Source organism: Dama dama, chromosome 19 (genome assembly GCF_033118175.1).
Source record: "Dama dama isolate Ldn47 chromosome 19, ASM3311817v1, whole genome shotgun sequence".
Taxonomy (NCBI): Eukaryota; Metazoa; Chordata; class Mammalia; order Artiodactyla; family Cervidae; genus Dama; species Dama dama.
The window spans coordinates 3735666-4024023 of NC_083699.1; the positions used below are offsets into that span (position 1 = coordinate 3735666).

At 41.3% G+C, this 288358-nt stretch overlaps 4 protein-coding genes, 1 long non-coding RNA gene, 1 other non-coding gene and 1 pseudogene across 10 annotated transcripts; 3 read left to right on the forward strand and 4 right to left on the reverse strand.

Moving 5' to 3' along the window:
• Positions 1–17700: 17700 nt before the first annotated feature.
• On the reverse strand, positions 17701–24821 carry COMMD2 (COMM domain containing 2). Its single transcript, XM_061168090.1, has 5 exons — positions 24669–24821; positions 24496–24573; positions 23810–23892; positions 20696–20869; positions 17701–18281 (listed from the first exon to the last, which is right to left on the reverse strand). Exons 1-5 carry the CDS (start codon positions 24733–24735, stop codon positions 18084–18086), a joined length of 600 nt encoding a protein of 199 aa, XP_061024073.1. The 5' UTR covers positions 24736–24821; the 3' UTR covers positions 17701–18083.
• Positions 24822–24892: 71 nt separating this feature from the next.
• Positions 24893–54906, forward strand: LOC133074153 (uncharacterized). Its single transcript, XR_009697088.1, has 4 exons — positions 24893–25101; positions 25268–25401; positions 52058–52151; positions 54662–54906. It is a non-coding gene; the product is annotated as an uncharacterized LOC133074153 (long non-coding RNA).
• ANKUB1 (ankyrin repeat and ubiquitin domain containing 1) lies at positions 33643–60095 on the reverse strand. The gene is made up of 6 exons (XM_061168088.1): positions 60006–60095; positions 58561–58704; positions 51174–51390; positions 43745–43859; positions 39160–40098; positions 33643–33772 (listed from the first exon to the last, which is right to left on the reverse strand). The coding sequence occupies exons 1-6, from the start codon at positions 60093–60095 to the stop codon at positions 33643–33645; spliced, it is 1635 nt and encodes a 544-aa protein (XP_061024071.1).
• Positions 60096–64719: 4624 nt separating this feature from the next.
• Positions 64720–64791, reverse strand: TRNAC-ACA (transfer RNA cysteine (anticodon ACA)). Its single transcript has one exon. It is a non-coding gene; the product is annotated as a tRNA-Cys (tRNA).
• Positions 64792–77115: 12324 nt separating this feature from the next.
• On the forward strand, positions 77116–188345 carry RNF13 (ring finger protein 13). Of its 3 annotated transcripts, XM_061168091.1 has the most exons (10): positions 77116–77271; positions 110168–110297; positions 116583–116663; positions 131418–131543; positions 151017–151104; positions 157846–157936; positions 161533–161638; positions 168953–169046; positions 187366–187446; positions 187817–188345. In XM_061168091.1, the coding sequence occupies exons 2-10, from the start codon at positions 110184–110186 to the stop codon at positions 188179–188181; spliced, it is 1146 nt and encodes a 381-aa protein (XP_061024074.1). In that variant the 5' UTR covers positions 77116–77271; positions 110168–110183; the 3' UTR covers positions 188182–188345. The 3 variants fall into 3 exon arrangements, with proteins under 3 accessions (XP_061024074.1, XP_061024075.1, XP_061024076.1); XM_061168092.1 differs by lacking the exons at positions 187366–187446; positions 187817–188345 and adding an exon at positions 169742–178002; XM_061168093.1 differs by lacking the exons at positions 77116–77271; positions 110168–110297; positions 116583–116663 and having other exon boundaries at positions 151017–151114.
• Positions 188346–192088: 3743 nt separating this feature from the next.
• PFN2 (profilin 2) lies at positions 192089–198459 on the reverse strand. Of its 3 annotated transcripts, none has more exons than XM_061168096.1 (3): positions 198243–198459; positions 196010–196202; positions 192089–193447 (listed from the first exon to the last, which is right to left on the reverse strand). In XM_061168096.1, the coding sequence occupies exons 1-3, from the start codon at positions 198372–198374 to the stop codon at positions 193350–193352; spliced, it is 423 nt and encodes a 140-aa protein (XP_061024079.1). In that variant the 5' UTR covers positions 198375–198459; the 3' UTR covers positions 192089–193349. The 3 variants fall into 3 exon arrangements, with proteins under 3 accessions (XP_061024079.1, XP_061024077.1, XP_061024078.1); XM_061168094.1 differs by having other exon boundaries at positions 192089–193766; positions 198243–198454; XM_061168095.1 differs by lacking the exon at positions 192089–193447 and adding an exon at positions 195337–195837 and having other exon boundaries at positions 198243–198458.
• An 8684-nt stretch (positions 198460–207143) lies between these two features.
• LOC133073846 (transcription factor BTF3-like) lies at positions 207144–207845 on the forward strand (annotated as a pseudogene).
• The last annotated feature ends 80513 nt before the right edge of the window (positions 207846–288358 follow it).

Here is a 288358-nt window from a genome sequence, read left to right on the forward strand (position 1 = left end):
TGAAAGAGATGGGAATACCAGACCACCTGACCTGCCTCTTGAGAAACCTGTATGCAGGTCAGGAAGCAACAGTTAGAACTGGACATGGAACAACAGACTGGTTCCAAATAGGAAAAGGAGTACATCAAGGCTGTATATTGTCACCCTGCTTATTTAACTTATATGCAGAGCACATCATGAGAAACGCTGGGCTGGATGAAGCACAAGCTGGAATCAAGATTGCCGGGAGAAATATAAATAACTTCAGATACCAAGATGACACCACCCTTCTGGCAGAAAGTGAAGATGAACTAAAACCCTCTTGATGAAAGTGAAAGAGGAGAGTGAAAAAGTTGGCTTTAAAGCTCAACATTCAGAAAACTAAGATCATGGCACTGGTCCCATCACTTCATGGGAAATAGATGGGGAAACAGTGGAAACAGTGTCAGACCTTATTTTTCTGGGCTCCAAAATCACTGCAGATGGTGATTGCAGCCATGAAATTAAAAGAGGCTTACTCCTTGGAAGGAAAGTTATGACCAACCTAGACAGCATATTAAAAAGCAGAGACATTACTTTGCCAACAAAGGTCCGTCTAGTCAAGGCTATGGTTTTTCCAGTGGTCATGTATGGATGTGAGAGTTGGACTGTGAAGAAAGCTGAGCACCAAAGAATTGATGCTTTTGAACTGTGGTGTTGGAGAAGACTGTTGAGAGTCCCTTGGACTTCAAGGAGATCCAACCAGTCCATCCTAAAGGAGATCAGTCCTGGGTGTTCATTGGAAGGACTGATGTTGAAACTGAAACTCCAATACTTTGGCCACCTGATGCGAAGAGTTGACTCATTGGAAAAGACCCTGATGCTGGGAAAGATTGAGGGCAGGAGGAGAAGGGGATGACAGAGGATGAGATGGTTGGATGGCATCACCGACTCAATGGACATGGGTTTGGGTAAACTCTGGGAGTTAGTGATGGACAGGGAGGCCTGGCGTGCTGCAGTTTGTGGGGTCGCAAAGAGTCGGACACGACTAAGCGACTGAACTGAACTGAATAGGTATATTTGGCTTTTGTTTTAAGGCAAGAAATTTCAGAAGGAAAGTCTGGAAGGAATTTGGCAAATGTAAACCATACTTGGGTAATATTTTAAATACTCTGTTTTTCTCCATTATTTAATCCCTAAAGTGCATTAACTGCTTGGTTCAGCCGGCACGTGGTTTTAGGTGATAAACAACATACATTTCATGTGTACATAATACTTATCTCATTTTCATTAATTTATATGATAAAAGCAATACATATATTTTATAAACTTTTCAACTGTATAGAAGAATAAAAGTGAAATCCCGGAGAAAACCCTGTTAAAAATTCCTTATATATCTTTCTAGAAATCTGCTATCCACAGCAAGCATTTACATATGTCAATATTTACTAGTCTCTAGTATAGGACCATCATGGCCACTGTATCTGGCTCCTGGGGGTAAAACTCTACGCAGACACCTTTTAGCACTGGCCTCTCACAGCAGGTTGCTAACGTTTTCCCTTGTACTGACTTCTCACATGTGTACTCAGACTCTTAATCTCACCCCAGACTGGTAACACCAGACTACAACTTTAACATGATTTTGTTGAAGGTTCAGAGATAACAGGAGGAAAACACAGCTCAGAAGACAATCTGTAATTCTCACTAGAGGTGGTCTATATCCAAATGTCAGCCTCAGATTCTGGGGGCTCCTCCCTACCTCCCACCCAGATACCACACGGCAGGGACCACATCTCCTCCCTCTTTCAGGTGGCCCCTTGGCCTGTGTCTCCTAACTGGAATCCAGGCTCCCAAATTCCCTCAGGCCATGAGAAAAAGGAATAGGTTGTAACTTTAGTCCAAGTCCATCATGACTGTCCCCTCCAAAAAGGAGTGGGAATGTCCTCCTCCTTCAGGGAATGCCTTCTCCTTTTCACTCAGGAAAGTGTGGTTTTGACCCAAAAGGGGATCAGGAATCAGGACATTTCCCACAGTCTGGACTCTTCAGTCTTGTCATAAAAACCATGTTTGGCAGTAAGTGTCCCCTGTGGCCCCCTATGAATCAAACCTAGACACACCCAGTCCAGTTCCCTAGGGCTCAAGGTGAGGATGTGGTCTGATCACCTCTCCTGGAGTTGTCAGTCTTGCTCTTGATTTCTTGTGAACAATCCCTTAAATAACAGCACACATCACACTCCCTCAAGACAAGTGAAAGTTTACCAGGTTAACGCTATACTTACAAGAAATTTTACTGTACGGGGGCATCATTATATGAAAAAAAGCAAATCCTAACCATGGTGATCATTTTCATTTTAGAAGAAAAAAAAAATTTGCTCCTCAGCTGAAAATTCGCTACCTCAAAAGTGATGTCTGAGATCTGATTCAAGAATTACTTGGGAGTGCAAGTGGCTGACATAAAATGGGTAGGGGTTTTGATGAAACGAAACTGGCCACAGTTGATTGTTATTGAAATTAAGTGATGGACACATGAGGCTCCATTATGTAAGGAGGACAGTTATAGGTTGCCCTCCTTCCTCTTTAAGGGAAACTCTTACAATTCGCCCTAGTATGCTGACACCTGTGGGTCTTGTTCTCCTTTCAGCGCGTTGAGGGACATGTGCCATCTTGCTGGATGTATAGACAGAGGATTCAGGCACTGTATTTCTAAACGGTAAAAGAAATTCCAGGGCTTCCCGAGTGGTTCAGTGGTAAAGAATCCACCTGCCAATGCAGGAGACCCGGGTTTGATCCCTGGGTCAGGAAGCTCCCCTGAAGGAGGAAATGGCAACCCACTCCAGTGTTCTTGCCTGGAGAATCCCATGGACAGGGGAACCTGGCGAGCTCCAGTCTACGGGGCCACAGAAGAGTCGGACACGACTTAGCGACCAAACAACAACAGCAAAAACAACAAAAGAAATTCCACCTGTGCTGTTTTACGCCACTTATTTAAAAAATGTATTTTATTGGTGCAATTTGAACGGAACCTGGTGAGGGCGGCTTGAAAGAACGGCTTGCCACCAGGACAGGGTGACATCTCTGGTCTTAGTACTAAGTTTAAGGCAGGGGCCTTGCTCTGGAATGTGGTCCTCCGTTTTATAAACTCAGAAACTTAAAATCAGCACACATAGACACAATGAGACTCTAAGGGTTGGCAAATGCCAATAAATTAACTTGCAGTAGGAAACATAACTCTAAGCAGACCCCAAATCCATGTTTCCTGGTTAGCACATTTTCTATTACGGGAAATTTTTTTATGCAAAGTCAGTTATAATCAGAAAGGTGTTTGGTAAAAACCAGTTGTAGAACAGTGAATTTTCAACCAGGGAGAGTTAACATCCCCTGCGGGGGTCGGGGGTGGGGGGTAGGTAATGGGACAGAGGCTTTTAGGGAAATTTTTGCGTGTGGTGAATTTTTCTTTCTTTCTTTCTTTTTAGCATGTGTCATTAGAAATGGCATAACTAATATTATAATCCAATAGTACATTTCAGGGGGGAAACTTAAACCCTATTGCTTTCATAATGACAGTTACAAAATGCAAAGCTCAACGGGATCTTCTTGGCTAGTGCCACTCAGATTGGAGGGTGGCAATCCGCATGTCAGACTCTCTGGAGGGTCTCATTTTTTGCTTTTTCAAAATGAGGGAAGAAAACATGCTCACTGAGGCACCAAGAAAAAGCCAGACACAGGAAACTTACATTTGCAGGGCCCAAATCAAATTTTCTGTCCTCAGGGTTTTTTTCACTGAAGAGTTCTGTGATAAATACAACCTTAGTTTTCTATCAGTTGCGAACTGTGGGAATCTCGCTGGTGCGGGGTGCGCTGGGTCTTCACTGCTGCACGCGCGCTCTCTAGTTGCAGGGAGCAGGGGCTGCTCTCCAGCCGCAGTGCACCAGCTTCTCATCGCAGTGGCTTCGCCTGCTGCAGAGCTTAGGCTTTAGGCATGCGGGCTTCAGCAGCTGGGGCACACGGCCTTAGTTGCTTCACGGCATGTGGGATCTTCCGGCACCAGGGATCGAACCCGTCGCCCCTGCAACTGGTAAGCAGATTCTTATCCACTCTACCACCAGGGAAGTCCTAACTGTGGGAACTGCTGTGAAAATGTATCTGTGCTACTCACAATTAGCACACGATACTGTAGGGGACTACCGCCGTGTTGTGACCGAACTCTGCAGCCGGGCCACACCTCTGTGCGTGACAGCAGATGTCTGATGCTCTCGGCGCTGACTGTTCTCCCCTCCTCCTCCTCAAAGGACCCTCTGTTCACTCGGGGATGCCTGTGACTCCTGGGGAGAGGACGACACTCTCGCGCTGGTACATTCCCACCCCTCGCACACAGCGACTGGTCTGTAACTTGAACCAGGCCGATCAGTGTGACCCTGAGGACTTTTTCTAATGACAACACTGGGACAGAGATGCCCTCCCTCTCCTGGTGGCTTCAGCAGCCGTCTTCTGCCACGATGAAGGCCCACACTGGGAGCGAGTCCACACCAAGGCTGGGAAGAGAAACAGAAAGATGTGGAGTGACTGGGGTCACCGGGTCACTGGACCAAAGGCGCCTGAGACCAGCACTGCCTCTGGGGCTTCCCCGGGGGCTGAGCTGGTAAAGAGTCTGCCTGCAATGCATGTGAACTAGGTTCGATTTCTGGGTTGGGACGATTCCCTGGAGGAGGAAACGGCAATCCACTCCAGTATTCTTGCCTGGAAAGTTCCATGGATAGAGGAGCTTGGCTACAGTTCGGGGGTTGCAAAGAGCTGGACACGACTGAGTGACTCAGCTCACAACACACAACACCACCTTTGGACTTGACCAAGGAGTTCTTTTCACTACTTCGGCCATTTGTGGTTGTAGGTGAAAGCGCTTGTGGGTGGATCAGGGTGCTGCTGAATCTGCATTGCTTTCAGTTCTTATTTTCCAACAGGCTCCAAAATCAGTCAGGGAAGCAAGTCACAAAAACAAAAGCTCCAGTAACTGTCGTGTTCTTGACTTCTGCTGTGTATCAGAATCATATAGAGAGCTTCGAAAAATCTCAGGCAGATTAAATGAAAATCTGTGAGGGTGGGACTCAGGAAACAAAATTTTTAAAACCCCACCAAGAGATTTCCAGGCTGAAAATCACTGGTCTAAGTAAATATCTAGCTCTATCCATTTAATGGAACGCTGCAGACAAAATGTTCAAAATATATCTTTCCACTAAAGTGGGGAAAGAAAGCTGACATGTATTAATAACTTGTATCATAAGGTTAATGCAAACCATATTTGTATGACAGAAAAGCAAAATTTATTTGGAGTCTTGTTTTACCCTTAAAATGTATGCAAATTTTGTATGATACTGCCTTTTATAGTCTTTCTTCTCTTTCCCTTTCTCCTTTCAACATTTAATTGGAACTTACCATGTCCAGTTACAGTGACGGACAACAGGAAAACAAGGAGAAACACAGTTCCTACAATCCAGAAAAAAATAGGTAATAAATCTAGTAACTGCGACAAAATCTGCTGACTTTATGAAAAGGGCAGCTCAGGGCACCATGTAAACAGAACAGGGACTCCGAACCTCCCGCGGGAAATGTTTAATCTGAAACCAAAGGAAGGCGTATGACTTACCTTGGCAGATGATGGAGGAGGATCCAGACAGTGGAAGTAAGGGAACCGAGAGAACACAGCAGGGGAAGAGGGGAATTCAAGGTGCGGCTGGAGAGGAAGGCAGGAGCCACGGCTTACCCCAAAAGCAATGCAAAGCAACTGAAGGGGTTTAAGCAGAAACGATGTAATTTCTCTTTGGAAGATAATTCTGGCTGCTGTGGAGGAAAGGCATGGGAGGAGAGGAACACAGGTGGGGAAGAGAGGAACTTACTACTAGGGGTTAGGGAGATCAGTTAACTGGGGGCAGATACAGCAGCCCAGGTAAGAGCAAGGAGGCCACTGGATGGAGACAAGTGGGCTCGTTTGAATGACATTTAAGAGGATGTAATTGATAGGGCTTGGTAATTGACTAGCTGTGATGAGTGAGGGTGAGAGAGAGAAGCCAAGAGTGATATATGTCTCCTTTGAGCAACTATGTGGACGGCAATGCCATTTTTTGAGTAAGGAACACTGGAAGAAGAGCAAGTTTGTCAGAGATGAGTTAAATTTTGTCTTGAGTTTGAAGTATCTGTTGTACCTGTTACACATATAGCTACATGGAGCTACAGACAGCTGATAGCTGATACATGTGTTTCAAATTCAGGAGAGCAATATGCACTAGAGATCTACAGTTAAGAGTTATCAGCAAATTGATGATGGTAAAACTAAGAGGAAGAACTAAATTATACACTTATAATTTATACAGGTATAAATTATAAATTTAAATTTATACAAGTATAACTTATGCAGGTATAAGTCTGTAGAGACAGGACTTAGGACAAAGCTCTGTGGACCACCTACAACTGAGAGGACAGCAGACGACACAATCTTGCAAAGAAAAGTGAGAACACGCTGATACAGAGGAGACAAAACAAGAGAGTGCTAAGGAAAAAAAAGGTTGAGGAAAGGCATGTTTTTTAGAACAAGTGACTTGCCCTGTCAAAAGCTGATGAAAGATCTAGTAAGATGAGGATTGAAAAATGTACAGAGAATGGGTTTAGCACCATGGAGGATCCTGGAAGGGCTTCCCGGGTGGCTCAGTGGTAAAGGATCCACTTCCCAATGCAGGACGCGGAAGAGACACAGGTTCCATCCGTGGGTTGGGAAGATTCCCTGGAGGAGGAAATGGCAACCCACTTTAGTATCCTTGCTTGGAGAATCCCACAGACAGAGGAGCCTGGTGGTCTACACCCACAGGGCTGCAGAGTCGGACCCGACTGAGCACCTGAGCACAATCACGAAGTCCTGGAAGTGTTACCATGAGTAGCTCAGGAAGGGAAGGTAGACTTTTTCACAAGTTACTGAAAAGGAGAAGAGAAAGAGTTTGGTAACTGGAGAGGGATATGAGCCAAGAGATATGAAGATGAGACAGACTGGAAAATGCCCCTCCCCCTTTTTTTAATGAAAGGGAATCAGGAAGACAGATAAAAGCAGAAAATACGAAAGTGTCAGGATATTGGAAGGAATGGGATCCAGACACGTGAGGGCTGCCTTTCCTACTGGCATAGGAGAAAGAGTATCGGTGCAGAGAGAAGCGAGGATTGTAGGTTTGTTGGCCAGAAGTGGAGAGAACTCCTAACCAATCACTTCCATTTGTTCTCTGAAGAAGGAGGCAGTCATCAGCAGAGAATGAGGAGGTGGTGAGTGGGTCAGAGGTGTCAGGGCAGTGAAGAAGTTCTGAAATAGTTGTTGAAAATGGGAGACGGCTGACTAGAGAAACAGTAGGCTAGTCAGGCAGTGATAGGGGCTTCACTGGGACTGATGACCATTATAACCAGGATGGTCTGTGTGCTTCGGCATATTTTCTCCTGTGGGGCTCAGCAGCCTATCAGCTAGCAAGAAAAAAAATGGACAGACACATTCATGCACAGTGGGCAAGACAGGTGCCGCCGGAGGTGCAGCACTAAGGTCTGGGAATATTGGCGGTGACGGGTGTCTGAGGGGTGGGCTGTGAATCAATCATGATTGGGAGAGGGAGAGAAATACAGACGGGCAGAGGCTGTTAACCCAGCGGTTCAGCGGTGGAGAATCCGCCTGTGATGCTGGAGATGCTGGAGGTGAGGGTTCGGCCCTTGGGTCAGGAAGACCCCCTGGAGGAGGGCATGGCAACCCACTCCAGTGTTCCTGCCTGGAGAATCCCAGGGACTGAGGCGCCTGGGCATAGGATCCACAGTCCCGCAGACAGTCGGACACGGCTGGAGTGACCACGCACAGCACGGCAGAGGCTGTTAAGTGGAGAGGGCTCGGGCAAGAGAACTGAAGGTCCCTGTGAAGCTGAAGAACCGCAGTGTCGGAGGTAACTCACCTATGAGCTGGACCAATCTCAGAGGATGGGAGGTCTGAAACTGTGTTCTCAGAAGCAGAACAGGTCAGGTGAACACAAGGGCCAGAGAGCCAGCAGTGAAAGCAAATGGCTGAAAGAAACATGGGAAACCCTTTAGGAAATAAGATCAAGGGGAAAAGAAGCCAAGTTGTTGGATGGATCACCTACATATCCCAGTTTGATGGGAGGACTTCAGAGAGAAGAACACTTGGAAGCTATTTCAGTTCAGTTCAGTCGCTCAGTCGTGTCTGACTCTCTGTGACCCCATGGACTTCACAACACCAGGCTTCCCTGTCCATCATCAACTCCTGGAGCCTGTTCAAACTCATGTCCATTGAGTTGGTGATGCCATCCAACCATCTCATCCTCTGTCGTCCCCTTCTCCTTCTGCCTTCAATCTTTCCCAGCATCAGGGTCTTTTCTAACAAGTCAGTTCTTCACATCAGGTGGCCAAAGTATTGGAGTTTCAGCTTCAGCATCAGTCCTTCCAATGAATATTTGGGACTGATTTCCTTGAATAGCTGGTTTGATATTCACACCTGGTTTCAATTTCCTGCAATTCAAAAGCATCAATTCTTCACCGCTCAGGTTTCTTTATGGTCTAACTCTCATATCCATACATGACTACTGGAAAAACCATAGCTTTGACTAGACAGACCTTTGTTGGCAAAGTAACGTCTCTGCTTTTTAATATGCTGTCTCAGTTGGTCATAACTTTCAAGGAGTAAGCGTCTTTTAATTTCATGGCTGCAGTCACCATCTTCAGTGATTATGGAGCCCCCCCAAAAATAAAGTCAGCCACTGTTTCCACTGTTTCCCCATCTATTTCCCATGAAGTGATGGGACCAGATGCCATGATTTTAGTTTTCTGAATGTTGAGCTTTAAGCCAACTTTTTCACTCTCCTCTTTCACTTTCAAGAGGCTCTTTAGTTCTTCCTCACTTTCTGCCATAAGGGTGGTGTCATCTGCATATCTGAGGTTATTGATGTTTCTCCCAGCAATCTTGATTCCAGCTTGTGCTTCTTCCAGCCCAGCGTTTCTCATGATGTACTCTGCACAGAATCTAAATAAGCAGGGTGACAATACACAGCCTTGACGTGCTCCTTTCCCTATCTGGAACCGGTCTGTGGGTCCATGTCCAGCTCTGACTGCTGCTCCCTGCCCTGCACACAGGCTTCTCAGGAGGCGGGTCAGGGGGTCTGGTGTCCCGTTTCTCTCAGAGCCCCCCACAGAACGTGTGCCTTTGCCCACCTTCATCTCCTGCTCAGAGCACCTGCCTTGTCATCTGTCTGCTCAAGTCTCGCCCTTCTCTCAGCAACTCAGAGTCCCTTTTTTTGACCACTCCAGGCTGAGGTGCTTTTTCCTTACCTAAAGTTCCACAGAGAATACAGCATATACTATTCACGTATCACTCTTATTTACACATTCATTTGTTCATAATTTTTTAAAACTGTGATGTACCTGGTACTGAACTCCCTTGGTGGCTCAGATGACAAAGAATTTGCTTGCAATTCAGGAGACCCAGATTCAATCCTGGGTCAGGAAAATCCCCTGGAAAAGGGAATCATAACCCACTCCAGTATTCTTGCCTGGACAATCCCATGGGCAGAGGAGTCTGGCAGACTCCTCTCTCCATGGGGTTGCAGAGTTGGACACGACTGAGCAACTAACACACCAGGCACCATTCAAAGCGTTGCTTCATTTGACAATTACAGCTTTGTTCTTATCTTATTTCTACAAGCAAAGTGTAATATACTATTATAACAACTAAAACAATAACAGTGAAACCACAAGAGTATCGTAGTTTCTAAGGAAACAGTTTATAGACACGATAGAGAAAATAGAGAAAGCAAATGAAAGGAATACTACAGCATTAGAAAGAAAATGTTAAGATTTTATGTTTTGACACTTGTCTTCCGGATCAGACTGATTGACTGCAATCAGATCCTATGTTGCAGTCGATCTATATTCTAAAGTAATGCCTGAGTTTTAGATGTGTGACAATGTGCAGAGCTATTTTACAGAAATCCATTTTATGAGCTAGTGCATGCAATGTCACAGAATGAATCTAAGTATACGATTACCCTCGGTAGTATTGAGGATAATTAAGATGCTAACTCAAGCAGAGAGGGAGTTTATTGGCCATGTGTTAGGTGCCCTGCAGAATCGAGGGGCAGCTCTGAGGCCAGGTCCTCACGGGATATGAACAGGATGGAACAAGTCATTGAGCACCTTGCAGGGCCGCTGCTAAAACGCATCTGTGCCAACCCTTCTGAGTCCTCAGGTTTCAAAGTCCCAGGAGAGAGACTTATGGGCTCAGCAGGAAGAGCGGAGGGCACGCAGCCTCTTGTCTGACAGTCCCACCAAACTGTATTCAATTGGAAAGAAATTCTTCTCCAAATGTAAACTGGGGTGCAATTACCCAGACAGCGAAAATGATCAGCGGGAAAGAAGTGCCTTCCTGACGCCCCTAGTGAGAATTACTCCATCCCTCACATGTGTATGCAGAGTTTCTTATTTGCCATACCTTTACCCAAGCCTCAGCACCCTCTGACTGAATCAGTGCTGCCGACGTAGCTTTTCATTCCCTCCACTCGTGGCTACAGCAGCTGTATCATCTGGAAAACGGTGTCCTGGAGGTCCCCAGTCCTCTATTTCAAAATTAATACAGAAATACTCTGAGGAGTGAATTTAGGCAAAAGTAAATGCGTTTTTCTCTATTCCACTATAGAAAATTTTTATACGTTTTTAATTTTAAAAGTGTGAAAAACATTTTTCACATTTCTAATGTGAAAAACATACAAAATGAATACAGAAAGACATAAATCCTTAGTTGTTTTTCTATCTTCTCTAAGTCTGTAAAATGCCCACATAATGTCCTTATTTTAGCAGGAAATGTTTTAAATTAAAATTAAAAAGGATATAATACAAATCTAATTTTCTTTCGAGCTGACTCAGCTAAGAGTCCCTTCAACAGTTTGGCCAACTAGCTCCCTACCTGGTATAACTTTTGAATTAGGCTAAAAACAAAATGTTCAATTCACTGGAGAATAACTCTACTAATAACTGGTGAGGAAGAAATTATTCTCAGATTTTTCTAAGCTGTACCTGGGAACGTAATTCTAGAAAACCGTCATTGTAGAAAATACACTACTGGGTCTGTCAGAGGTTCTCTTATAACCACTGTAAAATAAAATAAAATGCAACAGACTAATTCCATAGGGAGACTAGGAGTGAAAATAAATCAAATAATGTAAAGAGCAAACGCATATCCATACAATAAACATTACTCAGTCATTAAAAATGTGTAAAGTATTGACACTTGCTATATCATGAACATTGAAAACACTATGATCAGTGAAAGAGTGCTTCCCAGGTGGTGCTAGTGCTAAAGACCCTGCCTGCCAACGCAGGAGACAGACGTAAGTAAGAGATATGGGTTCCATCCCTGGGTGGGGAAGATCTCCTGGTGGGAGGAATAGCAACCCATTCTGGTATTTTTGCCTGGAGAATCCCATGGACAGAGGAGCCTGGTGGGCTACAGTCCATAGGGTCACAGCCAGACACAAAAAGCCATATATTGTATAATTCTACTTATATGAAACGTCCAGAAGAGGCGAATCTGCAGAAAGTAGATTAGTGGTTGTCAGGGACTACAGGGAGGAGGAAATGGGGAGTGACTCCTCATGGATACGTGTTTCATTCTGGAGTGATGAAAACCTTCTGTAATCAGATAGTGGTGACCATGGTTGCACAACTTTGTGAATATTCCAAACCCCAGTGAATTGCACTTTGAAAGGGTGAATTTTATGTTATTTGAATTATTTCTCAAAAAAAAAATTTTTTTTAAGGAGGGAAGGACTTCTCTGATCATCCATGGATTAAGACTCCATGCTCCTAATGCAGGGGGCACAGGTTCAATTCCTGGTTGGGGAACATGGCCACACCACATGGCCAAAAAAATAAAATTTAAATTAAAAAAAGGAAGGGAAGGGGGCTTAGGTTTGGCATGAAAAGAAATTGTTCTAAGTGCCTAAGAAAGGCATGGAATTTGGTATTTATGTCTAGGCAAAGAGTGGAACAAAAAAAGGCATGAGAAAGAATACCCAATAATTACACCCTTAAGGTGTAATCAAAATTTAAAAAAAAAATTTTTTTTAATTATATTGCTCATATTGTGAGACAAATCATTTTCTCCTTTTGGAAAGTACATGGTGACTTGCTCATTTTTTCAAGTACTGAAGAAAGTTTTCTATGGTCTTTCTCAGTTCTTTTAGTTTATGTATTGTGGAAGAGTCTTGCTGCAAATCAAGTGATTTTATTATGCTACAGGACTTAATACTCACTTGAGCTTTGTAAGGGCTTTTATTTATTTGGAATAAAAGCATATGGTTTGCAGACCATGCCAGAAAATCAAATCCTAACCATCTATACTTGCTCCAGTGAAACTCAAAGACTTTCCTGGATTTTCTTTTCCTCATTCTCTGAATTTTAATCTGTGTTTTTAGCCTTTGAGTTAACTGAGAAGCCTTTTCGTTCTGTGCACTAAGCACATTCCTTCAAAGCCGCAGGCATCCACTTCTCATTGGATTTATGACAATCACAACATCGGCATGCAGGTATTAAAAACACTCCATTTGCTTTTCCCATCACACCTCTCGTTACCTCAGGGAACCCCTCTTTGGTAGAAAAGGAGTAAAGGTAAATTCCTGCCATCCAAACTACGTCCAACTACTCCAGGGTATTCTGCAGTCATGTACCTTTTCTTCTGCACATTTCTACAGCTCTAGCTATTGAATCACACTAGGAGTTTTGCTTTCCAGAAGAAGGTGGAGTTTCAATGAAAAATGGTTCCAACACACAGCAGCCCAGAGGAACTTCCCTTCTGCAGAACAGCCCCCTGCCCACTAGGATACTCCTTTCTGTAGCCTGATGAGTTTATGAATTAAATGATTTTCAAGGGTGGAATGGCCTGAGAGCATTCTAAACTTTACGGTACTTTACCCTTTGTTCAACATACAACATAGATCATTCTACATATTTAATATTTAACACAATGGAGACAGTGCCTTTGTAAAAAGAGCTAGAAAAGTTTTAAAATTTGCTTTGTTTTCCTATCGGCACAATGCCATACATAAATGGGTGGATCAGAGTTCAAAGTAAAATAGTGAAGACTAAGAAAAATAAAGAAGAAAAGAGGTAAAGGATCTCACGAAGCTTGTGAGAAAGGGCAAAAATCCTTTTCTCTGTGTTGCCTCTCCTTGTAGCTGGTCGATGGGCAGACCGTTCTGTGAGACTAGAGATGATAACAGCAGGAGACGAAAATGAAAAGCGTGGTCTTTGCAACCAAAAACCATCAATTTAGGTTCAAGTACAATAAAAGTGCATGGCCTCTCATTCTGACAGTTACATAATTGGCAATATTTCTAATGAAACAAACAATTTACACTACACTTATTAAAAAATTCTTATAAAAAGTTGATAGGCTTTAAATTGATTAATGCAGATATCTATATTCCTAATGCTCCATTTTAGGCCCATTAAGAAAATAAAATTACTTTCCCATGCTTCCCTATTATAGTAAGTAGACTCTTATGGACTCATGGCTACCAAACATTAAGTCATTTGAGTTCCTGGGCAGAGAGGACCGGAACTATATAAAGAGCCATTAATATTCAAGTGACGAAGTCATTCAATATATGTATTTTATTGCCATAAAGCATATCATTGTTTCCTCATCTTGAAATAGTACACTATTTTGCAAAGCTGAGAAACAGTGGGTTTCTTCTGCTTTTATAATTCAAATGTCGTTCTCAAAGTTTGCAAAGCTCACTGAAGTAACCACACTAATGGTGAAGCTGGGCTTGCTTGTTTTGCTTTTAAGGAAAATATGTAGGTTTGAGCATAACTGTCATGATGGTTTTAAAAACAAGTATGTTTAAACTAGAGGCAATATACTACTACATCCTTTTTACCAAAGTATTTTCTACTTGTAGCGAAAGAAAGGAAAGAGATGACAGTTACCAATCACTATGGAAACCATGGAAGGGTAAGCTAAAGAGAAATTTAAACATATACTAAAAAAAAAAAAAAAAAAGTACAGAGAAAAGTATGTATAGTAGGAAGACGTTAATACAGCAGTGGACAGATCTTCCTAATCATGAAGGCTGTGAGAACTACAAAGCAGCACTATGTTTTCCTGTGGAGATTAAAAACTCCATTTAGATATAATATTACCTAGAAAAAAGGGAGCTGGCTTAGCTAATGCCTTGAGATTCCCATGCTTCTTTCACTAGCATGGAGGGGAAAAGACGGGGAAAAAAAAAGGACTCTGGACTAAGCCTATAGGTAAAACCCTCAGCCTGTCTACCTGAGCCCTTTGGGGACTAGGCAGTTTTGAATTGCTGAGTTTTCAGGAGAGTTATATGTGTATCATTCTGAGAATTGAGATTTTCTTGCTTTGTTTAGATTTTATGTATTGATTTCTGGCCGTGCTGGGTCTCTGTTGCTGAGTGGGCTTTTCTCTGGTTTTGAAGCGCGAGGGCTACTCTCTAGTGTGGTGTGTGGGCTTCTCGTTGCAGGGGTTTCTCTCGCTGTGGAGCAAGAGCTCTAGGGCACTGGAGCTTCAGTATTTGGGGCCTGTGGGCTCAGTAGTTTCGGCTCCTGGACTCCAGAGCACAGGCTCAATAACTGTGCCCAGGCTTAAGTTGCTCCGAGGAATGTGGGACCTTCCTTGATCAGGGACTGAACCCGTGTCTCCTGAACTGGCAGCAGGATTCTTTACGACTGAGCCACCAGGGGAGGCCCCTAAGAATTAAACTTTTCAATAAAAGTACTACTAAAAATGTATTTAAGTTCCCTGATCTTTTTTCTTCTTCCTTTAGACTTCAAAAAAATGTTTTAATGCAAGTTAAACTCAGTATAGAAATTAAGAAGGCAAAGAAAGTCATAATCCTACCACCCAGAAACCATCAGGTAACATTTTCTCTCAGTTCCTTAAATAGACTGTTTTAGACAGAGTTCAAGGTTATAAAATAATGGGATCCTCAGTCCACATCAGTATATCCTAAAGCCCTACACTAAACATTTTACAAGCACTGTCTCATGTGGTCTCTACAAGCCACTGAGATAGGTGTTATTATTCCTATTTTAGAGATGAAGAAAACAAAGCTTTGAGAATTTATCAAGGATCCATCAGTTCAGTTCAGTTCAGTCACTCAGTCGTCTCCGACTCTTTGCGATCCCATGAATCGCAGCACGCCGGGCCTCCCTGTCCATCACCAACTCCCGGAATCTACTCAAACCCATGTCCATCGAGTCGGTGATACCAAGGATCCATAAGAAGCCATAAAAACTAAATTTAAATCCTTTTGTCCATTCCCAAAGACTGACTTCTCATAGGATCATACCCTAAAGGGCAACATACTGTTATACATTTCAAGGGTTCCCACACAAGCATCCTTTACACACTTTTTAAAAAATCATTTTAATTGGAGGCTAACTACTTTACAATATTGCTTTACACACTCAAATGATTTTTCAAATTTTCCTTAGTATCAGGTTCTCATCTTCCAGTTTTCACAAGTGTATTTTCTTCTTATAGTATCCATACCACTTTCTAGTTTGCTGTTTTAAATTTACTCAAGCTTGGAAACATCAATAACAAAATAAACTCATGGAATTTGTGAAACAGAAAGACTTCCAATGGGTGAAGTATATGTAGACTTTGTAATTACATATATTGATTATTCCCTACTTACAGAGCTGTTCTGAGAAATGAGATGTTACTATTCTGGCTTTGAGACTTAAGAGCTATTATACTTAAATAGCTATTATACTTAATAGCTCATACATCAGCAAATCCTGAAAAATACGCACACTCATAATCCAAAACGTTTTAATAAACATTTAGATAGTTACAGATGGAAAGGCATATCCCAGAGTCAAGAAACCTGGTCATATAGGAGAGTAGCATAGTGGCTGCATCTGCAGAAAATATGTTCATCTACAAACTACAAAAAATATGTCCATCTACAAACTACAAAAAATAAATGTGCCGTAAAACAAAGAAGGCAGAGGAGCGGGTCAGGGTGTGGAATGTTCGAACAAGAAAAGGAAGAGACGCATTAGACGCTCTGTGGGAAAAAAAGTGAGTCCCGGATTCAAAAGAAAGACTGCTCCCAACTCATTCTGGCCTAAAAAAGCAAAGAAGAACATCAGAAAGAATAACACAGCACAGAGCCTGGGGACAGGGGGCTTTTGTTCAGCCACCAAGTCTCGTCTGACTCTTCATGACCCCTCGGACTGCAGCACGTCAGGCCTCCCTGTCCCCCACCATCTCCGGGAGTCTGCCCAAGTTCATGTCCACTGCATCAGTGCTGCCATCCAACCAGCTCATCCTCTGTCGTCCTCTTCTCTGGAGAAGGCAACGGCAAACCACCCCAGTATATTTGCCATGAGAACCCCATAAACTGTAATAAAAAGACAAGGGGAGTTTGATACAAATTTAAAAAAAGAGGCTAACACATGCTTTGTTGTTTTGCTTGGGATAAGAATAGTGGATATAGAGGAAGAAAAAAGTTGCCCTAAGGGTCTCCTTATTTCAGTTTTGGCTGGAGTCAGCCCTGCTTATCTCCACCCAATGTGGACAAATAAGAAGGCTCACAGAGCTATTTTTACTGTATGCTTGGCAGGTATGTTGCTTTTAACCCGTGACATATGCTACAATTTCATGTAATATGTAAAGTTTCTTCTTATTTGTGAGGTTGTTAACATGAAAGCTTCATTAATCAAGTTATCACTATAATTAAAAATTATCTGAGTATAGTTTGCTTAGAGTTATTTTGCAAGTGCATAACATGTTTTTTCCACACTTGTATGGAAAAAAGATGCCTGCAAGGGGATGATGGACGGCAATTTCAAATGTGCTTTTCTTCCACTGGCCTCTGTTTCCTGCTAGGCTCTCTCTTAAGAGAAAGAAGCAGCATGATGCCACTTTGACTTGGAAATCTCTGACTCTTAGGGGGCGAAGTAACAACAGAGCCTAGATGACTGCTTAGAGTCTGACGTTTCTAAAGGCCTTCCACGGGATGAGATTTTCAGAATAAGGTTTTGGATACATATTTAAGACTGAACCCCATTTTCCACCCTTCCACGCAACTTCCTCCTTAAGGCTGTGACTCCGTCAGTCTTCCTGTATCCCCGTACTGTGTCCCTGAGACTGACCTGGCATGTCGGCATCTGAATTGTTCAGGCTGATGGCTTATAGTCACCCACTTAAAAACAACACAAAACAAAAATCAAGTTTTCATTTAAGGGAGAAGGGAAATTTGCCGGGAATGTAGTAAACATGGCCTTCCTTTGCCCTCTTTATACTTTATTCAAACAGAATTTTGACTGTAATTTATATCTAGATAATTAAGAACTGATTACAATATGCCTGCATCCATTGTTTATAAATGTTGAATGGCAGTGTGTCTCTCAGATGCTTTGGTAATAGGGAAAAAATTGAATCCTGGATAAGCTACAATATATTCACACAAATCTAAGTACTATTTAAGCTTATTAGCATGGCAACTTAAACTTAAGCAACAAGGTAAGTACTTAGTATATTCACAGCCAAATAAAACACATGAACTGCCTAAAAAATGTTGCATCTAAAAAATTCATATTCACTTCCCACTATTCTGTGGCTATTAACATCATGGTGTGCTTTAAAGTCAAAAACATTAAATTGTCTAGAAATACTAAGAACAGTAATAGAATTACACCGTAAACTTTATTTTTAAGTTTAGACCAATAAGGAGGAAAACAATAAACTAGTCAGAAAAAGCATCAAAAAAATACAGTCATTTATATACACAGAGGATTTGAACCATATAGATTCACTTTCAGTTGATTCAATCCTATTTACATATTTACAACACAAACTACATCTTAACTCAAGAAGCTGATCATATTTAGCACCGAGAAAGAAATTTCACTTAGCCTTTGACCATGACCTCAGTATCTTGACATAGGGAAAGAAATTTTATGAAATCTCTATATATTTATCACTATCAACTTAAAAAATTGATTTTGAAAAATAACTACTGCGTATCACCAATTCACAAGTGATTCGGCCGCAAGAAAACAAACGGGGACTACTTGATGTTGCGCACGACCCTCCTGCAGTGGTTTGTTTTCACCTCCTCCAAGGCCTGTTCCAGCTGCTGAGCCAAGTGCAGCAGGGTGGCTGGGTCTGTCTGCAGAACATGGGTGTTGAGGTCTCCATTCTGATTAAGGTGGAGCTTTACAGTCACTGATGGCTTAATCTGTTGCCTGAGGCTTCTGCTTGCAAGCTTAGTTTTGAATGGAATAAGAGCAGAATGACTATTTAACAAGCATGCTGAACATATGAATGATGACATTATGCCATACACAAAAACTGAATTTCAGATGAATCACAGACTTCAAAATTAACAGTAAACTTTAAAATCTTTGGGGGGAAAAAAACAAAACTACAATGTATAGGTAGTTATACAGTATGGAAGGGTTTCTTAAACATGATATAAAAACAAAAATCATAAAGAAAACTGATAAACTGAAATACATTAAAATTACTAAAATTTCTTGGAAAGATTTCTAAAAATAGTGGGAAAAAACAAGCCACAAACTCAGAAAAGATACTCTGTAACACATAAAGCCAAAAAAAAGAATCAAGAATGTATGAAGAAGTGCTCTGATTTAATAAAAACCCCACAAAACCAAGAAACTTGTACAGAAGACCTATGAAAGCACTTCTCAGAAGTAATAAAAATAGATAAACACAGGAAATACATTCAACTTTATTAGAAATCAGGAAAATGGCCAATAAAATCATGCTGCTTATCAGACTGGCAAGAATTAGAAACCTGCCCATAAGGAGCACTGCAAAGTGATGGTATGAAAACTCATCCACTGCTGGTGAGAGTGATGAGAGAACCACTTTGGAAAACAGATAAATTACCAGCAATTCCACTCCTAGGTACATACCTTAAACTCTTACACATATACACATATTCATAATAGTATTTGTTTCCAAGAGCCAAAAGCTGTAGACATATCTCAAATATTCTTTAGCAACAGAATGGATAAACTGAGAATATCCATACAATGAAATGCTTATAAATGACCGGGAAAAGTAAACTACAGCAACCTCAACTGTCATCAATAAATCTAAAAAGAAAATGTTTAATCAAAAAAGCAAGTTGCATTTGCCTTCAAGGAGCCTATAATCTGCTTTATACATCCTCCTGAGTTAATATATATTCAAGCAGTCAACACACTGGGATACAATTGCTAAGCTTGTCTAGCTGATTTTCTGTAACCTATCTGGACCACTCATATCAGGAAGAATCTACTATTACAGCGGTTTACAAACATTATTACCCATTAGAATTACCGGGGTGACAAGGGAGCTTTAAAAAATCCTGATGCCCAGGTAAAACTCTGTACCCATACGTCAGAACCTCTGCGGCAGAACACAGGTATCAGAATTCTTTTAAAGCTCCCTAGATCATTCCAATGTGCAATCAAGTTTGGGAACTAGGGAGCTATCCCACATACTCATTTGTTCATTCTCAGATTCATGTGGGCCTTTACAACTTATGCTGTCTCCTCTCTCAATATTACTACCCTGGTTTTCTCCATCCATTTCTTTTTCTGAAATTTACCCTTCTTTTATTGATGCTTTTCTGGATCATGCCAATGTACACTGAACTACCTGAGATACAGCTTTTCTGAAATACTCAGAAGTACCTTTATTTATACAATTATATTCTTTTTTCCTCTCCAGAACCTTATTTCACAACTATCTTTAATTACTAGTTATTTTGAGACATCTAATATCACTAAACAAATAATATCTTTTCCAGCTGAGAAAGTGTCTTACAATTCTTATGGTTCCCAAAGCATTCAGCACAGCCCTAATCAGTGATTGGATGGCATTCAATAAATATCTCTTAACTAGCTTATCTGTCACTGCTTGAGAAAGGCTGCATGCAATAGTCTGAAAACTCCTTTTTGGTTGTGTACATGGCTTTAAAAACAACTCAATCTCATAAAAAGAAGGCAGACACAGAAGAATATTTATTGAATCAGTTCATGAATAGAAAGTTACAGAGCAGAAAAAAGTAATCTGTGCATTAAGAGACAGGATGCTGGTTACCTTTGGAAAGAAGGACGGGGAAGTAACTTATAGAAGGCAAGAAGGATGCTTCTGAGGTGCTGATCATGGGTGCTGGTTTCATGGGTGTTTTTACCACATGATAATTCATTGGCTATATACTGACTTGTGTACTTTTCTATAAATGTGATTTAGACAGAAAAAGGTTTTCTAAAAGCTAAGCACCACTTTAAAAATATAATCATCTGCTTTTCCAAAATAACCTATTTCTTACAAACTTCACAAATTAAACCAATGTGAACATATTAAAAATATAAGAGAATGGAGAATTCCTTGATGGTCTAGTGGTTAGAACCCAGCACTCTCACTGCCAAGAGCCTGGGTTCAATCCTTGGTTGGGGAACTAAAAAATCCCACAAGCCTTGTGGTGTGGTTAGGGAAAAAAAAAAAAGAGAGAATGAACTATTTGTGAAATGGTCTAAAAATGGACATTAAAAAACTGAAGTTTCAAACCAGAATTTGGTTAAGGTGGTAAAGAATACAACAAGTGTGAAGACATAAGCCTAAAATAAATTTTATATTCTAGGTCAGATTTTTTAAAAGTCATACCTGTACATCCAGTCGCCATTCAAGGCTGTGGTAACTGGGAAGGTCTGGTGCCAATTCACTCAGGATAGTTCTGATCTCCTTTCTGTTGTCCAGATAAAGCTGAAGCAACAATTTGTTCAATTCTTCAGGAAATCCCAGAACAAAAACAGAGTCTTGGAAATCCAGTTCAGAAATCTAAAAATGGATCAAGTTTATCAAAATTTATTTGTGTCTAATAAATGCTGAAATACTGGATATACACAAAAAAATATGAATTCCAACCAGTCTAGTAAAAGAAACAACACTCCTTAGTAAAAGGCAACCCCTGTCCACTATTCCAAATTCTGAGTTTCTGATACATAAAAATAAAAATAAGCAACAAAAGCAAAAATAAACTAGTGGGACTACTTCAGATAAAAGGCTTCTGCACAGCAAAGGAAAGCATCAACAAAATGAAAAGGCAACCTACTGAATGAAAGAAAAATCTGCAAATCACGTATCTGATACACAATAGCAAAATAAATAAATGAGTAAATAAACCGATCAACAATCTGATTAAAAAATGGGCAGAAGATGTGAATTCACATTTTCCAAAGAACACATACAGAAGGCCGACAGGCACATGAAAAGATGCTCAACATCACTACTCATCAGGGAAATGTAAATCAAAGGGATGAGATATCACTTCACATCCACTGGAACGGACAGTACCAAAATGACAAGAAACAGGTGTTGGTAAGGCCGTGGAGAAAAGGGAACTCTTGTACACTGTTGGTAGGAACATAAATTGGTGCAGTCACTATGAAAAACAATATAGAGGTTCTTCAAAAAATTGAAAGTAGAACTACCATATGATCTAGCAATTCTACTTCTGGATGTTTATCCAAAAAACCAAAAACACGAATTCAAACAGACACATGCACCCCCATGTTCACTGAAGCATCTATTTACAGTGGCTAAAGCGCGAGAACAAACCAAGCATCCACTGAAGGATGAATGCATCGGGAAGTCGTGGCGTATGTACACCGTGGAGTATTACTCAGCCATGAAAAGAATGGAATTTGCCATTTGCAAATTGGATGGAACTTGAGGGCATTAGGTTAAGTGAATTAAGTCAGACAGAATAAGAAATACTGCATGATTTCTCTTACAGGTCAAATCTAAGACAAACAAAAAACAAAGCCCCAGCAAACTCACAGATACAGAGAACAGACCGGTGGTTGCCAGAGGCAGGGAGCGGGTGGAAGAAAACGGTCTGGGTAAATCTCAGTGGGATACTCAGATGCGGACTGGACACAGGAAAGTCATGTGTGTGCCCAGCAAAGGGCGCGGGAGAGAAGGACGTGGAGTCCCGATCTGTGGCTCTCCAGTGGAACAACATTGTTGGGGACCAAGCCAGCCTGACACTGACTCTCAGTAAGGTGAAAGGAGACTGGCCACAGCAGGCTTGCTTCTGCTCCCTATCGGACGACCCGCATGAGGAGGGCTAAACAGGCAGCGAAAAGGGAGAGGAAGCAGCATTCTTTTTGTTTCTCTTCCCGTCATCGTCTTCACCTCAGCCACCTTAATGCTCCACTTTGCCTGCTCTTTCCCAGTTTCTGCATGCCACCCTTTTTGGGAGGGGACGTCACTGTCATTAGACTTGTCTCTGTTTGTAATAGCAGAGGCTTAGGTTACCTTGTCCCTTTAGCAAGTACTTCCTGAGATCCTGCGATGGGATAGGTCCCCTGCTGGGAAGACAGAACTGAATAAACCAAATGGGCGCAGTGCTGGTGTGGAGGGCTTCCAGTCTTTGGGGCCAGGTGGGTTAGGTGTGTTGACCAATCACATCAGGTAGTCTCTCAGATGATTCAACTCGACTAAATCTAAGAGCAAGAGGCTAGAGATCTACCGCGAGGAGGAGAGCAGCCAGGAAAGCTCTGAAGAGGGGCCAGAAGAGATCACCTCAGGGAGCAAAAATGAATTCCCCATGTCAGCTAACAGAACACAGACTTATGTGACAGAGCATTTGCTGTGAAGCACCTCTAAGTGTAACATTTTAGAAAGTCTGACAAAAGGGATCTATAAAATATATTTTTATCCAGTTAACCACTCAAATAATCTAATTATTTCACCCTAATTATTAGGGTGAAACACCGTAACTCAATAAGCCACACTCTGTCTTTCATCACTTCTACCGTGAGGATTTGCTATCAAAATGTTAAGCCTTTAGGGTAGTTTCCCAAATTTACCTGATCTTAAGAATCATTTAAAGCACCTTGGAAAAATATTCTCAAGCCCCTCTTCTGGAAAACCTGATTCAACAGGTTTGAGACAAGAACCAGGAATTTGGTTTAAAAGGGTCACACAAGATTCTCACTAAAAGGTAAGTCTGAGAAACAGCAGAATGGACAATATGTAAATTCAGCCGTGTGTGTGTGTGTGTGTGTGTCTGTGTGTGTCTGTGTGTGTGTCTGTGAGTGAAGTCACTTCAATCCTGTTGGATTCTTTGCGACCCCATGGACTGTAGCCCACCAGGCTCCTCTGTCCATGGGATTCTCCAGGCAAGAAAACTGGAGTGGATTGCCATGTCCTCCTCCAGGGAATCTTCCTGACCCAGGGATTGAACCTGAGTTTCTTATGTCTCCTGCATTGGCAGGTGGGTTCTTTACCACTAGCACCATCTGGGAAGCCCCAAGTAACCAGCCATAATTTTTCAAATATTTTTTCTATTAAGAGCACGGAGAAACAACAACTGGTACAAGATTCCCAGCCAGTATTAAAAAGGGGAAAATGTGGGAGAAAAGGAAAAAAACACTTTATTAAAATACAAAAAGAACTGCTAAAATACCCAGTTTTCTCAACTCTCCAACAAGCTACATACTGCTAATACACAGAAAGTTAAATCATTTCATTCTCCCTCTTAGGATACACGTGGTAACATGAGGAATTAGAGGCAATTCTAATTTATACTAACAAGAGGTATTCATGCCAGCAGGTCACATTATAGTCAGATTATGTATGCATGGCTTCACGCAATCAATTATAAACCAGTAACATTACTGAAATGAGCAGATCCTACCAGGACTGATATATAGAGTATAATGAACCTCCTTAAGGTCCTGGTAATACCAAACTGCCCACAAAAGCCCTTACCATGAGCTTCGAACTTTCAGTGAGGAGGTATATTAATCCTTCCACACCATGTTGGACAGTGTCACTACTCACGCTGAGTTTTCCTGAAAAAGAGTAAATATTATCCATTACTCCATGTTTTCAAACACTGCAATAAAAAATAATTTCGGTAATAACCTCCTGTTCATTCGCCATTCCCAGGCAAATGCCTTCAGTACTTCCCACCATGTAACCTTCTTTACAAAATACAGATGCGTGGAGACAAAATCAGGTGTACTCTCTCTCATGAGCGCGCAGCTACTTCAAGCCTAGCAGAAGAGACACAATCGGAAACCTCCCCTCGTCCATCGGGGGTAAAATACTTCAGTAAAAAAAAAGCAGATGTCTGAACAACGAACAACAGCCAAACACTTGCGTATTTATGGTTCACCGAACTATTCCACACAGTTGGAGGCATGTAAGCATCATAGTGTATCTGGCAGGTGGTGTCATGTCCATTACACGCCAAAAAACACAAGCTTTAAAAAAACTCAGTATTTAGAGCACGGGCAGGATCTGCGCGCTGACTTAACAGCCCTTCTGCTTGATTCTGCCACAACGGGGGAAAAAAACCTTTAGAGTCGCAAGAAGCCCCTCCTCTCCAGGGCGACAGAGAACGGCCCACACTTCCCCGAGCAGATTCCACCTCTGTGCCTCCCGGTTCTTACGGGCAGCGCCTTCGTAGATCTTGGGGTTCGAGCCACGCCGCAGGAACTCCACCGCGATTCGCCCAAACTCTGCGACCACTGCAACGGAAGCCAGGAGAGCCTGAGCGCCGGGCGCTCCCCGCGACCCCTCCCCAGGCCGCAGGGAACCACCCGCCGCCGCCGCGCGCCCTCACCCGCGCTGTCCACTTTCGGCAGGAAGGCCAGATGCTCCTTGTGCTCCTCCGACAGGTCCAGCAGCATCTTCCCGGCGTAGCCAGTTTCACGGGGCAGCGCCGACCCCACCCTCGCCACTTCCGGGGCCGGAGTCCAAGCGTAAAGTGGCTCCGGTGCGTCAGCGCCCGGAGGCTTGGGTTCCGGCTGAAGGCCGTCCTACACTCAAACGCCTCCCCAGGCGCAGACTGGGAGCCGGAGATCCTTCAGTTTGCAAATCAGATGTCGCCTGCGGGGCTCAGAATGCCTTGCTCTGAGGAAGAAAAGTGTAAAATTCGACTCGCCCCCTTGCGGAGCTTACGTGAATAATGTTAGCAGCTAACATTTATGAAGCACTATGTCAGGAACTGTTCCCAGGTTTATTAACTTGTTTAGAGTTCACAAGAACCTTACGAGGTAGGTATCCTTATTGTCCCTGAGAGATAAGTAAACTGAGACAGGTCAAGCAACTGAACGTCACTTTTTTTTAGCGCTAAGTAGTTTACACAGAGCTTCTGTATATGTTATCTTACTTGATTTATCTCACTTAATGCTCTCAATAACCATGCCATCGTTTGCACAGACGGGCCATTTGTACGGCGCGGGTCATCATTTGTACATGAAGAATCCAAAGCTCCCGATACGGTGTTATCAGCCAGAGCCCTTGACCACCTGCTCCGAAATCCATCATTCTGCGCAGCATCCTGAAAGATGGAGGTTTGTAACACTTTCCGAGAGTGATTATAAATTAGGATAAAGATGAGGAGGAGGAAGACAATGACCCATGCTTGTCTTTGTTTTTAAGTGTTAAGGGCAGTGGGAGAATTTGGTTCCTTTACCAATTCATTCTTCTCATCTGCTGTGGTTCAAATATAAGAGACTATTAAACAGCTTATTAATAAGAATATGACTCCTCAATTCTTACTCTCTTAGTGGAGGAAAGGGTGGGGGAAAAGAGAAATCTCACATCTATGGTTGTGATATCTAGGGATATAGATAAAAAGCTAACTATATGCCCCAAGATATCTATATGCCGTCTCCTGAGCAGAACTGAACATTGGAAATGTTTTTCAGCTCTGCTGTCTGCGTCTCCCTTAGCCCTCACGTGTGACTGAAACTGAAATTGTTTCCTATGGTTGTTCAGTCACTGAGTCGTGTCCAGCTTTTTGCCTCCCCATGGACTGCAGCATGCCAGGCTTCTCTGTTTCCTATGTGGGGGCACAGACAGGCAGATCCTTAAACTTGTTAGGTCTTGAAGCAGCATTTGCAGAGAGAGTACAGTTTTTACTGACACTGTGTTGCAGATCAGCAAAAATGGCATTTTATGAAGAGTTTATTCATACATTATTGAGAGAATGTCAATTATAGAGGGAATAAGGAATGCTGAAATGAATTTACAAATAGGTATACTCTTATGCCAATATAATATAGCATTTCTGTTCTGTGATCTCAGGGACTTCAGCAGGAGTGGTGATGGGGGTTGAGGGTGAAGATGGGAAATAAGGATGAACAGAATGAGGTGGTCAAGGAAGGTGGTCAAAAAGCCAAGTTATACCTGGGGAAACCCGCCTGGGAGTTAGAACTTCCTAGGATAATGTATAGAGTGACTTTCTGGTACCAAGTGTCTATGGTTGTTTAGAAGTAATTACCTGACCGAAAAATCAAAACTCTAGATTCCAGATCTGAATCTGACACTTAACTACCTGTAGGACCGAAACCAAGTTGTTTTTATATGTTATAAATTTAGCCTCTTCATTTGTAAAACATGTACTTTAATGATGACTGTCCTTAGTGTACCATGCAAGGCTGCTATGATGCTCAGACGCATTAATAAATTCATATTAAGAAACTGATCTTGATGATCAAATTAAATAAACTAGCATTAAGCAAGTGATTTTTAAGTGGAAATATTTATATTTTATGAGCAGATGTTGTGTGCACATGTCATTGAGAATGCCTTGTATATGATTATCATAAAATTCATTTATTTAATTTAACAAATATTTATAGAGCAGTTATTCAAAAGCTCAAGCATATGTTATTCCTTGGCAGTTTAGAGATGAATAAAACACTGTCCTTGCCTAAGAGAAGATAGTAAACGAGACAGTCAAGTAATTTCAATACTGTGTAAAAGTGGTAATACCTGAGGGAAGAACAGAATGACCTAGAGCAAAGAGAAGGTGATGCTTAACTTTGATTTCAGTAAGATTCAGTTTTAGAATAAATGTCCCACGGTAGCCTGTCTATGCTAACATACTGCTTGATGTCTTTAATATTGTAAGAAAGTAAGACCTGTATCACTTCATACTATCTTACTTCTAGAGCTAAAGTGAATAAAGAATAAAGACTCAACGATTTTTCAGTTGATTCTGGCAGGGAATCAATTGTGCTGTCACATTCTCCTCTTATCATCCTCCCCCTCATCTACCTTCCTTTCTCCTCATATTTCATCATATTTCTTCTTCATAGACATTCCTGCCCCAGGAATTTTGTACCAGGTATCTCCTTGGTTATGTTTCAATGATAGGTAAATAGTTTTCATTCCAATCCTAAAGACAGGCAATGCCAAAGAATATTCAAATTACCCCATAATTGCATTCATTTCACATGCTAGCAAACTAATGCTCAAAATTCTCCGAGCGAGGCTCCAATGGTACTTGAACTGAGAACTTCTAGATGTTCAAGCTGGATTTAGAAAAGGCAGAGGAACCAGAGATCAAATTGCCAACATCCACTGGATCATTGAAAAAGCAAGAGAGTTGCAGAAAAACATCTACTTCTGCTTTATTGCCTACGCGAAAGCCTTTGACTATGTGGATCACAACAAACTGTGCAACATTCTTAAAGAGATGGGAATACCAGACCACCTGACCTGCCTCTTGAGAAACCTGTATGCAGGTCAAGAAGCAACAGTTACAACTGGACATGGAAAAACGGGCCAGTTCCAAATTGGGAAAGGAGTACATCAAGGCTGTATATTGTCCCCCTGCTTATTTAACTTATATGCAGAGTACATCATGAGAAACGCTGGGCTGGATGAAGAACAAGCTGGCATCCAGATTGCTGGGAGAAATATCAATAACCTCAGACATGCAGATGGCATCACCCTTATGGCAGAAAGCAAAGAGGAATTGAAGAGCCACTTCATGAAAGTGAAAGAGGAGTGTGAAAAAGCTGGCTTAAAACTCAACATTCAAAAAATGAAGATCATGGGATCCAATCCCATCACTTCATGGCAAATAGATGGGGAAACAATGGAAACAGTGGCAGACTTTATTTTGGGGGGCTCCAAAATCACTGCAGATGGTGACTGCAGCCATGAAATTAAAAGATGCTTGCTCCTTGGAAGAAAAGCTATGACCAATCTAGACAGCACATGAAAAAGCAGAGACATTACTTTGCCAACAAAGGTCCATCTAGTCAATGCTGTTTTTCCTGTAGTCATGTATGATGTGAGAGTTGGACCATAAAGAAGGCTGAGCATCAAAGAATTGATGCTTTTGAACTGTGGTGTTGGAGAAGACTCTTGAGAGTCCCTTGGACTGCAAGGAGATCAAACCAGTCCATCCAAAGGAAATCAGTTCTGAATATTCATTGGAAGGACTGATGCTGAAGCTTTAACTCCAAAACTTTGGCCACCTGATGGGAAGAACTGACTCATTGGAAAAGACCCTGATGCTGGGAAAGATTTAAGGCAGGAGGAGAAGGTGATGACAGAGGATGAGATAGTCGGATGGCATCACCGACTCTCTGGACATGAGTTTGAGCAAGTTCTGGGAGTTGGTGATGGACAGGAAAGCCTGGCATGCTGCAGTCCATGGTATGACAAAGAGTCGGACATGAATGATTGACTGAACTGAACTGAACTGAACTGATGATCTCTTGCAAGGAACTGCAGTTTAGGTCAGCACATGGCCAAGGGGAAGGTAGCATGGTGGCATCCATCACATGAACTGTCCTCTCATGAGTCTGAGGCTGGCATCAAGTAGTTTATGAATTAGTTCCTAAAACTTTTCTCATTATTTTAGTTAACTTTTTTAAGCTGGATAATAAAATTCATTCAGAAAAGGGTACAGAGCTGGAAAAAGAAAAAAAACACTTCTTGTTGAATTTTCTCAAGTTTAGCACATCTATTAAGCAAGATCAAGAAACAGAAAGTTACCAGTACCCCGGAACCTGTGCTGTGCTGTCTTCCAGTTGCAATCCCCTCTTACTGTCTCTGCAGTGACCAAAACTTCTGTACATGCTGCCTACAACATCTCTTCAGCATCATCTTTCCTTTTTTTGTATCAACTTTCTATGTGCCCAACCCTATAATATCAAACTAGAAACCTATTTTTGTATGGCTTTAGATTCTAGGTGTCTCTGACTATTGTAAAAGGATCTATCTTACAAACCTTTCTAGCAAATAGAGTCAAAAATTTTAAATATTTTAAAAAACACTTAATATGTGACTTGTAAGACTTCTACACTAAAAACTAAAAAACATTGATGAGTAAAATCAAGGAAGACTTAAATAAATGGGGACATATACCATGGATGGTGAGATATATGGTGGGTTGTAAGATTTACTATTATTAAGAAGTTAGTTTTGAACAATCAAAATCCCAATAGGCTTTTTTTAAAAATAGAGGATGGCAAATTTATTTTTATTATTTTTTACAAGTTTATTTAAAAATCTTTTTGGAAATGTAAGTGGCTAAGAATAGCCAAAACAAACTAGGAAAAAGAACAAATCAATTGTAAATTGATTTTTGACAAAGGTGCCAAGGTACTTGGGCTTCCCTGGTGCCTCAGTGGTAAAGAGTCACCTACCAATGCAGGAGACACAGTATCGATCCCTGGGTCAGGAAGATGTCCTGGAGAAGGAAATGGTGACCCACTCCAGCATTCTTGCCTAGGAATCCTATCGACAGAGGAGCGTGGAGATCTACAGTCTGTGGGGTCACAAAGAGATGGACACCACTTAGCGACTAAACACACACAGACCTAAAGAACTCTGAAACTTCCAGAAGAAAATATTTGAGAATATCTTCATGGCTTTGGGGTGGGCAAAGATTTCTTAGGAAGCAGAAAGCATGAACTATAAAAGAAAAAAATGATAAACTGTACTTCATTGGAGTTAAAAATTTTCATTCATCAAAAGACACCATTAATAAAATGAAAGAGTCCACAGATTAGGAAAAAATGCTTACAGTGCATACATCTGACAAGGAACTTGTATCATGAGTATATAAAAGTCTCCAATAAACCAATAATTAAAAGATAAACAACAAGGACCTATACATAGAAAACTATAAAACATCGATGAAAGAAATCAAAGAGGACACAAACAGATGGAGAAACATACCGTGTTCATGGATTGGAAGAATTAATATTGTCAAAATGGCTATTCTACCCAAAGCAGTCTATAGATTCAATGCAATCCCTATCAAGCTACCAACGGTATTTTTCACAGAACTAGACCAAAGAATTTCACAATTTGTATGGAAATACAAAAAACCTCGAATAGCCAAAGTAATCTTGAGAAAGAAGAATGGAGCTGGAGGAATCAACCTGCCTGACTTCAGACTCTACTACAAAGCCACAGTCATCAAGACAGTATGGTACTGGCACAAAGACAGAAATATAGATCAATGGAACAGAATAGAAAGCCCAGAGATAAATCCACGAACCTATGGACACCTTATCTTTGACAAAGGAGGCAAGGATATACAATGGAAAAAAGACAACCTCTTTAACAAGTGGTGCTGGGAAAACTGGTCAACCACTTGTAAAAGAATGAAACTAGAACACTTTCTAACACCATACACAAAAATAAACTCAAAATGGATTAAAGATCTAAATGTAAGACCAGAAACTATAAAACTCCTAGAGGAGAACATAGGCAAAACACTCTCTGACATAAATCACAGCAAGATCCTCTATGACCCACCTCCCAGAATATTGGAAATAAAAGCAAAACTAAACAAATGGGACCTAATGAAACTTAAAAGCTTTTGCACTACAAAGGAAACTATAAGTAAGGTGAAAAGACAGCCCTCAGATTGGGAGAAAATAATAGCAAATGAAGAAACAGACAAAGGATTAATCTCAAAAATATACAAGCAACTCCTGCAGCTCAATTCCAGAAAAATAAATGACCCAATCAAAAAATGGGCCAAAGAACTAAACAGACATTTCTCCAAAGAAGACATACAGATGGCTAACAAACACATGAAAAGATGCTCAACATCACTCATTATTAGAGAAATGCAAATCAAAACCACAATGAGGTACCATTACACGCCAGTCAGGATGGCTGCTATCCAAAAGTCTACAAGCAATAAATGCTGGAGAGGGTGTGGAGAAAAGGGAACCCTCTTACACTGTTGGTGGGAATGCAAACTAGTACAGCCGCTATGGAAAACAGTGTGGAGATTTCTTAAAAAACTGGAAATAGAACTGCCATATGACCCAGCAATCCCACTTCTGGGCATACACACTGAGGAAACCAGATCTGAAAGAGACACGTGCACCCCAATGTTCATCGCAGCACTGTTTATAATAGCCAGGACATGGAAGCAACCTAGATGCCCATCAGCAGATGAATGGATAAGGAAGCTGTGGTACATATACACCATGGAATATTACTCAGCCATTAAAAAGAACTCATTTGAACCAGTCCTAATGAGATGGATGAAGCTGGAGCCCCTTATACAGAGTGAAGTAAGCCAGAAAGATAAAGAACATTACAGCATACTGACACATGTATATGGAATTTAGAAAGGTGATAACGATAACCCTATATGCAGAACAGAAAAAGAGACACAGAAATACAGAACAGACTTTTGAACTTTGTGGGAGAATGTGAGGGTGGGATGTTTCAAAAGAACAGCATGTATACTATCTATGGTGAAACAGATCACCAGCCCAAGTGGGATGCACGAGACAAGTGCTCCGGCCTGGTGCACTGGGAAGACCCAGAGGAATCGGGTGGAGAGGGAGGTGGGAGGGGGGATCGGGATTGGGAATACATGTAAATCCATGGCTGATTCATATCAATGTATGACAAAACCCACTGGAAAAAAATAATAAAAAAAAAAAAAAAAAAAAGATAAACAACAGAATTTTTTAAATGGACATGAACTTAATTGATACTTCACAAAATAAAAGGTACAGATAGCCAAGAATCACATGAAAAAGCATTCAATATTATTAGTCATCAAGGAAATGCAAATTAAAACCACAATGAGAAGTCATTTCAAACCCACTAGAATGGCCAAAAATCAAAAGTACTAATGATACCAAATTTTGTTGAGTCTGTAAAGTGACCAGAACACTTGTTACTAGAGGTGTAAAACTATAATACTGCTTTGGAAAACTGTTAGGTAGGTTATTATAATGTTACTATATATTTACTGTGTTATCACACAATTCCATACCTAGACGTTTGCCCCCAAAGAAATGAAAGGATATGTCCAGAAAAAGACCTTTACCATTATGTTTAAAACAACTTTATTTACAATATCGCAAAACTGGAGACAGTCCAAATGTCACACATCTGAATACATTGTGGTGTGACCATACAGTGGGATACTACTCAATAGCAAAAAAAGATCCAAGGAAGACTTGTATGGAGGAAGTGCAAATATTGGAGTTATTAGACCTGGACTGGAGAATAACTATGAATAACATGTCCAAAATATTAGAAGACTAGTAAGGTATTTAATCAGAGCAGTAGAAACTGTAAAAAAAAAAATTAACAAGTTAGAAAACAAATATACAATATAAAGAGTAAACAAAAGGAGCAGTTCATTGTAGAAAACTAATAAAATTAGTAAAATTGACAAAAGCATTACAAGACTGACTATTCATGGAAAAATAAAAATAGGGCAAAAGACAGCACCAATGATATCAACAATGAATAAAGGAATAATACTACACAGAGAAAAAGAAAAGAATGTTCTACTAATACATGCAGCAATGTTAATGAGCCTCAATAGATTAAGTTGAGGAAACTAACCCAGACACAAAGTGAACAGCTATATGATTCCTTTAATTGGAAAGTGTTATACGTGGAGGTGTATCAGGAAATCAGAATAGCAGCTGTCTATATGGATTAAGATAAATTTAGGAGCGTGAAGGAACTTTCTGGGGTAATGGAAGTGTTTACGTCTTGCCTGGGGTATTAGTTACACAGATGTATATATTTGTTCAAGCTGTTGAATCTTACATTTAAGATCTTTGTAATTCACTGTAGGCACATTCTACCTCAGTTTAAAAAAATTAACAGCAAGCAGTGTTTTAGCAGAAATTCAAAAGATATCTGAGACCAGTATTAGACGTAGATGGTATTTATAACTCTACCAGGGACTTTCCCTATATCAGTTTAGTTCAGTCGCTCAGTCATGTCCAACTCTGCAACCCCATGGGCTGCAGCACGCCAGGCTTCCCTGTCCATCACCAACTCCTGGAACTTGCTCAAACTCATGTGCATAGAGTTGGTGATGCCGTCTAGCCGTCTCATCCCTGTATAGAATATTTTCCCTATATAGAATTTTTTGAATTAATATTTTCACTGTGTACTGCAATCATGTTTAAAAAACAAAAAGCATTTTAAAAAGTCCCAGGAAAGCAAAAAATAAAAAAAGAGAGAGAGAGAGGGAGAAAGAGTAAACATTCTTGCTCATGTCCTTGTTTCCCACCTTCCTGGTTGCCGTACTACCCCATAGGCAACTGCTCTTCTCCGTTTCTTATGAATTCTACCTCAGACTGTTTGTGTAAAAACAAATGCCCTAAATTTTCACTTAGGGTGATGGAGTTTGAGAAAACATGGTATTAAACTTTAAATACTCATGTAGCATCAGAACTGTTATTAGAAACCCCACAATTAAAACAGTTATTAGAAACCTTAGCATTAGAATTAGAAGTTCTGTTTGACCAGGTCTTCATACAAACTGGGGTCATCGTGACTTTTCAAAGCACAATTTCTGGAGGATTTTCACATGCTGTCAAGCCTCCTTGGATGGTCAGATCAGAAATGCTCTTTTTCGCTAGGACTCTTGCTATTCCTAACTGCTGAAGCCACCGTTTCTCTTTAAAGGCACTGCAAGAAAACAGGACATAATTTATAAGGAGGTCCATTCTTGTCCCCATTTATAGCTAAAATGATGGAAATCTTGGGCTTATTTTATTGCTCCAGTGGCCGGTTTGTCTTGCCCTGTGAGGAGGTAAACAGGGACAAGGAATCTTTCTGAAACCGTTTCCTTGTGAATCGGTGGGAATGAAATCATCCCAAGGCAATACCAAAAGGTGAGCACTCACAGCTAGAAACAGAAAGCCACTCAATGTCATAGAATCTGTTGGGTTGAAGATTTTTTTTTTTTTTTTGGCCGTGCTATGCAACTTGCAGGAAGCTTAGTTTCTGAACTAGGGACTGAACCCACTTCCTCGGCAGCAAAAACCTGGGGTGCTAACCACTGGACCGACAGGGAATTCCCTCCTTGGTACTTTTTATCAAAATGAAACAAAACAGAACAACATGGAGAGTTCTGTTTTTATCAGGAGCGTAAGAGCCCGTCAGAAACGTCTTTGGGGATTTCCATCTATTCTCAGTTCACTCTGAACCTTCTGGACCAAACCTCCACATTTGAATCTTCACTAAGCTGGATTTCCAGGTTACATCAAGTACACTGGAATCAGACAATAAGCTGTAAGGAAGACTGTTTTCTAGGCAGACCTTGGCAATGTTCTTTGATGTGGATAAAGCTGACCCTGTCTTCTGAGGAATGAGACTCAGTCATCTCCACAGCACTCAGCTGCACTCACCACCTGAGACCCATGTTAGCACTGAATCTGAGTTAACTCAATATTCGGAGTCAACCCGCACAAGTATATTTTTGTGAAGCTAAAGATGGCATTCCTAGAGGCTTCCCTGATGGTCTCATGGCTAACTCTCTGTGCTCCCAGTGCAGGGGGCCCAGGTTCAAACCCTGGTCAGGGAACTAGATCCCACAGGCCATAACTAAAAGACTGAAGATTCTGCATGCGGCAGCTAAGACTGAGCACAGCCAAATAAATAAAAATAAATATTAAAATAAATAAATGAATGAATAATGTTTAAAAAAAAATGTGGAGTTCCTGAATGACATGTAGTCCAGCAAATGCTCTCATATGATGCCAGATGAAATGTCTGGGGTCCTGGTTTGGGAGATCACATTTCTCACACAATTGGGAACATCTAATGGACCCTCCCTGACTCAGTTCTCCTGGGTCACCACCCCGAAGGATGAGTTAGGCTCTTTCCCATCTCCTGGCTATGATACTAGCTTGAGGATGGTGGACCCCACCATGAAGATGGCATATGTCCATTTCTCACATTTCGGCCCCAGAGCTGTAACTGGTCCTTCAGCGCTCTGCGCTCAGACCACCTGGCTGCCTGGCTTGACTGCCAGCTTCAGATGGAGAGGGGTGCTTTCATGACTCCTGTAAGGGGGGACATGAGTCAAACCAGAGAGAGCTTTTCAGGGGCGTAAGCTATGCAGGTCCCCCTGTGCCCTCCACAACACACCAACAGGGGGATGTGGGATACATCCTGGGAAAGATGCTGTGAAAACAGGAGAAGACAGATGGGCAGGCAGTCAAGAGTACAAATGCAAGGAAGAGAAAAATATTGGGAAATGAGAAACGATAAGATTGGAGATAAGATTTCTATTCTCAACCTCATTGTGCGCAGTTTAGTTCACTCAGTCGAGTCTGACTCTTTGTGACCCCATGGACTGCTGCACGCCAGGCTTCCCGTCCGTCATCAACTCCCAGAGCTTGCTCAAACTCACATCCATCAAGTCAGTAATGCCACCCAACCATCTCATCCTCTGTTGTCCTCTTATCCTCCTGCCCTCAATCTTTCCCAGCATCAGGGTCTTTTGCAGTGAGTCAGCTCTTCGCATCAGGTGGCCAAAGTATTGGAGCTTCAGCATCAGTCCTTCCAGTGAATATTCAGAACTGATTTCCTTTAGGATGGACTGGTTTGATCTCCTTGCAGTCCAAGGGACTCTCAAGAGTCTTCTCCAACACCACAGTTCAAAAGCATCAATTCTTTGATGCTCAGCCTTCTTTATAGTCCAGCTCTCACATCCATACATGACCACTGGAAAAACCATAGCTTTGACTAGACAGACCTTTGTCGGCAAAGTAATGTCTCTGCTTTTTCATATGCTGTCTAGATTGGTCATAGCTTTTCTTCCAAGGAGCAAGCATCTTTTAATTTCATGGCTACAGTCACCATCTGCAGTGATTTTGGAGCCCCCAAAAATAAAGTCTGTCAAAAAATAAAAATAAAAAAAATAAAGTCTGTCACTGTTTCCATTGTTTACCCATCTATTTGCCATGAAGTGATGGGATTGGATCCCATGATCTTCATTTTTTGAATGTTGAGTTTTAAGCCAGCTTTTTCACACTCCTCTTTCACTTTCATGAAGAGGCTCTTCAATTCCTATTTGCTTTCTGCCATAAGGGTGGTGTCATCTGCATACCTGAGGTTGTTGATAATTCTTCTGGCAATCTTGATGCCAGCTTGTGCTTCATCCAGCTTGGGATTTCACATGATATACTTTGCATATAAGTTAAATAAGCAGGGGGATAATATACAGCCTTGATGTACTCCTCTCCCAATTTGGAACTGGTCCGTTTTTCCATGTCCAGTTGTAACTGTTGCTTCTTGACCTACATACAGGTTTCTCAGGAGGCAGGTAAGGTGGTCTGGTATTCCCATCTCTTTAAGAATTTTCCATTTTTTGTTGTGATCCACATAGTCAAAGTCTTTGGTGTAGTCAATGAAGCAGAAGTAGATGTTTTTCTGGAACTCTCTTGCTTTTTTGATTATCCAGCAGATGTTGGCAATTTGATCTCTGGTTCCTCTGCCTTTTCTAAATCCAGCTTGAATATCTGGAAATCCTCGGGTCACGTACTGTTGAAGTCTAGCTGGGAGAATTTTGAGCATTCTTTTGCAAGTGTATGAGATGAGTGCAATTGTGTGGTAGTTTGAGCATTCTTTGGCATTGCCTTTCTTTGGGATTGGAATGAAAACTGACCTTTTCCAGTCCTGTGGCCACTGCTGAGTTTTCCGAATTTGCTGGCATATTGAGTGCAGCACTTTCACAGCGTCATCTTTTAGGATTTGAAATAGTTCAACTGGAATTCCATCACCTCCACTAGCTTTGTTTGTAGTGATGCTTCCTAAGGCCCACTTGATTTCCCATTCCAGGATGTCTGGCTCTAGGTGAGTGGTCACACCATTGAGGTTATATGGGTCGTTAAGATCTTTCTTTGTGTAGTTCTTCTGTGTATTCTTGCCACTTCTTCTTAATATCTTCGGCTTCTGTTAGGTCCATACGGTTTCTGTCCTTTATTGTGCCCATCTTTGCATGAAGTGTTCCCTTGGTATCTCTAATTTTCTTGAAGAGATCTCTAGTCTTTCCCATTCTATTGTTTTCCTCTATTTCTTTGCATTGATCACTGAGGACGGCTTTTTATCTCTCCTTGCTATTCTTTGGAACTCTGCATTCAAATGGGTAGATCTTTCCCTTTCTCCTTTGCCTTTGGCTTCTCTTCTTTTCTCAGCTCTTTGTAAGGCCTCCTCAGGCAACCATTGTGCCTTTTTGCATTTCTTTTTCTTGGGGATGGCCTTTATCACCGCCTCCTGTACAGTGTCACGAACCTCCGTCCATAGTTCTTCAGGCTCTCTGTCTATCAGATCTAATCCCTTGAATCTGTTTGTCACTTCCACTGTGTAATCATAAGGAATTTGATTTAGGTCATACTTGAGTGGTCTATTGGTTTTCTCTACTTTCTTCAATTTAAGTCTGAATTTTGCAATAAGGAGTTCATGATCTGAGCCACAGTCAGCTCCCAGTCTTCTTTTGCTGACTGTATATAGATTCTCTGTCTTTAGCTGCAAAGAATATAATCAGTCTGATTTTGGTATTGACCATCTGGTGATGTCCATGTGTGGAGTCTTCTCTTGTGTTGTTGGAAGGTGGGGTTTGCTATGACCAGTGCGTTCTCTTGGCAAAACTCTGTTAGCCTTTGCCCTACTTCATTTTGTACTCCAAGGCCAAACTTGCCTGTTACTTCAGGTATCTCTTGATTTCCTACTTTTGCATTCCAGTACCCTGTAATGAAAAGGACATCTTTTTTGGGTGTTAGTTCTAGAAGGTCTTGTAGGTCATCATAGAACTGTTTAACTTCAGCTTCTTCAGCATTATTGGTTGGAGCATAGACTTGGATTACTGTGATATTGAATGATTTGCCTTGGAAACGAAGAGAGATCATTCTGTCATTTTTGAGATTGCATCCAAGTACTCCATTGAAGACTCCTTTGTTGACTATGAGGTCTACTCCATTTTTTCTAAGGGATTCCTTCCCAGAGAAGTAGATATAGTGGTCATCTGTATCAAATTCACCCATTTCGGTCCATTTTGGTTCACCGATTCCTAAAATGTCAATCTTCACTCTTGCCATCTTCTGTGTGACCACTTCCAATTTACCTTGATTCATGGACTTTACATTCCAGATTGCTATGCCATATTGTTCTTTACAGCATCGGCTTTTGCTTCCATCACCAGTCACATCCACAGTTTTAGGGCTAAAATTATTCTCACCAGTAGGTGGCAACAATCTAGCGGATATAAAGACAAATACAGAAAGGCCACTAAAACAGTCTAGCTTTATTTTTTCTTTCCTTCTCAAGGTACTGAGTCAGGGGGAAAGCCATTCATAAATCTATATTTCCACTGTAATCATGGCACCCAAGAATGCCTCATAAGTCGTGGATGGGTCCTGAGATCTAATTAGAGTTCTGTTTTCAGTGAAAATCAATGACCCACATATAAAAGTTTACCTTATGAAATGAATGTGCCTGAAAAATTTGCTTCTGACACACTTGTTTATGTCTTTAAATGTGATAATGGATTACTTTTTAAACTTACCTTAAATGTTAATATCAATTCTATTATCTTATCCAATATAGTTCTCCCCCAGCCTGTATATCTTATCTAGAAGTCAACAGAAGTCTTATGATTCAGTCATTTAACTGTTTTTTTCTTCCCTTCCACTTTCACTACCATCTAAGCTTCCGTTGACACTCTTGATATCTCCCAGATTGCAAGTTTCCCCCTTCTCCCTTTAATTATAATTAGCAATTCCTTTTAGTTAAAAAAAAAAAAAGGAAGCAGCAGCAACAGCAAGGGAACTTGTTCATTGATACAACTCTTCTCTTCCTGAAAATCTGATGAGTAGAATACTACATGGACGGGCCAATAAAGTCAGTTCATTTTGTCCTGAATATGAGGTTCAGTTGTGGGCCTTGAAGCTGGGGACTGATGCATTGGAACAAGCTGTATTACACCATATGGCATGTTAGGGCTTCGTGGACCATCTGTCCCCTAGAGCTGCCCTATTAAAGTCTGCTTTTGTTTGAAGAGAAAAGCTTACCTGGCCACAGCTAAGCAGTAGATGGCGTTCTCCCTTGGAGTCCTCCCACTGTGCTCTGAGAAAGATGCGAAGGAAGATCTGAGTAAAAAGTCAGCACTGGGAGTTGCATAGTAAAATGATGGGTGTGAGTAGCCCACTCTTGAAATTGGAGGGAGAGGGACTTGGGGCATATATGTGTTTTTTATGAACTTTTCTTTTTTCCTAGTCGTGGCAGTGAATTTTTTCCGGTTTTGTTGTCTTTTTTGTAGTTCAGAGAATGTGTTTGCATCTGCCGGTGGAGGAAATCTGGCTGGCTCTTCCCTTGGGTCCTGCCGTGCAGTTGCCAAAGGGGGGGCAAGTTGCCTGCTCACCGTTGGCTCCCGGAGAGGCGGCAGTTTACCCTCAGTGCCCCCTTGGGAGTCCCTGTCCGTAGCCTTCTGCCAGCTCTTGGAGGTCATTTTGGGTTTGGTGAAACCATCCACCATCACAACATCTCCAACTCTTGCCCCCAAGACCCTCGCTCCGCAAAGCTGGCCTTTATTCAGGTTGTGACTCTGAGCTCTGAGTACCCACTGTTTTATTTTAATATAAATCCTCATGGAGACTGAGATTTTCGGAAAAGAAACCGTTGACCACATTTTACTCAGTAAATACAGCACGCAGTCTTTACGCTTGTGTTTGCACGCAATGGTCAGAGGAGTTTGTCCCGCTGTGTTTCTGCAATCCAGGCACAGCACACTGCAGTTGACAAAGGCCTTCAGAATCAGCAGTTGGCCGGCTTCCGCGGCTGCATGAATGGGGCATTTAGAGACGTCTGTGTGCAGGGCTTCCTGGCACCACGCTCGGTATGGGTGCACGCCGACTGCCTCGTGGGGCCGCACACCCTGTTTCAGGGCCCATTCCGTGAGCTCAATGTACCCGTAAAAGGCGGCGATGTACAGGGCGACCCTTTTCTGGTACCTGAATGAATGAAACAAGCCAGAGCAAACAGACAAATGTAGTTTCACTAAATACCCCTGAAGCATTCTAGTTAAAATATTTATTTCTTCCTAACTTTTACCTAAAATGTTTTCAGAAAAGACCTATAGTAATATACGGGCTTCCCAGATGGGGCTAGTGGTAAAGAACCCACCTGTCAATGCAGAAGACACAAGAAATACGGGTTCGATCCCTGGGTGGGGAAGATCCCCTGGAGGATAAAATGGCAACCCACTCCAGTATTCTTGCTTGGAGAATCCCATGGCCAGAGGAGCCTGGAGGGCTACAATCCATGGGGTCACAAAGAGTCGGGACACAACTGAAGTGACTTAGCACACAATATGCAGGTTAAATCACACAGGCCCTGCTTATACACATTGTCCTACTGTGCAAATGTAAATAATTCAAACTGGTTTCTTTGGAGCAGTTTTCTTTTTTATGAAAATCAAAAGTTCAAGAAAAATATTAAGCTTTGTATTAACTGGGAAAGTGCAGGAAGGGATTCAGTCCATTTTTAGAAATTTGAACATTTTGTATGCAAACATTTGTTTGCCTTGTCCTTATTTTCTGGCTTCTCAGAGTCTCCACTGCAATCTAAACCACTAGATTGCCTCCCATCAGCGTGACCACCAGTGCCACAGTCTCCTAACTGGTCTCCCACTTCCTTCTTATCCCGCTATGGGCTTTTCCTCACGTAGTGCTTAGCAATCTTTTTTTTCCTTAAGTTGGTGGTGGCCTATGCCCTGTTCTAAATACTCTAATAGCGTCCTGCTGCAACTGAAATTCTAATGCTTCACTTTGGCCTACAAGGCCCCTGTCACCAGGACCCTGCCCATCTCTAGCATCACTTCCCACCAACTCCCCTTCTCTTCCACTGTATTATATGCTTACTGGCCTTCCTGACATCTCTATCCTTCCAATACCCCATCAGGCACAAATCAAATTATTGGTGAAGAGTGTTCAGAGAAATAAGAATTAGGGAGGCAAAACTAGACAGAGCTCTGCCGGGTATTGTCCAGATCTACTTGGACAAGGTTTACCAGACCCCATTGTAGAGACGGAGGCAAGCTCGCCTGGTATCATTGAAAATCTACTGCATAGAACTAACTCTTGTTTCTGATTACATGCTCACCACAGCATCTGTTCCTGTCTATTGGCTTCCCATGGAGTTCTCCTGAATAAGAAAGATGGTTTTCCCAGAACATGTGAGCTTCTAGGGCCCTCTGACAGTTAGAGTCTAACTAACTAGAGTTATACATGAATGCATTGGTGTTTTGGTTCATATATCAATTTATTCTGAAATTCTTTAGTGTAAGCCAGCAACTCTGAATTTGATCAATTTTCCTGATTTGGGGAGAAAAGCCTCTCCTGGGTCAACTAACTGTCCTTTGCTTTCATCCTTAACACCCATGTTGGAACTAGCGCACTCTTGTTGCTGAGACTAGTTGATTCTGCCTCTGAAACGATCTTTTCACTGTCTCTCTGTTCTCCTAGACCCGCCTCTGCTACATAAGCCTCGCTCAGGCTGCCAGTGTCTTTTGACTGCCTCTGTCCCTCACACTGCAGCCAGAGCCAACATTCGAAAATGCAGGTTGCATCATGGTCTTTCTCTACCTCCCATGTCTTCCCACCATTCGAAAGATAAAGTCCAAATTCCTTCACATTCCTACAGAAGCCTTCATGAGCTGGCCTATTCTAATCTTTCCAGCCTCTGGCCACTAGCTTCCTCTAATTCTATAATCTGCCATGTGGAACTTCTTTCAGTTTTTTAAATCTATTCTTGCCCCCTGGGTCTTTGTTCATGTGGTTCCATCTGTTTTGAAAGTGTTTGTTAAACGGTCATGTCTGACTCTTTGCGACCCCGTGGACTGTAGCCCTCCAGGCTCCTCTGTCCATGGGATTTCCCAGGCAAGAATACTGGAGTGGGTAGCCATTCCCTTCTCCAGGAGATCTTCCCAACCCAGGGACCAAACGCAGGTCTCCTGAATTGCAGGCAGATTCGTTACTACCTGACCCACCAGGAAAGCTTTCATTGGAACCTTTTAATTCTTCTCCCAACCGTGTACCTGAGTGTCAGCCCTTCAGGTTCCTTTTTAAGGGTGCTTTATCTGCTCCTGCAAGTCTAGTTGTCCATACTGTACTTCCCCACATCTTCTTGCACAACGCCCATGTCATCATGCTTTTCAGGCTGAATGGCAACAGCGGTGACACCTAACATTTATATCCTCCTTACCATGTGCCAGGCTGACCTCCAAGTCCCTTATGATATTAGTTCAGTTACTCTCTAAAGTAGTTCTGTAAGATAGGTGCTATTATTATTTGCATTGTACAGAAGAGGAAGCTGAGGTACAAGATGACTACTTGCTCACGTGTAGACAATTAAACCCTGAGGGAGCAGGGTAGGTGGGCACTTGTACCCCTGAACATTTTGCAGTTCTGTTCTTCCAAGAACTGGTTACTTGTTTTGTGTTTCTTCCACTGGACTGTAAGCTTGCTAAAGGCAGGAACCATATCTTGTTTATTGTTCATAGTACATAGTAAAGGCTCAATAGATGTTTGTTGAATGGGTGGATGAATTGCAAAAGGAGCTCTTCAGTCTCATTATTTATATTCTCTGAGCTCTTAGATTTTATTTAGAGATTAAGTGGAAACGGTTAAGTCCGTGAGCACTGGAGTAAGTTGCTGGGATCCAAAACCCAGTTGGGCCCTTTGCTAACTGTGTGATGTTGGGCAGATTCCCTAAATCAGTTTCCTTATCTGTAAAATAAGATAAAGAATAAGATTTTTGTGGGCAATCTCATAGAAATGTTCTAAGTATAAAATAAGGTAATAAATATAACAATGTCTGTTGCAACGTATTCAACAAATAGGCACTGTTGAAAGCGATGAAACGGTTCTTTGCATTCAGAGCATGAAAACAGAGTGTTATAATTATCCCCGAATGGAAATCAACTTAAATTATCTGAATATCTTGGAAAATTTCAAACGCTGGCTTTCCAGTCTGTCACCTCACATCCTCCTGTGTGGGCATCTGTAAAGTATGACTAAATCACCACACGGGGGCAGTGTTCAAAAATAGCACCCTGCATTAAAACCTAAAAGGTAGTTTATGCACCTGGGAAGCTGCCGGCTGCAGAGATAAGTTAAAATGTCCATCTGCTTCTCTGAGCCTACCCTCCTCCATTGCCCCAGCGGCACAAGCAACACTTCATGTGTGGCAAAAGTTTAAAAGCGTGCATTAAATGTAATTTGATAAGCTACAGGATAGCTTAGGAAGAGACCACGGATATTTTCAGCCAATCAATTAGCAATTAGTGGTTTTTAGAACAATGGAATGTAAGAGTGGCAAGGCACTTATTCTGGTAGCTTTTAAAAAGTGCTGTTAAAAGTCTAATATCCAAACCAGACTGAAGTCTCCCATTTAGATTGTTAGTGTGAGGAAAGCCTTCTTGAATTGCAGTTCATCACCAAAGGCTCTCAGCCCTGGTGGCATCCTTGCTGTCTTGTTCCAGAATATATCGCAATAAAAATGCCTAAGGGGAGCTTTCGTGGAGCAACACCCCAGCTAAAGAGGTCCCATGAAAGTTTAGCAAAAATTAATTAGTTTAGCATTTGCTTTATCTCGTACTTGAGGACTGGTCCTTCATTTGATAAATAGCGTTGGACTTGAAGTTTTTGTCCAAGGAGACAACCCATCAGAAACTCCTTCCATCCATCCCAGACATCCAAGCGAAGTGTTGTGCCTGTGGATAAAGAGAGGTGGAGATGGCTAGAGTCACCAGGGTTTGGTGATCAAAAAACATCTAATGATAGCTTTCTCCAAACTGGCCTGAACTAGGTGCCAAACGAAAAGTAGCCTTTGAATAAGGAGACAGGGCTGCCTAAAAGTGAGAGAGAAAGAGAGATGCTGTCTTTAGCTTAGGCCTACATTAACTTGGAAAAACTTTTTAACCTCCGTATACTTGCATTTTCTCATCTGCACGGTGAAAGCATACACTGCTGGACTTCTTTCTACAGCTCTCTTAAAGCAGTCCTGTGGACACTGATTCCTTGCTGATCTACACATCACCGTGTAGATGAAAGCTGTTATGTTGAAAGAGAAACTCAAGAAACGGTGGCAGGACATATGGACTTCTTGGGCCTTTAGCTTATGTGTGGGCTATGGGTGAAGATGAACAATCCTTGCATCGTATCCTTCACAAAACAGGAGCCATTCTGTATTATGAACATACAAGTGATATGCTCATTGCAGCTGGAGGATTTATCCCTTGTTCCACAAAAGCCTGCCTGCTCCTGGTTGTGTGACTACATTCCCTTTGTCCTTCAGGCTGGTGTTTCCCGGGAATCTTGCCTCAGGCTTCTGCTCTTTCTCTCCATGTTCCCTCAGGATAAAACCCAGTCTTGGGAACTTTCTTGGAAGTCCAGTGGTTAGAACTCCATGCTTCCACTGCAGGGGGCATGGGTTTGATCCCTGGGTGGGGAACTAAAATCCCCTGGCTGGAGTCCAAACTCCAGCCAGGCCCCTGCTCCAGCTGCGGATTCCGCCTGCCAGGGACATCACCAGCCAAAGCATCATGCTAGATCCTTGCTGTTGTGAAAGACAACCTTTGCAGTGCAGCCAGAAAGAGGAAAAATCAGAAATGGGCTCCTCCCCATCTGACCCACTCAGACCTTTCTCCCATCAGCCTGCCTCCCCTCACTCTCTTCTGGCCATTCTGACCTTTCACCTGTTCTTCAGATGCATCAAGTCCTTTTCCATCCGAGGATCGAAAGGCCTACAATTTCTTTTGCTTCAGAGGGGCTTTATCCAGTTCCACAGGGCATGTCCTTCTGACTCAGCTTTGCCTCCAACTCTGTATCCTCACAGAGGACCATCTCAGTCACCATGGCTAAAGCCATCTCTGCCACAACCCACCCTCCCCGAAACCCCTTATGCTGTGACCTTACTTGAAATTCTTCATAGTCCCTGTCATCAGTACTCGAAATCATTTTCCTTGTAAGGAGATTTTTTTTTCACGGCCTACTAGAGGGGAAGCTCCGTTAGGACTCTCCACACCACCTGCCTCTTGCTGAGTGCTCACAGATGGTCCTCTGGGAGGATACAAGTGCCCACGCCAAGTTTGCTGGCTGGCCGACAGGCCACCTCCGTGCCACTGATGGCATCATTAATCTCCCCTGAGTCCGCAAACTCCAGGCGGGCCTCCGCTCCAGCTGCAGACTGCTCCTGCCGGGGACATCAGCAGCCAAGGGGTCACGGTAGAAGCTACTGTTGTGAAAGACGACTTTTCACCCCCAACTGCTTCTCTTCCTGCCGCGTGTCTCCCTATGTGTCCCCACCATCTTCCTTCCTTGCCGCCTGAGCTGGGAACCTGGGAGTTGTTCTCCAGCCCTTCCTTTCTCTCATGCCCCCAACATCTGTACAGTCACTTGTTTCTCTTGAGTCACTCGGTCGTGTCCAGCTGTCTGTGACCCCATAGATGGTAGCCCACCAGGCTCCTCTGTCCGTGGGATTCTCCAGGCAAGAATACTGAAATGGGTTGCCATTTCCTTTTCCGGGGGATCTCCCTGACCCAGGGATTGAAGCTGTGTGTCCTGCCTGGCAGGCAGGTTCTTCACCACGGAGCCAGCTGGGAAGCTCATACAATCACTCAGACCTGACAGTTTTACTCTGTTTCCTCACCTCCATCTCAGCCAGCTCTGTCCCATTTCAGGCCTAGATAATCTCTCACCTAAATCTACCTTGAGAAGCTCCCCACAGCCTCCCTGTCTTTATTCAATTCTCTGCTTAGATGTCATCTCCTGCTCTAGCCAACCATCAACAATAACCTCTCCCCACATTACCACGCCACTCTCTATTCCCTTCTGCTTTCTTTTATAGTTCTTCATTCTATTTAAAATTGGGTATTTTTCTGCTTACTGGATGATGCATGCCCTCCCCACTGAAAAGCAAGCTTCAAGAAGTAGGAAGCTTGTTACTTTAAAAAAAAAAAAAAAGACTTTTATTTATTTGGCTTTGGTCTTAGTTGCAGCATGCAAGATCTTTAGATGTGGCATGTGAAATCTAGTCTCATGATCAGGGATCGAACCTGTGCCCCCTGCATTGGGTCTTAGCCACTGGACCACCAGGGAAATCCCTGGAAACTTGCTACTCTTGCTCACAACTCTGTGCGTGTTTTCCCAAAAGGATCCTGGCTCATGGTGGATGACCAGTAAATACTTGTTGAATGAAGTTCTGACCAACTCCTCAAACACGTTCTGGCCGTGTACTGCCCTCCTAACCCTTGTTCCTGTCCTCTATGTAATGCTTGCCTCCAAGCGAGACTCTAACTGCCTCGGTTAGGAGAGCCGAGGCCCCTGGACAGCAGATGGATTGACTGCCTTTGACTCAGTCTGATGGCCCCAGTGTTGATTGCCAAAGTGATGCTGAGGCAGTCGGTGACTAGACTCACCCACGCACATCCTCAGGCTCAGACAGGTTTACCATAAACACTTGTAGGTGAGAAAGAAGGAAAGTGGAGTATTCATAACAGCAGTCCTCTTAGAGTCACAGAAGCCTGAAGATGAGAAGGTCCACCAGGGCTTCCTTGGTGGTCCAGAGGTATAGAATTTGCAGGGTATATGGGTTCAATCTCTGATCAGGGAATTAAGATCCACATGCCTTAGGGCATCTACTGAGCCCTTGCTCTCTCCAACTAGAGAAAGCCCTCTCAAAGACCCAGCACAGCCAAAAAAAAAGAGAGAAATGTCCTATCCTAAAAGACCAGCCCGTGGAGAATTGCCTGAATTAGTGAGCTGGGAGTAGAATGTGGCTTGGAACTCATGTCTCTAGGGTTCTTTTGAATGCTTAGAAAGCCTCCTGTTTCCTCTCTTTCCTTTTTGCTTCTCCGCTCTTGCCCTCCCTGCCTCAGCTTCGCAGGCAGACACCCACACGAGTGTGTTCTTCCTGCTGATCCCTCTCCTCTGGTTTGGCCGTGGTTGTTTGTTTTGCTTTTGATCCCTCCCTTTTGAATGTTACAATCTGTAGTCTTGAAGTGGGGCTCTTCTTCCCTTACTCTTGGCTCTAGGATTTCTTGACCTTGGCCTCATTGTCCTTTGTGGGTTGATTCCTAGTTGAGGGCTTCTTCACTCACAGAGCCTGGCCTGCATTAATAGCCTCAAAGCCCCTAGCCTACCTTAACCCTCACAAGTCTGGCCTCAGCTAGGAGAACTCATTTTCTTGCTGGAGAATTATGCAATTATTCTGTAGAGATTGAGTAGCAGTTCTACAAACACACTCTAGAAATGCCTGAATAAACATTTTCCAAAACATGGATCATCCCCGACATAATAGATTTGTTTCTCTAAAGCTGCTTGCTGTATTTAAACTTTCTTATAAAATATTTGAGGACTTTCCTCACAGTCCAGTGGTTAAGACTCCCCCTTCCAATGCAGGGAGTACAGGTTTGATCCCTTGTCAGGGAGCTAAGATTCTACGTACATTGTGGCCAAAACACCAAAACATAAAAATCAAAAGCAATATGGTAACAAATTCAATAAAGACTTTAAAAATGGTCCACATCAAGAGAAAATCTTAAAATAAAATATTGGATTTCTATGACCAGCACTAGAAATAAAAGACTTTAAACACTGTACCAAGTGCATTGATGTCGTCTCCCGACTTAAGTGACTTACTATGTTTTTAATTTATGAAAATCACTCACACATGAGCATTGAAAAGCTTTAGCTTAGCACTCTACCCCAGGCCCCTTGGTCCTCCACAGTGAGGCCACACAGTCTCCATTTGAATGACCGGAACAGTCCGAATTTCAGTAGCAGAGGGTTAGTTAAGATTGCAGGCCAGCAGCTCAGAAGTTTGGTGGAAAGTTGCTCGTCCTGTTCATCCTGCTCAGATGTTGTCCTGTTCTAGTAACTTGCCTTATTCCTCCAGGCGTAAGAGACCAAGCCCGCATCTTATGCCTCAGAGCACAAGTCTCGGTATCCTACTCTACCCTTGGACTTCAGAACTGAGATCCCATCTCTGTTCTCTGAGCCTGGGACTTGGGGGATTCTTATTCTGCAGCCCGGTCTCTGGGGTTGGATTTCTCTTACATGTTGACAGAGGCTCCAGTGCCAGCAACCAGCTTGTCTCACTTCCTACCTTTTATGTCATTCGTTCATTGATTCCTGGTGGCTCAGCAGTAAAGAATCTGCCTGCCACGCAGGAGACATGCGTTGGATCTCTGGGTGGGGAAGATCCCCTAGAGAGGGAAATGACAACCCACTTGCCCGGGAAATTCCATGGACAGAGGAGCCTGGCAGGCTATAGTCTCTGGGGTCTCAAAGAGTCCAATAGGACTTGGCCACTAAATACCAAACAAGAAAACAAAAAAATGCATTGATTCATTCTCTACCCTAGTGCTGTGATTCACCTACCGGGGCCCTGCTGGATCCCCCTAAGGTTCACCTTCTGTCTTCTTCCATCTTCCCATCTGCGAATCCAGACTTACCAGCCTATTCCAGGACCCTCACCAGCAGAGTATTTTATGTGAACAAATGTTACAGGTGTTTTAACGATCAATTTCAGTTTTTTGCAGTAAAGCAGTTCTAATTTCTCAAAGATCAAAGGTGACAATGGATGGTTTTTCTCTTAATGCTTAACTTTGGAATGTCTAGCAAATTTCTAGGCGAGTTAATAAGCACCATTTATTAGATAATCCTTCCATCCCAATTGATCTTTAATGCCTCCTTTGTCACACATTAAATTCCTTCATAAGCTTAGGAATTCTGTTAGAAAATAGCAACTTATTTTTAAAGTGCTATGTTGCTCCAGAAACTACAACTAAAATTTATAACCAAAGATAAAACTAATGAGACTTAAACTTCAAGGACTATTCCTACATGAACTGTCTAATTCTTTACTCTTAATTTTTTAAAGTGGATTCCCCAAATTGTATATATTTACAAAACCTGGCTCCACCCACTGTCTACTTCCAAACCCATCTACCATGCCTAAGCTATGCAGGAAAGCAAGTGCAAGCAACAGGGCCCATTCTAGGGAATGTCTCCAGGCTCTCCCTGGGTGGTCCCCATGTCCCAAGTTCTTGGATTCCTCATGCATACTCTGGGGACAGTATTTGCCTGTCTGATTTAGGCTTTTTCTTTCTGAACGTGAAAGCCATGTCTCTGGCTTGGGTTTCCCTTAATGGAAATCAAAACAGAACACTGATCAGAACTTAAAGAGCTCAAGTAAAATAGGTATCAGTAAAGACACGGGGTTGACAGTAGACCTTGTTGGAAAGAGCCCAACCCTGAATGTGAGATGACCATTCATTACCCATGTGACCTTGAACAAGGTCACTTCACTTCTCTGAGCCTCAGTTTTCTCATATATAAAAGGAATTAAAATGGCACAGTAGGTCTCTAAGTGGCCTAACGTCTGGCTGAGGGGCCCTGGAGCCCACCTAGATTTCGAGGCCTAAGCTGACAGGACCCTTTTCTTGGAATAGTCTCTCGGATGTGATATGCTCAGTCTGGCCATGAATACCTGCCATGAGGTGTTCACAGTGAGAAGTACCAATGGCATCATTCTGTCCTGTATAGGTTGATTCAAGAAAAGGTGTATGTGTGTGTGTGTGCGCATGTGTGTGTCTATTGGACCTATATACTGTGTCACTAAAGCTGAAGTCATAAAATTACAAAATCACAAACATTGGGAAATGTTGAGCTTTGATCAAGGCTTGATAAGTTAATTCTCAGACATTCTATCACCGAAAAAGCCCTTTGTCCCTTTATTACTTATCTTCTTCTTAATGCCTGCAACCTTTCTCTCTCCATCCGGTTTATTGAAATTGCTCTCTCTGAGCTCACCAGTGACCTTTAAGCCAGATCAAAAGGTTTTTAATCATACACTGTCTTTGGTCTTTTACCAGCATCCAGCAAACTGTCTCTTCTTCATCATCTGTGACAATGCAGAGTCCCTGTTCTCCTCCCGACTCTGACAGCTGTCTGTATCATTTTCTGACTCCTGTTCTCTCTACTTACATCAGCTTCAGCACCTCCTTCTTAGAGGATCATTTTAAAGTGTGTTATCCTTGACATACCCTGAGCAAGTAATTTAAGCATATAGAATCTTTTTGTTTTCTTTAAATCTATAAAAAATTAGGGGTTGGGGGAATTCCCCAGTGGTCCCATGATTAGGATTCCATAATTCCATTGCAAGTGGGACAGGTTTGATCCTTCGTGGGGAAATAAGATCCTGCATTCCACATGGTGCAACCAAAAAAAAAAGAGGTTGGACCAGGCCATTTCTGAATTCTCTTCAATCTCTAAAGTGTCTCATCATGACCTGAGCAGCACAAGCCTGAAGAGAAGTCACCGTGATTTTCTCATTTATCCTTTGTCATTTCATTAAGTAACTAGGTCATAAGCTGCTTGAAGACAAATGCCACTTGTGGGGTATAGTGTGTGCATCCTCAGTCATGTCCGACTCTTTGCAACCCTGTGGATTGCAGCCCTTCAGGTTCCTCTGTCCACGGGGTTCTTCAGGCAAGAATACTGGGGTGGGTTGCCATGCCCTCCTCCAGGGGATCTTCCCAACCCAGGGATTGAACCTGCATTTCCTGCATTGCAGGGGGATTCTTTACCGCTGAGCCACTGGGGAAGCTCTTGAGACTGTGAGAAGGTTCTTATTTCTTATTTCTTGGTCTACAGACCCAGACAACAAAAAGAATTTTGGGTTTGTTTTTTTTTTGGCCTTGCTGGATCTTCAGTGTGGTGTGCAGGCTTCTCTAGTTGTGGTGAGCAGGCTGACTTCGTTGACCCAAAACATGTGGGGCTCTTAGTTCCTTGCATAGGAATGGAACCCGTGTCCTGCATTGGAAGGTGGACTCTTTATCTCTGGACCACCAGGGAGACCCCCCAAAGAAGGGGGGTAATTTACATAAATTTGATAATTTACATCCACACTGCACCTCTAGAGGTTTTAGTTTAGAAACACCCCCCCCCCACCCCCGTCGTGCATCTGACATCAAAGGACCCGCGGGCTGAGTCGCAGCTGCTGTCGCACGTCGCGGGGGTACCGGGGTCTGTCCGGTAGTCCGTGAGCAGGTTGCAGTCGTACATCTCCAGTCCCTCTGGGGTCCGAAGACAGAAGACACTCACGGGGAAGCCACACCTCAGAGCTATCAGTGTCCGCAGATCGGACACTTTTTTACCGAGAAGGGAAATGCCCTCCGTGATGGCCACGGTTTCCTGGGTCACCGCGTTGAACACACGGACAGTGGGCTTCTGTTCCTCCTAAAGGAAGAGAGAAGGAGAGTGCTCAGGACTCAGTCTTGTCTGGGGGTTGGGACGAGACACAAGCATCTCGGAGTGCTGCTCTCAGTGCCTCTAGCTCCCACAGCCCGGGTACTAAGGTTGCAAGCAAGAGCCAGTGAGGCGCCTTGACCTCTGGTCTGAGTCTCACACATCTGTCTGAAGACATTTGTGAGCCCTGCTGGAGTAGGATTTAGCAACTCACTCCAGTATTCTTGCCTGGAGAATCCCATGGATAGAGGAGCCTGGTGGGCTATAGTCCACGGGGTCGCAAAGCAGCGACTTATCATGGCCTTGAGACAAGTGAAGGAGACTTGGCGGGGCTTTGAGTCCCTTCTTACTTCTTACCTGTGGATCCAGATACCCAAGAGGAGTGGTGATCATATATACCCACACGCTGCTTCTGGAGGTGTTTGTTTAGTAACAGTTCCTCCATCATGATGTACTTTAGTATGGAAATACTGTGAATTCTAAACCTCAGCCAATTAAAAAAATTCTTTCTAGGAGGTTGTCTCTGGGGAGTGGGACTGAGCTCGGAGTAGGAGGAGAATTTTGCTTATCATTTTATGCTCTTCCTCTTCTGAATGGTTTGACTTTTTTGTTGTTGTTTAAAATAACTTCATGTATTTATTTTTACTGTTTTAAAAAGGGAAGTACTTGGGAAGATCCCCTGGAGAAGAAAATGGCAAAACCCACTCCAGTATTCTTGCCTGGAAAACCCCATGGACGGAGGAGCCTGGCAGGTACATACCATGGGGTCGAAAAGAGTCCCAAATGACTGACTTCACTTTCACTTTTCGCTCAATAAAAGTGACAAAAGTTTCCTTTGCTCCTTTTGTTTTGGAATCTAAGCTGGAACTCAGATATCTGAGAGTTAAGAAGGAACCTTTAGGAGAATGTTAATCTGTTAAAACCCTTAAATCAATCAGACCAGAACTACAAATGTAGCAAAAGGGGCCAATGGGGAAAGGGTGGGAAGGAAAGGTTACTAAAATGTTCCCTTTTACAACCACAACAACCGAAAAGAAACTGGCTTTACTTTCTCTTTAGCGGATTCAGGAAGATCTTGTTTTTCTTTAGCATGATGCTGCCACAGCAGATGTCAGCTCACGGAGCTGCCGCCCCGGGTCCCAGTGACCAGTTTCAAGGGCCCTGAGCAGAACTGGGAAGCTGGCCTGGCCTCCAGGTTCCCCAAGTGGCTGCTCCAGCCGGTCCCTGCTCCCTTGCCCAGCTCCTGCTCCCCTCCCCTTCTTCCTGTGAGACTCGTCCTGGGTTTCTGCAGGGACCGCTCCCTGCCCCTGGTTTATAATACGTGAAATTCGCCGTGCGCCTCCCAGATTGCCACAATGTGAGCAGCGTGCAGATATCTTTGAAGGAGCCTTGAAGGAGCAGTGTTATTGATGATCACTTGGGCTGTGGTGCTCCTATCTGAGGCCCGTTGCAGGGACTCAGGTCACTGGGAGCAGTTCAGCTCTCTCCTGCTGAACTAATCTGCAGGCAGAGCGGCTCGCTGAACTTTAAGTGCTTAGAACCATTTTCCTCAACAGCCCCTCACAAACTCCCTCAGTAAACACTGAAAAGATGTGGGAGTCACCCTTTGTCTTTCATCATGCTCCGGTTTGCCTGTGGCTCCATTAAGGCTCCTAATCCACATGCTACTTGTAGCCAGGAAGAAATTCCTATGAAATCTGAATAAAGAGATAGTGAGGAAGAGAGAAAAGTTATATTTTATGTAATAGTTATTTCTTTTATGATTACTCTGACTTCCCTAAAATTAGCCCTTGATCTGGCTTTTCATTTATATTTAGAATTAAATGCAGAATGTACAAACAAAACAGCAAAGCCCCAAATCACCCTTAACAACTAACTAACTACTATTTGATGTTTTATAAGCTTTGTTCTTGTGGGAAACCCATTTGACGTTCACTAACCCATTTTAGTGAAGGATAGGGAAACCTGGTGTGCTGTAGTCCATAGGTCACAAGGAATTGGACATGACTTAGCAACTGAACAACATTTTAAGTTCTACTGAGAACCATACCAATTGGTGATGCTTCTTCATATTGGTTTTACAGAGAAGGAGCAGGTAACTGTTGATTAACAGCAACTTGCTGACTCACCTTATCTATTTATAAAAAAGGCATTTATCTATATGATATCCCTCCCTGAATGTTCTGAACGTTGAAACACTGGTAGTTATGCCCAAAAAGTCAGATGCTGTTACATAAGCAATTCCATAAACAAGCCTTTATTGACAAATGTAAAATTAGATTTTCCACTTTACAAGCAAACCAAGGCACCATGGTAAGAGGAACACATAAAGTGTCTTAGTTTTCAATAAAGAAAACACATAGATCTATTTCGTGGATGCGTGCATGCTCAGTTGCTCAGTCACATCTGACTCTTTGCAACCGTATGGACTGTAGCCCACCAGGCTCCTCTGTCCATGGATTCTCCAGGCAAGAATACTGGACTGGGTTGCCATGCCCTCCTCCAGGGGGTCTTCCTGACCCAGGGATCAAACCTGCATTGCAGGCAAATTCTTTACTGCTGAGCCACAGGGGAAATTCTCTAAATATAATTCTGCCAGAGAAGGAGAAAATAAAGATCATTAAGAATCTGTGGAACTTGAGAGTTTTTAACTAAACTCTTCGTGTTGGCCAGTCCTGTGACTTGTAATCCTATTCTTCCTGGATTCTCTGGAGGAGTCTGTACCTCTACATTCGATTCTTGTCGTTAGTAGTTTAGAACTTTAGGGAAAGTTTAGAGTTCAGTGCAAAGGCAGCTTGTATCACTGTGATGGATGATGCTTAATCGGCAGAAGTTAGGAAGTATTCTTGTAAGTAAAACTATGAACATAGGTTGCTTTGGGGAGGGAAACTAGGGGCCAGAGGTAGGAGAGAAACTTTTATTGTATATCCTTCTGTAACATTTGAATTAAGCACCATGTGAATGTACTACCTGGTCAAAAATAAATAAAAATTTTAAATAATGAAAATAAAGTCAGTGCTTAGCTAAGTAAAAGTTTATAGTATATAATATAATATATATATATATATACACACACACACACTTAGTTTATACTATATAGTAACAAAAATGCATTATGTATATACATATTTAAAGACATGAAAGACATTTAAGAAATAACATGGAATCTAATCTGCTTAAAAATGTATTATACTACAATTTTCTGAATATTAGAGGGAGAAAAGCAGAATAAATTGTTTTTCTTTTCTTTTTTGATAATTAGGCATCTTTCAAGAGCATGAAAACAATACCTCTAAAATCAGAAACAAGAAAAGGACGCCCACTCTTATGCAACGTATTGGAAGCTCTAGTCAGAGCAATTAAACAAAAGAGAGAGAGAGATGAAAGGCATTCAAATTGGAAAGGAAGATGTAAAGCTGTCACAATTTATGGATGACTTGATTTTGTATAGAGAAAAGCCTACAAAAAAACTATTTGAAATAATAAAATTGCAGAGTACAAAATCAACTTTCAAAACTTTGTTGCAATTCTAGAGACTTCCTTGGTGGTCCCATGGTTGAGAATCCACTTTGCAATTCAGGGGATGCAAGTTCGATCCCTAGTTGGGGGACTAAGATCACACATGCCTTGGGGCAACTAAGCTCACATGCCACGAAAAGAGAACCCAAACACCACAGTGAAGATCCCCTGTGCCACAACTAAAGACCCAATGCAGCCAAATAAGTCAGTTCAGTTAAGTCGCTCAGTCGTGTCCGGCTCTTTGCAACCCCATGGACTGCAGCACGGCAGGCCTCCCTATTCACCACCAATTCCCGGAGTTTACTCAAACTCATGTCCATTGAGTCGGTGATGCCATCCAACCATCTCATCCTCTGTCGTCCCCTTCTCCTGCCCTCAATCTTTCCCAGCATCAGGGTCTTTTCAAATGAGTCAGCTCTTTGCATCAGGTGCCCAAAGTACTGGAGTTTCAGCTTCAACATCAGTCCTTCCAATAAACAGCCAGGACTGGTCTCCTTTAGGATGGACTGGTTGGATCGCCTTGCAGTCCAAGGAACTTTCAAGAGTCTTCCCCAACACCACAGTTCAAAAGCGTCTATTCTTCACGCTCAGCTTTCTTTATAGTCCAACTCTCACATCCATACATGACTACTGGAAAAACCATAGCCTTGACTAGACGGACCTTTGTTGGCAAAGTAATGTCTCTGTGTAATGCCAAATAAGTAAGTAAATATTAAAATGTTACTCTCCCAATTCATCCTACCCTCTCCTTAGCCTTCAAGAGGGAGGGGATATATATATATATACTTATGGCTGATTCATGTTGTTGTATGGCAGAAACCAACAGAACAATTACCATCCAAAGGGAAAAAAAAAAAGAACAAAGAAAACACAAGAAATCTTTTTCATTTCTAAATGCTAACAATGAACTAGCAGAAAGAGAAATTAAGAAAGCAATCCCATTTATAATCACAATGAAGAGGATAAAATACCTAGGAACAAATTTAACCACGGAGGTGAAAGACTTGTACACTGAAAACTCTAAAACACTGTTGAATGAAACTGAAGACAGCACAAATAAATGGAAAGATATCCATTAATTCTAAGAATCAACATGATTGGACCCCCGAGACTAACACAACATTGTAAATCTACTGTACTCCAATAAAGTTTTTTGAAAAGTCGACTGGTTGTGACAGAGAGTATATGGCCTACAAATCCTAAAATATTTACTATCTAACCTTCTGCAAAGAAAAAAAACAAAACAAAGCTTTGCCAGTTCTTGTGTTAAATAATTATAACTCAGCAATGTTGAAAATCCTGGCTTGAGTATGACCATGGTTTTGTAAGAGAATGTTGTTCTTGCTTAATAATACATACTTAAGTATTTAGAAAAGAAGAGTCAACATTATTAAAATGTTCATAATAACTAAAATAGTCTGCAGAGTCAGTGCAATCTCCATCGAGGGCCCAAGGCCATTTCTCACAGAACTAGAACAACAACAACAAAAAAATCCTAAAATGTATATGGAACCGCAGAAGATACTGAATAGCCAAAGCAGTTTTGAGACAGAAGAACAAAAAAGTTGAAGATATCACACATTCTGGTTTCAAATTATATTACAAAGCGATATTAATAAAAATGGCATGGTATTGGCAAAAACAGATTCATGGAATAGAATTGAGAGCTCCAAAATAAACCCACACATATATGGACAATTAATTTACATGAAAGGAGCCAAGACTATAAAATGGAGACAGGATGGCCTCTTCAATAAATGTTGAGAAAACTGGAAAACCGCATGCAAAAAAAGAAGAAGAAAGAAAGAAAAAAGAAAGAAACTAGGTCAATATCTCCTACCATGCACAAAAGTCAGCTCAAAATAGATTAAAGACTTAAATGTAGAACCTGAAACCATAAAATGTGATAGAAGAGAACATAGGCGGTATGCTCTTTGACATTAGTCTTAGCAATGTCTTTCTAGGTATGTCTCCTCAGGCAAGGGAAACAAAAGGAAAACAGTACTACACCAAACTATCGAACTAAAAAACTCATGCACAGCAAAACAGTAATTTAGAAAGATATATGTACCCCCACCTGTGTTCATCACAGCATCATTTACCATCGCCGAGATATGGAAGCAACCGAAATGCCCATCAACAAAAGAATGGATAAAGAAGATGTGGTGTGTATATATATACATGTGTGTGTGTGTGTGTGTGTGTGGTTGGGTGTACAATGGAACTACTTAGCCATAAAATGATTAAATCTTGCCATTTACAACGTGATGGACCCAGAGGATTTTATGCTAAGTAAAGTCAGACAGATGGAGAAAGACAAATATCATATGATTTCACTCCACGTGGAATATAAAAAGCAAACTAGCAACACCAAAAAAATGAACAAATCAAACCAAAAAGTAGATTCAGCGAACAGAGTAGTGGTTAGCAAACAGGAAGAAGTGAGGGTAAAGGAGTGAGACATGGGTAAAGGGGATCAGTGGTACAGAGATGAATGGAAACTAAATTTCTAGTGACAAGCATGCTATAGAGTTTGTGGAAGTAGAAATACGATATTGTATGCATAAAAATTATATACTATTATAAACAAATGTTGTGGCAATGAAAAAGAAACTTTAAAAATACATGAACAAATGCTTGTAAGATATTAAAAACACATGTAAAAACGTGGTCTTTTTATTTACCTAGATGGGGATCAAACAATGTTTATTTTTCTGTGACTTATCTTTACTACATAATAGTAGATATTTTAGAATATTCCTTTTAAAAATAGACTTCCCACTTCGTCTATCAGTAAAATACATGAAAACAAAAAGAGTTAGCTTTAGCTACCATTAACATTTTCTAAATGCTAACTATGAAAAAATTAGTGCCCCATTTAGCACAGAATATGTACTTTACTATGTTCCTTGAGTTTGGTATTTTCATATGGAGTAGAGAACTAGTACTGAATACTATTTCTATCCTAGAGAGCAACTCTTACATTGCTTGTCTCTTTGAGAAATTTTTAAAAGTTAAGGATCCTTCACCCAAAAAGTCTCCATGTACATAGTTTTGCATGTTTTGCCATTTTAGGGTTTTGTTCTTAAAGCCCAGCCACAGACCCCAAATTAAGCACCACTGATTACGGACAGTATAAATGGAAAATGCTGTCTCCGTTTGTATGTACAGCTAATTCATGCATGGCTGTGCTGATGGATTTGAGTGTAGAAACTGCCCCTTCATTTTTATTATTGCGGAGAATTTCTTCCCTCTCCTCATTCCCATCATCCGTTGTAAGCCCAAAGAAGTGACTTAACTTTCTCTCTCTCACATCAGTATTCCAGATCTGCTCCTCGGTCTTGCTCTCATATTGGTTTACGGGTTGCTCTGTGATGACTATTTTGGGGCAGGCAACTTAGGGGGAAAGAGGAGGGAAGGGGAAAAGGAGCCAGTGAGGGCACTTTATCCAGTCTCCATGCCTTGCTTCACCTTCCTGCATGGATTTTTGCCTGAGACTGGTTTTACAAGTGAAAGAGCGGGGAAGGCGAGAAGAGAAAACCTCTTCCTAAGTTATGAAATCACTTTGGTTGAATTATCCATAAGTTTACCCAAAATGAAGTAGACATCTTAGACAAATGTTACTCTGTTCATCCATCATACCTTAACAAAGCATTTGAGAGTTGAACAAAATGATATTCCAACGTCAGCAAGACTCCAGCTGTCCTTTAGAGCTGCTCCAGCATACGTCAGCTCCAGATACCTCCTGCCTTGTTCATCTTCAGAGAGAGGAATGTGGAAATAATCCTTTAAAATCAATAGCATATTATGAAGACAGCACATCTCTACATTACTAGACCAGCCACGTAATCTCTTTTCTTTTACACTTTCCACTGAGTATTATAAAATTGTTTGGGAGAGAAGGAAGAAGTCTTAGACAGGGGTTCTTAACCTGGAGTCTTTATACATTCCCAAAAGTTTATGGATAGAATTTAGATGGGGAAAACTATATTTTGTCTTTAACTCCAAATAAAATTGGAATTTTCCTTTTGTATGTAGGCAACAAACTAAAGTAGCCGTAATTGCCTGTTCCTGTGACTTTGTCACCAGTAGAAATCACAGATAGCTTCATATATCATTATAGTTGCTGCAGATATCTCAAAATATTTCTACTGGTCTCCTTTGAAACTGTAATAGTTGTGAGACACACTGCAAACGCTTGTTGCCGTGTTAATAAGGAAACCCACGTGTCACCGATTTGTTCTCTAATTTTTGAAAATCATATTCCAATATAACTGGTTTCCTTTTTGTGGATATGCATTTTATTTAATGCATGTAAGAAGGAGTCCATAGGCTTCACCAGACTGTCTGAGGGATCCATGACACGTAAAGGTTAAGAGCCTCTATGCTAGAAGATCTAGATTTTAGAGATCATAGTAATTACTAAATATCATATAACTATGATTCAATAAATGCTCCTCAGCAAATGGGAATAAATCATCCCCAGTTAAATACCGTTTGATGGTCAGTTCCTAAATATTTGTCTTAATTTCCCACTTTAGAGTGAGTGTTTATAAGAAACTTTTAAGAAAAGTACTGCACCCAAATTATTTCTTGTTCTGGCTCGGTGATCCAGGTTAAATGGTCAGCCTCTCTGAACTGCAGTTATTCCTGGATGCAAAATGAGACTGTAGCCCCAGAGTCCCCTCCACATCCCAAGTCCTTTGGTTCTTTATAGTTGCTTGCTCAACACACAGGCCATTGTCTGATAACTGGCCTGTTCTACTTGCCCAGCCTAGAGTTAGTATTTTGTTTTTCTCCTTTTATGAAGAATTGCAATAATACTATCTGGCCAATGCACAGACTTATGAATCTTATAAAGAGAAGTTAAACTTTTTTTTCCCCTGAGAATTTTCCTGTCTAACATATTTATAGTTAATATCATCCAACAAATGATTATGTAAGCAAACAATGATATTTTCAAGTAGTTTTACTTCCCTGTTTGCTAAAAATGTACCCAATAGTCTCTTTACCCCACATACAGTTTAAACGTCACTGCGTAGTTAAAATTAATACACATCTTAGTGGCACAGGGACAAAGTACGTACCTTTATCATCAGCTTGACAGCCTCCACAGTTTCATCTGCTGAAACATCAAACGGTTCAAAAGATCCCTCAAAGGCTATGAAAATTCTCATTTTCTCAAAAGAAGAAGCTTTTCCCCACAGTTCTACTGCATAGCTGGGAGAATCCCAATTCACAGTTAAAAACGACGGCCGGGGCCGCTGTTACTGTCCAGCCTCAGAGGCGAGCTGAGAGAAAGTGGAGCGCGCAGCCGTGCGGTACCACAGTCGCGGGTGACGCTGGCCGCAGCTCCGGTGGAGGAAATCTATCTCTGCCGATGGCGTTAGTCAGCAGTCCTCTCTTACGGAAAGCAGCATGCTTGACAACGGTTGAGGCAAGTGTGAACAGGTGTCAAGCATGTAACACAAAAATGTCACATGAATTCTAATTTGTGATGTGACCACCATCCACTGACCCTTGAATCCAGATTCGCCCAAGTGCAACTGATCAAATGACCCTTTGAAAGAGATATTTGATTGGGATACTTTGGCACAGAGTAAAGCAAAACAGCGTTGATCTTCCTGAATGTGACCATCCTGGAAGCTCTCTGTAAATAACTCGGAGCTGAAGCGTTCTGGTTTCCATAACAACTTTGTGTACTTGCTCCCCGATGGTATTTCTAATCCTGCCATGGGGTACAGAACAATACCCACTTGCACCAGGGAGATGAATGTGTAGGCAAATGACTCTGTGGTTTTCCCTTCTCTGCATAATGGGATCTGCCCAAGAACAACACAATACAGTTGGTATTTCTTTTAGTCCTTGCCCTTATGTTATTTAGAACAATTTACCATTGTTATCTCCTTCAACTTCCCTTAGTGTTGGTGGAAAATATTTCAAACCCTTCTCAAAAAAATGAGCAAACATATTAAGCACTATTACCCAAGTTTATAGAGTAAGCATTTTACTGGAGCTTAATCCTGACTCTCCTTTGAAATCCACAGTATTATACACCTTGTTTAATGTTATTACATCTGATCATTTTTTCATATACATAAATCCTGTTTTCCTCCTGAAATTCCCCCCAGTCTAGGACAGAATCCCTGTCTTGCATTTCTTTTTATTCTTAACAGCACTTAGCATAATGTCAGTCACATGATAGGTGCTCAGCAAATTTAACTCTTAATTCTATTCTGATTCCCAGTCTGAGTTCCAATTATAAGAAACTTGAGAAAACAGAAAATGTAAAAAAGGTAAAGGATTTCATCCTCAAACTGATTATTTTGCCTCATATTTTTCAAGTGTTGCAACGTGATGATATCGTCTTATGCTTTCAACATTTTGATTGAAAGAATATTGAGACAGGACGTAGTTTTAACACTGCTTTGGTGTCTTGCTTACCCTCCCTCACCCCCTCCAGCTGCAGTTACTGTTGACTGCTAAAGGCTTATAGCTACACCATGTTTTCCAAAGAAATGCCCTCAGTCGATGGGTGCTGTCTTGCCAGGAAAGCTAAGCACTCCCTTCAATAATTGACCTCAGAAGTCATTTTGTAGCCCACTGTCTTACATCAAGGGGTGAAAATTCTGCAAAGGATCCCTGCAGAACAGGCCATAGCTGGACTTTAACTGAGACTACATTCTTCCTTAGCTCTTTTTTCCCAATCCTGCTTAATTCTCTTGCTTACTAAGGTTTTCTTTTCTATTCATTTATTTATTTATCTTTGGCTGCTCTGAGTCTTTGTGGCTTTGCATGGAGTTTTCTCTAACTGCACTTCCCTGGTGGTCTAGACAGTAAAGAATCTGCCTATAATGCAGGAGACCCAGGTTCAATCCCTGAGTTGGGAAGATTCCCCCAGAGAAGGGAATGGCAACCCACTTCAGTATTCTTGCCTGGAGAATTCCATGGACAGAGGAGCCTGGAGGGCTACAGTCCATGGGGTCACAAAGCGTCAGAGACGACTAAGTGACTAACACCTTCAGGTTTCTCTAGCTGCTGCGAGTGGAGGCTCCGCTGCGTGGTGGTGCCCATTGCATTGAGCAGGCTTCTCATTGCGGTGGCTTCTCTTGAAGCTTAAGTTCTAGGCTCACAGGCTTCAGTATTTGGATCACATAGGCTCAGGAGTTGTAGCTCACCAGCTTCGTTGCTTCACGGCACGAGGAATCTTCTTGGATCAAGGATCGAACCCATGTCCCCTGCATTGGTAGGCAGATTATGATATGCTGTGCCACCAGAGACGTCCCAGGTTTTCTTGAAGAGTGCTCCCTCGGTAACTGGCACACATCCCAACCCCTGTCTCAGGCTCTGCTTCCAGAGACCAACCTAGGGCAGAGAATCTCAAAGGTCATGCGTGCATGCTAAGTCATTTCAGTCGTGTTCAACTCTTTGCCACCCTGTGGACTGTAGCCCACCAGGCTTCTCCGTCCACGGGATTCTCCAAGCAAGAACACTGGAGCGGGTTGCCATGCCTTTCTCCAGGGGATCTTCCCATCCCAGGGATCAAACCCGCTTCTCCAGCATCTCCTGCATTGCAGGTGGATTCTTTACAGCTGAGCTGCCAGGGAAACGGAAAGAAGCTCATATGCGTTAGGAAATCACAACCAAGTACTTTATAACTTCCTGAGTGGCTTGCTTTCTTACCCATGTATAGCTTTGTCTTCTGTAGTGGACTTGCATTTGCAGTAAATGCTCAGCTCTGGTAGGCATGACCGGCCCCTGGTCTAGTTGGTTGCCCGGCTCTGACTTGTGTGGAGCTGCCGGCTACTGGTTGCTGGGCTGGGTCCAGGGCGGCTGGCTGAAGAGCCCCAGGAGGCCCCAGGGCCAGTGCTGTCCCACTGGAGGGTGAAAACTGGTCCTGAAGTTAGTGGCTGTGGGGCCAGACGTAGCATTAGCCTGCTGGTGGGTGGGTGGGCTCATTTCCTGACATGGCTGACTGCGTGCTCTGGGGTGTCCTAAAGTGGGTGCTGGCCTACAGATGAGTGGGCTGGATCCCCGGGCAGCTGGTTGAGGGGGCCAAAGTGCCTTGGAACTGGCGCTGTCCTGCTGGTGGGCAGAGCTGAGGCCCAGGGGTTTCTGGGGCTCATGGCCCCTGGTGCGTGAGGCTGGTCCTTTGGTGGTGAACAGAGGCCTGCAGTCGCTGGCTGTAGGGAGCCTAGGCTTAGTCCGTACACGTGTGTGGGGTTGAGTCCTGAGCCCTCTGATGGACCAGGCTGTGTCCCAGGGAGAGTGTGGACTCAAGGGTTCCTTTAGGCAGCCTGCCTGCTGCTGGGTGGAGCTGTGTTCCTGCTCAGCCAGTTGCCTGGCCTGAGGCATCCTAGTATGTACTGGTATTTACTGAATCTATGGGTGGGGCTGGGTCCCAGTTTGGGTAAGCTAGAGGGAGGAGTCCAAAATGGCGCTTGCCAGCCCCAGAGCCCTCCTGGCAGAATGGAACTCCCAGAGTGGCCGTCACCAGGGTGAGCTTCAGGGCTCCTGACGCTGGGAGACTCCGAGATCAGCAAGGGGGTCTGACCCAGGCTCCTTTCAGATTACTGCTTCTGCTCCGGGTCCTGGAGTGTTGAGATTTCGTGCACCTGCTTTAAGAACGGAGTCTCTCTTTCCTACAGTCCTCTGACTCTCCTGAAAATAAGCCCTCTGGCCTTCAAAGCCAGACGTTCTGGGGGCTCATCTTCTCAGTGTGGGACCCCTGGGTTGCAGCCTGATGTGGGACTAGAAACCCTTGCTCCCCAGGGAGAACCTCTGCAGCTCTCATAACCTCGCATTTGTCGATCACCTGCCCAGGGGTTTCGAGTCTTGACCATAGTGCATCTCTACCCATCTCCTTGTGGTTCCTTCTTTATATCTTTAGGTGTAGATGATCTTTTCTGCTAGATTACAGCCTTTCTCATCTATAGTTGCTCTGTAAATTGTTCTAATTTTGGTATGCCCCTGAGAGGACGTGAATTCAGGGTCTTCCTACTCTGCCATCTTGGCCATCTAGCCAAAATGTTCTGACAAGAGAAGTAAAATTGAAAAGAGCAAGTAAAATTACTCCATCATAGAAGACATAATTATAAACCAGTAAATCATGGCAATCAAAAATTTAAAAAATGTTTATTTATTTATTTGGCCCTGTCGGATCTTAGTTGCAGCAGACGGCATCAATCTTTCGTTGAGGGACACAGAGTCCCTAGCTGTGGTGCATGGGCTTGGTTGCTCTGTAGCATGTAGGATCTGAGTTCCCGGACCAGGGATTGAACCAGCGTCCCTGGTATTGTAAGGTGGATTCTTAATCACCTTTCCTAGACCACCCGGGAAGTACTAAACTTTTAAGACTACTACAAATAATAAAGTAATTCAACTAGGTGGCTGGATTTATATCAATACACAGAAATTAATAGTTTTCTAGAAACAAATGACTGATATAGAATTTAATGGAAGAAAATACTCCATTTATAAGAAGAAAAAAAAAGATAATATGTTAGGAGGAAACAAGTAAGAAATGTATAAAATAAATGTTAAAATTTAACCAATAAACATAAAAGACTTGAAGAAGTGTACTGGCGTACCATGACTTCAGAAGAAAGGTTCAAAACCATTAAGTCATCAATTTTTCTAAAGTGAAATGTCAGGCGAAGTTGTCAGTTGCTCAGATGTGTCCAACTCTTTTACCATGGATGTAGTTCAACCTATGGACTGCAGCCTGCCAGGTTCTTCTGTCCAGGGGACTTCCCAGGCAAGAATACTGGAGTGGGTTGCCATTCCCTTATTCAGGGGATCTTCCCAACCCAGGAGTTGAACCTGGGTCTCCTGCATTGTAGGCAGATACTTTACCATCTGAGCCACCAGGGAAGCCTTCTAAAGTTAATATAAAAGTTACTTCCTGAGTTAGTATATAAATTTAAAACATAAATTAAAAAAATCCTAACAAAGTCTTTCCCCAGCCTTATTGAATGTAAAGGTGTACAGTGTAATGGTATATGTATATACCATTTTGAGATGATTTTGAGATGATTACCACAATAAAGTTAGTTAACACACCCATCACCTCACACACTATTTCTTTTAATAGTGAGAACATTTAAGATCTACTTTTAGCAACTTTTCAAATATACGATACAGGACTTCCCTAGTGATCTAGTGGTCAAGAATCCACCTGCCAATGTAGGGGACACGGGTTCGATCCCTGGTCTGGGAAGATTCCACATCCAGTGGGACATCTAAGCCTATGTGCCATAAGTACTTGAGCCTGTGAATTCTAGAGCCCGAGCCCTGCTACAAGAGAAGTCACTGCAATGAGAAGCCTGTCATCACAACTAGAGAGTAGCCCCCTCCCACAGCAACACTGCAACTAGAGAAGCAATGAGGATCCAGCACAGCCCCCCAAAATATATATAGTAATATATATATATTTAATGTCACATGGTAAATAGTATTGTAAAGGAATGCTGAGTGATCAGTGATCCTTTACAGTAAAATTTACCTTAGTAGTATATGCTTTGGGTTGAAAATTCTCAATGCTGATGTGTTGAGAAAAACTGATAGCATCTGTTTTTAATATATAATTATGCTTTTATGGTTGTAACTTTTAAAATTTGTTACTGACTTCCATTCTTTTCATTATGCATTAATATGCATTAATAATGCCCTATGCATTAATTCTTTTCATTTATGTGTTAAGAAAGCATAAATGTGCATTTGGATTACCTGATAATCCTCTTAATATATGGATTCTCATTGAGTGGTTCTCAAGTGGGCCTGAGATTTTCAATTCTAACAGACTCCCGGACCAAACTTTAAATGGCAAGGAACCGGAAGCTATGTGGAGAATTTTTAAAAAGTAGTTATAAAGAAAAACATATTTTGATTCAGCTGCCTTCCAATTAAATGCAAAGAAAATCAAAAGAAAACTATTATTTAAAATTTCACTAGAAATAGTCTTACAAAACAGATTTCAATCTTGCATTCCTTAGTTTTCTTGAATGTGGTAAAAGACATAAACAAAATCCATTGTTGTATGACTGATATCCATAAGCATTTTTCATTTGTAGTTTAGTAAAAGTAAAATGAGCTACCTTCAGTTTAAAATTCATGAGTTTTTAAAATCATATTTATTAAAAAATATTTAAAAGATGCAAGCTTGTTTTGACCACAAAGCTTGTTTGACATTTCTTAACCCCTGAAAAGTTTAAGAACCAGTAGTCTTTGTTACAACTACAAATAGATGTGATGATTTACTGTGCTGCTACCACCTCTGAATAGCTCTTGATAACTGGAGAAGGCTTTCATAGAAAGCATCTGTCTGTAGTGACAGGTTGCACTTTATGTTTCAAATAGGCCAGCTTTTTGAGAATAAAAACAAGTTTGAAAAAAGGAAGTAGAATTCTTAATTCTCAATATTCTTCCTGTCCTTATATTATTCCTGATTCTTTTAAGGTACTGTTTTAGTTTTTTTTTAATAAAGTAATTTATTATTTTTTTTTACTTTAACTGGAAAAACAATCATGCATTTGGGCAATCCTAAAACCCCTAGATATATTTAGCTAAATATAATACATCTTCATAAGTGCAGAACTTGCAAGGAAGTAAGGAATATCCTCTTGGGTCAGACAAAGAGGAAACTAAAAATCAGATCTTACTGTTCCCCAAATTTTCTATTTAGCAAAGAAAAACAAGAAAAGAATCAAAGATGAAAGAAAATGGATTTAACTCTAAAAGAAATGGGTGATTTAGAAGTTTGGTCTGGTGATCAGCAGTATCAGCATCACCTGGGCACTTGCTGGAACTATAGCCTCTCAGGCTCCGTTGCAGACCTGTGACGGCACCGGAATCTGCATTTGGATAAATGCTCGGGTCTTCCTATGATAGTACTTTAAGGATCACTGGTCTACGAGATGTCACAGTTGAAGGGTATTAGGAAGATTTCTCTTGACCATTAGGTTTTTCACTCATTCTTCTCAGTATCTAAAATTTCATTTTCATTTAAGATATTGTGGTTTTGAAAGCTGCTTTATAAAACATGCAACTCCAACAAGGCTAGTACTCACGTATTCATTTACTAACAAGTTTTCTAAATGATAGTTAGCTGGAAGTGGAGTTTTGAGGATCTAAGGTAAATTTTAGGGATTCAGAGAGAGGCATACGCTCAGATAAGGGGTGCTATTAGGCAGGACAGCTGGGCATAGACAGAGAGTGTGGTGGAATCTATGAGTAAGAAGTTGCATTCTTTGCCCCAGATTGTACAGGAGAGAGTCATTTGGTTCCAGTTTGAGCCCTCTCTCTCCTGTTACACCGGCTACTCATTGTTTGTCATTTCAGTTCAAAGTTCAGGCTCTGAACCTTTTGGATGGACTTGCATTCAAGTTCCAGTTTCAGAGCCCAAAAGGTCTTTTTAATTTCTCACCAGCTGTGTGTGTTTGGATGAGTTATTTCATTTCTTGGCACCTTACAGTTTCCTGATCTGTGAAAATAAATACAACAGTAGGACTTAAGGTTGTCAGGAGATTTACAACATAGCATATAATAGAATAGTGTTGTTGCCGCTACTATTATTGTTATTATTAGTGAAGGGCGCAGGGGGAACAAGGAAAAGTCTGGGACTATTTTGAGAGCACTGATCTCCTGGGGATAGAGAGTTTGTTATGTGAAATAACAATGTTGAAAAGAAAGATTGGAAAGGTTTAAGAGTAAAGTGTGCCTAATTAAAAGTTTTACTTGGCACCAAATATGAAGCGATCAATGGTAAAAAGTAAAGTTATTATACATTTCTCCAAAAAAGACAAGCAGAATTGCCAATAAACACATGAAAAGATGTTCAACTAATACAATGTGGTATCACTTCACACCAGTCAGAAGAGTCATCATCAAAAAATCTGCAAACAATAAATGCTGGAGAGGTGGTGGAGAAGAGGGAACCTTCCTACACAGTTGGTGAGAATGTAAACTGATACAGCCATTATGGAGAACACTATGGAGATTCCTTAAAAAACTAGGAATAAATTTACCATATGACCCAGCAACCCCATTACTGGGCATATCGTCTGCCTACAATGCAGGAGACACGGGTTCAATTCCTGGGTCGGGAAGATCTCCTGGAGAAGGAAATGGTAACTCACTCCAGTATTCTTGCCTGGAAAATCCCATGGACAGAGAAGCCTGGTAGACTATAGTCCATGGGGTCGCGAAGAGTTGGACATGACTGAGCGACTTCACTTTCACTTTCACCCTGAGAAAACCACAATTCTAAAAGACACATGTACCCTAATGTTTATTGCAGCAAACTATTTACAATAGCCAGAATGTGGAAGCAACCTAGATTTCCATGGACAGATGAAAGGATAAATAAGATGTGGTACATATATACAATGGAATATTACTCAGCCATTAAAAAAACCCAAATTTGAGTCAGTATTAATAAGGTGGATGAACCTAGAGCCCGTTATACTGAATGGAGTCAGAAAGAGAAAAACAAATATCGTATATTAACGTATATATATGGAAACTAGAAAAATGGTATTGATGAACCTATTTGCAGGAAAGGAGTGGAGATGAAGATGTAGAGAATGGACTTGTGGGGACAGTGGAGGATGGAGAGAGTGGGATGAATGGAGAAAGTAGCATCAACTTAAGTACACTATCATATGAAAAATGGGTAGCTAGTGAGAAGTTGCTGTATTACACAACCTAGTCTGGTGCTCTGTTATGACCCGGAGGGTTGGAAGGTTCAAGTGGGAGGGGAGATGTATGTAGTTGTGGCTGATTTGCATTGTTGTATGGCAGAAGCCAATGCAACATTGTAAAAATTAAAAAACAACATCAACAAAAAGTAAAGTCATTATGAAGTAGCAGAGAGGTAAGCCAGAGAAGACTGTAAGTAAAAATTGGAAAAAGCTAAGGACTTTGCAATGCCTTTGACTGTGTGGATCACAATAAACTGTGGAAAATTTTGAAAGAGATGGGAATACCAGATCACCTGACCTGCCTCATGAGAAACCTGTATGCAGGTCAGGAAGCAGTAGTCAGAACTGGACATGGAACAACAGACTGATTGCAAATAGGAAAAGGAGTATGTCAAGGCTGTATATTGTCACCCTGCTTATTTAACTTATATGCAGAGTACATCATGAGAAATGCTGGGCTGTAAGAAGCACAAGCTGGAATCAAGATTGCTGGGAGAAATATCAATAACCTCAGATATGCAGATGACACCACCCTTAAGGCAGAAATTGAAGAGGAACTAAAAAGCCTCTTGATGAAAGTGAAAGAGGAGAGTGAAAAAATTGACTTAAAGCTCAACATTCAGAAAACTAAGATCATGGCATCTGATCCCGTCACTTCATGGCAGACAGATGGGGAAACAGTGGACACAGTGGCTGACTTTATTTTTCTGGGCTCCCAAATCACTGCAGATGGTGATTGCAGCCATGAAATTAAAAGACACTTACTCCTTGGAAGGAAAGTTATGACCAACCTAGACAGCATATTAAAAAGCAGAGACATTACTTTGCCAACAAAGTTCTGTCTAGTCAAGGCTATGGTTTTTCCAGTGGTCATGTATAGATGTGAGAGTTGGATTGTGAAGACGGCTGAGTGCAGAAGAATTGATGCTTTTGAACTGTGGTGTGGGAGAAGACTCTTGAGAGTCCCTTGGACTGCAAGGAGATCCAACCAGTCCATCCTAAAGGAGATCAGTCCTGGGTGTTCATTGGAAGGACTGATGCTGAAGCTGAAACTCCAATACTTTGGCCACCTGATGCGAAGAGCTGACTCATTGGAAAAGACCCTGATGCTGGAAGGGATTGGGGGAGGAGGAGAAGGGGATGACAGAGGATGAGGTGGTTGGATGGCATCACTGACTCAATGGACATGGGTTTGGGTAAACCCCCGGAGTTGGTGCTGGACAGGGAGGCCTGGCGTGCTGCGGTTCATGGGGTTGCAAAGAGTTGGACACAACTGAGCAACTGAACTGAACTGAACTGAAGGACTTCGCTGGTGGTCCACTGATTAAGACTGCAAGCTTCCACTGCTGTGGGTGCAGGTCTGATCCCTGGTCAGGGAGTTAAGATCCCACACGCTGCATGTCTACAAGCTCATTTGCTTCAGTCATGTCCAACTCAGTAGCCCACCAGGCTCCTCTGTCCATGAGATTCACCAGGCAAGAATACTGGAGTGGGTTGCCACGCCCTCCTCCAGGGGATCTTCCAGTCCCAGGGACTGAACCCGCTTCTCCTGCATGTTCTGTACTACAGGCAGATTCTCTACCCATTGAGCCACCTGGGAAGCCCCATATGCTGTGTATCAGAGCCAGAAAAAAGAAGAAAGGCTAAAAAAAGCAATCAATTCTAGCCATTCTCATATACTGTCTGTCTTTTTTTCCCATTAACTGATTATTACTACTATTTAACGTGGTGGTGGTGTAGTCGCTAAGTTGTGTCCAACTTTTGCAGCCCCATGGACTGTATCCTGCCAGGCTCTCTTGTCCATGGGATTTTTCAGGCAAGAATACTGGAGTGGGTTGCCATTTCCTTCTCCAGGGGATCTTCCCAACCCAGGGATTGAACCCAGGTCTCCTGAACTGCAAGCAAATTCTTTACCAACTGAGCCACAAGGGAAGACACTATCTAACATACCTAGTGCTTTAATTTAATCATCTGAACACATGCACGTGTAATTCAGCAGTTCCCCCACATCTTTATTTTTGGAAATGAACAAACTGAAGGCTGATGCATTTCATTGCATTGCCAAGTTGATAAGATTTAGCCACAATCACGATGGAAGCTGGGAGAATTTCCAGATTATAGAGCTCGTCACCAGATGCTAAGCCTCTATCAAGGAAGTGAAATTGTGTGATTGATGGCTGGAATAAATTCATGCATGAAACAGGAAATAACAAGCAGTGAACAGAAAAGAAATCTACAATCGGGAAAACAAGCAGTATTGGAAGAAATAGCAATTATATAACAGCGTATTGTCAACTGAAACAGAACAAACTGTAGGCTAATTAAAGTACTGTCTAAGTACCATTGTGTTAGTTGGAGTGTTTTATATCATTACAGAATTTTAAATTAAATTCTAACTTTAACTGCTGCCCCATTTAGTAAAATCAAGCGTTTCATGCTTGTGTCTCCCCTTCTGCTGGCTCATGGTGTTGATTTGTCTCCTGTTCTGTGTCTAAATTGTGGAGAAAACTTTGACATTTTCATGCAAGTTCCATAGATGAGGACAGTGCTATCTCAGATCTGTGTTCTCATCTTTTCTGTTGTATTTTCTCTTCTGTAGAGTATCCTTCTCTGCCTTAAAAATGTATTTGCTCTTGCAATTTGCAAAATAGTGGCAGGGGAGGGGAGAATTTATGAAATATGAGGCTTCAGTGGCTGACCATGAAGTCTCCAATATCCACTCTTCTTTCTTGAGTCTAAGGAAAATAATCAGTGCATGAATTGAGGATTTCATTGAAAGGGTTCCATATGGAAAGAACTGGGGGACGTGAGCCAAGGAGTCTCAGAACATAACACGGAGATGGCTACCTGCTCAACTTACTTTAGGTGCTAGCCCCAAATATGCGTTTAGTTGTTTTTTTAAAGCACTGCCAAGGAGGCTGCCTGTGAACCATCTCATACACTCCCGTGTATTTAATACTACTTTTACAACGAAGATTCCTAAATTTATATCTGCTGTTATTATCCCCCACTTGACATTCAGATGCCTCCTGGACATCTCCATGTAGATATCTCGGTCTTAACATATACAAAAACGAACGTGTGCTTTTTCCTCTCCGATTTTTCGTCTCCATCACTCAGTTTTCTCTGTGTCATAAATGGTACCACCTGTCACGCAGCTGCTCACATCCGAAACCTGGCTGTCGTGGTCTTTCCTTTTTCTCTCAGCTTCCACACCCATCATCACATCCTCATCATTTAAACTCCAAAATGCATCTTCACTCTGACTTCTTTCCATCTCTACTGCCACAGCTTTGGTCCTGCCCATTATTTGCTTCTTGGATTATTGCAGCAATCCCCTGACTGGCCTTCCTGTTTTCACTCAAGTCTTTCTTCAGTCTGTTTCCTACACAGTTGCAGGGTGGTTCTCTTGAAATGCAAATTAGATCATGTCATTTCTTGGCTTGAAATTCCTAATTGCCTTAACGATAGAACTGGAACCTTTTGAGAATTCCCTGGCAGTCCAGTGGTTACGACTTGGCACTTTCATGGCCTTAGATCCGGGTTCAATCCCTGGCTGGGGAGCTAAGATCCTGCAAGATGCAGGGTGTGGTCGACTCTCCCTCCCGCCGCAAACAAACAAACAAAAGACAACGACTGAAAACCTGGGACCTTTATTACACTCTATAGACCTCCACATCAGTGATTTTCAAATGTAAGCATTTTAAAGAATCACTTGCAGTTAAAACACAGATCCCTAGGCCTGACCCCCAGAAAAATCTTATTCTCTGCCTGGGCCTGAGAACTGAGATTTCTAACAGATTCCCAGATGAGGCTAATTTGGCTAGTCGAGAAGCTGGCCTTGAATAGTAGTATCCAATTAAACCTCTTCTCTTACCTCCCATCCCTTCCTTCACTATATTCCAGCCCCAATGGCTCCCTTACGCTCAGTTACGCTAGACTTGCTCCAGCCTCAGGGCCTTTGAATATGCTCTCTAGGTGCCCTTATTAGCATTTATTCTATCTTTTTCTGATGACATCATCCCAGTTTCCTTACTTCTCTCCTGTGGTGTGTGATCTCATGAAACACTTAATTAAAGCATCAAGGGATGAACATGTGCCACAGGAGAAGCCAGTGGAAAACACCCTCACTGGAATTTGAACTGTGAGCAGCATGATGAAAATGGCTGGAGTAGTACTGCCAGGATGACAATATTGATCCAGTGGGGCAACTGGAGCCACTGGTTATTGATCTTTACAAGACTGTACTTCAGGCATCCCTTTAATCCTCTAAGTATTGTCATATTCTTCAAGTAAATTGCCTTTTTTAACTTAAATTGGTTAGAATTGGTTCCTGTGAAGTTTTGCTCTTTAAATTTTGACTTATGTCAGCTTTTCAGAAAGTTTCTTTGACAATTTTGTACAATATAGGTCCCTCCTTTACTTCTCAAATGATTGTTTTGCATATATTAAGATAAACTTTTCAGTTTAAATATGTTAATGTGGTGAATGGTGCCAATCAATTTTATAATGTTATCTTAAATTCAACATTGTTTGGTCATAGTATTTATTCTTAAAGCTTTGCTAGTTTTAGTTTACTAATGTTTTATTTGGGATTTTAGCAATATTCATTCAAAGTGAGATTGGCTTATGATTTTTCTTTACCTGTATTATCTTTGTTCAGTTTATTTAAAAGGGGGATTTATTTATTATAATTTTATTTGTTTATTTTTGGTTGTGCTGGGTCTCCATTGCTGCCTGGGTTTTTCTCTAGTTGCAGTGAGCAGAGGCTACTCTTGATTTGGCGATGCACGGGCTAATTTCAGTTGTTTCTTTCCCAGAGCAGGGGCTCTAGAGTGCAGGCTTCAGTAGTTGTGGGGCACAGGCTTGGTGACCTCGTGGCATATGGACTCTTCCCAGATCAGGGATCGAACCCATGTCTCCTGCATTGATAGGCGGATTCTCTACCACTGAGTCACCAGGGAAGCCCCTGCCCTCATTTTTAAACGATGGCTTAACTTGACACAGCAAATTCTAGGTTTACAATTGTAACTATTTATTTTAGTATTTGAGGATATTATTTCACTGACTCCTGGTTTCTTGTGTGCCTGTTGAGAAACCAGCTGCCATTCCTTTGCAGTTCATTTTTCTTTCTATTTAAGAATGTCTGTTTTTTTTTCTTTAAATTTCCCCACAATGAACCTAGTTATGAATTTATTTTGTGCTTCTTTAGGGGAACCTAGGTAGGAATTGTTGTGTCAGAGAAAATATTACTTTCCAGCCTTTTCAGATAATGCCAGATTGTTTCCTAAAATGACTGTCTTGATTCATATTCCTGAATTCTTACATCTTTATATTACATTATGTCATCTGAATTTTTGTGTGCTTATTTTGTGATAATTTTTTTTATCAAATGAAGGAAGACTGCTTCTCAATGACCCAACTGAGAAAGGAAAAGTTGAAATTTTATGTCAGTCATTTGCAACTCATCTTAAGGAAAACAATGACCAGATCATTTTTTAACGCACTTAGATTTAAATAGAACTTTTCTGGGGTCTGGCTTTTCTTAAATCCTTGAAAATAAACTTATTGAAATACCTTTTAATACCTGTTTGTGTGTGTGTTCTGAACTTTTCTTCATTTATAAGATTAACTTATTAATTAGTTTAGAATTTGGTAAAGAAATGGGAGACTTTCTAATCTTTGGCTAAAAATTTGCTAAAACAATTTTCAGAAGTCCTGTTTAGTACTTTTTCAAGTGTGTGTATTCCTTACATATATGGATTCCTATGGATGCTTTATGGACTTCCCAGGTTGCTCAGTGGTAAAAAATCCATCTACCAAGGCAGGAGACTCGGGTTCAATCCCTGGGTGGGGAAGATCCCCTGGGGGAGGAAATGGCAATCCATTTCAGTATTCTTGCCTGGGAAATCCCTTGGACAGAGAAGCCTGGTGGGCTACAGTCCATGGGGTCACATGACTTAACTAATGAACAACAACAACAACAATGGATTCTAATCCTTCTTCTATCACAGTAATAATTTTACTTTCTTCTTTTCAAAATTTTTTTTATCTGAATCAAAAATTACTTTTTTTTTCTGATTCTAAATATAATAACACCTAGAGTAATTTTAATGTCTCTAGTTGATCTTAGTGATTAAAGAAACTGCCTGCATTCTTTTCATTATTTAGGAAAAACTACTTCTAAACCATTTTAGACAATTAGATTGTTGGGTATCTTGTCTTTTTAGTTGTTGCTGTCTTACACTATATTTTGTTTAGTTGCTAAGCCATGTCTGACTCTTTGTGACCCCATGGACTGTAACCTGAGAGGCTCCTCTGTCCACAGGATTCTCTAGGCAAGAATAGTGGGTTGCCATTTCCTTCTCCATACAGTATATTGGAGTTAGGAAATTCTACAATGTTATATGCTGTTTGTACTTTTAGGAGGATATAAAAAATAAAAAACTGTCAAGAGTCTGAATTTTCTTTTGTCTATATAAGGAGATAATTAATGGCTATTAATATCAGGTGCCACATTAACCCTACATGCTCGAGAAAACCATAATTAAGATGTTTAAAAACCTTACTGTCTTACCTACTTAAAAACATTAGTACATTTTTTCCAATCTATTTTCTTCCAGTTTGCCTTCATTTAACACAATGGGGAGAATAAATGCTTCTGCAGGGTGTAGCACAATTCATCTGCCTAATTGCAGAATAACACATTACCTTGTTTGTAACTGAAAGAACTATATCTATTGTGATTTGAAGAGCACAATAAAGTCAGATTAAAATGTTCTGTATCCAGTGTGTCTTTATTTTATTTTTAAAAAATATTTATTTGGCTGCATTAGGCCTTCGCTGTGGCATGTAGGATCTAATTCCTTGACCAGGGATCAAACCCCCACCCCCAACAAAGGGAGTGCAGAGTCTTAGCCACTAGGCCACCAGCGAAATCCCCCAATGTGTCTTTATTTAAGGAATGAACAAAGCTATTCTTTTTAACCTGTAAAATGTGGACATTATTATTTTTTATTTTTCTTGATGTCATGAAAGGAATCTCTGATTTAATATAAAGCCAGACTGAGATAATTTGATGATAAAATGCTTACAGGGATATTCTAACTATACTTAAACCTATTACACTAGCCTTCATAATAATATTCCCGATTCTGACTTTTCCTTGTGACTTTCTTAAAAGCAGGACTGTTTATTAAGTATTGAATGTCTTTACAACTGATGAGAATCTAAGAATATATAGAATGTATAGTCAGAGATACACTGAAGAGGAAAGTACCTTTGATGACCTTTATTTTATTGTAACTTGATTTAGACTTCTTTGTATTTAAATTTTGAGTGGGTAATACTCAAAAGGTACAAAAGTTGAAAGGCACAAAAGGATACACAACAGGGAGTCCTCCTGTTCCTCAGGTCTCCCAGAGTAATCCAAGTAACAAGTTGCAGCCAAGGGTATTCTGCAGCTGCTCCAGGTAATAACTCCCTCTCGGCCCTCCTTTTTCTAAAAGTGAGGTTGAAGGAAGTGAAGCCTGTCACTTGCTCTTAAAGGCGCCTTATTTTGAAGCAGCAGCAGAGCCAGAATCTAGTTCCTGGCATTCTAGATCATAACTCTTTGCGATCCTTGCAGTAAGCCCACATTGCCTCTCTGCAGTGTCTAGTTGTTAACTGGCTCATCAGCGTGAATGCTGGATGTTTCAATCCGGATAATTCAAGTTTAAAAGTAGCTTGGTTTAAAACCGGAGTACTTGGGGCAAGGAAGTCTTATCAGAAGGCAACATTTTTGTTGTTGTTGTTCATTAAAGGAAAGAAGGGTTTTAAAGGGCTGACCTAGGGTTTAATCACACGGTTTGACTTTTGCTGAGTCTCGGGGATGGCGCGTGTCAGACCCAAAGCGCAGACGTCAGCACGGCTTCCACTCTGGCATCGGGGGACTAGTGTTCAGCCCTAGGCCTGCTCGCTCCTCTAACAAGGCGACTGAGACTAAGGCGCTGGCCTTGGTTCCATCCTTCTAGATCTCGGTCTGGACGCGGTGCAGAAGGGATAAGTCCCCACTGGTCGGATGAGTGCGGCACAGGAAAGAGTCGCGACGGCTCCAGAGCAGGCCCGCCCTGGGGGAGCCCGCCAGAGGATCTCGGGCTGCTTCGGGCCAAACAGCCCGAACAGACTAGGCCAGCCAGCTCTGGCCGCTTGGTCCGATCCGCTCCTGACCCACGGCCTCCACTCCTGGGGGGGACGCGGCAGGATTCGGCGATCCTACCCTTTGCCCCGCCAAAAGCAGATCCTCCAGCCTCGCTCCACAAGCAGCCCCACCCTGCCCTGCCCTTCCAATCCAGAGAGGAACGGTCACGAGGCCAAGAACGCGACTCCGCGCACTAGGCATCCCTCCGAGCTGGACCAGAGCGAAGCAGCTAGACTCGGCGAGAGTGGGAAGGAGCCTTAGCGAGCAGTTCTACGGCCCAATGGCTTTCTTCTACCTCCGGGTGCGGGCCAATGAGGCGTGAGGGGCGGGACTTCCGCCTCGCCTTCGGTGTTGTCGTCCGCGCTCCGACTCGGCTGTGGGGGTCGGTGCGGAGATCCAGTCATGAAGTCGGGGTAGAGACTTCTGCAGCGACGCGGCTGGCGTGCCTGTTTGTGTGGCGGGGTCAGCTTCCAGGTAAGAGCCTCTCCTGCGTCTCGACGGCCGGACGGCAGGTTTCCCCCCGTGGGGCCTGCCGGGGAGAACACACCCCCTCGCCCGCCCTGAAGCTCCGGGGCGGCCCCGCCGCCGTGCTCTTGGCTGCTCCTCAGGTTGGGTGCGGAGGAAATTATAGTTTAGTTTTGTTTTTGCAGAAGGTAAAATAAAAAACCCTGCGCTCAGAGGCCGAGTCTCCCTTGCATTCCTGCGCCATGAGTTTGTATCTAAAGTTGTTGGGTTATCTGTTTTGCTTCTTGCATTCCGCTCTTGAGGTGTCTTGAGCCTGGGGACCTCTCCGGAAGTCGTCTCTTTCCGGGCGTCCCCGGGCGAAGTCGCTTGAATTTAGTTGTGGGAAGGCTTTAGTCTTTGGGGAAAAAAGAGGGCAGTCGCCTCTTGGCTTTCTAACCTTCCTGCCGCCCCCACCCCCCATCCCGGAAGCTAGATAGAAGGTGGGAAGTGATTCTGCTAGGGACAGATAACCACGTCCCTGCCCCCTAAAGTTGGCAGCTCTGCCGGGACGCTTATTGAGTGGACCCGCGCTGATGAAAGGACTTTATCTCAGAGAGGGAGTGGGCAAACACCGAAGCCAAGCGATCCCAGAAGCACTCGTGCGTATTTGGTGGCAGTCACTGAGTGTTCCCCGTCAGCTTTTGGGTAAATTCCTCTATTTTGTCCTAATCTGGCAATAGTAGATTTCCAAAACCATCGTTTCATCTTCAGTTTCAGCACCGTGGGCAGCTGCTTAGGTTCTTTGTTGTTACCCCAAACTAGCCTGACAAGTGTTCCTCAGTGATGCTGCAGGAACAGGGAAAACTCATGCATTCCTTTCCACAATGATCTGTTGTTCTCCAAGGACAACATCTGCAGTATTTGATACAATGTAAATAAATAAGATGGGTGTGCTGTCGGAGAGTTCTAGTTAGAGATACATCAATGCAGGGTTTAAGGAAGGGCTTTCAAGGATTTAGTCTTTTTAGGGTTACATTTTAATGGGTCTATGAGATTAGCTTCATTTTGGAGTAACAAAACTGGGCTGTAGTAGCAGGTTTTTTGTTTGTTTTTGTTTTTTTGATTGAACAGCATGTGGGATCTTAGTTCCCCGACTCTGGTAGCAGTTTAAAAGAACTTTAAATAGTAGATAAGAAATGTAGTGGGCGTCTCTGGTGACTCAGTGGTAAAGAATCCGCCTGCCAATGAAGGAGTCACGGGTTCGATCCCTGGATGGGGAAGATCCCCTGGAGGAGGAAATGGCAACCCACTCCTGTATTCTTGCCTGGGAAATCCCATGGACAGAGGAGCCTGGCGGGCTACAGTCCATAGGGTCGCAACAAGTCAGGTGAGACTGAACAACAGTAACAAAGAAGTGTAGTGCAGGGCTCATGGGAATTTTGAAATCAATTTAGTGCATTGACATTAATGTTAGAAAAAAACAAAAAATAGCATAGGACATCCTATGGAGTAAGAGTAAATATTATTTCATGAAACTTTTGTTTCAGGTTTTAAATAATCTGTGAGTGTGAAGAGGAAGATGTAAATGTATACTGTATTATTGTGGATTGTGGCAAAACACTGGATCCCAAATTTGGGAGTCAGACTGGGTTCAGCCTTCAGCTCTGCCATTTACTAATTCTGTGACATTATCTGTGAATAAGGGAAGAATTATAAGAATTAGTTGATATAAAATATGTCTGTTACATAGTCAAGTCTCAAAGTAGCTGTTTTTGTTGTTATTATTTTTTGGAAATGTTTGCTAGAAGCCCAGTAAATTCTTTCTGTAAGGAACGACAACTACTGTTTTAATAATATATATTTTTTACCCTTGCCTTTATTTGAAGCCAGCAGCTTCATGTCTCCATGTATAACAGTAAATGATGTGGACAAAAAATCTTAATTTGCAGGGTTTAATATTGAAGGATTGGGAGAAAGTTCTCATCTGTCCTTGTTTAAAGCTCATTTCTTGCAGGCATTTGGCAGGGACCTAACTGTTACTGCATTCAGCACCCTTCCTTTGATGTTTCTCTGCATCCCAGAGTAACATAGATTTATCAAAAGTTTTCCAGGCACTAATTTTAGCAAAGTAAGGGCAGGACTTAGGATATGATAGGTTTGTGTCTTTGAACTGAATTGGATAGGAAGGCATTTTATGTTTTATAGTTTTTGCCATAAGGATATGTGAAATGGCATGGTCAGATAGCATGGTGTGCTTATTTCATGTTGGTATGACCTAAAAATGGTTGACGTTTAAGTAAAAATTGTGGTTTTGGACATTTTGAAATCTGGGAATGTTTAGCAGACGTCAAAATGAGTTTGGATCAAAGCAGTGTTTTGTCCCATTTGACATGTCACTGCCATATGGTATTGCATATGGTAATTTCACATGACATACAAAAGGAAGAGACTGAGCGTTGTCAGTTTTTTCAAAACAAGAAACAGAATTAATAGACATTTCTTTTCATTAGATCGTGGTGGATAATCATTGTTTCAAAATTCATGTTTTCTGCAAATATTTATTGAACACCTATCAAAAATACTGGTTTCCACCATCCTTTTACGTTACATAAAAGCTAATTTAGGAACAATGAGAACATATAATCAGTATTGTTAGTTTACATATCGTAGTACATAGGTAACAATCACAGTTGTAATAGCTAACATTGTTTACTACAGACAGACAATTCTAAGCACTTAATATTTGTGATTCTCTTTTTATAAATAGGGAAATGAAGGCATCGAAAATACATAACTTTCTGAGTTCACACAGGTTGTTAGTGGAGTAACTGAAATTTGAATCTAGGCATTCTGATTATGAAGCCTGTCTTGTATAATGTTTTATTAAAAAATACAGAATGCTGTGGAGTTATTTTGGATTCTTGCTTATTTAGGATGGCTTTGGGTAAGCTCTTTTGACCCTTGGTTTCCTCAGCTCCTTCCTCAAAAATATATTATTAAGCCATTATGTTTTTGTGGGGTAAGGATAATTTGTAAAGCTCTAGACAAGAGTATGTGTTCGATAAATCATGTGCCTCAGCCTTTTCCTTTCATATTGAGGATGTGGCCATTTGAAAGATTGTTAGCAACTGGAGGAGGATGATAGAAGAAAGAATTTCACCCAAGGACACTGCTGAAGCAGAGGTATAGAAGTGGGAAAGCAGAGAACATTTGCCAAGGTAGTATGTTTAAGGAACAGGCTGGTATAAAGATAGATGGATAGAGTTTACAGGAATCCTTAAAGGAACCAGGTTAAGGATTTTGTACATGATTCTTGGTTGAGAAGAATCCCTCTTTATAGATACTAATCTGGAACAAAGTCCATCGAAGGAGTGGAATTACAGTGGTTGAGGCAGGAAGTGATGATGGTGGGGTTGTTGTGAAGGGTTTAGATTGAGAATGTTAAGTGACCCTGGGAACCAACAGAAGTATGGGCCTTATTTTTGGGATGGTATTATGATGAAGAACAGATGTTGGTGGTGGAAGGGGATTTAGGAGAAGAATTCATGATACAGTCTTTGGCTGTGGAGCTGAGGGTTAGTTCAGATGTTTGGAAATGTAAAATGGAACCTGGAAGCCCTGTGTACTCCATAAAAAGAGTAGAGACCAGTTGCTCACCTTGTGAGGAAATGGTCTAAAGCCACAGTCCCCCTGTGGGTCAGTTTCGCAAGAGAGATGTGACTCCAGAAGACCCTCAGAAATGCAGATTTCTCACTTGATAGAGTTCTACCCACTGTTTTTCCCTGTAGTGTTGTTTTGTGTCCAGGGAGGATAGGGGTAAGGTAGTGGGGAGGGAAAATTTTGGAAAATTAGCAAGGCTTTCATTTATTATTTCAAAAGAGAGCCAGGAAATTGAAGACTAGGGATTCTCACATTAAGAACTTGGAAAGATGATGTGGTATAGTACCAGACACTTATAAACACATGTTGTATGTTACACTGTAACATCTCCAGATTTCTTATTTTGTGTCATCCCCTCTTTGTTATCCTGAATTGATTAATAGCAAAACCTTTAAAATCAGAGAATCTATGTGCTTATTAAGGGTCAGCAATGAAGGAGGGGATCTAGAGAGAGTGTATTCTACTTATAGCCAAGACTGTGGGAGAAGCTCAGAGGATAAAAGGAGAAGGCCTCCTGGTGTGGTAGGAAGTCTAGCAATTCTGTGAATCCTTGAACCCATTCTCTGGCTTCAGTTTCCTCATTTTGTAAGATGATGATGATGATAATACCAATTCTGTCCTGTTGCAAGGAAGAAACATGCCTAGAGGCCCTTTATACTTCAAAACTGGAGAAGGAAGTGGCAACCCACTCTAGTACTCTTGCCTGGAGAATCCTGTGGACAGAGGAGCCTGGTGGGCGGCTGTCCATGGGGTTGCACAGAGTTGGACACAACTGAAGCAACTTAGCACGCATGCGTGCGTTGGAGAAGGAAATGGCAGCCCACTCCAGTGTTCTTGCCTGGAGAATCCCAGGGATGGAGGAGCCTGGTGGGCTGCCTTCTGTGAGGTCGCACAGAGTCGGACAGGACTGAAGCGACTTAGCAGCAGCAGCAGCAGCAGCATACTTTAAAAAGGGCGCAGATCTAAGTAGAATGGCCTGTGGTTTCCTTTCTTGGCAGATTTTCTAAAGTTTGGTACAATTCGCTAGTGGCATGATACTAAATTAAGCAGTATAGTAATTTACTCGTCTCTGAACTGTTTTCAGTTTCCTGTAATGCAAGGCCCAAGTAACTGGCCAATCAAATAAAAAATTGGACATTAGGCATAAGCATTAAGACAAAGAAGGTTTGCATATTCTGTTATTCTATTGCTGGAAACATTACTTGGACTCCACTACTTATGAATTTTTCTATCACAGTCATTCACTCAACAAATATTGAGGTATTTTTTATGTCAGGCATTGTTCTAGGCATGCAGAGTATGTTAGTGAACCAAAAAAAAAAGTTAAAAAATCCTTGTCTTCATGGAGCTTATTTTAAAATAAGGTTAATTTTAATAGTTGAAAGTAATTAGATTTTTTCTTGTATTCTGGGTTTAATATAAAATTATGATTCTGAACAGATAAAGTACAAGTACTATAGCAGATTGTAACTAATTTTGTAGAGCACTTGAAAGGAAGGGACTGCATCATTCTGACTCATGCATGTCTCCCCATTTCCCCTTTTCCCAATGAAATGACTTTGATGTATTTAATGTTCAGCAAATGTAGGTACTCATTAAATATTTATGATGGGGAGAAGGAAGTTGTGTTAAGGCAAGGGCCAGATCTTAAAGATAGAGGAATCAGTTGAGCATAACAAGTATTAAGGGCCCCATGTGTTCACTAGATTGAAGGTACAGAGAAAGAGAAGGGTGCTGAAAATTGCATTGCCTGGCTTATGCAGAAGTACAGTTATATTGTAGCTGAAAGCATCACCATTAAAGGAATTTGGGTATCTGGGTGTTCCCCAACTTGCCCAATAAGTAGCTCGGTGACTTTGCATAAATAACTTGACCTCTCAGTTCATTTCCTCATTTGTAAAATGAAGTAATTTGAATTTTCCAGTTAAAAAAGTCGGCTTTTAAGACTTACAAAATGTCTTTTATCATTTCACTTTACTAGTATAGATAAAGCAGAGCCGATCATGAGCTTCCATTGAATAATAATCAGACTGAATTTATGCTTTTAGTTAACAAACTAGATGTTTAAAAAAGATGTCTACAAAATTAATACTACCTATTTGATGTTATTTACTAAGAAGACTACATTGTAATTTTAAAAAACAAGGCAAAATATAGCCTAACATGGAGTTTCCCCTTTTGCCATTATGAAGGAAAAATAAGCCATAATATTTTAGACCCCAGTAAAGGATGTTACTAGTTGTTCATACTTTAGTTTTACAACAGCCTCTGATTACTGTGTTAGGTGCTAAGTATCTAAAATCTGAAACCTCATAGTTCTTAACTTCAAGGGGTGATGAGCAAATTAAATGTTTCCTTACACCGTGGTGGCCTGGAGAAGGCACATAATGAGAGGCTGAGAGAAGAGAAAGTTCAGATAGTTAGCGGTTAGAGGTGACTGAGTAGGAATGGCAAGGGACAAAACTGGAGCAGTTCATGAACTTTTTAGTTTTCAACTTTATTCTAAAAGTTGTTTAATCTATTAAGGAATTTTAGGCAGGGAGTAATGTGATCAGGCATCTTTATATCTATCTTTATATACCTTTTAAGAGAATGATCCTTGGGGAAGATATTTATCTTGCTTCCAGTTATTTCAGTGCTATAAATCCTATTTGAGGAACTCTGTCTTTTATTCGGGTTTCCCTTGTGGCTCAGCTGGTAAAGAATCTGTCTGCAATGGGGGAGACCTGGGTTTAATCCCTGGGTTGGGAAGATCCCCTGGAGAAGGGAAAGGCTAACCATTCCAGTATTCTGGCCTGGAGAATCCCATGAGTTGGACACGACAGCGAGTCTTTTATTCTGAGCAACAGTGTTGTGTGGTTTTAGGGTATCAGTAACCTTGAAATATTTGGACATTAAAACTTATTTATGTCCATAGCCACATTAATGTAAATTGAGAAGACGGCTGAAAATGAAAGGTATTCTGCTTATTGAAATGAGAGAGCTTCTGGTCAGGTAAGAATTTGACTTAGGGTTATTTCTAAGGGGCTAAAAAAATTTGTTGAAGTTAGATTGAATATGACTCTAATTTGGGCTCATTTTTTAATGATCAGGATATCCAGTTAAACTTTTAAAGGGAATGAATCTTCAGGGAAAAATAATCCCACCTGATGATAGGTAAATATTTCTAAATCAAGTCATAAGAGAGTAGGAGTTGAATTTCTGCTTTGCTTAGGTGTAAAACATCTCATTAAATATTGAAGAATAATTTTTCTAATCACTGTCCTTGTAATTTACATATTTGACCTTCAAAAAAGAAAAATTGTGCTTCTAAGTTATACATTTATATAACAAGTATTTTAAATATTAATTGCTTAACATTTTTTGAGGTGAAGTTCATACAACATAAAATTAATAATTTTAAAGTTAATAATTGTGTGGTACTTAGCAAATCACAGTATTGTACAGCCACCACTCTCTAACATTTTTATCACTAGAAATTAAAACCTTGTACCCATTCTCTGCTGCTGCCAGCCCCTGGCAGCACCAGTTTGCTTTCTGTCTCTATGGATTTACTGGAGATCTCATTTATTCTGGAAATCTTATATAAATAGAACCATACAATATGTGACCTCTAGTGTCTGACTTCTTTCACTTAGCATAATGTTTTCAAGGTTCTGCAAGGTTGTTGCAAGCTACATTGCTGTATGTATGAATCTTTCCTTTTTACAGCTTAATTATTTTATTGTATATATACAGCATCTACTGAAGGATGTTTGGGTTCTTCGCATCTTTTGACTATTGTGAATATTGTTGCCATGAACATTCATTTACAACAGTTTGTCTGAGAACTAGTTTTCATTTCTTTTGGATAAATGTAAGGAATGGAATTGCTGGATCATATGGTAATCTTATGTTTACCTTTTGAGGTCTTGCCAAACTATTTTCCACAGTGACTGAACCATTTTACATTCCTACCAGCAACATATGAGGGTTCCAGTTTCTCTTCATTGTCACCAACACTTATTCTTACCCAGTTAAAAAAAAAATTAGTGCTATTGCTACCCATTTGAATGCAGAGTTCCAAAGAATAGCAAAGAAAGATAAGAAAGCCTTCCTCAGTGATCAATGCAAAGAAATAGAGAAACAATAGAATGGGAAAGACTAGAGATCTCTTCAAGAAAATTAGAGACACCAAAGGGAACATTTCATGCAAAGATGGGCTCAATAAAGGACAGAAATGGTATGGACCTAACAGAAGCAGAAGATATTAAGAAGAGGTGGCAAGAATACACAGAAAAACTGTACAAAAAAGATCTTCACGACCCAGATAATCACAATGGTGTGACCACTCACCTAGAGCCAGACATGCTGGAATGTGAAGTCAAGTGGGCCTTAGGAGGCATCACTGCGAACAAAGCTAGTGGAGGTGATGGAATTCCAGTTGAGCTATTTCAAATCCTAAAAGGTGATGCTGTGAAAGTGCTGCACTCAACATGCCAGCAAATTTGGAAAATTCAGCAGTGGCCACAGGACTGGAAAAGGTCCGCTTTCATTCCAATCCGTAAGAGGCAATGCCAAAGAATGGTCAAACTGCTGCACAATTGCACTCATCTCACATGCTAGTAAAGTAATGCTCAAAATTCTCCAAGCCAGGCTTCAGAAATACATGAACCATGAACTTCCAGATGTTCAAGCTGGTTTTAGAAAAGGCAGAGGAACCAGAGATCAAATTGCCAACATCCACTGGATCATAGAAAAAGCAAGAGAATTGCAGAAAAACATATATTTCTGCTTTATTGACTATGCCAAAGCCTTTGACTGTGTGGATCACAATAAACTGGAAAATTCTGAAAGAGATGGGAATACCAAAGCACCTGACCTGCCTCTTGAGAAACCTGTATGCAGGTGAGGAAGCAACAGTTAGAACTAGACATGGAACAACAGACTGGTTCCAAATAGGGAAAGGAGTACGTCAAGGCTGTATATTGTCACCCTGCTTATTTAACTTATATGCTTATTTAACTTATTACATCATGAGAAACGCTGGTCTGGAGGAAGCACAAGCTGGAAGAAATATGAATAACCTCAGATATGCAGATAACACCACTCTGTGGCAGAAAGTGAAGAAGAACTAAAGAGCCTATTGATGAAAGTGAAAGAAGAGAGTGAAAAAATTGGCTTCAAACTCAACATTCAGAAAACTAAGATCATGGCATCCGGTCCCATCACTTCATGGCAAATAGATGGGGAAATGGTGGAAACAGTGACAGCCTTTATTTTCTTGGGCTGCAAAATCACTGCACATGGTGATTGCGACCATGAAATAAAAGATGCTTACTCCTTGGAAAGAAAGTTATGACCAAACTAGACATCATGTTAAAAAGCAGAGACATTACTTTGTCAACAAAGGTCTGTCTAGTCAAGGCTATGGTTTTTCCAGTAGTCATGGATCGATGTGAGAGTTGGACTATAAAGAAAGCTGAGCACTGAAGAATTGTTGCTTTAGAACTGTGATGTTGGAGAAGACTCTTGGGAGTCCCTTGGACTGCAAGGAGATCCAACCAGTCCATCCTAAAAGAGATCAGTCCTGGGTGTTCATTGGAAGGACTGATGTTGAAGCTGAAACTCCAATACTTTGGCCACCTCATGCGAAGAGCTGACTCATTGGAAAAGACCCTGATGCTGGGAAAGATTGAAGGCAGAAGGAAAAAGGGTCGACAGAAGATGAGATGGTTGGATGGCATCACCGACTCGATGGACATGGGTTTGAGTAAACTCCGAGAGTTGGTGATGGACAGGGAGGCCTAGCGTGCTGCGGTTCATGGGGTCGCAAAGAGTCGGAGTTGACTGAGCGACTGAACTGAACTGATTGCCATCTGTGTGAATGTGATGTGATATCTCACTGTGGTTTTGATTCACATTTCCCTAGTGACTGATGACGTTGAGCATCTTTTTATGGGCTTGTTTGGCCATTTGTGTATCTTCTTTGGAGAAATGTCTATTCTAATTTTTTGCCCATGTATTAGTTGGATTGTTTTTTTATTATTGAGTTATGTTTTATGTATTCTGAATACTAGATTCTTATCAGATGTATGATTTGCAAGTATTTTCTTCCCATTTTGTGTGTTGTCTTTTCATTTTCTTATTACTATCCTTTGACGCATAAAAGTTTTAAATTTTGATCAAGCTCAATTTATTTTTGTTTATTATACTTTTGGTGACATATTTAAGAATCCATTGTGGAATCCAAGATCATGGAGATTTACTCCTTTATTTTCTTCTAAGAGTTTTATCATTTTTGCTCTTACATTTAGGTCATTTAATTATTTTGAGTTAAATTTTGGATATTGTGAATTTAGGGGTACAGCTTCATTGTTTTGCATGTGACTCTCCAATTGTTCCAATACCAATTGTTGAAGAAAATATTATTTCCTTGTTGAATGATCTTGGCACCTTTATTGCCAATCAGTTTGGCCATAGAAGTATGGATTTATTTTTGGACTCTAAATTCTGTTCCTTTGGTCTATATGTCTATCCTTATGCCCATACTACATTGTTTTGATTATGGCATTATAGTAAGATTTTAAAATTGGGAAGTATGAGTCCTGTAGCTTTGTACTTCCTTTTCAAATTTATTTTGGACAATTCAGGGCCCCTTGTGGTTTCATATGAATTTGAGGACTGACTTAACCATTTCTGCATTAGAAATGCTGTTGGAATTTTGGTAGGGAATGTATTAAATCTGTAGATTGGTTTGGGTAGTATTGCCATCTTAGCAATATATAGCCTGTTTTTTGTTTTGGTTACACCATGTGGCTTGCAGGGTCTCATATCCCTCACCAGGGATTGAATGTGGACCACAGCACTGAAAGCCTGGAATCCTAGCCACTGGGCCACCAGGGAACTCTTCAACAATATTTAGTCTTATAACACACGGGTTATCTTTCCATTTATTTAGGTCTTTATCATTCAGCAATGTTTTGTGGTTTTCTGTGTACAAGTCTTTCACTTCCTTATTAAATTTATTCCTGGGTATTTTATTCTTTCAAATACCTTTATAAATGCAGTTGTTTTCTTAATTCATTTTTGGATTATTCATTGCTCATATATAGAAGCATGACTGATTTTTGTGTGTAGCATTAATTTCTTTTATTTTTCCTTTTCTTTTTTTCATTTATTTTTATTGGTTGGAGGCTAATGACTTTACAATATTGTAGTGGTTTTTGTCATACATTGACATGAATCAGCCATGGATTTACATGTATTCCCCATCCCGATCCCCCCTCCCACCTCCCTCTCTACCCGATCCCTCTGGGTCTTCCCAGTGCACCAGGCCCGAGCACTTGTCTCATGCATCCAGCCTAGGCTGGTGATCTGTTTCACCATAGATAATATACATGTTTCGATGCTGTTCTCTCAAAACATCCCACCCTCGCCTTCTCCCACAGAGTCCAAAAGTCTGTTCTGTACATCTGTGTCTCTTTTTCTGTTTTGCATATAGGGTTATCATTACCATCTTTCTAAATTCCGTATATATGTGTTAGTATACTGTAATGGTCTTTATCTTTCTGACTTACCTCACTCTGTATAATGGGCTCCAGTTTCAACCATCTCATTAGAACTGATTCAAATGAATTCTTTTTAATGGCTGAGTAATATTCCATGGTGTATATGTACCACAGCTTCCTTATCCATTCGTTTGCTGATGGGCATTTAGGTTGCTTCCATGTCCTGGCTATTATAAACAGTGCTTCGATGAACATTGGGGTGCACGTGTCTCTTTCAGATCTAGTTTCCTCAGTGTGTATGCCCAGAAGTGGGATTGCTGGGTCATATGGCAGTTCTATTTCCAGTTTTTTAAGAAATCTCCACACTGTTCTCCATAGCAGCTGTACTAGTTTGCATTCCCACCAGCAGTGTAAGAGGGTTCCCTTTTCTCCACACCCTCTCCAGCATTTATTGCTTGTAGACTTTTGGATAGCAGCCATCCTGACTGGCATGTAATAGTACCTCATTGTGGTTTTGATTTGCATTTCTCTGATAATGAGTGATGTGGAGCATCTTTTCATGTGTCTGTTGGCCATCTGTATGTCTTCTTTGGAGAAATGTCTGTTTAGTTCTTTGGCCCATTTTTTGATTGGGTCATTTATTTTTCTGGAATTGAGCTGCAGGAGTTGCTTGTATATTTTTGAGATTAATCCTTTGTCTGTTTCTTCATTTGCTATTATTTTCTCCCAATCTGAAGGCTGTCTTTTCACCTTGCTTATAGTTTCCTTTGTTGTGCAAAAGCTTTTAAGTTTCATTAGGTCCCATTTGTTTATTTTTGCTTTTATTTCCAGTATTCTGGGAGGTGGGTCATAGAGGATCCTGCTGTGATTTATGTCAGAGAGTGTTTTGCCTATGTTCTTCTCCTCAAGGAGTTTTATAGTCTCTGGTCTTACATTTAGATCTTTAATCCATTTGGAGTTTATTTTTGTGTATGGTGTTAGAAAGGGTTCTAGTTTCATTCTTTTACAAGTGGTTGACCAGTTTTCCCAGCACCACTTGTTAAAGAGGTTGTCTTTTTTCCATTGTATATCCTTGCCTCCTTTGTTGAAGATAAGGTGTCGATAGGTTCGTGGATTTATCTCTGGGCTTTCTATTCTGTTCCATTGATCTATATTTCTGTCTTTGTGCCAGTACCATGCTGTCTTGATGACTGTGGCTTTGTAGTATAGTCTGAAGTCAGGGAGGTTGATTCCTCCAGTTCCATTCTTCTTTCTCAAGATTACTTTGGCTATTCGAGCTTTTTTGTATTTCCATACAAACTGTGAAATTATTTGTTCTAGTTCTGTGAAAAATACCATTGGTAGCTTGATAGGGATTGCATTGAATCTATAGATTGCTTTGGGTAGTATAGCCATTTTGACAATATTGATTCTTCCAATCCATGAACACTGTATATTTCTCCATCTGTTTGTGTCCTCTTTGATTTCTTTCATCAGTGTTTTATACTTTTCTATGTATAGGTCTTTTGTTTCTTTAGGTAGATATACTCCTAAGTATTTTATTCTTTTTGTTGCAGTGGTGAATGGTATTGTTTCCTTAATTTCTCTTTCTGTTTTCTCATTGTAAGTGTATAGGAATGCAAGGGATTTCTGTGTGTTAATTTTATATCCTGCAACTTTACTATATTCATTGATTAGCTCTAGTAATTTTCTGGTAGAGTCTTTAGGGTTTTCTATGTAGAGGATCATGTCATCTGCAAACAGCGAGAGTTTCACTTCTTCTTTTCCTATCTGGATTCCTTTTATTTCTTTTTCTGCTATGATTGCTGTGGCCAAAACTTCCAACACTATGTTGAATAGTAGTGGTGAGAGTGGGCACCCTTGTCTTGTTCCTGATTTCAGGGGAAATGCTTTCAATTTTTCACCATTGAGGGTGATGCTTGCTGTGGGTTTGTCATATATAGCTTTAATTATGTTGAGGTATGTTCCTTCTATTCCTGCTTTCTGGAGAGTTTTAATCATAAATGGATGTTGAATTTTGTCAAAGGCTTTTTCTGCATCTATTGAAATAATCATACGGTTTTTATCTTTCAATTTGTTAATGTGGTGTATTACATTGATTGATTTGCGGATATTAAAGAATCCTTGCATTCCTGGGATAAAGCCCACTTGGTCATGGTGTATGATTTTTTTAATATGTTGTTGGATTCTGTTTGCTAGAATTTTGTTAACGATTTTTGCATCTATGTTCATCAGTGATATTGGCCTGTAGTTTTCTTTTTTTGTGGCATCTTTGTCTGGTTTTGGAATTAGGGTGATGGTGGCCTCATAGAATGAGTTTGGAAGTTTACCTTCTTCTGCATTTCTGGAAGAGTTTGAGTAAGATAGGTGTTAGCTCTTCTCTAAATTTTTGGTAGAATTCAGCTGTGAAGCCATCTGGTCCTGGGCTTTTGTTTGTTGGAAGATTTCTGATTACAGTTTCAATTTCCTTGCTTGTGATGGGTCTGTTAAGATCTTCTGTTTCTTTCTGGTTCAGTTTTGGAAAGTTATACTTTTCTAAGAATTTGTCCATTTCACCCAAGTTGTCCATTTTATTGGCATAGAGCTGCTGGTAGTAGTCTCTTATGATCCTTTGTATTTCAGTGTTGTCTGTTGTGATCTCTCCATTTTCGTTTCTAATGTTGTTAATTTTGTTCTTCTCCCTTTGTTTCTTAATGAGTCTTGCTAATGGTTTGTCAATTTTGTTTATTTTTTCAAAAAGCCAGCTTTTAGCTTTGTTGATTTTTGCTATGGTCTCTTTAGTTTCTTTTGCATTTATTTCTGCCCTAATTTTTAAGATTTCTTTCCTTCTACTAACCCTGGGGTTCTTCATTTCTTCCTTCTCTAGTTGCTTTAGATGTAGAGTTAAGTTATTTACTTGACTTTTTTCTTGTTTCTTGAGGTAAGCCTGTAATGCTATGAACCTTCCCCTTAGCACTGCTTTTACAGTGTCCCATAGGTTTTGGGTTGTTGTGTTTTCGTTTTCATTCATTTCTATGCATATTTTGATTTTTCTTTTTTGATTTCTTCTATGATTTGTTGGTTATTCAGAAGCATGTTATTTAGCCTCCATATGTTTGAATTTTTAACAATTTTTTTCCTGTAATTGAGATCTAATCTTACTGCACTGTGGTCAGAAAAGATGACTGGAATGATTTCAATTTTTTTGAATTTACCAAGACTAGATTTATGGCTCAGGATGTGATCTATTCTGGAGAAGGTTCTGTGTGCACTTGAGAAAAAGGTGAAGTTGATTGTTTTGGGGTGAAATGTCCTATAGATATCAATTAGGTCTAGCTGGTCCATTGTGTCAAATAAAGTTTGTGTTTCCTTGTTAATTTTCTGTTTAGTTGATCTATCCATAGTTGTGAGTGGGGTATTAAAGTCTCCCACTATTATTGTGTTACTATTAATTTCCTCTTTCAAACTCGTTAGCGTTTGCCTTACATATTGCGGTGCTCCTATGTTGGGTGCATATATATTTATAATTGTTATATCTTCTTCTTGGATTGATCCTTTGATCATTATGTAGTGTCCTTCTTTGTCTCTTTTCACAGCCTTTATTTGAAAGTCTATTTTATCTGATATGAGTATTGCGACTCCTGCTTTCTTTTGGTCTCTGTTTGCGTGAAATATTTTTTTCCAGCCCTTCACTTTTAGTCTGTATGTGCCTCTTGTTTTGAAGTGGGTCTCTTGTAGACAGCATATATAGGGGTCTTGTTTTTTTATCCATTCAGCCAGTCTTTGTCTTTTGGTTGGGGCATTCAACCCATTTACATTTAAGGTAATTATTGATAGGTATGGTCCCGTTGCCATTTATTTTGTTGTTTTGGGTTCACGTTTATACAACCTTTCTGCATTTCCTGTCTAGAGAAGATCCTTTAGCATTTGTTGAAGAGCTGGTTTGGTGGTGCTGGATTCTCTCAACTTTTGCTTGTCTGTAAAGCTTTTGAATTCTCCTTCATATCTGAATGAGATCCTTGCTGGGTACAGTAATCTAGGTTGTAGGTTCTTCTCTTTCATTACTTTAAGTATGTCCTGCCATTCCCTTCTGGCCTGAAGGGTTTCTATTGATAGATCAGCTGTTATCCTTATGGGAATCCCTTTGTGTGTTATTTGTTGTTTCTCCCTTGCTGCTTTTAATATTTGTTCTTTGTGTTTGATCTTTGTTAATTTGATTAATATGTGTCTTGGGGTGTTTCGCCTTGGGTCTATCCTGGGACTCTCTGGGTTTCTTGGATCTGTGTAACTATTTCCTTCCCCATTTTAGGGAAGTTTTCAGCTATTATCTCCTCAAGTATTTTCTCATGGCCTTTCTTTTTGTCTTCTTCTTCTGGGACTCCTATGATTCGAATGTTGGGGCGTTTCACATTGTCCCAGAGGTCCCTGAGGTTGTCCTCATTTCTTTTGATCCTTTTTTCTTTTTTCCTCTCTGCTTCATTTATTTCCACCATTTTATCTTCTACCTCACTTATCCTATCTTCTGTCTCCATTATTCTACTGTTGGTTCCCTCCATAATGTTTTTGATCTCATTTATTGCATTATTCATTTTTAATTGACTCTTTTTAAATTCTTTTAGGTCCTTATTAAACATTTCTTGCATCTTCTCAATCTTTGTCTCCAGACTGTTTATCTGTAACTCCATTTTGTTTTCAAGATTTTGGATCATTTTTATTATCATTATTCTAAATTCTTTTTCAGGTAGATTCCCTATCTCCTCCTCTTTTGTTTGACTTGGTGGGCATTTTTCATTTTCATTTACCTGCTGGGTATTTCTCTGCCTTTTCATCTTGTTTAGAGTGCTGTGTCTGGAGTGGGCTTTCTGTATTCTGGTGGTCTGTGGTTCCTTTTTATTGTGGAGGTTTCACCCAGTGGGTGGGGTTGGATGATTGGCTTGTCAAGGTTTCCTGGTTAGGGAAGCTTGCGTCGGTGTTCTGGTGTGTGGAACTGGATTTCTTCTCTCTGGAGTGCAATGGAGTGCCCAGTAATGAGTTTTGAGATGGGTCTGTGTGTTAGATGTGACTTTGGGCAGCCTGTATGTTGACGCTCAGGGCTATGTTCCTCTGTTGCTGGAGAATTTGCGTGGTCTGTCTTGCTCTGGAACTTACTGGCTCTTGGGTGGTGGTTGGTTTCAGTGTAGGTATGGAGGCTTTTGGACAGTCACTTATTACTTAGTGTTCCATGTAGTCAGGAGTTTTCTGGTGTTCTCAGGTTTTGGGCTTAAGTCTCCTGACTCTGGATTTCTGTTTTATTCTTCTTGTAGTCTCAAGACTTTTGCAACTATACAGCACTGATAATAAAACTTCTAGGTTAATGGTGAAAAGATTCTCCCCCATTAGGGACACCCAGAGAGGTTCACAGAGTTACACGAAGAAGAGGAGAGGGAGGAGGGAGATAGAGATGAGCAGGAGGAGAAAAAGGGGGACTCAAGAGGAGAGAGACAGATCTACGCAGTTGTCTGTTCCCAGAGTGTTCTCCGTAGCCCAGACACCCACCAAGATTCACAGAATTGGATTGGGAAGAAAAGGGGAAGGGAGGAAATAGAGGTGTTCTGAGGTAGAAAACAGAGAGTCAAGATTGGGAGAGAATAATCAACACACTCCTGAATAAAAATGGGAGCTGAATATTGGATTCTTAAATGTCCAAAATTTATATCATATATTGAAAAACAAAGATTAAAAATCTAGAGTTGAGGTTAGACTCTTAAAAATACAATATTAAAAACAAAAACACAAAAAAATTTTAGAAATATATATGAAGTTCGGTTTAAAAATAGGGCTTCTCTTTTTTTTTGCAAGGTTACAGTGAAATGAAAATGAAAACTAAGGAGTAATAGAGGAGTAATAGAGGACTTTAAAAGAAAATAAGAGAAAAAAAGAAAAAAAAATTTTTCCTAATTAAAAAAGTCATAAAAATATATGAAAAATGAAAGTTAAGGAGTAATGGAGAGTAATAGGGAATTTTAAAAGAAAATAAAAGAGAAAAAAAAAAAGAAAAAAAAGGTAAAAAATATATCTAGGAATTTCTTTGGAGCTGTTGCGGTCAGTGTGGGTTCAGTTCAGTTTCAGATAGCTCCTCATTCCAGCTTACACTTCTCGACATCTATAGGCCCCTTCTGGTGTGGTCGGTGTTACCTACAGGGATTTTAATCTGTTGCACCGGTCCCTTCTGAAGCGGTTCCCTTTGTTTATTTGGCTTCTGTTTGCCGGTCTCTTCAGAGCCTCATTTCCGCCCTGACACAGGCGGGCAGAGGTGGTCTCTTGTTCAGGTTTGCTAGTTAGGGGTCGCGCTGTGGGGAGGAGGGGGCGCTGCTTTCCCCGTCTACACTGCTGAGGCTCCCGGCTGCTCTATATGGAGCGTTCCCTGCGTTGCGTGTGGTTCCAGTTTTTGGGTATTCCACAAAAGCGCGGACTCAGCTGCCACCTGCGTTTTGTGCCTTCCCTGGCCCGAGCAGCTCAGGCAGCCAGGAGCTTGACGGGCGCACTCTCCCCGGTGTGGCGCACCTTCTCCCCTCCGCGGCCCCAGCCTCAGTTTCTGCCCACGCCAGTCGTGTTTAGCCACGACCCTCCCGGCGGATGTCGACCACCCAGAACCTCAGGAAGTCTTTGGTTAGAAACTGGAGGCCTGTTTGCAGTGTGGTAGGGGATGCCGTCTTTGGGGCCGAGTTTGCCCCTTTCCCCTCCTTCCTGCCTCCAGCGGGGATCAGTCCTTTGTTCTGCGAAGGGCAGGCAGTGTGGCCGGTTAATTTTCTCTCTCTCTCTCTTGCTATCCCACAGTTTAAGTTGCTATCTCAAGAAAGCTCCCTCCGATTGCTCTCAGGGCCTTCGGCCAGGTCCTTAGCCTAAGCAATGCCGCCTGCTCCTCTCCGTTCCGCCCCCACTTGCTGGTGGCGGATGCGGGCGTCTGGGGTACTTTTCTGCTGGGAGTTGCTTTTAGGCACGTAATCTGTGGGTTTTATTTATTTTTCCTCCCAGTTAGGTTGCCCTCCGAGATTCGAAAACTTCCCCCAGACCCGCCAGTGTGAGGGTTTCCTTGTGTTTGGAAACTTGCTCTATTGACTCCCTTCCCTGGACGGGTCTCCGTCCCTAGCTCTTTTGTCTCTCTTTTTATCTTTTATATTTTGTCCTACATCCTTTTGAAGACAATGGGCTGCTTTTCTGGGCGCCTGATGTCCTCTGCTAGCGATCAGAAGTTGTTTTGTGAAGTTTGCTCAGCGTTCAGTTGTTCTTTCAATGAATTTGTGGGGGAGAAAGTGGTCTGCCCGTCCTATTCCTCCGCCATGTTGGCTTCACATTAATTTCTTTTAATGGTCATTTGCCTTCTTTTTTACCTTTGTAAGCTGGATCACATAGGTAAATAAGAAAGTGGGAAGTGGAACACTGAAGAATTTTGATCTCAATGATGTATGATTATTGTGAATATTAATAGTATGGGATGTCCTTTTAGCATAGTGTTGAATGATTATCTACTTACCCTATTGCATTCCTGGTATCAGATTACATACACTTGGTCATTATAATATAGATAAGAATATTTTATTTTCTTTAAGCTTGAAGAAAGGTGGGCATATTTATTTTTAAAGTTAATTTTTTTTGCAACTTAATTCTGATGTTTTGGAGAAAGGCTTAGGGATAAACCATATTTATCATTAAATCTAGTTCAGAAATCCATGAATAATAAAAGTAAGGTTGGAATGGTTGTTGTTTAGCCACTAAGTTGTGTCTGATTCTTTTTGTGACCCCATGGACTGTAGCCCACTAGCCCCTCTATGCATGGGAATACAGGAGTATTCAGTATACAGGCAAGAAAACAGGAGTGGGTTGCCATTTTCTTCTCCAGAAGATCTTCCTGACCCAGGGATTGAACCCACATCTCCAACATTGCAGGTAAATTCTTTACCACTGAGCCACCAGCAAAGCCCTTGGAATGGTAGCTGATTTGAATATGTGAATTATCATTTATAAATATAATTTATGATATCAATTATCATTATGTTAGTTTACCTTTCTTAGTTTTCCTTGAAAGAGGATTTCAAATATTTAGCCTTAAAATTTCATTATGAACAATTTCATCTGTTCAAATTTCATATGAACAATTTCAATCTCACACATAATTAAATAAGTGCAAATTTATACAGTAATTAGATGGTCTGAAAGGGCTCGCATTTCATGATATACACCTGTATTTGAATTGTAACTCCATTATTTAAGAGGTAAGCATCATTGGGCAAGTTACTTAAGAAAGTGAATACTTTTAATGTGCTTGCTATATCCTCAGTGCTGCTATAAGCCCTTAATGTTATTTATCTAATTCTCAGTTTCCTATATTTATGGAAAGATAGTAAGACCTTCCACCATCTGTTGATAACTGTTGGGAGTATTAAAAGAAATAATGCATATTAAGTACATAGCCAGAAATTTTGAAAATCATTTACAGCTTATGTAACTTATTATCTAACACCAACAAAGATGAGAAAAGGATAATCAGTGTTTGAAATGTACATTTATTTGATAATGATAATTTATTATTTGATATAATAATTTATTATTATGTACATTTATTTGATAATGATAAATATTAATAGGAATATTGTCTCTGGAAAGCAATTTGGCTACATGTATAAAGTTTTAGATTGTTTCCTTGGCATAGTGATTCCACATTTAGGAATCTATACTAAGGAAACAATCTGAAATATGGAAAGAGATTTATATTTATCATAGAATTATTTATAATTGAAATAGGTAGATTCAACTTAATATTACACAGTAGAGGGATAGTTAGAGAAGGTCATGATTTAGCCATATAATGTAACATTCAGCAGCTATTAACAAAATGTTCATGAAGAGTTTTAATAACAAGGGAAAATGATACAACTTTAAGTAAAAAAACATACAAGTCATAATACAATAAGTATAAAAATGATAATAAAATATGGATTGGAAAAAAAACTGCTAGTAGTGGTTGGATCAGAGAAGTAGAACCAGTATGAGTGATGTGGGTGATACAGAATAAGGGAATAGACTTAAGAAATTCTGGTATCTGATTAAGAAGTCTATCAATCACAGTGCTCTTGCTGTTGTGCCTTAATATGTTGGGTGAGCTGGGCCCTTGTGGGTCAGCTGGGTGGTAGTGAGGAACGAGAGCTGAAAGTGAGGCTGGAGAGCGAGGGTATGTAGGAACCTGTGAGAATGAACTACAGCACGTGAGATCAAACACTCATGTTGTCTGTGAATGTTAACCTTTGGGTAATCCGTATTTTCTTCATATCTTCTACTGAGCATTATTTTTAGTATTAGAAAAAATCATAAACCTTTTATTAGATAACAATATAATGAATAATGTGTAAGGATTAGAGGCTGATTACAGTGTCATTAACTTATATCAGTAAATGGTGGATTTACCAGGCCGAGAACTTTGATCTATATTTTACAACTCTTCTCACAATCTTTGCAGTTACACTTCAAAAGCTGAGTTCAATTTGTCAGGTTCTGAGAGGAGTCACAGTGATTTTTATAGCTGGTAAATTTTCATTCATCTGTACTGCTAGTGTTTAGACAAGTCTCAAATAATTTGTTTTGATCTTTGGGAGAAATTGTGTTGATTAATGTAAAATATGTATGTGTATATTTTAATTTGGAAATGATCTCATTTCCAGAATAGTGCAGGAACCTTTTCTTTCTTTCCTTAATCATCTGAGAGTAAATTGTTAACCTCATATTCTGTACTCACCAGAAGTTTTAGTGTAAGATTCCTGCAAACAAGGATATCTTCCTTCGAGAAATGACTGAGTTGGGGGCTACAGCAAGGAAAGTATAAGATGGGGCAAGAAAATCTTGTGCCGGGAAACAGACGTGCCCAGACATGACGTGATTGTTGTTGGTTAGTCGCTAAGTCATATCTAACTTCTGCAACCCCATGGGCTGTAGCCCGCTAGGCTCCACTGTCCATGGGATTTTCCAGGCATGAGTACTGCAGTGGGTTGCCATTTCCTTCTGCAGGAGATCTTCCTGACCCAGGGATCGAACCCGTGTCTCCTGCATTTGGAGGTGAATTCTTCACCACTGAGCCACCAGGGAAGCTGGGGGTTATTCAGTTAGGCCCAGTGTAATCATGAGATTTCCTGAGAGTGGAAGAGTAGGAGTTTGGAATGAAGTGATATGGGAAGGACTCAATATACCATTGCTGGCTTTGAAGATGGGGCATGGGTCACCTGAGCCAAGGAACGTGGGCAACCCCTAGAAGCTGATAAGCATAAAAATCAGTTGTTGCATAATTTAAAACATTTTGTTTTAAAACACACATGGATAATAGCCTAGACTAGAATAAGAAATTTGTGTGACTTTTAAAAATAAGTGATACATCAAATACTGTGGGTGCTCTTTGAGATTCTGCACCAGTGGCCACGATGAACACTCATGGCCATGTACTCACTTTCCTTTTTCCCTGTTATTAAGTGAGTGAAGCACTGTCTCACTTAAATACTGTTAAGAGCAGAAAGATAACTGTGTAAATTATCAATTCATTTTCTTTCTGCTCCAGATTCACCCTTCAGTACCTGCTCTGCAGTAATTTGGACTGGACTCTAACCATTTCTCGTTTACAAAGAGCATGATGTTAAGCTTTACTAGGTGTTAAAGGGGTCAGGATGTTGGAGGGGAAGGGATTTTTTCCCTTCTTCGTTTCCTAGTGTTCCTTTCCTAGTTTCCTCAAGAGCTGTGTGTGTCCTGTTCCCCCTGCCCCTTCCCCTGGGACACTGGGGACATCTGGTGGTGCTCTGCCTCAGCCACAGGCCCAGAGTAAACAGGCCCCCACTGGTCCTGCAGTCCCGGTCCAGACCTGCCTTGCCACGGCCCTTCTGAAGCGGACGCCAGGTACCTCAGGCCTTGGGCCTGCAGTGCCTTGACTCCTTCTGCACGCCTGTGCCCCAGCCTTGGCTTGCGTGTACCCAGGGAATTGTTTCCTGCAGTTCTCTTCACGCGCGTACTCTGCATTCCAGGTCTTGTGCCTGTAGCAGTGTCCTGACCACCTCTGCACACTTGCTCGCCAACCTCCACACCTGCACTCCGGAGAGTGGTTTCCTGCTTGTCTGGCAGTGTTGGACCAGCTCTGGTTTGCACAATCTGGTGAAATTCTCTTATCTTGTGAGCTGCAGCCATACCTTCGCCAGTGAGAAGCTCCAGGTTTGAGGAGGGGACCCTTCTCCCAGGCTTAGCTTTTTGGGTACTCTCCCTCAGCCTTACTTTTCCCATCAGAATTTAATAATTACTTTTCCTTAAAAAATTACAAATGGTTTTATTGATTTACAACTGGCAAATAATACATATTTAAAGCTTATGCTTTTATTAGCTTTGACATATTTGTGTAATAGTGAAACCATCGCCATAGTGAAGTTAATGTTTTTGTTTGGTGTATGTTATATAAAATGAAATAAACTGGAGAAAGTTTATTTTGAAATGTGCAGGTAAATGTAAAGTAAAATCATGAGAGTCCCACCACTCAAGAGTTTACACATACATGTTAACAGGTTGTTTTATTTCATAGTATTTATGCATCTTAATGTAAACATGAAATATTTTTAACAGTAATACAGAAAAGAAGCCAAGAACTGACTCTTGGAGTGATGTTTTAAGAAGCAGTTGTTATCATCAGTGGGAATGGGATGTCTTGATCTGGCACCCCATACTCTTACACCATTGATTTAGTGGGATAAATTCCATGCCCCAAACAGTGTATGGGGCATTGGGTACGCTCAGCTTTTTGTTCAGAAATTATACATAAATTAAAGGAAAAGGGTGGAATGGGAATAATGGATATGAGAATTGGTTCATTTATTCTAGTATTTACACACAGAAATTGAGTCCCCCTAAAATAGGAAACTGGAATGATAATACAAGTTACTTTTCCCTGCCGTGTTTTTGTTTTACTTGACAAGGTTGTTCTGAGGATTAGATGGAAAAGCATTCACTTCAAATACTTGGCAGAGCTCTTATGTCAAAATTAGTCAGTTCTCTACTGATCTGTGTATAGTGGTGATACTGATGTTTGTGTGAAGCATCATAAAACATTTTGATTCAGAAGATGGATATTTTGAAGTGTAGGTGCACTAGGCCTGAAGTATTGATGCAGGTATCTTTTAATATTTATTTATTTGGCCGTGCCAGGTCTTGGCTGTGGCATTTGAGATCTTCAGTTTGGGCTGCAGCATGTGGGATCTTTAGTTGCAGCATGTGAACTCGTAGTTCCCTGATCAGGGTGCATGGAGTCTGAGCATTGGAAGCTCACAGTCTTAACCGCTGGACCACCAGGGAAGTCTCTGCTGGGCCTGATTTGATAACCTGGTAAACCATAATTTTCTAGAATGTTTCTCCAAATGATGCTTAAGACTCGAGTGTTATGAAGGCAGTTCATTGTCAGTTGTCTTCCTTGTTCGCGCCCTGGCTTGCTGCTGGGTTGGCATTGGCACTGGGGACAACAGTGGCATTGAAGAGAAACATGTTTGTTTTTGTTTCCTTTCCTATTTCCCTCCCTCCCTTCTTTCTCTTCCTTGCTCGCTCCTTTTTCTTACTCTGATTTGACCCTCTACCCCACTCCTCTTTGACTTACAAGAAGTTTATAAATAATGACTTGCTATAGTACTTGCCAATCTATAGTTGAGAACAGTGTTTTTCAAATTTGGCTTGATAATGTGGATTCACTAGGGGACATTTTTAAAAAGTAAAATTATAAGTCTTCTGTCTGACTCTCTAGGGAGGGACCTGGGAATATTTATTTTTACCACAAGCCCCTGGATGATACATGCTATAGACACATGATTAGATCCCATCTCACGTCCACTGAGTGAGAAGAGAACAGCTCTGGGCTGAACATGTCTGGTTTTTAGTAGTTGCTTGTTGTTTGTTGATTCGGTATGTGTGATCTTGATAGGCTTCTGCTTGCTAGCTTTCGTAATATTTCCATGTCGTCAGAAAAACAAAGCAAAACAAAGTCTTGTTTTAAAGACAAGCTGCTTTATTTTTGCTTTTTTTCCTTTTAAAAATAGAGGGAGATTTCCCTGGTGGTCCAGTGGTTAAGACTGCGAGTTTCCAATGCAGGGGGCACCGTTTTATCCCTGATTGGGGAACTAGGATCCCACTTAGAGCATTGTGTGGCCAAAATAATAATAATAATTCGATATTGTAGATACAAGAAAATGCAAAATCATTTGTATATGGCTTCAAGAACAATTATAATGCAAATTCCCATCTCATCACAGCCCAGGTTGAGATGTGGACTATTGCTGGCATCCCAGAAGCATCTATTTCTTGGTCACACCCGCTTCCTTACCTTTCTTACCCTCAAGGTATCACAATCTTGATTTTTATGATGATAATGTCCTCATTTTTCTTTACCTTTTTACCTCTTAAATGTGAATCTGTACAGAATATCTTCTGTTTTGTCTTTTAAAGAACTTCATGTGAGTAGAATCATAGTGTTCGCCTTCTTTGTGACTTGCTTCCTTCGCTCAGGGTTATTCTTATGAAATTCGTCTGTATTAGTCATACAGCTGTGATGTGTTTTCCTTATTGTAGGGAACTACATTATATGCCCATGCAAAAATTTAATTCTACTTTAATGCTTAATGCTCAATAAAGTTTATTATCAAAAAGGACAACTCATTGCCTATGTCTATATAAGGACAAGGGAGGTAATAGATTGGAGGAAGAACAGGACCTGACTTTCGCCACTTAATAGTAGAAATATCCTTGATTATATTATGTCGATGTATTTTTAAATTGAGGTAACATTGATAACATAACATTGTTTCATGCTTACATTATATTTCGATCTCTGTACATACTACAGCATGCTCAGCACTGAAAGTTTGATTTTCATCTGTCACCCTGCATTTGACCCATTTTCCCATTTTGTCTTTCCTCAACCCCTTTCCACTCCAATAACTACTGATCTGTTCTCCATATCTGTGCATTTGTTTTCTCTTCATTTGGTTTGTTCCTTTAGTTAGTTATAATCCACATTGCATGAAATCTTATAGTACTTCTCTTTCTCCATCTGACTGATTTCACTTAGCGTAATATCCTCAAGGCCCATGTGTCTGTTGTACGTGGAAAGACTTTATTTTTTTTTAGTGGCCGAGCAGTATTCTGCACGCTTACCAAATCTTTTTTATCCCCATGTCGATAGGCATTTAGGTAGTTTCGTATCTTGGTTATTGTAAAGGATGCTGCAGTGAACATCAGGGTGCGTATATCTTTTTGAATTACTGTTTTCATATTCTTTGGATAAATATCCAAAAGTGTAGCTGGATCATATGGTAGTTCTCCTAATTTTTTGAGGCCTTTCCATATTATTTTTATAAATTGACTGCATCGATTTACATTCCCAGTAACAGTGTTTGAGGGTTCACTTTTCTCCACGTCTTCACTAACACTTATTATTGCTTGCCTTTTTGATAATAGTCATTTCGATGGGTGTGAGGTGTTATCTCATTGCGGTTTTGATTTGCATTTCCCTGATAATTAATGATGATCATCTTTTCATGTGCCTTTTCGTCGTCTGTGTGTCTTCTTTGGAAAGATGTTGCTTCATATCCTGTGCTCATTTTTAAATTGGGTTGTTTGGTTTTTTGCTGTTCAGTTTTTGAGTTCTTTGTATACTTTGTATATTAACCCCTTATTAGATGTATGATTTACAAATATCTTTTCCCATTTAGTAGATTGTCTTTTCATTTTACTGGTGGTTTCCTTTGCTGTGCAGAATCTTTCTAGTTTCATGTAGTTCCATTTATTTATTTTTGTTTTTGTTTCCTTTGCCTGAAGAGACATACTCAGAAAGATATTGCTAAGGCTGATGTTAAGGTGCATATTGCTTATGTTTTCTTCTGTTGAATTTTATGGTTTCAGGTCTTACATTAAGTCTTTAATCTATTTAGTTGAGTTTTGTGTATGGTATAAGTTGGTGTTCTACTTTTCTATTTTTTTTGCATAGGGTGGTCTGGTTTTCCCAACGTTTGTTTATTTATTTATGGCTGTGCTGGGTCTTTCTCTAGTTGCACCTGGGCTTTCTCTAGCTGCGTCAGGCGGGGGCTACTGTTTGTGGTGGGCGCGGGCCCCACAGCAGGGCAGCTTGGGTGGTTGTTGTACCTGGGCTTAGTTAGTTGCTTTGCGGCATGTGGAATCCTCCCGGGCCAGGGATTGAACTCATGTCCCCTGCATTGGCCGGCAGATTCCAAACCACTGGACCACCAGGGAAGTCCTTTCCCAACATTTATTGACGAGACTATCTTTTTTCCATTGTAGTTCTCCGCTCCTTTGCCATAAGTAATTGTCCATGTAGGTATGGATTTGTTTTGGGGCCCTCAATTCTGTTCCATTAATCTGTGTGTTTGTTTGTTTGTTTGTTTTGGTGAATACCATGCTGTTTGGTTACTATAGCTTTGTGGTATCATTTGAAATCAGGGAATGTGATGTCTCCAGTGTTGTTCTTTTTCTCAGGATTGCCTTGGCTTTTCACAGTCTTTTGTGGTCCTGTATAAATTTTAGGATTTTTGTTTTATTTCTGTGAAAAATGTCCTTGGGATTTTGATAAAGATTGCATTGAATCTGTAGACTGCTTTAAATAATATGAACCTTTTAATAATGTTAATTCCTTCAGTCGATGAGCATGGAATATATTTCCATTTATTTGTGTCTACAGTTTCATTCAACAGTGTTTTATAGTCTTCAGTGTACAGGTCTCTCACCTTCTTGATTAAATTTATCCCTAGGTATTTTGTTCTTTTTATTGTGATTGTAGATAGGATTGTTCTCTTAGTGTCTCTTTCTGATAGTTCATTTTGAGTGTATAGAAATGGAGTATATTTTTGTATATTGATTTTGTACTCTGAACTTTACTGTATTCATTATTTCTGATACTTTTTTGGTGGAATCATGTCATCTGCAAATAGTGATGGTTTTACTTTTTCCTTTCCAGTTTGGATGCCTTTTATTTCTTTTTCTTGCTTAATTGCTCTGGCTAGGACTTCCAGTACTATGTTGAATAAGAGTGGCAAAAGTGGGCATTTTGTCTGATTCCTCATCTTAGAGGTATAGCTTTCAGTTTTTTGCTGTTGGGTGTGATGTTAATTGTGGATTTGTTTTTTATAACCTCTGTTATGTGGAAATACATTCCTTCTATACCTATTTTATTGAGTTTTTATGTAAATGAGTTTTGAATCTTGTTAAATGCTTTTTCTACATCTGTTGAAATGATCAAATGACTTTTATCTTTCATTTATTAATATCATGTATCACATTAATTTGCATATGTTGAACCATTCTTGCATCCCTGAAATAATCCACTTCAGTATTGTTTTAATCAATATGGTTTGAATATGGTTTTTAATGTTGCTGCATTCAGTTTGCTGGAATATTGTTGAGGATTTTGTATCTATGTTCTATCTATCTATCTATTGGCCTATAACTTTTTTTGCATATGTGTGTTGTCCTTGTCTGGGTTTGGAATCATGGCACACACTAAACAACGGAATAGTTTGTATGAGTCCCAGAGGGAGAAACCTGTTTGCTAACCTCTTAAAGTTTTGGTTTATTTGTTTCATTTGTTTGAAAAATCAATTTGTCATGGAATCTGAAAAAAGCTTGTATTGATTGACAGTAAAAGTAAAAAATCTTAGATGAGGCTTGCTTTTAGCTTAGATAACTTCATGTTAGAGAAATTAGCTGGGCAACCTTCACCTCCTCTGCAAAGAACTATTGAGTATCTTATTTTTGCTTAAAAAGTTAAGCCCTGATGTTGTCAGTTTTTTCCCATTGCAACACTTTTGCTCATGACAGTGTCTCAACCATTTCTTTAAAAGAATTTAAAACTATGCTTTATGGGAACTTAAATGTAGTATATGTTCAGTAGTTCTCAATTGAACTCTTAGAAGTCATATTATGAAGTTATTGATATATTCACTTGTATGAATTGAGAACACTGTTCTGGAGGAAATGTTATAGTCTGATATATATGTAAACAGCATGATGATGAGCACATTGGTTTTTAAAATTTTTTTACAAGTCTTTACTAAAATGTGATTTGGCTATTATAAACTTTACAGTAAAATAGTTAACTAGCTGTTTCAGATTTTTTTATTAGTGATTTCTGTAGTACATAATCTTTTGATGTGTTTTTGAAATATATGATACATTTTTGGAGAAAAATAAATTGAAATTACTACCTATTAAATCATTTTTCAAATTAGGAAAAAATTACCATTATTTTAGCAGTGTGTTGTTTTGGTCAAGTTTTTGAAATCCTAGTGATATGCAGGAATAGCTTGAGAACCAATGGAATATGAGCTTATTCAGAGGCGTTCTTATGGAGATGGTTAGCTGTTTTATGCGTGTTTTTTGGCACTGAGCCAGTTGATGTCAGATGTGTCATCTTCAGAGTTAAAGGTTATTTGAAAAGCACATTCCTGAAAGTAATGTTGGTCTTAAACACTTTCTAAATTCATCCCCATCTGTAAAATTTAGAATGTAAAAGTTTATAATGAATTTTTTATAGATGAGTTGCATGGTATTGTCACAAATTTAAATGTGAGGTTAGGATTTATTCTGCTGCTTGGGGAAGTTTTAAATTTTGCAACTAGCAGAATAGCATTTGATGAGTAACTGGCATCTGTGCTCTTAAGCCATATGGATAATCACATGTAGCCTGGGTACTCAAATTCAGAAGGCCAAGAGAAAATTAATAGAATGAAGGATTGGTTCCTCAAAATGAAATTTGGTTAACAAACTACTCTTTTGGCTGTGCTGCCTGGCATGTGGGACCTTATTTCCCAACCAGGGATTGAATCCACACCCTCTTGCTTTGAAAGTGTGGAGTCTTAACCACTGGACCACCAAGGAAATCCCTGGTTCCTCAAAATTAAAAACTTGTGCATTAAAGGACACTATGAAGAGTGGAAAGAAAACCCATGGAATTGGTGAAAATGTTTTTCAATCGTGTATCTTACAAGGGAAATACATGCGGGACATATAAAGAACTCTTACAGCTGAACAGCCACTAGCACCCAATTACAAACGGACGAAGAACAAGACGCGGAAGCAGCCTGAGTGCCCACTGAGAAGCGAGTGGGTGAATAAGGTGTGGTGTGTGTGTATACAGTGGGTATTGCTCAGCTGTTAAAGAGAATGAAGTAATGCCGTGTGCAGAGCATGGGTGGACCCAGAGATGGTCATACGCAGTGAAGTCAGTCAGACAGAGAAGGAGATCGTATTGCTTACATGTAGAATCTAAAAAAAAAAATACAAATGAACTTATTTACGAAACAGACTTAGAGAACATACACATGGTTACTGGAGGAAGGGTAGGGAGGAGGGATAGTTAGGGAGTTTGGGATTGACACGTATACTCTGCTATATTTAAAATGGATGACCAACAAGGACTGACTGAATAGCACAGGGAGCTTTGCCCGATATTCTGTAACATTCTAAATGGGAGAAGAATTTGAAAAAGAAGAGATACATGTGTGTGTATAGCTGAATCACTTTGCTGTCCACCGGAAACTATCACAACATTATTCACCAACTATGCTCCAATACAAAATAAAAAATTTACAGCAAGAAGCTAATTCAACCTCCAGTAATGGGGATTCCATTAAATCTACTAAAGAATATGTGTACAGGTATCTTGTGGGCGTTATGCACCATGTTTTAGACCAGTAGTTTTCATTTTATATATCAGTCAGATATGTGGAACCAATATATGAAATGATTTTAAAATATGTGAAAGGGGTGAAAGCCCTAGAGGGTCTCTTGAGGGGATGTTATGGTACAGGGTTTGTGATTTAAACTTTTTTTGAACGTAGTAATGAATTAAGAAAATATTCACAAGATAGTAAATGAAAATAATAGTTAACAAAACATGTATAGTGTATTCCAGTTTTGTTAAATATGCATATTTAAATTTGCATATAGCTAAAAGACTGGAAGGTTATACCTCAAAATATAGACACTGGTTATTCTTTTACTTGGTGATTATGAATGATTTCAATTTTTCTCTCATTTTCCACAATGAAATTAGAATTAGCTTTGTAAATAAATAGACTTTAGAAACTCTTGAATGTGTTATTTTGAAAAAGGCAATAAAAGCAAAAATGTATAGCCAAAACCTACTTGATGTTATTAAAAACACACACAGACACACACACAGCCAAAGAAGTAGGTACCACGGAGACCACTGTGCCATGAGCATTGGACTGACGTCCTTGAGTGCCTGTTTGAGTGTAGGTCCATTCCTCAACCTTTGGGACACTGGCCTTGGTCAGTGTCAAAATTGATGCCATTTTCAGTTGGGCTTCAGCATGTAGACCTCAGAGGCAGAGTGCCTGGGATTGGATACTGGCTCTGCTATTACTCATTGTTTGATCTTGGACAAGTTACTTAATAGGGCCTGAGTTTTCCCAACTATGAAATGACACCTTATAGTGTGTTGTTAGGGTTAGATGAGTTATTCAATAACATGCCTAGAGCAATGCCTGGCACTTAGTAAGTAGTCAGTTATAGTTGTTGGGATTATTATTATTCCTATCAGAGTTATTTTCCCTCTAAACTCTGTCTTCCTCTCCCTCCCCTAAAGTTAGCTGAGAATTCCAAAACTTTACAAGCAAAGTCATACTTCTTTCAGAGTAACTTTCCTAAATAGGCCTGTGGTCAGTATATTGTGTACTAATTCCTTCTAGTAAAATTTAGTCACAAGCGCACTCTATTTTATAAGGATTTTTATGTTTTTATGGTGTGATTTCTGCCCAGAAATGGTATACTGTGTATATATGACGGGGGTCCCCAAGACCACCCCCAAGTTCACTGCCTCACTATCTTAGTGGGCTTACAGGTCTCAGTGTATGATTACTCGTGATCCTGATTTATTACAGTGAAAGGGTACAGAGCAGAATCCGTGAAGGGGAGGGGTGCATGGAGTGGAAGTCCAGAGGAAACCAGGTGTGAGATTATGAGGGTCTCTGGAGTCACAGGGGATTTGCTTAGTCTCTCAGCAGTGAGTTAGGGTGACACATGGGGAGTGTCTACCAGGGAAGCTGATTAGAGCTTCAGTACCCAGGGTTGTACTGAGTGAGGGCTGTTCAGGTAGGCACCTTCCACCCAGCATGGACCAAATTCTCAGACTCCCAGAAGGGAAGCAGGTGTCCAGCGTAAACTACATTGTTTGCAGCGTGTAGACACAATGAGCTGTTCTCATCAGGGCCTGAGAGCAATCCTCCTGAAATCTAAGCTGTCAGATGCCAACGACCGGCCAGCCTTGCAAGCAGGTCTTTCTAAGGATAGCAGTCTCAGGCCTGCTGTGTTTAACTCTTCTCAACAGAGATATATTCTGAAAATGTATTTTACCTAAGACATTCATATCAATTAATCTATAAATATTGAAAACAGCTTTATTGAATTATATAATATACCATAAAATTTACCCATTTAAAGTGAAAACTGCAGTTATTTTTAGTAAATTTGTAGAGTTGTGCAATCATCAGCACAGTCTTAATTTTAGACCATGTTCTTCGTCCTGAAAAGAAACCCCATTTCCATGAGCAGTCATGTCCATTCCTGTCTGTCCCTCGTCTCCCTCTTAGCCCCATCCCCAGGCAACCACTAATTTATTTTTGTCTTTGTTGAACAAATCTACACATTTAATATATTTTTACCTTTATATCATTTCTGGTATTAATGGCTTTTGCAAGACAGTGGTTCAAAAATTATTAAAGGATATTTCTCTTTCAGTGTGTTTGAAAGAGTCAGAGTTTGAGTCTGTCTGGTAGTCTCTAAGTCTAAAGCCTTACAAACAGCAGTCGTCATCAGAATTGTTATTATATGAATTTGTGATATTTAAAGAAATAATTCATTATATAGGCTCTTGTCTTTGCAAACTTCATTCTCACCATTTAAAAAGTAACTTACACTGTTGGTTGAGGCTTCCCAGTGAGAATTTTGATACTTGGTTACCATTTGGTTCTTTCATGGCATCTTTTTGCTGTAAGATAGATAAAGATTCATGTAGAAAATTGGATGAGGTTGGGAGAGTTAGCTACACTATTGCCATTGGGAGATAGAAAGGCAAAGAGGTATGTGTGTATTGTTAGGAGGGAAAGGGCAAAAAATATTATTTTATAATAAATGGCTATTTTTTTAAAAAATTCTCTAATGTGGGGTATAATATTCGAAGATAAAATGGACATTTACAAATTACTTTTTAAAATTACCATAATTCTTTAAGATTGTAAAAAAAAAAACATTAAGTCAAAGGTACGTGTGCATTTTTAAATCATTATTTTGATTGAAACCTAGTTTCTCCCACAATTAAGTTAGTAGACAAGCTGTACTATACCCACTCCAGTATTCTTGCCTGGGAAATCCCATGGATGGAGGAGCCTGGCAGGCTACAGTCCATGGGGTCACAAAGAGTCAGACACGACTGATCAACTAACACACATTATAAACTGAGAATTGTGAGAGGATCTTTATTATGTAGCTAAAACATAGAACTTAGTCATCACGAGTTAAGTAGGTACTGACTGACACTGGGTGTTTACTTAAATGTCCGAATCTGTGTAAACAGTTCCGCTTTTGAAATACTAGTTTCATTCTAATGTTAATCCATGTTTATAATTTAAAAGATACTTTTAGACATGAGGAATGACTCTGTCATGTAACTTACTTTCAGAGACAAAGCCCCAGAACTTACTGCTACTCCTCTGCTTGTCTTCCAGGTGATTCTGCAGCGAGATGCTGCTCTCCATAGGGATGCTCATGCTCTCGGCCACGCAAGTCTACACCATCCTGACTGTCCAGCTCTTTGCATTCTTAAACCTCCTTCCTGTAGAAGCAGACATTTTAGCAGTAAGTAAATTTAAACAGTGAAATTTATTCATGTCTGAAAACATCCCTTAAAGAAAAGTTTTTTTTTTTTAAGTTCTAAATGATAGAGTGAATAATGAAATAATGGAATCTTACAAAGTGTTTACCTACAAACACATACATTCCTATGCATATTTGTTACTTGAGAGTGTAAGCGCTCGTTTCTTGGTTGGTTGGTCTCTAACATAAGATCCCATGTGCAATAAGTACCTGATCAATGTTGCTCGTGAGAGTGTTCCTGCTCTCTTTTGAGTGCGGGTGCCCACACTGATTTACATGCTATGTGTTTTCATAGAATTTTACTGTTTTTTCTTGGTCACTAGTGTAGCTATAATGACTCTGATAGTGATATTTTTAAAAATTGTACAAACAGCCATAAACATTTTTAACTTAATGAGGAGAAGCCTAATGATTTTATCTTTGATGGTGGGTAGAAAAATTTTTAGAGAGGAAGGCTGCTCATCAAAATCTTTTAGTCCTCTCTGAGCTACTGTCTTACTGTCCTCTGTACTAGGAAGTGTATATGCTTGCTATTTCTCATTTCTGTGAAGTTAGAAAAAGAAGAATTAACTGTATCTGTACGTGTGATGTGTGTGTAGGTACACCTGTACGCTTGGTACTGTGCTAAGGATTTATTGGTTTTTCTTTCTGGGTGGAAGTGATTTGCTTATTAATATTGGGTAAGAAAGAGATGGGCCAAAATTGTTGCTGAACAAAGTTTATTGTGCTCCTCAGCCATGCTTCTTCATCCTGTGGCCCTTGTGGAAGGGCCTAGAATCACTAGAACTTCAGAGAGCCAGGCTGGCTTCCATACCTTTTTCACCCTCTGTTGATTCCTGAATTCTTTCCTTTTCATCTGAGGTAGAAGTGCCAATTGCTCAGTGGTGTCCGACTCTTTGTGACCCCCTGGGCTGTAGCCCACCAGGTTCCTCAGTCCACGGGCTTCTCCAGAAAAGAATACTGGAGTGGTTTGCCAGGGACTCTTTCCCAGGGGATCTTCCCAACCCAGGGTTCGAACTGGGGTCTCCTGCATTGTAGGCAGATTCTTTTTTTTTTTCTTAACCTGAAGTGAATGTTCACCTATTCTATGGTTCAGCTATGTGAAGGGTGAAATGATTTTCAGTGGATTGCTCTGGGAATTTGACTGGCTATGTGATATGGATCAAAATACTTAGTCATTATAAATGCCTTCATTTTTAATTTTTTAACTGGAGTGTTATAATGATTAAACAAGGTAAACTGTTTAGTATCTACACGTAGTAAATGTTTTATCTTTTTATCTTCACTATAATTATCATTCTCATCATTTTTCACTCACTCCCTTGGTCTTATGTGACTGTTTAAATTGTATTTTTTAAAAATAGTATTTATTTATTTAGCTATGCCAAGTCTTCATTGCCGTGTGTAGGAGGGAGCTTTCATTGCAGCATATGGGATCTAGTTTCCCAACCAGGGATCGAACCTGTGCCCCCTGCATTGGGAGCACGGATTCTTAACCGCAGGACCACCACGGGAGTCCCTTCAGTAGTATTTTTTAATTTAGATACAGCACAAAATGTCAGAGAGAGAAGAACAATCAGTCCTTGCCAACCTTGCTGCCTGTGCCTCAGGCAGGTTAGTGTGGAATGTAGGTTGATGTCTTCTAGTGAAGGAACTATTCAGCCTGAGAGCTACTTAAATCTGGTCTTTATATTGACAGTAACGATAGAGGCTGACAGGAATGCAGAGGTAGCTTGGTGGGGAGTCGGTTGTGGGGTCATGTGTCTGGGGGAAAAGGGGAACTAAAAATTGAGGCAGAGGAACCGGATGTGGTAACACAGTCATTCAGAGGAAGTGAGTTAAAAGGTAGAAAACATTAGCTTTTTCTTTAATTGAATAACAACATCAGTGTAATCTGTATTTGCAATAATAAAATTTAAACAAGTTGGAAATCAGGTTGATTCTGGCTCCATTTTGGACAGGTATTAGGATGTTGCTTTTGAAAAGCTGTAGCCAGTGTTAAGTGATGCTGTTTGTATGCCAGAAGATTTTGCTTTTGGCAGTGAAACGCTCCCACTTGACTGTTAATTTGCTGGCAACAGTTTTGTCCAGCTAGTTGGTGAGTTCTTAGAGGACATGGCGGGCTTTCCCGATGGCTCAGTGGGTAAAGAATCTGCCTGCAGTGCAGGAGACAGAGGAGATGCGGGCTCAAGCCGAGGTCAGGAGGGTCCCCAGGAGGAGGAAATGGCACCCCACTTCAGTGTTCCTGCCTGAAAAGTCCCATAGACAGAGGAGCCTGGCAAGCTACAGTCCAAAGGGTTGCGAAGGTTGGACACGACTGAGACACACACACACAGGATATGGAGGTGCTACTGTAGAGTGTGTCGCTGCCTGGTCAGTGAGTCCCCTGGGCCACGGGCGCCTGGAAGACAGGGCTCTGTCTTACTCGGCTTTGTTTCTGGTACCTGGTAAGAGTCACACCTGCCTCTTGAGAAACCTGTATGCAGGTCAGGAAGCAACAGTTAGAACTGGACATGGAACAACAGACTGGTTCCAAATAGGAAAAGGAGCACGTCAAGGCTGTATATTGTCACCCTGCTTATTTAACTTATATGCAGAGCACATCATGAGAAACACTGGGCTGGAGGAAGCACAAGCTGGGATCAAGATTGCCGGGAGAAATATCAATAACCTCAGATATGCAGATGACACCACCCTTATGGCAGAAAGTGAAGAAGAACTAATGAGCCTCTTGATGAAAGCGAAATAGGAGAGTGAAAAAGTTGGCTTAAAGCTCAACATTCAGAAAACTAAGATCATGGGATCTGGTCCCATCACTTCATGGGAAATAGATGGGGAAACAGTGGAAACAGTGGCTGACTTTATTTTTCTGGGCTCCAAAATCACTGCAGATTGTGATTGCAGCCATGAAATTAAAAGACGCTGCTCCTTGGAAGGAAAGTTATGACCAACCTAGACAGCATATTAAAGAGCAGCGACATTACTTTGCCAACAAAGGTCTGTCTAGTCAAGGCTATGGTTTTTCCAGTGGTCATGTATGGATGTGGGAGTTGGACGGTGAAGAAAGCTGAGCGCTGAAAAATTGATGCTTTTGAACTGTGGTGTTGGAGAAGACTGCCTGGATTAGAATCCTGGTTCTTCACATTTACTAGAGCAAGTTATTTTCAAGCAGAGTATTTTATTCTATAGTCAGTCTGTAAAATTAGAATGATGATAATAATAGATGACTTATAGTATTGTCATAAAGATTAAATAAGTGAATACCTGAATAAATGTTTAGTATGATGTCTTAAATGTTCCATAATTGTTAGCCATTTGTTACTTTTTTTTTTCCCCTTTATTTATTTATTTATTTTTTCAGTGGGTTTTCATTTGTTACTTTTTAAATTGAATTAAAAGACCCTGATGCTGGGAAAGATTGAAAGCAAAAGGAGAAAGGAGTAGCAGAGGATGAGGTGGTTAGATAGCATCACTGACTCAGTGGATGTGAATTTGAGCAAACTCTGGGAGATGGTGGAGGACAGAGGAGCCTTGCGTGCTACAGTCGATGGGGTCACAAAGAGTCAGACACAACTTGGCGAGTGAACAACAGAATTGAATTAAATTTCTGTTAGGGCTGCTGTCAAGGAGAACTAGTTAGGAAGAGACTTTTTCAAAATAAGTAGATTAAAACCAAAGCACGATAATCATTGAGCCTGAGATTCCAGAGAGGAATAATTTTATTTCTGTTTTAACAGTGAGTGTGTTTTAATTTCACGAGCATCAGTGGCCCCCTTGCTCTCCCTTACTTTACAAAAGTAAAGCACTTTTGTGCTAAAGATTTTTCTGTTTGTCTTGTTCATGATGGAAACTTTTTTTTTTTTTTTTAAAACAACGTGATTGTAAAAAGCAGTGTGAGCAAAGTAACATTTGCTTTCCTCAGGAAAGGCAAAGCAATTTCAAAATGACTCTCACTCACTAACAAAACTTGGATTCCAAGTCCCAGTGTTACAAGTACTATAGTTCAAGCTAGATATTTTATTTCTGAAATTCTAGCCAAAAGCATGAAACTCCTCAGCAATAGGAAGTTATAAAAGAGTACTTTAGCACAGCTGTAGGTTTTTCATTTCCTAATCTTAAAAGTACATTTTAGAAAAAGTATTCCCTGTACACATCTATCTTTTTCTTTGTGTTGATCTAGGTCTATTTCCTTATTTTACGGTAGTGTCTTTGGCCTTGGAGGAGTTAAATGACTGTCTCAAGCTCAAAGCTGATCATAATTTAATCAAATCAATTAAAGGAGGATGTTTTAATTAAGAGATTAAATGATACATTGTGATAATGGAGGTAAAAGCACTTTGTTGACTAAAGCACTTTGAAAACCATAAAGGGAAGTTGCTCAGTCGTGTCTGACTCTTTGTGACCCCATGGACTATAGTCTATCAGGCTCCTCGGTCCATGGGATTTTCCAGGCAGGAGTACTGGAGTGTGTTCCCATTTCCTTCTCCATTGTAAACCATAAAGCACTCTCTGCAAATATGAATTATTTTTAAAATAAGAATTTACTCTGAAGCATTGCTGGCTTTCAAGTATACTTCCAGGCTGATTATCCCAGAGGTAACAGAATAGATAGGTTCAGTGATCAAATTTGGATACTTGAGTTACAATTTATTGAATTTATTACAAACACACAGTGAGAAGCATAGATGAAAGATGGGTATGTTAATACACTCAGGATAGGGCGAAAAGTCACACCGCCCGAATCCTGTGTTTCTTAGTTTCTCCAGTCCCTATGCTGAGCTTCCCTGACGGCTCAGTGGTGATGAGCCCGCCTGCTAATGCAGGAGACGAGGCTTTGATCCCTGGGTTGGGAAGATCCCCTCGAGAAGGAAGTGGCAACCCATCCCAGTATTCTTTGCTGGGAAGTCCCATGGGCAGAAGGAGCCTGATGGGTTGCAGGCCATGGGGTCACAAAGTATCTGACACCACTTATCGACTAAACAATAAGAAGTCTCTGTGCTGCGTCCACTTTCCCTGGTGACAGTATGTTTACAGTGTAGTTGAGGATGAACAAGGGGACTCAACAGATGGAAAGTGTCTGGATCCAGTGTTTGCTTGCTCTGTTGGAGAGACCTGAGGTATTTACATCTGAACACAGCTGTAATTTGCTGTTAACCTGCAGAGCTGTTCATCCACCTGTCTCTGGCAAATGACACATGAGGCTAGAATGAGGATCCCCAGTGGGTGTTTGATGTAAAGACAGCAATCTGGATGTGTGACCTAATCCATGTTGTGAATACTTAAGATTTGCATCATCCTTCCGTCTTATGCTGTCTGTACATAGCACTTGCTTTGCTCCATCCTTTTAATCTGTATTCAAACTAATTGTGTGCAGTTTTTTCTATCTTTGGCCTACAGTTTACTGACAGCTACCTTAACTTTTGTTTCACTGTGTACATTTCACCTGTGTTTCAGAAGTTACTTGTTTACCATTTTTGTTTAGTTCCATGTCTTCCTCGTTTCTTTTGTTTTCCTTAAAGCGTATTGAATACAGCATCTTAAATAATACAGTAAGCTCACTTTACAGTTATCATTACTGTTATCCTCCATTATAAAAGTATAGCAGATCCTTGTTTTGTTCTGTTTTGGTGGAGGACTGAAATACTGTAGCATAGGAATCTGTGTCTATATGGAGGGGGGGAGTTATTAAAGAGATTGAATACCTTCAGCTCTCTGTGTGTATGTATTTCATTGAGTTTAGATCTTTCATTTTCAGCCCTGGATAAAAATGTTCAGATTACTTAAAAAATGGCAGTCTTAAAAGGGTGGTTTGATACTCCTTCTTTCTCTGGGGAAAAGGCATCTTTCAAAGCTAGGTCCAGAAATCCAGTAAATCTCTTCCTTTATATCTAGACCCTTATAATATAGAGAAAATAAAATGGAATTCTTGCTGGAAAATAATCTGTCTAGAAAATTTCTTGCTAGGGAATTGTCTATTGGGGAAAAACTCAGGAAGACAGTAAGTAGTTAAATGTTACAGAATTATTGCTTCTGTTTAATAATAATTACATGAAATCAGAATCCAATTGAAACAGTTGTATATGTAGTACATTTTGTCAATATATTCCTTTCTTAGTGGATGTGCATTTACAAAGTTGAGTTATTGTGATAAGCTGTGGTAGTAAATCAGAATCGTGGAAATGACAATTTAAATAATTTAACAACCTTTTGTTTTTAATGTTATGTGTACATTGGTTGTAACTTGATTGTTTTTAATTTTATATTTAGTATAATTTTGAAAACGCATCTCAGACATTTGATGACCTTCCAGCAAGGTTTGGTTATAGACTTCCAGCTGAAGGTTTAAAGGTAAGAAAATAGTAATATATGATTAAAATTATAGGATATTTAATAAAGTTATCTTTATTGATCTTTATTTGTTTAAAGAATGAAAATATTTCTTACTGTTACTTATAAAACCTATATATATTCTTTCATAAAGGGCTCAGACTATTGACAAGGTATGAAAAAGAAAGTGAAAATTACTTGTGATTATATTTTATTATTCTGCACTAGCTGCTATTAGCATTTTACATGATATTTCAGACCTGTTCTTCTAGAATATGTGCTATATGTTTGTTGAGATATATGTACAAATATTTGTGTATATATATTTATGTACACATATAATGAACCTATATTTAATACTCATAGAAATATGTCACTTGGTTACCTGCCATTTTTACTGAATTGTAAACTAGAACATCTTTTCATGCTAATAGACGAGGATCTGCCTTTTAGTTTGCTGTGCCTGCATGGTTTTGCAATATCATGAAATACTATGGGTTTTTGAATGTTTTTGTTTAATTTTTTTACTGTGCATATTTAGCTTGTCCAGTTTTTGTTAATGACTTTGCCCATTTTTAAATTAAAATGTCCATTCTTATTGATATGTAAGAATATATATTGAAAATATTAATCTATTATTTGCCTTATATGCCTCAGATAGTTGTCCTTCATCTTTTAACTTTAAAGTTTCAGAAGTTATATTTGTGTATTATAGTTGCATATTATTATCTTTCTCTGGAGTCATGCTTAAAAAAATCCTTCCGTGCTCCAATATAAGGTTTTCATATTATGTAAGTGAGAATACATGAAGTTGTGTGTATATGTACCACAGAATGTTTTCAGTTTGTTCTGATTTTTTGAAATTCCGTATTTAAGTGCCATAAAAATGTGCTCTCCTGGTCTTCAGATCCTTTTCTAAACATCCAGTGCTTTTAGTTCACACATTTATGAACTTGTAAAGTTCATAAGTGGTTATCATTATGTATATGAAAGGTTTCTTAATTTTTATAATGAAACCCATTCTAGCTAATTTATCCAGAAAGGAATTTATGAAGGGATAGAGATGTTGAGAGTATCGCAGCCTGGAGAAGCAGTTTCCAGACTGTGTCAGCAATAAAACCCAGAAGTGCCTTGTGGAACTGCCACGATAAAAGATTGATGGCAGCCACGGACCGCCAGAGAAAAGCACAGAACCTTGTCTCTGACCAAGAAGCTTCTGTGGTCTTAAAACAGTCTGCCTGTATGTGCCCAAGCTGGTCAAAGAGATACCCTTTGCCAAACTGTTTCCTCAAATCTATCACCTGGATTTTTCTAATTGACAGACTCTAGACCACACAGTCTAGAAAAGCTATGACAAATTTAGACAGCATATTAAAAAGCAGAGACATTACTTTGCCAACAAAGGTCTGTCTAGTCAAAGCTATGGTTTTTCCAGTAGTCATGTATGGATATGAGAGTTAGACCATAAAGAAACCTGAGCGGTGAAGAATTGATGCTTTTGAATTGCAGGAAATTGAAACCAGGTGTGAATATCAAACCAGCTATTCAAGGAAATCAGTCCCAAATATTCATTGGAAGGACTGATGCTGAAGCTGAAACTCCAATACTTTGGCCACCTGATGTGAAGAACTGACTTGTTAGAAAAGACCCTGATGCTGGGAAAGATTGAAGGCAGAAGGAGAAGGGGACGACAGAGAATGAGATGGTTGGATGGCATCACCAACTCAATGGATATGAGTTTGAGCAAGCTCCGGGAGTTGGTGATGGACAGGGAAGCCTAGCGTGTTGCAGTGGATGGGATCACAAAGAGTCAGACAGGACTGAGCCACTGAGCTGAGATCACACAGTGACGAGCTGTATATTGATACTGTAGCGACTTACCTGGCTGTGAGGGAGGCTGGATAATATAGTCATTGTTATTGTTATTTTTGTTGTTTTGGTCTACTTTGGGAAGGTAGGATCATAGTGTGGGAACAGTGGTTTCAAAAACTTTGGGCACTGTGAAAGAAAGGTATCCACTATTGTATTTACATTTGATTCCCCCACCTCCCCATATTAGCATTATGTCTTAGAGATCTTTCCGCAGCCTTGCTTGATATTCTGTAACATGAATGACCACAGTTTATTAGTCATATTCTATTAATAAATATTCAGATATTTTGGTTTCTTATCTAAAGCCAATTATTTTGCTAGGATAGAGGTTTGGAAGTGTAATAAATGAGTGCATGGGTATTTATATCTAAAATTTTCTTAGATGCACTAAATTACTTTTCTAAAAAACTGTACTAATGGGTATAAGAATATCCATTTTCCTACACCCTTGCCAATCCTGGATATTATCAGTCTTTTAAACTTTTGCCAATCTGATGGTTCAAAGAATTATCTTGTTTTAATTTGCATTTCTCTGATTACCAGCGATTTTGAGCTGGCAGCCTTGCTTCTATTCAGCATAAAGAGTCTGACCATCCTTTTTCACTGAAGAACCTTTCTGCTTAGTAAGCTTGGTTTAAAGAGTTTCATTAACTCCTGATAACCATAGTCTTATTGTAGCTCTTCTGTGCTATTGTAAATTTTGTCGTTTAGTCAATAAGTTAGTCCGACTCTTTTGCAACCCCAGGGATTATAGCCTTCCAGGCTCCTCTGTGCATGGGATTTCCTAGGCAAGAATATTGGAGTGGGTTGCCATTTTCTTCTCCAGGGGATCTTCCAGACCTCGGAGCCTAACCGGACTGTCCTGCTTTAGCAGGCGGATTCTTTACCACTGAGCCACCTGGGAAGCTCATTGTACATTTAGTTTATGTTTAAAAGGTATTTTGACAACTGTGTTTATTCACTGCCTGGGGAAAAAAAATAGTGTTAAATATCTGCCTGCTTTTACCCTGTAGTTATAGGGCAAGCCTAATAGGTGAAACACAGTGATAGTAAAGAGAGTATTCTAACAAATTGCAAATTGTTGGATCATTATAGATAGCTTTTATAGTTGCATAGCTGGCTTGCCATTGCCCAGAATTGGAATTCACAAACGCTAGCCTCCTTCTTCTTAGGAGAAGGCAATGGCATCCCACTCCAGTCCTCTTGCCTTGAAAATCCCATGGACGGAGGAGCCTGGTGGCCTGAGGTCCATGGGGTCGCTGAGAGTCGGACACGACTGAGCGACTTCACTTTCACTTTTCACTTTCATGCATTGGAGAAGGAAATGGCAACCCACTCCAGTGTTCTTGCCTGGAGAATCCCAGGGACGGGGGAGCCTGGTGGGCTGCTGTCTATGGGGTCGCACAGAGTCGGACACGACTGAGGCGACTTAGCAGCAGCAGCAGCCTACTTCTTCTTGTTTACAAGGAGGACTTGACGATAAAGTGGACATGGCTCACAGTAGTGTAATGTCTATAAAACTGATTAAACTGGTATGTTAAAAATATAACCAAATTAATTTAAAAATATTGTATGGTTATAGCATTAAGAGACATAGCTGACAAATATTTTTACTTTTGAGCTTTGTCCAGAGTATTTAGTTGGGATAGTTTTTGTAGGCTTATGTTCTGTAGACAGAATCTGTATATTTTATAATAGTATAAAATATTAGTATAAAATAAAATTGTAAAATATAGTAAAAAATTCTGTAGAATCTGTAGATTTTATAATAGTATCACTGAATTCCACCATTTATAAAAGATTAGCTATGTATGGTATGACGCATATCAATTGAAATTCTGTTTGCATTCCATTTACATGTGCCCCAATTAAGCTAATAGTAACGAAAGAATATTTTAGCTTTAATGTAAAAATGTGAATCTTATAAGAATTAAAATATATCCCATTATTGTTGGGATAATATTGTTGTTGAAGTTTTAAAAGAAAGATTTGATATTTTTACCTGGGGAAAACTCTTTGTTTTTGGTTATATATTTTAATTGGCTGTTTTAGCCAGTACCTTTAACAGAAAACCTTATTTGTTTTTTTTTTTTTTTTTGAGACCTTACTGGCTGTGCCTCAGATCCAAAAGGAAGAGTTATAACATCAGTATGTTCCTTTAAGTCTAAATATCTTATAAGAGACCTAAACATTGTCCAGAGTCAGATACTCACAAGAAGTTCCTTACTGAGAGTCCCCGTTAGACACCGCAGAAGGTCTTTAACTTCTCAGTTTGATGATGTATTTCCATTCTCTCTCCTGCCTCACTAAAATAAAAACTTACAAGTAAGTGTTACTCTTTTGCCATATCCTTGCCAAGACTTACTATCAGAATTAAAGGATTGCCCACTTGATGGGGTATGAAGCGCTGTCTTACTGCTTTTACTTGGGATTTCTTGAATAATTAGTGATATCGAGCATTAGTGAGATGTGCGTGTATGTGTGCTAAGTCACTCAGTCATGTCTGACTCTTTGCGACTCCATGGACTGTAGCCCACCAGGCTCCTCTGTCCATGGATTCTCCAGGCAAGAATACTGGAGTGGGTTGCCATGCCCTCCTCTAGAAGATCTTCCCGACCCAGGGATTGAATCCACATCTCTTACGTCTACCTGCGTCTACCTGCATGTAACATTATATAATTATATAACATTATATAATTATATAATATGTCTCTCTTTTAGTGAGATATAGCATTATTGGTCAAGCAGGCTTCTAGTTTGTATGTTTTTTAACCCATTTTTGTATTGGTTTGTAAATCTTTAAAATATTGACTTTTAGGAGTCCAGACACTAATCTCTTAGTTCAGTTTAGTCCAGTTGCTCAGTTGTGTCCGACTCTTTGCGGCCCCGTGGACTGCAGCACTCCAGGCTTCCCTGTCCATCACCAACTCCCGAAGCTTGCTCAAACTCATATCCATCAAGTTGGTGATGCCATCCAACCATCTCATCCTCTGTCGTCCCCTTCTCCTCTCGTCTTCAATCTCTCCCAGCATCAGGTTCTTTTCCAGTGAGTCAGTTCTTCCCATCAGGTGGCCAAAGTATTGGAGTTTCAGCTTCAGCATCAGTCCTTCCAATGAATATTCAGGTCTGATTTCCTTTAGGATGGACTTGTTTGATCTTCTTGAAGTCCAAGGGACTCTCAAGCATCTTCTCCAACACCACAATTTAAAAGCATCAATTCTTTGGCACTCAGATTTCTTAATCTTTTAGTTATATTGCTTATAAATATTTTCTTCTTTGTGCTTTTTAACTTAAAATTGCCTTTTAAAATTATGCCTAAGTTTAAATTAATGTAGACATCTTTTTTGATGTTTTGCATTTTCTGTATCTTAAGTAATCCTTCCCTACCCTGAGGCCTTGAAATATTTTTCTCTGTTTACTCCAAAATTTGTAAATTTTCCCCATGCCCTTCACTCCATGCTTGGGAGGTCTTTAATCTACCCAGGATTATTTTATTTTATAGTGTAAAATAGGCCCCTATTTTTACCTTTTTGAAAGAATACCCAACTACTAAAGCATCATTATTGCATAGTCAGGATTTTATCATGTAGATTAGTAATGCTAGCAAAGTTTCTGATTAGACTGTCTGTATATTATCAGTATCATTGGAATAATTCAGTTATATACCAAAGGCCAGTCTCAGGGGGATCAAACTTTTCTAGGTTTCTTGTTTCTTTGTTTTTAAGAAGTGCCTTGACAAGTAGGGGGAATAATAATGATTATTAAAAATTCAAATCAAGATTATCTCTGAAAGGTAAGCCTAGTATTTGGGGTTTCCTGAGTATTCCTGTCAATGGCAAATCTTGTTTTCAGCAAAACACCTTTTGGGCTGGATTTACCATGATCTTTTTTTTTTTTTTTAACATGTATTTATTTATTTGGCTGCATGAGGTCTTAGTTGAGACAGACAAGCTCTTAGTTAAAGTGTGTGGGATCTAGTGCCCTAGCCAGGAACCGAGCCAGGGCTCCCAGCACTGGGGGTACAGAGTCTGTCCCTGGACCACCAGGGAAGTCTGGTGCGGCGATGTTTGCAGACAGCGCATTTGTAACCTGGTACTCAGCCTGCGTTCTTCATGTCAACGAGAAGACAGAGGATAAAGATCTTGGCAGGCAGGTTCATCCTTGACTGCTTTCCTCATATACAGACAGACAAAGGTACAAATAAAGGATTTCCTCTTATTAGTTTTTTTTCTTCTGATCTTTATTCTTAAATTAGTGCCTTATAGCATCATCCCCAGTTAATTTTTCACAAACTGTACTATTCTTTGAAAATAAATTTACTAGTTAATTTTAGGATTATTTTATAAGAAATCATTTTGTTTAATGTAAAGACGAGATTAGAAGATAATGTTTTTTTTTGTTTGTTTTTTTTGCTGTGAAGGAAAATGCAAATATAGCAAGGAAATGTGGTTGTTTGTGAGACTTCCTTCACTTCCTTTGTAGCAGATATTCAAGAGAGATTCAGGACTGCTGCTGTGTTTTTCCTCCAGACACCTGACAGCTTTGTGATAGGAAGAGGTCTTGGTTAAGGCTGAACGTGCGTGGCTGCCTCTCTCCTAAGAACTGTTGCAATGTCACCTACGAGCTGTTGCAATGTCACCTTCAATTTGTTGGCTAAAACAGAGGTCAGAGTTTCCTTTTTGAAGGAAAAATAAGGAAATAGGGCCATCAAAACAAGGAATAAAGCCACTTGGCTATACATAAAAGGAGAATTCTAAAATACAAAGGCATTTTCAATTGCACAAACTTTGATCATATTCAAAGAATGCTTCTTCAGTGACTCTTGAACATATAAAATAAGCCTTTTCCTGTTAATTTCAAAGGTGATGATTGCTTATTCATGTATTACTGAATCAAGGAATATAGAATCTCGTTAGAGATAGAAAATAATGAAGAATTATTTCCTTATGGTAGCTTATCACTTAGATGTGGGGGAGCTGGGAGACAGTATAAAAGGGAGGGCCTGAGAAGAGTGCACGAGAAAATCTAAGCATCTCACCCGTCTTAGGTGGGATTCCTAAAATCCAGCCTTGGTTTTTCTCCTTTGTCCCACGGTTTGGGCCCTCGTCTCTTCCACCGTCCTCCGACCCGCCCACATTGTTCTGCTTGTTCTCCTGCCACCTTGGAAGAAAAAGGAGGCTTAGGTTCTGATACTGTAAATCAACATAGTCAGCCCACACACATCCCTGCCTCACTACTGGGCGTTTCTGGTGTCTGTTCGCTTAGTAGTTTTCATTAGATTTTCTTGCTGGCTTTATCAATTTGATATGGTAAAAATTGGTAATTACCTTAAAAAAAGGTAATTTTTTATTCCTTTGTCCATGAAAACCTATTTTTCTGGCTATAAGAGTAACACATGGTCACTATAAAAATTAAGATGATGTAGGATGTGAAAAGAAGAATTTGAAAATCATCCATTTATGTATATTACTTTGCAACTTCTTGAAATTTGGCAATATCATAACATATCTAAATATCATGGGTATCTTTTCATGTAAAAATATATGTATTCATAGCATCACTAGAAATTTTGTAATTTATTGCAGTACTGGAATTATACCATAATGTGCCAATCCCTTGTGTCATTATACACTTAGGTTGCTCTTTATTTTAAAAATTATGAAATATTGGAAACAGAATAGCGTAGGGAAACAACAGAATACCAGTATACCTACTACTTAGATGCGAATATTTTACAGTTTTTTAAAGAAGAAATAAAGTGTTACCAATACCACTGAAACATTCTTTTTATCCTCCCAATTAGATTCCCTCATAGATAATCATTACCCTAAAATTTATGTGTATATTTCCCATTTAATGTTATAAAACATGTTACCTTATGAACACTGTTGTGCATGCTTTTATGTTTCATGAGGCTTCTAAACTTGCCTTTTTCATCCAACAATGTATTTGAAATTTATATTATTATATAGTCTTAATTCATTTCAATGAATAGTACTTCATTTTATGACTATGCTACAATCTGTTTTTTTATTTTGTTGGTAGATATGTAAGATGCCATTTTTTAGCTATTTTATAGTGTTGCACTGAATAGCCTTAAAAATATCTCCTTGCATACAGTATAATTAAAGGTCATTTCACACTCATCAGATTAGTGAGAAAAAAGTCTTATCAATGGCTGACAAGGAAATGGGAAACCAAGTATTCTTGTGTATGGCTGGTATATGAACTTCTGACCACTTTGGAGAGATTGATAGTATCTTCCTTCTCTAAATTAGAGTTTGCCATGGTGAAATAATTTACTTTCCCCCATACTTACTGTATTTCTTATTTCATTTAATAAAGAAATCAGTGATCATCATCTTTGAAATTAACAGAAAATCCAATACCAATACCAACACATATTATTTTGTATCGTTCTCCCTACTTTTATCTGTGAACCTGCACCACCCCTTCTTGCTATTCACCATTCTCTTTGAATACTGCATACTGAAATAATTTCAGTAGTTAGGATCTGACCATTGCTATCAGTAATTTTAAGTTCTGACCCCCTTAATCCAGCCTGATAACCAGATTATATTCAACTTTAGTTAACTAGATTGTGCTCAACTCTAATTGAGTCATTGTAGAAGGAAATGACTACCCACTCCAGTATTCTTGCCCGGGAAATCCCATGAAAGAGGAGCCTGGCAGGCCACAGCCCAGAGGGTTGTAAAGAGTCGGACACGACTTAACAGCACACGACTGGCTTGTGATAATGACAAATTGCAGACACTTATGATGATGACATATTACTCAGGATTCACTTTTGTTTGTAAAACTGAAGGAGAATTTCTGTGCTGTCTCTTAAGTTTTCACAGATTTACTTTCTTTGTTTCTGAACTTTTTGTTATCAAGGATTTTGTTAAGAACTCTAATTGATTAACACATTTAAAGCTTTTATGTTCTTAGAGGATTTGCCAAGTACTGTGGACTATAAAATATGAATAAATATTCCTTACTGATGTTTATTGATTGTATGGCAATATAGAAGACCATCTTAAAGGACATGTAATTACAGTGTAAGTTCAATTCCCTTAGAATTCCTTATTTTTTAAAGAAACCATCTTGTCGGATGTATCAAGTCCTAGAAGTGTACCAGTCTTTTGAGCTTTTAATTTTCCACTTTGTTGATTCACCGTATGTGTGCTAAAGTCTCTTCAGTCGTGTCCAAGTCTACGACTCTGTGGACTATAGCCTGCAAGGCTTGTCTGTCCATGGAGGTTCTCCAGGCAAGAACACTTAAGTGGATTGCCATGCCCTCCTCCAGGGGATCTTCCTGACCCAGGGATCAAACCTGTGTCTCACAATGTCTCCTGCGTCGGCAAGTGGATTGTTTACTGCTGACTCTGCCATGTAAATCCCTGTTGGTTCAGAATGAAGTGACAATTTTTAATTTTTCTTAATGATAACGGTATGAGTGGGTATGCTGGTGAAATAGTGTGCAACCCATTGCTAACTAAAAAGCATTGTCCACCAGAGGGCGCAGTGATTTTGTTTTCTCTACGTGCACAGAGAAGCCTGTACTGAGTGGACTTGCCTCCTAGAGCTTGAGATTTATAAAATCAAAATCCTGACAAATAGCTACTTCTATGTTAGGTAAAACCCAAGGCAACAATCCTTACATTTTTATATATTATATTGTTATTTTTAAGAATCAAATTTGATACTAGAATTAAATCTGCCCTTAAGTCTTAAAAGATAGGTTCTGAAAAGAGAAGAAATATAGCTTAGTAGCAGCATGTCAAAATTTTGTTGAAAGGACTGTAATGTGTTTGTCAGAAACCTAACTTGGTTTTATGGCGCATCAGTTGACATGTAGTATCTAGAAAAGGTTAAAGTGTGACATTTCCTGTCTGTTGTATTGGTCAGGTCACTTATAGCAGTATATTATTAGGTTTGGGCACCAGATTGAACTATAGTAAAGTTTAAGAACAAGTCAAACATCACCTTTTCTGTTACTGCCTCACATAGAATAATTTTCTCTGATCTGTGCATTTGTACTGCATGTTGTTTTTATTTTGTTTTATCTTGTTGAACTTAAAGTAATGAGTAATGGTTAAGGGGTGTTTTACTGCCTAAGAGGAGAGTAATCTCCAGCAGTTTGTGAAAAGGGAATTAAATGTACCTTGTATGTGAAAGTTACTAGTAGATTTTAGAAGAATGGTCTAACAAAGCATGAGAGAAAATGGCAATGGATCTTTTTAACATTCGAGAAACAAATTAATCTGTCACACGTTAAGAAAACGTTAGCTGATAAAGTCTGGTTGACCAGTGTGACTCTTTTTGTCTGTGTTTGAATGTAAAAGTTATGACAAGTTCCATTAACATCTTTATCATTTGAAATGATTGTATTAAATTTTAGAATCAACCTTAACTGCCTTTTAGGCTAACAATTTGCTCATTTTTGTAAAAGTGCATTTCTCTTCTTATTGCCCATTTTGTTCTTACCCTGTTTTTTGTTTTTTTTTGGTCCAGCATGGGGAGTAAGGCAGAGTGGTTGAGAATGTAGGGTCTGGAGCTAGACTTCCTGGGATTACATGCTTGCTCTGTGTAAGCTCTTAGGCAAGTTACCTAACTCTTGAGACTCAGTTTCCTCCTCTTTACAATAAGGATGTGACATAGGAGTTACCTCGTAGGGTTGTTTCAAAGATTAAATGAATCAGGGCGTTTAAAGGGCATAGGGCCTGACACAGTGCTCGGTGCCATGGCTCAGCAGCAGTTAACTGCCTGTTATTAGTTAGTAATAACTTCAGGTATTCACGGACAAACCAGCCCACCACTTTTTTTTCCTTCATGCTTTTACTTTTATATTCTTACAAAGGGAATGATGCTCTGTTCCCTTGCTTTCAGCATTTTTGTTGACATTATCATTGCATATACTCTCCTTACCCTAGGTCAAGAAGATTCCCTGGAGGAGGGCATGGCAGCCCACTCCAGTATTCTTGCCTGAAAAATCCCATGGCCAGAGGAGCCTGGTGGACTACTGTCCATGGGGTTGCAAAGAGCTAGACGTGGCTAAAGACACAGCGCACGCACACATACTCTTCTTAGTTTTATTCATTGCGTGGTTGCCGTTCAGTTCAGACTGAAGGAAGGAGAGTCTGAGGCTTTTCAGCCTGAAACAGGCTTTTAAATAAAACCATTTTACTAAATTATCTGTCTCTTTTTGACTTCATTAACAGTGTGATTTATCAACCAAAGTAATTCTCTCATAACACTTACCCTGCAGTTTCACAGTTCTAAATACTTTGGAAGTGTTAAAACACAATTATATTCAGAATGATTTTTGAGTTTAGGTTATTTGAATTTTCCAGTTAAAACATGGTAACCCAGACCACTTTGGGAAACTGAATTGCTTGGTGGTATTTACTAAAGCTTGAGACTCTGTGATCCAGCTTGATGTCCTATAGTTCTTCTTTGTACGTAAACATCCTGCACATGTGTTCATGAAAATACTTGTGCTGGAAAGTTTATAACAACACTGTTTGTAATAGTGCCTACTATAAGTTACCCAAATGCTCATCAGTAGAATACATTTTGGTATATTCATACCACGTAATGCTATAGAGAAATGAAAATGTAAGATCTGCCAAATACATCTTAACAGTATGGTTGCTGAAGAGCAGGAATGAGTCTGAGAAATACAGTACTGAGAGAAAGAAGTCTAAAAGAGAATCTGCTGTATGTCTGGTTCTGCTTATGTCAAGAATAAAATTAGGCAAAGTCTGATCTAAGCTATTCAGAGTCCATGTAGGGACATTGCTGATTGGATGAGGGGGTGGTGACTGATGGGGATGATGAAGGGAACTCCTGGAGTGCTGTTAATATATGTTTCCTGATACAGGTATGTTTAGTTTGGGAACAGTCATCAAGCTGAAAAACCATCTTTTGTGCACTCTGCTTCATGTGTTGCCATAAAAGCTTTTTAAAAAATCCTAAATATATATACCACAAACCCATTACACATTTGATGATATTGAGGTGCCAGTTTGAATGCACTATTTTTGTCCTGCCTCCTTGTTTCATCAAAAGAGAATTAAAACAGCAACGGTAAGAAAAATGGGCATCCGCTCTGAGTCTCCTCGACATTGGTAGTTTTCTTGGGCTTCCTACATACTAGTGTAAACTGTCCCTGTCAGTAAATACGGATAAGGAGGATGCTTGATTGCAGAGCAAGCATCCTTTTAATAAAAAGGAATTGGCTGCGGAGGGAAACTTGAGGCATGTGGACCTGGAATAAAGCAGCACCTTCTTGGCCACTCTTTAAGGGACTAGAGAGTTCTGCTAAATTCATTGGCAAAATCCATTACACTGCCTCGTAGACTTTCTGGATAAAACAAAATAAATTCTCACTGTTTTAAGTGACATATCTGGGGGAAGGATAGGAACTGGTAGACTGTTTTATCAAGTTACTGTTTTTAGCACAGTCCACAGGAAAAATAACATTTAATAATTTTAAGACCTGTTTTGGGGAATTCCCTGGTGGCCCAGTGAGTGCTTTCACTGCCAAGGATTCTGGTTTGATCCTTGGTTAGGAAACTAAGATCCCATGAGCATGTGCCCCCCCCTCCCCAAAACAAAACAGAAACCTGTTTTTTTGGGTTTTTTTTTTAGGCTTCAGTTTCCATTAATGCAAATAGAATTTTTTTTTAATGTTTAGCTTATGTGTATTTAAGTTTTGTAAATTTTCTTATGTCTAAAAATAATACATACTAATAATATGTGCATAATAATACATACACAAAATAATACATAACAGATTCATCAATACAGAAATGATTAAAAAGCAAAAGCCTTTTCCTGGTTCCACTCGTAGAGCTTTTTGTGTTCATACAAAAAGGTGTACATACTATACATTTATTGATTCTAAAGTGAAGTTACTCAGTCATTTCCAACTCTTTGCGAACCCGTGGACTGTAGCCTGCCAGGCTCCTCCATCCATGGAGTTTTCCAGACAAGGATACCCCCGTGCTGATACATTAATTCTAAGATTCTAAGTCCCATATTGATTCCAAGATGCACTTTATTACCCCATGTTTTAACATATCTGAAATTGGGATGTGTCTTTGACTTGTTACCCGCTAGATGGTGATCATGATGGAGTTTTCCTCACAGGAAATTTGGTCATAGCTGTTCATGTTGTCTTCACTTCGGTTGAGTTATATACCCTGTTGCTGCCACATGGCTTGAGTTTAATTGCTGTTATAAGTGTCTTGAAAAGAACTACGCTATATGATTTGGCTTTAAGGCAAAAAGTTGGTTTGTGTGCAGAAAGGCGTAGGAAAGGCAGCAGGGAGCAAATTTAATATGAATGAAGTAAATACTGTTTGTGGGGAGGACAACCACAGTTCTGTTTCCTTGCAAAGTAAAACCCAAGCACTTTATGGAGTCAAGAAAGGGAATTATTCTTTGAGTAAGTGAAGGTATGCTGTGGTTTATTCCTGAAACATGTGCAAAAGCATTCTCTATCACAAGCCAGGCAATTCATTTAAGGCAAGGGAAGTTACCAAATCCTGTAGAATAGATGGTTGGTGTGACCAGTTCATGTACCATACAGGACTGTTTTAAGACACTGTATCATAGCTTTAATTACTCAGTTCAGTTGCTCAGTCGTGTCCAACTCTGTGACCCCATGGACTACAGCACGCAAGGCCTCCCTGTCCATCACCAACCCCCAGAACCTACTCAAAACGCACGTCCATTGTGTCAGTGATGCCATCCAACTATCTAATCCTCTGTTGTCCCCTTCTCCTCCTGCCCTCAATCTTTCGCAGCATCAGGGTCTTTTGAAATGAGTCAGTTCTTGGCATCAGGTGGCCAAAGTGTTGGAGTTTCAGCTTTGGCATCCTTCCAGTGAATATTCAGGACTGATCTCCTTTAGGATGGACTGGTTGGATCTCCTTGCAGTCCAGGGAACTCTCAAGAGTCTTCTCCAACACCACAGTTCAAAAGCATCAATTCTTCAGCACTCAGCTTTCTGTGAGAGTCCAACTCTCACATCCATACATGACTACTGGAAAAACCAAAGCTTTGACTAGAGGGACCTTTGTTGGTAAAGTTACAAAGTTACTCACTTCTTATAATTGAATTTGAAGACTTTGATAATATCTTTATGTGTTTATTCAGTGTTTTACATCTATTAATTTTGGTTTTTCTGTTTTAAACTATTAATATAATGTATTAATACATTTCAGATGTCAAACCATCCTGTATTTTTGGGAAAGCAATTTGCTGTTTGTTTTTTTTAAATTGGTAGTTATTTTGTGAATGCCTTTTCAGTTTAATATGTATAGATTTATCTTATTCCTTTTAGTGATTCTGTTATTTTCCACTGAAAGAATATATTATAATTTCTTAAATGGCTGCCATTTGATGTGCATGATTTCTGGTTAAAAGCAATGTAAGAGGAAACATCTTTCTACATACACCTTTATATTCCCAGTCTAGTAATTCTATAGAATAAGTTCCTAGAAATGCTGTGCATTTTCATTGTTTGATGAAAGAAAATCAGTAGTTACTTTTTGAAAAGTATTTACTTGATTTAGAAATGTGAATCATTGTTGGAAAATACATCAACATGCTAACAATGGTTGTCTCTGGGGTAATGGACTTATGTGTGTGTGTTTTTTTTTAAGTTTAATAGTAAAAATGGAATTTAAATGCTTAGGAAACCAAATACTACTTTAGTAGTTCTGGGATTGTGAGCAGTTGGCAGGTAGGAACTGTTGTCGTTGCCAGATAATTCATCTAGCATTATGCAAAACATGGGGAGCATATTCAAAAGGTGTTTATAGAAGTAAGTTGAATTCATTTTTTTTTTTAGTGTAACAGAGAGAAAACTCACCGCTAACTCTTTTTTAGGGATTTCTGATTAACTCGAAACCGGAGAACGCCTGTGAGCCGATCGTGCCTCCGCCAGGAAGAGATAACTCATCTGGCGCCTTCATCGTGTTAATTAGAAGACTTGATTGTAATTTTGATGAAAAGGTAATGTTTCCATTTTCATTTTTCGGTTACTGTTTGTTTAGCTTGCTAGTTTACATTCTGTCTTGTTTCAGAAAGGATTTAAGAAAGTTTACACAATTCATTCAGATTAAATAAAGGAGTAAGGTCAGAAAGAAAATGAGGAGACAATGAAAGACAAGAGTGAGTTTACTTAACCCATTCATTTGCTGTAAAATTTAAGCTTTTAGCTGCCAGTACAAAGAGGGAAACACCATCAGCTTTATGATTCGCAGTTTTACCTGATTACTGTTGGCTCTAACACTTTTCACGTGGTTATTGGGCATCTTGAACTGTGGTTTGATAGTGGTCTTGCTTGATCTAACCTAGGAATGGAAATGCTAGTCTTTAGTTTTATGTCTTCACCCTCCAGTATGATTACAACTTCTGTATCTATATCTTTGTTGATACTGGGATTTCTCTTTGGTAATAAGCTGACTGTCACATGTATAAAGTTTGTCTCCATGAAGTGGGTTATTCTGGCATTTCAAATAGTTAAAAGTTTGCCATAGGACTTCCCTCACTATCATTAATTCAGCTCTAAAGATGGGAGATTTTAAGGTTTATTTTTTGTTTTTTTATTCTTTTTTTATTATTATTTTTTTAATACTACCTTTAAAAATCTGTTTTTGGATTGTGTGCTTGTCAAGAGAGCCAGATTGAGGCCTGTTCCTTTTATTGAACTGTCTCACACCTGAGTGTCCTACGTGTGTCTTCGAGAGCAGACGTGGGATGTGTCATCTCACGCACTGTGCATGCTCGATCTTAGATGATTTATCCGTTAAGTAAGAAAGGCTACTCTGACTCCTGCTGTGCCTGCCTTTTTGTCTCTGCTCCTTTCATTTCATGAAAGAAATTACACCTCCATAATAAGCTTTTTAAATGAATAAAATAATAACTGTAAAGGAGTTTGAAAATGTAGAGCACTTTGTAAATAATAAATGTTGTTATATTGTATATTAGTTCCAAATTTAAACTCTCAGTTGCCTTTAAATGGGAAATAGAGCTTGAAGTCAAATATATTAGATTTCCTTCTTTTTCTAATTGTTATGCTTTTATAGTAGTTTGAATTTAAACCATTTTAAGATTTGATCTAGAACTAAACTATAATAGTTATAGATTGTTCCAGCAAAAATGAAATATTATGATAATATTTGATAATTTCATGCCACTAAGAAATGAAAAGTAAGCTAATTCTGCTGATTTCAAGGTTTATTGCATCATTAAGGTATGTAATAGTTGTCTTAGTCCAGTCTTTGGTAATTCAAAAACTACAATGCCTTTTATTTTTTTTAAGGTAACTTTCTTTTTAGGTGGGGATGGGAGGTATTGCACTATAACATTTAGGGAAATACTGTCATTAGATATTTATTTTGGGGGGTAAAACCCAACTCAGGAATGGATAGGAGGGCTTGTTCGTCCTCTGATCCCTTCAGTGAATCCTCATCACGTGTCTGAGTATTTCTAATGGAATTTCGTGATTTAGCTAATATTCCAGCTCATCACTTTCCACTTCCTGTCTTGAATTTTGTGCTGTAGCCATATCACCTACTGAAATCTCTCAAATTGCTGTTTTTTTGTGCCTTCACACATGCTATTTTCTCTGTCCAAGATCTCAAAGATGACCTTTATCACCTGTATTTCTGACCATTTCATTTGAGTGCTAGCTGAGACCGTTACCTCTTCTGGAATCCTTACTTTTCTTTCTCCCCTCCCTCGGGCAGAACAAATCATCCCAGCTCAATGTGCCTTTGTATCTCTTTATCACATTGTTGTTTTTATTATATGTATTTCACTTATTTGCAGTCTTACTGTGTTTAGAGTTCATGTTTTAACTATATTTAAATATCTAATTTGTATTATAGTGCATAGTAGGAGAGCAATAAAAGTTTGTTAAATCAAACTATGTAGTATAGTAAGTCTTCTACTTATGTGTATAATGTATTCTTTAAAAGCACATGCATATAAAGAATATGTAAAAATGTTTTAATTGAGGATTCTAATCTTAGAAGGAAAACATTAAAATATTTATTATATAATTCATTGTGTAGACATAGTCTTAATGGATAAAGTTCTATTCTGTACATATTCCTTAATTTCGTTAATTTTCCTTCACAAATATACAACAATGTATTATAGACATTTAAAATGAAAGATTTCTTACTCATATTATTTCTAATGATTTCTTTCAGTTACATTAAATTTACAAGACATTAATTTACTGAGGGAGACATATTGGTTGTATTCAAGATCTGGAAACAGACTGCATACATTTGAATCACATCTTTATCATTTATAGTAGTGTGATCTTAGACAAGTTATTTTTATTTCTCTGTGCCTCAATTTCTTTATCTGTAAAATAGAATTATAAATGTTCCTGATATCATAGAATTGTTATAAGGATTAAAAGAAATAATCAGTGTTGAATGCTTGTCAGATATGCCTTGCACACAGCAACTAGGCAGTAGTTATTAACCATCAATGTTTTATTGATTTTTCCATTATTGATATAAAATAGGATAAAGGTAAAGATGGCAAAGATGCTGACTGTACTAGGCTGAGAGGTCCTGTAATCTACTCTCTGCAAGCTGGATAGCTAGGAAAACCAGTGGTGTAATTCAGTTAGAGTCTGAAAGCCGGAGAACCAGGGGATCTGATGGTATAATCCTAGAGTCCAGAGACCCAAAAACTAAGAGCTCTGAAGTTTAAGGGCAGGAGAATGTGGATGTCAAGAACAGAGAGAGGGAATTCATCCTTCCCTTCATCTTTTGTTCTGTTTGGAACCTCTAGGAATTTGATGATGCCTATTCACGTTGTTGAGGGTGGATCTTCTTTACTCAGTCTACTGAATGAAATAACAAACACTTCAAAAACCCCCTCATAGACACCTGCCTAAATATTTTACCAGCTGTCTGGACACCTCTTAGCCCAGTCAAATTAACACATGAATTCAGTTCTCACCTTTCAGAAACTAATCATTGGCTGATAAGTCACACTGTGATATAGTAACTCATGTCAACTGATGTGTAAAATTTTTAATTTGGTTTATAAAGGACAGTGTTGTCATGCCAGTGTGTAATGTATAAAAAATAAATTTCATAAATACACAAGCTTATGAATTACAGATCACCTGTCAAGGTAGGGTGAGTGGATAAAGTTAAAGTCATCATGATTGCTGGGAAAACAACTGGAATCTCATTCCAAAGAAAATTTCTTTTCTAATGGTGATCACTGGTGAATAGGCTATTAGCTTTATTAGCTATAATCTTCAGATCAGAAATCCATGACTGTACTTTTTTGGCTTCCAAATTGATCATTAAGTTTTGTAGTAAGTATGTTACAGAAACCAATCATTTACAATTTATGTATGGTACTTCTCTTATGAATTGCAAATAAATAGCTCTTTGTGGATGCTCAATAGTGGTTCATTCATGTGTAGCCACAATTTTTTATGAATAAATTGACTTAAGAAAATAGTTAGAAAAAGAGCTCATTTTCTTATTCCTGATGCAACATGCTAGGACTGAATACTGACAAAAGCTTAATTCAACACCATACTGTATGCTACAGTATATTGAGAATAGTTACAAGGTGGTTTTTTTTGTTATGCCTCCTATAAAAAGTGATACCCAAATTATCTCAGACAAATGAGAATTGGCACCATCTTACAGAGCTTTCTTTGGTGAAAGGAGCCCTTTCCATTGTAGATAGCAGAAGAGAAAAGAAGTAAAAAATAAAATTCTCTCAAGATACTTCAAATGATAATGGTGGTGGGTATTTCAAGGTTTACTTATTATAAATCTTTAGACTTTTTTTTTGAGGAAGAACATTATGCTGTAATTAAAGAAACCTAAACTTCTCTTATTCTCTCTTAAAAGTAAATGAGTGAAAGCTGTATGTAACAATAAAGGAGATGACAGATTTTCTATGCAAACTATCCCAAGTGGTTTGTGACTCAAGGTAGCTAATAAGATGCTGAAATGCAATTAACAGTTTTTGGAAGGTAGAAAATTGAATTGTTTGTAACATTTAAAAATAGAGTACTGTTTTAATTTTTTTTTTTTTAATCTTTTGTCAAGAGAAGCACATTTGAGCCTTTTAGTCTTCTTGCCCTGGAGAGATAATAGCAGAACCCATACTCAGAATTAGTATTTGGATATGTGGTGTGTCCAGAAGGCCAGTAATAACTATTGATTACATGCCAGCTGCTTAGCGTGAGAACAGTCACTTTTACTTACACTGACAAAAACTGCATCTTCTGAAAAACCCAGCGCTTTAGAGGAAAAGCAGAACAATCTTAGTTTATCTTTATGCACTTGTGCCTCACTGTGACAAAATATAAGTGTTTGGAAATGTTAGCTTGTGGTGAGTGTTTGAAACTAGGGAAACATTTCTGGCTTTCTGATAAATAAATTAAGGCTTTATTAAATCTTCTAGTTAGAAAAATGACTTCATAGCATTCTGAGGCAGAGAGGTCTCAAAAGACTTGAATTGGCATCCCAGTGGGAAATAACATTTAAAAATTTTTGTAGAAATACTTGGTTATTTCAAGAACATTAAAATAATCACTTAAAATAGAACTTTTGTAAGCTACACAAATTTCTGTGTTCATAGCCAAAAAATCAGTAGTTGTCAAAAATCTGTTGCCACTGCAGTCCGAAATGTTTTTACCTTGTGGTTTTAATGCTAAGTCAACTTCTTCAAATAGTCAATTTGCTTTATTTCAACTGAGCTCAAGGGAAACTTGGTAAACAGAATGGTGTAGTGCACGTACTTCTGTTGAATCTTACTACCGCTTAATGTGCTAGTGAGTATTTTCGAAAAATGTAGCTAGCTGCAGGAGGCTGAAAGGACTCAGATATTATCCCCGCCATATTTCAGGGAGGCGGTTCGTTAGATGGAGTTACATTTGGATGGTAGATGAATACAATCCAAGGAATACGTTGGTACTCGTTTCTGTTGGAATGTGACTTTTGCAAAACCCAGCTGGGGCACAAACCCCTACTTGACCTGACTTCTGTCTCTGTCTGAAGTCAGGTCACATCTGTACCTTGCCTGTCCCCTTACCTCAACCTCGAAGAATTTACAAGGCGCGGTAGGTGCTGAGCAGTCTCTTCCCTCTGTCTTGGTTTCTCCCCTGCCCTTCATTTGAGTATCTTCCCTCGCTTGTCTACCTGGCTTGTTTTAGGTCTAAGATGAAGTCTCATCTCCTTTCTGAAACCTTCCCTAATCTTCAAGGCAGAGAAGATCACTTCTTTTATATATTGCTTATTTAATCCTCTGTGAGCCTCTATGAGGGAAAAGATCATGTTTTTGTTTCTACAACTCAAATTCCTAATACATTGTGTGGCACTTGGTAGATGATTAATAAATATGTGCTGAATTTAGAATATTTAGAAAATCCTAATGGCTTTAAATTTAAGTAGATTATGGAATAAACAGTATTATTGGAACATTCTGTCAGCTTCATGTTCATTTCACTTAATGTTCTTGGAATGCCCTTGGAAGTATTTCTAAATCTAGATAGTCATGTATCCCACATTTTTCTCTGGGTCTAAATACTTTATGATAATTTAAAAATTAACATAAACATTTTTGGATTATTTGTGTGATCTTATTATAATAACTAATAAAAATTTTGGAGTGAAATTCTGTCATCTTACAAAATAGGCATCCAGATTTTCTTTCTATGCTTACCTTTCATTCTCCTCTCTCAGGCCTCCAGGCTGATACAGTATATGGTATTCTCAGAATTGCACTTTTATTTCAGTAGTACTAAGCAAGTATATATGAACTTAAATAGAAGTTGAACTCATATATTAAAGTCATCAATAATATCATTATTTAAACTTTCTTACTCTTTTCTGTATTTCTACAAAGTAAAATCTATAGTGTTTGTTGCTAAACTACATTGGAATCCTGTTTAAAAGATATCACTAAAGAAACATGTTAAGTAATACTCAGGAGATGGAAGCATTTCTACCCATGTAGGATTCAAACAGCCCTGTGCTACTAGGGCTTCATTTATTCATTTCTTTCCTTCTTCCACCCTTTGGTAAAAATATCTGTGTGTTAATAATTAGGTTCCTTTATATGCAAATTCAGTCAGTATTAAAACAGCAAAACAAATTCTCTTCTTTTACAAAGAAAGTAATATTTAATGAAAGAAAAAGCTGAAAAACAGTATATTACATGTACTTTACCCTAGCCCAGTGAAAGCATATAATGCCAGTAACTTCATTTACATAGCTCTTCAACACACATTGTTTTATTGGAAGTATAGTTGATTTACAATATTATATTGGTTTCAGGTGTACAACACAGTGACTCAAAACTTTTAAGAATTATACTCCCATCTAACGTTATTGTAGAACATTAGCTTTGTTTTCCTGTGCTGTACCATATATGTTTGTTGCTTCCCTATTTTAATCCCATATCCCTGTCTGGCCCCTTCCCTCTCTCCAGTGGTAACTACTAATTCTATTTGTGGATCGGTGTCTTTTGATGTTTTGTTACATACATTTGTTTCGTTGTTTAGATTCCACACATAAGCGATAACATAAAGGATTTGTCTTGTTCTGAGTTATTTCACTAGCATTACACTGTCTAGGACCACCCATGTTTTGCAAATGGGACAATCTCATTCTTTTTCATTTTCAGTTGTATACTGTATCTTCTTTAGCCGTTCATCTACTGATGGACGTTTAGGTTGCTTCCTTGGCTGTTGTACCTTGGCTCTTGTAAATAATTCTGCTGCAAACATTGGGGTGCATGTATCTTTTCAAATTAGTATTTTCGTCTTCTTCAGATATATTCCCAGGAATGGGATTGCTGGATCATATGGTAATTTTATTTATAGTTTTTTGAGGAGCTTCCATAGTGTTCTCTATAGTGGCTGAACGAGTTTACATTCCCACCAACAGTGTATGAGGGTTCCCTTTTCTGTACACCGTCGACAGCATTTGTTACTTATAAACTTTTTGATGATAGCCATTCTGAAAAAAGGGGCTTCCCTGGTAGCTCAGCTGGTAAAGAATCTGCCTATAATGCTGGAGACCTGGGTTTGATTCCTGGGTAGGGAAGATCCCCTGGGGAAGGGATAGGCTGCCCACTCCAGTATTCTTGGGCTTCCCTGGTGGCTCAGCTGGTAAAGAATCCGCCTGCAGTGCGGGAGACCTGGGTTCGATCCCTGAGTTGGGAAGATCCCTTGGAGAAGGGAACAGATACCCACTCCGGTATTCTGGCCTGGAGAATTCCATGGACTCTATAGTCCCAAAGAGTCAGACATGAGAGACTTTCACTTTCACCTTTCATTCTGACAAACATTAGGTGATATCTCATAGTGGTTTTCATTTGCATTTCCCTCATAATTAGCTGTGTTGGGCATCTTTTCATTAGCCATTTGTACTTCTTAGCCATTTGTATGTCTTCTTTGGAAAAATGTCTAGTAAGGTCTTCTGTCCACTTTTCAGTTGAGTTCTTTGTTTTTGATACTGAGTTGTATGCATGGTTTATATACTTCAGATATTGACCCCTTATTGATCATATCATTTGCAAATATTTTCTCCCACTCAATGGGATATCTTTTTGTTTTAGCAGTGATTTCCTTTGCAATGCAAAAATCTTGTTTAATTCAGTCCCATTTGTTTATTTTTGTTTTGTATATCTTTTATCTTAGAAGGAAAATCCAAAACAACATTGATCTGATTTATGTCAAAGAATATTCTGCTTGTGTTGTCTTCTAGGAGTTTTATGATTTGAGGTTTTAAATCTAGGTCTCAAATCCTTTTTGAGTTTATTTTAGTATATGGTATGAGGGATGTTCTAATCTCATTGTTCTATTTTTTCAAATTTTCCCAGCACCAATTATTTATGAGACTATCTTCTCCATTGTATATTCTTAGCTCCTTTGTCATAGATTCCACACACATTGTTTCCTTTAAAATAAAGTTATTCAGATTATTCAGGTATACATTGAATGAAGAATGTCTAGTTAAGGAAGATGGAATCTAAAGGAAGAGAGAAAGATGGCTTATGTCACTGAATTCTTTTTAATGAGAGTGAAAACATCATCAGGGTCTAACACTATCTTCAGCGAAGTAGCTCTTCCCAGTGTGTACTGTAGGGATTCTGAAATACGTGCAGGAAAGAGTGATGTTGGATTTAATCTTGGTAGGATTGCCTGCCACAGTTCTGGGTCTTATTTCCACAATTGCTTATTCCCTACTGTACTGTAGTGTTTGCAGAAATTTTTATCCTATAGATAGAAATAACAGTTTTTTACATTAAACCTGAATTGCCTACTATTGTTCCATTCTCATCTTCATTGCTTTGATCATTTGAGAAAGAAATTTTGCTTCTTAATTTCTCCTTCCTTCTTCAGATGAAAGAACATAGGCACATTTTGACAGTCATCTCTGCCCTCTAAGTCCCTTATGAGTTTCCTTACTTCATCTCTTTCCCTTGTAGGGAACAGTTTCTTCCCCTGTGCCAGACATCCAGCTTGGGGAAAGTGTAGTTTGTGTCCAGGCTAAGGGTTGAGTTATTGTTGCTTTCTGCTGGCAATTCTGAGAGAAAAGAAAAATCAGTTTTCCAGAGGATTCTTTTTTTCCAGTTGGCATTTGAAAATACTTAGAAGCAGCGTTACACTACATTTTCTGCAGAGGATCTGTAGAGGTTGGACAGTAACGTAGTGCTCCAGTTCTCAGCCGAGACCTGGGAGTGCCAGAACCCACTGGACAGCCGGGCTGGACAGACGAGGCCAGGCTCCTCAGCCACCCAGCACCTGTGTGACGCACTGTCACCTTCTGTGTTTTCAAACACAGCATAACACGGAAAAGCTGTTCACAGTGTATGTGTGTACAATGTAAGTTTCAATTTAAATGGTAAAATAAATATCTGCGCACTCACTATTTAGCTTAAGAGAGACCTGTTACTTACTTAGTTACATTACTTAGTTAATGTTGTTAATTACTTTAACCAGACTTCATTGGAGACTCTGTTAGGTCAATCTTATATGTTTTATTTCATTTACAGATTATGTTAGACTTGTACTAATAGCCTGTTTTGTGAAGGAGCTTCCTGTTTGGAGAATTTTTATGATAATTTCAGATATTTTAATAAAATGATGTTAAGTGTACCACAAAGTGACTGCTAATTAAAGCTGCTCATTTTCTGTCCTGTGTTTGAAAAGTTGTGATAAGAAAGATTCTTGGCTGAGGCCAGAGCAAATCCCAGCCAGCATTACTGTGCATTTCCTATTTCTTTACTAGAGATTCTTTCTTTTTGCCCCATAATATTTTTTCCCCCTCTTGCTTGATTCTAGCCTAAGAAAAAAAGCCATGGGTGTATCTTTTCTCACTTCACTTTCTTGGGAGTAGGACTTATATTTTTATGCAGATCTGTGTGCTGAGCTTACAGTATAGAGCCTAGAGCCCCAGAATGAGTAGGCCTTAGGGGGAGGCGGATGCTCAGAGATCTGTCACCAGGGGTCGCTGAGCACCAGAAGTCGCATCGTAACTGCCTCGCCAGTTATTTTTCCAGTGCAGTATGAGCCTTTGTCACTACTTGGAAATTCCTAGCAGGCTGATAGCAAGTTTAGATTTATCCTTTTGTTTCACAGTAATTTCTTCCAGAAAACTTTATTAACCGTGGTGATTGGGTTAAAATGGAGCTACTGCTGTTGTTGGGATGAGAAGATTTGATTGGAATATGAATCCTATTAGTATCTAAAAAATAGGAACTTAGTTTGGACCCTTCGTTTTAATATGCACTTTAATATACATAGATAACTAGAGGATATTTTATGGATACTTTTGTTAAATTTAAATTGCGATTCTCAAAATTAAATATTTAGGCAGCTTTTAACTAATATAGTTTAACTGGTATAGTTCATTATATAAAAGTTTTTTAAAGAAAAGCTTCTTTTTTTTTTTCATTTATTTTTATTAGTTGGAGGCTAATTACTTTACAGTATTGTAGTGGTTTTTGTCATACATTGACGTGAATCAGCCATGGATTTACATGTATTCCCCATCCCGATCCCCCCTCCCACCTCCCTCTAAGAAAAGCTTCTTAAATAGCAAGCATCAGAAATAGCCACGTAAAGGTTTATTTGGGTTTTTTTAATGACACCAAGAGAAAAGCATCAGTTTTAGTTTTAATCTTTAGTACTAATCACGTGCTAGGTATAATATTAAAACTACATTGGAAACCGCCACGTTCAACAACCTATACATTAATGACTTTGATTTTGTGATGGTATGTTACACAATAATATTGTTGGAAAAGCACAATCTACTTTCTGATTGCAGACAATCTACAGAACATTAAAAACTTACTATATGGGTTTCAAACTTTTTTGACTGCAACCTATATTAAGAAATTTATTTTTACACATGTCACCCTAGTATATATACAGCGCACAGCCTATAATAAAGTTTTATAAAATAGTACTTACCTATATTAGCTAAAATACTTTGGTATATGAAATTTCCTTTTATTAAAAAAAGTTCACCCAGGTTCACTAAATTATTTTATCTATAATGTTCAGTACCCTCAATATTTACAATTGCATTCCCATGTACAAAGATTGACTTTAAAACCTGTCACTGGGATAGAACATAAGATCCTTAAGTAATTTTTAAAGTTCCATGGATTCTGGTTTGTTTTCTGCTCTACTTGAAATGAGTAAGTGTGGTTTTGCTGATTTTGCAAATTTTACCAGCCCTGCCCCCCAAATTTTCTCATGAAATAAATTCAATTTATCTCTCAGCCTAAATAAGAAATAAACTTGTATGTTTGTAACATGCCATTTATCAAAAGGTCAATGCTCTCAGTGTATAACCTAAAATAAAAGAAGGAAACATGCCTTTGTACCACCATAATGTCATAAAATTCCAGCTTTTAAAACCATGTACTTTTCCTGATGACTTTTTCTTGGAACTTTTTCTGTACTTTTTTTGTTTTTTCTTAAGAATAGAATTCTAATCAGGTTTTCTCCTTTGTTTCTGTATTGTAGAAAAGAATGTAAGAGTGGAGCAAGGTTAATGACTACTAGTAGTCTGAATACAGAGAGAGGAAGTGACACTGGCAACTTGAGGAGAAAAACCAGCTAGGATCTAGTAAAGCATGTTCATGATGATCCCAAGTCATTGGAAAAGGTCAAATCACATTTGTTGTCTTTTAACTGAGACAGCTAGGAAGATGCAAAATATTTCAGAAAAATTTTTTATTCACTTCATGACTGAAGTAAAATTTTTGGTATGTTTTTAAGGGGGAACTAAGCCATAAATATAAAGAAATTGCATTTTTATGGCATATGTCTTTCTGGGTAGGACTGGATAGATAGTTATGATTTAGTTTGACTAAGTATTTATGTGAGAGATTCTTCTAGGCTGGAGATACATGCTAATGAGCAAGATGGTTCCTTAGGAAAAATGAGGTCTGGCATTCAAAGTGCTCTGACTGTTATTTTATCAGATCTCTTATTTTTCAAGGTGATGTCAGGATTAATTTTCTGATAATTAATGCTTTTACTGACACACATGAAACAGTGATCTGCTGTTAATTTTTAAGGTAATACTTTATCACAAATTTAGATTTCTAGTATTGTGATTTCTATTAAGACAGCAGGACTTTGGACTTTATTATATTTTTGAGAACATGCTGAGATTAATGTACATTTATGTCATTTAATGAACTATGGAAGTTGAAAATTACTCTGTGTAAGGTTAATTATGTGACATTGGCTTGATTAAAATGTATCAGGTTGTCAAAGTACCCAGATGGGTATTAAAAAAATAACTTATTCAAGACAAAAGCTTGTGGTGTATATAATAACAAAGATGAAAACAGACGTATCCTGCAGAAGTTAACGTTGTTAATAATTCCCAAGTATTGATATTTTGTCTTTATTTTAAGAGTTGAATCTTTATGTCTTATTCCTCTCTTTCCTACAGCAGCGTTCTCCTCCATGTTCACAAAATACAGTTACCACACTTAGGAAATTTATTATTGACAATTGATAAATAACTGTAATAATATAGAGTATTAGTATATATGTTATATGTGTGTGTGTGTATACATAATTACGTAGTATATCCTATATCCATAATATGGAGTACATACCCTTCTGCAGGGAAGCAGATTGAGAGCAAGAAGAAAATACAGTGCTTTTCGATCACTGAAGGTATCACTTGATTGAATGGGAGTGCAAGAATATCTTGTCATTCTCTTCCTGGTGTTAATTAAGCATTGAAATTACATCTCTAGGTAGATATATTTTTCTTATTGATACATAAGCCAGAATAGCGGAGCTTCCCTAATATTTATTACATCTTTCTCTGCCTCTGTTCCTTCTTTTTTTGGCCCTGCTGTGCTGCAGATGGGACTCTGCCCCCGACCAGAGATCAAACCCTGCCTCTCTGTATTGGGAGCCCAAGTTTTCACCCCTGGACTACCAGGGGAGTCCCTGTAGTTCTAGTCTTATTACTTCTTTAGTGAATAAAACTGTAAGTCATCACTGAAATTCCCCTCTAGATCACGTTTTGGTTTTGTTTTTATTGGAGTGTAGTTGATTTACAATGTTGTGTTGTTAATTACTGCCATATAGCAAAATGACTCAGTTATACACATACATTCTTCTCCATTCTGGTTTATCACAGGATATTGAATATAGTTCCCTGTGCTCTACGGGAGGGCCTTGTTGTTTATCTAGTCTCTATACACCAGTTTGCATCTGCTGATCCCCAAGTCCCCATCCATCCCTGTCCTACCACTCTCCCCCTTGGCAACCACTAATCTATCTTCTGTGTCCCTGATTCTGTTTCTGTTTCATAGATGGGTTCATTTGTGTCATATATTAGATTCCTCGTATGAATCACATATTTTAATTCTGCATGAATTACAGGATGAAATATTTCAGTATAGTATTTTCTTTCAACTTCCCAATTAAAATTAATGACCTTTTAGCACTTAATGAAAATGTTGAAATAATGAACTAAAGGTTGTATTATCATTCAGATTAGAAGAGGATGTATTGTAAATGGCTACTATTCTCAAACATCTTTTGCCCGGCACCTGAAGGCAGATAACGTCAGAAACACGGGGCATCTGTAGGGATGCATGTACGGTGGTCATGGAGTATCGTCTGTCTGTCTGAATAATCCTGGCTTTTAGCTTGCCTTTTCACTGTTGTTCAAACATTAAAATTATTCTTCATGCAAGGGAAAGATAACACTAGAATTCAGTTAAAGACTTCAGAACTTTAAATACATTTCAAATAAAAAAATGTTCCAAGCGTGTCTCATTTTACATGAACATCCAGACAACTGTCTGATAGAATAATGAGGTTCTTTTCATGGTTCTCTTTCATCAAGAAAAGTCACCTCATAACATTTTTAGCATTCTTGCAGGTATATACCTAGAAATAAGTATACACAGATCTGCTTATTTGTAGTGTATCCTCTCAGGGGAAAATTAAAGTGTACTTAAATTTAGTTCATGTATACTTAAAGGACGTTGAAGACTGTAAGATATATAAAACTATGAATGGATTATGTTTTATTAGAAGTTTAATTATTTTCCACGATCTTTATTCCAGATATTTGTTGAATGAATTAATTTGCTGAAAATATGTAAATTTAAACCTCAGGTCCTGATATTTTATATTCTACCCACCTAGGAAATCTGTATATAGAAACCTCCCTATCTCTCAAATTTAGTGAGCTCAGAACCATTCTCTTCTTCCTCATGAAAACAAACTCTGTTGCTCAGCTTTCCCATTTTTGGTTAAGTACATTCCTAAGTTTCCTAAATTCAAAAAAATTGGTTTTGAAGAAGAATGAAAATATTGTTCTTTCACATCATTGCAGTCATCCTGCCTTGTCACAACGGCTTCCAAATCTTCAGTCTGTCTTCTCCAAATCAAAGTATTACCAGATTGTTCTAAAACATTGTTTTAGCCATGTCACCTCCTTATTCAAGTGCCTGTTGTGAACTCTTAAGGTTCCTGGTGACTCAGATGGTAAAGAGTCTGCCTGCAATGCGGGAGAGCTGCGTTCGATCCCTGGTTGGGAAGATCCCCTGGAGAAGGGAATGGGAACCCTTAACGGGGAAGACCCCACGTCTACTTTGCTGAATGGCCTTCAAGATACAGTCCTGTCTGTCCTTTCTCCCCGTCTCTCTAACCTCTGACTCTCCAACAGCAACTGTGAAATTAAACAGCAGTGACAGCAATCATAACTAGCACTTACTTAATATGTGCCAGGCACTGTTTAAGCACTATTTTAAGTGCTTTCCATATATTAAGCAATTTAATCCTCAGAATGACTCTTTAAGTTGGGTGTATTATTATGCTCATTTTACTGAAGTTATTTGCCTAAGTTTATACAGCTTGTATATAACAGAGTCAGAATTTGAATCCAAATAACCTCCTTCTAAGAGTATAGTTTTAACTCCTTTGCTGGAATTAGAGAGTCTTCCTTTCTGTAACACTCTTTTTCACTTATTAAGGTCCTTCTTTGTGTTTTGTTTTTAATATGCCTTGCTCAGTCCTGCCTTTTGCCTTGTTATTTCTGTCTTCCTCTCACATGCGAAATTTCCCCACAACTCTTTCCTGTTAATGCAGATTTCATCTCTTTATTAAAATGTTTCAGGTCCTATAAAATCTGCCATTAGGTACTTCAATATAACTTTTCCCTCTCTAAGTTTTTATAAACTCCACCACACTATTTGAGCACTTTTCTTTTTGGCTTATACTCTGATTTGTATATGTTTTATTTTGCCCATAAGATTTTAAGATTAATGTCTTGTGAGTTTTGATACTTTCTTAGTATCAAAGAAAGTAATCCCTTAAAGTGATCTCTTTCTTAATCCCTCTTTAAGGTTAGTGATCCTGTTTCTCATTCTGATTCATTGGGAAACTCCATGCCTCTCTATCTAATCAAATAAAATTGTTTTCAAATCTCAGCTCTGCCTAAGTGTGACCTTAGGGTATTTTCGTTTACCCATCTTTATTCATTTCTAGAATATTGAAAAGAATATCTATATGGTAGAGTTCTATCAGATATTAGAGAGAATATATGTAAGGCACCAGCACATAGAGGCTTCTTTTATTCATAGATGTAGCCTTTGGTCTGGAACTTTGTATATATCCTATCAACAGTTCCCTCCACCTCCTCATGCCTGCGTGTCCCTTAAAAAATTTCTACTTATGATCATCTTGACAGCACAGTGAATTCTTTATTCTTACAAGGTCTGTTTATGAGTGTCAGCATCACCAGTTTGTCCAGTCTGGAAATAAGATGGACTATTATTTCATCCCCAGGATTCCTTTTAGAACCTGTCTCATTGAAGGTTCTTCCGTTACCAGTCTGCTGTTTTCTTGTATACTGGCTGTTTATAATAACAAGTCGGCAGTCCCACATCTCTTTAAAATTTGTGATTAGGTGCTACCTGGTCTACATAATTCAATCGCAGTTAGTTGGTTGATCAGATGTAAACTAGTACATTCAGCACAGTTTGGGTCTCCTTAAAAAGGCACGTTTGCAGTTCAACTCAGAAGGTCTCTTTGTGCAATTTTCTGTTTGGTGGCTATTTTGAAATTTAGGTTTGTTCACTGTGCCTGCTTTTTATTAACGAATCTTTGAGTTCTCTGCTTCCACCTGACAACATATTTGAGATTGCACTTTATGAATGTGAAACCTTGCACATGCTTACTGATGATTTAGGCCTTATTTCTGCTTCCTGTGTTTTTGAAAATACCAGCTGCTGCATAGTTTTAAAAATCTAATTTAATTTGACTGACACATGATTTTTGCAGTTCATAACATGAATATATTCTCCTTGTTTGTATTCGTAAGCCCATTGGTCCATATGTTAATGTGTTTCTTTGATTTAATTTCATTGCTTTATTTTAAAAATCAATAACAACAAAAGTCTTGGGGAAGCCTTCTTATTAAATTTTTGAAACATATTTCTATTTTCTGGAATTCACACTTGTGCTTACAAAACTCCTTCCTATTTTAGTGGTTTTCTATTTTAAGAATTTTATTTTTTAATTAGAGAACAGCTTTTGATATTAATCTAATTTTATATTGTATTTATGGAACCAGTTGCATTTTGGATGTGTGAAAGAAACATATTTCCTCAGTTGCTCAATGCACTTTTCAGAAACTACTGGCTAAATTTAGTTACACACACAGCAGATTGTTCTATATCAGTGATGTTTAACAATTTGCCGTTCAGGAAGCCTCTTTTAAGAGTCATGTTATTTTGTCCTTCTTTACACATAGGCAACTGCAGAAGATTAAAGGACTCCATAAAGCCTTGTTTTATAAATGGGATAGTATGTATAATGCATAAATATAAGACACTATAGAAGATCTTTAAGAACATTATAACAGGTATACATACCAAGTGGGAAGCAGCTATATGGGTGCCTGGGACAGGATGTGGACCAGGGCATTAGAATAGGGCATGGAACAGGACAGGCTTTGTGGAGGTGATGGAATTTGAAGCCTGATTAGGCATTCAGAACCCAAAGGCTGTTCCAGGCAGAGATGGTAGCTTGAGCAAGTAGAGAGGCTAGAAGGTGCCTGACCTGTTTGGATGTCCAGGAGTATTGAGTCCCCGTGAGGATAATGATCGTTTCTGATTCACCTTTAAGTTCTGCATTGTGCCCAGCACACAGCACCTTATGTGGCATGTAAATTAAACAAATGTTTACTAAACTGGACTGTGTTGTTTTCACGTGCACTTTATCATGGTTCCTGGGACCACCTTTCTCTGTATCCTAACGTGTTGTATCTTTGCTCACAAATACATATTTTTCAGGGAAACAAGTCAAATCGTAATTTCAGTGACTTTGTGTATTAGTTGGCTTTACAAAGAAAAGTAAAACTTAAGTTTTATATAGGGAGAGAACAGCTTTTGATATAAATTTTGTATTTCTTAAATTGTATCTCTGGAAACACTTGCTTTTTGGATTTGTGAGAGAAACATTTCTCTGTAATTACTTGTTTAGTGTTTTTAGGAACAATTAAATGGTCATTAAAAGCATCAGATAAACTAATAGCAACCCCAACCAAGTATACTTTATAAATAAAAGCTAAGTGAAGTCTGTCCTGCTATGAAAATGTAATGAGTAAATAAAAGGTTAATATATAAGTAGCAGATAAGGTTTAGAAACTATTAAATCCTTCTTGAAAGATTTTTTTTTTTCTCCCCTTGGAAAGCAATAAAATCTATGGGTAAAAGACTGTAGAGGTTGGCATTTTAAAAATTTTAGGTGGATAACAAAATCCACCTAAAATTAAAACATGCACACACAGGCAAAAAGTAGTAAACTTTTTTTTTTTTTTTTTTTTTTTGGTTATTGGCTTTTCCTCGCATGACTACAGAACATTCCTTGTAACAGTTTTGTTGGTTGGTTGGTTTTCTTGTCATTATTCCGAACATTAGAACAGTAGGTCCTATGTTGGTGAACTGTTTATGCTATTTTGATTCATTAAAAAAACTTAGAGTCCCGGGTTTGATCCCTGGATCGGGAAGATCTCCTGGAAAAGGAAATGGCTGCCCACCCCAATATTCTTACCTGGAGTTCCATGGACAGAGGACCCTGACCGGCTGTAATCCATGGCGTTGCACTAACACACACCCAATTTTCTCTCTTGTATTTGTAATGTTATAATATGAGCTACTAATTTAAGCACGTACACATTTTCTCATTCTGGAAATGTTTAATGAGTGCCTACTCTGTCAGCCTGCTGTTTCACAGGAGTTATAGAGACTATAAAGGCTTCCCTCGTGGCTCAGTGGTTAGGAACTTGCCAGGGATGCAGGAGATGTGGGTTTGATCCCTGGGTCAGGACGATCCCCTGGAAAAGGAAAAGGCACCCACTCCAGTACTCTTGCCTGGACAATCCCCTGGACAGCGGAGTCTGGCGGCTTCAGTCCCTGGGGTTTCGGAATCACACATGACTTAGTGAGGAAGCACACCCACAGAGAGAGAAACTATCAATTCTTTGAGGCATTTGCAGATCTAGATTTTCTTTTTTCAGTGATAAGATAAAATTATTCTGATTAACCCACATTATTCTCTCTTTCAGAATTCCGACTTTCATTTGTGAGGTAGTTTTAGAGTCAGGGTGATGTAGAAGGGAATTTTACTCTTGCCTGAGTAGGGTTGACTACATGAGCCTCATTTCTCTTACCTACCATTCAAGTCCAATCTGCTGAACACTTGGGCATTTTTTGTATTTTTAGGAACTTGACTTTTTGGGCTTTCCCTTACTCTTTGCAGCTTGATGCAGGTCTTTATTGAATTACTGTAGAATTTTGAATCATTGTTATGCTGATAACTAAAACAGAGCTAATATTAGACCTTCTAGGAATTATTTTTTAAAATTAATTTTAGAAGTATTGATATTATAAAGGAACTTTCAGACATATCACTATGCAGTGATTATAAGGGGATATATTTCAAATTTCTTGCCAAATTAAGTATTTAGAATTATATGTATATAGTTTTCAAAGTATTCAAAACTATTATATATATATTTACATATCCAGTTTTCATTTTATTTAACCAGTATGCAAATAATAGCCTTCATTTTTACCAAATGGTTCAAAGGTGGTACAATAAGAGGTTAGTCTGGGTTTATTTTTGTTTAAAACAGACTGTTACTTTAAAAGTGAGGTGTGGTAACATGTGTTACATACTTTTCAGATCTTTGCTTTAATAAAATTCTACTACATAGCTAGCCATATTCTTCCGGTGTGAAACTGACTGTTAGTACTTCGGAAACTAGTTTTAGGAAAAAGATTATATAGCTAAATGGAACCAGAGTCAGCAACTTCAGGCTGGAGTATTTTTATTTTTAATTTTTTCAAAGCTTTAGAAAAGCTTTCTAAAGAAAACGGTTGTTGATAAAGCTGATAATGAGTAGCTTTTATTTTACTTGTTTCTCTGAATCATAATGTGTTAAGCCTTTTAAAATTATTTTACATATGAGAAAAGCATTGTTGCTATTCTGTTTTAAACTTGGGGAGACTGAGGGTTAAGGAAGAAAAGCAATTTGCCCCGAGTTTGTTGCACTGAGGAGTGGAGGTAGGTTTGGCTTCTCAAGGGCTGATGGCTCTTGAGCGTGGTCCCAAGTCTGTATCCTGTTAGCGCTAGGCAGGGTTAGTGCTTTCCATCCTTTTGGTGGGTAGTTTACACATCCGTCCTTTATTTGCCTCTCATTTCACTTAGTACCTTCAGTGAAATCAAGAAGATATCTAAAGAAGTCCTTGATAATCAATTGTATAAGGTTATGTTTCAAGAACACACTTGAGATCGGTCTGTATATATACACATAATCGAGTCTGTCCTTTATGGAGGTGTTGATTTATGTTTGTGGAAGGTCAGGGACCTTATGGCATGTCCTCACACCGTGACTGTTTCCTGACTTGCAGGTTTTAAATGCACAGAGAGCAGGCTACAAAGCAGCCATAGTCCACAATGTTGACTCCGATGACCTCATTAGCATGGGATCCAACGACAGTAAGTACAGGTATCACTTTTCTTCTCTCCTGTTTGACCAGTCGTTCAAAACTAAAATTTACCAGAGTCTCTCTTCTTTCGTTTTCTGTTCTAGAAAGCAAAATTTCTTCCCCATCAGAAAGATGATTTCCAGTTTCTAATCCTCTTGGGATAACTTTGCTCGCAGTATAAGTGGGATTGACTTGTTCTTTCCTGAACAGTTTGTTCTTGTTGCTGGTTTGTTTGTTTGTTTTTAGCCCATGTGTTTCATTTTCGAGGCTGTGTTGATATTTTGGTAAAAGCTAAAGGAAAACCAAAGCTTTAAATAGAGATAAGCATGTTGAGTTAAGGATGCCATAGGAGAATTTTTGTGATTTATTTAGAGATTCACAACATTAAATTTTGGAATATGCAGAAATACTAAGTAGCTACTGTATTCCTGTGGAGTGTCAAAGCCACATACTTGTGCTCTCTTTACCAGTTGGTTATTATTGGCCCCTTAATTGGCATGCCTATACCTTTTTGTTCAAAGTGGCGATATCTTTCCTTATTCTCTGTGAAATATTAGCATGTAGGGAAAATGAGCCAATTTTAATGAAATAACTGGCTTTAATCAGACTGATTTTTAAGCTGTATGCTTTCACTTAATTTATTGAGAGTGATAAAGGTGTCTCCTTTATGGTGACAAGGCTCCTTTTGGCCCCCACCAAATGATGGGGCTGGTTGCTAGGAGAACTAACTAGGTGATTAGAGGATTGGAACTTTCAGCCCCACCCCCAGCCTCAGTGGCCAGTGGTTTAGTCATTCATGCCTATGTAGTGAAGCCACCATGAAAACCTACAAGGACAGGTTCAACGAGCGTCTGGGTTGGTGAAAGTGGAGATGCTGGGATAGCTGCCCTCCTGGAGAGGGCATGCATCCCTTCCCATATCCCTTGCCCTGTACATCTCTTTCATCTGCTTGTTTCTGAATTATATCCTTTCTTATTAAACTGGTAATCTAGTAAATAAAATGCTTCTTTGAGTTCTGTGAATTGTTCTAGCAAATTAATTGAACCCATGGGTAATGATTGTTGAAACCTCCAGTCTATAACTGGTAGGTCAGAGCGAAGGTGACAACTTAGACTTGTGGCTTGCGTCTGAAGTTGGGGGTGGGGATTCTTGTGAGACCAGACCCTTAGACTGTGGAGTCTGATGCCATCTCTAGGTAGATAATGTCATCATTGAATTGAGTTGTTTGATGGTGTGAGGAAGATGCCCATATACATTGGCAATTGGGATCAGAACCCCAGATACATTAAATAAACTGCCAACATTCATGATTAAGTATTTTGTTTTTCTTTTTCTTTTAGTATATATCCATAATACCTCTTGTTATTAAGTTGCATTGAGTCATATATGCAAGAAAGAGTTTGCAGCAAAGAGCAGACATATAAGGCATGGACTGATATACTCCATTGAAATGTATTTAGGACTTTAACTGTATCCTCAATAGGGAATATTTTGGATTTCTTGACAAAACAATCTTTTTATAACACGGGACATTATTTTTTGTTGTTGCTCTGCTCAGTCGCTGAGTCATGTCCAACTCTCTGTGACCCTGTGGACTGTAGCTCACCAGGCTGCTCTGTCCATGGGATTTCCCAGGCAAGAAGGCTGGAGTGGGTTGTCATTTCCAGCTCCAGGGGAGCTTCCCGACCCAGGGATCAAACCCATGTCTCATGCAACTCTTTTCCTTCTTATTCCTAATACAAATAGGGCAAAATTACAATATATAAAAAGTAAAACTTAGTGATAAGTTCCTGACTTTCTTTATATTTTAAATGATTATTTTAATCTTCTGGCTGGTTAAGTCATAATTGTAGAATGCATGAAGTACCCATAAGAGCTTCTGGTACTTCACCGAAAGTTTAACAACCACTGATAGGAATTAGAGGAATTGATTAAGGGATTTTACTTATCAAATAAACTAATACTGTTGGTACTGCACATTTGATACAGTTTACTTCTCCTCCTTTAATCACCTCCCTTAAAACATTATCCTACAACATACCTCCCACGTTAGTCATTTCTGTGACCTGTACACATTACTGACAATGGAAAGCATAGACACTCTAAAAAATAGGCCTGAATTCAAGTCCAAGCTCCTGCTTGAATTGACTGTATAATTTTGAGCAAGTTACTTGCTCTTTGTGGAGAAGGCAATGGCACCCCACTCCAGTACTCTTGCCTGGGAAATCCCATGGACGGAGGAGCCTGGTAGGCTGCAGTCCATGGGGTCGCGAAGAGTCGGACACGACTGAGCGACTTCACTTTCACTTTCCACTTTCATGCATTGGAGAAGGAATGGCAGCCCACCCCAGTGTTCTTGCCTGGAGAATCCCAGGGACAGTGGAGCCTGGAGGGCTGCCGTCTATGGGATTGCACAGAGTCAGACACGACTGAAGCGACTTACTTTTTGTGTGTTTTGCTGAAAACCTGGGCTTAGGGTTTAGCAACCCTCAAGACCTTCTCAAGGGTTTTGGGTTGAATAAAATGATTAGTATTTGTAAACTATTTATTCTTTTAACACGCTTTTAATAAAAATTTTTCAATTTGGAATTGTCAGTTCCCTTGGACACCTATTTTGGCTTCATGTCACTAATAAAACCTTTTTTGTGATAATCATGTCAGTTCCTAAGGAAAGTGTGCTAAATATTAGAAGTAGCACATAACCATATAATCCTGTTGTTGCTATAGAAATGTTCCAACTGAGTTATTTTATTTCAAAGATTGTTCAGAATTTTGGTTCTTGACTTTATTGCTTCAATTATTCTCCATGACATTTTGCTCTGTCCTTGAGTATGTATGTGTTTGAACATTTCCTATATCCAACACGCTGTAAAGATCTTTCCCGTTTTCATCTTTGCTGTCACTGGTAGAAGAAAGAAAGCATGGGTTTATTAAAATAAGCATGTATCTGTCACTCTTTTTAGGCTTAGATCATAACCACAAGGAAAATACTGCATGTATTCTCCTAATACATGGTTCTGACATCTGGAAACAAGGAAGTTTTACAGACCCCTTGTTGCCAGCATTTCACACAGGAATGTGTCGGTTTTTTATTTCAGGTAGGACATAGGATGGGTTCACCTTGAGTCGGTCACATTTGTCATCTTCAGGAGGCAGGAGAATGTGATGAACATGAACTTCAAGACTAGGAAATGTGGGTTTATTTCAGGCTAGTTCATAAAAGTTACTGATCTTTCCAAGTCCTTTACTTTCATCTATAAAAGTGTGAGTAGTTTTAATTTTTTTTAACTGGACAAGATTGTGAAGATCATATGAAAGAAGGCATATGGGAAAAACCCATGATAAGGCAGAGTGGAAAGAGTCTAGATTAGGAGTCTGAACCTCAAGTTTGGGTCTAGGCTGTGCAGATTGCTGTATAAACAAGGCAAGTTATCAGTATGTCTGGGCTTGTTTCTTCTCTTTTCTTCCTTGCTTGCTTCCTTCGTCAGATACTTTTTGGTAGCCTAGTCCCCATCAAGTACTCTCTCAGGCGTCATGACTACAGAGGAAATAATACACTTTTAAGGCTTTGCTCATACTTTTCATTGAGGTAGCAGAATGATATAGTTAAGAGTGTGGTTTCTGGGTATGACCTTACAAGGTTTGAATCCCAGCTCCACCACCTACCAGTGGTGTGGCCTTGGGAGCATCACCTAACATCTCTGTGCCTCACTTTTCTGATACGTTAAATGTGGATAATAATAGCATTCAAGTCATTGGCTTGTTGCTTATGACATATAAATATTTAGAAGACTTCCTGGTTCTTAATAGCTGTTTAATGATTCTTTAGCTGCTATTAATTTTTATTGCTGCGGTTATTATCATTACATTCTAGAGTGGGAATAATACTCATAGAGGTATGGCATATGTCAAGTAGTGAGTGGTAAGTGCTTTGAAGAAAAACATACCAGGTTAAAGGAATACAGGGTGACAGGGATGAGAGGCTGAGAAGGGCTGTTTTAGATAGGGTGATCAGAGAAGGTTTCTTGACGCTTTGACATTAGAGCATAGGTCTGAAGTGAAAGGCTAAGCCATGCAGATTTCTGGAGGAGGGTATTTCAAGGAAAAAGAACAGCAGACAAATGCAAAGGCTCAGAGATAAAGCAGCTGTGACAAAAAGGTGTGACAGAAAGTCAGGGTGGCTGCAGTAGAGTGAACAAGGGGGAGAGAGATCGTAGGTGATGAAGTTAGAGGGGAACCAGAGGCTAGACCATGTTGGGTATTGTAGGACTTTAGAATTTGTTTTGTGTAGGTTTTAAACAGAGGTGTGAGTTGATCTGACCACTTGGGTTGTTCTTTGGAGAACAGACCGAAGGTGAAATTTGAGCAGGAGTGCCGGCTGAGAGGCCAGTTACAGCACTGTTGCAAGAGATGCCAGGCAAGAGATGATGGCAGTGGAGAACCAGCAGTGACTGAGATGGGAAGTGATAGAATTATGGATGTGTTTTGAAGTTGATAGGGTTTGCCCTAAGGAATAGAAGGGAGGAGCAAAGGAGAACTCCAAAATGTTTAACTTCAGAAACTAGATGAAAATAGTTGTGCTGTTTACAGAGACAAGGAGGAGTAGGACTGATGAAGGGAAAAGAGTTATCGAAAGATCCATTTGAGAAACATTAAGTTTGAAACATCTATCGTGCATTCAAATGGAGCTATTGAACAGGCAGTTGGAATATGCGTCTAGAGAGGTTGGGGCCGACCACTTAAATTATAGCCTGTCTGTGGTACGAGAATACTACTTGGCACGTGTGCTTTACAGAGTTACTTTGTGGATCAGAATTAAAATTCAGTGTTTTTAAAGTATTTTGTGAATGAAAACATTTGGTTTTGTTTTCAGTAGATAAATGATGTGATGGAGTCTCCAAGATGGCTATTCATATTTGTGTACATCATTTCCCTCTTCTTAACCTTTTGACTGAAGTGAGGAGCTTTTAACACCTCATTAGATATCAAAACTCAAAGAAGTTATGTTACTTCCAGTAATTATAAGCCAGTAGTTACAAGCCAAAAATTCCTCTTTGAGTTTATCAGGGTATCTTCGTGAAAGAGTAGAACATTTTACAAAGGGTATTCAGTTCTAAGCTTTAATTATCAAATAAATTAAAATTTAAACTGTTATGTGAAAGGGAAAGATCTCTTAACATGACAGAAAATATCTTCCTAAAATATGTATGATTATATAATAGTACTTCTGCAGCTATTAAAAATTATGAGGTGGATATTTATTTAGTGACATGACAGGATATCTGAGATATACCATTGAGTAGGAAAAAAATCTATACTTTGTCCCATTATTATATGATTCCCATTAATATGAAATTTTTCATATTTATTGATCTTATTAATACAAAGATAGTGATTAAATATTCCTCTGCTAACTATTTTGGCTCTTTCCCTTTTAGGGCTTACATGATATTGGAGTGTGTGTGGGTGTATGTGTGTGACAGAGACAGAGACACACCCAAAGAATGTATGAAATGGATGATTTTATTTGCATAAATCCAATCTGAAAATGAAAAAGCATGTATTCTATTAAGGATACTAAGATTTTAAAATTTTAAAACTTGTCTTTGTAAGAATTAAAGGAAAATATATCAGTGGTTGCTGAGGTTGTGGCAAGGGCTTGACTGTAAAGGGGCATGAGAGAGTTTGGAAGGATGATAACTTATTTTTTTATCTTGATTGTGGTGGTGGTTTCATAATGGTACCTATTTGTCAAAACTTACAGAACCATTTCTGTTGCTTCAAATAAAGCCTTATCTTTGGGTGGGAAGGGTTATGATTGTGTTCTGTTCTTCTTTATGTGCATTCACCTCCCCCCTCTTTTAAATAAATAATAAATAATGCAGTTTTTAAAAGAAATGTAGAACAAAGCTGTTGCGCAGAATGTAACAAAAGAAAACAAGTGGACTTTCTCTAAAGCCAAATGCGTTAAAGTAACTCATAGTTAAAAATACGGCTGTTTTCCGTGATGACAGTAAGAGGATTTTACTTCTCTTCTTGAGTCGTGGGTAATTTTTACAAAGTTCTTTTTTTGTTGGCATTTGATTTTGGTTTTTTAATATAGATATGGAAGTAAATTTTGTAAGGCACGGGTCAAAACACAATGCTTTAACTTGCACTCCAAGCTTAGGAGGAAGTAGAAATTTACCAGACTCCCTACCCAGTGCCCTTTCGGAACCCTTGTCAGCCCTTCACTCTGAAAAGCCTTAGATGTGTGGTGTCATTTTTCAGACTGTTGTAAAGTGGTCTTTTCTTACATTCTTTGGCTTACACCTCTCCTGGGAATGGGTATGTAAAAAAGGCTTTTTCACTTTTTCATTTAGGGATTAAGTTATGTGTGGGAAAAAATACTTTATTTCTTCCTCTTATTTCTTTTCTAACAGTTAAGTATGTCTGTACAGGAATAAATCAAGTAAATCAAAATGGAAATAGAGTTAAGATTTATATTTCAGTCTCATAGGACTATTGAGATAGTGTGGTAATGTATATCTGCAAAATGTTATTAGCTTTTGTTGTTGTAAATGTCATCCTGTTTCTCAGCCATTTGGATCATGGTATAAATCTGCAGTCTGGAAAATCAACTAACAGACAATTCAAATTGATTTTAGTTATTTCCACTTACATTGATATTTGCTGTTATTATAAAGAAAGTTAAGTTGATTTTACACAAACTATTGCTTTGAAGAATAACTTTTACTATTGTTTTATACAGTTGAGGTACTAAAGAAAATTGACATTCCATCTGTCTTTATTGGTGAATCATCAGCTAATTCCCTGAAAGACGAATTCACATATGAAAAAGGGTAAGTAACGGATATAAAAAATAATCATGTAGCTTAAATTCTTTTCTGTGTGAGGGTAGAATTATTTAAGATTAGTTGTAATCAAAAGTATGTTTTAGAATCTACTCTATTGTGCTAAATTATATCTTCTAAAGTCATAATTTTAAGACATGACTTTTCTTCTGTATATGATTGCATATTGAAAATATGTTTATGCTAGAGAGATTAAGGCACCCATGTTGCTAAAAAGAGAACTTTCCCTTTTTAGTTTAGTCAAACCATTGGTATTTAGAAGCAGTGTGATTTACATTTATATGATACTTTACATTAAGACATATTTCTATTTTATTAAATGGAAATGTTTTATAAAGAAAGAATCCAACACGCAATGTGTTTGGTGACTAACTTTTACAAACACAGTTTGGTTTCAAGTTTAAAAAGTTTGATTTGGATTTTAAAACTTCTTATGGAATTTCTCCCCAAAATCTCATTACTGTGGTAGAATTCAGACAAACTAACCTAAGGCATTACTGTCTTATCTAATACAGAAAACAGTGCAGTTCAGTTAACACTTCAGAGCTTCTTCTGAAAAACAGGTACCAAAACATAGTGGACAGGAACAGGCATTTGACCAAGAGAACAATATTAATAATAAAATCAGTAATGTTATAATATAGTAATATAATAAGTATCAAGGATTTAGCAAGTGCCAGGCAGTCATGAAACAAAGCTTTTATATTTGTTAATCCATTTAATTCTAACAACAACCCTCCAGAAGTTATTATTATTATCTCTTACCATCTACATTTGCCAAAAGAGGAAACTGGCACAATGAAATGCAATTCTAATTATTTGGGGGGGAGGGGAAGCCATGATTATTTGAGTCTGAATATGAATTAAAAAAAGAGAGGGAAAGAGTGTCTGTTTACATTTTTTGTCCTTTTCCCTATATGGTTTTGATATTTAAAATACTGTTCACATATTTTGTGCTTAGAACATCTTTATTAAGTTAGGGAATATAATTTTGGATATTGTATTAAAAATAGTTAAGCAAGATGCTGTTTTGCCAGCCATGTTTGTGTAGTTAATGGGGGTGAGGAGAAATACTACTTGCTTTTATATCAGTATTATTCCCTCATATAGAAAAATTGTGTGTATTTTAAAGAGTCTTTTTGTTTTAAATAGTAAAACCATTTCTTTTTAAATTAAGTGATAGATACCTGCTGATAAAATATGGAAAAATTCAGGAATAGAAAACATTTAAGTGAAAGTCCCTATGATGCTCTTCACTGACAGCTTAATTTTTTCCCCATGTTTGAATGCTGACCTTAACTAGAGGTACCCTGCTCATAAAACTGGACCTTGTCATACTCAGTATTTTGTTACATACTTCATTTATTTAATGTTTAGACCTTTTCCATGTTAATGGAAGGGCACAAAATCTCTTATCCCAGCTCTTTGGGACAGATATAATGTGGAATTGAAGCATTTTCAGATTTTTAAAAGTTAAGTAATATTCCAAGGGATAAAATTTGAGGATTGAGGCAGCATTCTATAATCGAATAACATATATGTCTGTAATAAATGTATGAGTGTTTGATCATGTCAGTTAGGTTCAGGTTGACTATCAAATGAATTGCAAACATTACTTTTTACAGCTTTTTAGGTTTCAGAATTGATCTTGAAGGATTGTAGACCTGTGCACACTGGTTTGTCTCATCTGTCTGTTGACTGGCCAGTTGGTCAATCTGACTGCTTGCCTACCTACCTACCTATTAATTTATTTGGCTGTTTAAAACTAGAGATGGGTATGGTGAATCTGATCATTCAGTTTCAGAATTATCAACTATGGCCAATTTTGTTTGGGCTCTTCACTCTTTAAGTGCCACCTGCCCTTTTTTCCCCACGCCATGATTATTATTTTAAAGCAAGTGCTAGATACCCTATGATCTAAACTGTAAATATCTCAGGCTCTATCACTAGAAGATAAAGTTATATATAAAAAATATAATGGCATTTCATTATTTTATCCTTTTTTAATTAAGAAAAGTAAACATTTAATTCAATATCAAAACATTTCAATCTAGATTTGTTTCAGAGCAAATAAGGGCATATAATGACCCTATTTTTAATCTATAAGTTTGCTGTGCTTTTTTTTTTTTCCCCTACTCATTTATTTATTGGAGAAACAGGGTCATTTGTCCTGTAAAATTTTACCACAGTCGACTTTTCTGACTGCATCCTTGGTGTATTGTCTAGAGGTTTCCCTTGTTACTTATTTTCCCTGTAAATTGCAAGTTAGATCTAGAGGGCTGCTCAAATTCAAGTGGCTTGGGGGCCAGGAGGATAGGTAAGGCAAGAATAATTTATATGTATTATTATGTATTATGTCTCCATCAGGAGACATGATATTTGGTTCTCTCTTTGTGATGTGAGCAATCATTAATAATCATTGCCTGAAGCCATTGGTTCTTTAGGATTTGCAAGTAGTCTTATTTTATAATTCCTCCTTAATTTACTATCTGAAGTAACTCCATAAAGAGGACTCACACCGTATCAGTTATTTGATTACGTTGATGTACAGTCTGCGATACGAAGGACCTGGAGTGGGAACCTGAAGGATCCCCCGCAGAGGTAACCGTGTGGTGTTGCTGACGCCGCACTGGCTGAGTAGCACAGGAGTGCGGCGGGGAGGTCAGCCGTCTTGGTGACCGTCAGCCAGACCCTTCCCTGGTCTGAGGGAACTTTCTGTGGTGGGATTCGCTGCTGTATACAGTTTGCTCATGCAGCACGAATAGTGTGCTTATTCTGTTCAGTTTCATTTCTTGAGTCCCTGTCAGTTTTTATAATACTAGTATTGTCTGGTTGATAACCATATAACCGTATGAACTGTGGTTAATAACGAGGAGAATAGGACCTTTGGTTATTTTCCCCCCTAACCCCCACAATATACACATTTTTGTAGTTTTTTTGCTTTTTTTTTTAAGTCAGGCAGTGGAGAAGGTTTAGAATAGAGAAGCTACAACTCTTGTGAATTTCTTTGCCAGTTTTCCATGTCGTATCTCACAGATGAATGTGGAGTATGGGGGTTATATCCATTGTACTTGGTACAACAAATTCCCATAAAGCATAAAGGGAATAGGGAGTTCATCTTCATCAATAGTGGCTCCAGAGTTTTTTCATGGGAGAAACTGATGAAAAGTAATTTGGTGTGTGTGTGGGGGTGGGGTCTTGTTGACATTCTGCCTGAGGTACTGCCAGTTTTAAATGCTGATTATTTGCTTGTGAAATATGCTAACTTTCATCCAGGTTACTAAATTCAATAAACATGTTCTTAGGAGGGACACAGTAAGTGTTGCTTAACTGATTTCCTCTAACTAGTCTAAAAGTTTCTTTTAATTAAATGGCAAATTATTTTGGTAAATATGTAAAGCTGATTTAAAAATGGAGAAAACATCCCTTAACTTAATGGAAATCATCTATTAGAAAATTGATGGGTCTAGTGGATTAAATTGTAATGTCCAAATGCTTTTAAAAAATATTTTTCTTTGTTTTCAATTACCATCATAATTTGACAAGTCAATATTTCCTAATTATTTATCTTTGTTTTCTTGCAGGGGCCACATTATCTTAGTTCCAGAATTTAGCCTTCCTCTGGAATACTACCTAATCCCCTTCCTTATCATAGTGGGCATCTGTCTCATCTTGATAGTCATTTTTATGGTAGGTAAATTAATTTTAAATAGTTAATATGAATGCCTCCAAAACACATTATACTGAGAGAGGCCTTCCATAGAAGAGTACATGTTGTATGAGTCCATTTACATGCCTCGTTCTGGAAAAGGTGGAAATAATCTGGGTTGAGAAAAAGCAGAGCAGGGGTTTCTGTGCGGGGAGGGAAGGAGGTGAGGGGTTTACTCAGAGAGTAGGAGGGGATTTCCTGGGGAGTGAGAGACGTGCTGCGTGTCTTGTTTGGGTTGCACAGTGTCTGAATCACCAAATTGCATACTCAAATTTTGTGCATTTCATTGTATGTAAAGTTTACCTAAAAAGAAAAATAAAAAAGAGCTATAAAAATACTAAACTCTAGGTAATGAGTTCACATGCTGAATTATTTGAGGGGAAGTATATTAGTATTTGCAACTTACTTTTAAATGGATTGTAAAAAATAAAAAGAAAAAATGTATTGATGGGTAAATAGTGGGAAAGATAGATACGTGATTAAAAAATATAGTAAAGTGTTAATTGTAGAATCTAGGTAGGAGATATATGCATATTTATTATAAAAATTATTCTAACTCTTCTCTAATTTGAAGTTTTTCATATTAAAATGTAAATAAAGAATACTGTGAGGCCTCAAGGTTAAGAGGGTGACACATTGTTTCCAAAATAGTGGTTATAGAGGTTGACCCCAGGACTCTTGGTGGGTCTGCAGGGTCAAAATTATTTCCATTATGATACTAAGCTATGATTTTCCTTTGTCACTCTCTTTCTTTTGGGTTCATAGAAGAGGTTTCTAGAGGCTCCATGGTCTGAGGTATGAAAACAAATTGAATGCAGAAGCACATGTGAAAATCTCTCTGTGTCTATTAAGATAGATATTAAAAGAGATTTACAAAAATATAAAACGATCCCACTATTGTCCCTAACCTTTTTATTTTTCATAAAGAATATTTACAGTAACATCCAATGAGTTTATTGTTGTATTGAATTAATAGACTAAAGGGTAAACACTGTCTTTGAAGTAGTCTTCCTATGATGTAGTATTTCTTTTACTTTGTTGGTTTTTCATATCCATCAGTTTAATAGTTTTTTTTCTGTAAACATTTAGCATGTCTTTTGTTAGATTTTTTTAAAATTGTATTTTCTAATTAGATATTACTAAGGTATAGGAACTTACTAATATTTTAAAATAAACTTTTAATTTTGGAATAATGTTAAGATTCACAGAAAAATTGCAAAGAGAGTTCCCATGCATTCCTCATTTAGTTGTCCCCATTGTTAACATTTTACTTTACCATGATACACTTGTCAAAACTAAGAAACTAACACAGTTAACATTACTGTTACTGAAGTCCAGCCTGGAGAGATTTTACATTTTTCCATCAATGCTTTCTTTCCGTTCCAGGACCCAGTCCAGGCTACCACATTTCTTTGTTACCATGTATTCCCAGTCTCCTCTGACCTGTGACAGTTTCTTAACCCCTCCTTGTTTTTCGTGATCTTGATAGTCTTGAGGAGTCCTGGCCAGGTATCCTGTAGAATGTTCCTCAATCTGGTATTTTTCTTATGATTAGAATGGGTTGGTTTATAGGTTTTTATAACGAGTATCAGTAAAGCAAAGTGCCCTTCTCATCCTAACATGTCAGCCAGGGGTACATGATGCTTGCATAACATCGCTGATGATGTTAACCTCCATCCCTTGGTTTAGGTTATGTTTGCCAGGTGTTTCCACTATGAAGTTAACATTTTTTCTCTTTCTGTATTTGATTCTTCCTTTGGAAGTGAGGCACTAACTATAGCCAGTCTTAAAAGTGGGGAGGGGCAGGAATTAAGCTCCACTTCCTGGAGGGAGGGGAGTATCTACATATATTATTTGGAATTCTTCTGTAAGGAAGATTTGTCTCTTCTCGGCATTTATTTATTTGTTTAGTCACATTTATATTGGTATGTGCTCTGTATATTTCTTTTACACTTTGGGTAATAATCCAGTACTACATTATTTCTGTTGTTTAACTGTTTGAGCTTTGGCATTGGGAGCTCTGCAGGCTGGGTCTTGGATCTCTTTGATCCAACTTATTATACAAATCATAAGTATAATACTTCTTTAGTGTTTGGTCCTATAAGAAACCCCAGGCTCATCATTTCTTTTTCTTGCCCTAGCCCTAAAATCAGACGTTTCCCCAAGGAGCCCTGGACTTGTTTTTTGTTTGTTTTTTTTTTTAAATTGAAGGTTAGTATTCAAGAAACCACTATTTGGACAGTGGACAGTATTGATTTTTCTATATTAATTTTATCTCTGCAGACTTACTGAATTCTCCTATTCTGGTAATTTGAATTTTTTTATTCTCTTGGGTTTTCAATGTAGAAGGAAATATGGAAAGTTAGAACAACAAGAAGTATCCTTGGCAAATTAGAAGTAAATACCTTTAAGCCAATAAAGATTACTGACTAAAAACTTAAATGAACATTACGTAGTGAATTATTAGAAGCCTTCCCATGAATGTTAAAAAAAAAAAAAAAAAAGATGCTTATTGTACTTCCTGTTTTAACATTGTACTATATTTTCTGGTAAGACAAAAAAAAATATAAGAATTAGAAATAAGGAACAAAATTTTTCTTTGCCTTTTTTTCTTTTCAGATAAAGAATAGTTGATGCCTTATGTGTCTTTTTTTTCTATCATGATGATCATTATTTTTTCTTTTATTCTTATGTTGGATTACATGAATTTGTTTTGTAAATTCTAAAAATCCTAATACCTTATGTACAGTCTTTTTGACTATGATATATAAATTTTGCCTTTGCATATTGGGTTATCAAATTTCCAATATGGATCAACCAGTTTACACTTAGGTGCAAAAATCCTAAATATTAGCAACCTGAATGTCCAGGTAAGAGAAATTTAGTTTTATGGCACTAGAATAATCTTGACATCAAAACTAGATAATCCCTTGAGCACTGCTGGTGGGAATGTCAAATAGAGCTATCACTATAGAAAATAGTACAGCAATTCTTCAAAAAAAAAAATAAACATAAATTTACCATATGATCTAATTCCAGCTCTGGGTACATGCTGAAAAGAATTTAAAGCTGGAAGTTAGATATTTGTATGCTTATGTTCATAACAGCATTATTTCAATAGCCAAGGTGAAAGTAACCCAGTTATCTATTGATCGATGTCTATAGATAGACAAAATGTGGTATATACATGTGATGGAATACTGTTCAGCCTTAAAAAGGAAGGAAATTCTGACAGATGGTACAACACTGATGAATCTTTAAGACATGTTAAGTGAAATAAACAAGCGCTACAGGACAAATGCTGTATGATTCTATTTCTGTGTGGTACTTCGAGTAGTGAGATTCAGAGACTGAAAATAGAATGGTGGTTGCCAAGGGCTATGGAGAAGGGAGGTGGGGCAATTACTGTTTAATGTGTACAGAGTTCCAGTTTTGGGAAATGTGAAGAGTTTGGTGGATGGATGGTAGTGATGGTAGCACAATAATGTACTTAATGCCACAGAACTGTATACTTAAAAATGGTTAAGATAGTAAATTTTATGTTTTGTATATTTTGCCATAATTTAAAATAACTAGACAAGATAAAGCTAGTCCCTTAAAACTAAAGCTTTCTTTTTTCTATTTTCCAAACTTTTTTTTTTTAATAAAATTGGGATTGTCTTTTTCCTGGAAGTTTTGGTGAAGGTTGCTTGTAAAATTATCTAAATCTGCTGATTTTTTTTTTTCATAATTACGTGGGTATATAAATGGTTTTCTTCTTTATACCAAATTATATTTCTAAGAAACTTGCTGTTTTGTCTGTTTTCAAGTATTGTATAAAGTGATTTATAATATCTATGTACTCCTATAGCAACTTGAGGATTCCTACTATATGTGGGATGAGTGCTGGTTTATTCATATCCACCCATACCTTGAGCAGTGTTGTCAGAAGTTTGTCTTTGTCTTTTAGAGGAGAGGATTTTGCAGTTTTCTTTTTTTCCTTTCATTCAACCAGTGGTTGTTCTGCATCTCCAAACCTAGCCACTACTCTAGGGTCTGAAGTTTCCTCAGTGAACAAAATAGGTAAAAATCCCTGATCTCAAGCAGCTCCCATTCCAGTGGGACATGTATTCTAATGTCTTTGCTGTCTTTTTTAATCCAGGTGGTGAAGAGGCATGGTAACTATGGTTAAGATGTATAAACTTTCCCCATGTGTGAAAAGCATTGCAGGGTGTAAAGTTTTCTATATGTCCATTAACTTGAGCTTGTGTATTTGTCTTACCTAGTCTTTTTTTTTTTAGTATTTTGAAGAGAGTTTGAGATATACTTCACATAACATAAAATTGACCCATTTAAATCATACAATTCAGTGGTGTTTGGTATATTCACAGAACGGTGCAGCTGCAGTCTGCAGTAATCACTGCAGCTGTCTATAGTTTTCTGCACTCCTCAGTCTTGTGAAGAAGTGCTGTGTAATAGAATGATATTGTGAGCCACATTTATTGTAATTTAAAATTTTCTGGTGGCCAAATTTAAAAAGGCAAAAGGAAATATTTCTGTGTGATTAACTTAATATTGTATTTATTTAACTTGGTAAATCCAATATGTATTTCAACAGTCAGTTAATAAATAGTTATAAAATATATCCTGCATCCTTTTTGTCCTAAGTCTTTGCAGTCTGGTGTATATTTTATACTTTCACAGTAAATCTCGATTGAGACATTTCAAGTGCTTGCCCTTGGTAGCTGCCTGTAAACAGTGGTTGCCATAGTGGGCATCTTGGGTCTGTGGTCTTTACTTTTTTTTTTGTCTACTTGACCTAGAAATTACCGAGCTTGTGAATTTATGTATTCTTCCACAATTTTGTCATTTTCTCCTTGAAGTATCCTTTTTATCATTGTGATAACTATTTCCTAATGATGATTTTTGTCTTATATCCTACTTTACTTGATAAACCAAATTTTACTTGGTATTATCATAATATAACTATCTACCCCTGTATTTTTTACTTTTATTTTTGTCTTAACGTGTCATTAAATTTTAATCTCATACCTTGTAAATAGCATACGGTTGGAAGTTTTTCTTTATCCAATATCATACACTCTAAATTTTAAACAAAACTGGTGAATTGAATCCATTTACCTTACTGTGATTTGGACTAACTTCTGTTGTTGACTTTTTATTCTGTTTTTTTCTACTGTGCAGATTTGGATTACCCAAATTTTTTTCTCTTTATCCCTCTCTGCATTTTCCTGCTAGTTTGAAAGCTTATATTATATTGTTATTCTTCTAGTGGTTACTATTAAATTTTTAAAATAAACCTGTACTGAAATATGCTGCTGCTGCTGCTAAATCACTTCAGTCATGTCAAGACTCTTGTGCGACCCCCTAGGCAAGAATACTGGAGTGGATTGCCATTTTGTTCTCCCACTGAAATATGATTAATATATTAATAAACTGCACATACTTAATTGTACAGTCTGGTAAATTTTGACATATATATATGGGTATGTGTGAAAGCACCATCATGATCAAGATAATGAAATATCAACCCACTCAAAAAATTTCCTAAAAAAAAATTCCTTATACTCTATGATAATCACTTTCTTTTCACCCCTTCCAAATTTCTCCTTCACTTCTTCCCTCCCCACCATCCCTGGGCAACCACAGGTCACTATAGATTAATCTGCATTTTCTACCAGTTTGTATACAGGGACTCATAAATTATGTACTCTTTTGTGTCTGCCTTCTTTCTCTCAGAATACTTATTTTGGGACTCATAAATGTTATTGAATATGTTGATACTCATTACTTTTTATTGACAAGTTGTATTCCATTGTATGACTGTACTGCAGTTTTGTTTATTCACTTGCCTGCTGATGAACGTTTGGGTTGTTTCTAGTGTGGGGCTATTAAATAAAACTGACATAGACTTTTTTGTACCATTGTGTACAAGTTGTTTTATGGATATAGACCTTCATTTCTATTGGCAAAATATAAGTAGGAATGGGATGACTGGGTCATTTCATAAGTATGTAGTTAAACTTATAAGAAACCACCAAACTACTTTCCAGAATGGTTGTACAGTTTTACCGTCCTTCAGTAGCATATCAGCGCGCCAGCCCTTGTGCTTGCCTGCCAACACTTGGTATAGTCAGTCTTTTTCATTTTAATAGATGCATAGCATGTGTATACATATACACACATAATACAGCAGTGTTTGTGATTTGAATTTTCGTTTTTATCTTGACTAATTATGTTGAACATCTTTCCAAGTGCTTATTTGCCATCTGTATATCTTCAGCAGTGAAGTGTTTATTCAAACATTTTACCTGTTTTCTGTTGGGTTGTTTGTGTGTTCTTATTGTGTTTTGAACTCTTTGTATATTCTGGATAGAAATCCCGTGTGAGACATGCAATTTTCAGATATTTCCTTGCAGTCTGTGACTTGTCTTTTATCTTTAAACAGTATCTTTTGAGGACGGAAATCACTGATGTAGACAGAAGTCTACTGATGTAGTCAAATCTGTCAAAATTTTCTTTTGTGAATGTTGTTTTTGGCATTTGGTTCTGACCCCATGTATTTATTTTTATTCTTGTAAGCATAGCAATTTATATTTTTTAATGTTTTTTATATTTTATCTGATATTTCTATATATTTATAATATAGGTAATCTGTATTAGTTCTGCCCATTTTGCTACTGGAACCACTGAAAGTGCACTTTAATGCCTGTTATGTTTGAAGATTTTATTAGTTTGTAACTTATAGAAATTTCGACCCTCCCATTTTTGATTTAGTGAAATCTTTGTAACCTAGCGTCTACCATTTATATTTTTGCAAACAAATAGTTACATGTTATTTATAATGTTTCTGTCAGAATAAAGTAAAGATAATTTAGGTCAGTGAATAAAAATTCAAAGGATAATTTAAGGGCTAACTAATCACTAATAGTAAAGATAGAGCTGTAGTGTTAGGCCCACGCCTCTCCCCAGCTCTGTCAGGACTGGCGATGTGACACTAAGTTTTTTGCCTTTCTGACCCTCTATTTCCTCATATACAATACCCAGTATAAAATTTGAAAATTTTATTAGTTTGTAACTTATAGAAATTTCAACCCTCCAATTGACAAATTTCAATACAACTTGTCAATACATCTAATCATAGATATTTAAGCTAATAAGCCTTGTGATTAGGGTTTAAATAAATTATTTGTAGCAGCAATGTAGAAACTTAAAAGGCATTTATTATCTTAGTAGTCATTTTCTATTTGCATGTTTAATATCTGATTCCCTTTATATTTCTCTTTTGTTTTTAGATCACAAAATTTGTCCAGGATCGGCATAGAGCTAGGAGAAACCGACTTCGTAAAGATCAACTGAAGAAGCTCCCTGTACATAAATTCAAAAAGGGTAAGCGATTATTTTCTCAATAACCACCATTAGGTTATTTAGTGATACCTGGTGATCGTCCTTTAATAATACTGCTGAGTCCTTGCCGTACGCTATGCCTGATTCTCAGTGATTAATGAGTGAATGTAGAAGGTGGTCTTTTGCTGTGGTTTATCCTGGTAAAGGCAGGAACAGTTGGGGCAGGGGTGGGTACTGGTCTTCAGAGAATTTAAAAACGATGATGAAACTGGCCGAAAATGCTTTATTATCCCTGTGCGCCAGAAGTTGAAAACGTCAGTGGAGAAAGTATTTCTCTGCACCAGGCAGTCTGCTCCCACTGATCCTCCTCCTCCTCTCTCTCCTCCCTTCATCACTGTATTAACATTGTGTTAACTAAACACATACAGTGTTGGGTTAACTGAACACAGTAGGGTAGCTATTATGTATCAATGTATTTTAAATGTATCATCTCATTTTAATTTTCATATTCCTATGAAATGGGCACCATAATGTTTATTGTATATGAGGAAATAGAGCCTCAGTTCAGTTCAGTCGCTCAGTCGTGTCCGACTCTCTGCGACCCCATGAACCGCAGCACGCCAGGCCTCCCTGTCCATCACCAACTCCCGGAGTTTACCCAAACTCATGTCCATTGAGTCGGTGATGCCATCTAACCATCTCATCCTCTGTTGTCCCCTTCCTCCTCCTGCCTTCAGTCTTTCCCAACATCAGGGTCTTTTCCAATGAGTCAGCTCTTCGCATCAGGTGGCCAAAATATTGGAGTTTCAGCTTCAACATCCGTCCTTCCAATGAACACCCAAGACTGATTTCCTTTAGGATGGACTGGTTGGATCTCCTTGCAGTCCAAGGGACTCTCAAGAGTCTTCTCCAACAAAAAGCATCTCCAGTTCAAAAGCATCAATTCTTCGACGCTCAGCTTTCTTTATAATCCAACTCTCATATCCATACATGACCACTGGAAAAACCATAGCCTTGACTAGACGGACCTTTGTTGGCAAAGTAATGTCTCTGCTTTTCAATATGGTGTCTAGGTTGGTCATAACTTTCCTTCCAAGGAAAGGGAAAAAATTTCCAAGGAAAGAGGGTCAGAAAGGCAAAACATTTAATGTCACCTCGCCAGTACTGATAGAGCCGGGAGGGGTCTAACACTCTAGCTAAGGGAGTTTCTCTTGCTTAAGCTTCGTGAGCTTTCAGTGCGGTACATGCTTATTAAATCTTTTTGGCCAGTAGTTCCCTAGAGTTTTCAATTTCTATGCCAGTAAAAATGTTCTATTTTTTTAATTCAGTAGAGAAAATGCATAGAGAGTGGAAAGGAGGAAAAGAGAAGGCATTAAAACTTAATTCTGTCAACTATACTTCAATTTAAAAAAATTAGTTCTGCAAATTGTTTATTTTTCCAAGTAACAACTATTCAAAAAACCTACCAAATATAATAACCATTACTTTATGAAAAATATAAAGTTTAACAACAGAAATACAGGAAAATTGAATGTTAAATAAATACCAACATTTATAAAAATGCAGTGCGCTGTCGTCATACAGTGTAGATTAATTAAAAGTTACTCATAGGCCAATTTGAGGGCTGGCTTTAGGAATCACTTTTTAAGGCTCCATACGTTCATTCCTCAACTGGAAGTATTGGTATAAAGGTGTATTTAAATCACGAGACTGCTGATACCACCAAGAGAATGAGTATGACTGGACAGAGTGCCAGACGTTCTGGGGCAGCCTCACCCTGAGTAAGGAAGAGGTGGGGTCAGCAGTGGAGACCGAGAAGAAGTGACCAGCTATACAGGGGAAAATCAGAAAACAGTGGTCTACCAGAAGCCAGGTGATCCCAGTCTCCAGAGAGCAAAGAGTGATTGATAACCTGTCAAGGGTTCCTGATAGATCAATGAGAACTGATTGATTACTGATTATCATCATCTGCAGTTTTGACAGAGTGATCAGTCCAAAAACCTGACTCTGGTGGGTTTGAAAATGGAAGGAGAGGAATAGTAACTATAGACAACTTTTTCAAGAAATTTAACTATAAAGGAGAGCAAAGAAATGGTGTAGTAGCTGATAGGGGAAATTTCATTGAGAAATAATAGCATGTTTGCTGAAGAAAATTGATGATGTAGGGGATAGATGGGAGAATTGCTATAATCTCTGTCTTTGCGAAGGCAGGAAGGCATGGGATCTGGTGTGCAAATAGGTGGATGGACCTTAGATAGGCACATGGAGAGCTAAGCTCAGGTAAAGTAGAATATGTGGGCACAAAATCCTGGCGGTGTTTCTGGTGGTCAAGATGTGGAAGCATTCTTTACTTCATGGCTCTCAGTGAAGTAGGAAACGGAATCAGCAACCAAAAGATAGGACAGGGGAGGAGATGTTGGAGGTTTAAGGACAGAAAGGTCCAGTACATTATTCCAGGAGAGCAGATGGACAGATGGAAGAGGGAAATATGCTTGCCTGGGAGCCTGAACCTCCCTTTCAGGTTCATAGTTATGAACCAGTCAGCATAACTGTGTTTTTCTGTAGCCATGTTCATCTGTATGGAGCGGTGTCCATCTTTCCTATACCTTCACATTTTTTTAGAAATGTGAAGTATAATGTGTATGCAGAAAAGGATATAAGACATTTTTCTGAAACTTTCCAGTTCAAGAAACAGAACCTTATTAGTACCACAGAAACTACTGTGTCCCCATCTAGACTAGGACCCTTTCCTCCTCACTGGGAGTGATCACCGTGCTGGCGTGTGACAATCATGTCATTGCCTTTCTCGTAAGTTTTATCACCTATGTATGGATTCCAAAACAGTATGATACACTTTTTCTATTTTTGAATTGTATCCTTTGGTCCTTCCTCCTTAACATTTTTTGGATGCAGTTAACCCACTTTATTGCATGTGTGTGTAGTTCGTTCAGTGTCATTTCATTGTGGAAATACATCGTTTATCCATTTTACTGTTAATAGACAATTGGGTTTTTGTTTTGTTTTTTATTTTTTATTGAAGTACAGTTGATATACAACGTTCTGTTTCCCCAGTTTGGGGGGATCTTTACAGACCATACTTTTAAGAACATTCTTGTACATATATCCTGGTATATATGAGCATGGATTTCTTTATAGAGTACATACCTAGAAATAAGATTAGCTGGCTCATAGGATATACATATCTTCTATTTTATTGGATAATACCAAATCTGTTTCAAAGGGATGATGTTAACAGTTTATATTCCCATCAATATGTATAGGAGTTCCTCTCACCTCACATCTGAACCAATATTTTGTACTGACAGACTTTTAAATTTTAGCCAACCCAATGGGTTTATAAAGATAGCTCATAGTGGTTTTAATTTACATTTCGCTCCTTGTCAGTGAGGTGAAGTGCCTGTTTTTATTTACTAGTTAGATTTTCACTTCCATGAAGCACCTTCCATGTCATTTTTCCTGTTGGGTTGTGCTCCCCTGTTTTTACATGTAGGAGGAATTCTTCAGATATTCGCACAACACCCCCCTCCTCCCGCAGAGTTGTGGGTGTGTTGGTGAATCAGCTCTTCACTGATTTTATGTGTCCTAACTGTTTTCCGGTTTCGTTGCTTATTTTTTTCACAGGACTAAAGTTCTTTTATGTTTTGCATGTTTTAAAAGAACTTCTTCCATACTCTTAAGATCATATGGATATTATATTATTTCCTGAAAGCTTTATAATTTTGCCTGTTATGTTTGGACATTTAGTCTATCTAAATTGATTCTGTAAAATTGGGGCCCAATTTGTTTCCAGTTTGATATTTTGTATAAGGATATACAGTTGTCCCAGAGCTATTAAACATACACTGTTTGTAGTGTCGGTCAACTGTGACACAATCCAGTGTCCGTGCGTGTGAGTTTGTTTCTGGACTTCTGTTAGTCTTATTCTTATCTCAGTTACTCTAGATTTATGGTGAGTCTTGATATTCTGATTGAGTTAGTCCTCCTGCCTTGCTCTTCAACAATTTTTTAGCTATTCTTGGCACTTTGCATTTCCATGTAAATTTAAAATCAGCCTGTCAAGGCCACCCTACCTCCAAATATATAAATATATGTACATATTTATATATATAGTTATTGTATTTTTTGTAATAAAATATACATAAAAGTGACCATTTTAGCCATTTTTAAGCGTAAAGTTCAGGGACATAAGCTGTATTCACATGTGCAGTCATCACCACCATCCATCTCCAGAACTTTTCCATCATCCCAAGTGGAAACTCTGCACCCAGTAAATAGTAACTCTCCATTTCCCCCCTAAACAGCCCATGGCAACTACCATTCTGCTTTCTATCTCTGTGAATTTGGATATTCTAGTCATGTAGTGAAGTGAAAGTCGCTCAGTCATGTCCAGCTCTTTGCGACCCCATGGACTACCCAGTCCATGGACTTCTCCAGGCCAGAATACTGGAGTGGGTAGCCTTTCCCTTCTCCAGAAGATCTTCCCAACCCAGGGATCAAACCCAGGCCTCCCTCATTGCAGGTGGATTCTTTTCCAGCTGAACCACAAGGGAAACCCTCTAGTCTTTTAAGCAGAATAATAAGTAACTGGCTTGCTTGACTTGGCATAATGTCCTCAATATCCATGCTGTAGGTTCATCCACGTTGTAGTAATATGTCAGAATCTCTTTCCTTTTAAAAAGGCTGAGTAGTAGTCATAATATTCTATGTATATACCACACACTATTTATCCATTCATGTGTCGATAGATACCTTGGTGCTATTGTGAATAATGCTGCTATAAACATAGAGGTTTATAGACATCTGTCAGTCTCTGCTTTCAGTTCTTTTGGGTGTATATCCAGAAGTGAACTTGCTGGATTAAATGGGAATGCTCTGTTGAATTTTTTGAGGAGAGCTATACTATTTTCTATAGTAAGAGCATCATTTTACATTCCCACCAGCACTGCACAAGGCTCCGTTTTTTACATCCTTGCTAAGGCTGTCATTTCCTGGTTTTGTTTTTGATAGTAGTCATGCTGATGGATGTGACATGGTGTCTCACTGTAGTTTTGACTTGCCTTTCCCTGACGATTAGTGATGTTAAGTATGTTATCATGCGCTTACTGTTGTTTGTCTGTCTTCTTTGGAGAAATTTCTATTCAAGTTCTTGGTCCTACTGTATTCATCCTTAACCTTTTGGGAAATAATTTCAAACTTAGAAAAACTTTGCTTCAAAGTTTAAAAACTTTTGTTCTGAGAAAGACTCTGTTAAGAGGAGAAAACTTTGCATGATTTCTCCAAAAGCACCCATATACCGTTTATTCAGATTCACCTGTTACTTACAATATTTGTTACCATAGGGTTGCCGTAATAAAGTACCACAAACTAAGTGTCTTAAAACGAGTGATTTATTTTCTCACAGTTCTGGAAGCTAGAATTCCGAAATCAAGGTGTTGGCAAAGTTGTTTTTCTTCCTGATCTGAGGAAGGGTTCTTCCTGTCCCTCCCTTGTTTCTGGTGTTTGCTGGCAGCTCTTGGCGTTACTTCCACCGGGTATTGAATGGTATTAAGAAATTACTATTCATTTTGTTAGGTCTGATCATAGTATTGTGATTACATCTTTTAAAAGTCCTTATCTTTTAGAGATACATACTAAAGTATGTGTTGGTAAAATGATATATCTCAGAATTTGTTTTAAATACTTCAGGGAAAAAAAAGCAGAGGAAGGTAGACCTAGCAAGAAGAGCAGAAGCTGAAACTCAGTGATGGTACATGAGGTGGTATAATGGTATTTGTCGTGTCCAACTCTGCAACCCCATGGACTATAGCCTGCTAGGCTCCTCTGTCCATGGGGTTTTCCAGGCAAGAATATGGGAGTGAGGTTGCCATTTTTTTCTCCAGGGCATCTTCCCAACCCAGGGATCAAACCTGCATCTTTTGTATTGGCAGGCAGATTCTTTACCACTGCACCACCTAGGACGCCTGGTATAATGGTATACCATTATACTCTTGTGTATATTTGAAACTTTTCTAATTTAAAAAAAGTAGAGAAAGAAAGTAACTAGCTGTCACTAGATCTTATGTCCAAAAGGAAATCCAGTAGAAGTCAGTGAGGAATGTTCATCATTTTACCTCTTCTTGCTGCGGGAATCATTCCATTTTAGGAATTACAGACAGCTCTAAAATGCCGCTGGAATCACAAGTAATTTCCTTTCCTATAGCCGGTTCCTAGTCTTCCTTCTACCACAAATAAACTTTATTAGTTGGAGGGGTGGGGGCTCATAAGTAACGTATCATTAAGTTGTTCTTATGAACCTCATAGCAGTGAGGAAGTTAGCAGTTAACTTTTAGAAATCAGCAGAATGTTACAGTGGAAAGAATATAGGATATGGAACCAAAAGACCTGCTTCTTAGTGATTAGCTCTGTGGCCTTGAGCACTTAACCTCCCTCTCTGGTAATACTTGCTGAAAGTAACTCACAAATATAAATTATTATAGACCCCAACTAAGCAAGTTTAGTATCATGCTAGCTGTAAAGTCTATACAGTTTCACAGGCCAGCTTAGATACTCAGGATGCCTTAACTTTGGAAGAAAAAGAAATCTGAAGTTGTTCTATAGCAGTGTCTCCCTTGTGTCCTTCTAGAGTATTTCTTACAGTTAGGCTCTTTTTTTGTTTTTTCAGTACTCTGTTACGGGAAATGTTTTCACAAATATATTGCCTCATTTGACTTATTATCCATGATCTGTAGTTTGACTTTTTATTTAAAGATGTTTTCCCCCAAATGGTATTATATTAGCAAATTTTCATAGGCTGATCATCCTCTAAGACTCATTTTAGTAATTTAACAAATGTTTATTCGTTTCATGGTGGCTATGCTCTGAAAGAAGCAATGAATTATTTTATAAAGTTAGTTTGCAGTCTCTGTCCTCAAAAAAAAAAAAAAAAAAAAAAAAAGTGTGTGGCTCAGAAAGTCTCAACATTTTTCTGCTTCCCTAAAATTGACATATGCAACTCACTGCCACCAGTAACTTCTCTTCTGCGCCATGGTTTTCAGTGCTGGGTGGTTGTAGGTGGGGTAGGCATCTCTAGGCAGTGAGTGACTGCTATAGTCAGTCATCAGTATTTTGAGTCCTCTTCTTCTGTAAAGTGGGAATCTCCTTTGCTGCCATTTATTCTTTGGTTCACTGCTTGCTTAAAAAATAGCACACATTTGATCTATGGGCTTTGTATCAGGTGATTATCTCCTTGGCCCTTGCCTCTTCCTGGAGCTATTCCTGGTGACTTCCATCCTTTATCTCCCACCTTTCTCTTGAGCACTGGCTCCATATGCCCCATTAACTAATAGACGTCTGTGCCTGGATATACAGTCTTCAAGTTCAGTATGTTCAGAACTGTTTTTCCTTTTGCATTTAGTCAACGTTTGTTTGACCAGCCACTGTGCTTGGTGTTAGAGATAGCAGCTTACTGTCTGTAACTATATACAGTAAGAGAACCTCTATAGTTTATTCTGAGAATCTTTTTAAAATTTTTTTATTTATTTATGGCTGCTCTGAGTCTTCATTGCTGTGTTCAAGGTTTCTCTAGTTGCAGCGAGCAGGGGCTACTCTTTCTGCGGTGCATGGGCTTCTCATTGCAGTGACTTCTCTTGTTGCCACTCTACTTTCAGAGATCAGAGCAAACCTGTACTGTATGTCTTATATTACAATAAAGTGTGTGGTCCAGGAAGAGTAGATACTCTGTCTTTGCAGAGATATTATTGATACATTTTGACACTCTGTAGTCTAAATAAGCTCCACACATACTGTTCAGGCTATAATTAGTCTTTAGTAGTAGTTACATTATTTCAGGATAAAACACAGTCACAAAATACTAACCACTTCCTTAACATTTAGAATTAATTTACCAACTCGTACATTTAAAAAAAAAATACCAGCTTGTATGCAGTTAATTTTCTCCCAGCCCCTGTCCTGTTCCTTTTATATGTTGTATCTTAATAATGTCAAATAAAACACTTAAAAGTTGTTGGATTTCTGTTAAATGAAAATAGCCATCACGTAAGATTACATGTGTTATCTTTGATTTACCCCTTCTCTATTATTACCTGTGTCTAGTCTCCAAATGCAATGAGTGAGTTGTTCTTCCAGAATGGTTATTGGGTCTGATCATGTCTTTCTTTTGGTCACTTTATCATGCAAGCCAACATCAGTTTATTGCTTGATTTTTGAGAGGACTAAATATTAGGTCAGTTTAACCATCTCTAGGCTGATCTGTACATCCCAGGCCCAGGTCCCTTCATCACCCTTATGAAGAATTTTTAAGATGCTGTTTCATACATCAATTATTCCTCTGCTTGAAAGCTTTCAGTTGGCCTCTACTGTCTAAGAGATGCCAAGATCAAGTCTTCCATCTCGGTGTTAAAAACTTTCAGAATTTGACTCCACCAAACTCATCCAACTTTACTTCCCACTGCTCTTTATTTCTAGCTTTGCATACCTTTGATCTTGCCCTGTTTCCATGTTTATTTCTTCTTTGCAACAGTCTCAGCTGTTACCTTCCCAATCCTGTCTTTTCCTCCTTAGTTTTTTTCAATTCAGTTTACCTTTAAGACTTGGCCCTCGGTGCCTGTCTAAGCACTCTTCTCTAGTATCTCCTGGTACAACAGCTCTCTTTCCGTGGATATCTTCTGTTTATCAGTAGACACAGTGTTGAGGATCGCCACTGTGCAAGCATAGTATTCCTTATGGACTTGGTTGCATATTGTCTTCTGTTGTCTTGAGAGTTGGCGAGAATATTCAGCATGGAAGTAGGAAGACAGGCCAGTTTAACTCCCGTCAGGATCTATACAGAATTTACCTACACTATTAGCTTTTTGTACTTAGACCTATCTGATTAGGTCCTCTGATAAAAGTTTCAGGCAGAAATCAGGATTTCCTGGGAATAACTTATGTAGTTATTCGTACATTCTTCCAGCAGATACTTACTGAGTGATTTTACTGTGTTCCAGACGCTGTTCTGGGTGGGAGTGAAACAGCAGTAAATAAAATGGAAAAAATAAAACCTCATGCCTTTGTGGAGCTTTGTGGGGGCAAAAAGACAAGTAAAGCAGTAAAGTCACACAGCAAGATGTGCAATGAAGAAAAACAAGTGAGCGACACAGCGTGGGACAGGATGCTATTTTAGATAAGACAGGGAAGACCTCTCTGAGGCCACTCTGCAAAAGATCCAAATGAAGGAGGAGAATAAACCGGGGCGGGGGGTGGGGGGCAGGAGGGAGGGGAGAACATTGCAGGCAGAGAAGGAACAGCAAGTTCAGAGGCCTTGAGGTAACACTGTGTTTGATATAATCAAGGAACAGTAAAAAGAACATGTGACTAGACTATATACAGTGGCTTAGAGGGCGAGTGGTTAGAGATGAGATCAGAGAGATGCATGGGGAGCCAGGTCCCACCATAGTGAAGGACTTGTGATTTTATTGTGTTGTGGTAAAACCTGGGTGGGTTTCGAGCAGAAGAACGCCATGCTAAGATTACTGTGGAAAAGGAACCCTCACACTGGTGAACAGGGAACAGACTAGAGGGTAGCAGGGAAGCAGGTGTGCGGCAGGTCCAGGGGAGAGATGGATGCTTGTTAACCATTCCTCTTGACATGAACAAAGGCTCTGTGGTATATATTACTCTGCATGTAGGGTGAGGAAAAGACACAGTCTGTATCCTCATAAGTTAAGAATCTACAACCAGAGTTCAGTCCAAACAATGGTGGTAGGTATGTTTTCCTTGTTGAAGTATTTTAAAGGAAAGTGCTCTGAATTTACTCTTAAAAAACAAATCTGAAAAGGGAATATCCTCAATTCCTCGAATACTTTCTATAATGGCCACAAAGCAGTGAAATAATGAGGTTCCCAGTCAGGTAGAAGCTACTGTAATGGCTGTGGCCATTACATAGATCAGCGATCACTATTTTCCTGAGTTACTTGAAAATGAACTGTTTTATTATTTTAGGCCCAAGGTCTGCACTGTAGTCTTGACACAGACTGAAGGGGATTGAGAGAGTTGGTCAGGTTGATTTATATCATGGCACTGTTGACCTTTATCATTTGCCTGTAGATGTGATTGCTATAGACAACCATACCTTCAGCCTATTAACTAACTTCTCACTGAAGAAGTCAGTGTCATTTATACCAAATGAGTTAGGCAGTATTAAATTGGATTGGGATGGACACTGCACCCAATTAAAATACTGATAATTTTCTATTTTAATCTTATAAGCATATAATACACCTATTATATAGCATAAAAGCAAACCATGCACCTTGCACAGTGATCTCATTTAGTTCTCAGCAGCACAATTAGAAAAGTATTGTCATGACGATTTAATAGAAAAAGAAAATGAGACTCAGAAGTGTCAAGTAATTACCTGAGTGTGCATAGCTAGGTAAGTAGCAGGCTTTTGACTACAAACATTATGATTATAAATACTACCCAAGCCTGTCTTTCCTTTTCAATCACTACCACTTCAAAATGAAATAAACTGCCTTCTAGCTTTAATCCACCTCTTCTCCCATGTCTAATCTTCCCCCAGCCCCTAGCTGTACTTACCCTCACCAACTCAATTCACTATGTCAAACAGACAGAACATTTTTAAGAAAAACCTAATTTCCTAATGGTTCAAGTCTACCAGCATACTCATTTTATCATATTCTCCATTAACGAAGTAGAATACCTGTTTATATTTCTGCCTTTATAACCTGTCTTGTCTTTTGTTCACATTTCTTTTGGGATCTGTGTTTTCTTACCAAACTTGTACATACTTTTTAGGAGGAAATTTTATGTATGATTTTTTTATAGTCATTTTTACTACACTGAGAGTTGTAATAAAAACTAGCTCAATCCGGTCAGCAGGCAGAAGTCATCTAGAAGGAATTCTGCTTTAAGCAAAAATAATGTGTCCTGTTGCTTCCTCCACTTTAAGCTTCAGGTATACCTGAGGCTGCTCAAATTTTTCATTTAATTCCTTGAGGAGAGTGAAAAAGTTGGCTTAAAGTTCAACATTCAGAAAACTAATATCATGGCATCTGGTCCCATCACTTCATGGCAAATAGATGGGGAAACAGTGGCTGACTTTATTTTTCTGGGCTCCAAAATCACTGCAGATGGTGATTGCAGCCATGAAATTAAAAGACGCTTACTCCTTGGAAGGAAAGTTATGACCAACCTAGATAGCATATTAAAAAGCAGAGACATTACTTTGGCAACAAAGGTCCGTCTAGTCAAGGCTATGGTTTTTCCAGTGGTCATGTATGGATGTGAGAGTTGGACTATAAATAAAGCTGAATGCAGAATAATTGACGCTTTTGAACTATGGTGTTGGAGAAGACTCCTGAGAGTCCCTTGGACTGCAAGGAGATCCAACCAGTCAATCTTAAAGGAAATCAGTCTCGAGTATTCATTGGAAGGACTGATGCTGAAGCTCCAATACTTTGGTCACCTGATTCGAAGAACTCACTCATTGAGAAAGATTACAGTGTTGGGAAAGATTGAAGGCAGGAGGAGAAGGGGATGACAGAGAATGAGAAGGTTGGATGGCATCACCCTCTCGATGGACATGAGTTTGAGCACGCTCTGAGAGTTGGTGATGGACAGGAAAGCCTGGCGTGCTGCAGTCCATGGGGTTGCAAAGAGTCAGACACAACTGAGCGGCTGAAATGAACTGTTCATGTTTATGTTAGGGGAATCTAACATTTAGGAAATATTTGCCAACAAACAAAGAATTTGGCGTTTGGAAGTATTTCATAGGCACCTGTAATCAAACCCACAGAAATTAGCAGCTTGAGGCTGTGGCATAGGTAAAATGTCTATAAAGGTTGGTCAGCACTCTCATTCATTTACGGTATTGTGGGGACAAGATCATCTTAAATCTTCCTGTCTTCGTGTTCTTCATCTTTGTCGCTTGTTCAGAAATGTTTATGCTGAGTAACATTTAAATGTTTAAAATATTGATTTAGCTATTTCTAGCACATGTAAGGGCTTCCCTGGTGGCTCAGTTGGTGAAGAGTCCACCTGCAATGCAGTAAACCCAGGTTCAGTTCCTGGGTGGGGAAGATTCCCTGGAGGGGACATGGCAACCCACTCCAGTATTCTTGCTTGGAAAATCCCGAGGACAGAGGAGCCTGGCGGGCTACCATGGGGTTGCCAAGAGTTGAACACGACTTAGCAACTACACCATCACCAGCACACACAAAATAATAACAGCCTTTTATTAGTTATTTTCTAGCTTTTGAAGCAGCCAACTTCCTTATAAATTTCATTGTTCACTGTTGTCCTCAGAAATACCTCTTCAATTGACATTGTGGTTTCCTGAGTTTCCTGCATCAATTGATGCATTTTCTAGAACCATAAAGACTGGTTACCACATACCATGTTTCATAGCAAATGAAAAATCCTCATGTTTTCCCTTAATAGTCTCTCAACTAAGCATTTAAGGCAGTCTCCATGGGAGCTGTCTCCCTACCCCACAGTAGGGAGGAAAGTGTGTGGAGGAGGAAAATCTCTGAGATGTAAAGGATGAAAAAGTGGGTTTTATATTTGAAGTTTTAAGTTACCAACATTTTTCCTTTATAGCTTAATCATTGAAATTTCTAATCATGTTTAGAAGGACGAAGATTTTATTTCAGAGATTGAAAAAAATGCAGTGTGACATTTTATAGCAGATCACAAAACAATGGGGCAGTATTTAATTTTTTTAATTTTTTTTTATATCTGTTTATGAAGACATCCTCATTTTTTATTACTCTGTTTAACTGCCTTTGAAGTGAAATCACTCAGTCGGTCTGACTCTTTGCAACCCCATGGACTGTAGCCTGCCAGACTCCTCTGTCCATGGAATTCTCCAGCCAGGAATGCTGGAGTGGGCAGCCTGTCCTTTCTCCAGGCGATCTTCCCGACCTGGGGTCTCCGGTGCTGCAGGTGGATTCTTCACCAGCTGAACTAACTGGGAAGCCCTACCTGTCTTTAATCCAACCTTAAAAGTAAATATTTGTTCCCTTGCTCAGGGTTTAAATATAATCAGGAACAATTCTTAAGGAAATCTGGCTTATGAAATATTTTATCCAGTTTGTCTTCTGTTCACATTTCTTAGGAACAGGTATGGTGGAGGGGAAAACAAAAGATAAGATTTATTTATTTAAATTTGCTAGAAAGAGCTGTCATTGTTTTCTTTACTGGCAAAGCAGGGAATGAGTGTCAAGGCATTTTCTTTATAAGAACAGTAATTTCTGATTTGAAGCTCATGGATTCAATGCTATATCTCCCCTGGACACATTATTTAAAATACATATTCTTTTCTCATGAAAATGGTGTATGTGTTCAGCCCTGACTGTTCATTCTCTTTCACTTTGAGGAAACCTATTCTAGTTGATTTAAGGTGGACTAGTTTGTTATAAAATTGAACAGTTAAGGTTTGCATCAATTTTTATATATACTATGATTAGATTATTTCAAGTAAACTTATTTTTTGATTGAGGTATGTTTGATTTATAGTATTATATAATTGTCAGGTGTAAAGTATAGTGACTCTCATTTTTTAAAGGTTATACTCCATTTATAGTTATTTTAAAATACTGGCTATATATCCTCTGTGCTATGCAGTATATTCTTGTAGCTTATTTATTTTATACCTAGTGGTTTGTACATCTTCATCCTCCACCCCTTTCACCCCTGCCCTTCCCTCTCCCCACTGATAACCATTAGTTTGTTCTGTATATCCATGACTCTGTTTCTTGTTATATTTATGTTTATTTTTTAGATTCTGTGTACAAGTATATCACACAGGATGTCTTTCTCTTAGTTCACTGATCAGAATATCCTCCAAGTCCATCCATGTTGTTGCAAATGGCAAAATTTCATTCTTTTTATAACTGAGTGGTAGGTCATTGTGTGGAATATATACACACATAATGGAATATATATACTACATCGTCTTTACCCATCAATCTGTTGATGGACCAGTTGCTTCCTTATCTTGGCTATTGTAAATAATGCTGCTGTGAACACGGGGTGTGCTGCCTTTTCAAATTAATGTTGTTTTCTTTGGATGTATACCCAGGAGTGGAACACTGCTGGATCATATGGTAGGTCTGTTTTTAGTTTGTTGAGGAATCTCTATACTGTCTTCCACAGTGGCTGTACCAGCTTACATTCACACCAGCAGTGTGCAAGGGTTCCCTTTTCTCCCCATCCTTGCCAGTATTTTTGCTCTTCTTGATGATAGCCATTCTAAAAGCTGTGAAGTGATATCTTATTGTGATCATTTGAATTTCTCTGACTTCAGTGATGTTGATCACCTGCGTGAATTTCCCTGATGTTAAGTGATGTTGATCACCTGTACGTCTTTTTTGGAAAAATATCTGTTTAGGTCTTATGTTGTTTTGATGTGAGCTGTTTATGTATTTTGGATATCAACCCCTTGTCAGTCAAATCATTTCCAAGTATTTTCTCCCATTCAGTAGTTGTCTTTTCATTTTGTCAACAACTAGTTCATTTTTAAGTCATCTTCAAAAATAGCGATTTCTCTTCCTATAACTAGTTTTGTGTCTAAAATTTTTGCCATAACATGGCTAAATGCAGGTGCCAACCTGACTTTTACATTACTTTGTTCAAGACTGACAGAAGGCCAGTGTGACTGAAGTGTGAATGAAAGGGGATAGTGATGTGAGAGGACCAATCTGTGTATCAGATCGTATTCAGCTATATGAAGGCCGTGACGAAGAGCTCAGATTCTATTCTAAGTGAGATGGGGGACTGTTTATGTTTTTAAAATATCACTTTGGCTGCTATGGAGAAAAACCATATAACACAGGAAAAGAAGAGGCTCTTCTAGTAATCAAGGCTAATGGATTAGTGTAATTGAGGAATCAGAGAGACCAACTGAGGATGTTTTACAGAAAAAAGTGTATAGGACTTGGTGGTGTTGAATCTAAGCTTTAAGGGAAAGAGGCATCAAGGCCATGCCCAGGCCTGATGATCAGTGTATGCTGCTGCAGTGGCTGCCTTACGTGATGTGTGTTTTCTGTTCTGACAGGTCAGTGCCCTTGCTGTATCTGATGACCCAAGGTTTGGGGGAAAAACTAGGGAGAAACAGGTTTAGAGGGGAAAATCAAAGTTTTGTCCACTTACGTATTATAATGGTCCTAGATTGATGAGATTTTAACTGTCTTCTTGAAAATTTTCTGAAATATTTAAATAACAATAATATAACAATCCAGATAGAAGTGTTTCCATGTGGTCACACGTAACAGACATGAATCTCACCCCTCCTGCAGCTTCTGAACATCTGTCCTCTAGTGAATTAGCAGTCTTTGACAAAGCCTGGAGGGGTGTTTATATCAGGCTCTCTCGGCCTTCTCACTATTGGCATTTTCTATGGGAAAATTCTTTGAGGGGCTGTCTAGAGCATTATGGGCTTCCCTGGTGGCTCAGACAGTAAAAAATCTACCTGCAGTGCAGGAGACCCAGGTTCAGTCCCTGGGTCGGGGAGATCCCCTGGAGCAGGAAATGGCAACCTAACTCCAGGACTCTTGCCTGGAGAATCCCGTGGACAGAGTGCCTGGGTGGGCTACAGTCCATGGGGTCGCAGAGAGTCGGACAAGATGGGGCGACTGACACCCACTTTCACCACAGCTTTATAGGGTCTCATAGCCTCCCTGGTCGGCTAGATAACAGCAGTGCCAGCTCCCAGTGTGAACACCAAAGAGGTCTCCAGGGGTCACCAAGTGTCCCGAGGGGCAGGGGAGCAGAATCGTGCCCTGGCTGAGAACCACTGATTTATAGCAACAGAACTCTCTAGCATGGTGCTGACAATAACGAAACCAACATCTGTTAGCACTTGTTACAGCCCCTTTACTCACGCTACCAGAATCACTGGGCAAATTGGTTAATTTTTAAAATCTGCTAAGGTTGAAAAGTATTTCAAAAATATGTAAACGCCTTTATCTTTAACTTAAATATAAACCACTTAATAACTGTTTGATGTTGGGCCATTATCTTGAATGTGAATCCACTGGCTGGATTTCTAAGTTGTCATGTCACATAATACATTTTCTACCATTTTTAGTTTTGTGTCTTTTAAAACGGGATAGTTGATTCTGTTTTCCTTTTTGCTTTTTTGTTGATATATAACTTTTTTTTTTTTAGATTTCTCACCCATACCACATTTAATCATGTTTTGACTGGAGAGGGGTTGGGGGAACACTTTTAGCAAGTGTCTACCAAACCTAGCTTTCAAATAAAACTGGAAGTCATGTACACTCACAGCTCAAGGGCTACTGAATACTTAAATTACATAATTACCCCAAGTAGAGCCAACAGGTTCATTAACCATTGCCACTAGCTCTGCTACTAACAGAATCACGTGGGGATAGCAGAGAGCAGACTCCTAGCCACGGCCTTCATAAGCCAGCATGCCTTACCAGGTCACTTTTATCAGGTGGAGACTGGCTAAGTAGTACTGTTTGTGCCAGACACTCTACTTGCATTCTCTTTTAATCCACAACAATCCAAAATCATAGTATGTTAATCTTTTTGTTTTGCCTTTGAGAGTACTGAAACATAAAGATGACATCTTGCACATGGTTACGTAGGTAATAAAAGAGTCAGGATGTGCTTTACCCTTTCATCACACACACCATGGGGGTTACTTTCTCTACAGAACACTAGGCCCCCTTCTGGTCCACGATCACAAATTACACCTTTGAATGTTGACCAGTTATCATCAAACTAAGTGCTGTACCTAGAAAATATGGGAGATCAATATAAATCTATCACTTGAAACACTTGAAAGCATCAATTCAGTATGTCTAGCCTAACCCCCCAGAGAAGGCAATGGCACCCCACTCCAGTCCTCTTGCCTGGAAAACCCCATGGACGGAGGAGCCTGGTGGGCTGCAGTCCATGGGGTCACGGAGAGTCAGACACGACTGAGCAACTTCACTTTCACTCTTCACTTTCTTGCATTGGAGGAGGAAATGGCAACCCACTCCAGTGTTCTTGCCTGGAGAATCCCAGGGACGGGGGAGCCTGGTGGGCTGCCGTCTAAGGGGTTGCACAGAGTCAGACACGACTGAAGCGGCTTAGCAGCAGCGGCCTAACCCCCTGATAAGCTCAGCTGGTAAAGAATCCGCCTTCAATGCAGGAAACCCTGGGTCGGGAAGATCTGCTGGAGAAGGGAAAGGCTACCCACTCCAGTACTCTGGCCTGGAGAATTCCATGGACTGTATAGTCCATGGGGTTGCAAAGAGTTGGACATGACTGAGCAACTTTCACTTGCAGGCTAACCCTAATACTGCTTATACACATTTCTTATTGCTGTGGTGACAAATTTAATGCCACAAACTTAGTGGCTTAAAACAACACAAATTTATTATTTTAGTTTTGAAGTCTGACAGGCCTCACTGAGCTAAAATCACACATTCTTTTCTGACGGCTCTAGTGGGGGAATCCATTTCTTTGCCTTTTCCAGCTTCTAGAGGCCACCATGTTCTTTGGCTTATGACCCTCCTTCCCTTCTGTCTTCAAAGCCAGTAATATTGTATCTCTGACATAGTCACGTCTCCCCCTTCTGACTCTGAAAAAGAAAAGCCTCCGCCTCTCACTTTTAGGGACCCCTGTGTACGTTGGGCCCGCCTGGATAATGCAGGATAACCTTTCTACCTTAGTGACACGAGGCTGAGGGCTGTGGTGCGGCTTCGGACTGGTTCAGTCCTGTTCAGTTACATTAACTGAATCTGTTTTTAATGGGCATTTTCACAAAGTCGTAAGACTGAAAGTTTGATTTGTATGAGAAATCAGCATGATTGAATTCCTTAATATATTGGAACTGTCCTCAAAGCCCAGGTAAATGGATCAACTGTGTAATTACAGATTCTTATAGATATGTTGGAGTCCTTTAGTATTTTAATAGTTTGAGATAGGTAAAATCAGTCTCACTAAATCTCAAACAGGAGGTTGTAATAGAACCCTGTATTTGTTACAGAATGTATTTGGTAAGTGATACTACAATAACCACATTCAAGATACTGAACAAAAATTTCCATTAAAACTTTCTATTTAGGACTTCTCCTGAATGTGCGTAAATGACGACAGATGTTAAAGGGATTCTTTCAATTGGAACTATTATTCTGTTCTGTATGTTAATGTTCTTCCCACCTATCTATCCAGACAATGGCTTTATCCTGACATGCTTCCTGATGTGGTTGCCCTGTGTGTGAGATAGGCAATGACTTTGTCTTTTTTTAAAATAAAGGTTGTAAATTCAATAGTAAGGAATTCAAAAGGGATCTTTTAATTAACTTTACTATTTCTATCATAGGAGATGAATATGATGTATGTGCCATTTGTTTGGATGAATATGAAGATGGAGACAAACTCAGAATCCTTCCCTGTTCCCATGGTATGAATAATTACATACTGCTTTGAATTTATACGTAATTTATACTTGGGTTCAGTATTAGAAAATAGTAGGAATACATGTAAATCCATGGCTGGTTCATGTCAATGTATGACAAAAACCACTACAATATTGTAAAGTAATTAGCCTCCAACTAATAAAAATAAATGGGGGGGAAAAAAAGTTAGTAGCACATCATAAGCCAGGCCCTGTACTAATCAGTGATCTCATTAGAGGAGGAAGATTTATAAAAATTCACAAACTTTTGTCTCATCCCTCTATGATGCATACGGATGAGAACATGAATAACCATGGCAGATTATGTTCTCAACAACAGTGTACTATCTAAAAGATGTGTATTTTGCTTCAACAGCTTATCACTGCAAGTGTGTAGATCCTTGGCTAACTAAGACCAAAAAAACCTGTCCAGTCTGCAAGCAAAAAGTCGTTCCTTCTCAAGGCGATTCAGACTCTGACACGGATAGCAGTCAAGAAGAAAATGAAGTGTCGGAACACACCCCTTTACTCAGGCCTGTGGCTTCCGCCAGCACTCAGTCATTCGGGGCCTTGTCGGAGTCCCACTCACATCAGAACATGACAGAGTCTTCAGACTATGAGGAGGACGACAACGAAGACCCCGAGAGCAGTGACGCAGAAAACGAAATGAACGAACACAGTGTTGTGGTCCAGCTGCAGCCTAATGGCGACCGGGATTACAACATAGCAAATACTGTCTGACCTCCAGAGGATGCTGGGTTATTTCCTTTTAAAATGTTTCTTTAGGCATATAGTTTGATTTTTTTTTTTTTGCTCCCTTCAGAGATTTCTGTAGAGATAATTTATTTTTTATTCTACAGGTTAATCAAGATTACTGAAACAGGTTTTTTTGATCTGGTATTTTATCTGCAGGAGTGTACTTCATTTCACTAATAATAGACTGGTGCTGTAACTCAAGCATCAAATTGACTCTTTTGGAATGAAATGTAGCCAAAACATTAAAAAAATCCCTCAGTAAAATTCCTCAGTATAGCTTGCAGTTAAGACCTAGATCACAGGACGCACACGTCCCACGTTTTCACACACAGGGTCAGTGCTGTAGCCGCCGAGCATGAGCCGACTCCCGTCTCCATGAAGTCACCCAGAGCTGCTGGGCTGGGATATGCTTGCTCTGGTGTTTGCCCAGATTGCCATCATTAGCGAGAGGCAACCATCAGCACCACAGAGAAACTCAAAGCTTCTTCCTTTCTGTTGCCAAGCAGTCTTACCCTGATAGGAACAGTCAGCACTCAGGCAGTTTGCAAAAGGTTTCTTTCTGTTTTTAAGGTTTTTAATACTATAGTGTCATGTATGAACTTGATTTATCAGCTGAAGCAACATCTCTGACTTTACTTACTGAATTTCAGTATCCTTAAGGATTCTGTGTGGTGATCAAAACATAAGCAAAATGCTGTATAAAAATACCAAACTTCAGTAATTGTTAATATTCAGATCATATACCTCTTAATAAGAGCATCCTATGCTTATTAGCCCTGCTAAACTATGTACAGAGGAAACTGTTCAAGTATTGGATTTGAAAACGTTGCTTATGTCTAACAGAACTAATGATGTATTTAAACAATGTATTATGAAAAGCTAAATTACACATTATTGTAACTATGTAGAAAATATAGGCTTATACATATAATCAAAATGCTAAGAATTTTTATATGGCCTTGTATGAAGGGAGTTTGAATGTTAATAAACACGTTTTCCACTTTCTTTGTTCTCCTGTAGCATTACCCACATTAAACCTATCTATGTGCAGTGTGTTTTAAAGGTATAATGATTAAGGTAATTTAGGTCAGATAAATACACATTACCTTAGGATTTTATACAAAGTAACTGCTCACAAGCAATTAGGGAATCCCCCCAAAACTGCAGACCACACTGTTCCAACAACAGTGTACATCATGGTACCTTCCTGTAATTACGGTACATCTTTACAGGAAACCGCCGTACGCCCCGAGCGGGTAAATGACTCGATTTATCTGTACTGACATGGGAAGTTAACAGTGAACAGAAGCATGTTAGAGAATAGTTAAGTGTACCAGTTAGCCTTCTGTTGTAAAAAAATGTAATACATTTTTTAAAAATGTAACACTATTGAGGGAAATTTCACTTTTTGAACTGCTTTAAAAAAATTCTTATAAGCAACAACAAAAAATTAGTATTTCCACTTAGGAAAATAAAAAATTGAATTCTTCATTATTCTCCCACCCCCTCCCCACAGAACTCAAAACAAGAGCTGAGAAACAGAATTATCAGTTTCCTGTGGTAGTTAAAACAGTGCTATGGAATTTGGCACACCTGTTTGATCTAACTTTTCTGACCCTGTCTGCTCATCTGTATAATTCATTTATCCTGAGGCAGGGTGCGCGGTCCAAACACTGAGCTCACTGTCTAGCACATCAATGTAATAGTTTTTATAATTACTGAATAAGAACAACATACCTAAAATATAATTTTTTAAAGGGAAAAAGTTAATCACTGTTAAGTGTATTAGATATTATATTCCCTCAGTCTTTAATCCACAATTCAAATCAAGGACTTGGTTCCTTCAAATTTAAGTTAGGAATTTTTCTGAGGCAAAAGTCATTTTCTTTTGAAACTCTATAAACTCTTTGTTAAAAATATATATACTTAACAGCACTATCTAGGATTGTTACTAGTTCTAATAATCACTTGAAATCTTTCATAATTTCTCTATGGGTATAATTACACAGCTTTGTTTAAAAGGCAACTGAATAAAATTAAAATCCCAATTCCACTAAAAAAGTATCTTCCTAATTTAAAAATCTTCTGATTATAAAAAGTATAGTTACCTAGAAACTTACCTGAGAAAGATCTATATTTTGCCTTCAGAAATACACATGTAAAATACATTATATACGATATATATTTATCCCATTATATAAAATTCATTGGTGAGCACGGTCTTATGTAATTCTTCAATGACTATTTTATCTTCTGAACATAGTCATTTATTCGACTCATAACCCTGAAAGTTAAATCTTTTAGTTTTCCAAGTTTAGTTATTCTAAGTAACACTGTGGGAGTGACATTCTGCTATACAAATTTATATAGCTCCATTTCTTTAGGTTAAATTCCTAGAAAAGTACAAAGCAAAGATACATGATTTTCGTAAGTGCTTTTCTAATGAAGTTATGGAAAGGGGGCCAGTTACTAGTTTCATTCATTACTTGAGTGATAAAGTTGCCGTCTACTGTCTTCTCTGGTGGCTCCGGAGGTAAATAATCCGCCTGCAGTGCAGGAGGCCTGGGCTGGGAAGATGCCCTGGAGGAGGGCACGGCAGCCCACCGCAGTCTTCCCGCTGGAGACTCCCCCATGGACAGAGTCTTCAAAGAGTTGGACACAACTGCGGGATTAAGCAATGCAGCGCAACTCCTGTCTTCTCCCCTACCCACACCTCCAACACACACGTCCCCTCACCCACTCAGAGGTTCATTCATAAGGGTTTCCCAAGTCTAGACACTGCTTTCTAATTAGTTACCCTAAAGTGTAAACTTATATTACCATAAAATCATCACAACCCAACCACCAAATTTTCATCTGACCAACCTCTTCTTCCTAACAGGGATCTTAACAGGTCAACAAGTTTTGGGTTTTTTTTTTTTTTACCTTTCTAAGGTGTGCCCTACTATTATAGCAGCCCGAAATCCCACATCTTCCATACCTTTACGTCCCTGCATGGCCAAATTCAGAACTAACGCTGTCAAAGGAAAAATCTTAGTTATGCACAGTGTATCTTGAGAGATTAACTTCCATTCCCTACCCACTCTTTCTCAAAGGGTAGCATATAGTCCGCTTTAAATGAATCAGACTGACCTAATAATGATTATTTCTCAAGTGACTTCAGGAAACTTCCATCTCCAGGGTAGCATTCCAGAGCCCAGAATCTGAATTACAACCAGTTTCCCAGTTTTGTTTAGACCCACCAAGTTTTGAGCTTGGACCTTCCACTTGGCAGTTCATGGTAATCACTGACCTGAACAGTATTAAAACACACTAAGATTCAGTACATCTCAGAGACCTTATGACCTCTGGGATGAAACTTGACTATTACACAGTCAGAGTTAACATGTCAGTCCACAGCCAGAACCTGCAAGACATCCCAATCCCCACCATCTTCTATGCTGCCCAAGGAATGGCTTCTCTTACGTGAGAGGCCCAGCTGACTGACTTCACCTGCCAACACGGCCTCCAAATCAAGCGAAGTCGTATGACAGTTCAACACAGAAGAATCCACAAATGCAGAAACCCTTCGGGATACTGGGCCCCTTACGGCTCACTAGGTTTTCATATCAAAACACCAGCAACACAAGAAAAGTTATTTAATTTCTAGTGGATAAATCAATTTTTGCCTCATAAGCCTGAAGATGCACCCAAAATGACAAGCCATTTTTAATAGAGCAAAGCTTTTTAAAAATACATTCCTAGGCACTCATAATACTAGAGAAAATGGAGTAGACCACCAGCTGAGGTTTCTGAAAAATCGTATGCTTGCAGTGGAGTGTATTCTCATTATGTCAAAGGTCAACTGTAACAGTAAGCTAACAACGTATATAAATAACAGGAGTCTGGAGTATTTGGTTGGAATAAATTTATTTCATCTGTCTGTAAACAAGGTGTTTAATAGTTATGGCATTTTTTTAAATGCATATTAAATCAGATGAGTTAGACTGTATCCCAGATGTAACAAAGTGCAGGGAAAGAAATGGACAAATCAGCAACAAGATTTGTTTTTAAATCTGTACATTATCCACAAGGCCCAAACAATAGAAGCAAATACTAGAGTGTCCCTAAAGTAGTGCCATTCGAAAGAAACCTTTAACAGGTCAGTTAAAATCCATCTCACAATAGCAACAGTTCATTTTAACAATAGTATGGCACAGAATACATATGAAAAAAATTCATCACAAGACAGCCAAGTCCACAATAATGCAACTTCATATAAAAACTCAAGCTGCAAATAAAAGTTGGTCCTATGAAGAACAAACCGGACACACTCCAGACGGTTATGTTGGGATACCTAACGTCCATAATGGCAGCCTTTTACAATCCTACTGAAGAGTAGAGCTGGTGTGCAAAGAAAAAGACAGGAACACAAGTCTGAGCCAGTGCGATGAGAACGCCCCTGGGGATTCCATCCGCACGGTCACTGCGAGGTCACGGGAGGAAGTGCGTTTGCTCTCGTTTTGCAGCTGCACTTGTCGTGTCCTGCGGACACTACGAAAAAGGTTTCGTCTCTACTCAAGTGCAACAACAATACTCAAAGCAAACTACTGCAGCTCTCAACAGCTCATCGACAGAAGTGATATTAATCGGTTAAATAGACCAGGCACTGCATAAAAGAAGATGGAAGCGAACCAAATACCTATGTGCAAAGGGAGGGCGGGGGTGGGGAAAGGGGAGTGAAGGAAAGATGCATGCACTTTTTCCTCCCAACCATGCGCTATGAAAGGAAGACTAAATGAGCTAAGTAAATGCTCAAAGTGCTGAAAGACACTGATCAAATTAGAGATTGTACAACCGGCACCTTGCTTAATATTAACTTATTTTAGTAATCAATATCCCATTAGTTGCTAAGACAAAGTGATGCCCAACTTGGCATGCCCCTCCCCCCAATTTCAAGGTATCATGCAAATCATTATTGTGCTGCAGTTACGTTGCCAGATAAGGTTGGTTACATACAGTGGTTAACATACAGATGATCCACTGGGCAAACAGGAATTGCAACATTAGAAAATAGGTGAAGAAAAATTAGCTACCATCTATAATCTGGTAGCACTGTGACCATAATTGGGGTGATGATGAAGACAGTTGCTAGGAAGATGGGGAGAGGCTGCTTAAACATGAGACCTCCTCAGATATAACGCGAGTGCATACGCTTTCTTGTCAAGCGTGCCTCCGTGGGCACCTCCCCTTCCCATGACTATAACCAGTGCTGGAGTGCGCGAGGGACAAAACAAAGGGAACAGAATTATTGGGGGGGGGCGGGCAGGGAGAAAGACGCCTTTCCCCACCAACAGCGGGACACAGAGCAGACACAGGTTCATACCCCATCACCCTGCATTGCTAATAAAATTTCCAGAATTAAGACTCAAGCTTACAGCTAGGAAAGTTTAAGAGCAATTTTCCCCTAATACTTAACAGTCTGCCTAGCAGCTAGAACCCAGAGTCTCTCAAGTATTTTGCCATTGAGTATGCCTTCTTATTCAATCCGCCTCCATGGACCCCTTCTTTTCCCATTACAAAGACCAAGACTGAAAGAGAAAGAAGAAAAGTGTTTCAAAAGAAGTGTTAATTAAGAGTCACATAAGTTTTAGCAGACAGAATCCCGATTAATAAGTTAACATTAAGTCAGTTTTTCATGAACAACGAAGCACTGAAGTCAGCCAGGTCTCCAAAAAGGAGAACTTTCAAACTAGTAATATGCCGAAAACATTCTATTATCTGCATCTTGGAATCCAGCTGCAGTGCTCTATAAAAATATCTTTATACTAGCTAGGGGGAAAAGAGTGTGACTGTTTATTGTTTTTTTCCCTCACTCAGGTTATTGAGTAGAGTTCCCGGTGTAAGCCCTTGTTGTTTACTTTATATATCATGGTGTGTCCTCGTTCATCTCCAACTCATATAATTTATCCCTCTTCCCCAACTTTTCCCCTTTGGTAACCCTAAGTTTGTCCTCCAAGTGTGTGAATGTTTCTGTTTGATAAATAAGTGCCTTTGTATCATTTTTTTTAAGAGTCCACATATAGGTGATTTCTCTTTCTCTGTCTGACTTTTACTACTTAGTATAATCTCTAGGTCCATTCATGTTGCTGAAAATGGCATTCCTTTTATGGACATCTATCTTATATAGACAGCAAAAAACTTCTGATTAGCATGACAAATACACATTAGACTGATCCCCAAAAAATAAATTTTAAAAAACTTACTTATAAAATTCTTCCCAAATTTAACTGCTTAAGTACAAACTGTTAAGTCTTACTAGTGAGGCTAAGTGTGTATTACTTCCAGAGAAAAACCAAGACTGAATTTTAAATAGCATTTTCAGTGCCATTCAGAAAAGCCCAAATGAAAAGTTCTGAAGGTTTGTGCTTACTGATATCCTGTGTTAGCTTTATTTTTAATTGAGTATAAAACCCTAAAATAAATTTATTATTTCCAACAGCAGGTTTTTCTATGATGCAGTTCAAAGGTCTATCCTCAGAATGTGTATGTATCAGACTTTACATTTATCGCCACTAGATGTCAGGAGTGCAGTGTGGCACAAAAACTCTGCTTTTCTGTCCCATGGTTGATGCTTCTTTTCAGTATATTTATCTGAGCTCAACTACTATCTGAGATTTATCTCCTATTTCACAGCCATCTAATTTTCCTACAGAGAAATACTCATACATAGCAATGCACAGCGGAACAGCAGGGACCTTTAGGACAGTCCTGGGAGTCGGTAGGCCCACTGCAGTAAACAATGGCTCACAGTGGCTTCAAGTTTCTTCACGAGGTAGATTTGGTCTCAACATTAGATGGGCCTGCTATATTAAGGCTACACCAGCCTTCTTTATTTACAAAACATTTTCACAGGTTAACACATTAAAATGTATTTGTAAACCAATTAGATGTCATAATAAATCTCAATTTTTAAAGTTTCTTTCAAAAACGCAGTGAGGGTGGGAGGGGGGATCGGGATGGGGAATACGTGTAAATCTATGGCTGATTCATATCAATGTATGACAAAACCCACTGAAAAAAAAAAAAAAAAAAACGCAGTGAGACTTATTTAGTACAGTAAGAATTTCTGCAGTGTTGACGATAGTCAGGAAACACAAGAATGTCTGGATCAGTGTGTATAAATTAAATATAATTTCCTATTTTTCAAATAAATCAGGCACATATAGTCTTTGAAAATATTTAATAAGTGCAAAACTTACTCCAAAACCCTCATTCTAATTATTTCTCTCTTCTCCAGCAATGTTTCTAATAGAAATGGAAGCCAATATTAATTTTTCATTTTTTATGCTGAATAGTCAATGACTAAAATGTGAGCAAGAAAGAAGACATTCAAAGGTCAAAAACCCAGAGGGACTAAAATAACCAATTTGAATGATTTAACAATCTGAATAACTAGCAGTTGAGGAGACAAAGTGATTTTATTTTTTAACTTTTTATTTTATATTAAAGTATAGTTGATTAACAATGTTAATTTCAACTGTAAAGTGGTTCAGTTATACATACAGATTTTCAGTTTACTAAAGCTGGAACTGAAGGAGCTGATGTTAACACTCTATTTCAGCGTAAAGTCAGGCTCTCAGAGGGGAGGCGGACACGCAGCTGCTGGAGAGAGTCAATGAGTCTAGAGCAGAGCCTCCTTCAGTGCTGGGCAGTTCACAAAAACCACCTTAATAGCCATTATGGACTAACACTTTATTCAAAATGGTAAAGAAACTGCTTAATAAGTTGTAATGTGACTTGCCACTTTTAACCAAAGGGGCACTGTACTTACCTCTACCAGCTCTGCCGACGGCAACGTTGTATGTTGGCTCCCCACCTTGACTCTTTGTCCGGATGTCCATTGTGCAGTCGCCATCCACGTATAGGCTATCTCTGATCACTGAGCACTTCTTTGCGCCAAGAGTCAAACCATTGGTAAAGAAACCTTCCCGGTCTTTTCCTACAATCATATCTATTTCTCCTGGCTGCCCCCGCCCCCAACCACAAAAAAAAAAGAGAGAGAGAGAGAGAAAACAAAACAAAAAGTTGTAGTTAATTTCTTGTCTTGGTGTAACAGGAAAACTGTCAAGTTTGTACTACCACTACAAGACATCCACATTTCATTAATGTAAAACCAAGTTCCCATCTTTTCTAAAAGATTACTTAATCTTACAGGATGACATGTTCTATCAGGCAGGCAGTTAGATTTCACAGTTAAGAGAGAGTGGTCTGTTAACTAAGCCCAGTCTATGCAAAGAATCTCCAGTTGGTAGTTGACACTAGATAAACTACAAACTTGAGTTATTTATAAACTTGTTTCAAGTCAGGTGGTGGCCGAAGTGCTTATGTAATGGTAAAGATTCACCTAAAAACTTTCAACAAAATCTTACCTATCACCCTCAAGTTAACAGTCTTGTCATATCCAATTTAAAGTTGTTTGAACGTCTCCTGAAACAAAGTCCACGCTTGGCAGATCTGTTCACATCTACTCTGTTTCAAATAGCTTGACATAGCCCCTGAGGATGAACCTCAAGCCCTGAACCTCAGCGCATCCCCCAATTCATATTTCCCTCCTCTCTTATTTTAGCCCCGACTCCCCCTCCAACTCTCCTTCCCCTCCCTCCTCAGTAATCAGTTTTCTTTCCGGGCAAATGCAAAGAGGATTCTGTCTGTAGCCCTGCAATAGGCAACCATCAAAGAGTAGAGAAAATGGAGGGAGTGGGAAAGAAACTGAGGTAGCGACCAGAACCGGAAAGGAGAAAACGTGCATTCTAACATTCCATGAATAAGAAGGAAGGCGTCGCCCCCATCAGAACTGCAGAGTCATAGCAGGCCCCAGCCATTTCCATGCACACTCCCGCAATCTTCCCAGCCAGACAGCGGGAACTCACACACAAAGACAAGAGGACTGCAGGAAAAAAGTTGATCGCCAGACGCCAATTCTGTGTAAGAATTGTAGTCCACTGCGGCGAGAGAGAACCTGAAAGCACCTGGATCAGGAGTTCTACACAGTTAGACCTTAAACCATGTTAAGTAGTACGAGAATAATTAGTAGCACCCATAGTAAGGGGCCTGAATTTTGGCATTTGATAGGAAGGGGGCGTGAAGCTTAAGAAATTAAGAGAATGGTCCTGTATTTGATATAATGTCACCATTTCAGACCCTTATGCAGAAAGAGGCAAAACAATAAAGCAGCACTGGAAGGCTTATTGACAATTATTCCCCAAACATGTGGCAACCGAGTCAAACCACCAAGTCACAGTAAAATCAGGCACCGGGAAGCATTAATCTGCATTAGCTCCCTTACGAAGATCACTAAAGAGGGAGGGACTTGGAGAACTGAAGCGTCCCCTCGGTGTTCGCAGATTACTGAAAGCCCCGAGCACCCCCTTTTTTTAGAGCTCTGTTGCGTAATTGGGGATAACTGTATATCGATGAATCTCCATAGGAGAGAAATCAATGGCAGTTCGCCATCTTGGAGAATTAAAAAAAAAAATCCTATGGAGCCAGAGATTCACGAATCCACCTACGTTGTCTGCGTACATTTCTCGCAAGCCCAAGAGGCCTGGACACCGGCAAACCTACGCCAAGTGGCTGCGAGGTTCCCGGGGGCCGGGCAGCCGCCGCCTCCCACAGCCCGCGCCGTCCCCGGAGCTAGGGGCGGCCCGGCCACCCGAGGACCCGCACCCCAGCCCGGCCCCTCCGGTCCCCGCTTCCAGCCGGGAACGTACAAACCCTAGGGCTTCCAGGGGACCCCGGGGCGGGGGCGAGAAAAGGGAAAAGGCCCCCCACCCACGGACCGGTGCGCGCCCCCTCCCCCAGCCTCATCCGGACAAGCACCGGGAACGCCGGCGAGCCCGGCCGCCGCCCCCGCCGCCCAGCGCAGCCCCGGCCTCCCCGCCCGCCGCCCCGCACACCTGCCGGCGCGGCCCTGCCCGAGTCCGGCCCCGCGCTGCGGCGCCCCCACGGCCGGCCGGCCCCGCTCGGGTCCGCGGCCGGGAGCCCCGGTCCCCTCCGGTCCTCACCGTAATGCTCTGGAAGACGCCCCCGGCCGTGGCTGCCCAGACGTATTTGGCGTCGCAGTAGCCGACAATGGCGGCCTCCTGGCAGCAGCCATCGCACATCAGGTTATCCACGTAGCTCTGCCAACCGGCCATCTTCGAGCCCTTCGCACTGCAGCGGGGACGGCGAGGAGCAGCAGGCGCAGCGGCGGCGGCGGCGGGCGCGGGCGGCGGCGGCGCGGGGGGAGGCGGGGCGGGGGCGGAGAGGAGGCGGCTCTGCGCAAGCACCGACCGCCCCCCTCCCCGAGGAGCTGCGGAGGGAGGACGCGGGGACGGCGGTGAGGGACGAGCCGCGGGGCGCGCCCGGCCCGGCCGCCCTCCCGCCCGCGCCTGCGGGGCTGATTAAGTAGCGGCGGCAGGCTGCGGAGCGGCCGTGCGGGCGATGGCGCCGGGGACGACTCCTCGCCGCGGCTCCCTCGGCTCCCCGGCGTGCCGGCGGGCGTGCGCGCGCGCGTGCGTGCGATCCTTCCGCGGCGCCCTGGCTCCGAGGGTCCCGAGGAGGGAGGGGGAGGCTGAGCGGGGGCGCGGCGCGGAGGGATACCGCCCGGGGCAATCACGGCGCCACGTGCGGCCGGCGAGGTCTGAGTGCGGCGGGCGGCTGAGAGCGGCTGAGCCTCGGACCCGCGGTCTGCGGGCTGGGCGTCTCCCCAGTCGCTCTCGGTACCCCCGGGACGGCGGCTTCTGGGGCGCCTCGGAGTCCCCGCGTCCGGGCGGTGAAACGCCTCGGTCCTGCGGCCGGCGGCTCGGGATGCGGTACCTTACGCCTCGGTGTCGGGTTGCAGAGTTGCCCTGGTGACGGGATGCGGAGCGTTGACTCCTCTTTGTGGTCCGGGCGGGCGGGTAGCAGAGTCGGCCACCGTCTTCTCAGGCATCCTCAGTGGGACCCTCTTCTCCGGACCTCTCGGCCACAAAGGCTACCAGGCGGGCGCGCTCCAGCAATCTGAAATCAGAGTGGCATTCTTGGCTTTCAAGAACATTTCTGAGCTTTGCCGGTCTTTCATTGTTGCTTCGTTTGGGTACCAAGGGCCTTTCATTGTGTGGGTTCTTGGACAGGAAGAGCCTCTCTTCCCCTGTTTTAAAGCGGCTAAATTGCTCGTAAATTCCGAAGGAAACAAATAGCGAGCAATGTAAAACTATTGGTTGCTAACTGGGAATATTACTGGTGGGTCGAAGAAATCTGAGTATATAAAGAATTTAAAAATCTTAAGAACGGGTTCATTGTATGAACATGTTAATATTTCTACTCTCAAAAGGTAAACTAATTTCAGGACCCAGATCGGAGAATGGCTTGTATTTAAGTGGTAAAACATGGGTAGAGTCCCTGTAAATATTGCGTGGTCTTTAGCAACCGCTGGGCGTTATGACTATGCAAAGGATTAGAAGACGTCCCACAATTTCGATTTGAAATGAACTAAACGATCTGTCAATCAAGGGAAGAGAGCATCTCAAAGCGTTTTTGAAAAAGTTGATTTTCAACTTTAAAGTTATCACGTAAGGTCACAATTAGTGAGAAGGAGGATTCCACAGATGTCGCTCAGGAAAGAAGATAAAACGTTGCTACGTAATCTAGTTGGTTCTGACGTTTTGTATCTTTTCTGATGTTTGCTTTGAAATGTACAACTCTTACAGACAAGGAAGGGAAATCACCGTAAGCGAACTCCCAAGTCAGGCTTCTGTCAGATTGAGATAATGTATTCTTTCATGTTCTGATGATACATAGAACCTATGTGCTATAAAACGTGTGCCAAACTTGTTTCATTTTTGCAAATGTGCCGCCCACCTGATTTAGGCACACTTACTCATTCTTGTTCACTACTTTTTTTGTGTGTATGGTGGTCGTTGATGGTTTTAATCCTTCAGTTTTACTAGTTGATCAGCCTCAAAGTTAATGATACACTGCACAGTGCCGATGTAAGAATTCATTAAGCTGTACACTTATTTGCACTCTTTATACATGTTGTAATTCAGTAACTTTAAACAGTAAACAAAGGTAACGAGTAAAGAAAAATAATAAAATGATAGTTTGAAGTTGAAATTGATTTATTAATCTACAATGAAGTTTTATTTGAAGTTTTTAAGATTTAATTTTTACACTATTTTCTTCATATAGCAAAGCAATGCAAATAATTCTTATTCTTTTATTGTCTAAACAGCAAAAGAATTAAGTCAACTGAATATTCTGCATATTCAAATCTCAAAAGATTCTAAAACACATTGGGTAAAACAAAAGAATTTAAAATTCGTATCATTTTTTAATATTTTTCAAAATACCTAAAATTACTGTTTTATTTTTCAAACGGTGTCATTTCTATCTCAGTATTGCACACAGAATTCCTCCTCCAGGGGATCTTTCTGACCCCCGGAGAATAAAAATAAAAAAATAAAGTAGAAGAACTATGAAAAATAAACTTGTATAATAGACCAGGTTTTACAGTTTAGATTTTGAGATGGTGCATTCGAAGAGTCTATTCACTTCTCTTTTTGGTATTATAATAAAAGACTCCTAATGCCCTTTTTCTTTAGAACAAGCCTCAGAGCACATTGCCTTATTTTCTACTTGTACACAGTGATCTGGTCCTATTTCATTTAACTGTTGCTTACCACCAGGTGTTTCAAAAGGCATAAGTAGATGTTGAACACTGTTTTAAGAATTGCAATGTAAGTCCAAGAGAGTATCAATATGAGAAAAAGTATTGATACTTTTGTATCAAAAAGATACCAATTTGTATCTTTCTTTGCTTTTATTCTGGGTAATTGATAATAGTGATGTCTGAGCAGAACCAAAGAAAAGGAAAAGCACCTGTTGAAACAGATCCCAGAAGTAGCTGGTAACAACCAGTTGTAGCATATTTAAATACAGAATGCATTATTTTGCATTGTTTCCAAAAATATTTTGTTCTTATTCAAAATAAGTAATAATAACTGTGGTAAGTCATATTTAACGTACAATCAAGGAGTGCCGGAGCCATTTATGTCCACATGTAAAAACTCATTTGACATTTTAGCAAAACACCAAGAAACAAGTTGAAATTTAGATGTATCCAACCTGATAACTGTGGTGTTGGCAAAGACTCTTGAGAGTCCCTTGGACAGCAAGGAGATCCAACCAGTCCATCCTAAAGGAAATGAGTCCTGAATATTCATTGGAAGGAATGATGCTGAAACTCCAATACTTTGGCCACCTGATGTGTAGAGCTGACTCATTTGAAAAGACCCTGACGCTGGGAAAGATTAAAGGCGGGAGAAGAGGACGACAGAGGATGAGATGGTTGGATGGCATCACCGACTCAATGGACATGAGTTTGAGTAAACTCTGGGAGTTGGTGATGGACAGGGAGGCCTGGCGTGCTGCAGTCCATGGGGTCACAAAGAGTCGGACACGACTGAGCAACTGAACTGAACTGAACCTGATAAACATTGGGGTAACAGCTATAGAGCTAACCCCAATACAGTAAAACTCTAATAATTAATAATAACTAGGCCACCTCAAGTCCTCAATTAAGATTTTGACTTCCACACTTGGTTTTCGTCAAAGGTGTTTTAATTATAAAATTGTCACAACAATCAAGAAAGTTCAGAAAATGGAGCAAAAGCACCGTTAATGCCACAAGCAATACAAATGTTATCTTTTAAATCTATTCACTCATTTTATTTATGATTTTTACAGTTAAGAACAAGGAGTACCTACAATTCTGGATTTGTCAATTTTACCCTGAAACTATGAATTTTTTTTTTTTTAACTAGCTTTAGGTTATTTAATACAAGTTAACATTATATTTTCTTTCTGATAAATTGAACTTTCGAGTAATATCCCTCTTTAGGGCTTCCCAGGTAATGCTAGTGGTAAAGTATCTACCTGCCAGTTCAGGAGACATAAGAGATGTGAGTTTGATTCCTGGGTTGGGAAGAGCCCCTGGAGGAGGACGTGGCAACCCACTCCAGTATTCTTGCCTGGATCCCATGGACAGAGAAGCCTGGGCGGGCTGCAGTCCATGGGGTTTCAGAGTCAGACACACCTGAGCACAATGGCCTTCTTTATAACCAGTATTGTTTTTGTCGTAAAATCTATCTTTTAAAAATTGAAGTATAATTGGTTTACAAGGTTGTGTTAGTTTCTGGCGTACAGCAAAATGATTCAGTTATATATTGTTATTTAGTCACGAAGTCATGTCCGGGGTAAAGTCTATCGTGTCAGAAATAAACGATGTCATGCTTGCTGCCTTGTTCTTAACTTTGGTTCTGGCTGTCCTGGGCCGTCACGCTGTGCGCGGGCCCTGTAGCTGGGGAGGGGACGCCGCTCCCTTGTGGAGGGCAGGCTTCTCACCGCAGCGCCTTCTGTTGCGCAGTGCAGGCGAGCTCAGGCCCTGGGCTGCGAGCTCAGTAGCTGGGGCACACAGGCTTAATCGCTTGGTGGCATGAGCGATCTTTCCAGATCAGGGGTCCAACCCATGTCCAGTGCATTGGCAGTCCGATTCCTAACCACTGGGCCACCAGGGAAATCCCCTGCTCTCCATTTATTGACATTTCTCTAATATATCCTTCCTATCTCCCTCCTGTCTCCCACCTCCCTTTTGCCTCCCCCTCCTCCTTTCTCTTCCTCCTGGTCCTCCCTCCTCCTCTCTCTCCACCTCTTCTCTCTCTCTTTTTTTTTTCTCTCCATCTCTTATTCTCACTCTCTCTGTCCTTAAATTTTAATGTCTCTTTATATTCACTTAGCTACATTTTATCTTTTTGTCTAATATGCAAACTATTCTTTAATTTTTTCATTCATGTGGAACTCATACATTAATTTTCTGTTCCTTTAATGTTACACTGAAATTTTACCATGCACATTTAATAGAATAAAAGTTAAATAATATATTACACCCTCCAACCAGATAATCCAAGGACCTTAAAACACTTTAAGTCTGGTCACCCCTCTTCATAATACTATTATTTTACACAGATGCTTCAATTCAATTCAGTCACTCAGTGGTGTCTGACTCTTTGTGACCCCATGGGCTGCAGCATGCCAGCCTTCCCTGTCCATCACCAACTCCTGGAGCTTGCTCAAACTTGTGTCCATCGAGTCGGTGATGCCATCCTGCCATCTCATTCTCTGTCGTCCCCTTCTCCTCCTGCCCTCAATCTTTCCCAGCATTTCAGGCTTTTCTAATGAGTCAGTTTTTCCCATCAGGTGGCCAAAGTATTGGAGCTTCAGCTTCAGCATCAGTCCTTCCAATGAACACCCAGGACTGATCTCCTTTAGGATGGACTGGTTGGATCTCCTTGCAGTCCAAGGGACTCTCAAGAGTCTTCTCCAACACCGCGGTTCAAAATCGACAGTTCTTTGGTGCTCAGCTTTCCTTATGGTCCAATTATATGGTCCATATATAACTTCTGAAAAATCATAGCTTTAACTAGATGGCCCTTTGTTGGCAAAGTAATATCTCTGCTTTTTAATATGCTATCCTGGTTGGTCATAGCTTTTCTTCCAAAGAGTAAGCATCTTTTAATTTCATGGCTGCTGTCACCATCTGCAGTGATTTTGGAGCCCAAGAAAAGAAACTCTCTGTTTCCATTGTTTCCCCATCTATTTGCCATGAAGTGATGGGACTGAATGTCATGATATTCATTTTTTCAATGTTGAGTTTTAAGCCAGCTTTTTTACTCTCCTCTTCCACTTTCATCAAGAGGCTCTTCAGTTCCTCTTTGATTTCTGCCATAAGGATGGAGTCAACTGCATATCTGAGGTTATTGATATTTCTTCCAACAATCTTGATTCCAGCTTGTGCTTCATCCAGCCCAGCATTTCACATGATGGACTCTGCATATAAGTTAAATAAGCAGGGTGACAATATACAGACTTGATGTATTCATTTCCCAATTTGGAACTAGTCTGCTGTTTCTTGTCCATTTCTGTTGCTTCTTGATCTCCATACAGATTTCTTAGGAGGCAGGTCAGGTGGTCTGGTATTCCCATCTCTTTCAGAATTTTCCACAATTTATTATGATCCACACAGTCAAAGGCTTTGGCATAGTCAATAAAGCAGATGTTTTTCTGGACCTTTCTTGTTTTTTCAATGATCCAACTTGAAGGTGTCAACCTTCAAGATGCTATTATTTCATTCATTCTGATTTTTATCATTGCTGCTGTACTTTATGATCTGTCCCTTTTCTCTGCTTTTGGGATCCTTTTGTCTTTGCTGTTCCACAATGCTGTATTTATACCTGGTTTTATTTTACTTGGAAAAATAGATTTATATCTGTGATCACTTGTGGAAAATTCTCAATCATCACCCCTTCAATTATTCCTTTTCCCAGTTCTCTCTTCTTTTTGGGTTCAAAATAATGTTTCTTTTTCCTCTTCTTTTCTCCATATCTCTTAGCTTGTTTTATATTTTTCATCTTCTTATCTCTCTATGCCGCACTCTGGGAAGTTTCTTCTGCCAAATGTTCCAATTCATTGTTTGAGTATGTTTCACCTGTTATCAGACTCCTAGATTGAGCTTTTTAATTCCTAAAAATCCATGTTTTTATTTCTAGAAATTCTATTTTATTGCCACACAGATCTTTCTCATCATTCCTGGTATTCTCATTGCTTGCCCAACTTTGTGGTTCCATACTTTATTTCTTTAAACATTTCTTACCGAGTTATTCTGTACTCCGTATATAACAATTTCAACATCTAAATAAGTTGTATTAGTTTTTCTCTGACACATAGTGGCTTGCCTCCTGTGTACCTGGTGATCTTAGATTATGAATTTATATTTCCTGGATCTTAAATAAGTGAGAATCCTAATGGCTTAACTTGAGGACAGTTCCTTTCAAAGATGATTTGTGTCTGCTTCCGCTGTGTGTCCGGGAGTGCTAGAAACCTTTTAAACCGGGGCCACTTTACAGCGTTCTCTGATGTCCCCTGTGTGCCGGTGTCTCCTGAACGCAGGAGCATCAGATTCACCTCCTCGCACAGAGCTGCTATTGGCGTCTGCACTCAGACCGACTGCCTCTCTCCCGCATGCATGGAGATCCCCGCTCTAATTCTGCTCAAGACATTTCTCCTTATTTGGTAGGAAGAGGAGTCTTTGAAGATTTTCTTGATTTCTGAGAACCAAGCAAAACATCAAAAAGTGTTTTTGATCCAGGTCTAGTTGTTTTGCAGCTGGATGATTCCCTCACAATATCTAGTCCACTGTGATGCCAGAGGTAAAAGTCATACTCATAATTTCACATCTTCTGTGTTTCATCCAATAACTATAAATTAACATAGGTTTCCAGCTTGGGTACTGCCTGGTGCTATCTACTGAGACAAGGAATATGGAGATTTGAACACAAAGAAGGGAGATGTTCAGCTTCGGTGACTTTTAGTGAAAATGTTGCTTGGCAGTGAGATACAGAGCCCTGTAGTTCAGAAGAGACGTCTGGGCTCCAGACGGCATCAGAAATGAGGGAAGGAAGAGACTTTCACCGTGAAAGCAGAACGAGTGGCCAGAGAGGTTAGGTGGGAACTCCGAAGCCAGTAAGTCATAAATGCACAAGGAAAAGTTTCTCCAAATGGTAGGAATGGACAAAAGTAGCAAAACTTAGAAATCAAATAAGAGAAGGGTTGAAAGGCACTCAAATATCATGTGATATGACATATATGGAATCCCAAAAATGATAGGAAAGGACTTATTTACAAAACAGAAATAGACCTAGAAAACAAATTTATGGTAACCAAAAGGGGGAAAGGGATAAATTGGGAATCTGGGATTAACAGATACATACCACTGTATATAAAATAGACAAAGTCCTACTGTATAGCACAGGAAACTACATTCAATATCTCATGATAATCTATAAATGGAAAAGAATCTTGAAAAGTACGTTATATATATGTACATGTGTATATATATCTCTCAGAATCACTGCTGTGTATCTAAAACTATCACATTATAAGTCAACTATACTTCATTTTTTAATGTAAAAAGAAACACCTTGTCCTGTAATGATTCTCAGCTTCATAAATAACATCCCAGAATCCACAGATGAAATGAATGCCTCAAAAACTTTAAGTGCAGGGAGAAGAACTGGCCTTAGACAAAACACTGGAAACCTTCATTATAATAGCAGTGTACGATTGTAGTTTTTTCACTTTTTTACTGCAGTGTAAGATACATACAGAAAAGAGAACCAATCATAAATGCATACCATGATGATTTTCACCAAGTGAACTCAACCAGTTAACCCACACCTAGATCAATAAACAGGATAATATCAGAAGCCCAAGAATTCTCTTCTTGCTCATGTTAAGTACTACTCTTTGCTCAGGATTTTAACTACTTTTATGACTTTTCAGAACTCAGGATAATTTTGCCTATTTCTGAACTTTCGATAAAAGTCTGGTTACACAGTAGGTCCTTTTTTGTGACTCTTTCTGGCTTCTTTCCCTCAAACGTTTGTGATAGTCATCCATATTTTTGCATGTAATTGTAGTTTGCTCATTCTCGCTGCTGTATGCCATTATGTGACTACATCATTATTTATTCCTTACACTGTCAGTGTGCATTTGGTTAGTCCCTAGGTTTTTGCTATTATGAATATAAACTTTTCTGTGCATGTGTTTTGGTGAGCACATTCCTGGGACCGGGACTGCTCATAGGGTTTAGGGTCACTAGAAACTATGAAACAACATTCTGAAGAGGTTTTATCCCAGAACGAGCCATGTAGGAAAGTTTCAGTTACTCCCCATCTTCACCAACATTTGGTATTATATCTTTTTAATTTTAAACATTTTACTGGGTATGGATCTTGCATCCCCATGTGTGTGCGCCTAACCTCAGCTGGTCTGCCCCAGACCACCTGAGCGCCAACCCTAGTCCCCCACGTGGCCCCATTTCTGCTCCAACAAGATGAAAGAAACTATCATGAACCAGGAGAAACTCGCCAAACTGCAGGCACAAGTGCGCATTGGTGGGAAAGGAACTGCTCGCAGAAAGAAGGTGGTGCATAGAACAGCCACAGCAGATGACAAAAAACTTCAGTTCTCTTTAAAGAAGTTAGGGGTAAACAATATCTCTGGTATTGAAGAGGTGAATGTGTTCACAAATCAAGGAACAGTGATCCACTTTAACAACCCTAAAGTTCAGGCATCTCTGGCAGCAAACACATTCACCATATTACAGGCCACGCTGAGACAAAGCAACTGACAGAAATGCTCCCCAGCATCTTAAACCAGCTTGGTGCCGACAGCCTGACCAGTTTAAGGAGACTGGCTGAAGCTCTGCCCAGACAGTCCGTGGATGGAAAAGCACCACTTGCCACTGGCGAGGAGGAGGAGGATGAAGTTTCAGATCTTGTGGAGAATTTTGATGAGGCTTCCAAGAATGAAGCAAACTGAATTGAGTTAACTTCTGAAGAAGATAAATCTTGAAGAAGTTACTGGGAGCTGCTATTTTATGTTATGACTGCTTTTTAAAATTTTGTTTATAGATCTGATAAAATCTAGATCTCTAATATTTTTAAGCCTAAGCCCCTGGACACTGCAGCTCTTTTCAGTTTTTGCTTATATACAATTCATTCTTTGCAGCTAATGAAGCTGAAGAAGCCTAAGAATAGTTTGAGACAGAGATAAATTTTAAAAAAATAAACATTTTACTGGGTATGTAATGGCCATTTATTAAGGCTTTAATCTGCCTATTCCTAATGGAAAATCTGTATTGGTGGGCATCTCTTTCAAATGCCAGTCAGTCACTTGGACACTTCTGTGAAGTGCTGGCAGCAGTGCTGACAATGCCGTCATTCAAGTAGATGTATCTCGTTATCCTTCCTTTTCGAAAAATCAGATAAGTTGAGAAATAATGAAAGAGAATTCAGTTGTGATTTGTCTGGTGGTGAGCTTTCAAAGGCATGGGAATGGTAAACACATTTGTATAAAGGTGTCTGACAGCAAAATTTAAAATACAAAGTATGACAATTCAGTTAATCTAATGGACTAGATATTACCAGTTTCTCCTGTTCTTTCTTGCTAACAGAATCATAAGTTTACTTGGGAGGTAACTATTTAATTTAAAATAATTCCAAAAGTTTGGTGAGCATCCAGTCCTCCACTGGCCAAAAATTGTCTAATGGAAAACTACTTTCCCCCTGATAAGTTAAAAAAAAAAAAAAGGCCAATACAAGCTTTCTGCCTTTAACCTGCCTTTCCACTGGTCCAGATGGTGACGATGCTGTGCTGAGACGGGGCAGCCATCTGTGACTATGCTGAGGACGGTGGAGCAGCTGGGAGAAGGGACCTGCTTTCTCAAGGGCCTCACCCACCACGCACCGCTGACCCCAGATTCTTGTTACGTTGGATAAATAAATTCCTTACTTGGTTAAGCTAGTATATAATCAGCCTCGGTTAAGTGCAATTACACCCTTTGCTCACCAGAACATCCATTTTCCTAGCCCCGCTCAGGTCCTTAAGGTTCATCCAGTGTCATTTTCTCCATAATGAGCTGCGCATTCGAGGAAATGCTTTACAGTCACCGCATCCCTACTGTGCCTGAGCTGGCCTTATCACGGAAAGCCGCCGTATCACGGAAAGCCGCCCCATCAGTTTTGTTGCAGCCCTATTACATTGTGCCCTGGAGGCGTCAAAGGTTCATGTCCTTTCCTAAATTTCACACAAGCTCCTCACACAAGTTCTGTCACACACAACTCCCTAACGGTTTTGATTTATCTTCTCTAGTTTTTTTGTTGTTCAGTTGCTCAGTTGTGTCTGACTCTTTGCAACCCCATGGACTGCTGCACACCAGGCCTCCCTGTCCTTCACCATCTCCCAGAGCTTGCTCAAACTCATGTCCATTGAGTCAGTGATGCCATCCAACCGTCTCGTCCTCTGTCGTCCCCTTCTCCTCCTTCCTTCTATATTTCCCAGCATCAGGGTCTTTTCCAATGAGTCGGCTCTTCGCATCAGGTGGCCAAAGTATCGGAGCTCTCTGATCTACCACATGCAAAAAGAGGATTCTTGAATCATAGCTGAAGCATCTCATTCCAAGGAAATTGTGCTTGAATTTGAGGAGTGGGTTGTAGAATTCCAGGGGAAGAGGGCGAGGCCTGTAGAAGCACTGGCCATCTTGTTATCTGATACGTGAGAGAGATGCGGGCACTCCAGCACAATCCTCCCCAAAGAGATAACACATCTAATTTTTCTTGATCTCAGTCCCAGAAGGCAAGCAATGAAATTTAATTTAATTAAGTAGATAGCCTTCCCCAAAAAGCATCAAAAGGAGGCTTTAAATTTTTGTGGTTGGTCTTCTCTATTTTTTTTTTTTTTTGCAATTCATGTCCTTTACTTGGTCTTCTCTAGTATAGCTCTGATTTCACTTCTAGAGAGAATGTTTCTAGGTCTACAAACATACTGATGAGCAGAGAACTAAAAATGTAAATCAAACAATTACGCATTACATTTACGAGTAGCTCTTAAAGTGAATATTAAAATATGGGGGAAGGGATAAACTAGGAGTTTCAGATTAACAGACACACACCACTAAAAATAAGCAACGAGGACCTGCTGTGTCACTCAGTGAACCACGTTCAATATCGTGCGACAGCCTGTAATGGGAAAGACCCTGAAAAATACACACACACACACACACACACACACGCGCGCGTGTGTGTGTGTGACTGAATCACTTTACACCTGAAACTAATACTTTATAAACCAACTACACACCAAAAAATTAAAAATATGTGTGTTTTAAAATATCATCTGGCATTTAAAGAACATTGGCTTCCCTGGTGGCTCAGTCAGTATCCACCTGCCAATGACGGAGATGTGAGTTCAATCCCTGGGTGGAGATCCCCTAGACAAGGAAATGGCAACCCACTCCAGTGTTCTTGCCTGGGAGATCCCATGGACAGAGGAGCCTGGCGGGCTGCAGTCCATGGGGTTGTAAGTCAGACAAAACTTCCTAACTAAGCCCTCCCCCCAACCCCATCATCACCACCCCCGCCTGCAGCGCCCTCACCTCTATGGAGAAACAAATAGTAGGTAGCTAACTGTGGGCATGACAAGATTTTCAAAGACCATGTTAATGCCCTACATTGCCTTGCCATTTCAGGCTTGGCCAGACTCCTGTAAAGTGACACCTGTGAGAAATGTTGGCAAAGATTTGAATGTGCAGTTTACAAAAATGGTTCGCAAGGTCAATAACCACAGGAAAAGGTGCTCAACTGCTTTAGTCACCAGGAAAAGGCAAATTAAAACTACAGTCTACCATCTTATACCCATCAGGAGGGCTACAATTTAAAAAACAAATGTTGGCAAGATTGTTGGGAAATTGTAACCTCTGTGCACTGGTTGGTGGAAATGTAAATAGTGTAGCTGCTATGTACAATAGTACGGCAGTTCCTCAAAAAATTAAAAATAGATTTATCACATGATCCAGGAATTTACTTATGGGTATGTACTCAAAAGAGCTGAAAGGAACTTAAATACATATTTGTACACCCATGTTCATAGTAGCAGTATTCACAATAACAAAAAGGTTGAAGCAACCCACCTGTTCATCAGTGATTGAATGGATAAACAATATGTGATATATACATACAATGTATGTAAGGAATTTCCTTCCTAAGGAAGGAAATCCTACAGTATCAATGAACTTTGAGGCTATTATCCTAAGTAAAATAAGTCAGTTATAAAAGGACAAATAATACATCCTTTTCCTACAGGAGGCACCTAGCATTGTCAAATTCAGAGACAGATGGCAGGAGAGTGGTTAACAAGTTGGGGGAAGGGAAATGAAAAGCTATGATTTGCTCAGTACAGAGTTTCAGTTCTGCAAGATGAAGAGTTCCGTGGAAGAATGGTGATGATGGTAGTAGCACCACACTCTAAATGTCCCCAATACCACTGAACGGTACAATTAAAAATGGTTAATGGGCCTCCCCGGTGGTCCAGAGGTTAAGACTCCATCCTTCCCACATATATGGAATCTAGAAAAATGGTACTGATGAACCTATTTCAGGGCAGGAATAGAGATGCAGACAGAGGATGAACTTGTGGACACAGCAGGGGTTGAAGAGGGTGGGATGAGCTGGGAGTGTAGCACTGACATATAGACATTACCACGTGTAAAGTTCACCGCTCTGGGAGGTTGATGTATAACAGGGAGCTCAGCCCAGCGCGCTGTGACGGCCGAGAGGGGCGGGATGGGGCCGGGGTGGGAGAAAGATTCAAGAGGGAGGGGATATATGTGTACTCACCGCTGATTCACATTATTGAATGGCAAAACCAGCACAACATTGTAATGCAATTACCCTCCAACTTAAAAAAAGCAGTCTCTTTACAATAAATATATTCAGTTCATTTGCTCAGTCGTGTCTGACTCTTTGTGACCCCATGGACTGCAGAACACCAGGTCTCCCTGTCCACCAACTCCCAGAGTTTACTCAAACTCATGTCCATTGAGTCAGTGATGCCATCCAACCATCTCATCCTCTGTTGTCCCCTTCTCCTCCCACCTTCAATCAGAATCGGGGTCTTTTCAAATGAGTCAGTTTTTCACATCAGGTGGCCAAAGTATTGGAGTTTGAGCTTCAGCATCAGTCCTTCCAATGATTATTCAGGACTGATTTCCTTTAGGATGGACTGGTTGGATCTCCTTGCAATCCAAGGGACTCTCAAGAGTCTTCTCCAACACCACAGCTCAAAAGCATCAATTCTTTGGCGCTCAGCTTTCTTTATAGTCTAACTCTCACATCCATACATGACCACTGGAAAAACCATAGCTTTGACTAGACAGACCTTTGTTGGCAAAGTAATGTCTCTGCTTTTTAATATGCTGTCTAGGTTGGTCATAACTTTCCTTCCAAGGAGCAAGCATCTTTTAATTTCATGACTGCGCTCTGAATCTATTTCTCACGGGCTATAAATATATTATTATGATCTAAAAAAAAAGACTCCATGCTTCCACTGCAGGGGGCACAGATTCAATCCTGGGTCAGAGAACTAAGACCTCACATGCTGTGTGGTGCAGAGATCAGTCAATCAGTAAATAAACTAAAAATGGTTAAGATGGCAACCTTTATGTGGACTTTATTGCAATTCATTTTAAAACTAAGCCCCCCCCCCCCAGTACCACTACAGACCTATCAGAATGGCAAAAAATAAAAACAGGTAAAAACTGCCAATCATGACCAACCAGAACTACACATACACCGCTAATGCGCTGTGCTTGGTCGCTCAGTCGTGTCTGACTCTTTGAGACCCGTGGACTGCACTCCAGGCCCCTCGTCCATGGGAGTTACCAGGCAAGAGTACCGGAGTGGGCCGCCACTTCCTTCTCCAGGATCTTCCCGACCCAGGGACGGAACCCGGGTCCCTTGAGTCTCCTGCACTCAAGGCGCATTCTTTACCGCTAGCACCACCTGAGAAGCCCCTGTGAAGAGGTGTGAGCACTTAATCAATGAGTTAACAGAAAGTGTAGAGTAATCAAATGGAAAAGGGACCCAACAGTTATTTAGCACCAAGGGTCAGTAACAATAACAAAATAAAAAGCAGGCTTGGTGATGTATTCCAAGGTAATAAATGTCCCAAATATCTTGTAAAGGCTTGCTGAGCAGAGAGACTCAACTTTCAGGGAATGAAATCCCAGCGGTTTCATGAATAGTAATAAAAACAGCAATAAGGACACACATGATGTTTATAAACCTAATAGACCACATCAGCCTATTCCAAATAGGGCAATGCATTGTGTCATCTTGACCAAAAGAGTTGTAAAACATGTTATTTTCAGAGGCAAACACCAACTTCTGGTGACAAAGTTAAATCTAGAAAAAGGAATGGACTTAAAAAATATAAGTAACCTAACAAATAAGTTTTAGAATAAGAAACACATGCTCGGTATTGTAACAATTGGGTTGGATTTGAATCACCTGGGGAGAAAAACCAGTATTTTTGTGCCCCAACCAAGGAATGACAAAAGCGTTCAGAAACTGAGTTTTGGGGTCTGTTGAGAATCGTAACTAGAAGGTATCAAACTGTATCACTAGAACATTAGGAAGATGTCAAAACAAATTCATTCATAATCCAAGGGAGATAGGAAACAACCTTAATAAAGAAATAAATTCAACACACGGCGTTTGATGTTTAGAATAGTCTGAAGTTAAACGTTGCAGTAAGTTTTGATGTCGTGTGTGTTTTGCCTGCTACTGAAGGTGTTGAAGTTTTCAAAAGAATTGATCATATTGGATTTGCAATTTCAGTTTAAAGTAAGGTAATTTAATCAAGCTTTAGACCATGGGTTAAATGTTCAATCCGTGGAGAGTTCAAATCACTGTGGGTGTTTCTCTGTGTGCAAAACGCTCTGAGATACTAAAGACTAAGCCACGTGTCCGGCACAACTACCCTCTGGGGAGAGAAGAGCCTGACTCACACGTTCCGGGCGCCCTGGAAGATCCTGTCGTCATTTTCTCCGACAGCCACAACAAGAGCCACAGACTAGGGGGTTTCAACCACAGAAATCTGCTTTCTCACAGCTCTGGAGGTGAAGAGTCTGAGATCAAGGTGTCAGCAGAACTGATTTCTTCTGAGGAAGCTCTCCTCGCCGGTAGATGGGACTCTTTTCCCTCAGTCTCCATTTTCCCTCTATGCCTACCTGCCTCCTGCTGCTGCAGCTGCTAAGTCACTTCAGTCGTGTCTGACTCTGTGTGACCCCATGGACAGCAGCCCATCAGGCTCCCCCGTCCCTGGGATTCTCCAGGCAAGAACACTGGAGTGGGTTGCCATTTCCTTCTCCAATGCATGAAAGTGAAAAGGGAAAGTGAAGTCGCTCAGTCATGTCCAACTCCTAGCGACCCCGTGGACTGCAGCCCACCAGGCTCCTCCGTCCCTAGGATTCTCCAGGCAAGAGTACTGGAGTCGGGTGCCATGGCCTTCTCCTACCTGCCTCCTAACCTTCTCGTAAATCTGCCGTATCGGGTGAGGGTTCACCCATATGCACTCATTCCACCTTCGTTACCTCCTAAAGGCCACCTTTCCAAATAAGGCTGCATTCTGAGGGACTTCAACATATGAAATTTGGAAAGACACATTCAGCCCATAACAATGTCTAAAACTCTGTGTTCTGGGGCTCATTCACTGCTGACAGAGAGACCCAGCCTTGCAAAGTCGCCGAGGTGCCAACCGTGGGGGAGGGCGAGAAGGAGCTGAATGCTCAGAGGAGAAGCAATTCGGCAGGATGGGCTGTTCGGAGGAAGAGAGAGAACTGGGTCCTAACAGTCATGCCACGGAGACCCGTCACTGCACACAGGTCACTAGGCTGCTTGGAAACATCTTGGTACCCAGGTTACGCCTCAGAACCATTGAATCAGAATGTCTGGGGGTGAGGCTTGAGCACCAATGACTTGTAAATCTTCCCAGCTGATTCCCATTGTGTAGTTCAGGATGAGATCCTAAAGAGTTGATCAAATGTTCTTGACAGCTCCAGCATTCAAGATAAGTTATTCATCCTAACTTATTCAAGGTAAGTTAGAGGGTATAACTTTCAGACTGCATGGCCCCCGCCCGACTGGAAGTCAACAGGTAGATCCTGTGGTCAGCTTCACTCTGCGAGGGGAATGCTACCAAAGACCACTGGTCGTAGTGGCCCCTCGGGACAAACACTAAGGCTGATACTTGGGTCTCCCAGACACTTCGCCCCTGACATTGAGCCCCCAGTGTGTCTCCATGACTGTATCCAGCCTTCCCCACCCATCTTCACCCTCTGTTTCCAAGAAAAAAAAAGGAAGGAAGTGAGAAAGCTATTTTTGGATATCTGCAGATATACATATTCTAAAATATGCTGGGAATGTTTGAACCATGTGAATGGGTTGAATACCGCTACTCAACCCTTCAGGAATACCGCATCATGGAAATACTATACTAGAACAACACAATATCACCGTGGACCCCCTGACCTGTGCAAATATTAGCCTTCAACTGAAATGACCAAAACCAGATGTTTCATATCTAGAATGTTTTCTCACAGAGATTTTCAATAGAAATATTTTAGCTCTCCAGATACATCCAAATAAAATATTTGGTTTTGAAACAGTCTATTAAAAGTCAGTGAGTTACTCTGCATTACAACAGAGGTGTGCATCAGAGCCCTGTTTTCAGGGCCCTTTCTCATCTTTAGTCTGAGCAAGTGTGATCTGTGAAAAGTGGTAAAATTCTGAACTCTAGTGATTTAGAGATGATTTTTCAAAAACACGCATCACTGAGGTAATGAAATTGAGAAATGCCTGTGATATTTACTATAAAACCCGCTTGGTGACTCTTTTCACATATTAATAGATTTGCATTATAAAACTAGAAATGGCTTTCGATTATAAAAATTTGTCCCCAGGACATAATAAAATCACGCATGTAGCCAAATTGTAAAGTCTCATCATCACAGAAAATGTATCATTCTAAAGAGACATACTATCACCCAGATCTTAGTATTAATAATATGGTATATTTAAAATAAACTCCACAGAAAAACTAGAAAGCAAAAATACTCTACCACAACGCTTCAGAATCAACTGGAGATCTTATAAATTCTGATTCTGGTAGAGTCCAAGATTCCTCATTTCTAGTTAAGTACTCAGGGGATGTTACTACTTCCAGTCAGTAGATCAAGGTCTCTGAAAGCTTAATTTCTGCCTCCATAATTATGCCCACTCCAAAGATGGTTTCTAAAGCCTTAATTCTTCACTAACATTTTCATCAAATTTGAACAGTCTTGACAGTTACAATTTTATATCTGTTAGCATTATCTATCCCCTCTTCCTAAGTTTTATTTTTTAACTTCTTGGGGAGGCCTCTTTGTAAACATATTTTCTAATACCACTCTTTTTAAACTTGATTATATAGTTTATAAACTATGCATAAAGCCATCAACTCATTATTAATCAGTAAACCAAGACTTCTCCCAGTAACTGATAAGATGTGTACTAATGAGACAATTGCTAATGTTTAACAATGATCACCCACAGCACCTTTAGGAATAGTAATGACAACCATTATTGATTGATACTTACTATTTGTCTAACAGTGGTCTAAGTGATTTATTTTATCCATCTTAATTGTTACAAGGACCTAATGAGGCAGTATCTATTTTATTTAGCAAACAGTTATGCAATGCTTTCTATGTGCCAGATACTAAGTGCTCTACAAATATTCACTCAATCCTCAGAAACTGTATACGGTTGGTGGTATTATTATACCCATTTGCAGATGAGAAAGCTAAGGCTTAGAGAAGTTAAGTAACTTAGTGAGAATTTACTAAGTTAACTTAATGAGAAGGAAGTGGTTTGGTTAGAACCTAAGAAGCCTGGCTCCTAAGTCAACCTCCTAAGCAGAGGGGGAAGCAGGTAAGAATATAAAAATCGAGCTAACTTGGCTCATGTCCAATAAGAGGAGATGGCAGGGGTCAAAAGAAGGATTTGAAAAAAAAAAAAAAAAGAAGGATTTGTTGGACTCTGTACCCCCTTATCTCTGAACACTCCACACTGCCTCTCTAAATTAGCAAAAAATGCCACTGTGGAACATTTGATTCTCATTGAGGGAATGTGATCTCAGATCATTTGTTTTGCATGCTTAACTGCTCATTTTTGTCTTCATTAAAGACAGTTATAATTTCAAACCATGATTTTCTATGCTTAAGAAATTGTTTTAAATATTAGATCATGTCTAATATTTAAATGTGGTGTATTAATACATATAGTTACAAAAGGAACAGGAAGTTATAGGAATGAATAATCAACTGGCATCAGTTGAAACAACAGCATTTCATAAAATCCCCAGATTCCATCTGTTCAGTGAGTTGTGACCCTTAGAAGAAACTGTAACAGTTTAGTTGAACTTGCAAATACTTTAACCACATTTAGTTAAAACCAGGGCCATCTCTAATTTCATGATGTACACATTAGAAACATCTATTCAGAGATAAACTGGATGTTAACCTATCTCTTGTAGAGAACATTTAGTTGGTTCTTGCTTTTTAAAAATCCAGCCTAATAGTTTTGTGTCTTTTAACTGGAGTGTATAATCCACCTATAATTAATGTGCTTACTGATAGAGTTGGATTTAGGTCTACATTTTGCTATTTCTTTTCTAGTGTCCCATCCTCTGTTCCTCCTTTTCCACCTTTATATGTGTTAGTCAAATGCATTTGCATATTCCTAAATTTAGATTCCTCCATTTTTAAGATAGAATTCTTTGTCATTTTTCATTGGTTGCACTAGGGATTACTTCATCTTAATTTATCACAGTCTATTTAGAGTTGACACTGTACCCTTCATTTAAAATATAAGAATTTAAAAAATAAAATAATTTGTAACAGTATAATTCCATTTATGCCACCCATTCTTTGTGCTATTATTGTCATATATTTTACATTTATATAGATTATAAACCTTAAAATATGTTATAAATTTTTGCCTTAAAATTTTAAATAAAGCAGGATAAGAAAAAATGGTCTTTTATATTTACCCAAATGTTTACTATTTCCAGTGTTCTCCATTCCCTTCTATAGATTCAAATTTCTGTGTGGTGAGGCTTCACTTCAGCCAGAAAAACCTTCTTTAACATTTCTTGTAGTGCAAGTCTGTTAGTAACAGATTCTCTCAACTTCTGTTTATCTAAAAATGTCTGGACTGGCAGTTTTTATTTACTTTCATCACTTTAACGATATTATTTCATTGTCTTCTGGTCTCTCTCTATCAGAAATAAGCTGTCATTTACAACCCACTCCAGTACTCTTGCCTGGAAAATCCCATGGACAGAGGAGCCTGGTAGGCTACAGTCTGTGGGGCCGCAGAGAGTAGGACACGACTGGGTGACTTTACTTGACTTTACTTACTGTCCTGTATGTGATATGTCTTTTATCTCTAGCTGATTTTAAGACTTTAGTTTTCATTTGGTTATGATGTTACTAGATGTGGTTTTCCTTGTGATTATCTGCTGAGAGTTTGCTGAGACTCCTGGATATTTAAATTGATATTTTTCATGATTATTTCTTTCAATATATTTTCTGCCTCAATTTCTATCTCTTTTCCTGAGACTCCAGTCACACATAAATTAGAAAACTTGCTATTTCCCATAGGTCATTGAGGCTTCTTTTTTCAATTTTTTACTCTCTACTCTTCAGATTTGATGATTTTCAATTAGCCTTTCTTCTCTTACTTCCAAGATGCTAATAAGTAATTTTTTTTCATTTCTGATGTTTCATTTCTAGATCTGGAATTTCTATTGAGTTCTTTATAGTGTCCATTTCTTTGCTAGTATTTCCTATATATTCAATCATTGTGACATTTTGTCCTTTAAGCCCTCAAATATTTGAAACAAAGACCTGGCCTGCTAATTCCGACATTTAATCCCAGAGTTGGTTTCTTCTGATGGTTTTTCCTCTCAGTATTAGGTTACATTTTCCTGTTTCTTTGTGTGTGTGTCTAAGTTTACTGTCTCTTAATTCCACCTTCACTCTTAGGACCTGCTCTGTGAAAATGGACTGACTGTTTCAACATTTATGTGTGTATCCATAGTTCATATAACGTCATGCTTTTTTAGCGGAGGAGGCTGGAGGCACACGGCAGGATAAGGAGCACTTCTCTTCCTGGTTCTGCCACGCGGCGTTGCTTTCCCTCGGTCCTGCTGCAGAGTCCGCCAGCACTGATCTGATGGACTGTGCGCGTGTGTGAACATCCAGCGGGCTCAACTCCAAGCATGTGCCTCCAGCTGACAGTCCTCTGGTAACTGGCAGTCCCACCCCCGTCCTGGCGACCACCACGCTGTCGCAGACACAGCACACTTCAGTCTCATGCTAGGAAAGACGCCCCGATTCCCCGCGTACCGCTGCCCGCTGGGCTGTCTCCTGCGTCTCTGAGAACTGGTTCCTGCTGCCCCCTGACGCGGACACCCCGATTCCCCCCGGACCGCTGCCCGCTGGGCTGTCTGCCTCGTCTCTGAGAACTGGTTCCTGCTGTCCCCTGACGCGGACGCCCCGATTCCCCCCGGACCGCTGCCCGCTGGGCTGTCTGCCTCGTCTCTGAGAACTGGTTCCTGCTGCCCCCTGACGCGGACGCCCCGATTCCCCCCGGACCGCTGCCCGCTGGGCTGTCTCCTGCATCTCTGAGAATTGGTTCCTGTTGTCCCCCTGACGCGGACGCCCCGATTCCCCCCGGACCGCTGCCCGCTGGGCTGTCTGCCTCGTCTTTGAGAACTGGTTCCTGTTGTCCCCCTGACGCGGACACCCCGATTCCCCCCGGACCGCTGCCCGCTGGGCTGTCTGCCTCGTCTCTGAGGACTGGTTCCTGTTGTCCCCCTGACGCGGACGCCCCGATTCCCCCCGTACCGCTGCCCGCTGGGCTGTCTCCTGCGTCTCTGAGAACTGGTTCCTGTTGTCCCCCTGACGCGGACGCCCCGATTCCCCCCGGACCGCTGCCCGCTGGGCTGTCTCCTGCGTCTCTGAGAATTGGTTCCTGTTGTCCCCCTGACGCGGACGCCCCGATTCCCCCCGGACCGCTGCCCGCTGGGCTGTCTGCCTCGTCTCTGAGAACTGGTTCCTGTTGTCCCCCTGACGCGGACACCCCGATTCCCCCCGTACCGCTGCCCGCTGGGCTGTCTCCTGCATCTCTGAGAACTGGTTCCTGTTGTCCCCCTGACGCGGACGCCCCGATTCCCCCCGGACCGCTGCCCGCTGGGCTGTCTGCCTCGTCTCTGAGAACTGGTTCCTGTTGCCCCCTGACGCGGACACCCCGATTCCCCCCGTACCGCTGCCCGCAGGGCTGTCTGCCTCGTCTCTGAGAACTGGTTCCTGTTGTCCCCCTGACGCGGACGCCCCGATTCCCCCCGGACCGCTGCCCGCTGGGCTGTCTGCCTCGTCTCTGAGAACTGGTTCCTGCTGCCCCCTGACGCGGACACCCCGATTCCCCCCGGACCGCTGCCCGCTGGGCTGTCTGCCTCGTCTCTGAGGACTGGTTCCTGTTGTCCCCCTGACGCGGACGCCCCGATTCCCCCCGGACCGCTGCCCGCTGGGCTGTCTGCCTCGTCTCTGAGGACTGGTTCCTGTTGTCCCCCTGACGCGGACACCCCGATTCCCCCCGTACCGCTGCCCGCTGGGCTGTCTGCCTGCGTCTCTGAGAACTGGTTCCTGCTGCCCCCTGACGCGGACACCCCGATTCCCCCCGGACCGCTGCCCGCTGGGCTGTCTGCCTCGTCTCTGAGAACTGGTTCCTGTTGTCCCCCTGACGCGGACACCCCGATTCCCCCCGTACCGCTGCCCGCTGGGCTGTCTGCCTGCGTCTCTGAGAACTGGTTCCTGCTGCCCCCTGACGCGGACGCCCCGATTCCCCCCGGACCGCTGCCCGCTGGGCTGTCTCCTGCGTCTCTGAGAACTGGTTCCTGTTGTCCCCCTGACGCGGACGCCCCGATTCCCCCCGGACCGCTGCCCGCTGGGCTGTCTGCCTCGTCTCTGAGAACTGGTTCCTGTTGTCCCCCTGACGCACGCCCCGATTCCCCCCGGACCGCTGCCCGCTGGGCTGTCTGCCTCGTCTCTGAGAACTGGTTCCTGCTGCCCCCTGACGCGGACGCCCCGATTCCCCCCGTACCGCTGCCCGCAGGGCTGTCTGCCTCGTCTCTGAGAACTGGTTCCTGTTGTCCCCCTGACGCACGCCCCGATTCCCCCCGGACCGCTGCCCGCTGGGCTGTCTCCTGCATCTCTGAGAACTGGTTCCTGTTGTCCCCCTGACGCGGACGCCCCGATTCCCCCCGGACCGCTGCCCACTGGGCTGTCTGCCTCGTCTCTGAGAACTGGTTCCTGTTGCCCCCTGACGCGGACGCCCCGATTCCCCCCGTACCGCTGCCCGCAGGGCTGTCTGCCTCGTCTCTGAGAACTGGTTCCTGTTGTCCCCCTGACGCACGCCCCGATTCCCCCCGGACCGCTGCCCGCTGGGCTGTCTGCCTCGTCTCTGAGGACTGGTTCCTGTTGTCCCCCTGACGCGGACGCCCCGATTCCCCCCGGACCGCTGCCCGCTGGGCTGTCTCCTGCGTCTCTGAGAACTGGTTCCTGTTGTCCCCCTGACGCGGACGCCCCGATTCCCCCCGGACCGCTGCCCGCTGGGCTGTCTGCCTCGTCTCTGAGGACTGGTTCCTGTTGTCCCCCTGACGCGGACACCCCGATTCCCCCCGTACCGCTGCCCGCTGGGCTGTCTCCTGCATCTCTGAGAACTGGTTCCTGTTGTCCCCCTGACGCGGACGCCCCGATTCCCCCCGGACCGCTGCCCGCTGGGCTGTCTCCTGCGTCTCTGAGAACTGGTTCCTGTTGTCCCCCTGACGCGGACACCCCGATTCCCCCCGGACCGCTGCCCGCTGGGCTGTCTGCCTCGTCTCTGAGGACTGGTTCCTGTTGTCCCCCTGACGCGGACACCCCGATTCCCCCCGGACCGCTGCCCGCTGGGCTGTCTGCCTCGTCTCTGAGAACTGGTTCCTGCTGCCCCCTGACGCGGACGCCCCGATTCCCCCCGGACCGCTGCCCGCTGGGCTGTCTGCCTCCTCTCTGAGAACTGGTTCCTGCTGCCCCCTGACGCGGACGCCCCGATTCCCCCCGGACCGCTGCCCGCTGGGCTGTCTGCCTCGTCTCTGAGGACTGGTTCCTGCTGCCCCCTGACGCGGACGCCCCGATTCCCCCCGGACCGCTGCCCGCTGGGCTGTCTGCCTCGTCTCTGAGAACTGGTTCCTGTTGTCCCCCTGACGCGGACGCCCCGATTCCCCCCGTACCGCTGCCCGCTGGGCTGTATGCCTCGTCTCTGAGAACTGGTTCCTGTTGTCCCCCTGACGCGGACCCCCCGATTCCCCCCGTACCGCTGCCCGCTGGGCTGTCTCCTGCGTCTCTGAGAACTGGTTCCTGCTGCCCCCTGACGCGGACACCCCGATTCCCCCCGTACCGCTGCCCGCTGGGCTGTCTCCTGCATCTCTGAGAACTGGTTCCTGTTGTCCCCCTGACGCGGACGCCCCGATTCCCCCCGGACCGCTGCCCGCTGGGCTGTCTGCCTCGTCTCTGAGAACTGGTTCCTGTTGCCCCCTGACGCGGACGCCCCGATTCCCCCCGTACCGCTGCCCGCAGGGCTGTCTGCCTCGTCTCTGAGAACTGGTTCCTGTTGTCCCCCTGACGCACCCCCCGATTCCCCCCGGACCGCTGCCCGCTGGGCTGTCTGCCTCGTCTCTGAGGACTGGTTCCTGTTGTCCCCCTGACGCGGACGCCCCGATTCCCCCCGGACCGCTGCCCGCTGGGCTGTCTGCCTCGTCTCTGAGAACTGGTTCCTGTTGCCCCCTGACGCGGACGCCCCGATTCCCCCCGTACCGCTGCCCGCAGGGCTGTCTGCCTCGTCTCTGAGAACTGGTTCCTGTTGTCCCCCTGACGCACGCCCCGATTCCCCCCGGACCGCTGCCCGCTGGGCTGTCTGCCTCGTCTCTGAGGACTGGTTCCTGTTGTCCCCCTGACGCGGACGCCCCGATTCCCCCCGGACCGCTGCCCGCTGGGCTGTCTGCCTCGTCTCTGAGAACTGGTTCCTGTTGTCCCCCTGACGCGGACGCCCCGATTCCCCCCGTACCGCTGCCCGCTGGGCTGTCTGCCTGCGTCTCTGAGAACTGGTTCCTGCTGCCCCCTGACGCGGACACCCCGATTCCCCCCGGACCGCTGCCCGCTGGGCTGTCTGCCTCGTCTCTGAGAACTGGTTCCTGCTGCCCCCTGACGCGGACGCCCCGATTCCCCCTGGACCGCTGCCCGCTGGGCTGTCTGCCTCCTCTGTGAGAACTGGTTCCTGTTGTTCCCCTGACGCGGACACCCCGATTCCCCCTGGACCGCTGCCCGCTGGGCTGTCTGCCTGCGTCTCTGAGAACTGGTTCCTGTTGTCCCCCTGACGCGGACACCCCGATTCCCCCCGTACCGCTGCCCGCTGTGCTGTCTCCTGCGTCTCTGAGAATTGGTTCCTGTTGTCCCCCTGACGCGGACGCCCCGATTCCCCCCGGACCGCTGCCCGCTGGGCTGTCTGCCTCGTCTCTGAGAACTGGTTCCTGTTGTCCCCCTGACGCGGACACCCCGATTCCCCCCGGACCGCTGCCCGCTGGGCTGTATGCCTCGTCTCTGAGAACTGGTTCCTGTTGTCCCCCTGACGCGGACGCCCCGATTCCCCCCGGACCGCTGCCCGCTGGGCTGTCTGCCTCGTCTCTGAGAACTGGTTCCTGTTGTCGCCCTGACGCGGACGCCCCGATTCCCCCTGTACCGCTGCCCGCTGGGCTGTCTGCCTGCGTCTCTGAGAACTGGTTCCTGCTGCCCCCTGACGCGGACCCCCCGATTCCCCCCGGACCGCTGCCCGCTGGGCTGTCTGCCTCGTCTCTGAGGACTGGTTCCTGCTGCCCCCTGACGCGGACGCCCCGATTCCCCCTGGACCGCTGCCCGCTGGGCTGTCTCCTGCGTCTCTGAGAACTGGTTCCTGTTGTCCCCCTGACGCGGACGCCCCGATTCCCCCCAGACCGCTGCCCGCTGGGCTGTCTGCCTCGTCTCTGAGGACTGGTTCCTGTTGTCCCCCTGACGCGGACGCCCCGATCCCCCCCGTACCGCTGCCCGCTGGGCTGTCTGCCTCGTCTCTGAGAACTGGTTCCTGTTGTCCCCCTGACGCGGACGCCCCGATCCCCCCCGTACCGCTGCCCGCTGGGCTGTCTCCTGCGTCTCTGAGGACTGGTTCCTGCTGCCCCCTGACGCGGACGCCGCCGCGCTTCAGACCTGTGCTGGCTCTGCTGCTCCGGCCCGTGTCCTGCCCGCCCCTCAGAATCACTTTCTGATCATTCAGACACGGACATGGCACACAGGCTACAGCTCTCTGCCTCCCTCCCTTTTCTCCCAGCCAGGACTGGCTGGCCTGGGGACTGGAAGGGTGACACCTGCTGCCTGCTAAGGTGGACAAGCTCTGGACTGAGCAACCAGTGACATCCTCTGCCATCGACTGCATTGAAGCCCCTCCTCCTCCAACGAGGTCTGAACCCTGAGGAAAACCACTCCCAGGTTTGTGCCTCCTTGAGAACTCTCCGTCAGCCCCAGAAGACCTTTCTGAGTTCTTTTTGCATTTTCATTATTACTCTGCTATAATAATTTAATAACTCTTTATGTTGAGCTTTTTGTTGCAATTACTATGTGGTTCCTATCCCCTGATTAGATCTAGACTGATACAACCTATCTGGTAACTTTTAAATTATGTTTGTTGTTGTTTAGTCGCTAAGTTGTATCTGATGCTTTGTGACCCCATGACTGTAACCCTCCAGGATCCTCTGTATTTTCCAGGTGAGAACACTGGAACGGGTTGCCATTTCTTACCCCAGGGGATCTTCCTGACCCAGGGATCGAACCCGTGTTTCCTGCTTGGCAGGCAGATTCTTTACCACTGAGGCACCTGGGAAGCCCCTTTAAATTATATATTGAACATTGTTACTGACTTGTTATATTACTTACTCATCACTTTGAGTTTCTATAGACTTGGTTTTATTATTTGTGAGGGTAATTCTATTTCAGTTTTGCCTTTATTCCTAGGCAAATGCCCCAGTACTGAGATATGGTCATTTTACATAAACTATGGCTATTCTGAAATTCCAATTGCAAGTTCAAAGTATTTACCAAGCTTTTCTAATTTTGCAGGACTCAAACTTTAAATTCAGCCTCCCTATGCTATGCAGCAAAAGAAATATCTGCTTAGCTCCATGAACTTCTAGCTGTTGCTTTCCACTGGGCTTCTTGAAGTCTCTCCCATATGCACAGAGTTCAGAAATTAGTCAAGGATTTGAGGGAAGTTTTTACACAGATTTTAGGATTCCCTCTCTCCCTCCTTTCTGAGATTTTCTCCCTTAATTTCCAGAAGTTTTAGCAGTTTGAACTCCATCCTTTGACATTTCAAGCCAACAATATTGCAGTTTTCTGCCTGAATTCTAGCCACTCTGCATAGTGTAGGCTGGGGTGTGCTCTCAGGGCAAAATGAATAAATGTGGCTTTCATCCTTCCTTATCCTCTTCTATGTCTGCCAAGTTTGGTTGCTCTCTGGTGCCTTATGATAGCAGTTTTTATGTTTTGTCTAGAGTTTACCATTGTTACCTGCAGGAAGATTTGTCTGCTATAAGCTTTCTGCCATTACCAGGACCAGAACTCTACACTGGGAAGCCTGGTGTGTGGCAGTCCTTGGAGTTGTGAAGAGTCAGACGTGACTCAGCGACTGAACAACAAGAAGACATTATCCAAATAAGTAATTGTTAGAGGTATTAACAGTATTACTCCTGGGCAGGATTGTACTAAAAAAAATTAGAGAAACCATATTTCTGAGTCAATTTTTGATATTAAAATAACAGGCCAATTTTGATTATTTTTAAATAAAATATCTAATTTTGATTATGTTATACAACAGTAAATTGTGGTTATTAGTTTGCCCTCAAAGTGCCTTACGCAATCAATAGATTGTGTGAAATATGTTAAGTATTCAAGGTTTTAAAAATAAGATTTCAACTAGGATAAAAGGGTGTCACTATTTGACAAAAACAGTTTTCTTGATAAACTGGGCAGATTATGACATGTGATACTACATTTTGATGAGCATAGTATATGAAAATGTTACAGTCTGGGTCAAGTTTTTAGATACAAATGTTACATATTTATGATTACATTTCCCTGTCCATATACCATCACACTATCAACAATGAGGTTGATCTAGGGAATTTGTTAACGAGGATATAAAATCTTTTATTTTAATTTTTATAAAGGTTACTTTCCATTTATAATTATTATAGAATATTGGCCATATTCCCCATGTTGTACAATACATCCTTAAGCCCATCTTATACCCGAGAATTCGTACCTTCCACTTTCCCACCCTAGTATTGCGCCCCCTCCCTCCACAGTGGTAAACACTAGTTCTCTCTATCTGTGAGTTTGCTTCTTTTTTTGTTAAAAAGCAGATACTTTTAATAAGACATAGAAACTTTGGAAATGTGTAAGAACCTTTGATAAATTTCAATTTGTTTCTTATCCAGTTGTTTGTGGAAATCAGAATGACCCTGAGAAAACACAGGGCTGCAGTTTACAAAATTGTTTTTAAATTTATTTTTGGCTGCGCTGTACCTTTGTTGCTGAGCAAGCTTTCCTCTAGCTGCAGCCCGCAGGGGCTACTCTCTTGTTGGGGTGCATGGCCTTCAGCAGTTGCAGCACGTGGACTCAGCAGTCGAGGCTCTAGAGGACAGGCATAGTGGTCGTGGCGCAGGGGCTCATTTGCCCCTCGGCATTTGGGATCTTCCTGGACCAGGGATCGAATCTGTGTCTCCTGCATTGGCAAGCAGATTCTTAACCACTGAGCTACTAGGGAAGCCCCAGCGTTGCACTTTTATCCTCTTTCTTTCTACCCTTTTTATGGTGGTATTTTGTGGTCAAGAATTTTTAAACCTGTAAATATTCAAATTATGTGTGCTTAGTCACTTAGTCGGGTTTGACTCTGCTGCCCCACAGACTGTAGCCTGCCAGGTTCCTCTGTCCATGGGGATTCGCCCAGCAAGAATAATGGAGTTAGTACTGCATTTTAGACTCTTGTTGACCATGATGGCTACTCCATTTCTTCTAAGGGATTCTTGCCCACAGTAGTAGATATAATGGCCATCTGAGTTAAATTCACCCATTCCTGTCCATTTTAGTTAGCTGATTCCTAGAATGTCGACATTCACTCTTGCCATCTCCTGTTTGACCACTTCCAATTTGCCTTGATTCATGCACCTAACATTCCAGGTTCCTGGGCAATTTTGCTCTTTACAGCATCAGACCTTGCTTCCATCACCAGTCACATCCACAACTGGGTGCTGTCTTTGCTTTGGCTCCATCCCTTCATTCTTTCTGGAGTTATTTCTCCACTGATCTCCAGCATATTGGGCACCTACTGACGTGCGGAGTTCCATCTTTTAGTGTCCTATTTTTTGCCTTCTCATACTGTTCATGGGGTTCTCAAGGCAAGAATACTGAAGTGGCTTGCCATTCCCTTCTCCAGTGGACCACATTCTGTCAGACCTCTCCACCATGACCCATCAGTCTTGTGTGGCCCCACACAGCATGGTTCATAGTCTCATGGAGTTAGACAAGGCTGTGGACCATGTGATCAGATTGGTAGTTTTCTGTGATTGGTTTTCAGTCTGCCTGCCCTCTGATGGAGAAGGATGAGAGGCTTATGGAAGCTTCCTGATGGGAGAGACTGACTGAGGGGGAAACTGGGTCTTATTCTGATGGGTGGGGCCATGCTCACTAAATCTTTAATCCAATTTTCTATTGATGGGTGGAGATGTGTTCCCTCCCTGCTGTTTATGAAGTCGCTCAGTCATGTTGACTCTGCGACCCCGTGGACTGTAGCTTACCAGGCTCCGTCCATGGGATTTTCTAGACAAGAATACAGGAGTGGGCTGCCATTTCCTGCTCCAGAGGATCTTCCCCACCCAGGGATCAAACTCAGGTCTCCCGCATTGTAGGCAGACGCTTTACCTCGTGAGCCACCAGAGAAGTCTGCCAAGCTATGGTGGAGGTGATGAGGATAATGTCACCTCCTTTAGAAGGTCCCAGGCACGCAGTGCTACACTCAGTGCCCCCAACCCTGCAGCGGGCCACCGCCAACCCACGCCTCCCATGGAGACTCCCGGACACGCACAGGCAAGTCTGGGTCAGTCTCTTGTGGGGTCACGGCCCCTTTCTCCTGGGTCCTGGTGCACAAGGTTCTGTTTGTGCCGCCAAGAGTCTGTTTCCCAGTCCTGTGTAAGTTTTGGCAGCTCTGTGGTGGGGTTAATGGTGATCTCCTCCAAGAGGGCTTATGCCATGCCCAGGTCTGCACCCAGAGCCCCTGCCCCTGCGGCAGTCCACTGCTGACCCAGTCCTCCATAGGAGACGCTCAAACACAAGAGCTTCATGAGCTTTAAGTAGAATCTAGCCTTGCTGTCACCTTGATCCACCGTCCCTGTGAATGTGCTTAAGGTTCTAAGTCATGTCTGGCTCTTTGACCCCATGGACTGTAGCCTGCCAGGCTTCTCTGTCTGTGGGATTCTCCAGGCAAGAATACTGGAGTGGATTGCCATGTCCTCCTCCAGGGCATCTTCCCCACCCAGGGATCAAACCCACATCTCTTATGTCTCCTGCATTGGCAGGTGGGTTCTTCACCAGTTGTGCCACCTGGGAAGCCCATATATACTGATATATACTGATAGGAAGGAAGTGAAGTCGCTCAGTCGTGTCCGACTCTTTGTGACCCCATGGACTAATGTAGCCCACCAGGCTCCTCTGTCCATGGAATTCTCCAGGCAAGCATCCTGGAGTGGGTTGCCATCTCCTTCTCCAGGGGATCTTCCCGACCCAGGGATCGAACCCAGGTCTCCTGCACTGCAGGCAGACGCTTTAACCTCTGAGCCACCAGGGAAGCCCCATGTGTATGTAAGTACATATATTAATATAGGTATTAATACATACTCCTAAGTATCTATTAATATATATGGGCTTCCCAGGTGGCACTAGCATACTTCAATTGATAAAAGAAAAAAGAATGTGTTAGATTATATGTGGTTTTGTAAATTATATATTGATTTTAGAATCTTTGTTCCAGGTAGGTAAGACAAGATTCTACTCTTTAAGGTTCTTGATGAGGCAGTAAAATATGTTTTGTTTGTATTTTGTTTATCTTCATATATGAATTTATTATGTTTGTTACAATAATTGTAAAAATAAATCCTGAGGTGATATCCTAACTATTAGTCTTTATAATTTATATTTATTACATGGGTGCAAAACGGGGCCCTCTTCTTTATTAGTTGCTTTGAGGTGTTGGGAACTTGGGAGAACGCAGGTCAGTGGCGATGCTCACTGGCCTGAGCAAGGGTGCCAGGCATGGTTGACAGAGATGCCACACCCTTTGGGAGGTTTGTTACAAAAGCACCTTCTTGCCTTTAGTTCTGTCTTTCTAATCTTGGTTTATTGTCTCGAAAAAAAAGAAGAAAGGAAAGAAAAAAAAACAAAAATAAATATAGGCTGGGAATTGTCTTGACTAGTGAGGGTGGATGGAATTTTTGTTACGTTTTCCAAAGGAACTGAGAGTCGTTAGTACAGATGACACTGACTGATTAGACAGAATAAGCATGCGGAGACGTCGGTGGTGGCTCAGATGGTAAAGAATCTGCCTGCAATGCGGGAGACCTGGGTTCGACCCCTGGGTTGGGAAGATCCCCTGGAGAAGGACATGGCAACTCACTCTAGTACCCTTGCCTGGAAAATCCCATGAACAGAGGACCCTGGTAGTCCATGGGGTCGCAAAGGGTCAGACACGATTGAGTGACTTCACTTTCACTTTCATCATAGAGAAGTAATGAGAAAGAGTCAAGGAAACTTTGAAAAAGTTACATGAATGTCTGAAACGTCCAGGCAGGGATTATACAGTCTTTCTCATCAGGTTTGATGAATGAAATGCTGTCACATCACTCCACCTGTGAAAACTGATGACTGTGGAGAAATCTAGAAAAGCAGTACCATGCTGGGTCAGGGTTAAGCCCCTACGACCGACTGGCAATTATGCTGAGCTGTTTGAAAGAACGCTTACATGAAAATTTACCTAGAAGCCTGGCAGAAATATATGTTTTTGAAAATATATTTAAGAAAACAGGAGTAAAATATATCAAAACACTCTTCCTAGTCTTCAGAAGAAATGGGAGCCTTTCAAAAAGATCTGCTTTATTCACATTGATTAGGTATAGATATTCCCACCCCCATGAAGTGAAGGCCTGATTGTTGAAAGATGTATCTGGATTCATGAGTCATGGGAACAGTCTGTTGACTTTCAACTTAGAGATTAGATCATATCTGATATTCTTGGAAGCTCCCAGATATTTGGAGCTCTAGTTCCTGTATAGGAATGTAGGCCTTCCGCCTCAGTGGGTAGCCCTCCCCCATGTAGACACACACCACACACCCACACACACACACACACACACACACACACACACACACACACCCTCCTCCTGTGCCTTTCTTTCCCTTTAGAATGAGAACTGAAAGAATGTGAACTATGCAGGAAAATGATACTCAAGCTATTCAGAGGAAGCTAATGTAAACAATATAATAGGATCCTTAGCACAGAGCAAACAAGTTTGGCTTCAGGAATGTGCTTTGGTAAGTTCCCAGAAACACAGAACATGGCTCTCTTTTGCTTCTGTGGCCCCAAGAAGATGAAGCCAAACAACAATGAAATGCTAGGAATCATTAAGGAAGACACAGGAAATGAAAAGAAACCCTATCCTGCCAGTTTACTGAACCTGGGAATGCCATCTGTTGCTCTCCTTCTTGCAGCTAAAGAAATAAAACCAAACCGTAGCAGGCTTGAAGAGCAGAGGACATTTCCTTTCGCAAGGAATAGAGACGTTCTCCGCCCTGCCTCTCACCCCCCAAAAAAGGTTTAGAGGAAGACGGGAGTCACATACAACAAGAGAGGGGATGGCTGAATCACCCAGACTCAGCAAGAGCGTGTTTACCAAACACAGAGTCCCTTTGAAAGCTGGAGAAGGTGCAAACAGGGACAAACGAAGGGAAGCCTTACTCTGCACTCCGCTTGGTGTGCTGAGAGAGCGCTGAGAAACAGCGCGCTCAGGGCCCCCTGCGCGCTCCGGGGTAACAGATCTGCCGGTCAGCACTGGAGACGCCGGTTCAGTCCCTGGCCCGGGAACACCCCGCACGCTGCGGAGCAGCTAAGCCCGTGGGCCCCAGCAGCTGACGCCCGAGCACTAGAGCCCAGGAACCACACCTCCTGAGCCCACAGGCCTGAGCCCCGAGGGTCTGAGCCCCGCAGCAAGAGAAGGCGCTGCTGAGAGCCCGCGCGGCTCACCGCGACAGCAGCCTCCAACTGGCGCAACCAGAGAAAGCCTGTGCGCAGCAGGGAAGACTCAGCACGGCCAGAGTAAATTTAAAAAAAATTCTAAAAAGAAATAGAGCGCCCAGCAACACGGATGGCCCTAGAGATGATCATCCTTAGTGAAGTAAATCAGAGAAAGACAAATCGTATAGCATGTGATATCGCTAATATGTGGAATCTGAAACAAAAATGATAGAAATGAACTCATACAAAACAGACCCACAAAAAAAAAAAAAAAAAAAAACAGACCCACAGACATGGGAAACGAGCTTATGATTACCAAAGCAGGTAAATGAGGAGTCTGGGATTAACACAGACATACTACTACATGTAAAGTAGGTAACCAACAAGGACTTACCGTGTAACACAAATAACTATACTCAATATTTTGTAATAACCTATAAGAGGAAAGAACCTGAATAAAAATAGATATAACTGAATCACTTTGCCGTACACCTAGAACTAATGCAACATTCTAAGTCAACTACACTTTAAGAAAAGAGCAGAGAAATAGAGTCCTAGCGGCAAACTTCCGTGACGCCAGGAAAGGCTCAGAAAGTGACGACACCAGAATAAAGGTATTAACCTTGGTGCCAGATAGTCCTGGGCTTCCCAGGTGGCGCTAGAGGTAAAGAACCTGCCTGCAGTGCAGAAGACATGAGACGTGGGTTCAGTCCCTGGGTCAGGAAGATCCCCTGGAGGAGGAAACGGAAACCACTGCAGTATTCTTGCCTGGAGAATCTCATGGACAGAGGAGCCTGGCAGGCTGCTTACAGTATGTAGGGTCGCAAAAAGTTGGACAGGACTGAAGTGACTTAGCACGCATGCACATAAACATCAGTTTGCCTACTGCTGCTCTAAGATAACGAGGGGGTTCAGAATAAATCACCCCAGTATGTGCCACTTTGGTACACGCATGTTTAAGATAAGGACACTAAAGACCCAGCCGACTCAAGAAAAGCTGCTTTACTCCTCTTCGCCACCTCCTTTAACTGCCTAAAAGAAATGAGAAAGGGAGCCGATACCAGGAAGATCTGTTACCAGATACCATTTTATCATCTGAGTGACTTCTCTGCCTGACAGGGCAACTTTTGTTTACCAAATACCTGCTCTTCTCATCCTCCTGTAAACTGCTCTCCTCCCCGGGGAAGCCTTAGGCTCCTATTTCAGGATGGAGAAGCCTCTAGGCTTTTCCTATACCATCTCTTAGCTCAGGATGGTATGCAAGGCTCAATTGCTTGGGTTGCTTCAGGTCTCATATCTTTGTGGTACACCCATAGGTACATAATTAATGTGTTTTTCTCTTGATAATCTGTCTTTCAACTATGCGGTAGGGGGGTCTTGGCCAAGAACTGAGAAGGTTTGAGGGATAATTACTTTATTCCCCCCAACAATAATAATTCAGTTCACTTGGTTCTGAGAATATTAAGAGCATTTCTCAATCTCTAGTTTGGTAACACTCTGTTCTCAGAGGACACAAGCAGACTACTGCTAAATGTGCTGCCTGGAATCTCTGTATATGAGAAAGTGAACTAAAAATATCTTTTGAAAAGAATAGGAAAATTTCAGGATTCCATTGGAAATTCTGGCCACCTGTAGGCTTGTATGGAGCTAGTGGTAAAGTACTCACCTGCCAATGCAGGAGATGTCAGAGATGCAGGTTTGATCCCTGGGTTGGGAAAATCCTCTGAAGAAGTGAATGGCAACCCACTCCAGAGTTCTTGCCTGGAGAATCCCATGGACAGAGGAGCCTGGAGGGCTGAAGTCCATAGGGTCCCAAAGAGTCAGACATGACTGAATGACTTAGCACGCAGACCTGTAGATTTAAGGTAAAGGAAAGTGAATCTGAATCACACTAAGAAAATTTTAATACATTGTCTCTTGGTGATAAGTTCTGCAAACAACAAATGTGAAATATTGTAGGAGCCATTGCCAACCTCATGTCTTTCATTTGTAACTCAGTGGATTGTTTAACTAGAGACTCAGTTAATCAACAGATGAAAAATATTATGATTGTGAAGCCCAAGCTTCAGAAGGTAGCTCTGTAAACATCTTTTAAAATGGTCTTTCTCATGACTAATGCTAGGACATCTGCAGAGATGTTTTTAGTGAAGGACAAAATTTATTCTTGATATTTCTGTTCATGTGCTTAAATAAAATTTCCCTTAAAATTGGAAACTGTAATTCTCTGTTACTACAGCATTGAGGTGACTTGTGGGGGTAAGGGGAGAATGCGGCTTCCCTCCACAGACGTTCTCCCACCCTTCAGAGTGAATCAGAGATTCTGAAATCATCACGGCTGAGAGCAGGAAGCTCAGGGCAGGGTGGAAAGACGGAAGGAGATACAGTGAAGGATTTTCTACAAAGCTTCATCCTGAATATCATGCTCTTTCCCTTCATCTACTGATCCATTCATGAGTACTTACTGGCACCTCTTAATAGGCTTGACATTTGCTTAACCCAGGCACAGTACCCAGGACCTACAATATTTTTAAGGGTGCATAAAAATGTTTTCATTTCTCTTTAAAGCAAAAGAAAACTGATGTTTAGGTTGAAGAAAATGCTCCAGTATATTATACTGACTTGTTTGTTCTTTATCGCAATCCAACAATAAAATACAATTTAAAGTGTTTTTTTTTTTTTATGGAGGAAGAGGCCCAGGACGATAAAGGTATCTAGGTCCCTTGAAAGTCATAATGTGGGCCTGCCTCTTCAGTCCTCAACTCTGTCATGAACTTCAAAGGAAAAGGAGAAAGCCTAGACTCGAATCACTTAGCCCTTCCCAGCCTTACTCCTTTGGTTTTAGACATTCTGTGTAGCAAAAGGAGGAGGTGTACTAGACTTTGAATATATCCTAGCTACCCACAAAATTGAATATATCCTCCAGACTGAATTTCAAGGGCACCTTCACCAAGAGCACCTATGATGGACTTAGCATGCAAAGTAGATGGTGCGGACTCAGAGGAGCAAACTCTCTCTGTAAAGCAGCACCTTAGAATCCTAGGGATATGGTGGAACCCACTTCAAACCACTCCAAGTTGTGAAGCCAACCTTCAGGGGAGATGTCTGACCCAGGGCTAGCTGCACAATAAACAGGCCGGCCTGTCCTGGGCCTCCGGGCACTGTCCAAGACTCAGAGGGTCCCCTCGCTCACTGGTTTACAGGCTGCAGGCAGTTTTATCTGATCTGAGCCTCCAAGATCACAGTTTCTGAAATGTAAGTCCATTCCAGGAAAGACAGGAAGTCAGAGGCAGATACTGGGGATGGGTGCCATGAGCAGTGTCCACCCTGCAGAGGCCCTGGGCTCAGCCGCCCGGCCGGCTGCTCATGTCACTCCGCAGGGTCATCCAGCAGCCCCACGTGGCACGTGCTGGACAGCAGGGCTTCCTGAGGCCGAAGGACTGGACTGTTACCCAGTCCGAAACCAGACCTCCTTGCCTCCTCTGGGGTGTAGAGACCCCAGAAACTGACCAGCAAGGCTGGTCCCATGTCCGCCTTAGGAGAAAACAGAGCAGTCATGTGACGGCTTGTCAGAAGTGCCTTCCTGAGAGTGTGTGTGTGATTTTCTCTTTTACTGGAGCATGGAATCTTACTCTGAAGAATCATCATGAATGGGTCTCCTTCTCTCAGCAGATGGAAAAGGAGACACTCCATGAAGATTTGGCAACAGGTGGCGTTTCCAAGAAAGCTGGTGGTGACAACTCAATGGCTGGTTAGGGAAGAGGATCCTGTACGGGGTCACAGTAAACAGAATAAGAAGGCTCACTGCCATCTCAGCGTAGGGACTGCCGCATCTCCCAACATGCTGATGAAGGTTAGCACTGGAATCTCTAACCTCTGTATGTAAGTTATCAGGAAGGATGTCAGCAACCTTTTCCCACAGTCTACCTTATGGGAAAGGAGACAGTTTGTAATTTCTTCCACGCGGTTCTCTATGCATTTACAGCCAGGAGTACTGTTCTGCAGTCTTCTTTAATCTCAGAGCAATTCAAAAATGAGTTTAGGGGCTTCCTTTTCCTGATTAGAGTTTGGAGAACTTGGGATTGGACTAGTTTGCAGATGGTCTCTAGGAATGATGATGCTGGGTTCAGGTGCCCACTCCCTCCTAGAAGATCTAACAGGTCAATAGGTACTGCAGGTACACGGTCAATTCAGTTCAGTTCAGTCGCTCAGTTGTGTCTGACTCTTTGAAACCCCATGGACTGCAGCATGCCAGGCCTCCCTGTCCATTGCCAACTCCCAGAGTTTACTCAAACTCATGTCCATTGAGCTGGTGATGCCATCCAACCATCTCATCCTCTGTTGTCCCCTTCTCCTCCTGCCTTCAATCTTGGCCAGCATCAGGGTCTTTTCAAATGAGTCAGCTCTTTGCATCAGGTGGCCAAAGTATTGGAGTTTCAGCTTCAGCATCAGTCCTTCCAATGAACACCCAGGACTGATTTCCTTTAGGATTGACTGCTTTGATCTCCTTGCAGTACAAGGGATTCTCAAGAGTCTTTTCCAACACCACAGTTCAAAAGCATCAATTCTTCAGCACTCACCTTTCTTTATAGTTGAACTCTCACATCCATACATGATCACTGGAAAAACGATAGCTTTCACCAGACAGACCTTTGTTGCCAAAGTAATGTCTCTGCTTTTTAATATGCTGTCTAGGTTGGTCATAACTTTCCTTCCAAGGAGTAAGCGTCTTTTAATTTCATGGCTGCAATCACCATCTGCAGTGATTTTGGAGCCCAAGAAAATAAAGTCTGTCACTGTTTCCACTGTTTTCCCTTCTATTTGCCATGAAGTGATGGGACTGGATGCCATGATCTTAGTTTTTTGAATGTTGAGCTTTAAGCCAACTTTTTCACTCTCCTCTTTCACTTTCATCAAGAGGCTCTTTAGTTCTTCTTCACTTTCTGCCATAAAGGTGGTGTCATCTGCATATCTGAGGTTATTGATATTTCTCCTGGCAATCTTGATTCCAGCTTGTGCTTCTTCCAGCCCAGCATTTCTCATGATGTACTCTGCATATAAGTTAAATAAGCAGGGTGACAATATACAGCCTTGACATACTCCTTTTCCTATTTGGAACCAGTCTGTTGTTCCATGTCTAGTTCTAACTGTTGCTTCCTCACCTGCATACAGATTTCTCAAGAGGCAGGTCAGGTGGTCTGGTATTCCCATCTCTTCCAGAATTTTCCACAGTTTATTATGATCCACACAGTCAAAGGCTTTGGCGTAGTCAATAAAGCAGAAGTAGATGTTTTTCTGGAACTTTCTTGCTTTTTCGATAATCCAATGGATGTTGGCAATTTGATCTCTGATTCCTCTGCCTTTTCTAAATCCAGCTTGAATATCTGGAAGTTCACGGTTCACGTATTGTTGAAGCCTGGTTTGGAGAATTTTGAGCATTACTTTACTAGTGTGTGAGATGAGTGCAATTGTGCAGTAGTTTGAGCATTCTTTGGCATTGCCTTTCTTTGGGATTGGAATGAAAACTGACCTTTTCCAGTCTTGTGGCCACTGCTGAGTTTTCCAAATTTGCTGGCATATTGAGTGCAGCACTTTCACAGCATCATCTTTCAGGATTTGAAATAGCTCAACTGGAATTCCATCACCTCCACTAGCTTTGCTCATAGTGATGCTTCCTAAGGCCCACTTGACTTCGCATTCCAGGATGTCTGGCTCTAGGTGAGTGATCACACCATCATGATTATCTGGGTCATGAAGATCTTTTTTGTATAGTTCTTGTGTGTATTCTTGCCACCTCTTCTTAATACCTTCTGCTTCTGTTAGGTCCATCCGTACCATTTCTGTCCTTTATTGAGCCCATCTTTGCATGAAATGTTCCCTTGATATCTCTAATTTTCTTGAAGAACCAGGATCCTCCTGGGGCAAGTATATCACTGCCCAGACAATGCCATTCAGGAGATCTGGTGGAGATGGAGTGTAGAGGCAGGCCCAGAATAAGCTCGATTGCCATCTGGTATCTATACCAGGACATGGGACCACCGCTACATTATAGGCAGTAGGCACCACCCACCCTTCCTCACCCAGGAGCTTTTATAACACAGTAGCCTCCACAAGGTTATCAAGAGAGGTCATAACACAAGAGACTGGCAATTTGACATCAAATATGACTATAATATGGGGCTTCCCAGGTGGCGCTAGTGGTAAAGAACCTGCCTGCCGACGTAGGAGACAAAGACACTTGGGTTCAATCTCTGGGTCTGGAAGATCCCCTGGAGGAGAGCATGGCAACCCACTCCAGTGTTCTTGTCTGGACACTCCCATGGGCAGAGAAGCCTGGTGGGCTACAGTCCATGGGGTCACAGAGAGTCAGACAGGATTGAAGTGACTTAGTGCACACACACACACACACACACACACACACACACACACACACACACACACACACACACACACACACATACGGCATTCTGGAAGGAGCAAATGATGAGCGCAAGTGGCATTATTCCTGGTGAAAGATCACTGTCTAGATTGAATTTAATGATCGCCTCCCTTTCTGTTTGTCTGAAGCAGACACTATACAGGGCTTTGGCCATCTCTGCCATCCTTTCAAAGTGTTTTCCCTACCCTTCCATATTCGTTTTTCATCCACACAGACACCTAGAAACAACTGTATGCTGCAGGGAAATAAAACTCAGCAAACATTCCAACTCCGAATCCTAGAAGAAGGAAAAGACTTTGTTTAGGGGGGTGGAGTGTGTAACAGATTAAATTTACATGTTCCCCCTGCCATCTAGTTTCAAATTTCCCAACTCCTGGACTTTTTAGAAGGTATTTTACATGTACTTCCTGGCCTATGTATGGATTGTAAAATCACTTTTGTGGGGCATCACCAATATTTTTGTTTTCTTTTAAATTTTTTATTATGGGAGATACCAGCTATATAAAATATTAGAGAAAATAGCATAATGAACCGTCATGTAGCATGTGCCTCTCACCGTTTCAACAGTTATGAACTCATGTTCAATCTTGTTTCATCTACACCTCAAGTATTTTGAAGCAAGTTACAGACCTTGGATCATTTTATCTGCGAATAGTTTGTCTCCCTAAAAGATGATGCTTATTCCCATTTAAAAATGACATACATGGAATAGAAAATACAGCACGAAGGTTACATAATGTCTCATTAAACTTCTGTTTCAGTGTGTGGTGTGTGTGTGTGTGTGTGTGTGTGCATATGTGTGCCCTTGGCTGTAATGTAAAATGTATTTCTTACAGGGGGTCTCAAAAAAATTTCAAAAGTCATTGTTCTAGAAGGAACTATGAAAGACACAGAAGCAGGTAGCCTCAGCTCTCCCCACCCCAACCTTGCCGATGTCAGAGGAGAAACTGGCTCAGTCCAATAGGAGACAAGGGTTGGGGGAGGTTGTTGGGTGGGCTATGAGTCTGGAAGATGACCTGGATGATGTGATGTCCTTGCCAATGTCAGAGGAGAAACTGGCTCAGTCCAATAGGAGACAAGGGTTGGGGGAGGCTGTTGGGTGGGCTATGAGTTTGGAAGGTGACCTGGATGATGTGATGTCCTCTTGTTGTTTAGTCACTAAGTCGTGTCTGACTCGTTGCAACCTGTGGACTGTAGCCCATCAGGCTCCTCTGTCCATGGGATCTCCCAGGCAAGAATACTGGAGTGGGTTGCCATTTCCTTCTCTAGGGCATCTTCCCGACCCAGGGATCGAACCCACATCTCCTGCATTGGCAAGCAGATTCTCTACTGCTGAGCCCGTAGAGAAGCCCATGTCCTTTTCTTAGAGAAGAGAAAAACTTTTACCAGGCAGGCTCTGCGATAGAGAAGAAGAGAAAGTCTAGTGTAATAAAAGTTTGCAGCCTCCCCCTTCCTTTCCAGGGAGGCCTTGGAGCCTGGCTTTTGGTTGCTGCTGAGAATAAAAGATGAATTGAAGGAGGCCTAGAAAAGCTAAATGTGTCTCCTTAGTGAAGAGCTGAGCAGAAGTGGGGAGGGGAGTGGGAAGTGGCCAAGCCTGGAGGAGTTTGGGGGGAACGTTTTCAAAGAGAAGAGTGGAGAAAGGAGCCAGGGGAGATTTCTGAGTGACTGCTATGGAGACGACCCGGATGGCTGATGAGATATTTCAGGATAAGCTGCTGTGAGTCATGCAGCGTAGCTTGCTTAGACCCTGTTTTTAAAACTTCGGCGGAGTCTTACTTAGACCCTGTTTTTAAAACTTTGGCGGAGTTTAAAATCCTCGTCAGTGCTTTTTGTATGTGGAGTAAGTGCTTCCATTGAAAGGAAAGGAGCATGTGGTGTGGGCCAGTGCGACGTGTTTACCGTCTCCTCCACTCCTGGCTTTGTGATCTGATGCTTGCACTTTCAGCCTGCAGCTTGGACAGCCCCCCTTCCAGAAAGCTCTTTCTCGGTGCTCCCAAGAAGGTTACTGCGCTTCCACACTCCTTGGTGTTGGAATGGTGATTACAGGCTGGTCTCCTTCTCCTCGGCTGTGAACACCTTGAGAGCCGGGGCTCTGACTCATCTCAGCCTTCCCTGGGACTGCTGGCTTACAAGACAGCCTCTGTTGTCCCTCTGTCTTCAAGGAAATGAGGCTCCTCCTGGGGGGGGGGGGGTCCCAGGAAATAATAGGGAAAAATACAATTAGGAATAAAGCCGAGTGTTACATTTGTGATGTGGGCTATCCTGGGTGCTTTCTGAGTTCAGGACGGAAAAGATGGAGAGATGATAACGCAACGATGATACTAGTAAACGCTTGTTAGTGCTCTGAATGCAATCTTCACAAGAGCCTGATGGATTAGACACTATTATTGTTCCCATTTTGCAGATGAGGAAAACAAAGCACAGAGAAGTGGAGAGGCTCGCTTGCTCACGGTTCCACTGCAGGAGTGGGGTGGAGCGGAGCAATCCGGTTCCAGGCATAGAGCTCTCTGTCACAGCCATATACTGAGTGACAGGCAGAGGTTCTGTGGAGGAGAAGGAGGACTCGAGTGGTCAAAAGAAGAAGGGAGGTCATGCTGAGGGGTGTGCAGAATTGTGGGAGGGAAGGTGTTGGTGTGCTCACTGCCCTGTGAAGGAGTCTTCAGAAGGAGTTCTGGGTCAGGTTGGATGGGGGGTGTGGAGCCTGCTGATGGGGCTGAGAGAGGATGTTGCAGGAGCTAAGGGGCCGCTGAGGTCTCTGGTTGGAGAAGGGTCATGCTGAAGGCCACCTCAGGGTGGGGGCTCCAGGCTGGTAGGATTGGTGTGTGAGCGTTGAGGGGGGTGGGATGGTGCAGCCAGAACCAGGGGCACGGTCCACGGAAGGCTGCCCGAGGGGCTGAGACAGAGGCTGACCATGAGCACAAGGCCAAGCTGCCCCTCTCTGCCACACGGGCACGGGGGTGCTGACCACAGAGACGGGAGGGGGCCTGGAGCAGCTGGCCAGCGGGACAGAGACCCTCCCTGAGGGGCATGACGTCCTGACTGAGGAAGGAGGGGGCCCCAGGGTTCCCGGGCCCTGTGGGAGGACAGGGGAGCCGCTGGCAGAGGCACGTGCGTGAAGATTCCAGATTGGCGACAAGATGAGCAAGGTCTAGGCAGGGCAGAGATGAGCAGCCTGAAAACGTGAAAAGCCTTCCTGGGACCTGACCTGCCGGCCCCTCTCCGAGAGCGCCCCTCAGGTGGCCCGGGAGCCGGCACTCCTCGCCCCCGGGGCTGTTCTGCGTGACCTTCTGCTCTCTCCCCCTGCTTCGCGCCATTCTCCTTTTTATCCTCCGTGTGCTGTGGGCTGAGTCGCTCAGTCACGTCCAGCTCTTTGCGGCTTCATGGACTTAGCCTGCCAGGATTCTCTGTCCATGGGATTCTCCAGGGAAGAATGCTGGAGTGGGCTGCCATTGCCTACTCCAGGAGATCTTTCTAACCCAGGGATCAAACCCGGGCTTCCTGCATTGCAGGCAGACTATTTACCATTTGAGCCACCAGGGAAGACCTTGATCTTCACTTAGACTTCCACCTTCTCAGGAAAATGGTTCCCACTCCACGCCTCTGAAATTAGGTCAGTCCATTCATCATCATAGGTGAGGTGCTCCCATAGCACCTGGCACTCTTCACATTCATCACACCACTGATTGTTTCATTCATTCATCAACAAGCATTGGTGCAGCACCTCCTACAGGCCAGGCACTGTTTTGGAGCTGAGGAAGCAGCAGAGAGCAAGACAAAGCGCCTGCCCTCGTGGAGCTTACTTTCCAGGTGCAGGTGATGAAAAAAAATAAGTTAAAAAAACACATAATCATGAACAACGTCAGAGAGTAAGCAGTGCTACGCAAACAATTAAAATAGAGTGCCGTCATACTAGGTTCGATAGTCTGAAAAGGAGATGTTGAAGCTGGAGGCTGACTAGCAAAAGTCAGCCAAGTCAAGACTAGGGCCAGTAGGTAGTGCAAAAGCCCTGCGTAGAAGTGAGCTTGGCCTATCTCAGCAGGGAAAGAAGACCTCACGGCTAGAATGGGGTGGATGAAGGCAGGAGTCACATGCAAAGAAGTCTGAGAGGCCAGATCAGAGAAACAGGGACTCAGTGCTTAGAAACAAGGACACAAAGACGCAAGCTTTTCTAAGTACGACGTGTGCTCAGTCCTGTCCAACTCCTTGTGACCTGATGGACTACAGCCTGACAGGCTCCTCTGTCCGTGGAATCTTCCAGGCAAGAGTACTGGGGTGGGTTGCCATTTCCTCCTCCAAGAGATCTTCCTGACCCGGGGATTGAACCCATGCCTCCTGCATTGGCAGGGATTCTTTACCACTATGCCCCCTGGGAAGCCCTCCAAGTGCAGAGGAAGTCATTGAAGAGAAGAATCACGCAATAATAATTTACACTTCTGAAAGATACTCTGGATGCTGTAAGGAAAAGGGACTGTGGAGGCACAAGAGTGGAAGTAAGGAGGCTTGAAATTTCAGCAGTCTGCTGGGAGAGGATGGTGACCTGCACCAGCATGGAGAATCTGAAGCCGAAGATGAGTGAGTAGATCTGTGGATGTTTTGGAGGTAGAGTCATAGGGCTGCCTGCTGGACCAGAGGTGGGCGTGAAACAAAGAGAGGAATCAAGCATCACTCGTCTGTTCTCCAGATGGGATTGGGAAGCAGCCACTTATTGGGGCTGAGAAGCGTGACGGAGAGTGAAGGGAGCCCGTGAAGCATCTAGAGCTCTGTGTGAGGCATGGTGTGTCTTTTGGACATGTACCAGTCTGTGGGTCTGAGCAGGGATCAGGGTTGGAGAGAGGGATTCCTGAGCCATAAGCCTAAAGATGGTATTTCACACCAAGGGCCTGGTCGAGATCATTTGGGAGTTGTTTGCTTTCTGACGAAAGTGATGGAGAAGTCACTGTGAAGGATATGGGATCCAGGGCTCAAGTGGATGGAGTAAACTTCAGAGAAACAAGAGAGAAGGTGGGTGGAGAGTTCCACAGAGATGCTGGTAGGTTAGGAGTTTACATCCTAGGTCCCTAAGTGAAGGAATCCCTCCTCGATTATTTCCATTTCTCAGTGGAAAATTGAAGAATGTTTACCAGCTGAGCATGAAAGCAAAGCAGAGGTGTTAGAAGTTTGAAGCAATTGATCAGTTGTTGTTCAGTCTTTCCTTTTGAAGGACTGTCAGCTCCATGAAAGCAAGAATTGGGTCTGATTTCTTCATCGTTTGTTTCTAGTACCTTGCAAGTTGCTGCACATGTAGTGAGGTTCAACGAACAATTGCTAAGTGAATGAAAGAATCAGCTATTGAATGAAATGTCTTAGATGTCTCTTCTGATTGTATATGATTCTGTGATTCTGATAAGCTCAACTGGGTAGTTTTCACTTGGGACGGATTCCTTATAGGATTGCAGTCAAATAGCAGCTAGGGCTGGAGTTACGACTTCTTGGTTGATGTTTGTCTGGCGTTTGGGCTGTGATGTCTGGGCCCCTGGGGACTGGCTGGGTGTCACTCCCATGGCTTCTGTTTGTTGCTAGTATGGGCTTCCTGATGGCATGGAGGTCTTAGGGTGGTTAGATTCTCTCAAGGTGGTGGGTTCCCCCAGGGTTCGCTCCTCTTAGATTTAATGTTCTAAGAGACCCAAGTGGAAGCTGCAAGGCGACTTAAAATCTAGTCGTCAAAGTTCTGCAGCATCACATTCCTTATATTCTGTTAGTCAAAGCAGTCACAGCCCCCCTTCCCCGGATTCACTGGGGGTGAAGGAATAGGCTCCACATCTCAAAGGCGGAAGAAACTGATGCAGCTTTCTTGAAGACAAGCTGCAACTACATCAGTGTGAACGTGTCCTATAGACCTTGGAAGTTAGGCGAAAGGATAGAACTAGAGACAGAAAGTAGAAATCATAGGCAGAGATTAGAAGCTGAATTCATGAGATAATTAGACCCCTTAAGGGAGAAATTGTAGAAGGGCTATGCCTTAGAGGATGTTCCTGCCCACCTCCTCCCCTAATCAAAGGTAAAGAAGAGAGAAGTGGGGAGGGAGAGCTAAAGAGGAAGGAGGAAGGACAGAGAGAAAAGGGGTGCGAAGGCAGGGTTGGGGGAGAGAGAGGATTTGGTATCTAACCATAACCGAGCAAACCCTATGGGGACTTCCTGGGACAGACCCCCTTCCTCATAGCCTCTGCTATAGCTTTTCTCTGAAGTACCTAGAGAATAGTATCTGATACACATTTCCTGAGTTTTTCAGATGCTAAAACCACCACCAAAGGAAGACATTAACTATTTGGTGATCATAACTAGCCACCCACCCCACGCGCGCCCCCCCCCCCCCGCCCCCCCCGCCTCAAACTACAGGTCTCTAAGAATTGACTGCCCTGTTACCTCAACATCAACCAATCAGAGAATTTTATACATGAGCTGATCATAAACCCCAAGGAGTCTCCTCTATCATCTGGCCTTTAAAAATGCTTTACTGAAACGCTTGGGCAATTTAGGCTTCTCTTGGGCACAAGTCACCCATTCTCCTTGCTAGGCCCTGCAATAAACCTTTCTCTGTTCCAATCTTTGATATTTAGGTTTGTTTGGCCTCACTCTGCATCAGGCACATGGACTTGAATATGACAACATAACTGTAGTTTGTGGCATAAGTAAAAACCCAGTTGAGTTGGACCATAAAGAAAGCTGAGCGCCAAAGAATTGATGCTTTTGACTGTGGTGTTGGAGAAGACTCTTGAGAGTCCCTTGGACTGCAAGGAGATCCAACCAGTCCATCCTAAAGGAAATCAACCCTGAATATTCATTGGAAGGACTGATGCTGAAGCTGAAGCTCCGATACTTTGGCCACCTGATGGGAAAAACTGACTCAATGGAAAAGACCCTGATGCTGGGAAAGATTGAGGGCAGGAGAAGGGGACGACAGAGGACAAGATGGATGGATGACATCACTGACTCAAAGGACATGAGTTTGAGCAAGCTCTGGAAGTTGGTGATGGACAGGAAAGCCTGGCGTGCTGCATGCAGTCCATGGGGTCACCAAGAGTCACACACGACTGAGCGACTGAACTGAACTGAACTGAACTGAAGGGCAAAACTCAAGTTCACAAATCTGTTTATTTTTAGAGACTACTAAGTCATCTAGTAAAAGGAATGGTGGTTGCTGCTTTGGCCCTCCATGGAATGGAACTTTAAAGTGTTCTTCTACTTGTATTTTAGCTTCTAGTTACACCTGAGGTTGGTCCAGTCTGGTTTAGGTTCAGGCCAGTGACAATGCCGGCTAATTCTCATTCTAAAAGTCCTCATTCATATATCCCATGGCAGTGTTTGATTAAGTTTCACAAAACCTTCCAAAAGCAGTGATTTTGGTTAAGTACTGGGTTTGAAAAAAAGATAATAGCTATGCTAGATTTAACACTGGGTTTGGCAGGGATCAGTTATCTGGCTCTTTCAATAATTTTCTTTTTTCTTTGCCAATTAAGCCAATTCCTGAGTATGCTTTGTATCCGAGTCTCAGTTTTCATTGAGAAATGAGATTTTTATCTTTGCAGAGTTGGAAAAAGGAAAATATAAAGCAGCGGGTCCTGTCAAAAGGAAAGGTGAACTCAATGTCAAATGATGGAACCACAAAATGAGAGAGCCAGAGGCTGTAATGAGGAGGAACTGAAAGGACAGAGAACAAAAGGGAGCAGAAAATGACGGAAGGGCGAGGAGGTCACATGTCTCTGCCGACCTGCTTTCTCATAGAAACCCTTCCAGCATGTGGCAGTACTGTACGCAAGCATCCAGGGAAAGTGCTCCACTCATCACTTTATTTATCATAGAATCATACACTGTGTGATTTAAAAAATGAGGGCCAAATTAAAGTGCAGTTATTGTCCTTTTATATTAGTTGATGTCTGTAAAAGCTCACATTCTAACAGAGACTTTTTATGCTTCTGCTCCTGGCTCAGAATGAAGACTGGGATCAGAGGCTTAAATTCAGCCTTGAGTTTGTGAACTGTTTATGAAAAGCAGTTACTCCCACTTTAAGTTAAATTTCACATCTTGAGATGGCCTCAACATGGGAAATTGAACACTGGTGCTTAATGTTGTTGCTGGAAGGTACTTCCAAGCTTATCTATCCCTAACGTTCATTTAACAGACGAGAACATGCAGCCACCTGGATCTGAGAGATGAACTTACTCATTTTCTTTAAAAGACAGTGCATTTCACAAGGGATTTTGTAGATAAGATTGTATAGATACTTTCAAAAAGATCATTAGTAGTCAATGTATTAATCCCCCCACATCATCCAAATAAACTCATCCTTGTCAGCAGTCTTTTGAACTGAGCCACATCAAAATGTGAGATGTCTTTTGAACTTCCTTTTCAATGTCTTTGAAGTCACAACTCTGGGCTTTGTAAACTTCTTCACAAAATTAGCCCTTGAAGTCTGAATAGAAAATATCTATGTGGTGACACTGTATTAATCAAGGCAGGCTCACTGCTGTAAAAATAAAACTCCTAATCAATGGTTTAATACAGTATTTTGGGAAGTTATTTAGCTTTGTTTCAATTTCCTCATCTGTAAAATGGGGGTAATATTAGCATGTGCTGCAGAATGCTGTTTTGTGTATTAAGTGAGCTGATAGTTATAAAACCCTTAGAACAGTGTCTGGCCCATAGTAACCTATGCAAGTGGCTGTTGAGTGGATAAATGAACAAATGTATCAGCAAATGAATGAATAAAAATGCTCACTCTTCCTTATTGTCCACTGTGGGTGCTCCTGGTCTGTTGGTTTTCCATGGCCTAGTCAGGGTCCTAGTCTCCTTCCCTCTTGGGACTCCACTCCCCTCAAGAAGATCAGGGTCCTCTTCATCCCCCCAAGTAGCAACCAGTCTCAGGCCTCTGGTGTGCCCTCCCCTTCCTGATATCGAATTTGGAAATGACTTAAAGTTGGCTAACAGGGGAAAGATCCTGATTCAGCCACCTTTACATAAAAGAGACCTTCACTGAAAGACGGAGATAATGACCCACCTCATTAGGCTTTTTTGAGAATTACATAAAACAGCATATATAAAGTACCTGGCACTCAGTACCAACACATGACGTCCACTATTAATTTCTCATGGCTTGTTTGCATTCGTCTTCTGCATTTTAGCTGTTTTTCTATTTCTTTTCCTCCTCCTCCTTCTAATCGGTAAAAACAGGTCCCTGTATCTGACACTTTGGTTGGTGTTTAATGACATTCTCTATAGGGTTAGATCTTATCTTTCAAAATACCTCTTGCCTCATCTGTGCCTTCCCAATTGTTTGGCCTCTGGAAGAACGTTTCTGGGTAAGGATGGGCGTGGTCCAAAGACATCCTATTCATGAATTCACCTTCATTCCTGTCTAAGCCAGTAGTCAGGTTCCAGGTAAAGGATGAGAAGCAGTGATGGGGAGTGAGCAAGGGTGCAGAAATGTGGGACTTTATTTCTTAGTAATTTACTTTTAGACATGTTTTCTTTCAATAGTAACAGTATTTTATAAAAATACCAATGAAAACTTCATAATACCATATTTACAATTTCTTGGTTGCTTGACTGTATCCATTAACTGTGGATTTAATTAGATTCAGACTCAAATGAAACATCTTTCTTTTTTTTCCAGGTGCTTGGGGAGGTCATACCTTAACGACCAGGCTTCACAAGCCACCTATATTTCATGTTACCTTTTGTAGTATCTAGTGCTTCTTCTCAAAAGCAGTTTTAACACATTCACATTATGAAGCAGAAAGAAGTAAGACCACTTTCTTGGAAATCTTGCAATGCTCTTAATATGACTAGAGATACTTGGCCTTAGTGCTGCTGAGATGAGTAAGGGAGTCGACAGTCAACAATTTCCCAGTTGCCTCAAAGATAGGGCAGCTGATGTGGCTATTATTTCCCCTTAAGAAGCAGTGTGATATTAAAAATACTCGTGTTCAAGTCCCACCCCAGAGTGATTACAACAGGCTCTCTGGAGGGGAGACCAGGCACAGGAATGTTTTTATTCAAGTTCCCAATTCTGATGGGCCTCCAGGGTTGAGAACATGAATGTAGACATTCAGCTGTTGTTGAGTCGCTCAGTCATGTCCGACTCTTTTTGGCCCCATGGACTGCAGCACGCCAGGCTTCTCTGTCCTTTACCACCTCCCAGAGCTTGCTCAAACTCATGTCCATTGAGTCGGTGATGCCATCCAACCATCTCATCCTCTGTCGTCCTCTTCTCCTCCTGCCTTCAGTCTTTCCCAGCATCAGGGTCTTTTCCATTGAGTCAACTCTTTGCATCAGGTGGCCAAAGTATTGGAGTTTCAGCTTCAGCATCAGTCCTTCCAATGAATATTCAGGACTGATCTCCTTTAGGACAGACTGGATGGATCTCTTTGCAGTCCCTAAGGGACTCTTAAGAGTCTTCTCCAACACCACAGTTCAAAAGCATCAATTCTCCTGCACTCAGCTTTCTTTATAGTCCAACTCTCACATCCATACATGACCACTGGAAAAACCATGGCTTTGTTGGGTGGACCTTTGTTGGAAAGTAATGTCTCCATTTTTTAATATGCTATCTAGGTTGGTCATACCTTTTCTTCCAAAGAGCAAACGTCATTTAATTTCATGGCTGCAATCACCATCTGCAGTGATTTTGAAGCCCAAGAAAATAAAGTCTCTTACTGTTACCATTGTTTCCCCATCTATTTGCCATGAAGTGATTGGACCAGATGCCATGATCTTAGTGTTTTGAATGTTGAGATTTAAGCTAGCTTTTTCACTCTCTCCTCTTTCATCTTCATCAAGAGGCTCTTTATTTCCTTTTCACTTTCTGTCATAAGGGTGGTGCCATCTGCATATCTGAGGTTATTGATATTTCTCCCTTAAATCTTGATTCCAGCTTGTGCTTCCTCCAGCCCAGCGTTTCACATGATGTACTCTGCATGTAAGTTAAATAAGCAAAGTGACAATATACACCCCTGATGTACTCCTTTCCCAGTTTTGAACCAGTCCATTGTTCTGTGTCCTGTTCTAACTGTTGCTTCTTGACCTGCATACAGATTTCTCAGGAGGCAGGTAAGGTGGTCTGGCATCCAGAATCTCCCTAAATCCATACATGAGGCACTTGATTATTTTATGTTTTCTAATAGCAGAGAGCTTATTGCCCATAACTACACATACATGACAGCATGTGAAGGTGGGAGACCTGAAAGACAGCAGGAGCAGGATACCCTGTCCGCTCCCTAGGTCAGCAGTCCCGGCCGTGTTGGTACAGCCACCACGATTCACGTCTCTGAAGCCCAGGGCTGCCCAAGTGGGAATTCAGACGCCTGCGCGAACGAGCTGGGCAATGCCGCAGGTGTTACCGTCTCTCTGAGGGTCCTGTGGCAGGGCCTCCATAGGAATGGAAGCCCAGTACCACCATAGGTGCCTTAGGTTTAACATCCAAAATAACTGTGTTTTCCAGTTATTGACGAACCCTCTTCCATTTTCCCTCACTCTCTCACTAACCTCTCATTTAACCGAGTCATTGTGATAAGCAAGCTTTGCTAATTGCGTCCCTACCAAAATTAGATCCTCTGCATTACTGTGTATAACTTTTGCAAATAAAGGATAGATATGGGAGGGTGGTGGCATAAAGAGTAGGACTTGTCATTTGCTGATAGAGGTGGATGTTCACACACTAACATTTTCCAAGTCCAGGCCTTGTGTTCAGGAATAAAATCAACAACACCTGCTAGAAATTCTAAATTTTAGGCTCCCCTATCCCCAGACCTACAGAATTCCCAGCTGATGAACATTAAAGCTTGAGAAATGGAGAAGAACTCTAGGATGGCCGTCTGTAAGGAGCTTCTGGTTTTTGGCAAAGAATACTTTTTTTTTAAAGGTAAATACATGATCTACTTTGAAAAGATACATGTTACAATTGACAAGACATGGAAGCAACCTAAGCATCCACAAACAGATGAATGGATAAAGAAGACGTGCTGTATCTGTATATATAATGGAATACCACTCAGCCACAAAAAAGAATGAAATGTTACCATTTGCAACACTGGATGGACCTGGCGGGTGTTTTGCTAAGTGAAAGAAATCACACAGAGAAAGACAAATACTGCATACCATCACTTATAGGCAGCGTCTGAAAGATAAAACAAATTAGTAAATAAAATTAAAAAACAAATGACCAGATATAAAGAACAAACAAGTGGTTATCAGTGGGGAGAGGAAAAGGGCTAGGCGAACCATAGGATTAGAGGGAAAAAGAATTATTACGGGATTATATGAAATCATGTGTGTGAAACTTTTGAAAATTGTACAGCACTATGGAATTCAAAGAATCCTTCATTCAATATATTAAAAAGTAAAAACATGATCTCAGAAAAATGTATAGTGAACATGTATCAAAGATTTAAGCCATTAATCATATGAGTTTGACAAAACAGCAAAACCGCTTCAGAAGAGAACAGGAAAAACTGCTAAATTTGGTCAATGAGAAAAAAACAAAGTGCTCGAATAAGATTGCAAAGCTCAGTACAAAACTGGTTTCTGTCCTACAGGAGCCTAAAAGCCTTAACTTTTGGATTTATTTATTATTGTTTATTTATATTGAAGTATAGTTGATGCTTTTGAACTGTGGTGTTGGAGAAGACTCTTGAGAGTCCCTTGGACTGCAAGGAGATCCAGCCAGTCCATCCTAAAGGATATCAGTCCTGGGTATTCATTGGAAGGACTGATGCTGAAGCTGAAACTCCAATACTTTGGCCACCTCATGCGAAGAGTTGACTCAATGGGAAAGACCCTGATGCTGGGAGGGATTGGGGGCAGGAGGAGAAGGGGGGGACAGAGGATGAGATGGCTGGATGGCATCACCGACTCAATGGGCATGAGTTTGAGTAAACTCCGGGAGCTGGTGATGGACAGGGAGGCCTGGCGTGCTGCGGTTCATGGGGTCGCAGAGAGTCGGACATGACTGAGCAACTGAACTGAACTGAACTGATAGCTGATTTATGATATTATATTAGCTTCAGGTGGTACTGCATAGTAACTATTTTTATAGTTTATATTCCATCTAAAGTTATTACAAAATAATGGCTGGATTCCCTTTTCTGCACAATATATCCTTGTTGTTTATCTATTTTATACATAGTAGTTGGTATCTCTTAAACCCACACCCCTGTGGGTTTATTTTTTGATTGGAAAGAAACAGTTTACCTCTTTACTTAGATACTGGAGAAGGAAATGGCAACCCACTCCAGTACTCTTGCCTGGAAAACGTCATGGATGGAGGAACCGGGTAGGCTACAGTCCATGGGGTTGCAAAGAGTTGGACACGACTAAGCAACTTCACTTTCTTTCCTACTAAGATACAAATCATTTGCAATGTATCAGTCTTCTACAAATTAACATCTAACTCTCCTGAAACTGGCCTCTAACTCTTAATATGTCAAACAAAGTAACTTCCACCTTAGGCCTGCATATGAGAGAATACTTGAGTGTTATTTGAAAGGTCAGATGGTTATCTTAAATTTTGGATAATTTTTCGTAAAAACTCAGAGAAGAGACACATCTAGAAATCAGGAATTGCAATAAAATATCATAGGTAATGATAAAAACGGCTAACAGGTATGGAGTGCTAGTCACTGCGTTCTCATGAATCAGCCCTTTTAGTTACTGTCCTAACATTATGAGACAAGAGCTATTACTGTCCTCATTTTACAGAGGAGAAAAGTGAGGCAGTCTGTCTCTAGAGCCTGTGTGCTTAACTGCTTCCCATGGAAAAAAACAGCTGAGGGTACAGTGGGATCCATGTATGTTTATAAACTTGACAGAAGTAGGGATACAGACTGATGGTGGACTTAGATACATCCCCATTTTTCATTTCTAATCTAAAATTTGCATCAGGCAATGAGATATGACAATTGTCTGTTATGTGGGCTGCCTGGAAACCTAGGATGGTTTGAGTAGAATGCTTGATGCATTTTGCCATTCAGAGCCGCTACTCCTGGTAATCAGACCTCATTTGTCAGCTCATTAAACCATCACTTTCAATCCTAAACTGAAGCAGTTATGTTGGTGTGTCTCATAGAGACAAGGGGAGGGAATCTTGGGTGTATTTTATAATTCAATGGGATGGAAATGTCACTGTTCTTTGTAAAAAAAAAAAAAAAATCCATTAGAATCTGGCATTATCTGAGAGTCTGGGTGTTTAGTTAGCGGGGTCTTTGGCTTGATCTGGTATCTAGAACCCCTTTAGCAAAAGGCCAATGGGTAGCTGAGCCAAGTTGTTCTTTTCTAATTAAATAAGTCTACAATCTAACCCTCCCCAAATGCGTTAGCAAATAGTGGAAGGAATGCTCTCGCTCACAGCCCTCAGAGTAGGTGTGGGTGTCCTATCCCACCGCTCTGCCTCCTCATAGCTGGCACGTGTGAAGCAGGGGCTATGATTTGATGAGCCCGATTGTCCTCCCCAGCCGGCTTTTGTTTTGTCACAATGAGCTGCACGTGCAGAAGTGTTTTCATCTGTAATTGCTCCCACGAGGGGGTAATTGCACCCCAAAGTGGTTGGCTGCACCAATGGTAGGAGCAATTAGCAACAAAAATGCAAATAATTGCAGGAATCCAAATTGCCGTCTTAAAAAAGGGACACCCAGTAGAAGCGTGACTGAAGATCTGGCCACTCTCTTTTTCCCCACTGCAAGTATACTTGTTATTTGAAACCAATATTATAATCTCTGAACCCACCTTGACTTCCCACACATCTAGGGGCCTCTTGGAAATAGTGTACATTACAGGACCAATAAAAAAAACCAGACCGATCCCAAATGTCAGCTCATTTAGGACCTAGAAAATGAAGTAACTGAGAGTCAAAATTATCTTTGAGGGAAACAAATGCATTTTTATCATAACTGTCAATCTCATTTCCCCACCCCAAACATGGGGGAAAATAGGGTAACGGAATTAGTAATAAAGTCATTCTTTGTTGATTCAGCCTCTAATCACAGAACTCCAGGAACGATAGGTACACATCCTTCCTATTCTCCTCTCCCCACCAAATTATTCCCGAATGGTGCAGGATCACGGCAGCCTCAGTGGGGCATAATCATGGCCTGTCTCCACGGCTTTGCTCCCTGCGACGTCCTCCTCGCCTTCTCCACCCAGGTAGCCCCGGGCTACGCCTGGTGGCCTTGGCTCCCTTCTGCTCTAAACAGCAACGTCCCCTTTGAAGCGGGGAGATTACACCGCTCCCCATTTGCATTGCTCTCTGTAAGGTGGGCCATAAGGCTGTGAATTTTTTTGCTCTCAAAGCTTTCCAAGGTTTTAGTGAAATACCTCCGTTGTATTGGGGCTTCCCTGATAGCTCAGTTGGTAAAGAATCTGCCTGCAACGCGGGAGACCCCGGTTCGATTCCTGGGTCGGGAAGATCCTGTGGAGAGGGAAATGGCTATTCAGTGTTCTGGCCTGGAGAATTCCATGGGATCACTATATAGTCCCTGGGGTCACCAAGAGGCGGACACAACTGAGCGACTTTTCACTTCACTTCACTTCTGTTGTATCGCGGCCCACGAGCCCACAGGTCTTGTAGTCGCCCAGCCTTGGGACCAAACAAAAAGCCTGGAGACAGGGACAAAGACATCGAGAGTTTGCCGGACACAGGGATCTTACCCAAAGGTCCTGGGGTGACAGCCCACTGTGTATAGTAGACAGTAGACAGGATGTAGCAGAAGCGTCACTCCTCAGGGGAGAAGGAGGCTTCCCTCTAAAGGGGGAATAGATATCGGTGGGCTCCTCAGTCACTGGGGCCAAGCATGCTTATAATTAAGAGGACTGCATAGTCATGTGAGTGAGGTGGGGCCTGGTCAGGCAGGGGATGCAGAGAGAGCAAGAGGGTAGCCATCCTGAGTGACGGGACCACACTGTCTCTCCCTTACTGTTTTTTTTTTTTCCTCCCTTACTTTTATATTTCAACTTCCCACCTCTAGCCAGAGACTTGGGCGTGGGGTACCGGGGAAAGCAAAGTGTGGCGGGCATTGGGACGAGCAATCCAGAGGGCACTGTGAGCCCTGCACCCTTCACGGTACTCGGTCACCCCACTCACATCCGTGCACTCACCAATTCTTCCTTTAGAAGTTTCCTCTCAGGTTCTTGGACCCCTCAGGCAAGAGGACCTACAAACGGGCTCCTCTTATGTGTCCACAGTGTTCCAGGGGTCCCTGAGCAGGCCTGAATTTTTCTGGAAACACAGCCTAAGCTGTCCTAAGGACCCCAGCGACAAGGGTATTGGTTGACAGAGAAACACCTCCCTGAGGAAGACAGAAAGGGAGGGCAGTGTTTTATAGCCAAGTGTTTCACAGCAGCTTCCATTGATTACAAGCCCACAGGGGCCGATGTCACCAACAGAATGAAGAAAATGAACTCCGGTGATGTGTGTGTTGTTTAGTGTTCCCGTGTTATAAAAGTCTTTCCCCCGAGGAATAAGTTTGCTACATGAATCAATGCCAATCCAACCTGAAGAGTGTGGAAGAAATAAAGGAATATATAATGGATTTCCTTCTGCTAGAAAAACCACACTTTTGTTTTGCTTGCAGGGTAGCGGTAGAACTTGCAGCACTTTGGGGTGGAAAGTGGGAGGGTGAGGGGTGAGCTCATTTGTTGACAAGGAATGATTTGGAGGAAACACTGGGCCACCTGTGGGCAGAATGTATTTAAAGTCCAAAGGCTGGCCCAGCAGCAGAGATCTCACGGCTGCTGCTCTGGGCGTGAATTCTTAGTTGATTTAATAATAGCCTCCTCCAGCCAGTGCTGGGAAAGAAATGTTGTGTTCCATTTACTCCCGCTGTTTGTAGCATCTGGGATGCTGCTCCATCATCCTGCCCATGTCATCCTCCCCTCTTTCACTGCTGTAGGCAGCCCTCCTCCAAAAGCTTTACTTTGCAGATAAAAGAAGAGGCATTAAGTGGTCAAACATGATTCAGGTGAGGTGTTATAAAGTGTTTTTGTTAAGACGGGGAGAGGAAGGATTAGAAAAAAAGAATCAGGCAAGGATATTTAAGAAGCTGCTCAAATATGGCGACATTGGATGAAATGTGATCAGGCCAACTATTTGGCTGGAGTAACCAGAGAAGGTGAGGTCATCCTGAGTCCTAGTAAATCCCCTTGAGAGTGGCTACCTCTGTGTCCCAGGCCTAAAAGAAACCCCATGACTGTTTGTGGAAGGAATTCTCTGTGCACAGGCTGCAGTCAGATTCTGGTTTCCTACCTGGATGATCTGGTGTGTGATCAGTGGAAGGGCCTGACATCAGTGGCTCTGACTGACAACGGTTTGCCGAGGGAAAAATGGACATCGGCTGGAATTTCATGTGTTTCAAGGAGGGGCCTCCCTCCTTTTTGTCTGTGTTCAAATTAATTTAAGCTGGAAATAAAAACTTGAATGACTTGCTTAGACTTTAAATCCAAATATCATGGGGGACAGTGCATTAGTGAAAAAAACCACATTAAAATGTAATGATTGGCGTGTGCACGTGTGCTAACTCACTTCAGTCGTGTCTGACTCTCTGTGACCCTATGGACCGTAGCCTGCCAGGTGCCTCCGTCCATGCGAGTTCCCAGGCAAGAATACGGGAATGGGTTGTCATGCCCTCTTCCAGGGAATCTTCCCCACCCAGGGACTGAACCCGATTCTCTAATGTCTCCCAACTTGGCAGGCGAGGTCTTTACCACTAGCACCACCTTTGAAGTCTGTAACGATTGGCATGGTCTTCTAAATTAGAAGGAGGGCACGGAAGAGGCGAATAGCAAACAGACATGTTCTCTGGTGAGAGTTCTGGGTGGACTGATGCAGAGCGACCGGGAGGAGAGATGGTGGTCTCTGAAGAGCATGAGTGAGAGGGACTTCCGGGCTGGCAGCCGGAGAGCGAGCAGAGCAGGGCATTTCGGGAGGCCACGGACGCCGGCTGATTTCACCTGCCTGGTGTTCTCCCTTCTGTCCTTGTGGGGCATGACGACTCTCACTCCATGTGATCCTGGAAGGGTCCCTACCCCCCTATGCTCCCACCTGACCACAGTCCTTAATCCTTTAGGGCACTGGCCTTTCCATGACTTGACAGGTGGACAGTGGGAGAGAGAAGGATCTCTTTTATTCCAGGATTTCTACTTGTAGGGATTGCGAAAGCCTGAAGGCAATTTCCTCAACAGTCTTGGGAAAATTGCCCATAGAACAAAGCTACCACACAGAGGAAACCAGTTCAAGTGGAGAAGAGAGGCAAACACACAGATCTGATGGTATCACTTAGGGTGTGGATCCAGCCACTCCTGGAAGGAGACGCGCTAAGGTACAGGAGCCGCAACAGAACCCCTTTGGCTTGAGAAAGTTTGAACCAGATTTTAAAATCAAATGGGAATCAGAAAGTAGCAGGGACCAATGGACGTCATTAAGAATAGAAACAAACTCTGTTTCAGTTCAGTTCAGTAGCTCAGTCGTGTCCGACTCTCTGTGACCCCATGAATCACAGCACGCAGGGCTCCCTGTCCATAACCAGCTCCCGGAGTCCACCTAAACCCATGTCCATCGAGTCGGTGATGCCATCCAGCCATCTCATCTTCTGTCATCCTCCTCTTCTCCTGCCCCCAATCCCTCCCAGCATCAGGGTCTTTTCCAATGAGTCAGCTCTTCGCATCAGGTGGCCAAAGTATTGGAGTTTCAGCTTCAGCATCAGTCCTTCCAATGAACACCCAGGGCTGATCTCCTTTAGGATGGACTGGTTGGATCTCCTTGCAGTCCAAGGGACTCTCAAGAGTCTTCTCCAACACCACAGTTCAAAAGCATCAATTCTTCTGTGCTCAGCTTTCTTCACAGTCCAACTCTCACATCCATACATGACCACTGGAAAAACCATAGCCTTGACTAGAGGGACCTTTGTTGACAAAGTAATGTCTCTGCTTTTTAATATGCCATCTAGGTTGGTCATAACTTTCCTTCCAAGGAGTAAGCGTCTTTTAATTTCATGGCTGCAATCACCATCTGCAATGATTTTGGAGCCCCAAAAATAAAGTCTGACACTGTTTCCGTTTCCCCATCTATCTGCCATGAAGTGATGGGACCAGATGCCATGATCTTAGTTTTCTGAATGTTGAGCTTTAAGCCAACTTCTTCACTCTCCTCTTTCACTTTCATCAAGAGGCTCTTTAGTTCCTCTTCACTCTCTGCCGTAAGGGTGGTGTCGTCTGCATATCTGAGGTTATTGATATTTCTCCCGGCAATCTTGGTTCCAGCTTGTGCTTCTTCCAGCCCAGCGTTTCTCATGATGTACTCTGCATATAAGTTAAGTAAGCAAGGTGACAATATACAGCCTTGACGTACTCCTTTCCCTATTTGGAACCAGTCTGTTGTTCCACGTCCAGTTCTAACAGTTGCTTCCTGACCTGCATACAGGTTTCTCAAGAGACAGGTCAGATGGTCTGGTATTCCCATCTCCTCCAGAATTTTCCACAGTTTATTATGATCCACACAGTCAAAGGCTTTGGCATAGTCAATAAAGCCAAAGCGCAGCGGCTGCAACAGACTACACAGAAGTGCAGCAGAGACGAGCTACCCTACTCCCGAGGTCAGGGACAGCAGCCGAAAGGAGCAACCCCATGTCCAAGAAGTGGCGGCTGCCCCTGGGCAGGAGGGCCGAGAGGAGCTCCTCCACATTCAAGGTCAGGAGGGGCGGCCGTGAAGAGATGCCCCACGTCCAAGGTGAGAGAAACCCAAGTAAGAGGGTAGGTGTTGTGAGAGGGCATCAGAGGGCAGACAGACTGAAACCATAATCACAGAAAACCAGCCAATCTGATCACAGGACCACAGCCTTGTCTAACTCAGTGAAACTAAGCCACGCCGTGTGGGGCCACCCAAGACGGACGGGTCATGATGGAGAGGTCTGACAGAATGTGGTCCACTGGAGAAGGGAATGGCAAACCACTTCAGTATTCTTGCCTTGAGAACCCCATGAACAGTAGGAAAAGGCAAAATGATAGGACACTGAAAGAGGAACTCCCCAGGTCAGTAGCTGCCCAATATGCTACTGGAGATCAGTGGAGAAATAACTCCAGAAAGAATGAAGGGATAGAGCCAAAGCAAAAACAATACCCAGTTGCGGATGTGATTGGTGATAGAAGCAAGGTTCGATGCTGTAAAGAGCAGTATTGCATAGGAACCTGGAATGTTAGGTCCATGAATCAAGGCAAATTGGAAGTGGTCAACAGGAGATGGCAAGAGTGAATGTCGACATTTTAGGAATCAGCAAACTAAAGTGGACTGGAATGGGTGAATTTAACTCAGATGACCATTATATCTACTACTGTGGGCAGGAACCCCTTAAAAGAAATGGAATAGCCATCATGGTCAACAAGAGAGTCTGAAATGCAGTACTTGGATGCAATCTCAAAAATGACAGAATGATCTCTGTTCATTTTCAAGGCAAACTATTCAATATTACAGTAATCCAAGCCCATGCCCCAACCAGTAACGCTGAAGAAGCTGCAGTTGAATGGTTCTATGAAGACCTACAAGACCTTCTAGAACTAACACCCAAAAAAGATGTCCTTTTCATTATAGGGGACTGGAATGCAAAAGTAGGAAGTCAGGAAATACCTGAAGTAACAGGCAAATTTGGCCTTGGAGTAAGGAATGAAGCAGGGCAAAGGCTAATAGAGTTTTGCCAAGGGAACGCACTTGTTATAGCAAACACCCTCTTCCAACAACACAAGAGAAGACTCTACACATGGACATCACCAGATGGTCAACACCAAAATCAGACTGATTATATTCTTTGCAGCCAAAGATGGAGAAGCCCTATACAGTCAGCAAAAACAAGACCGGGAACTGACTCTGGCTCAGAGCATGAGCTCCTTATTGCCAAATTCAGACTTAAATTGAAGAAAGTAGGGAAAACTACTAGACCATTCAGGTATGAACTAAATCAAATCCCTTATGATTATACAGTGGAAGTGAGAAATAGATTTAAGGGACTAGATCTGATAGACTGAGTGCCTGATGAACTATGGACAGAGGTTCATGACATTGTAGAGGAGACACGGATCAAGACCATCCCCATGGAAAAGAAATGCAAAAAAGCAAAATGGCTGTCTGAGGAGGCCTTACAAATAGCTGTGAAAAGAAGAGAAGCGAAAAGCAAAGGAGAAAAGGGAAGATATTCCCATTTGAATGCAGAGTTCCAAAGAATAGCAAGGAAAAAAAAAAAAGCCTTCCTCAGTGATCAATGCAAAGAAATAGAGGAAAACAACAGAATGGGAAAGACTAGAGATGTCTTCAAGAAAATTAGAGATACCAAGGGAACATTTCATGCAAAGATGGGCTTGATAAAGGACAGAAATGGTATGGACCTAACAGAAGCAGAAGATATTATGAAAAGGTGGCAAGAATACATAGAAGAACTGTACAAAAAAGATCTTCACGATCCAGATAGTCACGATGGTGTGATCACTCACCTAGAGCCAGACATCCTGGAATGTGAAGTCAAGTGGGCCTTAGAAAGCATCACTATGAACAAAGCTAGTGGAGGTGATCGAATTCCAGTTGAGCTATTTCAAATCCTGAAAGATGATGCTGTGAAGGTGCTGCCCTCAATATGCCAGCAAATTTGGAAAATTCAGCAGTGGCCACAGGACTGGAAAATGTCCATTTTCATTCCAATCCCAAAGAAAGGCAATCCCAAAGAATGCTCAAACTACCGCACAATTGCACTCATCTCACACGCTAGTAAAGTAATGCTCAAAATCCTCCCAGCCAGGCTTCAGCAATACGTGAACTGTGAACTTCCAGATGTTCAAGCTGGTTTTAGAAAAGTCAGAGGAACCAGAGATCAAATTGCCAACATCTGCTGGATCATTGAAAAAGCAAGAGAGTTCCAGAAACTCTATGTTTAGACTCTACATTTTTCAAAGGAGCTACCAAGAAAAGACACAGAATGTTTTGTTTCTTTGAATGTGACTTGGCTCTGGGATGAAAATATGTAGGTTTTGGTTTTACCTGGGAAAGTTACTGAATTATTTTGCTTTCTCTTTTGTGATTTAAAATTGTAGTAATGCCTGCCTCTGGTAGATTAATCTGTGCAGAAGTCTTACATGATAGTCTTAGCGTGGTGCCCATCACATGGTAAGAGCTCAGGAAATTTACACTTGCACTTTCATACTCTGCTTGCATCTCCCTTATCTCTTCCTTACCCTCCTTCTCCTATCCCAAGTCTCCATCAAATGTGGAGGAACCAGTCTGGTAAAGGCAGAACCTGGAGCTAGGAAATAAGTTGGCTGATGAAGGTGGAAGCCTCTACAGTGAAAGGGGATAAAAGAGAGTCTGACAAGAACACACATTCTTTAGAAAAGTTAAGTCCATCACTTACCTTACTTAACTGTGGACTAAACACAAATGAACACTTTCATTCATACTAGCCCTTAATGTCTTCCAGGCCAGTGAAATTTCAACACCTGCATGTATTTCCTGGCGTAAGATTTTAAAGACAAATTGTAAAGCTGTAGAGAATTCACTTAATGGAATTGCCAATGTTAATAACTTGGAACCATGAACCGAATGATCCTAACATGATACATAATATTAAGTAACTCAAAAAATTATAGGTTTTTAGGTTGGTGATACACTTTTTTAACCCAGACTTGAAGATGCTTGAATGCAGAATATTTGAGATTTAAAGTAAAAAAAATTTCTTTTCCACTAGCTCCATTATTATTTTTATACTAAAATAATGCAGTCAAAGGCAGAAGCAACCGACCATGAAGCTAATGAAACTTAAACTTCAGGACCTTCCATGCATGGCTTCTTCCAAGGCCCTGCAAGGGTATAAACCACATGTTCTCATGTTCATTTATTTTTGTAAGATTTGTAAAATACCTCTGCATGTTTTTTTTTTTTTTTTTAAAAAACAGATGCCCAGGATGTCTGGAAGTAAGCATAAAAGCAGCACTGATGTATTAATAGCTGATACTGCTAAGAAGCACCAATCTATAATGATGGAAACAAAAGTGAAAATAATGGAGAGAGCAAAAGGAAAGATGGAATTGGAGGTGCAGAGGAAAGATGGAGAGAGACAAGAGGACGAAGACGTAACTGAGGAACCACACTGATTCATGAAGCAGAACACGGCAGAAAATGGCAAGGGGGTTCTCCTTGTCTGAGGAGGCCCTGTCAGCTCTTGAGGCACAGAACTTGAGCACAGAATGGTTCACAAAGGCTGCAGCAGCCGCTCAGAATGTAGTCCAGTGCCACCATGTCATCTACGACAAGAAAAAAAGAGCTACTCGTCAGATATCACTGGATTCTCTTTTTCCATAGGGTAGTGGTGGTTTTTTGTTGTTCAGTCACTAAGTCATGTCTGACTCTTTGTGACCCCGTGGACTGCAGCATGCCAGGCTTCCCTGTCCTTCACCATCTCCCAGAGCTTGCTCAGACTCATGTCCATTGAGGTGGTGACGTTATCCAACCATCTCATCCTCTACTGCCCTCTTCTCCTTCTGCCTTCAATCTTTCCCATCATCAGAGTCTTTTCCAGTTAGCTGGTCTTCACATCAGGTGTCCAAACTATTGGAGCTTCAGCTTCAACATCAGTCGTTTCCAATGAATATTCAAAGTTGATTTCCTTTAGGATTGACTGGTTTGATCTCCTTGTAGTCCAAGGGATTCTCAAAATTGTTCTCCAGCACCACAGTTCTCCCAGGGGGTGGGTAGATTTGAATCTAGCAAGGAACTAGAGCCTGTGCCATCAATGGCAGGCGTGAGTGAAAGTGCAGCCTGCCGTCTGTCTCCTATCGCTGATGACCCTTCAGTTCTACCGCCTCCTGCCTCCTCTCCCTCCTCGTCAGTAACTCTTCTAGCCTGCTCACTTGATGCCAGCCCTTGTATGCAAGCTGCTGTCTTGTACCACTGTACTTTTCAAGGTACTGCACTGTAAAACAGAAAATGTTTTCCTTATTTTTTGTGTTTGTTTGCTTTTATGTAGTATTCGTGTGAGAAGTATTATCAACCTATTACAATACAGTACTATAGAGCCAATCATGTTAGGTATCTAGGCTAATTTTGTTGGACTTATGAAAGTGCTTTTAGAGTGGAACTTATTCATATGTAGGGGACTTACTGTACATAACACTAAAAAGGTTAATTAACCAAGAAGCTATAACAATTCTAAATATGTATGAACTAAACACAGAACTTCAAAATACATGAAGTAAAACAGAGAACTGAAACGAGATATAGACAAATCCACAGTTACATTGGAATCTTCAACATTTCTATCTCAGTAAGTAATCAACAGAACAAGTAGACTGAAAAATCAGAAAGAATATAGAGGCACAAAAACCTGTTCATAAATATTCACAGTAGCATTATTCATGATGCCCAAAAGTAGAGATAACCAAAAGCCATCAACTAAAAAATGGGTAAGCAAAATGTAATACACTTACTTGATAAAACCACCATAAACATTGAATTGGTTAACACTGAACCATTACATCTAAAGGAAGCACCATGTGAGGTTCCTATGAGTCTCTTGTCATAGTAATCTGTCAGCTGATCAACACAGCATGTACTTTCATGTTTGCCTTCATTTTGTAAACAATTAACTTACTTTACCTTTGGCTGTGCTGGGTCCTCGCTGCGGCACACGGGCTTCCTCCAGGTGCGGTGAGCTTTACCTGTGGTGCTTGGGCCCCTTGCTGCAGTGGCCTCTCCCCATGCAGAGCTCAGGATCCAGGCGCACACGCTTCAGCAGTCGCAGTACACGGGCTCAGCAGTTGTGGCCTGTGGGCCCCGTTACTCCATGGCACGTGGAGCTTTCCGAGACCACGGAGTGAACCCACGTCCCTGCACTGGCAGGCGAATTCCCATCCACTGTACCACCCAGGAAGTCCCCATGTTTGTCTTCATTTGAAGACAATCTATTTATTTAAAGACACCTGCTTCATTAACACCGAACTCACGACCAATAGCACTGTGCCTTACGTCTGAATGAAGCTTACCTAACACGTGCAGTCTCTCTGTAACACAGTATAAGCTTCCTGTGACTTAGGGACACTGGACGGGCCTTCAGCACTGTTGTTGGCGCTTAGTCGCCCAGTCGTGTCAGAATCTGTGCGACCCCACGGACTGTAGCCCGCCAGGCTCCTCTGTCCGTGGGGATTCTCCAGGTGAGAATACTGGAGTGGGTTGCCATGCCCTCCTCCAGGGGATTGTCCAGGGACAGAACGCAGGTGTCCTGAATTGCAGGCAGATTCTTTACCATACGCGCCACCAGGGAAGTCCAAGAATACTGGAGTGGGTAGCCTATCCCTTCTCCAAAGGATCTTCCCAACCCAGGAACTGAACTGGTGAATTCTACCAAACTTTAAAGAAAAAAAATAAGACCAATTTTACACAACGTATCCCAGAAAATAGGAGTGGGCACTTCTTAATTCCTTTTATACGGCCAGTATTACCTGAATACCCAAACCAGACAAAGACATGACAAGAAAAGAAAACTACAGACTGATGTCCTACAGACCAACTTCCCTAGACACAAACGTCTCCAACAGAATGCCAGCAAATGAAATCTAATGATATAAAAAGATAATACATCATGACCAAATGAGGCTGAAAAGGACCAAAGATCTATGTGTTAATTATTCAGAGACAAAAGCTAGGATTTTCAAAAGGAAACGTGACTAGTAAGAGGAAAGCCCCTGAGGACCGAAAAGGGAAGATACAAGAGCCCAGAACCAGGTGAGACTCCCAAGCACAGACGTTGGTCCTAAGATAACCTAGACGAGTCGCAGGCTGGTACGACAGACACACCGCCCCCCGATTCCTTTTCTGTCCCACTTTGGTCTTTCGTGGATGCCCTGTCAAGCTGCTCAGGCTAATTCCAAGGCAGGCTCCTGAGAGTGTTACTCCTTCTGTTTGCCAGTTGCATTTTTTCGGACCCCTGAGGGGGAATTTTGTTCCATGCTATTTTCTGAGGTTAGGGTGGCCTAAGTTATCAATTGTTTACTCTTTTGGTTGGTAAATCCTTGTCCAGTGACCATTTCCTGTCCTCACGTGATTCTACCTTGGGAGGGATATTCCATGCGGTATTTGGGACTTACATTTTTTATTTAAACTTCAAATTTAACTAGGCATCCTGTATTTTAACTTGCTAAACGCGGCTACCCTTACCTTAGGCCACTTCCCCTAGGCGTCCACCTATTGTTTGTCCCACGTAACCCCTGAGAATATGTTTTCCACAAATCTTATCGCTTACAGTTTACAGTGACAATATGTTTATATATCCAGCAACAAAAACAGGCTCCTGTCCAACAACCAGGAAGAGGAATATTGTCCCTTCAAGATTCAGGCTAGGCAGAAAAATGAGAATCTCTTTTCTCTAAACAGCTGTCTCCTCTACCCAGGTAACCAAAAACTGCCATGGGAAGAACACTTTTCTTTGCATGTTTAGAGAGTATTAAAAATTAAATTCTAAAAAAAAAAAAATTAAATTCTCACCTTAGACTAGTAGCAGTAAGTTAAAGATGTGACCAATCCAAAGATTTATTTGCTTCTTTTTCAACAACTCCTTTCACATACCATTTGTTAGAAATATCTTATATGATCTGACTTTTTGCTAAGTGTGTCTGAGTCTAGCTTGAAGGCAATTTCATACCAAGAAAAAACAGTGAATTGTGGCATCTGGTACAAGGACTAGGAATTCTTTATGCCTGATTAGTGCTCTAAAATGTCTTATTCATGAATAAGCCAATATTTTAAACTTCAAGCACAATCAACTTCATTATTTGAAATCTGGGGTATCTTATATCTGCTATGTACTTGAGCATTTTCTAAAATTCTTGGTGTTGAAAATGAGACAGTTAAGCTAAATGACATGACTAGGATTATATACGTTGATTATGACTGCATGCTTGAGTCAGAAACTCTTGCTTCTGCCATAGGTGATGAGCAATCTACCTATCCATAACTCTCTGTCATCTGTCAATGCTCTTCTGATTCTCCGTTTCTCTCAGTATCCTACAAACCCTAAATAAAAAATGCTTGTTACTTAAATATTTAGAAACCGGATAGAAGTATTCATCCACAGGTTAATTCGTCCCCAAAGCTATATTCCATAGACTAAAACCACATGGATGAGTCATGCCTACACATGTAAATATACTTCTTGTGTATCAAATTGTTGGTTCAGTTGCTAAGTCGTGTCTGACTCTTGCAACCCCATAGACTGTGTCCCGCCAGGCTCCTCTGTCCCTGAGATTTCCCAGGCAAGAATAGTGGAGTGGGTTGTCATTTCCTTCTCCAGGGCATCTTCCCAACCCAGGGATCGAACCCACAAGCTCCTGCTTGGCAGGTGAATTCCTTACCACTGAGCCACCTGGGAAGCCCCATGTATTAAATACACATGTACACATCATGTTGAGACACATGTAGTAGACCTACATGACATCCTCCTAAATGAGTACACGTGATCGGATGAAAAGGTCACTGTTTCACACAGCCCATTTCCTTTGCCTGTTTCCATCAGTGAGACACAGACGTCAGCTTCAGATTCCTACAGCAGAGAAAGGCTTGGGCTCTCCAAAGTCCATAGAAAGAGAAACCTGGAGAATGAGTCTTCCCTTCAGCTCATCGCTCCCCCAAAGATCCACAGGTTAGGGAGTCAGCCAAAGAAAGAGAACTGGAGAGGAGGGTAGGGGAGGTTAGCTAAATTCTAGAGTGATCTGAGAGGGGGTAACCAGGGGTTGCCCTCTCTTCCAGATGGGGGCCTTGGGCAAAAGGTGATGAAAAGGGTGAAAGAAACCCAGATGAGATCATAGGCTCTGAGGATGGTGAGCACCTATGCTCTCTTGCCCCTCCAATCCACTGGAAAACTGGGGAGGCAGCCAGAACCAGGGTCCCCCCGAACACCTTATGTGTGCTGGAGTGCTGGGCTCATGGCCCCAGGAGGCCACGCAGAGCTGTGCCCTGACCTCTGACACAGCCAAACCCTGGGGGCCTTGCAGTCTCCCTGTGTGAACAACAGAAAATCAGACAGGAATGAGGACATTTCATCCACTGGATGGATGTCCATCCCTGGATGGACAATAACCCTGACCAGATGTACCCTCCCACCCCATGCCAGGGCCCACAGCAACTTAGACGGGAGGGAGAGAGAAACTTCCCTCAATGAGATTATTTCCACAAAAGACATACCAAGTTTGGTTTTAAAGAGATTAAACAAAGTTATATATTTTATGCCAGTAAGTTTGTGGCCAGCAATACATTTCCATTATAGAGAGATATTGAATGTAATATTTTATATATTTAAATCATATGCATTCTCTGTTTTGGGTTTCTAAGTTTGGAAATTTGCTAAGGAAACAATTAAGAGAGTGGAGTTTTCTGTTTATGATGGAGACTTGAGAGACTTAGCAGAAAATTATCATAGTGGTCACAATTAGGAAAATAAAAAAGGTGTGTGTGTGGGGGGGGGGGTAGATAAATAAACAGACAGACAGAAACACTGAGCGTGTACCACCTCTCTGCCTAGAGCAGTTATTTTAATGGTGAGGAGAAGCCAGATCACTGCTGAACCTCTCGTGTGAACCTGGACAACATGTCTCCTGGGTTTTCCAATCCACTTTGCCAGCCTCAGCTCTGCACTTAATCTTGTGGCCTGTCGTGCTTTCCCAGAAGACAGGCAGAATTCGGGCTGTAACTCCAGTGTTGAATCACACTTTCTGAAACAATCAGATAGTGGGAAATGCATGGGCTTAGTCTGGCCCAGCAAGGCTTTTCATCTATTAACAACAAAGCACAAATAAATCAAAAAACAGCTTTTGTGAAAGTTTTGAGACAAAACACACATCTTAGGCTTCCGTTTTCAGGAAGAAGGAAATGATTACATTTATTTATTGAAGAATGAGAGAAAAAAGAATGTTTCTTGTTTCTCTTCATCAATCATTTCAACCAAAAAAGACAGATTGGTGAATATAGACTCAGCAGAGATTTTAAATATGAGGGGGCAAAATGGCAGAGTGGCTGCAAGCAAGGACCCTGGAGTCAGATGCCATGGACTCAAATCTTAGTCTGGCTTCTGTACCCATGTCCCTCCTTGTAAAGTGGGGTTCATAAGGGTACTTCCCTCATGGGATTGTTGTGAGGATTAAATGAGCCCTCTGTCTAGAACCTAGATTAGTAAACAATATGTGTGTTGCTTGTTATTATTTATTTTTAAAAGTTGACATGCCAGGTTCACCAGCTTATTCTTCATCATGTAGGCAGGAATAGAGGGAACAATCTGGAAATCAATATAAGGGGTTCAGGTTAGGCATAAGAAAGAACATGGAAAGCTTTTGTTGTCTTAAAAAGTTCTGGAGTAGTACACCACAGAAGTTACAAGGGTTTGAAAAACAGACGCCTTTTAAGCAGGTAGTCGATCACTCACCTGATCAGGATAAATCTGGTATAAATCTGTTATCCTAGAGGCATCTCAGATGAGCAGCAACCATCTTGACCTTAGCAGCTTAGAATTTCATTTAATTGTCTCTTCTGACTTTATGTATTTATTTTTGGCTGTACAGTACAGCTTGAGGAATCTTAGTCCCCTGGCCAGGGATTCAACCCCAGCAGTGAAATTGCCGAGTCCTAACCAGTGGATGACAGGGAATTCCCTTTATTAACTTTAAATTAGCAATGTTACTGGTAATAATGGTGAATGGTTTGCCATTTCCTAAAGGTACATTTGCCCTGGTAGTGGACTAACTGCATATTAAGTCCCTAGAGAAGAGACTGCTACTAGAACACTGTTAAAGTCTTCCTTATTCCAGATGATGAAGAGTTACAAAGAGCATGGCAACACTCATGTGACCATTCAGGATGATTTTCCATGTGAGGTAATGCTATTGAACAAAACAGAACGTGTCTTAGAATTTTCCTAAGCCCAGTTGTGTGTCTTCATACATGCTCCCCAGTTGTTTGAAAAAATGTCAAGAAGACACAGAACAGAACAAGTCAAATAAAAACAATTAAAAACTAGCTTCCTGGGACTGTCTGTGAGCTGCTAGTGGTGTGCCAAAAACAAAACCAGGAACTGAAAACAATCTGTGGACAGTTAATCTTTTGGCCACAGATGCTTTGAGATCTGGGGATAAAGCATTCTGCACCTTGGGGCCTGGCTGGTTTTGTGGTGACTCTTTCCTCAAGGTCAACGTACTGACGAACAAACGGAACCAGGCAGTGTGCAAGAGTTACAATGGATCCCAGTGTTGTCATCATAGAAAAAGTAACACAACATTCGATCTATACTGTATGCAGATGGCAGAGTTGAAAGGACAATATCAAGGTCCATCCCTTAACCCCATTTTATAGATGGCAAAACTGAGACGCTGAGAGTTCAAGAGCATATACAAGACGTAACTGCTTGCTGGTGGCAGAGCTGAGATAGAAAATCAGAAGCCCTGCCTAGTCCTCCAACTTCATTTCACACCACTCTCCTCTTCCCTCCTTATGCTCTAGGAAAATTCGTCTCCATCCTCTTCTGCCAGGTCAGGGTTGATCCCACTTCTGGCCTGGTACTTGCCCCTTCCTCTGTCTTTTTCCCCACACATTCCTGTGGCTTCTCTTTCTGCTAGGTGTCACCTCAATTACAATTCCCTAATTTTCCCCTGGTAACCCACCAGTCACTGTCTGTTTTTTGTAACCCTGTTTAATATCTGGAATTATCTTCTTTATCCACTATTTCTTGTTCTGTCTTTCAGGAGAATGCCCTCCTGCCACTCTCGGGTAACCCCAGGAGATGGGACTTTACCTGCCTTATTCCTCGCTGCACTTCCTGCTTCTAGAACGGTGTCTGGTGTAGTGTTGGTGCCCAGGGAACACAGTGTTTCTGCCACGAAGGAAGAGAAAACTTTTTCAGAGTCACTCTGGGACTTCCCTGGTGGGTTCAGTGAATAAGAATCCACTTGTCAATGCAGGGGACATGGGTTCACTCCCTGGTCTGGGAAGATTCCATATGCCATGAGGCGACTAAGTCCATGCGCTAGAACTGCTGAGCTTGAGCTCCGAGAGCCATGGTCCACAGTGAGAGAAGCCCCCACAATGAGAGAAGCCCCCACAATGAGAAAGGGTAGCCCCCAATCGCCACGACTAGAGAAACCGGAGCTCAGCAGTGAAGACCCAGCACAGCCAAAGATAAATAAATAGAGGTGAATTTTTTTAAAAAGTTAGTTTATGTGAATCTTTTGATTACATTACACTGCAACTTTTATTCCTGTAGCATTAATAATAGCTATTCTTTACTAAGGTTAGATGGCATCACCAACTCAATGGACATGAATTTGAGCCAACTCCAGGAGATAGTGATGGGCAGGAAAGCCTGGCGTGCTGCAGTCCGTGGGGTCATAAAGAATTGAACACGACTTAGTGGTTGGACATTTACGAATGATGTGGTATGTTTTCAAATGTTCTGGCAGGCCTTTTTCAAATCTTATTTCATTCAATCTTTGCAGCAACCCTAGGTAGTAATGGTTTAACTATCCTGCTTTACTGATGCAAAAGCTGAGAATTTAAGGGGCTCAAACAAGTGGCAAAGTAGCATTCAAATCCACGCTTGTCTGACCAAAAAGTAATCAAACCTGGAGTAAGCATACTTGTAACATGCTTTATTTATCATATCTGTTCCCAAGTGTTCAATATCAGAACCATATCACTAAATACGATTACAGAACACTTAGCAGATTGTGAAAGCTGAGAACAGGCTTTAACTCCACATTAACAATGAGTCAGTCAGCTGAACGTACAGAGATGTTTTTAACTGCTTGATCTTTGAAAGCTCAAGTGAGCTTTGCCTTTCTCGTTTGTTTAGGTTCTGGTGTGTTTGTTGTGTCTGCCAGGACTCGTGAGAGGAAAGGAGAAGTCACTGCCGTGGGGAGAGCGCTGCTGACTCAGGGCTGATGGACCAGGAGGGGCTGATGCCAAGTTTGGGTTCAGCCCGGCAATCGTGCAGGCGGCCTCGACTTGTGGGAAATGGACTTGAGACCGATTCAATCAGGCTATGAATCAGAATCTCAAGAAGAACTGAAAACAGGAGCTATAACCTTAGTCTTGTTCTGTGTTCTACCTGCTAACCACGGCCTGCCCTCAGCTCCCCAAGCTGTGACTATGGAGAGCTGTGTAAATGGTGACTGACAGACAGGTTGAGGGATAATCTGGTGTCATTTTGGGTTGGCAGACTTTAGGGGAATCTTTTCAAGGCCAGTAGAGCTTTCCTGCCTTGATTTATACCCTGGCCATCCTTGGAGAAGGGAGATGGGACTTGGAGGAGGGTCAGTTGTTCATTCGAAGATCAGGGCCGTTGACTGGCAGCACCGGCTGTCAGCTGCCTCTGATCCTGGCCGTGGTCGTGGGCATCAGGCACATTCACAAGCACCCTCAGTGGACAGGGGCATCCCCCACAGGCTCTCTGCCTCATGCCCACTCTTTCTCCTCTCCCTTCACAGTGGTACCATCATCCCCTTCTGCCAGTTTGTCTCCTGAAGTACACTGAGCTAAGTGTCTCTGCCCTAGCCTACTGTTCTATTGCTAGAGCCACTTCCAGGACTGGAGCTTCAAAGAGGGTAGTTTTGTTCTTTTTTTTAATTGTTTATTCTTATAGAGTTTTAAAGGTAACTTTCCACTGATAGTGTTTTCAAAATGCTGGCTATGTTCCCCATGTTGCACTATCCATCCTTGAATCTATCTTATACCCAGGAGTTTACACCTCCCACTCTCTCACCCTTACATTCCCCCTACCACCACCAATGGTTCCCGCTAGCTTGTTCTCTGTATCTGTGAGTCCACTTCTTTTGTACTGTATTCACTAGCTGGTTGTATTTTTTAGATGCCACATACAAGTGCTATCATACAGTCTTTATCTTTCTCTGACTTATCTCACATTGCATAATGTCCTCCAAGTCTATCCACGTTGCTGCAAATGGCAAAATTTCGTTCTCTGTTATATTTGAGTAGTATCCCAGTGTAGGTACATCTTTTTTTTATCATTCATCTGTTGATGGACATGTAGATTGTTTCTATGTCTTGGCAATTGCAAATGGTGCTGCTATGAACACTGGGGTGCATGTATCACTTGAACTAATGGTTTGGGGTTTTTTTCCCAGTCAAGTTGTAGTTCTATTTTCGTTTCTTTGAGAAACTTCCACACTGTTTTACACAATAGCTGCATCAATTTACATTCTTATCAACAGTGTACAAGGATTCCCTTATCTCCTTAAAAAAAAAAAACAACCAAGAGGCTGCTTGCAATATTTTGTCTCTCTTCCCATATTTTATTCACTTATGTATTTATTTATTTTTGGCCTCACCATGCAGTTTGTGGGATCTTAGCTCCCAGACCAGGGACTGAACTCACACTTTTAGCTATGAAAGCACAGAGTCCTAACCACTGGACAACCAGAGAATTACTCTCCTTTTCTCACTATATTTGTTTTTATCCAAATATTCCTTTCAGAAAATCCCTGCACTGCTGCTCACCTATGCTAACTCCCTTCTCCAGAGGATCTTCCCAACCCAGGGATCAAACACAGGTCTCTCACATTGCTGGTGGATTCTTTATCAGCTGAGCCACAAGGGAGGCCCTATATAGTCCATGGAATTCTCCAGGCCAGAATACTGGAGTGGGGAGCCGTTTCCTTCTCCAGGGGAATCTTCCCAACCCAAGGATCAAACCCAGGTCTCCTGCATTGCAGGTGGATTCTTTACCAGCTGAGCCACAAGGGAGGCCCTATACTAACACAGGTGTGTACAAAACATATCCAAGGACTCAATGCAAAGGAAGAAAAATTAATTTTTATGCTCTTCTGAAATCTCGAACATCTTTTGTGCGGAGCAGAACTGTGGAGCAGATCACAAGCCAGCCTTATACTCCATGGTGCTGGGCACCCCAGAGCAATGAGATGCAGTGAAAAGCATAAAACTGGATTTTTAAATATGTTAATGATAGGAGGAAAGAATGCTACTTGTACATTAAACATTAAAACGGAAGGGTGAAATATTTTTCTTTAGCAGTTTTAGGATGAGAACATGGGAGAAGAGAGTAGTGTGTGAAATTTTGATGAAATGTGGCTTTTAGGAGGAAGAACAGATGAAGACAGCTGGGAGGAAAGCAGGATGTTCTGAATGAGGATGGAGGTTTGTCTAAAAGGAGCGGTTTCAGGAGGCTGATTTAGGGAATTTCACCCACCAGAATCCTGGGGTACCACTAGGCCTGGGGAGGCTGCCTGTGCTTCAAAGTCAAGGAGTGGACGTGGGGCTCCAATAGGAAAGGACTCATCTGTGCTGACAGGACCTTCCGGGGACAGAGCCGGGGAGGACGGGCGGATTTGCAGGCAGATACACGGCGCACCTGCACCTTGGGTGGCGGATCAGTCACGCGACTCACGGAAGCAGCACAAACACCGGAGTTGTTCTCAAGGTTCAGGTGAGCTGTTTCCCGAGGATCAGAGGAAGGCTCGGCTGAGGGCTTGTCAGGCTGAGCTCTGGTGTGGCTTGGCGTGAAGTCTGGGTGAGGTTGCACCACATGGGATGGGCAGTGGGCCCCAAGGGGACACGCAGAGGTTCACAAATCCAGACGCCTGCAAAGAAGGAAGGGAGCTCCCATGAGCCTCTGAGAAATGTGAACAGGAAAACAGGTCTCTGCCCTGCTTTCAGGGGCTTATTCTCATCCTCTCCTGGTTAGAGCTCATATCTGCACGGGCTGCCTCAGTTCAGTCAGTTCAGTCGCTCAGTCGTGTCCGACTCTTTGCGACCCGTGGACTGCAGGACGCCAGGCCTCCCTGTCCATCACCAACTCTCCAAGTTTACTCAAACTCATGTCTACTGAGTCAGTGATGCCATCCAACCATCTCATCCTCTCATCCCTTCTCCTCCTGCCCTCAGTCTTTCCCAGCATCAGGGTCTTTTCCAATGAGTCAGCTCTTCGCATCAGGTGGCCAAAGTATTGGAGTTTCAGCTTCAACATCAGTCCTTCCAATGAATATTCAGGACTGATTTCCTTTAGGATGGACTGGTTGGATCTCCTTGTAGTCCAAGGGACTCTCAAGAGTCTTCTCCTACACCACAGTGCAAAAGCATCAATTCCTCAGCACTCAGCTTTCTTTATCGTCCAACTCTTACATCCATACATGACTACGGGAAAAACTGTGGCTGAGAAATGAAAACAGCTGACTTGCTGGAGAAGCCCTCGGTAGAAGAGCAAATGTCATGCTTGTCACCAGTGTTTCTTTTCATCAAGGGGCTGGAGTTGGAAGCGAGGCAGCTAACTGGAAGGGACCCAAAAGGGGATGGTCTGGAACAGACTGGGATGGTGTATGTTTATGTTAAGCTATTAGAGTAACTGAGGATGTGGGCCCATCACTCACCTTACCACCCCCTCTCACCATACTGCAGATGGATGGATCTGAAGTTAGGTTACAGGGGAAAGCTCTTTAGAAGTAATAGGAGGGAGCTAGGCAGATGGGCACCTCAAAATTAAGCTTCAGTCCAATGGGGCAGGCAACTGCAGAACTAGCCTGGGATCAGTGACCCACATTGTGTTCAGAAGAGGTATTTAGAAGCCTGGAGTGTCTCCCAGGAGGGACTCCACCTAGAAGGTCATAGCAAAGCAAAGGATAAGAGTTTAGAACTTTGGTCAGAATAACACTTATGACTATGTTTGTCATATTTAGCAAGGAGACGGTCTCACTCTGGGGAAAGAACTGGGTCTACCTATGGTTTGGGTGGCATTATTTCTGGGGCACAGAGCTCAATCTGAGACAGTACAAAGTAAGATGCTTGCCAGGGCTTCTCAGAAAGAAACACTGTCTTTCCTATTTGTAAGATATTTTATTCCTGGGCAGTGGAGTGTGAATGTGAGTCCTACAGTTGCTGTGGCCTTGGAATGAAGGGTATAGGACCAGCTGGGCTGCAGCTCATGTCATGTGCAGCCCATGCTGTGACAGGGCAGAAGTTGACTTTAGTGGCATGGTTGGATCATGCCTGTTGGATCAAACCTGACCTGAAACACCATTACTACTGAACAAATAATTTATATTATTACTTTAGATAATTTGAATGGGGTTTTCTGTTTTTATTTTTCAACAGTTTTAATTCATGCATTGCATGCATGTGTGTTAAGTCGCTTCAGTTGTGTCCAACTCTTTGCAGCCCTAGGGACTGTAGCCCTCCAGGCTGCTCTGTCCATGGGATTCTCCAGGAATACTGGAATGGGTTGCCATTTCCTCCTCCAATCTTACCAACCCAGGGATTGAACCTGCGTCTCTCACGCCTCCTGCATTGGCAGGTGGGTTCTTTACCAGTAGCACCACCTGGGAATTCATGCCTTAGGGAGGGGCAGAAGGAACAACCTGACAGGAGGAGTTCTGATCAGCTACAAAGGCCTCTCATTTCAGGAATCAGGTCTTTTAGAAAAGAAATCCTAATGGTTTCTCTAAGGATGGTGAAAAAGGGAAAGTGTTAGTTGCTCCGTGGTGTCCAACTCTTTGTGGCCCCATGGGCTGCAGCCCACCAGGCTCCTCTGTCCATGGGATTCTCGAGGCAAGAGTACTGGAGACGGTTGCCATGCCCTCCTCCAAGGGATCTTCCTGACCCAGGGATCAGACCCAGGACTCGTGCATTGCAGGCAGATTCTTAACCATCTGAGCCACCAGGGTTTTGAATATGACTTGACAGCAGTCTCCAGGGGTGAGGACTTCTCTTTGGAAGCAGCCGCTCATCCTAAAAGCAGAACACAAACTGCGCGAGGCCAGAAACGCCGTCCAGAAGGTGAATGGCGGCAGTGCCATCGCCGTGAGCTTGATTTGTCTTTGAGCTTTCCCAAAAGGCTGGGAGCTGGGTCAGAATTTCTTGCACTCTGCTGAACATTGTGTTGAACTCATCTGTGCAGAAAACTCACAAAACTGGCCCTTCCAGATTGTTCCCTAACTTCTGAGAAAGTAAGACAGCCCCCAAATACCACAAGCTGGCTGTGTGTGGGCGGTGCCAGAGGGAGGTGCAGCAGTGTTCCCGAGAGAAGGTCCCCAGTGCGATCTTTCCAGAAGAAACGTGCTCCTGGGATGAGGAGCCAACCTGCAGCCTAGCCTCCAAGTCCTGGGGGAGGGGGAGGCCGGGACCACACCCCGAGGCTGTTCTTCCAAAGCACACTTTGGTTGGGGTTCAAAAAAAAGCACTCACTCATCCCAGGGAAAAGCCACCTGCAGAGGAAGGCAGCACAGATAGGCAGTCTCCTCCAGTGGTAGCAAGTCACCAGGAAAGGGGAGCTCCCCAGCACCACTAATGCTCTTCCATTGCCTGTATTTCCCCCCATGGTAAATGGCTCATGCTGCCCAGGTAAAGGTATTTACCTGGGAAAAGAACGTCTCTGTGACCTGCCCTGATGTGAAGCCCCACCCCCTTGTAGGACTGACCTGGGCAAGAGCCTAGGACAGTTCATTCTGGGACAGAATCAAATGATGGTCATTATTTCTGAGGCAGAAATGGCTCTGTGGAAAAGGAAGTCATCTGGGGGCAGCTGCAAAATGCTGAAGAGTGTTCAGTACCTCCTAATCCTGGGGGCCCCTTTACAAAAGGCCTTCATTACAATTGCTCACCTCCGCATCAATGAATGGAAAGAGCTATTTTCATTTTTCCAGGAACGGGAAGCAGGGGTCACATCATAAAAGCCTGGAGATGTCACGCTAAGGGAGTCAGACTGGCTACTGCAGAGAACTGTTCCAGAAGGGGAGTGACTGGCTCACATATACATTAAGAGTCCCTTAAGGCATCAGGATGAATGGGAGGAAGGTGGGAGGCTCTGACAATAGAGAGCGCTTAGGGGGACTGGGTGTTGGGCTGTGACTGCAGGGGATGGAGAAGAGATGGTGGGTTCAGAAGAGAGGAGTAAAGGCTAACTCGTGCTGCTACTTAAATTGAAATGAACATATTGAAAATCAAGGAAGTTGATTTGAGACTAAAATGCTAAAACCCAACAAGATTTTGCCTGGGAGGGGTGGGAAAAGATTGCAAATCAGGATGAAATGAAGGCTTAAGCTAAGCAGGAGGGCTGGGGGTGGGGGGTGGGGATCCTAGTTAGGACTAAAGTTCCCACTCTCTTTGATGTGGAGAGCTGAGGTCTGCTCAACACTGAAAAGAGCCAAGCAGATGCAGTTTCCAGCCTTCTCCTCCATCCCCAAACTCACTGGCACCCTGGGCCGAAATAGTGCAGCTGCCTTAGCACTGAACATTCTGTAAACTGCTGCATAGTTTTTGCAAGCATTGTACTCTTCAAAATGAAGATTAGTGACCCTGGCTTCTTGCTTACCTATGCATTAAATATGTATACTCTACTTTGTAATCATGACCACGAACATGGAGTAATATTAATAGCTAGACAGGTTACTTCTTGAAGCCAAGAACAGAAAAGTGTCTTTTACAAGGTAGGGTATCAACCACAAAAGAACACCGTCATAAAGGAGCGCTCATAGCTAAGTTGTGACAGACTGTTTCCAAAAACAGCAGCTGAGACAACCATCTTAACTATGGAAATCACCGTGAGAAGGCAAATGTCTCTTCTGCCCTCTCAAAGCCTGCCAGGACAGAGAGGCGGGGTCATAGATCAGTGCCACCCAGGGCCCAGGGGCCGAGGGCTAATTGCTGAGACTTCACTCACTGTTTCCCAGGCATGTCAGTCCCTGGCAGGGCTTGGCAGGAGCCACTCTCTGCCGTCTCTGAACCCTCTCTGGTCTCACTCCGGCCGGTTGATTAGCTGCCAGCGGGCTGCAGCCCTGTGTCCCTGCTCAGCCACCTGACACTGCTCTGGGCTTTGTTCCCGCCTTACTGGAACTCTGGGACAAAATCAGATCTGCGTCAGCATTATCATGGGTGCTGCAGAAGCAGCCTGTGCTCAGCTTTTAAATGTCCCTCCGCGTTTGGCTTTTCTCTGTTCTCATCCTAGCGATCTCCCCGACCTGCTCTCTCTCTAGGGCTCTGACTTCTAACCTGTCCACTGGAGGCCTCCCATAAACCGGACTCTCTGGGGGGGCTTTACGAGGCTCAGGGCCTGGTCCCCTGGCCTCAGGGACGAGGCAAATCGAATGGAGAGAGCAAGGTGCACTTACAGCCCCCTCTTAGGCCCACAATTCTCTGTCCTCTGGTCTCAGAGAAGCCTTCTCTCTGTGCCTGGATGATGTAAGTGCCAATTCAAGAGTATGATTCAGGAAAAGAAAATATTGCTTTGTGGGGGTCACAGAGAGCCTTCAGTTAAGAGTTTTTGGGAAAAGTGTAGACCAGTGTGGGTAATGTACACATGGCCTGGGTGTATAGTGTATAGAAAAGGGACAGAATACCTTTCATGATGGTTGGTCAGATTCATTTTTATGTCATATATGTGCTAGCTGTGTGTTTCTTTTTAATTTTCTTATTTTGGGGTAGCTACAGCCTAGCATTATAAATGGAACCTCCGGGAAACTAGGTAAATGTAGGTGAGGGATGGAACAGATGTCTAATTTCAATGTAAAGCTCAACAATATGTTGCCAACAAATCCTATTGATTTTTAGTTTCTCGTACCTTCCCTGCAACACAGGACAGAAATCAGCAGAAAAGATGAGGAGAACTCCCAAGGGAGCTTCTAGTTTTTTTCTTTTTCTTCATCCACTCAGCTGAACACCTTGAAGAAATTATATTTAAGACCCTGGTGAAAGTCAGCCACGAAGGATTCCACCCAGACCTTTTGTCCTGTGAAAGAGAAGGAAAAAACCCCGCTGTTCCAACGAGTTGATCTCCTTATTTTGTTGGAGCCTTCTGAGTTCTGTCTGCCTAAAGAACATTCTGCTAATTAATCAGACAGCCAGTGAGCTAGGTCTGCTTAGTTTTTAAGGAATAAGCAGCGTACAAAGTGTAAGCATCTCTGACAGTTGGGATTTCTGCTTTCAGTTTGCTGATGCAAATGTTCCTCTTTGGTGTGATCAAAAAGTTCCAGCCCTTCTGTGGTTCTGAGAAGCACCAAGGATTTGAACACAGGCCTGTTGGGGGGCTGGAAGAGGAAACTTGCTAAGAGAGACAGATCTGGGCCAAACCATAGGCCTGAGTAGTGAAATATAGACACCGCACAGTGAGTCAGAATTTCTTGGCTCATTCACTTCCATCATTTGGGCTACACTGGCTCTTTGCCCTTGGTCACCTTTAACTTTTCCCCTCTGTTCTCATGTGACCTGTCATATACCAGGAAATCACAGCATAGGGCTTTAAAATCAAATAGATGTGAGTTCCAAACCCGAGTCTCACTGCGTACTTTGGGTGAGATTTCTAATCTTTTATAAGCCTCAGGTTCTTCATTTGTAAAATGGGGGTAATAATAGCATACAGGGTTACTGTGAGAATTACCAAAATAAAATATAATGAGGCCTATTGCCTCATCCACTGTCGGTGCTCAAGAGGTTATTTCCCACCCTAGTCCAGGCTTTGCCACTTAATAGCTGGGAGACTTTTAGCAAGTAATTTAAATGTTTCTGGCCTCAGTCTTCCTTATCTTTAAATTGTACAGAAGGCACACACAACAATCACCACTGTGAGACCTGACCAGTGGCTCAGGGGACGACTTCACAGCCATTGCCCTTGTGGGATGGAAGAGGGTCTGGCTTCTGTTTGAGAGGCCAGGGCGTGTGTCTCCTCGAGGTGAAAGAAGCCTGCAGCAGAGTCCTTGTAGACGGACCCCCTAAACGCAAACACTACATTGCTTTTCCTTTGGAAAGTGTGATGGTCAACTTTTATGTGTCAACTTGTCTGGGCCACAGGATGCCCAGACATTACTCTAAGGTGTCTGTGAGGGTGTTTTGGATGAGATTAAACAGTTGAATGGGTAGACTGATAAAACAGATCACCCTGCCCAGCTGTGAGGGGCTGCATCCCTTCAGTGAAAGGTCTGAACAGAACTAAAAAACCAGCCCTCATGGGAGTGAGTGGAAATTCCTCCTGCCCAACTGTCTCTGAGCTGGGACACTGCTCTGTTCCTGCCTTTGACCCTGAGCTGAGACATCGGCTCTGCCTGCGTCCTGATTTCTATGGCCTTCAGACTGGGACTCACTCCATCTGCTCTCCTGGGTCTCCAGCTTGCCAATCTTGGGACTTCTCAGCCTCCATATGAGTCAATGCTTTACAATAAATCTATCACCTACCTATCTATCCATCCACCCATCTATCCACCCCCCTACCCTCTACTGGTTATGTTCTGGAGAATGCTGACCAATATAGAAAGTCTCTCATTTGTCACTCTTTCCTCTCTCGTTACTTTCTGTCTTAATCCAGAGGCTTTTCATCCCAGAATGTGAACAGCGGCAAAATCCATCATTTTGCTTTCAGCCCTCAGATGAGTCTTTCTAAAATTCCAATTACCTCTCATCTTTTTGCTGCTCAGAAACTTAAAGGTGTCATCACCTGGATAATCTGAAGACCCCCACAGTCTGATATACAAGACCCTCCTATCTGACCACTTTATCTTACTTCCCACCATTCCCCTCACCAACTCTCCACGCATTCACTAACTTTGTAACACTATTTTCCAAAGATCATGTGCCTATCTCACTCAGCCTTGGTCCACGCCCTTCCTCCTGCCCAACACGCCTTCCCCTCTGTTTGTGCTGTTCAGTCGCTGAATTACGTCTGACTCTTGCCACCCCATTGACTCCAGCCTGCCAGGCTTCTCTGTCCACAAGATTTCCAAGACAACTATACTGCAGTGAGTTTCCCTCTCCAGGGGACCTTCCTGACTCAGGGACCAGACCCGTGTCTCCTGGGCTTCCCGCAGTGGCAGGCAGATTCCTTCCCACTGAGCCGCCTGGGAAGCCCAAGCTTCCCCTTTAGCCCCTAAACCTGCCCTTCTCCGCTGGTGGCTCCGCTGGTGCCTCCGACGGCAGAGAATCCATAGACGACAGTCCGTGAGGGTCACAAGGGGTCAAACGCGACTGACGGACTAGCTAACACACCCTCATCTTTGCCATGAGTCTGTTGTAGCCATTGCATCCCACTGGTTTGGGAAGCAAGCAACTAAATTTCTGAGCTCAAGAATAGTTACAATACTTCCCTAGCGATCCAGTGGCTAAGACTCTGCGGTCCCAGTACAGGGGGCCCAGGTTTGATCCCTGGTCAGGGAACTAGATCCCACATGCCACAACTAAGACCTGGTGCACCCAAGTAAATAAATAAATAAGCTAAAAAAAAAAAAAAAAGAATGGTTACAATCAATGAAGCAGGGAGGGGAAGCAGGTTCAATGGAGAAATGGTTTGCTAAACCTTGGAGGTGTCAAATCCGTGGCAGTAGCTTTTTTTTTTTTTTTGCAAGGCGGGGTTCTCCTTTCAAAAATCACACTGGATTTCAATGAGAGAAGTATTGTTTCGGGAGAATGTTTCTTAAAACTTTTTGTCTGATGCACATCTGATTATCTTCTTGTACTCTAATTTTAAAAGTAGAAATAGATTTTTTTTCTAGTTAGAAAAGAGCAAAGAATAAAATAATTAAGTTTAAAAGCCCAGAGTCTGTCATCCAGGGTGAAGTAAGTCAGAAAGAGAAAAATAAGTACATATTAACACATATATGTGGAATCTAGAAAAATGGTACTGATGAACCTCTCTGCAGGGTAGGAGCAGAGACGTAAAGGCAGAGGATGGCCTTGTGGACGGGGTGTGGTGGGGACGGAGCAGGTGAGACGCCGTCAGAGAGTGACAGTGACCTGTGTATACCACCACAGGGCAGCCAGCGGGAAGCCCTGTGGACAGAGCGCGTCAGCTCAGCGCTCTGGGGTGACCCGGAGTGGCGGGATGCTGGAGGGGACAGGGGGTCAGAGGGAAGGGGTATGTGTGTACAGACGGCTGATTCGTGTTGTCGTGCAGCAGAAACTAATGCAGCATTGTAAGGCAATTATACACTCATAAAGAAGATATGGAGAGGAAATAATTATTTGCATTTTAATACTCCAACTACTACTGATATTTTAATGTATATTCCTACTCGCCTTTAAAAGGGCATTTTGAATTTTTTTGAAAAAGGAAATTATGTCACACTTACTCCTTTTATACATTATTTTAAACAATGTATGGTGAATATCTGCCACATCAATAAATATAGATCTCAGTAATAATTTTTAGTGATCATTTGAGGATAGACTAAAATATAATATTTAATCAATCCTGTATTGATGAATAGTTAGCTTATTTCAGTTTTTCAGTCTACGTAAACAACCTCATCATGTATTTCTATTCTCTTAAAAGAATTCCTCAATGTGTGACATTATAATTTGTATAGCTGGGTTTGAAAAATTGTATTGATTTTTAGAGACAAAATTTGCAGGTGTTCATTGTGAGAACAGAAGGAAATAGACAGGCAAGCAAAACAAAGATAAATAACTTATAATTCCATCCCCTAGAGATAAGCTATAGCTAGCACTCCATCCTGGAGTTGACAGAACACTTATAGAAGTGTTCTGATCATTTCTTTTCTATTTTCCTGTTTGCCCAAGCGGTTGAAATTTTATCTGGATACTCACTGATGACTTTACATTTTACATGTTGTTACTGCTTCTCTTTTGAGCTTATATATTAGGAGTCTCAGCAAAATCAAGATTAACTCTGACACGATACAAAAGCTTCAAGAGGGAAAGTCATACCTTTACGGCTTTATGTCTTATCATCGGAATATTTAATTTTTTTTTTTTTTTTAGCTTCAGGCTCCTGCCTTGGAAATTGGATCTGGTGCCACAATGCTGTGTCCCTTTCCTGCAGACACGCAGAGCTCAGCACGCTGGGGTCACGTGCTAGGAACTTCCCACTCACCCACTCAGCACCTTTTTGAGGAAACAGTACTTCTGATTATTCCATCTCTTTACTCTTTTTCTTCCATGCTTCTCCATTTCCCCCCTTAGTTCAAAGAGCCTCTCTCCCTCTTCTTTAGATTTCAATCTGCATAGCACTGTATCTGTCTTATAATAGCTGCTTAAGCGAGTTTTGAAACACATTTTCCACCTAGAATAATAAGAGTAGGATGATGAGATAAATAGGGACAGATGATTTTCCCGGCCATTAGGCATTTTTGCCTTCCTGGGACCTTCTTCCCTCCACCTAAAAAAAAAAGACTTAAAACCCTATTTTGCAACTGCAGGTGACAAACAGGTAGGGCCCAGATCCTTGCAGGAGGGCTGGGGTCCCTGCCCAGGAATTTGCATTTAACCTAAAGGCTATGGGGAGAGTTGTTGGCAGGGATGTGAGAATGATTGCAAAGCTGACATAGTAATGGAGACAAAAAATCAGGAAAGTGGTGGAGATGGAGACAAGTGGGCAGGTTGGAGAGATGAGGAACTTGGGCGTGGTGTCCAAGTAGATGCTGGGGTGAAGGAAAAAGAGAATGCAGTCATCATTCCCTGGCTTCTGGAACACTTTGATTTCACTTTGGTCCATGTCTTTGCACTGGTTGCTTGTTGCTTCTGACTGGACCTTTCTCCCCTCTTCATCCCAATTGTTCTACTTCCCATCGCCACTCAACTCACACATCACCTCTCCCTCCAAACCTGCCATAACTGTCAGCATCCAGTAGGAAGGAGACAGCATGTTATCACTGAGCAATTATGGAGAATTTAGGCTAATACAGTTTTGCCAAGAGAACTCACTGGCCATAGCAAACACCCTCTTTCAACAACACAAGAGAAGACTCTACATATGGACATCACCAGATGGTCAACACCAAAATCAGACTGATTATATTCTTTGCAGCCAAAGATGGAGAAGCCCTATACAGTCAGCAAAAACAAGACCGGGAACTGACTCTGGCTCAGATCATAAACTTCTTATTGCCAAATTCAGACTTAAACCGAAGAAAGTAGGGAAAACCACTACACCATTTAGGTATGACCTAAATCAAATCCCTTATGACTATACAGTGGAAGTGAGAAATAGATTTAAGGGACTAGATCTGACAGAGTGCCTGATGAGCTATGGACAGAGGTTCGTGACACTGTAGAGGAGACACGGATCAAGACCATCCCCATGGAAAAGAAATGCAAAAAAGCAAAATGGCTGTCTGAGGAGGCCTTACAAATAGCTGTGAAAAGAAGAGAAGCGAAAAGCAAAGGAGAAAAGGGAAGATATTCCCATTTGAATGCAGAGTTCCAAAGAATAGCAAGGAAAAAAAAAAGCCTTCCTCAGTGATCAATGCAAAGAAATAGAGGAAAACAACAGAATGGGAAAGACTAGAGATGTCTTCAAGAAAATTAGAGATACCAAGGGAACATTTCATGCAAAGATGGGCTTGATAAAGGACAGAAATGGTATGGACCTAACAGAAGCAGAAGATATTATGAAAAGGTGGCAAGAATACATAGAAGAACTGTACAAAAAAGATCTTCACGATCCAGATAGTCACGATGGTGTGATCACTCACCTAGAGCCAGACATCCTGGAATGTGAAGTCAAGTGGGCCTTAGAAAGCATCACTATGAACAAAGCTAGTGGAGGTGATCGAATTCCAGTTGAGCTATTTCAAATCCTAAAAGATGATGCTGTGAAAGTGCTACACGCAATATGCCAGCAAATTTGGAAAACAGCAGTGGCCACAGGACTGGAGAAGGTCAGTTTTCATTCCAACCCCAAAGAATGCTCAAACTACCGCACAATTGCACTCATCTCACACGCTAGTAAAGTAATGCTCAAAATTCTCCAAGCCAGGCTTCAGCAATACGCAAACTGTGAACTTCTAGATGTTACACGAACTGTGAACTTCTAGATGTTCAAGCTGGTTTTGGAAAAGGCAGAGGAACCAGAGATCAAATTGCCAACATCCGCTGGATCATCGAAACAGCAAGAGAGTTCCAGAAAAACATCTATTTCTGCATTATTGACTATGCCAAAACCTTTGACTGTGTGGGTCACAATACACAGTGGAAAATTCTGAAAGAGACGGGCATACCAGACCACCTGACCCGCCTCTTGAGAAACCTATATGCAGGTCAGGAAGCAACAGTTAGAACTGGACATGGAACAACAGACTGGTTCCAAGTAGGAAAAGGAGTTCGTCAAGGCTGTATATTGTCACCCTGCTTATTTAACTTATATGCAGAGTACATCATGAGAAACGCTGGGCTGGAGGAAGCACAAGCTGGAATCAAGATTGCCGAAAGAAATATCAATAACCTCAGATATGCAGATGACACGACCCTTATGGCAGAAAGCGAAGAAGAACTAAAGAGCCTCTTGATGAAAGTGAAAGAGGAGAGTGAAAAAGTTGGCTTAAAGCTCAACATTCAGAAAACTAAGATCATGGCATCCGGTCCCATCACTTCATGGGAAATAGATGGGGAAACAGTGGAAACAGTGTCAGACTTTATTTTTTTGGGCTCCAAAATCATTGCAGATGGTGATTGCAGCCATGAAATTAAGACGCTTACTCCTTGGAAGGAAAGTTATGACCAACCTAGACAGCATATTAAAAAGCAGAGACATTACTTTGTCAACAAAGGTACATCTAGTCAAGGCTATGGTTTTTCCAGTGGTCATGTATGCATGTGAGAGCTGGACTGTGAAGAAAGCTGAGCGCCAAAAATTGATGCTTTTGAACTGTGGTGTTGGAGAAGACTCTTGAGAGTCCCTTGGACTGCAAGGAGATCCAACCAGTCCATGATAAAGAAGATCAGTCCTGGGTGTTCACTGGAAGGACTGATGCTGAAGCTGAAACTCCAGTACTTTGGCCACCTGATGTGAAGAGCTGACTCATTGGAAAAGACCCTGATGCTGGGAGGGATTGGGGGCAGGAGGAGAAGGGGACGACAGAGGATGAGATGGCTGGATGGCATCACCGACTCGATGGACATGAGTTTGATTAAACTCCAGGAGTTGGTGATGGACAGGGAGACCTGGCGTGCTGCGGTTCATGGGGTCACAAAGAGTCGGACACGACTGAGCGACTGAACTGAACTGAACTGAGTAAAGGGACTAGTTATAAAGGTGTGATCAGGGTGTAAGGAAACCAAAAGGCGATGGAACAGTACCCCGTGACTAGTAGTATGTCACCATCCCAGAGCCTAGAAAGGGCCAGAGAAGGAAAGGTTTCTAGAACCCCAAGGGAAGAGTGTGTGGCAAGGGCTACCTGTCAGGAGTAGATACAGACTCAGCCTGCACTGATCCTGAGAGGAGGAATCCTGGAGAGAACTAGCACCCCAGACTCACTCTTCCCGTTTCTGCTCATCTTTTGCTTTGGGTCCTCATTGACCAAATCTAATGAACACAGCAGGCGTGGGGGCCTCTTGATGCCGTCCCTACCAGCCAGCAGCAGGGCACAGAGCAGCGTGGACAGTGGACCTGGAAGACACCCTGACCACCCTCAGCCCGTTTTGGTCAGCAGCCTCTCCCATCAGATATACAACACCCTGTGTCCTCACCACTGCAGCAGTGCTCAGGTGCCCACATCCCGCACCCCCCTGACCCCCACCCCCACTAGACTGTGAGCTCCTCGGCAGGGGTATCTGCTATGTCTTAACCATCTTGGTATACCACCCACGCCCAGCACAGAGTCTAGCACATGTAAGGGCTCCATAATATTGAATAAATAAGGATCCACCAGATCAAATGCTAATTTCATAATAGCAAGTAAATTTCTTAATCTATTATCAGCTGATGCCTCATTATGACTTAGGGCAAGAAAGAACAAGTTCCAGCATTGTAAGTTTGAAGTCATTGTCCCCAGAGGACATGAACTCCCTTGTTTTGTTCTTTTTTTTTTTTTTCCAGTGGATCAGTGTGTTATCAGTCAACAAGCCTGCAGCAGCTTCCCCATGGGGGAGGCAGAATCCCTACCTGAAATTAACATGCATCTGTGATTCTTTTTTTGTTGTTTGTTTTTTTGTAACAAAGTTAAGGCAAAACAACTGAAAGCAATGGCAACATTATTTCATGCAAACAACAGGATGGGTCAAACAGAAAGATGCGCTGGGAAACTGGATATACCAGGTAGAGGCAGCCGCTCGAGGCTCACAGCTGTTGGCCACTTCGCTGTGTTTATGGAAGCGCACAGATGCAGGCATGAGGGGGTGAGGGCGTCGCAGACCCTGGCGGTCTGTGCTGCTGCCCCTGCGTCTCTATTTGCAGAGCCATCCCAGGTCGCCTCCTCTCTCAATCTGTCCTACGCTGCGGAAATGGGGAAAGCTACTTTGGCAGCAATTTTCAACCCATCATTAGCTTAGTGTTCAAACCCTTTTGACAAGCATCTCCCACTCCACCCTTAATGATGGAACGTGTCTCTTGTAACTGGTTCTCCATCGTGCACCTACAGTTCCTTTGGCCGCATGCTATGTTAAAGGTAAACGCTGTCTTCATTTTGTTGTGAATTCTTGCCACATTCCAACTAGTAGGCACTCGAGGGGGATTTCTGATTAAAAACCCGCTTAGAGATACCTGCTCCCTACGTGTCACAATAGCAGCTCTTCACCTTGCTAAAGGCTGATGGCAGCAGTGTGCAATGACTCGGCTTCATCCCCATTCAGCCGCTAATCCGGTAGATGGATGATTCTGTTCCTCCCCCCACCGTGCCCAGAGAGCTCTACACTCCATGAAAAATCAGGAATGCTGCCAGCTTGCTACCTGACTCCTCTCTGCCTCCCAACACAATGCAAAACAAGCTCCCGATTCTCCATGCTGCACATAAATAGAGATTGTTCTTCAACTTCAGAAATGTCCTTGGCACAGAACGTAGGAGCCTACCAGTCACAGGAATTCTCTCCATCTTTCAGAGCCACGGCCAAGATGTTGGTCTTAGTATACAGGAAGCCCATGATGCAGTGACTCTTTCCCTGTGACAGAGGGGGTAAATGTTCCCTCATCAGTCCCCAGAACCTGGAGCCAAACCCGTGGGAGAATCATGGACTCATTCCGTGTCTCCTTCTCAGAGATCCTGCAGCCAGGCAGGGTTGCCATGTTGCTCAACTCTTAAGTAAGTGGCACTCGCTGGGCCCTGGTGAACGTGAAATATGGCGGGCCCTGGTGCCAAGCGCAGTCTTGAACAGAGCGAGGCCCCTGACTGTGTTACAGTTACTGTACTGCACCTCTTTGCTTCTTCAGAGGCCCTCTCTCATCTTCCCCCCTCTGCTCTGTGACCCTGGAAACAGACCTTGTGCGTGGCATCAACACCCTTGCCCTCCAGCTCCCCACTGGCAGGAGACTGAAAGGAGGGGAGTGCTGCGTTGCCCTGGGGCTCCGCCCTCACCACTCCGCTACCTTCTCAGAGTTCTGGCGCGCACCCTGCCTGTCCTGCCGTCAGGAGCCCGAGGAGATTGCCCTCCCCCTCATCGCCTTCGTCTTTCTGAATGGTTCCTTTAAGAAACTGTTTTCACGCGTTGCAGTGGGCCACCACTGATGTCTCACTGGGATTCTGACGGAGAGAGCGGTAAAAAGTCAGACGTGACTCAGCGACTGAATAGCAACACCAGGCAGGGCTGACAGCAGCACGGAGAAAAGACCAAAAGCAAACATGCGTGCGGGCATAATTTATGCAATTTCAGAGAGTGAAAAAGCTGAGAAAAGTAAAACAGGGTCATGGGACGGGGTCACCAGCTGATTCTGCTCACTGCCACTTAATAGCCTAATTCAGCCGGGCACCTCCTTCCTTCTGCCTTTTTTTTTTTTGTAGTCATATTGTTACGTGCATGTCAATTCCCTGACTTAAACTGAATAAATTATTTTCTTCAGAAAAAAAAAGGAGGACCATCTGATTGACACCTAGGGAGAAGGGCTGTGTCCCAGAGTGGCCTGGAAAGGGCTTTCTGAAGAGCGAATGTATGACGAACACCATAATGATGAGAATGAGGCAACTGCTCCAGCATAGGGAGAAAGAACATTCCAGAACAGCAGATGCATAGGGCCCCAAATGACAAAGAGTTCGCACAGCACGGTCCTAGCAGACTAGAAGAGAATGACAGGAGATGGGGTCAGGGAGGGAGGGCACAAAAGAGCTTGGGTTTTATCCTAAAGGCACAGAGAAGTCATCACAGAATTTGGGGCAAGAGAGCTGAAACGGCCAAGGTCCTAAGAGAAATCAAATTAAACCATGAAATTGTTTAGCCGGAGAGAATGTGATGAAAGGATTATTCACACAGGTGTACGCAGGGCTAGGAATTAATAAAGGGGTGAAGTGTGTGGGAACCAGCGACAGAGGGAAGCTGTTAGCAGCCCTCCATTTGGACGGGACAAGGAGGGAAAGTAGTCCCTGGTCGCTGGGAGGAGGAGTTGGGAAAGAAGGGCCATGGATGGGAGCTGCGTCAGCTGGTGACTTCCCCAGGGTGTTAGGAAGGTCTGGAGAGTGGAGATGGAGGCAGATCAGGGCACATCCTGAGCCACGGGGGATGAGCCCCAGGGAGGGCGGATGACACAGGAGGATGATCGGACACCCAATCAGCTGCACATGTGACGGGAAGTAGAGAGACGGGGAGGAAGGAATTTCATCATCCGACGGTTACCCTGAGTCCCAATTTGTTGTTCAGTCACTCAATCGTGTCTGCTTCTTTGTGACCTCATGGACTGCAGCACGCCAGGCTTCCCTGTCCTTCACCATCTCCTGGAGCTTGCTCAAACTCACATCCATCAAGTTGGTGATGCCATCCAACCATCTCATTCTCTGTCATCCCCTTCTCCTCCTGCCCTCAATCTTTCCCAGCATCAGGGTCTTTTCAATGGTTCTTCACCTCAGG

Coding starts and splice junctions, on each gene's coding strand:
- COMMD2 (XM_061168090.1), bottom strand. CDS start 24,735: ATGCTGCTGGACCTGTCGGAGGAGCACAAGGAGCATCTGGCCTTCCTG. Junction 24,574..24,668: donor GCCGAAAGTGGACAGCGCGG/GTGAGGGCGCGC, acceptor CTTCCGTTGCAG/TGGTCGCAGAGTTTGGGCGA. Junction 20,870..23,809: donor CTGAAAGTTCGAAGCTCATG/GTAAGGGCTTTT, acceptor ATCCATTTTTAG/ATTTCTGAACTGGATTTCCA.
- ANKUB1 (XM_061168088.1), bottom strand. CDS start 60,095: ATGAGAATTTTCATAGCCTTTGAGGGATCTTTTGAACCGTTTGATGTT. Junction 58,705..60,005: donor CTGTCAAGCTGATGATAAAG/GTACGTACTTTG, acceptor TTGATTTTAAAG/GATTATTTCCACATTCCTCT. Junction 51,391..58,560: donor CTCTCAAATGCTTTGTTAAG/GTATGATGGATG, acceptor CTCTTCCTTTAG/GAGGAACAGAAGCCCACTGT.
- RNF13 (XM_061168091.1), top strand. CDS start 110,184: ATGCTGCTCTCCATAGGGATGCTCATGCTCTCGGCCACGCAAGTCTAC. Junction 169,047..187,365: donor TGTACATAAATTCAAAAAGG/GTAAGCGATTAT, acceptor TTTCTATCATAG/GAGATGAATATGATGTATGT. Junction 187,447..187,816: donor AATCCTTCCCTGTTCCCATG/GTATGAATAATT, acceptor TTGCTTCAACAG/CTTATCACTGCAAGTGTGTA.
- PFN2 (XM_061168096.1), bottom strand. CDS start 198,374: ATGGCCGGTTGGCAGAGCTACGTGGATAACCTGATGTGCGATGGCTGC. Junction 196,203..198,242: donor GCGTCTTCCAGAGCATTACG/GTGAGGACCGGA, acceptor GGGCGGGGGCAG/CCAGGAGAAATAGATATGAT. Junction 193,448..196,009: donor CGTCGGCAGAGCTGGTAGAG/GTAAGTACAGTG, acceptor CGCGCACTCCAG/CACTGGTTATAGTCATGGGA.